The sequence below is a fragment of the Sinohyriopsis cumingii genome, chromosome 8 (assembly GCF_028554795.1).
Source record: "Sinohyriopsis cumingii isolate HCF-2022 chromosome 8, ASM2855479v2, whole genome shotgun sequence".
In the NCBI taxonomy this organism is placed as follows: domain Eukaryota; kingdom Metazoa; phylum Mollusca; class Bivalvia; order Unionida; family Unionidae; genus Sinohyriopsis; species Sinohyriopsis cumingii.
This window is the reverse complement of record NC_142968.1, coordinates 98,369,455-98,590,722: the sequence shown is the minus strand read 5'-3', so window position 1 is coordinate 98,590,722 and position 221,268 is coordinate 98,369,455. Positions and strand designations below refer to the sequence as shown.

The window sequence follows — 221,268 nt, the reverse complement described above, 5'->3', positions numbered from 1 at the left end:
CTTTAGAAAATTAGAAATTCAATCAGAATAAAAGAAAATAATTGTCCTTTCTTCAAAACATTACCCTCAAAAAGTAAAAGATAGTTGATAGACTTAATGTTGTCAAATATCATCACCATACATGTAGCAGCAGAGAGGGTGAACAGACCACTTTTTTAAAATCCATTTAACAAAAAAAAATTTATACGAAGAAAATGAAAATTATAAGGTAAATAACACAACCGAAGCCTCTAACCAAAAACGAGTTTCTCCAATTGGGTTAGCTCATTTTTGTTACGTTATCTTTGTCGTTCGTGTTTTTCTAAATTTTAATGCATGTTTTTATTTACCCGTCAGACATACATTTTTGGTTGCACCCTCTCTGCTACTATTTAGATTAAGAATTGTTAAAATGTCTCTTAATTCCGGACGTAAATCGGGAAATAAATTAAAAAGATCATAGATCAAGCAAAATAAAATCATATAAATGAAATATTACGACGAGGCCAATTGATTCTAGATCAGAGTTAGATAGAGCTAATCGACTTATAAAGATACTGAAGAGAAATCTAAAAATAATGAGAAACTAATGTCTTTTTTAATCAAAGATTTTAACAAGACTGCGACCGAGGATCGTGTTTATTTATTGTTATAAATCAGTGTCGGGTAGATTGTGCTTTTGAAAAGAAAGGGACTGAACACCAAGTCTGGTGAATATTTCGCAGAGTACGTGTATCAACTCCGATAAACAACTAGAATGTCGTACACTACTAAATTATTAATAAATCTGTCTCGTTCATCCACAGATGGGGCTTCATCAATATCGGTTATAAACTCTATCCTCTCCCTCCTCATCCATAACTTTGCATTTTCATTAAAATCTTGAAGTACATTGTAACTGATTGGTCTACTAAATATAATTTATTCCATTTAACCATCTCATTATTAAATTTGATATAATCTGTCATCCAGCATGATTGTTTTAGTTTAAGAATTTGATTAATCCTTGTTATAATTAAAATAATCCCTGATCCTGTCAATAAAATACTTACCGATTATTGTTTTTAATATCAATTCAGGGAAATAAAAACCTTATAATATGGAAATACGTCCCTGTAACCAGACGAAGGCAAAGTTGAGACAACCGTCTTGAACTTGAGTTTATTTAATAAATCTTTACCCAATATGTTTTATATTTTACCATTTTGCCTTTATTTTACTTGTTTTGTATACCTTTTAAAATCTAACATCGTTACGTTTTATCTGTTCTCCTGTGGGAGTGCATTAATTTCTAGCTTGAAGGGTTGATCTTGCTAAAGATTTTTTCTTTACCTTTTTAGTTTTGAACTTTTTAATCGTCACTATATAGCATTTATGGTGATGGCGTGCCTCTAAATCTATACTTGCAGATATATTATTAGCAACTTTATTAAAATAGGTGTTACTACAGAGTTTACACCTGACATATGACGAGAGGCAATAGTAATTTCATTATTGACTTTGGCATGTAAGTGGCCGAGCTTGTTACCTTCCAAAGGTTTTAACCTTGGATATATTCGAAGTTATCCAATAAATACACATGTAAAATTCCAAAATCGTTAAACGACTTCTCAAAACCAGAACAACAGAATTTCAATGCATTTGACAGAAAACATCTCAAATAGGGAGCTTTCTACTTTTAAATATAGCTCCCGTGACAAAAATAGAAAATGCATACATGTTCTCACCACAAAAAAAAAAAAACATTCCAAAAACACTGGATATAATTCAAGAAATTTTACAAAAAGTTTAATGTCATAGATGAACTTCAGATTTATGATCTGATCTGCCATACTAAAAATACGAACACCCTCAAAAACCGCTTAAAAGACTTGGCGATTTAAAATGTATACAAATAATGCTGATCCGCAATCGAATATGGTCATCATTGCTAAAAATATAAACTTTTTTTTTTCAAATGCCCTCAAAACCCAATCGGCAGAATTTTGGTCTGAAGGGCTTTTAATTTTATAAACATGATACCAATCTGCCATCGAATATGCTCGCATCTGCTAAAACCTTAAGTAATTTCTTCATTCAAAAAAAAAAAAAATCTTTAAATGCACAGATTTTGACAGATATCACCCTAAGCGTAGAAATTATGCCAAACTGCCATGAAATATATCTACCATTGCTCAAAGTAAACAAACAATTAATATCCTTTTAACAAAAACAGAATTTGACCAACTTTTGTAAGATAGCATACTTGGCAGACAGCATAATGGTACAGAGGCTTTTCTATATTGGAAACATGAGGCTGAGGCATCATTAAATCTTAATGAAGATACAAACACTATAGCAAGCTTGAAACAGTTGTTTTCAATACATGGAAGTAAAAGCAATGGGATAAATATCTGCAGAATGCGTTTAGCTGACTCCAACACGTCTTGTTAAATTACTCTTCCAATGGCTATTATGCCAATATCAGAGCGATCTCGGATCCACTTAGAGCTCTTGCTCTCTTTAGATAAAAATATATCTGTTATGTCAGCTGGTAAGATAAAAAAAATAAAGAAGGCTAAAGTGATATAAAAACCACATTCAAATAAGGAAGCGAGAATATAGACTCAATGTTATTACCTATTTTATGTCGGTCTACGTTTTATCAGTTGTGTGGAACTAAAAAAGTTTAAATAAGCAAACGCTAATGACATCAGACCATTGTAAACATGTTGATCTCTGTTCAATTCATGTACGCAGTAGCAAGAGAAGCAGATGGAAAATTGGATGGTTAACTAGACCCGACTCATAATCACAAATATATTTCTGTGATCTATACAGATTTCGCCTTTTTAAGAGGACATAGCTGTAAATTATTTCTTTTTAAAACATCCTCGGAAAAACTGACCCCTTCTGCGAGTGCTCGTGCATAAACACATTGGCCACACACAATACCTTAAGTTAACGTAGACTGATTTGGTGGGTGAGTTGCCGGTGGAAATGTAAAAGCTCGAACTTAATGGATATAGGATCAGAAATTCAAACAGTAGAACAACTTTCGAAGTTAATGAGTTTATTTACATGGTTTTTTTTAAATTATAAATTCCCAGGGCCATCCGATGGCTTGTCCTTCATGCAAAAATATTTTTTGAAAACTTTGTTTAACGTCCTGACGTCGTTCAGTGAAAGCGTCCGATGAAATTTCGGCTGAAGAGACTAGAATAATTGTTCTCAAAAAATATTTCAAAGTGTTATCTTCCTCTTATAAGGAAACTTGCTGTTTAGAATAAGTGTGGGTGTGTGAGAGAGAGACATACATACATACATACATACATACATACATACATATAGACAGACACAGAGAGAGGGAGGTCCGTATTGAACCTATGTTATAAGGTCCTTGCAATGAACTCTTTTGGTTGAATATTTTGACGAACTTCGAGCGAATAACCGGCAACAGTGTTGTGAAGAACAGATAAACTCCCATTTAAGGTAAATATTATAAACTATAAAGTTGAAGGAAATATATAGCCATGTTGAAAGTCATGCATTCATAGTACTATCAGAACATACTATGTATAAGATGGCTGAATTTAAGGTATAGGGTTGAAATGGTGGTGAAGGGTTTTATTTTCATGCATGTATATAATTGTGATTACGAATTTAAGGATTCTCGGGCATTTTATATAAAATTAAATATTTAGTAATATGAACAGATATAATCAATGTGGCAATTTTTCCTGGCCATTTAAATAATGTATGTCTTAGTAGCGTATGGGGATACGCTAGCGTCAAGGGGACTTTAATGTTAAACTAGGGGGGTTGTACCCTGGCGTCAAGGGGAATTTAACATGGGGAAATTTAACATGGAGTGAATGGGGAATGGAACATATCGACAAGGATTGGGATATCCTGGCGTCAAGGGGAATTTAACATGAGAATATATCGTGGGACTGCCTAGCGTCAAGGGAAAATTAACATGGGAATATATTGTGGGGCTCTCTAGCGTCAAGGGAAAATTAGCATGGGAATATATCGTGGATTATAAACACTGATACAGCATGAAAGAAACAAATTTGAGGCAATAAAACCATTACTTTTCGAGGCCTATGAATGATCCTTACATTCACTTCACCTATTATATAATATTCACAAACGCCGAGACGCAAAATCATAACCATAATATACCATTCACATATGCGAAGAAGCAAAATAACATAACCATAATCTAATATCCACACACGCGAAGCAGCACAATCATAACCATAATATACTATCCACACACGCGAAGAAGCAAACTTAAACCCAAACTCTACTATCCACACAAGCGAAGAAGCAAATTCAAGCGCACAATATACTATCCACACACACCAAGAAGCCAAATTAAACCCTAACTATACTCTCCAGACACGCCAAGAAGCCAAAACATAACCACAATCTACTATCCACACACGGGAAGAAGCAAAACACAAACCCAATCTACTATCCACACACTCGAAGCAGCACAATCATAACCAGAATCTACTATCCACACACGCGAAGAAGCAGACTTAAACCCAAACTCTACTATCCACACACGCGAAGAACCAAACTTAAACCCAAACTCTACTATCCACATACGCGAAGAAGCAAAATCAAACACAAAATATACTATCCACACACGCCAAGAAGCCAAATTAAACCCTAACTATACTATCCATACACGCCAAGAAGCCAAAACATAACCACAATCCACTATCCACACACGGGAAGAAGCAAAAAACTAACCCCAATATACTATCCGCACACGGGAAGAAGCAAAAAACGAAATACCAATCTACTATTCACACACGCGAAGAAGCCAAAACATAACCATAATATACTATCCACACACGGGAAGGAGAAAAAATCTTATTATACTATCCACAAACCCTAATATGTACTATCCACATACGCGAAGGCGCCAAAACATAACCAAAATCTACAATCCACACACGCGAAGAAGCCAAATCAAACCCAAACTATACTATCTACACATGCCGAGATGCAGAAACATAACCAAAATATACTATCCACACACGCGAAGAAGCAAAACCAAACTCAAAATATACTATCCACACACGCCGAGAAGCAGAAACAAACCCCAAAATATACTATTCACACACGCGAAGAAACAAAATCAACCATGATCTACTTTACACAAACACACACAGCTATATCAGGAAATGAGTGAGTGTTGATAATTACACTACTCCACATTTACACATTGGCAAATTGAATAGTGTTTCTTTTCTAGAGTTTCTTTTAGCCCATATGTTCGTATTCTACAACCAAGAAACACACATTTTATGCCAGGTCTATTCTGATCCAATGAGAGTGAAATTAATAGTGGAAGGGCAAGACACACACCCTTTATATATATGCGCTGTTCTGCCATGGTTATAAGGACCCCATGGTGTTTAAACATTAGTCATTGACTTTTTGCTATCAAGATGAAATGATCGCATCAACTCGGGAAGAAAGGAGATAAAGAAAGTAAGAGTCAGAAACGTGATGTATCGCCAAGTCTCAGCACAAATTCATGACAATGATCTTGAAGGTGACATGAGTGAACCAGAATCCAGACACAGAGAGGGACGGAAAAGCGCTCCTCTAGAAAATTTAGAACCACAGCTTACATCTACAAAGTGAAGTTTAAAGATTTCAGGTCCGACGTACCGTTGGAGAAAGCAGAGAGGGTTCATCACCGAGGTGTGGGATTCTTTGTTAACCACACTGAAACGACAATATCAAGCCAAAGAAGACGATCGCTTGAGACTTTCCATACATCACGACAATTTAAAGAACCCTGCTTGGATCGATTAGCAGCCCAGCAGAACTGACACCTTCCAAAGTCATCGACAAGATACAACACGAGCAACAATCCAACGACCAGTTTGAGATCACCGATGGAAAAGCGACACTGTCCATGACCCACGCCTCTCTTCCCAAAGGGACTGGACTCAAAAAGGTCTTATTGGTGAAGACCTTCGTAACACCATAACAAACCTCGTCCGAATTAACTACCTTCAAGACCAGATATGTTTAGCCCGAGGTATCGTGTCGGGACGAACGTATGCCAACAAGAACGACACGGCAGAATGGAAAAGAGCAAGGAAACCTAATCAACAATCGGACCGAGCCAAACCACGAAGTGAAGCAGAGCTCCTGTTACAACAAGCGGACCTGTCCAAAGACACACCCTGTGGCATTCCTGAAACGCAAAAATTGCAAGATGTCCTAGCTCCACGATACACCTTGAAAGTGCACCCTCAAGAAGTGTGCGGGCCTCTGTTGTTTCGAGGGAAAGACTTTAAGGATGGAAAATACATTCATGTATATCACCACGGTGAGCATTTCGATACCATTACCAGTATCACCGGATTCCTGGGATACAGTTATTACTGAGAGAATGTGACTATGGCTATAACAATCGAGAGCACCACAAGCATTGTTGATCGAAATGCTCAGGCTGTTTGGCCTCTCAACCCTGTCTGGACGAAAGACAAGAACGAGTGCATTGTCCTGCTTGTCAGTGCACTTTTGTCAGCCCTGCCTGCTACCAACAACATCTAAAGAAGCAAGGTTCACAGCAGAAATGTGCTTGTCAACTGTTGCGATTTTGTCCTACGTTTGGACAAGACATAGGTACCAACAGTGCCAAGGCACACGTATGTTCAGGAAAGAAAAAATGTCACATTTGTCACCAAATCTTGGACTTGGAACACCAATGTTACATTCAAAAATACCAACCCCAACAAGAGGAAAATGAGGACCACAAGAAGAAAGGGAATTTCATCTTTTTCGATTTCGAATGCATGCAAGAGACTGGCATTCACATTCCTAATTTCTGTGTGGCTCATCGAGCGTGCGAAAAGTGCATTCAAGAACCTATCTTTAGTCATTGCCCTCACTGCAGTAAGATTCATGGAGGACGTGAAAAAATATTTCGGGGACCAAACACTCTAGCTGAATTCGTTCAATGGCTCTTAGACCCCATCGATGAGACATGGAGCCAAGAGGACATCGAACATTACGGAGATTGTCATCGCCATGCCACGGCGATGGCTCACAATTTCTCGGGATACGATGGATAGTTTCTTCTCAGATACTATACGGAACAAGGCACCGCACTTCCTAAAGTCACTTTGATTGAAGCCAAATCATTTCCATGCAGGTGGGACAAGTACAGTTTAAAGATTTGATGAGTTACTTGGCATTGCGTTTGGAATGGCAGAAATAGCCAAAAACTACTTTTCTCACTTTTTCAATACTGAAGCTAATCAACATGCCGTCCTACCCCATTTGCCTGAGACATTTGCGCAGACTACGTAGATGCCTTTTTGAAATGGAAACAAGAAGCCAGTGGCTATTCTTCCTGGTGTCATACTCCCGAAGATGAAAGGATATTCAAAGAGAAACACTGGGAACAAGAAGGCATCACTTTATACCACATCGAGAAAAACGAAGGCTGGCGATCGTTTGCCAAAGTGATGTTATATTGATCGTGGGACAAAATGGCACAACGACCGTGTTTACCCAAGACGGAGTATTTGACAGAACCTTCCCGTTACTTCCAGATGATTCACGACAAAATCAAATACATGAAACAGGCGCACGTGGTTCGTGAGGATTTGATCTTAGTCAATTACGAAGAAGATCTGGACTTTGTACAAGCCGACGAATTTGGAAATGTCGTCAGTGCGGCTTACGTGACAGCCCATGCTCGCTTAAAATTGTACAAAGCTTTAGAACTGTTAGGGGATCGTGTCCTGTACTTTGACACGGACAGTTGCATCTACATCAATCGCCCTGGTCAACGTCATCCTGACATCGAAGGAGACCGTTTAGGAGCCTGGACAAACGAACACTCCAACGAGAAGATTCTAAGTTTCGCTAGCGGCGGTCCTAAAGATTACGGCTACGAATACCTTGACAAACAAGAAGTGCACACGTAGTGTAAAGTGAAAGCATTGACTCTGATTTATCGCACCAGTTGAGTGATAAACTTTGGGGTATTGAAAGAAGCCTTGCAGTCTGGAGAGGATGAAAACGTTAAAGTGACCACCTACCAACCGAACAAGATTGTACGTGTACCCATTCACCAAATCGTCAGTCGACTCTTGGAAAAAGTCTATCAAATCGTGTACCAGAAGTGAGTGAGGCCTCCCAACCACTTCACTTTTCCGTACGGTCACATCGATATTGGTCAGCATATAAAAAGGGACAATATGCAAGATCGATAGTTCATTTTGACTACCAAGACCAATCAAACAAGATTAATTATTTCAGAGAAGCACAAAACAAGTTCAAACAGGCACAATTTAAGTTAGGGGACTCTGAAGAGGAGTGCGATGCTGTGCCTTGCTATGTGAGCGATGCTGTACGCTGTGACCTCGGTGATTCAGCAAAGCATCATGGGAATTTTGTTATCACTACTACCACTACACCTATCATGGAAAGTGATGCTGTGCGTGTCAAACCTGATGGATGCGAAAGCGATGCCACTCATCATCTCGTGGACACTTTATTGGGTTTTATTGTGAATGTGGATGTCAACCTTCACGTCTTCCACCCTACGGATGTCATCGAGCCCTGAGAAAAACTCCTGTCGATGTCACCCTACCCTCATCGAAACGAACCTGTGAACAACGAATATTCGTTCCCTGTGCTTTTGCCTGAATACTGCGACTTTGAAAATCGTCTTCAATCGTTCAAAGGAAAACGGCCTAAATATCTTGGAGGACCGACCCCCGAAGAATTAGCCAGAGCCGGATTTTTATACTTGGGCGAAGGGGATAAAGTCAGGTGCTTCAGTTGCGGTGTGTCACTACACCAGTGGGAACAACAAGATTCAGCCTACCTGGAACATGCTCGATGGTCTCTGAATTTTCACTACCTACCTTTAGTGGGACCGAGTCACTGAAGTGACCTACCATGTCGTTTAAGAAACCAGATTTGGCATGGTTTATTTTTAAAATATCAATAAACGTGTACTGAAAAGTTTATAAACTCTTGTCTTGTCTGTCTTCGTGTCACAAGTGACATTCCTGACACTATGGCTACCTCTACTGTCTCTGCTCCCTCTTCCTCCACTTCCAAAGTCATCGACGAACACTTAGATCGTGCCAGTTGGGAGGCTTGGTATCTTTGTCATCCCTTGAACATGCTCATTGCTGGACCTATCGGTTCAGGCAAAACCGAATTTGTTAAACGTTTGATCGAACATAAACATCATTTGATCGATCGTCCACCTCAACGAATCGTGTGGCGTTACAAAGAGTGGCAATCGGTGTACAGCCTCTTGCGAGAAAGTCAAGGCGATTCCATCGTATTTGTGGAAGGCATTCTTTACGAAGACGACGGAATCGTGTCTGACCCCCGTCAAACTCATCTGGTCATTTTCGACGACATATAAGGAGAAGACGAAGAAGAAATTAAACTTTGGCTTTCGCGCAAAGGGCATCATCGTAATGCCAGTGTCATTTGCATCACTCAAAATCTGTTTCAACAAAGTAAAGCCCACAGAAAACAGCATCTACCTGCAAGAGAGTCACTTCTGCCAGGACGCAACCTTACATTCGCAAACCGCGACCTGCAACGACGGTGATCGCGTGTCCGGTAGCCTCAGGTTCATCCACTTCTCTGTTGATGACACCATGGAAGCCCGTGTCTCCAGGAACTTCTCCAGTGGTGACACCCTCCTCCTCTTTAGCAGCAGTGGCAGCTATTCCCAAAGTACCTACTCCCAAAATCAAAGTCCCAGAGAGATCGGGCATGTTACAGAGTTTACTGGATTTGTCCAAGCAAGAACTGACTCGATTTAGTCCGTTCCGAACCCTTTCACGACGTGTGATGCCTGTCCTCAAGTTAATACCGCGTAAAGACAATCAGTGGCGACGCGTTCCAGTATAAAAAAGGCCTGAGACAAAATAGGGGTCTCAGTGTTTTTGTGCTCATGAACTCCCAAAGATGTCACCTCAAAGAAGTGCACACCGTCACTATCGTCATTCTTCTGTCCAAAAAGGAAAGAGACAAGGACAGTCTCGTCATCCGACAAATCGCTTAGCCAAGCATCGACGTTACCCCAAGAAAAGACACAGTCGTTCAAAGAAAAAGAGGAGTAACCAAAGGTGAGGATTCTTTGGCAATTTTGGAAAACACATTGTCACTTTTATGACGAAGCGATAGTCACAAACAAAAAGATAAAAGAGCATGTGCTAAGTCATTGACGTTAGTGTATTTTTGGTGAATGTCCCGGAACCAACAAGCAAAGATGTCACCCCCCAGAAAACATTCCTCTTCTAAACCCAAAGGAAAGAAAAGGAAAGGACTGTCTCCTCGTTTAGTCAAACAAGGGGACATGTTGTCTGTCCTTTCCAAAGCATCTCCACTCATGCAAAAAAAACTCATTCAAACGGCCTCCAAAGATGTCATCGCTACCGTGTGCGAATGTTGTTTGATCGTCTTGAAAGGTACGATCCCTTTGTCGAAACAACAGAAACAATGCTCATGCAAATATCGTCACGTTCTTCGCCAAATGGTTCAAAAGAAAATCCCCATTCGTCAAAAGAAGAAGTTGTTGGTCCAACGTGGAGAAATTTTGCCAGTATTGTTAGGACCTTTGCTGAAAGGAGTCTTTGGGACCATGTTGGGAGGACTCGTGGGAGCAAGATAAAAAGGACCTCTGGAGTCCCAAGATCTCAGATGTGACCCTTGACATCGAATGGAAGGATGAAAATTAGCTTTAGTGCCTTACAAACGATGGATGGAATACCATCGTTGGCAAGAACAACGAACCCCGCATTTGCCTCCCAATCCCCATTTGACCGAGATCGTGCCATGTGGAAATATTTTACGCATCACCACACTCTCAAGTACATTGACATCTTACCGCACCTGGTGCAAGCGTACAACCAATCTTACCATTGAAGCATTGGACGTGCAGGCAAGATGTGACTCCCGACAACGAAGTGCTGTTTCTGATCTCCTGTTTGGTACATCCCTGACCAAGGCTGTTACCAAGAAAGGTGAAGTGTTGGCCGTAGGAAATTGGGTGCGCATTGGCAAAACCAAACGCACTTTTCCTTACCCAACTATACCACCGAATTGTTTCGTGTCACTGGACGAGTGCATGGCCGTCAAACTGCTGTCTATAAATTGGAAGACATGAACGGATAAGTTTTAAAAGGAACATTTTACTTACCCGAGTTACAACGTGTCACCAAAAAAGAAGACGACGTGTACGTCATCGAAAGCATTCTCGAACGCAGAATCCGAAAAGTGGGAAAACGACGTGTCAAAGAAGTCAAAGTACGTTGGAAAGGATATCCACCCAGTTTTGATTCTTGGATCGACGTTTCTCAAGTCGTCGACTATAAAATGAAGTGACCATCATGCCCTTTCACACAGCTTCAGCTAGCGCTACCACTACAGCGACCACTCCATCACCCAGTTCTTCTCTGCAAGATTTACAGAAACAACCCATGTGGCTGTGGTGTGGAGAACGTGTGCCTAAAACGCAAATCGTCTTTTTCTGCCAAATCTTTATAGTGCATTGTGTTATCGGTGCAGCCATCGCCAATGTGAGTTTGCAACAAGGAGACAAACAATCGTGGACCATTTTTGTGAGCAGTTGCATCGGTTACCTTCTTCCCAATCCTTCCCTGAAATTCTCCTCGAACGGCAACAACGGGAATCTTGTGTCCAGTGTCAGTCACCATTCCAACAACAACCCCATTTTGGGTGGAGACACTCCTCTGACTTCCAGTAACCCCTCTGACAGCCACAGAACTCTGGAATTATGAGTCACCATAACCAATTTTACTTAACCTTACCCAGTGACAGTTCCATGGAGGTGTTTCCCAACAACACTTTGTGCTGTTACACAGTCAAATTACCTCAGGCCATTCAATTAGATCACGAAGCCAGTTGGGACGTGGCTTTGGTGGAAATCATTACCCGACCCAAGTCCTCAATGTCCTTCTAAATCAAAATAATTTTATGGTAGAAGTTCATGACGAGCAAATGCAAAAGTACTTGAATAATTTAAAATATGAGAATAAAACATATAAGGAACAAACTCAAAAGTGGACCTACCACTTAATCATTCCCCCAGGCTATTATTTTAGTGGTCAATATTTGGTGAGCACCATTGCATCCAGGTTTAATGTCATGTTTCTTAAAGCTTTGGAGAGTGTCAGAAAAAGTGTCACCCTTGAGTACCACAAAGTAGCTCGTCGCTTCCTGCTGAAATTTGAGGGGGGTAAAATAATGTCTATTTTATTTTGTCCTGAATTGCTTAACATCTTGGGCGGGGACATGGAGATGAGGATGGCAATGATCAAGAAAAACGAATTACCAGTCATTTCCGACAACGATTCTTTTACCAAGTTATTTCGTTCCCCAGTAGAAATGAACCAAGGACTGAATTTGATCTTTGTGTACTGCGATGTGGTGGAGTACAATGTGGTGGGACACACCTCCGTACCGTTACTGCGTGTCATTCCTTTCAAAGTGGATTCTGCCACTGTCACTGACGAGGAAGGTGGAAACACCTATCACGTTTACCGCCAATTTGTACGTCCTCATTATTTGCCCGTCAGTAAGTGGTATTTTGACACTGTCAACATTGCTATAAAAGGAGATCTTGGACAAAATATTGCATTCATCAAAGGAAAAGTCACACTGAAACTCGAAAACGATTTTCTAAGTCATGTATCTAGTGTACCGAGGTGTCGCTCGACAACTAGGACATGGTTTAGGAGATATGTTAAAATCGGACTCTCGCTCGGTGGCTCCAATATTGAAATCGATGGTGACACGAGGGTTGCGCGCCTTGAAAGATGCTGCACTGACGCAAGGCAAAGAATGTCTCCAAAATGTCATCATCGACAAACAAAACCCTAAAGAAGCTTTCTTGAGAGCAGGCAAAAATGTCTTGTTGCAAACAGGCAAAGACATTTTGAGTCAACGAGAAACTACTATAAATGCCCTGAACGCTACCTGACTCCACAGCAAGGACACGGCAGAGAAAGACGACGAAGAAAACACCCTTTCACAAGACTTCATACACCTAAAGCTAGAAAGACTAAGAAAAGAAGAACTGATCGAGACTTAGACGTTTTTGATTATTAAATTATTGATAAAACGTATTTAAAAAAATTATGCACTGAGTCTTGCGCCTGTTCCAAGTCGGAACTGGATCTGTTTGCCATGCCACCCACCATGATGACGATGCAAGAAGCCCAGTGGGTCGAATTTCATCCCGTCTCCTCTTCGACAGATTCAGCTCCCACTGAGTTTGATATCAAAGGTCAGCCCGAAGATTACATTGATCTGAATAGCAGTTACCTGTACTTGAAAGTCAAAGTGATCAAAACGGACAACACTAATTCCGCAGACTTTGCTAGAGTAGCTCCTGTCAACAATTTCATGCATTCCTTGTTCAGCGAATTGGACTTGTACTTGAATAAGAAACTGGTCAGCAGCAGCATGGATACTTACCCTTATCGAGCGTACCTGGAAAATCTCTTGACGTACAGAAAAGAAGCCAAGAATACTCATCTGGATGCTTGCGTGGTATGGAAACCTGACACAGCGGGTGAGAACACGTTTAACGACACAGTCCTGACAGCAGATGACGATCCTCACAATGTGGGGTTTAATGACAACCGTAAGAAAATAGTTTAGAACTGTTGGATCGTTTGCATGTCGACGTGTGATTACAAGAAAAGTAATTGCTGAACGGAGTCGATATCCGCCTGAGACTGAATCGTAGCAGTGCCACTTTCCATTTGATGGCCAATGCCAACGAATATAAAACTATCATCCAAGAAGCCGGGCTCTACGTGCGTCGTGTGGAAGTGTTACCTAAAGTGGGAAATAACATCAGCCACACTTGAGTAGAACGACCGCCAAGTATCCGATACTATGCCTGAAAAATGTCATGTCTGATTTAATATCAGTGGAGATCAAACCGGACTTGTTGGTGACGTTCCCGAACTCGATTTGAAAAGGTCGAGCAACGTAATAAATTGCCTGGTTGAATGGTTGGTTCTCATTTTGGCTCGAGAACCTATTTGATAATATCTATATTTACAATTTACCAAATGTGACCTGTTTTTGGTACCGCCGTTTAAATCTTTACACTCATTTTTTACCATGCGTGACTCAGACTGTTAAAGTCCCCTTGACGCTAGGGTATCCCCATAGACTACTATTATATGTTATAACTATTAGTATATAACGTAAATTGTTGGTCAGTACATTGTGAGGACTGGGATCAAGTTCATGCAGTCTACTGGTGTATGACTCTCACCGCCGAAATAAAGTTATCGACGCGCGCGCATGTGTGTGTGTGTGTGTGAATCAGCCACATTTGTTACCAAAAAAAAAAAGAAAGACCCCCCCCCCCCCATGTCCGGATGCTTTATATCAAATGCAATGAAATTCTGTCGTGCTGCTTTTGAGAAGTCGTTTAAAGATTTGTAATTTTACGTGTACATTTATTGGATAATTTTCGAATATATCCAAGGTCAAAATCTGGGGTAACAAGGTCGGCCACTTAGATGCCAAAATATATAATCAAACTGTACTGGCGTCGCTCGTCATATATCAGATGTAAACTCTGCAGTAACACTTATTTTTAGTTGCTAATATAAAAAAATGTCTGCAAGTATAGGGTTTAGCGGCACGTCAACATTACGCAGCTAGATAGTAACGATAAACAGAAAGAAGTAAACCAGCAAGTTTAGTAAAATCAACAAATAATTTTTATCTTTTAGCTGTAAACTGAAAATTCAAGGGGATCTTACAGTATTCTAAATCAAATATCGAATAATCCTAAGTGTTGTATTACATATCCAAAAGTGTAGAATGTTCCGAATGAATTATAATGATCTTGAATGCCCTGGTGTACCACTATGATATATTTATAGGTTACTGCATTTGTATGGGAAAATATGAACGAGTTTTGGCATGGAATACTGCACGACCATTTGAGTGCAGTATATCCTTCCGACAAAACGAGTTTATATTTTCCCATACAAATGCAGTAACCTTTTTTATATGCTTGTTTTTTTAATTATACATAAGGTTTAATTATATAAATAAAATACACTACAAGAAACAACTTAAATGAATGAATGCCTTATTCCAAACTAAATACACAAGCGCATATTTGTCATTACACAATAACATCATTATTAATGTGCACATAACTCCGCCCATATAAATTTGAACTACATAAGTTTCGAAAGAAAACGGCATGTCTAGTTAAAATTGAAATTTGCAGTCATATTGTGAATGAATGCGCATTGCAACAACTTTTCCATTTGATCTGGAATGAATATATTTTGGTATTTTGTTTCGATTCGACGAAAGTTCGTGATTTTGGACTGGATTCATCTGTGCAAATTATACATGAAATACATCGGATTGAAGCGGCGCTGGAGAAGCGTGTTTACATCTGTAAATGTGTTTCTGTTTCTGTCTTTGAATGTTTGAAATCATAATGTGGGGAAAATATGAAGTCTTTCAATTGCAATTATCAAAAGGACGCATTGGAACTTAATGCTTATTTCATTTTGAGTGCAGTAGCGAGGATGTAGTTGCACTTATCATCGCAATTACAGCACACTTTCGAAATGTCTAATCCAGACTGAAAACCTATGACATGGCTCATGTAATTCAGATTTGCAGAATTAAGAAAATACAGTTTGAGGAAATTCAGGATGTAAAGCTGTAAGTATATTTGTTTGCCATTCTTATCACCAGCTAAAGAAGAGAGTATATGACTTATCATTTGTATGTTATTTGTAAGGACCTTATATGTTGCGTTTGTTATATACTGTAGCTAGCCTAAATCCGTAACATTGTATCAACGCGGAATGTGCCAAAACAGCTGGTATGTGGCAGTCCACGAAACATTTGTTTTAGTTCATTCAGAAACAAATTTAAACAACCACAACGTAAAGAGCCTCTTACGTGAGTGTACATGATTTGTGTACAAATCAAAAGTGTTGGCGTCTGCGTCCATTGTTTGTTTACAATAGAAAGTAGTTCCTTTATAAACGTGATTGCTATATGTGTATTGTCGCGCGAGTTCAGTATCGGGTAATACTGAACGATTCTGACAATGTAAAGTTAACGGGGGAAAAATGAGTATATAGTAAGACATAATATATTTGAATAAGGCATCAATAATCCAAAGTAGTCTTTTAGTCTAAAAGGTTAATCAACACTTTGTAATTCCAATGAACAATTTGAGTAAATAATTTATCTATAATTATATCTGAATAACAACAATAAATAATTTCACAGACTGAATTAAAAGAAGACTTAATAGGTTTTTTTTATAAGCTTACTTTATATACACTGCCACATGGCCTATGGTGTAATATAATTTTCGGGAAAACTAGCTATTTCTATAAAAAAAAAATGAATTCACTATCTCGTAAACAAGCTCAGGTATTGAACTTACATATAAGTAAACATCATAAGAAAATCAGGTAGGTAAAACCCTCGGCTATAACACAGTGATCACGTAGGCCAAATCTCTACCTTCAATCACGTACTAATGTCAAGACCACAATATAAATTAAATAAGGTTTAATTTTATATAAAACGTCTCAGAATCAGTAAGTATATACTGATAATTATATATACGCACGAAAAAGAACATCTGTAAAATATTTTTTTGTGTGCAAATGCTGCCTGTAAGGTTTCCGTTTTACCATTACAGTAGGAATAATAGCCAAAAATGAAACATACATACTACACCCTCTGGATAAAGCCATTGTTTTTTGTAACATTTTTAAAACTAACCTGGATGCCTTGAAAACACTCAGGAAATCCAGGCTGCTATTGTTAAAGGTTTTGACCGTAACTGAACCAAAATCAAGCTTTTCTTATGTATAGTTAATTTGTAACAATAAAAAAATAAAAATGATCCATGATTATATGTTATGTATAATCGTATTTTGGACTTACGTGTAAATGCTGTTTTGTATATTTTTATTGGCATGTTTTGTTTTAGGTCATATTAGAGTTATATTTTTTTCAAACGCGGAGGAAATATTTTATCTGCATTTTATATGACCAGTGAGGATACTAAGATAAAATTATACTGAATTTTTTTAAAAATCCGGAACCAAGATTCGAACTGCAAAATTAATATAAGTGGCCGTTTCCTTTTCGTCCTAAGTCTTACTTGTCAACATGATAATGTTTATTCTGAGATACTATGATTAGCGTTGTATAGCTTACTGTTGTAAAGGTGAGGACATAAATTTCAAATACTGTAAAGAGTCTAGTAGTTGATTACAGTTACGCTGTCACAATGAAGTTTTCCTTTATTCACAGGATTAGAGTACAATTAATTACTTCTGCTCATTCTGTCACGACTCAGCTCTCATTTGTTAATTCACATTTTGCACAGAATATAATTATTGGCACTATGAATTTAACGTAACGCATTGAAGACAATACTGTAGATATAATTTCACAAAATTTGTAAACAGCTCTTTTTGGGATCTTTTTTCGTTATCTCCGTGCGGTTATGTTGCAACTTGCTAATTCGTACATATAACAAGTAGTAATTGTAATAGTATTGCCCGAGTTTGTAATAAATTATAATTACTGTCTATTTTTGTCAGTAATTAATTAAAATTTTATATTTCACTTACATGAATAATTAATTACTGTACGACACTGGTAATCACAGACAATACTGTTACTGAGCTTTGTATCCCCTCTAGCCAGTCATGACCTCGCCTTTCCTCTGGCTGCACCGTTGTCGAGTTAGTGAATACCTATCCGTCTATCTGTGTTGATGTCTAAATGTACTTCAACCACTACAATTTTTATGTAGAACAATAACAATGTTGTGATACAGTGTATATAAGGCAATGCTGGAAATCATTTCTCATTGTGACAAATTATATGCAGAAATAAATTGCACAGTCGTAATAAATCACTTTTGATCCTTACGCAATACTGCATACTCTGGTTAAGAACATGCATGTATGGAGAGAAAATATCCCATAATGCATCATTGAATTACTCGTATGACCTTACTACGTAGACGCCGTCTAAAGAGATTAATATTCCTCTGCAAAGATGGTTGAAGGTTAGGTACTAGTTGTAAAAAGCGCATTTTCTTAAAATAGTATTTAAAAAACTAATTTCAGGAAAAATTGTTTTAAAATGTTTATTTTGTACAAATGTGCATGATATATATATATATATATATATATATATATATATATATATATATATATATATATATATATATATATATATATATATATATATATATATATATATATGGGGGGGGGTGCGTGTGCGTGTGTGTGTATTGTCACTTGTTTAGGCCCTTTGAAACAGCAACAAGAAAAGAGTGAAGACAATAAGCTTAGTAAAATTTAACAAATAATTTATTTCCATAGAAAAACAATTTAGAATGAGAAAAAGAACTTATGGTTTTACGAATCAAATAAAAAAATAATCCAAGAATAATCCAAAAATTAAAAAATAGAAGCCCTAGTAATAAATTGTCCTAATGAAACGGAGTTCGAATCCTGATGAAATCCAAAATGGAAGCCGATGACGTATGCTGTGGTCAGCGTAGTACTGCTGTTTCAACAGTTCTTTGTTGAATCACAGAAAATAATATTCCAATGTTTGAATTCTGTGTAAATTTCGATAACTGTCCTTGTCCAAGAATTAATTTAGAGCACTAGTATTTCCATTGAAAACAAACTTGAAATCCAAATAATTTGAAGAAAACAAAAATAAATTAGCCCAAAAACTGGCTACAACATAAAACACCTGGACGTCTCCAATGTGATGGCATGTAATGATTATTCTTTCTCAAAACATCAACAATAAATCTAGCTATAACGCAAAACAGATGCACGGATGTGGTTCAATCCTCTGGAAATACCTAATTGATACATATTATTTGTCACGTACTCCAAGCATGGCCTCGATTTCACTTAAAAAGTTACTTACTCTGAAAAAGATTTTTTTGATTTAAAAAAGTTGTTTACTTCAACTCTGATTTCTGAATCAAGGTCAGGAACTAGGTCAGCATTATATAAAGTGTCTCTATAAAGTTGTTAACGTCAAAAATAAAAATAAAAAATCAGTCAGAACTGAACTCTATTCCAGTCAATAATGTAATATGATAATGTTACATTACAATAGCAAGTAAATGTACAAAAAATTTAAAACTTACAAACAACTAAATTAAATCAAATATAAATTAAATATAAATTAAATCGAATATATATATATATATATATATATATATATATATATATATATATATATATATATATATATATATATATATATATATATATATATATATATATTGTCAGTTTCGAACTCTTCTTTCTATGTATCATCTTGACTAGGTAGAAAAATCGGGGGGGGGGGTAGAGGAAGGCTTAAAATTATTTTAAATAACTCTTCCCGTGTGCGTCAATGCCACATTTTAGCTCTGCACAGTAGTGTTATCACAACAACAAAAAGAAAAGATAACTTCAGTTTTCCCTTGAAAGGTAAATATCCGCATTCAGCAAATTATTCATTCTCTGATAATATTATTTGATCTTACCAAATATTCCCACAATCCCACAAGTGACACTAATTTCCGGTGCAAATTTACCGGAATCTGTTTTTGTGTAGAAAGCATCAGTAACGATCAAAATGGTTGATATAGGCTCCGGACCAGTGAAAGAGAGCATAGACAACACAGTGTTTATTATACCAGGGATAATAATAGGATTTTTAGTCAGTAAGTAGCTTGAGTTCTCACCAAATTATCTTAAACTAACCCGGTTAACAAGAGTTTACTTTGCGGTCTTTGTGTCACAAAGATCACCATATGTCAAAGTTCGGTGTTGATCTCTGACATTACCTATGAACCGTCTGTGGCTGAAAATTACAGTTTTGTGGCTGAAAATTACAGTTTTGTCTGTGCAGCGTCATTAATCGTAGAAGCAAAAATTACAAATGATTAAATATATATATATATATATATATATATATATATATATATATATATATATATATATATATATATATATATATATATATATATATATATCACCATCACATCATTACAACACACTCCATTATAACATGAATTTGAATATGACACGGTAATGGCATAGCTCCCAAAATTTCATATATGCATATTTTTCTCTTACACATACAAAAATGTTACTTTCTTAAAAGTAGGAATAATAATGTGTAAAATATTTATTATCATTTTAAGGAAGAGATCATGTATGAATTCTAATATAAGAAAATCATACCATGGGGTCTGCAATTTTATAAACATGTATTTTGCTCATACTCGAAATAATGGATTCTTAATATACATATAGATGATATGCACAGACTTTCTAATATCACTGGTTACAAGACCAGTACTACTGTCCATTGAAGATTGATTTTGACAAAATTTGTCATAGTTATAATTATTGATATTGGCAGTGTCCCATTTAAAACCATTATTCCCACCCTAACACTCACATATGCTTTAGTCAAATTTTCCATCATTCCAACTATAATGCAGTTCAGTACATAATGTATTGTGTTCTTGGAATTCATGGATTCAGTACAGTGGTTCAAGCAGTGCTGTGGTTTGGTACCAAATGCAGTCATGAGTTATCAAGTCAAACTACCATGTTATAATGAGGGAAAAAATTATGCCCTTAGAAATGGATATCTGAAACTGTTACATGTACTAACTTTTGAAAATGGTAAATATATGAAAATAATTTTAAAATGTATGTTTTATTTCATGTTCTTTTAGTTTCATATTTCACTTTTTTTCTTTTCAATAATTTGAAATTAAATCATTCACAGTATCATATTTGGCATAATTTTCTAGTCAATTACATCATCAGCCAGTTATGGCCTTAATGCCCAGGATGGCTCACATATGATACCTCTCTGATCATTGGGATGACTCCCAGATTATCCTGTATGCTGATTCATTCTATTATTTTTGTGTTGGGAATGACTTCCTCTGAAAAGAATATGTAGCTTATCTACATCTTCTAGTTATGGTTGAAAGAATCCTTACATTATGCTTGGCATGGCCTTAAAGAGATGAACTTGTATTCTTAACCAAAGTTGGTAGACGATGGGCTTTTATGACCCATAATCCCTCTAAATGATGATGTGGAATGCTGGAAATCATAGACTGGTTCATTGCCTCATCAGTATAAAGCAGCATGCCATGTTTCTTACAAATTTTAAAAATCTTAGTGATAAATGTTGCAGAAATTAATGTAAGGAGGACAGGCCATAAGTCTTGTTGATGATACCATGGAAGCCTGTAAATTAAACTTATTCATTGGTAGAGTTAGTTAATGGAAAGTTAGGAGGATGGGCAATCAGCACCATAACTCCTTTTAAATGAGGATATTTAATGCTAAAAAGAAAACTCTTGTGAGGTCACATGATCAGTATATAGACACATTACCAAAGTTTTTTAAAATTCCAAAAATTTCCAGTAAAGTTATCTTGCAGAAACAACATTGTTGATGGACAGACTAACTTATGGATGGAAAGCTGGTCACTGTGACAATCAATGTCTACACCAAACTTGTTAAACAGAGCCCTGCAGACACATCCTTTGATCTTTAGTCCTTTGATACTTAGGTTTTACTGTGAACCAATAGTACGTTTCATGAGGCCATTTCATATGAGTTTTATCATAAATTCATACAAACCTACAGGAGAATGTACTCCTCAAAATTGTTTGTACCACTTGTTCCCTTGTTTAAAACTTTTATCATGCACTGCTCATGTGAATATTTCCAGCTGTTGAATTGTTATCTAGGACCTAAATCCACATCTACATTTAAATGCTGAAAACTTGTACAGTTGGCATACCAGGTTCTTACCAGGAATGACTGATAGAAAACTAACACAAAAATGTTAGATTTTTTGGCAGCTGGGGAAGGTAACTTGACTGAGACACTTGGGGTGCCTCCTGGAAAATCAGGACCAATTGGTCTCATTGTTATCCTCATATTTGCTACAATTCCAGGTGCAATTATTGGTGAGTTTATTAGTTATAAGTTATTCAGATAATGGTCACTAAATCATACTTCTCCAAAAGCTTGGACACCATGTATAGCCTACCCTGTGCTAAGAAATGGTGTCAGACGCAAAACAACATAAAATCTTGTAATTTTTTTTACATGATTGTACAAATAGTCAGGGTCAGTAATTTCCACTATCAATAATGTACTTACATAGAAGACTCCTATTAACATGATGGAGGCTTATAACGTACAGGTCACAGTAATACTGTTATAAAAAGTATAATGGGTGTGATAAATTACAGACGATATGACAATTCTGCAATCCCAGATTGAGTTAGACTCTTAAAGATTTAATTCCCTTAATGCCATAGTACAAGTAGCTATTTGTTGATTTTTCTGTCTCCTCTGGTTGTAATTTTTTGATCTCAAAATGGTGTCACACCTAGAAAGTATTATGATGATCAAATTAAAAATATGAAATATTACTATAAAAGTATAATCTGGTCATTTGCATATGCATATTAGCACATGTGCTAAATTTCATTTGTCTATTAAAAAATATTTTTGCTGATTAATACCAACCCGTAGTTTTGTTCCCCCAAAAAGAGAGTTACAGAAAGAAAACAATGAAAAAAGCTGTAAATGACTGATAACCCAGTCATTTCTTCCACATATAAATACAAATATGTATTTAAAAAATACTGCATTTTTCTTCCTCAGGTTGCAAGTAAAAAGTTATACAAATGTGCAAATCTGATAAGGTCATCCACTGATAACCATCCTAAAGTGTAACATTTCATAGCTGAGTTGCTTCAGGTTTTAGTGTAAAATTAGATTTGGATTGGTTGAACAGACATGCAGACAGATAACCTGAAAAAAATAAATGTTGGCTTCTGCTATCACAGCAAGGCATAAAAATACTTTCCAAAGATAAAATAAATTAAGAAACCATGATAAAAAAAGGTTTGACAAATTTAATTTTATGTCGAAATGTACCCTCACTGCCAGCATGAGTCAGTTGTGTTTATCCTTGTGGGGAGTACTGGGCTCCCACTTCCACATGATATACCCAATAATAATTTTGAAAATGCCATTGAAAACCAATAAACTACTCCGCAAACGCTTTTCAATGGTGTACTGAGAGACTTTATGGTGAGGAATCAGTGTCATCATCAGTACTAATAATTGTGCATTAATTCGTAATTTATTTATGTATTAAATGTTACTGATGTATTGGACCCAGTCTTTTTTGCAGAAAAAAAAACATAAAAGCTTCTCCAATTTTTCTTTCAGTTTTTTTCACCTACAAATTGGTGAAAAGTTTGCGAGATAAAGCAAAGCAGAAAGAAGAAAAGAAGAAACTAAAACAGCAGAAGAAAGAAAAAGAAAACCAGAGAAAACCAAAGAAAAAATAATATCAGCACTTAGTCTATGTATTAAATATCTAGGAAAGAGATTTAAATTTGCACCATTCTACCAGATAGGCAGCTTTCATCACATGAAGATATGTGGATCACCAGTGACAAATAATTAAAAAAATGCAAGGGAGGTAATTCAGTATAACATGGAGAAAAACATCTTGCGTATTATAACATTTGAGTACTTTACATGAATGAGAGGAAAAATTTGTGTATTAATTTATTATTATAAGGCAAGAATTGAGCCAATTTTATGTGTGTACAAAAGAAATGTTTGATGAATAATGTTTTCATTTTGTTAGCCCTAGTTCACTTTGATAATATTTAAAGCAAAAATAAAATTTTCAATAATGTAGCTAACCATAGTTTTTAAGATTTTCATATATGCATTAAAGACACAATATGAATTACTTTTATTACTCTGACTTCATGCTGATAATAAATTGATATTGCTATTTTGTGGCTTTTGATAATTAAATTTGTGTTTATTACTGTAGCATCCTACAAATTTCCACCAAAATTGGTTCCCCACGAAAAGTGGTATGAAATTTTGACATGTTTTACCTTGTATATTCAATGCACTCACCTTCTGAATAGAAAAATAGTCATAATCATTACTTATGTATTTTAGTAATGAACTGCTGATAGTGAATTTTGAACTTTTGTTGATGTTGTACAGTAAATGGACGGTTTTAAAGATATAGAAGTAGAGTCTCACTAGAATAAATACATTCCATTTGAACTACTGTATATACTCATAAGCAAACTTCAGTTGCAAGCAACATAGACCCAGATCTACAGTCACATGATCTGCCAGCAGATCATGGTCTGTTCTACTGCATAGATCTAGATCTGGGTCTGTGACATTTCCAGCTGTACTTATAACAAAGTTTATACAGTATTATGCCAGTCTTCATAGTATTCCGTGTGCAACTAATCCTACAAGAGCTAAAGAAAAGATGCATGTACATGTATAACAATGCTGAAGATGGGTTTTCCCAAGCTGATCCTTTTCACAAATACAGGGCCTAATTTCCATTTAAAAAATGTTTTGTATCTTCCCAAGATTGACAAGTAAATTCCCACAGTCAAGCAGAATGAGATGTTCAAATAACATTGAACTTTTTGTGTTCTTGTTCCAATTCAAAAGATGAAAAATTGTGATAAACAAATTAAACTGCATGAAATGATACTCTTTACTTTGTTTTATTTATCAACAACTTTCAATTTTTTCCCAATAATATTTATTTTTTATTAGGCCCGTGGCCCTAAATTGATCAACTAGGAAAACACATCATATGTCCTCTGCCTAACAGCAGAACGTGGATTCTGTATGTCTATCAAATGGTTGTATATGTCTTTTTAATAAATTACCATATGACATTGCATAGACCTGTATGGCATATTTGATAGTATTTTTGTAATACATTCATGTGATGTCACACTTGATTATTAATATATTACATGTTCTTAGTTAATTTTGAAAGCTAGTGACCTTTTGTCAGATTTTAAAAGTCTTACAGCTGAGCTCATTGTAAATGAAATTTATGAAGCCAGTTAAATAATTTCATTATTTTTTTCTACAAAGGCTGGTAAATGATTGAAATTAAACAGCAATTTTCATTAATTCTTAAACAGTCTCTTCATGTAAAATTCTGTTTTAGTCTCTTGTTTGCATTGCTGGATTGTCATCAGACTTCACTTACAACTGTACTGAACTAAACAGAAGATGTATAAATATTAGAGATAAAAACTTTAAGGGTCAAGGTCGTTTGCTCATTTTTAAGGTAAAACATTTGTCTAAGATTATATTTATCAATGATTTTTTCCAAAATAATTTAAGGTGTGTCTGAATCATAGGAGGCCCAACTGATCAAAACAATTGATTCAAAACAGCTTGAAGGCTGTTCCATTTAAACATACATGGTACACAGGGAAAGCAGTTTAAAAAAAAAATATATGCCAGGGTACTTTGATTTCACAGAGTTCATATTAAAATGATAAGAAAATTCTAAAATTCATCTATGGGTGAATACCCCACATTAAAAGTGCCTTCCCTGGGTCCCATGTATGTTTTACTGGAACAGTCCTAACATTGAAAGGTCAAATATTCATTTAATTGTTCAACATTTATCACAGTTGAGACAATACATTTTTGTCCATTAGTTCCACTGGCAGTAGTATAGCAAAAAATTCTGTGACCACCTGCAAAACTTAATCACGGGTCCCTTGCAGATATGGGAGTTGCTTGGGTGGTTGCTATACCACTATCTACTGGTCATGTACTTGAAGAGCTTGTAAACTGGGATGTTGTATGTCATCTGTCTGTTCGCACAAGATTTTTTATTGCTGCTCCTCCTGAACTACTTGGAGGATTGCTGTGAAACTTTCATATACACATTCATCCAGTTGTCTATCTGGTGTTAAATGGAAATTGTGCCACTCGGACATTCTGTCTTGCATCCTGTATGAACACCAAAAATATGAGAAATGGTTTCAGGACTCAGAAATAAAACGAAGAAAAGGTCTTATCTTGAATTTCTGATTATTTTTATTAGCCAGTACAATGTCATGTTTTGGTGAATTTGTGTCATTTGTGTTTATCACAACATTGACAAATGTTAAATCTGCAGGCAGAACAAGATCAAAGTTTGTTTGATTTACATTTTTATGGAGTTGTGAGCTAATTATGTGGACCTTGATTTTATGGTTTACTATATCTTTACTAGCAACAGGTTGTCTGTGCACTTTGTTCCACATCGACCCTTGGCATAAGTAACTAGTTGAAACAGTTTCTACCATAGCATTGTCTAATTGGATGCGGCTGAAAGAAACATACCTTGGAAAAGAGTTATGAATGAGGCATCCTTGGACAATGATAGTATAACATGTAAATTTCTGTAATTTAAACTGTTAACTCATTCTTCTTTTGGGAGATGCCATATTGCCATCATATAAGTAACCTTACTGAATAAATAGCAGGTTATGTATTTAGTGTTTTGATTGGTCAGTTGATGTCACTTGTCATGGCAGTAACTATTTCAACTGTAAGAGGGCAGTTTCTGATTGCTATATACGCCATGGTTCAGGGGTTGATGTGTAATGAAATGGATAGCAGTGATGTGCATACTCTTGTCTTTTATGGAAACTTAGATATTTTCTAATGCAATCTTTACTTTTATGTTTCAAAGGGTTCACAAGTGTGTCAGTAAATAGCACCAGAATTTTCAGACTGACAGGTTTTGAGGTAACCTGTTTATGCCTATACAGTCAGCTTGAATTGTGTTCAAGTTTAATCATTTTGTTGTAGATAGCTTCTAAATAATTTGGTCTGCTTCAAAGCATGTTAAGGAAATGTACACAGTAAATTTTATGCATACACTTTACAATATTTTATGAAGCTGTTTTTTTTTCTTATACACTTTAATGCTAAAGGTGTTATTGTCTTAAAAGTAATAGTGTTGTAACTTATGGTACTCGTGGTGAACTTAAAACTGTTGTAAACTGAAATTTCATTGGCCGTCCTGTCTCAAAAGATGATTTTTAGTCTTGAACATGTATATTAAAATATATCTTGAAAGATCACCCCACCTTCCCAAAATGTATAGTCTCTCAAAAAGTGGTCTCTTATAATAGATCCAAATGCTTCATAATCAGTACATCTTTGCACTGAGAATCTGGTATCACAAGACGTGGTCTCTTATAATAGATCCAGATGCTTCATAATCAGTACATCTTTGCACTGAGAATCTGGTATCACAAGACGTTGTCTCATAATAGATCCAGATGCTTCATAATTAGTACATCTTTGCACTGAGAATCTGGTATCACAAGACGTGGTCTCTTATAATAGATCCAAATGCTTCATAATCAGTACATCTTTTCACTGAGAATCTGTTATCTCAAGACGTGGTCTCTCATAGCAGTGGTCTTTCAAAATAGGTTTTACTGTAGATATAAAGCTTGATCTTAAATTCTGGATTTTGTAATCTATATCTTCTGAAGTTGAACTTTATTATACATGATAAATATAAAGAACATATCATCTCTTAACAAAATTTGTCTGATAGAAAATAGTTGTGTTTTTTTAATTAATGATATCCATGATTTTTTGGCACAAATTTCTAGTCAGTATTATTTAATTATTGCCATGATGATATATTTCTCCATATCTGCATTTGCGTGCATGTATTATAAAGATATTGACTTGTGCATTATCAGGCATGAAAGGGAAGTTTGTAATTGATCCAGAACATAGTATCAGCTATGAGTTATTAATGTCAAAGTATTAGAAAAAAATTAAAGTTACCATTACACTATTTCATTCAAAAAATGTAGCATGTTTACATTCCTGTGTTTTGGTCACAAAGATATATCATGATGTAGATCGTATCTTGTAAGAGACTTTGTTAAAATGTATTGTTTAGACAACAGAAAAAGTTTTTGATGTGAATGTTTACATGTTAATACAAGTGCATTTTTATTTTTTGAATAAAGTTGTTAAAATGCAGTAAATATCCATTTCACAATTCATAATCATGTCGTCCAATATTGCTGCAGTCTACCAATTTGACATTAGGTCACTTTAGTGAGATTTACAAAATAATAATAAAATAATTAGGATAAATTCTGTGTACATTTTCCATTCATAAGGAGAATGGCAAACTTTAATTGAAACTTTGCATACAAACTATAACCATGTGAAGCATTCGTCACCTTCAAGTGAGAAAAGAAAAACCTTGTTGTTATTTATGCTAGTTTATTTTGTGACCACACAGGAATTCCTTCATTTTTAATTGAAGTAAATTTGCTACATGAAATCATAGATGCAGTAGAAAGATCCTACAAAATGGTCATATCATCAAGAATTGCTTATGTTTTGTGATTTGTGAACTATTAATACCTTCGATATTATCGTGCATGTTTTTATTGGAATCTATTTTAAATTCTTTTGGCATAGAGGCTTAAAATATATGCCTTGTCTTGTGGTTATATTTTATTAGTTATGTAAATTTTCAAGCTGTATAAAAGTCTACAACAATAAAGTGGACCATTATTGCAAAAAATAAACATTTTATCATGACATTTGTTTCAGTCTTACATTTTTTGCTCTTAAATAGGCATTTATATTGAAGTTAGTCTTCAAACTCAGCTTTTTATAGGAACATTACACATACTGGTAATCTCTCCTAGAATCCATTGCTGTCATGTCCTTTAAACCTTTGTTAGTTGTTTCAAGTTTTCTGGCACAGCAAAATAATTTGGTTATTTCGTGCAGAGGCAGTTTCAATAAAATGCCAAGCACAAGTAAACACTCCAAGAGCCAACCCAGGATGATCCAATTGTAGGAATTGAACTCACTCCATTCATTTACAACTCCAACATGCTAGCCAATGAGCAATCCTCAACGTAGGGCTCATAGCAAATTCACCTACTGTTATTTACACCTTTAGAAAATATTTTAATATTTGGTCATATATCTGAACAAAAAGTATGCTTACAAAACAAAAATGAGACGTGCACGTAACTCAGCAAAAGTAGCCACCATTGACAAAATCTATAAATGTTTGCATTCAACAAGATTTTTGTGAAAACACTAACAATAGTTTGATGGACACTCTTCCAGGGTTCTGCCTCAGAGTGGGGTCAAGGGTTATGATGGGAACACATTTTGATAGATATTAGGTTTAACATTGTCTTTACTTTTATTTGCATAACCACTTTTCCATTTGACTTGGTGCTTGGAATAAAATATCACATATTGCCCTTCAGTCATTGGCACTCTGGATGAGGTCATAGGGTCAAGAATTGTGTTTACAAGGTATATCTAGGCTCAAGTTGTTGGTTAAAGTTTGTTCCAGCTTGTGTATCTCAGTAACCTCTTTGCAGCATACATTGCGGCAACCATTAAAAGCATTTGAACCTGTCTCTATGGATTTCTTACGTACAATCCTGAAGAAGAGTGCACCAAAGTCATGTGAACTTGATCCAATTCCAACATCACTGCTGCTTGAGTGCTTAGATCCAGTAATGCCTTCACTAACTGGTGTTATTAATACCTCTTTCTCATCCAGGGAATTTCCATCATTTTTCAAAACTGCCATTGTAAAGCATTGGCTGAAGAAACCAACACTAGACCATAACAATTTAAAGAACTACCGTCCAGTTTCTAATATCCCATTCATATAAAAAATCTTATAAAAGGTTTTATCCCAGATTGTATCTCATCTGAATTCAAACAGTCTTTTTAGCAATGTAAAATCTGCATATTGCCCTAACCACAGTACTGAAACTACTCTTCTAAAAGTAGTTAATGACATTCTCTCTGCATTGGAAAGTGGAAAGATCACAGTCCTCACCCTCTTTGATTTGTCTGCAGCATTTGACACAATAGACCATGATATATTACTTCACCGTCTCCAGCATGTATTTGGCATTCATGATACAGCCTTACTATGGTTCAAGTCCTACTTGGTCAACAGTACACAAATTGTGTCCGCAAATGGAATACACTCCAGCCCAGTTAATCTATGTTGTGGTGTTCCACAGGGGTCTGTTCTTGGACCTGTTCTCTTCATTCTATACACTCAGCCACTCTCAAGTGTCATAGGTCATCATCCAGTGTCTCACCAATTGTACGCTGATGACACACAAATATACAAATCTAGCCACCCAGCTGAAGTTGATGCTACCATCCAAGGTGTAGAAGAGAGGTACATTTCTGATGTGAAATCATGGATAACATGTAACAAGCTGCAGATGAATGATGATAAAACTGAGGCCATTCTGATCACAACACAGACTTTCTCATTCACATCCTTTACGTCAAACAATAAATATCAGCAGCACCAACATTAAATTAACACAATCAGTACGAAACCTATGTGTTACTCTGGACAGTACTCTCACATTGCACCAACATGTCATGAACACATGCAAAGCTGCATATCTTGAGGTGAGATGCATCAGGTCCATTCGCAAATATCTTTCAGCTGATGCCACTAAAACACTTGTGTATTCATTAGTACTTTCAAGACTGGACTATTGTAACTCAATTATGTCTGGTTCATCTCAATATCTACTCCAGAAACTTAAAAAGGTTCAAAACACAGCTGCTCAGATCATACTTAGAGTACCACGATCAGAGCACAACTCCCTGCTGCTCTGTATCCTACACTGGCTATCCATTTGATCCAGAATCAAACACAAAATTTGTTCTCTGTGCTATGTTTCACTGTTGGACTCTAGTCCAACATACCTATCCGACCTCACCCATGTGTACACACCAGCAAGATACTTACGCTTCTCTTCTGATAATTGTATACTCATTATTACCACTATGAAAACAAAGTCATATGGACAGTGTTCTTTTGCATACCAGGGCCCAGCAACATGGAATGAATTGCCCACTGAACTTACACACAAAGACAGTGATCCCATTCAAGAGTACTCATAAAACTCGCTTATTTCGACTGCAAGAACAAACTTAAAAGACCTAATAATGTCTCCTACCTTAAACATTTCCAGCATGTTTTTTTTTTCTTTTTCTAATTTATTGGTGTTTGTTTTTGTAATCATATCATTATATGTGTTTTTTATGTTATAGATGTTGTCTAATGTTGTAAAGCGCATAGAGCCTCTAAAGATTAGGCACTATACAAAGTCCTCATTATTATTATTATTATTATTATGAACTTTATATCATCAGATACAAGTAACATTCCTGCTCCATACTGACACCATGTGTCTGGAATTATAATGGGTACACATTTTTATTCAGTGATTTTTCCATCAACAGTTCATTTCATATTTGGAATATAACATAAGCACACTGACTCAATGAAGTTTACTTTTCAAACACCTGGATCAAGTTTTGGGGTGTAGGACACCATTTGTCAAAAATGTTGATTCCATCTCATTTATTTGAAATAACTTTCTATCAAGTTTGCAACAGATTTGGAATATTATATGATCCCAAATTTGACTTTCTCCTTATACTGTATTGTCCCTTGATGGGTCATGTGTTTAACAGGATGTACACCTTTTTGGTTAATTTACCTGGCTTTAATACCAAGTGAGTTTATGGTATTACCTTGTTATTTATCCCACATTTCTGAGTCAGTTTCAATCAAACATGGAATATTGGTGCAGATTATCAAAATCTTGGATAAAATTGATAATGAATGACTTCCATGCTTATTAATGAGGTGATCTTGCATTTGATTGATTAACCTTGTTATCACATGGGATCCATATTTTTATCAAACTTGTAATATAGGTTTATATTATTAAGATTTCAGTACAGTTCAATAATAAATGAGATCCACACATTAATGAGGGGATCTTGCATCTGATTGGCTGAGCTCACCACTTGGGAAGTCATATTTGTGATCTGATTTTGATCAGACTTGAAATATAGGTTTATCATGGATTAGTATGATAATGAGTGAGATCAACTATTCTTGTAAGAATGAGATGATCATGCATCTGATTGAGTTTGGGTGTATTTCTGATTCAATTTTGATCAAACTTTGAATCTATTCCTATATCATAAGAAAAGCATGCTGTTACAAGTCTATACTCTTAAAATAAGTAACAGAAAAGACTGAAAAACAACAAGCTTTGTAAAATTTAACAAATAATTTATTTTCCTAGAATACAAAGTGAAAAAAATGAGAAAAAAGAACTTAAGGTATTGCAAATTAAATCTCAGAAATAATCTAAGAATTATAGACACATGTCCTAATAATAAAAAGTCCTGAGTGTAACTCGGTTCAAGTACCAAAAAGAGATCCAAAACTGAAGGCGATGACATGTCTGTTATAGCCTACGGAATACTGATGTGTCAACAGTCTTTTGTTGAATAACAGAAATATTATTCCAGGTTTGAATTCAGTATAAGTTCCAGTGAATGTCTTTATTCAAGAAATTTATCTGAGCACTTTTGTATTTCCAGAGAAAATAATCACTTGAATTCAGTAATTTGAAGATAATAAAATTCAGCTCAAACTGATCACAACATAATACAACTTAAAGTGTTAGATGTTAAAACACAACTGACTAAATCCTCACAGTCACAAGATTATATATTCTCTACCTGACCTTGAGCATTTTCTAATGAAATGGAAAATAACCTTCTAGAATCATCTAATAAGCCTTGTTTACTTACAACGCAATAACCTGTAAAATTCACATAGGAATCTCCAAAACCATGACCGAAATCAATAAATTTACTTCTTCTTGTTTACATTAATAATAATCCTGATATTAAAAAGCTCAAACACAAAGAGAATAATTTAGATATGTATTAGTCATTGATATAAATGAAATAAAAAATAAAAAAAGTCAATCAGGTCAGGCAGAAATAAACTTGGTTTTTGACAAGGTCATGTCCAGCATACAATGTTATAAGAGCATCTAATGAAATATCTATAAAAAATGAAACTTACAAACAAACAATTAAATATACATGACAGTGTACAAACTCAGTAATGAATGAAATGCACACGTTAATGACTTGATCGTGCATCTTGGTGGTAGTCTTGGTGGTAGTCATGGTTCTTGTCTGAGCAAACTTGTAATGTGAACTTATATCATCAAGATCTTGGATGATATAGATGAGCAGGATCCATGCATGTGAATTATATATATATATATATATATATATATATATATATATATATATATATATATATATATATATATATATATATATATATATATATATATATATATATATATATATATTTACTGTTCATCATAGGGCCATATCATGTGTTTCTTACAAAACAGTTCTTGTTGTTTTCAATTAAGACATTGCTACATTTTGAATCATTATACATGTATGTGATGATTGGTTATAAATTTTTCTACATTTTTTTCTGTACATTCAATTTTACAATTGATTAAGTCAGCTTCAAATTGTAAATGTTTTCTTTTTCAATTCTTGTTTTATGCATGCAATAAGTCAAAATGTATTATGATGTTGTCCATCTATCCAATTTACTTCTTTGTTAACAGTTTTGTTTCCACTCTATAACTTGAGCTGTCAGCCATCTTCAGTTTTTTAATCTTTGTGGATGGCTTGCACATGTGGTAATGAAGAACCCTATTGATTTTGTGGGGGGAAAAATAAAGTCAAAGCCACTTTGACAGAGAGAAGAAACATGGATTCTGCACAATAACTCAAGTTTTGCAACATTACAGTTACCAAACTTGTGGATGGTTTTTGCTTGGGGTAAGAAAGAGACCCTTTAATTTCATGTTCCAAAGGTCAAGGTCACACTGTATCATAGAAGGAAAATTGCTTCACACAATAGCATGGATAACTGCCATCGTGTATTTTTATTAAACATTGTTGATGATTTGCACGTAGGGCAAAGAACAAAACTCAGTTTGGTCAATATCACTGTACAAAGAAAAACATGTTTTTCTACAATAACTACAATTTTCCACAATTCATGGTCACCAGACTTTGTTAATAACTTGCACTTGGAGCAAGAAAGAACCTTGTTGATTTTGGGGTGAAAAGGTCATATGTCAAGGTCACTGTGACTGAAAGAAGAAGAATTCTTTTTGCACAAATAACTTAAGTTCTCCAGAACTCCAGGGTAAGAAAAATCTCATCAGTTTCAGGCTTAGATTGAACTATGCAGTAAATTATTCTGCTTGGATCCATTTGATTTTAGGAAAAGTGCAAAAGTTACTATTATAATGTATTTAAGTGCAATTAAAAGGGTCAGGGAACGGTATCCAGTGAAGTAAGAAATATAAACTAGAAATGAAATGAGCTAGTGAAGAGATATATAATAAAAATGATCAATGACTAAGGAAAGAAATGCATAACAGAAAACATCAGTTTAAACTGAAAACAATTGAGAAAAATGTAGATTGGTACAAAGTCATTACGTACCTGGTTGTGTGTTCTAATGATAAAATCTGGACCCCAAACTTGCGTATATCCTCGACCTAATATTTGATCATAGTATACAGGAGGTTTATTCACCCGTTAGGCATCTAGAGCGTTTGGTTAGACCTTGATCGGTGATCGTGGATGTGCAAATCATTGTTAACTAGAACATATCGGTGAAGTCTTAAACGTTTATAATGGCGCTGAATCTGAAAATGATCAAAAGTGACGCAGAATGGGATGTAGAAATGACAGCTGCCGGCACAAAATTGGTGGTAGTGGATTTTTACGCCAACTGGTATGATACAAATAATTGTGCAAACCAACAAGGGAGTTTTCGCTTTACTTTCTTGTCAAGTGTAGATATTTCTGGTATGGTTAAAATCTAGAACATCAGACGATCCATCCAGCCATGTAAATTTTATTCTTTGTATATACAAAAACGTAATTTTCAACTCTTAAATATGTATTCATTCAAGCCACAGGGATTGATCTAAAAGGGGTTTTGTATATTTGCTTACATATATTGACGGGGTTTTAGTGTAGTCCTACAACGTAAGACACATCACCCGATATTTTTGTTCTAGGGGGTGATGGGTCTTACTTTCTAAATAACGGTGCTGTGTAGCGTGTTTTGATGTCGACTAACAGTATAACGAAAGTAAAAATTTCAGAAATGTCACACTCAGCTCGCAACCATAGTCCTACAGGTAAGACATTGACGCTGATATTTGTTTTGTGCGTCAGGGTCTTACCGCCTAACTAATAGCGCTGCGTAGTGTGTTTGATGTCGACTAACATCATAACGAAAGTCACATTTTCAGGAATATTTCACAAAACTGGCAACTAAAATAACAGCGCTTTTCTACACAGCAAAGTCATAATGTTTTAGTCAGATTTTACTTACTCTGATGTCTTTTCTCTAATAAATTAAAATTCTCACAAATGAAATGGACCTATTTTAAGGTTTCGTTTGCGTACATTTCAGTTGATTGGAAAGCGATGAAAGCCGGGAATGCTGAAATCGGGTTAAGTTGAAATGTTATTCTTTAGTGAAATGAAAAGAAATACATTATGCCTATTGGAACTGCAAAGTAACGTTTCGTTTAGTTCAATAAACTCAACCACCACATGGACTTACTTAAACATACTTTGGCATCCTCAACTACCCTTGCATTGCAACAAATGTATGTCAACGGAACATGAAAATGTGCCCATTTGCTGGTGTCATATTTTCATTCTTCCAGGATAAAGACAGCACAGTAAGTATATTAATTACACATAAATTAGTGGAAGAGTATCAATATATGTTGCCAATTGTGTGAGATATTCATCAAACTTTGACTACTCGTTATTTGGATATTAAGACATAGCACTAAAACAAGACCAATATGTGCACTGCTATGTCTTACATTATAGGACCAGGTTTTGGTGACGTCAGGAAACATTTTGTTTGTTCTCTCCCATTCGAGGACAGCCTCATTCTTACGGTGAATGACCCGGTCTTTATGTGCACCACTATTTTGAAAGAATTTTCAAGATGCTATAATTAAATGATCCCTTTCAGTAATACCTTTGCAATATCATTTCAGTGTATAATACAAAAACTATCTCTGCAAAACGTGGTCCTAAACATGATCAAATAAATGATCAGAACTGACTTTTAACCTAAGCTATATGAATACACCAATCCCTCGATAACTCGTGAACCTGCTTATAACGCGGTGTCAGGCGTGGATCCCATCTTTTAAACCCGAAAATACCCCAAAAATGTATCCCAATTTGTTGAACTTGAAGAAAATCATGATCAAAATTAGTAACGGAACCTTTGATGTATCGCTTGTTTTATCGTTGAAAACGGTAGATAGGACCTGGAAATTTTAATCAACACTATGAAATATCAAATTTAAAAATAACTCTTACAATTTTTTACATTTTCTTTCCAAACGACATTCCTAGTACACCGCAATTAACGATATATGAGGAAATTTCGATCAATGAAAATGTCACTTATGCCAAGTGGAGGCAGTACTTTAATAAATAAAAATAAATTAAATAATTTTTTTATCAATTGAAATTTGTGTTCTAGTTCCATCTTTTAGTTCCTTTTAAGTGTAAATGTCATAAGTGCAATGTGTCCTCTTGTAATTAAACATAAAATGCGTCAATCTACATCTGCGAACATTTCTCTGAGAACCTAATTAAGTGCCAACCGTGTTTTTATAACTGACTTGCAGACGTATTTGTTGTATTGTTGCACTGAATTAAAAGCTGGCCTCCTTTATATTATCACATTAATTATGTCTTTTGATTAATAAAAAAAGGGGGTGGAATAATAGAAAAGTTGAAAGGCACAAAAATCAGACTAACTTAAAAGCTAGTGGCCTCGGTCGTATGTCGGGTGAACTCACTTCATTTGATCACTCGAACACTGTAATAAACGTTGTTTTGTATGTAACAGAAACTACCTTAAATTAACCAACTCTTTCATAACTGTGATCAAAGATAACAAGACAGCAAAGCGAAAAGAATACTTCGTAAAATAAAGATCTTGATTTCACAAATACGGACCATTGTGGGCAAGCGAGTTTCAGAGAATTCTTAACTGGCATTTAGAGATATCCTCAGGGATGATAAGAAATTTCATTAATACTTCCAATGAAATTTCGACATTAACATTGTACTAATTGAGCAATAAATAATTGAGTTTCGATGTAGATGTGTCACGAATTAAATGTCACATGTTTTTGAAAAAAAAAGGAATCTTGTTTGGTGGTGTGTCAACAGGTAGTCTAGTTACCAAATTGTGGACTACTGATTTGGCAAGATACTATTAAATACCACTACGGGAACCAGACTCACCAAGAAAACAATAAGCAGTGACGTAATACACGGATTTTTCGCGTACACGTGATGTTGTTCAAACCAGTTGGAACGATATTTCATATGTTGGATATTTTGAGAGAAAACAAGTTATTTAAATGGAATAACAAACAACTTCATTAGAAAAAATGCATTATTAAAAATTATTATCGACGTGATTGTAAAATAAGGATTCAGTCATTAAACAGCCCAGTTCCCTAACGCCGCCCCCCCCCCCACAGTTTTCTCAATGTCAAAGCGATTTTGTTCAATTTTTGGAGGTCCGTCAGTAACTTGTGCTTCGCTTATAGTGTGGTCTATGTTTGTGGACCCCGTTGTGCACAAGTTATCGAGGGAGAGGTGAACTCACTTCAAAGTAACTGTATGTAAAAACTACTCTGTGGGTGGTTTTTATGATGATGTAGTAGGGTTCAAATTTTAGTAACTATTATGGCTGGGACATCATTAGGTTGCTAAATCAGCCCTTCACCCATGATGATATTGTTTTTCAGGTGAGGGATTGATATCACCTATTCATTAAAAGCTGCAATTATCTGCATTCATATTTGGCTGCACACATTGGTGTACATGTTATACACTTACCGGTATTTCTCGTGGCTGTGCAGCTGCATCAGTTGAAGGGTTCTTTTGGTGACATGCAGTTATATTTCCTGAGCAAATCATGTTTGGTGACTTGTAAATCCATCTGGAATAACACAACCATCAGTCTTGTGGCCATTTTGAATTTTGCGTTTGATATCGCTATTTCCAATAACCGGTATGTGTCTAAAGGGTATGCAGGTTTGTTCCATAATGATTTGCATGCAGCAGAATTGCACATATTAATGAACAGGTGACATCAGACCCACAACATCGTCCATCAGTATCAACACATATTTGTGGGGGTTGATTTATCAGCCTAGGTCATCATCTAGTCCTTCAGTTGAAGATACCTTCCCAGATGTGTGTTTTTAAGGTTGCCATCTTATTGCGTTAAAAAATGGCATTGTCTAGCATGTTCTGAGGTTTACTAACATCAAAACAAGAAGTCAGATTTTCAGGAATGTCTCATACACTTGGCAGCCCAAGTCGATGATTATCTACAAACAAGAGACGTGTTGCTTTAGTCTGACTGTTCTTACTCTGATGTCATTTTTTCTACTAAATTCAAATTCCATCAGAAGGAAATAAACATGTTTTCAAGTTGCCATACAGTTCATTTGGCTGGAATGTGACAGAAGCTAGTAATGCCAAATCGGTTAAAAGGATGATAAGTATCTTGAATGAAAATGAAGCATTCCAAACACTTAAATATTAGTGTATTTGTATTCGTTTTGTTTTTAAAAAAACCCAACTTCAACCTAATCAGATTTTGGCATTCTGTAGTACAATTTTCAGCAGTTAGCTTCAATCCCAAGAATGATATGTAATTTTCTTAACATGTAAAATAAAATTGTTCTATACCCACCAAAGAGACATGAGTAAACACCTAGCATTACACTGTTACATATATATAAATACAAATTACCATTATCAAATTAAACTAGGAAGGAATGAAATAATATAATAAGCAGCATATGTGCAAATTACAACTAATTTTAGAAAAATTGTCTTAATTAGTAAACAATGTTAAATGATTTACGAGTTGACACTAAGGAAATATGGTGAGATATAACATGGGCATGACAGAAAAACTGGTTTCCTCATGTATAGTACCTAAATACATGTAGCTTGAGACTGCAGTTTGAACTGTTGTCAAGATGGATTCACACACACTCTTGGTCAGGCAAGGGCATGGGCCAGATCACAGACTTTAAAGACCACACCCTATGGGGTAAATTAATGGAGGAAACCAGGTCACTGGCTGGATATATTTTAGTTTATGTATGTGATACTACTTGATTGACAATGGATGATCCTTTTGACATGTTTTCCTTTGTCCTAAATGAAAACAGTATCCTTGATCTGACATCCAACACAGCAACTAATTCCAAAATCTTGTTATCACTGATACATATTAGCATTTAAAAAAAAGAAATGGTATTAAATTGAATTCCTAGAAATTCTTTTCACTCCATAGACCATCAATCCCTTCAGGGGACTCTTGCTTTCAGTATTGTTGATTATACTTAGCAGTACTCTTCTATTAATTTGACTTGTTAGCTGCCAGTATATCACCCATTTTCATATTCCGTTTAAGAGAAGAAAAAATATTTTGTAAACACTTCGTACTTGGTAAACTGTTTTTTGTTGTTGTTGAGGGATGGGTGGTGGGCATAAAAAATGCTGAAATACTCAGCAGAATATATGGTCACCTGGCATTACAGTCCAAAAGTTATGGTTAAAAATATTCCAACTGGCGAAATGAAAAAAAGGGTCTGGCAAAGTCAGTGGCTAATTTTTATATATTTTTTCGATGTGAGGTCTACTGCTCTGGTGGCCAAAGTTGTTTGTGTCTGCCTCAGATGCAGGAGGTCATGGGTTTGAACCCAAGCTGAGTCAAAGACATAAATATGGTGCTCAGCATTAAGAGAATAGTGCTAGAACTGGTCGGCCTGGCGTCTGTATAATGTGACTGGATGGAACATGATGCTACATGTCTGCAACATGATACCCTAGTACTAAACATCACTAAACTGCCACACTGCAGACATCAGAGCAATACGACTGAAGAATTGTTAAGGCTGCATCAAAAATACAAATCACACACATGCACTCATACATGTGAGGACTAGCATACTTCAGGTGGCGCTATACAGTTTCGCATTTTGCATAGGGTTAGGATTCTAAAGAAAAAGAATGTCCCCGGCTTTCCTCACTGGTTATACTGGCTATTTAAAAAAGACCTTGTATATCTTAGGTATAATGCAAAGAACCTTTAATTCCCTTTATTTTGGTGTATGATTGATGGGTGTACTATGGGTTATAGAGTATACAGCTTGGCCTTACTTCAAATGTGCACCTTTCAAAAAAGTGCTAGCTCTACTTGGTCATTTTCACTTCCTGAACTTCAGAGGTAAATTGTATAAAAAAGAGCCGATAACTTTTTTTACATTTTATATATTTGGTAATTCATTCATTGCACTTTCAGAAGCTGGTATGGTCTAGTCCGGCAAAGTTCATTTTCCCTATTTTAATAGCTGCTATGTATAGTGTACTTTAGACTAATTCAGACTGATTTTTTAACACAAGGGAGCAGTCATTTTAGTTAGCAGTGTGCTTAAATCATGTAAAATTTCCAAAAGTACAATATCCAAAAGAAATATCATCCACATTACATTAATGTAGCATAGAGGTATGCAAACATTCTCTCTACTGTGCATGTTTTAAATGCGAACTACTTCACCTTACATACGTCACTCTCTCAAAAGTACATATTATCTGGTGAGCGCCACCTCAGCTATGTTGGTGGATTATGATCTGGTCTTGACCATGTACAAAGTCAGTTACTTTAAATGTAGCAAACTTTATAATTACTTTTGATTTTTTTAAATAGAATTACAGTCTCTAAGTTCATGAGACAAAATAATGGAAGTACATTACATTTTAAGAATGTAATCTGTATACCCCTGCACTTAAGGCAGAGAATATTATGTTGCGTTATCAGTCCATCCTTCTTTTACCAATTTGCCATTACCAGACTTTGCTGATGTATTTTTCTTGGGGTAAGGAACAACCCTAACAATTTTGGCATCACAAGGTCACTGACTGAATGAAGAAATTTGGTTTCTTCACACTAATTCCAGATCTGCAGTAGCTACAGTTACCAAACTATTTGGATCTCTTGCACCCAGGTAGGGAAGAATCCTAGTGATTTTGGGGTTAAAAGTCAAGGTCAGTGCCATCTAGTTACCAGACTTTGTGGATTACTTGCACTTGGTTGTTGTTGTTGTTCTAGGGTTTAACGCAATTTTTCAGCACAAGATAGGCTATACATGGCGGCCAGTATAACTGGTGGAGGAAGAACCCTGGAAAACCCAGGGAAGAACCACCGACCCACGAGAAGCTACTGGCAGGCTTTCCCACGTACCCACGCTAGCCGAGCCTTGGACTCGAACCCACACAGACAGAGGTGAGATGGCGGTGATCCGTAACGGTGAGACTTGCACTTGGTATAAGGAAGCATCCATTAAGTCAATAGGTCATCAGTCAGATTCTCTGTGAATAAAAAAATATATTAAAACTGTATTTTGCATAATGTTACTTAGATATCACAGATCTGAGCTAGACTTTTGTGGTTGCTTGCACTTGTGGTTAAGGAAGAACCTTATTGAATTGGTAGTCAAAGATGAAGGTCACTGAAAAATGGTTTCTGCATTATAACTTGTGTTTACCATCATCTGCAGTTACCCAACTTTATGGATTGCTTTTACTTGGGGTAAGGAAAAGGCTTATCAGTTTCAGCAGTCAAAGTTCAAGGTCAATGTGACTTAAAGAAAACATAATTTTTTCCTTTCTTGTGCCTATTTAGATAACTATTAAACATGGAGCGGGCATTTTTGCCATATGCTTCATACATGGTACTCTTTTTAAAATATTTTTTCTAAAGATTATATTTCTCTAAGGTATTTTGATCCATTCCAGGTGTGGACCTTGTCGAAAAATTGCCCCAAAATTTGCCGAGTTTGTCACAAAATATCCGAGAGCAGTATTCTTCAAAGTTGATGTTGATGAATGTCAGGTATGTGGAAACAATTTTTTTTAACAAATAAGTATACCAGGTACTCAAAATTTTAATTGTACATTTTCAGACAGTTATATAAAACAAACTGTAAAGCATTTACCTTACAAAACGCAATCAGTGTGTGCACTGACTGTCATTATGTTCTCTGAAAATGGTAAAATAAAAACTCTTGTTCTCATCAAGAAGCTAATGTAGCTATTTTTGAGTACAATGTTACAACGTTGTAGCTATTTTTTAGTACAATGTTACAACGGTGAGCAAGGCAAAGAATTTTTTTCCCTAATATGAAAAACTGCAGCTACAGTAACAATAATTTTTGACAAAAATATTATTAAAATTAACGATGGTGTCTTATAGTAATTAATATCATATTAACAAGCAAGAGATTTTTATTTGGTTATAAAATATGTGATATGATCACTTAAGTTTGGTAACCTACATGTTTTTGCCACTAGGGAATGACTTTTTGAATCACAACAATGTGGGGCATATAATCAGTGTTAGTCAGTGAAGCCGTTGGCTCTTATTTGTTTAAAGGGGTCAGGTCAGGCATTTATGGGCTAATATTGTGCATGGTTTCTATTTTAAAATAGAAACTGATTTGATTTTAGTAATATTATGCTGTACAATTTATAATACTGAATGTCAATCAATTAGCATAAAAAGTTGTTGCTTCATTTGAGTCATATCTTTATCTGCATTCTTTTCACATTCCGTTAAAGGGACTGTCCATCATCTGATTCACAGCAAGATAAGATGTATATTTGGCAAGCTTGTGTGTGAGAGTCAAGTTTAATTTTGATAAGTGACAGGTTTCTCCAACCGAATTAAATTTGCAAATGGTGCTTTACTGTTGTTCCAGCATGCATGTTGCAGATAGTTCCCATACTATTTCCTCGATAAATTGCTCTGAACAGCAATATGGATCATTTTACAAAACGAACAAGTAACGACATTCAGCTGTTTGTAGCTGTCTGTAGTGTGATCACTGTAAAATAACCAATATTTCATTGCAGAGTCTTTTATCATGCATTAAATAGATATCGATTTTTACTTTGGCAGCATTCTCACCGTTGTCGTAGCAAGCCATGTTACCTATACTGGTGATTTTATCACCAAAAGTTCAAATTTATTGGGTTCTAATGGTGAACTGTATGAAGGCAATTTAAATTGGATAGTATCACTGCAATTATTTCTATGTTGGGTGAATTTGTGGAGAGAAAAAAATCACCAGATTGTTTGCAAACATTGTGAAGATGTATATTAGCATATACTGAGACTGGTTATTGTTTATTGCTATGTTAAATATGAAGACAGTAACACAGTCTAACTTGTGTAGCTAAATCTCCATCTGTGCCATACTTTGGATTTGACAGATTTTTTGTTGTTGGGTTTGTTTTGTATTTGAGGAGTGTTTCTCATGCTCTGTTTATGATAGAGTCATCAATCTAGATACACTTCTGTTTGTAGCACACATTTACAATATAAGACTGTCACTGTTATCTACATTTCATATTTTAATTAGGTTAGGATATTACATTTAGTTAATTAGTAAGTTTTGTTTTATTATGTATTCATGCTGATGTAGCTTGAATCATGAAATTTGTTGAGGGGAAGCATCTTAATACATTATTATACCCTCATTACAAAAGTAAGTCAGTGACACATTTTTTATGCTTCACTAACTTGGTATTAGTCCAAGCACTGTTCATATCAGAGTCATCAAGAACCAGATGAGCATATACTTCTCACTTTGTACCACACTTAGAAGAGTAAAAGTTTACTGTGATTTATATTCACATGTTACTGGATTTTGTAAAAGTATTTTGCCTTCAGATCATGATCAGAGGTCTCGCTAGAATTTTAAAACTAGGAGTCCATCAAAAGTTGCAGTCCCTTCTTTCCTACAGAATAAACACAAACGTGAGTGCAACTATTTTTAGATGGAGAGGTTTTCATAATGTAATCACTCACTTTAATATAGCTTTATTACAACAGTCCACTGACAGGATTGCAAATTTATGGTTTATTTATTTGTCTACGTCCTTGTAGTAATTTTAAGCAATGGTTAAATAGTATCTGATTTGCTGTTTTTTCCCCATATTTTCGCAAATATGTGTTAAGTCGGAAAACAGCTTAGACCTTAAAGTGCATCTCGCGAATTCCACAACATAGCATTGTCCCATATGTTTCTGACCTACATAATTTGCATTTTAAAGTTAAATCTTTAATAAAATAATACCTTGGCTTTGCTTTCAATGATTTGTATATTTTTTGTGAAAATATTTTCCTGATGATTTACGAAAACAGACAATCTAATAAACTGGTACATCCCAGACTTAGTGAAGTCCACCATTATTTCTTGTTAAGCCTACAGGTTCAAGTACAGTTTCAAACTAATTTTATGATGAAACAGTGTACAAGAGGCAGTTAATATATATCCAGATCACCGATTCTAATCTTAAAACATGTGTTTGTTTGTTTTATCATCAAAGGATATCATGCAGGAAATTGATAGTTGCTACCTTACTTGGAAAAGGGCTAATCGTCAATCAACTATCAAAACATATGCTTGTGAATGGGCAAGAGTTTGTCAGCGTAATTGATATCAAAACTAGGCCTAGCTACTGATGTCTTAATGAATATATTTCGCTACAACACTAGAACTAACCGGGCTACGGCAAGGGGCATTTTTATAAAAAAGGATGGTCAGTCAGTATACCTCTTAAAAGCTCTTGTTCGTCCATCAGAATGATACTGAATTTTGTCAATCCAAGTAAGGACTTGTTTCAAACACTTAGCTAGGCATCACACACTTTCTTACACTTAGTAACTGCCCTATCCGAAATATCAATTCTAGCAGCTTTAGCACTTTTCTGAATCTCGTTAGAATCTTCGTATGTTTGCCGATCAACCCCAAAATACTTATCCAGATTTACGAATGGCACTCTTCTGAATCTCGTTACAATCTTCGTAAGTTTGCCGTTTAACCCAAAAATACTTAAACAAATTTACGAATGGCATTTTGTTGAAGTCTCAACATGTTTTGATTCTGAGTGTCACGTGCACTACTTATTGCAATAGATTTGGAAATGAACACAATAACGAAAGCTAATGTTGTTTATTTGATGTACTTTTATAAATGACCACATGTACATCTCTGGGTCTTTCTGAATCTGAATTCAATCACTGTAAATATAAGTACATTTCCCCCACCTGGTCGCCAGTCAAAGCCTTTGAACTAGCCGCCCGGCTATTGCATCATGTTCTTTTTGATGTACTCTTATAATGACAACATATATGTACATCAAGGGGTCTTTCAGTCACTGAATTTTGTCATTGTAAATATCAGCACATCTAATTGATCAACACATTTTCCCACAAAGCAGGTGGCTGAAGCAGGACTGGCAAGTCTTTAAATTTTGCTGCACACCTATTACATGCATACGGAGGACTCTCGCCTCAGTGATTTTCTGTGTCCCAGATAAAAAATGGATGTCCAAATACGCGTAATTAAGCATTTCCGAGATCTCTGATGATCCTGTAGTTTTTTTTCCTCCTGTATACTGTTTTACCTGGAATAAAACAACTAGCTGAGAGGACCTTTTCAATGATTGTTAGATCCTAATCTCAAAAGGAAGTCTCTGACAAATATACTTAATGTTTCACTGGCTTCGGTTGTATTTTATGTTTTTATTGTTCATGCCTAATTCATTAAACTAGACGATTATATACATCTCTCTTAGTACCACACCCGCACAGGAGATTTGCATGCAACATTTCAAAAGTTTACAAGCTCAGAAAAAGCACTTTATTGATAATTATTCCCCATGTGATTATAAAACGAGGATTCAGTTATGAAACAGCCGAGTTCCCACCCCACCACCAACCGCCGCTGTTGTTGGGATGTCTAGCTTATTATTTTGAAGAGGTCCTTCAGTAGCTTGCGCCCTCACTTATAGCATGGTCTGTGTTTTTGGATTCTGTTGTGCATGAGTTATTGAGGGAGAGGTGTAGCAATAACACGAAAATGCATCACACGTGATGGATTTTGTTTTTATGGTTTAGTGTACTGGGGGTGCTTATGGAAGGAAAATGGGTGCAGTAGAAAGAATGGGGATTTACAATACCAGGTTATTGTCTTTTCTCTTCTCAATAATTATTTTTCTATGTTTAGATTTATATTTTCTAACAAAATGCAGAGCAGGTCATTATTTCTTGTAGTAACGTATTGGACTACCTGAATTTGTCATTGCCTGGGATTCTGGTAACCTTTAGGCTTCAGTACAAGCTTAGTTGGACCTTGTGCTTAAACATGTGTGCAAAAGATCTCTTCATTTTCAGGAACTTGCCCAGCGTGAAGGAATATCTGCTATGCCTACTTTCAATTTTTACAAAAATAAAGTGAAAGTTGACTCGCAGAGAGGGGCAGATGAAAATGCTATAGAAGAAAAGATACAACGATGGCTGGGAGATGATGAAGACGGAGGAGAGGACAACGAAGTCACCGTCAAGGGACATGTAAGATTATCATGTCAACTTAATCATAGTTTTAGAGCTATTTTTGAAATATTAGACTTTTTAAAAAGTGAAACATGTAGAGTATATTGATATCAGCTGCACTTAAACATCAGAATCACAAATGTGCTTGAGTTTTTCTTTGAGACTATTCATCATTCATTGCTTGCCAAGTGCGGATGTTTGTAGGATCACTGTTGAAAGACACCCTCATACTCTAACAGTACAGCTTGTGCGATTTTTCATTTCTCCACACTTATAGTGGGGTTGGAGAGAAAGTGGAGAGCATTAAGGAAAAAGGAGCTCTACCAGCTCTCAACATGTTGTGATGTAGTTTGCACTGATTTTCATGGAGAATAGCTTTGCACGCCATGCTTTCTTGGTGAGTCCATCCAGTGACCACTGGTGTGGATGTGATCTTGATAAAATGAGTTTGGTTTATTATTTACAAGCATGTACTACATAGGTGCAAAGAGAGAGAGGAACTGAGGCACTAATATTTACATCATTATCCCATTTGAAAGCAGTTTCCTTACCTTTTATTATTGAATTGTGTGAGCGGTACTGTACCTCTCATGATGGCAGATGTTTGTAGGAGCACTTGGTAAAGACATTGATCCCCTCAGCCTCTTGCATCTTTCTATAGCAGATGTTTGTTGGATCACTCAGGGATGACTATTACTCTTTCAGACTCTTACCTCTTGCTATGACAAATGTTTATTGGAACACTCAGGAAAGACTGCGATAACCTCAAGTTCAGTCTTGTCCCACTCACTGTGGCTGATATTTGTAGGATTGCTCAGGGAAGACTACGACCCGGTCAGACTCTTACCTCTCACCTTGGTGGATACTGGTAAAAACACTTGGGAAAGAGTTTGACTCACTCAGATTCCAACTTTTTCCTCTCTCTATGGCAGATACTTGCAGAAGTACTTGGGAAAGACTTGAACATGCAAGGATCATACTTTTACCCATCAGTATGGCAAAATGTTTGTTTGAGAAAGGAACATGCAGGATAAACTTTGCCATGTCTGGCTTAGATTCATCTCTCTTGTTGTGACCGATGCCTGTAGGATACAGTGACTTTAACATTGTCAGGCACAGAATCGTACCTGTTGCTGTGGACACCCTCAATCGCAAACTTGTACCTCTTGCTATGGAAATCCACAGGCACAAACTCATACTTTTTGCTATGGACACCCTCAGGTACAGACTTGTACCTCTTGCTATAGACACCCTCAGGTACAGACTCATACCTCTTGTTATGGGCACTATTAAGCTTGTTATGAACACCTTCAGGCTCAAAAACTCCTACCTCTTGCTATGGCAGTTGTTTGTGGGAGCTCTTGGGGATTTTTTGTTACTCATTTCAGGTTCAGACTATCTCTTTCTATAACAAATTTTTGTAAGACACAATTGGGACTGACTGACATACAAAGGGTCAGTCTTCTACTTCTTGCTATGACAAATGTTTGTTGGAGCAGTCGTGGAAGACTTTACACATCTTGGGTTCGGACTCTTTGTTCTCACTATGGCAGATGTTTGTTAAATTATCCAATAAAGATTTTAACCTCACAAGTACAGAGTCTTACCTGTCACAGTGGCAAATGTTTGTTGGAGCACTCTTGAAAGACATTGACTTTTCGTCTGTCCCAGACTCTTCCCTTACACTGGAAAATGAATGTAGGAGCACTCGAATAACACATTGACCCATCAGGTTCAGTCTCTTCCCTCTCACTATGGCAAATATTGGTAGAAGCAGTGTGGAAAAATCTTGGGACACCCTTAGGTTCAAACTCTTCTCTTGCAATGGCAAAAGTTGACATAAGCATTCAGGTAAAATCAAGGCCCACTCAAATACTAACTCTTCGATCTTGTTGTGGCAAATATTGGTAAAAGAACTCATGGCAAATCTTGACCATCTCAAATACTAAGTCTTCCCTCTTACTGTTGCAAACATTTTGCACACACACATCAAGATTTGTTCAGTCCTTATATTACTGTGGTTTCTGACTAATGGTGTTAGGGCAGTCGGTAAACATAACCATGATATGGACCAGGGGTCTCAAACTATCCTGTGGGCCTCATGAGGGCATTTTCGATGGCCCAAGGACTGCACCACCATTGTTATCTCTCATGACACCTTGTGACGTTAATCATTTTGCTGGCCACATGATACGGCTTGGCAGGCTGTGTGTTTGAGACTACTCATACTGAAGTATATTACATGAAGAACTATGATTCAGCCAGTATACCGATGTTATGTCTGTATGACTGTGTTATACTGACTGGAGCTTTGTAGATAAGGACCTTTGTATTTGGATCCAAATATTAGTGTCTTATATGGAAGAATAGATTTTTCTTAATTAGTTCCTGTAATTGAGCTCTCCTTCGGTTTGTAGAAACAGGTCTCAGTTGCAGATTTCCTTAATTTAAGGATTTTCGGATTTATTATTTAAGTTCCTTCGTAAGTGTTAGATAAAGATTTTTTTATATTTTCATACATTCATTAGTTGAAGATCATTGGGAGTGACTTTTGTGAACACATTTATAAGTAGTTCATAAGTATTACTGGTATTGCTAGTTTTATTATGATGGTATTAATAGTCAGGATTGTATATTTATGAAAATATAATACCAAATTTATGGTCACAACTTTAAATTGGAAAGTACAGTCTGAGTTTCTGAAGATGTTACAGATAAAGTTTGCAGAGTTCCCATGATTAGATAAACCTGAAATATTATGGTTGTAACCTTATTCTAAACAATTGTGCAACAAAGACTTTGTGGTTACAAATATTATTTCATATTCGAATCACAAAAGACTTTTTGGTTACAAATGTATTTCATATTCTAAGTACAAAATACCTTTTGATTATAACTATTATTCATATTCAGATCACAAAATACCTTTTTGGTTACAACTGTAATATTCATATTCAAATCACAAAAGACCTTTTTGGTTACAACTTTTTATTATTCATATTCACATCACAAAATACCTTTTAATTACAACTTTATTATTCATATTCAAATCACAAAAGACCTTTTTGGTTACAGATGTATTTTATATTCTAAGTACAAAATAACTTTTTGTTCCAATTGTATTCATATTCAAAGCACAACGTACAATTTTGGTTACAACTGTGTTATTCATATTCAAAGCACAAAAGACCTTTTTGATTATAACTATTATTCATATTCAAAACACAAAAGGCCTTTTGGTTACAACTGTATTATTCATATTCAAAGCACAAAATACCCTTTGGTTACAACTGTATTATTCATATTCAAAACACAAAAGACCTTTTTGTTTACAAATGTATTAATGTATTTTATATTCTAAGTACAAAATACCTTTTGGTTCCAAATGTATTGATATTCAAAGCACAAATGACAATTTTGGTTGCAACTGTATTATTCATATTCAAAACACAAAAGACATTTTTGGTTACAACTGTATTATTCATATTCAACTCACAACAGACATTTTTGGTTACAACTGTATTATTCATATTCAACTCACAACAGACATTTTTGGGTACAGTGTTGGAGCTGTAGTAGTGGTAGTATTCAGTTGATAGAATTGATGTGAAGAATGATACCAAGATTCAGATCATCTTTCTACTCTCCAGTCCCAACATTAATCACCATTCTACTCTCCAGTCCCAACATTGATAACTTTTATACTCTCCAATCCCAACATTGATCACTTTTATACTCTCCAATCCCAATATTGATCACTTTAATACTCTCCAGTCCGAACATTATTCACCATACTACTCTCCAGTCCCAACACTGATCACCATTCTACTCTCCAGTCCCAACATTGATCACCATTTTACTCTCCAGTCTCAACATTAATCACTTTTCTCTCCCATTTATTTTTCATTGAGAGAATTTTTCCCCATTTTAAGCATTTTTAAATTTTCAAACGGGTGTGTTTGATGACACAAAATTAGGATAATGACCTCATGTAGCGTTTCATTTAAAGACAGGCACATTTGTAACATATCAATGAAAATCATTATGTGTACTTCTCATAAGGAGACAGCTGGATAGATACAGAGACAGCTGAATAAAGACAGACTACTGGTCAGAGACATGCAGCTGGATATTGACAGACTGCTTTACAGAGACATTGACAGCTAGATACAAACAGACATCTGGATCAAGACAGCAATGATCATAAATAATGGTATTTCTCTGTTACATGGATTTAAATTGCATCCTTCTTTTTACTTTAGATGGATCTGTCAGGGCTGATTAACAAGTCCCAGTGTGAGTGCCTTAATGAATCTGATGATCATCCTTTGTCTCAGTGCCTTACTACAAAGGGAGGCTACCTGCAATCAGACTGTGATGAACAGGTTTGTTCACAATTGCCAGTTTCATTTGACAAGTTAAAATACCTATGCTCATTCTTTGGCATGTAAAAATAAATTTAATCAGAGTTTTACACTTTATATGAGAGTAGTTTTCTGTTGACAGTGAAGATTCATGACATGGTCTCTGAAAATTTGGAAATATACTTCTACAAATGCTGCAGAATTAGATATGCTAAAACATCTTAAGTTGAACTACATAATGCTTCAGATTTAGCCCAGCTTGTGCTATGCAAGCAGTCCCATAGAATTTCAAGTGACCAACCTTGTGAGTAGTTTCTTACAGGTTTCATTGATCAAACCAGACATTGAGTGGTTAGGTTTGTTTCATGTTTGAAATAATTTTACTCATTTTTGTGTACTACAGCAAAAATTTGCCATGATTAATTAATTATGAGTAAAAGCAACCCAAATGTTAAATACAGCAACAAGGAGTCTGGGCAGACCAATTATTTGGGCAAAATAAGGTTTATATCAAACATCAAGGGACCTGCCAAGCCTCCCTGCTGCTAATACTCTGTGTTGTTAGTATGGTTCAAACCATAGTAATGTTGTCAAAAGTCTGAATGACACTGAATTTTTTTACTGGCTTCTTATGATACCGTTTTGTTTTTAAAAAGATTCATGTAATTTCACACAAAATAGTTTAAATTTTCTACATTACCCAGCAGCGAATTTTTAAACTCTACCTGTTGTTAAAGATTTGCTGATTCTCGTTCATTATTTTAGTTAAAATAGTACCCTGTAGCAAGGTTAAGAATCCTAAATATTAATTTACCTTTGAAATTCTTAATGAAAGGTATTGTATACCAAATCAGTATATGGTCTGTCCACTTTGTATCTGTCAAGTACACCACTCCCTTGATAACTTGCAAATCCGCTTATAGCATGGGGTCAGGCATGGATTCCATTTTAAACCAGAAAATACCCCAAAAATTGATCCCTATTTGTTGAACTTGAAGCAAATCGTAATCAAAATTGGTAACAGAAACTTTGATGTATCGCTTGTTTTATTGTCGAAAATGGTAGATATGACCTGGAAATTTTAACCAACACTATGAAATATCAAATTTAAAAATACGGCATAAATTTTTTTGTACATTTTCTTTCCAAACAACAGTCCTAGTACATTGCAATTAACGATATGTAAGGAAATGTTTGATCAATGAAAATATCACTTACGCCAAGTGGAGGCAGTTCTTTAATAAATAAATACAAATTAAATAATTTTTTTATCAATTGAAATTTGTGTTCTAGTTCTGTTCTAGTTCCTTTTAAGTGTAATCATCATAAATGCAATGTGTCCTCTTGTAATTAAGCGTAAAATGCATCAATCTATCATAACAGCTATGTCCTTGAGCGTTTCTCTGAGAACCTAATTAAGTGCCGACCTTGTTTTTATAACTGACTTCCGGAAGTGTTTGTTGTATTGTTGCACTAGTTAAAAGCTGGCCTTCTTTGTATTATCATGTTAATTATAACTTTTGAATAAAAAATGAAGGTGGAATAAAAGAAAAGTTAAAAGGCATGAAAATCCTACAAACATAAAAACTAGCGACCCCAGTCGTATGTTGGGTGTACTCACTTCATTTGATCAATCGAACACAGTTTAAAATATTATTGTGTATGTAACTTAAACTACCTTAAATTTACTGACTCATTCATAACTGTGATCAAATATAACAAAGCAGCCAAGCGAAATGAATATTTAGTAAAATAAAGAGTTTGATTTCACAGATACAGACCATTGTTGGCAAGCAAGTTTCTGAGAATTCTTGATCTGGCACTTATTGTACTAATTGAACAACACATTTTTTTAGTTTCGACGTAGAGGATTGTCTCATGAAATAAATGTGTGTTTTTGTATTTAAAAAAAGCAATCTTGTCTGGTGGTGTATCAACAGTTAGTCTAGTTCCCTGCTCTGTGGACTTCCGATTTGCCAGGATACTATTAAACACCGCTACGGGAACCAGACTCATCAAGAAAATAAAAGCAGTGACATATTGCACAGATTTTTCACATACATGTGATGGTTGATGAAACCAGTTGGAACAATCTTTCATATGTTGGACAGTTTGAAAATAAATGTTATTTAAACAGAATAACAAACAACCTCATTTGAAAAAATGCTTTATTACAAATTATTATTGACATGATTGTAAAATGAGGATTCAGTCATTAAGCAGCCCACATCCCTAACATCCCCCCCCCCAGTTTTCTTGATGTCAACACAATTTTTTTTCTTCAAACTTTGGAGGTTTCTCAGTAACTCATGCCTCGCTTATAGTGCTGTCTATGCTTGTGGACCCCATTATGTGCAAGATATCGAGGGAGAGGTGTATTAACATTTATTTGAAATGTTTCAAATGCCAGTTTGTGTTTAAATAGGATGCATGAGACACAAATACCTATTTGTGTTTGAATGGGATGCATCATACACAAATACTCATTTGTGTTTCAATGGGATGCATCAGACACATAAATAGCCATTTGTGTTTCAATGGGATGCATCAGACACATAAATAGCCATTTGTGTTTCAATGGGATGCATCAGACACATGAATAGCCATTTGTGTTTCAATGGGATGCATCAGACACATAAATAGCCATTTGTGTTTCAGTGGGATGCATCAGACACATAAATAGCCATTTGTGTTCAGTGGGATGCATCAGACACATAAATAACCATTTGTGTTTCAATGGGATGCATCAGACACATAAATAGCCATTTGTGTTTCAATGGGATGCATCAGACACATAAATAGCCATTTGTGTTTCAGTGGGATGCATCAGACACATAAATAGCCATTTGTGTTTCAGTGGGATGCATCAGACACATAAATAGCCATTTGTGTTTCAGTGGGATGCATCAGACACATAAATAACCATTTGTGTTTCAATGGGATGCATCAGACACATAAATAGCCATTTGTGTTTCAATGGGATGCATCAGACACATAAATAGCCATTTGTGTTTCAGTGGGATGCATCAGACACATAAATAGCCATTTGTGTTTCAGTGGGATGCATCAGACACATAAATAGCCATTTGTGTTTCAGTGGGATGCATCAGACACATAAATAGCCATTTGTGTTTCAGTGGGATGCATCAGACACATAAATAGCCATTTGTGTTTCAGTGGGATGCATCAGACACATAAATAGCCATTTGTGTTTCAGTGGGATGCATCAGACACATAAATAGCCATTTGTGTTTCAATGGGATGCATCAGACACATAAATAGCCATTTGTGTTTCAATGGGATGCATCAGACACAACAAAGATTTGTTCATTTTGTACACTGACAACCACTGGTATATTTCATAGTGAAGCTAACATTATGAATGCCGATTTTGGTGGCATCATTGATAAGAGATCATTATAGATGTAGTGATCATACTTGTACATAGCTCAGATGATATACTGTACATTGGAGACATGTTTTAAATGATATACTGTACATAAAGGATATGTTTTAAATAGTTTAAATGCTTTACCGTACATAAGGGGCATGTTTTAAATAGATAATTTGCTGTACATAAGGGACATAATTAAAGTTTTTTTACTTTCTAGCTAAATAAAGGCCTGCTGAAGAAATGTGTATCTTTTGTATGTTATTAAAATCTTCACTTAAGTTCCAGCAAATGTTTTAGTCATGGGGACATGTAGAAGCAGTTAGGTTTTTTATGAGCTGATTGTCTTACAGGTTGATTTGTGTTGATATGTAGATAAATCCCATTGAACATGGTCTTTATATACAGATGGTCCTTATATGTAGTTGGCTACAATAGAATTTTTTATTGTATTTACTATGTTTATTTTACACTACACTTTTTCATTTTCCAGCTCATCATCAATATCACATTCAATCAGTCTGTCAAGCTACACTCCCTAAAACTTTATGCTCCAGCAGGTAAGTTAAGAGTGGCTATTGATTATTATAGTCAACCTATCCATGAAGTGCATGCACAATTATTGCCCGTTATGTTCTACCTTTAATTTGAAAGTGAAATTAATAAAGGAGAGTCATAAATGTTGCCCATTATCAGCAGATATCCATTATGTGGAAATGTACTGGTTGGCCTGGTGTCAGGATAATGTGACTTGGTGGGACATATACTACATGTTGGCAGCATGATGCCATAGTGGTAGACATCACTATAAACTGCCACACTACATTCATGATAGCAATATGACTGGAAAATTGTTCAAGCTACCAAATCCAAGCGTCACACTTCATTGACTTGTACTAACGAAATTTGACATGGATTTGCATTTAGTTGATTTACAACAAGCAAGTTAATAATGAGCTGGCTGACACTGATTTCAAGGTCAAAGGTCTTGGCTCAGGTTTTCATCTGTACTGGATTATGAGCCTGATAATACAACAAGTATGAATTGATTCTTACCAAACTTAGCATGATAATACAACATGTATGAATGGATTCTTACCAAACTTAGCATGATGATACAACAGGTATGAATAGATTCTTACCAAACTTAGCTTGATACTACAATAAGTATGAATGGATTCTTACCAAACTTAGCATGATAATACAACAAGTATGAATGGATTCTTACCAAACTTAGCTTGATACTGCCAACAAGTATGATTAGATTCTTGCCAAATCTAGCATGCAGATTTGTCAGAAAAAATGCTTTCATTGATGTCTGTTACATAAGTTATTTTTAGTGTGACAAAACTTGTCATTTTGATAAATCTTGACAGTATCTGTGACAAGTAACCTTCTATCCATGATATCAGGTTCAAGGTCAAATGCTGTTTGAAAATTATTTTGTACAGTTCTAGAGTTTCAAGTATATTGTAAACATGTTAACTCAAATATATAAGAAAATATTTTTTATATCCATTTTGGTTTGTTGTAGTTTCAGAAGAAAATTGAAGATGGTTCCGAATACTACACATCTAAAATGAATATTAGAACAGATGAGAAAGACTTATCATTGATTCAGTAAAATTCTAGATGGCATGTACAGTACCATTCCAGTTGAATTGGACTTCTACCTGCATAAGTGTGATGAGATGTAGGCATCAGACTGAAGTGAAAGTTAGACACTGAGTTCCATGGAACATGTTTACCAAGCACAATTTAAAATTTCCTTGTTTGAAAATAATTGAAACTATGCACTGGTTTTGGGGGTTGTTTTTTTAAAACAGTTTTCTATCAATACCAGATCCAACTTTTCCTTGATTATCTATTTTACTTGTACACAACAGTCACGATAAATGTGATCTCAGTTTGTTGTTCTAGGAAGGAATGCTTGTGTGTTTAGTGTGACATTTTTGTGTTTTCTGATAGGGGCCATTATAAGGTGGCTCCAGTTTTTTTTTTCTTTAATTCGTATTTATTGCATTTCACTCAAATCTAGTATGATTAATATCATCATGTATTTTTTAATTCATCCGAAAGAAATATTTTTTTCATGTATGTGCAGTGTACATAAGATAGTGAATCCAAGACTTATGGGAGATATTTTGATCAGGAGATTATCCAGTTTGAGTAAAAGTCGTATAGGTCGATGAGGCAGTTTACATTTTTGAATTTGTATTTCTGGTTTAAATGTGTTTGCAATGAATTATTTGTGATTTTATTATATTTACCATAGATAAGGGGCCTAAAACTGTGAAGATATTCCAGAACCATCCAAACTCTCTGGACTTTGATTCAGCAGATTGCATGGAACCAACACAAACACTCGAGTAAGTTACATAAACAGCTTTCTTTTCTTACAGAGCCCATCTACCATATATACTTATGGAGAAGTCAGGTTCATTCTGCAAACAACTTAGACCCAGATCTGCTGTTGTATAATGCACATGCAGGGCAGTCAGTGTTGTTTGCTCTACTGACAAATTGTACAGATCCAGATCTGCTGATGCATTATGCAACAGCAGACCAGGTCTGTGCAGTTTGCAGTTGGGCTTGACTTATAAGTGAGTACTTATGGTATATTATTATTATTGAAGTTTCTTTTTCATTACCTTCTTGATGCCATTCATTACCATTATTACTGTAATTGTCACAAGATCAAATTGGAAGCATTGGTTCTATAGCACAGATAACAGAGACCCAGCTAATGTTAAAGAGGTACTGGGGTTCAAGCCCTGGTCCACCTATGCACTTTTCTCTCCAGACATATTGGATAGTCATGATGATATCATGCAAAGAGACCTTGCATACACGTCAAGAGTGCGATATTCATTTCTGATAAATCCAAGTTGTATTTGGTGGACACACAAAAATGTCTTTCTGAAGAGCATATGGAAGAAATAGCAAAAAACTAGTGGAGAGCATCAGCACAGCTTGAATGGCAGAGTAATGGACTAGTGCTACCGATGTCATGAATTTGAATTGTGGCCCAGTTGCACTTCTTTCTTCTTTATTATGTCATTATAAAAGTTTGTATATTTTATTATTAAAAAGCTATGTATTTAATTTTTTTCAAAGGAAATCACCATATGTTATTCATCCAGATGGTATATTTTATACTATTGACATTTTGGTTTCCTGTTTCATATATTTTACTCATGAGTAAAGATTAAACATTGTGAACCATTCTAGAAATCCCATAGTACACTTTCACCATTTAGCAAGAAGGAGGAGCGCTGGATTTATTCCATTATTAAATACTGGTTTTGTTTTTTTAAAAGGTTTCAAGCATCAGTATTAGTCAATCAGGTACCATCAATTAGATTCCAGTATCAATTAAGGGATCAGCAAGATCATCTGTCAGTAAATCGGATTCCAATATAAATTAAAAGATCCACGATATCATCTGTCAATCAGATTCTGATATCAATTAAGGGATCTGTAAGATCAACTATCTGTCAGTCAGATACATGTCCATTAAGAGATTTGTAAGATTGCCTATCTGTCAGTCAGATACATGTCAATTAAAGGATGTGTAAGATCATCTATCAGTCAGTCAGATACATGTCAATTAAGGGATCTGTAAGATCGCCCATCTGTCAGTCAGATACATGTCAATTAAGGGATCTGTAAGATCATCTATCAGTCATTCAAATATTAATATCAACTGAAGGATCTATGAAGATAAGAGTTTTAAAAGTATAACAAATTTCTTCCAAATTTCAGGTTGACGCCCGATGATTTAAAGGAGGGAAATTTGATTCCACTTAAGTTTGTCAAATTTCAGAATGTCAGCAATGTCACAGTAAGTGTCATTTGATAGTTTATTTTGATGTTTGACAGATCTGGCAATATGCTGATAAATATTTGTACAGACAGTTGTGGTATGGAAAAGTGTAATGACAACTGCCCTTCCCTGTTATATTTGTTACAAGCACAGATGTCCATACTCCCCTCCATCACCAGTCCCTCCCTTCATCAATAGATCATTTACAAATAGTGTTTCTGTCCTTCCACCAGCAATACATATAGTTACGCCTCGAATCCCAGTTTCAAAACATCATCTGTGTGTTTATTACACTTTCTCATTTTATCTTTTGTTGTACAGTACTTAAGAATCTTGAGATTCACTTTAGGGATTTTCTCATTTAAAATACAGTTTTCAAGGAATGCTTACAAATTTATGCCTCAAAAGTACCGTATTTTCGCGTATATAACACGCGTCTTATACAAAATTTTACTTACCCCGCACCCAGGGTACGTCTTATATTAATGGGTGTCTTATCTAAGTATTTTTTAACACGAATGAACGGTACAGTGTGTGATATTGAAGGACGATTATTGCGGTCGATATTCACATTTCACGATTTTCATTCCTAGTTGTAAAAACAGTTGGATAAGTGTTCAGTAATTACCACGTGTACCAATCCAATGCAGGCCACTTCAAATTTCAAATCCTTTCGTTTCAATGTTTTGTATAATTATTGGTGGGTGCGTTCGAAAACAAGACAAGACTAAATAGTTCAAAAACAAGACAAGAATTTGTTCAGTATAGGACTTAAATATGAAAATCAGTTCTACCATATATTTAAAAATTTTATTAAACACAATATAATAAACAGTTACTTAATAGTGTTTGACTTGATCAAAAATCAATGTACCGTATTGTTCTATTCATCTTCATTTTCATCGTCATCAGTTTCGGCTTCAGATCCATCGAAACTTGAATCAAATTCACTGTTGTCGTCGCAGAATAACTCCATAACTGATGCTAATTGATCCTCATTGGCGTCAGTGGTATCGGATGCAGCTGAGTCGTCGTCCGAAGAACTGATATAGCTAGCCGATTCGGCAATTATCCCACACTTTCTGAAGCCATTGATTATTGTCGTAGTTTTCACTTTCTCCCATGCCAGAAGAACCCAATTACATGCTCTACGTACATTGCATGACGTTGTCGACCAGCTGGCGTGAAGGTGTGTTTACCGCTAGTCATCTAACGATCCCATTCCTCACGAACAAAAGTCTTAAACGGGTGATTGACGGCAATATCCAAGGGCTGTAGCTTGCAAGTCAGGCCACCTGGGATAACGGCTATGTGGGTTCCAGCATTGTTGATGTGCTTCTGCACAGTTGTCTCCTTATGGGCAGCCATTGCATCAAAAATCAGAAGAGATTTCTTCTTGAAAAATCTGCCTCTTCTTGTTCTGAAGCATTTGTCCGTCCAGGTCTGCATCACCTCTGTGTTCATTCAGCCCTTTTTGTTGCAGACAACAACAACTCCAGCTGGCAACGTTTCTGTTGGCATGGTTATCCTTTTAAAGATAACCATGGGTTTCAGTTTTCCTCCTGCAGCAGTGCAGGCCAATACAACAGTGAAGTTGGTTCGTTCATGTCCGGTGGTATCAATCGCGACTGTCTTCACTCCTTTCTCTGCCACTGATCTAGTAGCTGGAACATCGAATGACATTGGAATCTCATCCATATTGATGATGTCATCATCTGCCAACTTCAGTTCACTTATTTCCTTCTGAACAAAGGTATGGAAAACATCCAATTTATTCTCCCAATTGTCCGGAAGCTTCTGTCCAACAGTTGTACGTGACCGGACTGCAAGATTGTTCCGTTTCATAAACTTGTACACCCAGTTGACACTGCCACCATGAAAGTCTGTGATCTTCATTTCTGTAGCAATAATTCGAGCCTTCAGTTTGATCGCTATCGTTGAAACGGCACGGTTACTGTCACGTTGCGAACGCACCCAGTTGGCTAGATTTTCTTCCAAGTTCGGCCATCTTGCCTTTCTACCTCTACGAGCTCGTTTCCTTGGATTCATCTTCTTAATCTCCTCTTCCTCCAACCTCCAATCATGTACATTCTTCTTGCTGCAGCTAAATTCTCATCCAGCAGCTCTGTTGCCACGCTCCTTGGCAAACTTGATGACGTCTAATTTAAAGTCGGCCATATATGATTTTTGCTTCGGCATCGTGACAATTTTATAAATTTTAAAAATGCTAAGCAAATTGATCACTCATTTATATATACCGGTAATAAGAGACTGTTCCCACATTTACCGGTATATATGCTAACCACATACATCGGGCATTTATTGGTCTATGTACGGTACTAATCCCACCTGCTGAAGACTTGGCCTAGCAGATCAATGAAGCCACCTTTACATCTGGCGTTTATTGTTCTAGAATCTAGATACCAGGTACTCAACCCATCCACTATTGGCCCAGCGGGAGATAAGAATAAACGATAACTGTTGCGGTCCTGCCTCAGACAATTCTTTGATCTCAACTAAAAATGGTAATGAAGCCTTGTTTACATCCGACAGGTAATGAAACATTGGACAAATTTTCATTTATGATAAAGGAAAGGAAACCACTGGAGATAAATTGCTCAGTGCGGCAGATGGCTAGGCCATGTGAGTCTTATATTTGTGGGCGTCTTATGTAAAATATTTTTTACACAAATCGTCAAAACCCGCGTCTTATATATGGGTGCGTCTTATAATTAGGTGCATCTTAAATGCGCAAAAATACGGTACACTGCTCTAATAAGCACCTATATCTTTTTTTTAATATTTTACATAACTGGCATAATTTCGTACTTTAAGGATTATTTGTTTATAAGTGGACATTTCTGGTGAAAAGTATATTTTGATTGTAGATTTTTCTAAGTTTTCCTCTCTCAATTTTGTATTAAGAATAGTTTTGCTTAGGTGTATGGTCCTGTGGCATAAGTGGTTTAAATCATCCACCTCAGATGCGGGAGGTCATGGGCTTGAACCCTGGCCAAGTCATACCAAAGACTTATAAAAATGGTACTAGTCGCTGCTTTGCTTGGTACTCAGTAGTAAGAAGTTAGGACTGGTCATTATGGTGTCAGGATAATGTGATTGGGTGGGACATGATGCTACATGTCTGCAGCATGATGCCCCAGTGCTAGACATCACTATAAACTGCTACACTGCAAACGGCATAGTGATATGACTGAAAAATTGTTAAAGCTACGTTAATCACAAACACAGACACACATATGGCAAATGAAGTAGCTAGCTCTAGTACCTGCTGGTATATTTTACCAGTTGTTGTTTCCTTTGTAGTAACAGACCTAGGCCAGATATAGAAAGTGTCAACCAGCTGATTGACAGGTTGCCTTTATGTTATGTGTATTGTAATCACTGTTTCCACCATGTACTTGTATTAGATATGCAGAACTATTTATAAACAGGAAGAGCCATCATCATGGCCTTGATCCTCCACATATTTTCAATCATTAAAAGTGGGACATAATTGATACATTCAAAATTTGTTTGATAAAATCGGTTCTTGATGATTACAAATATTCGGTTGTCAGTGAAAGGAATGTGGAGGGGGTACTTTTAAAAGTTAAAATTTACCTCAAGCATTTACTCCAAGCAATAGTTTTCAAATTATGTAAGATATGGTTTGTATCTTCTCATAAAGATCTTCTCTTCGGGTAAAGTGATCCAAATCCCGAGTCAGATACTTTCCACAGATTTCTTTGTCTGATAATAAGCTCAACCCAGATTTTGTCAAATTTAGTATCATTGTTCCAGGGGCTTATTATGGGAGACATATTGCCTGGTACATTTAAGTTCTAACCCTTTTGCTTTATTTGTTGTTTGTTTAGTGTAAGCATTGTATTTTCTCCTTCAAATACATTCCCCAATCACATTAACGTTAGGGATATAAGCCTGCTACCTCTCGGATCCAGCCCTACTAAAAGACGAAAATTCGTCTTTTCGGTCTATCTCATATAGACAAAAGGGCAATAACTCTTGCCCCTTACCTCCCCTTGCCACCGCCAGGTGTCACTAGTTTTTAAGCTTTGCTTGTACTGATAACACGTACATTATACCTCCAAACAATCCAAGCCATCGTAGCGTTAAATTGGACCATCCGAAGTTAAATTTGGATTTATTGTGTTGGACAATCATTCTTCTACAGGTTGTATACATTATTTTAACAATTTTTTTCAAAATTGAGTGACTTTGTCACCCTTACGGATTTCGTTTACTGAAGACCATGTTACACACGCTATCGCGGAACTCATTTTGTCAATTAAAAGTTAACGCAACACTGACTAATTTCGCTTACTCCGTTAGTAACGGTTGTGGTATTAGCGAATTAATAACATGCTGAATTGATAATTTGTGCTTTGTTTTCTTTTCTTGTCTCGTTTCAGTAGAAATTTCAACCAAATGCATGAAATGCAAAAAGTTCAAAGCAAAAGAAGACAACCATGACTCTTGTATTTTATGTACCAAGTGTACATCATCTATACCATGCAGCGTGTGTAATACTTGGACAGAGCAAACGTGGGCTGATGTAGTCCAGAAGGCAACAAAAGGGAGGGATAGATGGAATAAGTCGAAGAAAGATAGCATTGATGTCCTTGGTATACATCCGAAGACAGCCTCCATTGCGAGCCTTGTGGGGGACGTTGGGGTCCCCCCCCTCCACCTAAAGTTCGTCGTTTGCAACCGTCAGCCACAGTAACATCAGCGGCAATGGAGGAAAATAATGTTGACAGGGTACAACAGTCCAACTTTGAACAGATGCGTTGTTTGGTCCAGGAAACGATGATGCAGCTATTGACATCAGGGCAGATATTACCCTTACTTCCCTCGCTCGCTTCCACAGCTTTTTCTGACTCTTTGGGGGAATGTTCCCCCAATTTTAGGCTGCCCAGTGGGCGTAAGTCCCCCTGCATATCTGAGCATGGCCTTCGGGCCTGTAAGTCAGGACGCATGGGGTTTATACTGGATCCATCGGATCCATTTCTTTATACAACCTCTACGTCACCGGCCGTCCAGCTGGCCCAGCATGGGGACCCTATTGCTAAAACGGTCCGACCAAACATGACTTACGGGGATTTTAGTGATAAATCCGTCCGTTAAGCTGTACCACCGGCAACATACCAATACTATGGCGGAGATTTTAGTGAGAAATTTGTCCGTCCAGCCAGGCCATTGGAGCAGCCGGTACCGGTGATAGCAGGACCGTCGCCAACATTCATACCAACCACAAGCCGGACAAACCAGCTGGCAGGGTCGGCCGTCCATATGTTCATGGCTTATCCACAAGGGAGAGTTAGTGACAGTGTTAAGGATGATGGAATCGTGTCATCTATGCCACCTGGTATGCTCTATCCAGAAATGCAAACTATTACAGAACACGACTCAGCACACAGTGAGGGTGACGAAACTCCTGCAAATCAGCCGTACACAGATCCAACCATGGAATGGACTGAGTTTGGCTTCAAGGCAGCAGTGGAAGAAATTTATAGGGTGTTGGCAACTTCAGAATGCCCTCCACCTTCTACCGCCACTCAAGACTACAAAGTTAAGACGTCTGTAGATCTTGACAAGGAGGAAGAGACGCCGTCCTTCCGGCTCCTTCCCTTGTCAGCAAAAATTAAGGAGATCAATGATCGTCTATCAGGATGAATAGGTGATCCGGGGAATGCTAAGGCATTCTTTTCAGAAAGCCAAGTACCAGCGACGTTGTCGTGTCGCTGGTACAAAACTCATTCAGACGCCTTCAGTACGGATCTTCCGGCCCTGGACAAAAATATGGCAGCTGTTCACATGTCCGCTCCACTGTTTTACAAAGTGGACAAAAATGTGTTCCATGCCACGTCAAAGCTACTCCGGAACTTAGTCGCTATGTCTTCAGTGTTAGACTTGGCTTCATTAGCCATTTTTCCGACTCGCAGAAAAATCCGACAATGACCATGCTTGGGAAGCGACGGTCCAGATTGCTAGAGTTATTAACAGGACAGCTCACCATTCCATGGCTAATGCGTTGACTGCTTCTGCCAACTTAGACTTGATACGACGTGACGCATGTCTGCGGTCCATGTTGCTCAAGCCCCATCATACTCTGGCTTTACGGATGACTCTGTTTGGGTCGCCTTTACTCTTTGGAGGAAAAATTGAAGAAGTTTGGAAGCAGGCAGCTCAGGAACTGCCCCTCCAACTCACTGCCCAACCCTCGCAGGCGTTTAGAAAAAATCAAACCCTGCCACAGCGGAGGGATGATTGGCGGAGCAGGGACAAGGGATCCTTACAATCAAATGTGCAGTATAGATCCCAACCCAATGCCAGGAGACAACAGTCTAATCAAGCTAGGAGGCAACCATACAGAGGCGGTAAGAAACAAAGTTTCTCCGTCTTCAAGCCTCCTAACTCTAAAAATTGACATACCCTCTCCACCATCCACGGACAGCCTACCTGATGGCGGCCGCCTCCTGCAATTTCAGGACCACTGGACCACCTTTTTTCCTCCGAACGATTGGGTGATCCAGGTCATTTCGGAGGGACTTCGGATTTCATTTATCCAACCCCCTCCCCTGTCCTCCTCTCCCCTCTTCACGGACGTAGCGTCCGATCGGGAGAAGGATACCTTTCTACAACAGGAGATACGGTCGCTCATAGAAAAATGGGCGGTGGAGATTGTGAAAAAAACGCAATCGCCGGGGTTTTATTCCAGGCTGTTTCTTATCCAGAAGACAAAAGGCAAGTTGAGGCCGATCATCAACCTGACTCGCCTCAACCAATACATTTTACCACCAAAATTCAAGATGGAAACGGCGAGATCAATCCGTCTTTCCATCCAGCGGGATGAGTATGCCGTCAGTCTAGATATGACCGACGCATATTTTCACGTCCCTATCCACCCCGCGTCACGGAAGTTTCTCCGATTCGCTTACCGCGACGTGGTTTATCAGTTCCAGGTCCTACCCTTTGGCCTCAACATCAGCCCTTGGGCTTTTACCAAGGTTATGGATTGTGTCGTCACCCTGTTCAGCTCGACGTCATCTACAGGGATGGCAGTGTACTTGGACGACATCCTCCAGAAACATATGGTAAGTTCTATTCTGCTCAAAGGCATAAACGATCTTTTAGCACTTTTAGATCGTCTAGGCTTTCTCGTGAACTGGGAAAAGTCCGATCTCCATCCATCCCATCGTTTTGTCCATCTGGGTATGGAGTTTCTCACCAATCTGAATCTGGTACGACTTCCTCACGCTCGCGTAATTCGGATCGTCGAACTCGTCGAGTCCGTTTACAACAGGATGTTGATTTCAGCGAGAGAATTCTTGCAACTCCTCAGATTATTCAATGCGGCGGCAGACTTGATCCCGCTTGGCCGTCTTTTTATGTGTCCCTTACAAATGACGTTACTGGCACAATGGCGCCCCTTTTCAAGTCTCCTCAATCAAACAATAATGATCACGCCGAGATACAATCGTTCCTGCGTCAGTGGCACAACCCCGGTTGGCTGTCCATGGGGATTCCTCTGGAGATGCCCCAAGCAGAGATAACGGTATGTACTGACGCCAGTACCTACGGTTGGGGTGCCCACCTGTTGCCGGACTTCGCTACAGTCAGCGGCACGTGGGAGCCAGGGGAGAGGCCTCTCCACATCAACCTTTTAGAAATGAGGGTTGTCATCAATGCCTTTCATTACTGGAAGGATCAACTCTCAGGAAAAACTGTCCTCATCATGTCAGACAACTCTTTGGTGGTGACTTACCTCCTCAAACAAGGGGGCACCAAATCACCAGACCTGTGCATTCTGATCTGGCAGTTTCTACGTTGGTATGACAACCTCCACATCAACGTACAAATCAGACACATTCCCGGCAGACTCAATGTCTTGACCGACACTCTATCAAGGAAAGGTCAAGTCATTCACACGGAATGGTCACTACATCAATCAGTCTTTCTTCGGATTTGCACACTTTGGGGGCATCCGATGATCGATCTTTTTGCGACAAGGTGGAATTGCAAGTTGCCCACCTTCGTCTCTCCGGTTCCAGACCCAGAGGCTCGGGCCATAGAGGCTCTGTCAATCAGCTGTGAGGGTTTGTGGGCATTCGCCTACCCTCCCACGGTTTTGGTACCGAAAATAATCCAGAGGTTAAGTGGTCAGAACTGTCGGATGATTCTGATTGTCCCTCTCAGATGGAACAAGTCCTGGGTCACCGATCTTCTCAATCTAGTGATAGATCTACCCAGGAAGATTCCAACCAGCCCAAATCTTCTCAAACAACCACGGTCACAGGTGTTCCACCCCTGCCTGGACCGTCTTCTTCTTCACGCTTAAGGCTCTTGTCCGGGCAGCCTTGCGAGACAAACAATTTGAACCTTCGATTGTGGAGAGAATCTCAAGAGCAAGAAGGCCCTCCACTCTGAAGGCTTACGAGGGAAAGTGGCATGTTTTCAGGGACTGGTGTCATATCAATAACATCGTCCCTTTGAGTGTCTCAATCCCTCAACTGGCCGACTTTTTTCTCTGGCTTTTCGAGGAGAAACAGTTGGCCCCAATTACTATCAAAGGCTACTGCTCCATGATATCAGACACATTCCGCCATCATGGTAGATGTGATATTGGGCATAACAAAGATCTATTAGATCTTTTAGCCAATTTTGATTTCAATCGACCAAAATCCCTCACCCTGTTTCCAAAATGGAATCTGTCCTGGGTTTTAACATGGCTCAATTCAGACAAATTTGAACCTTTAGCCCACACTTCGTTAAAGCTACTATCATACAAAACATGTTTCTTGATAGCCTTAGCTTCAGCATGCAGAGTGAGCGAGTTACATGTCCTTTCCAGTGACCCGAACTTTCGTCAGTTCAGATCAGATGGTTCGGTGGTCCTCCTGACGCAACCAGGCTTTGTAGCCAAAAATAGGTTACCGTCCATTGGCAATCAAAGAATCATCATTCGCTCGCTCTCTTCCATAGATAAGTCAAGAGCAGCAGCCATGCAAGATCCTGTTCGTGCACTCAAGCACTATTTAAAACGCACAGAGGCGTGTCGGGACACACGTAAGCGCCTCTTTCTTCCGGTCAAAGCTGGTAAACGGGATATCACCCCTCAAGTCCTTGCTTGATGGCTGAAGTGGGTTATACGCTCAGCGTACTCTAGGTCTCACAAGATCAGAGTCGCCTCATGAAGATTACGGCTCATGAGATTAGAGCAATCTCGGCGAGCCTGGCATTCGAACGCAATGTTTCGATCCGAGATATAATAGAAGCTGTTGGCTGGCATGCAGAGTCAACCTTCTCCAGTTTTTATCTCAGAGATTTGGCTTCGCAGAGGCAAACCTTGAATCTGGTAGGTCCGGTGTCGGCAGCCCAGATGACCACCAGACCCATTTAAAACAATCAGCACAGCCTATCAGCTTCGCTGGATTCGCCAGTGAAATTTCGTAGGTATATAGGGGTCACATATAGGCTGTGTTGCTGATGAAATTAGGAGAACGGGTTATCGTTCAAATGGGGAATCCAGCCATCATTCCCTAGAAGGTACCCGGAGTGGAGGTAGGATGCTCAGCATTCCCTCCTCCTATTACTTATTCTCCTAACGTTAATGTGATCGGGGAACATATTTGAAGGAGAAAGCAAATTTTTAGTAGATTGTGTTTCTCCGAGAATACTTACCCAATCACATTACTTAAAAACCCTCCCAACCACCCCACTATGCAAGCATCCTCGTATAATATATATTGCTCAGCTTAAACAACTAGTGACACCTGGTGGTGGCAAGGGGAGGTAAGGGGCAAGAGTTATTGCCCTTTGGTCTATATGAGATAGACCGAAAAGATGAATTTTCGTCTTTTAGTAGGGCTGGATTCGAGAGGTAGCAGGCTTATATCCCTAACGTTAATGTGATTGGGTAAGTATTCTTGGAGAAACACAATTTCCTAAAAATTTGCTTTCTCCACAAAGGTGTGCAGATGACTTTGCTGGTGTAGTTTTACATCCTCTTTGTGTTATCCATGTCCAGGCCAGAATTTTTGTGTGTGTCCTAGTTGTGTCTTTTTTGCTTGTAGCATTTTGATAATTTCTTTTTTTGTAAATAAGAAATAAGGTCGATACAAGACTAGAAATAACAGTATGAGGTTTATAGTTTACTTCTGCAGGTGATACAAATTCTTACTTGCCTTACAAATTTAGAGATTGTCTCAAGCTACCATATATATTTATAATTTGTTCTTCCATGTGTAGTTACTCAGTATCCACTGCACATCATGTTCTTTTGATCAAAGGACCAAAGAGCTTTCCAACCATTTTGTGTCAGTTCTTTCGATTCTAATAATTGATTATCAAACCAACATTGGTAAATATGTGCAACATAGCAGTTCCTTTTACATTACTGGCAGTTATGATGGCATTTACAGATGTGTTGAGATTGTTTTTAAAAAAGTACTGTTGTTTATATTATTTAAATTCCTTGATGGATTCTCTTCACATTTGGGGTGAATCATTATGAAGCAAAGATAACTTATTCTGAGATATGCTTTCTCATCCATTTGACCTATGGGTCGCGGCCACAAGGTTCTTAGCAGTGGAGCATCGACTCTTCATGCAGTTCCTGACCTTCATCCAGATATATTTTCAGACTGTATGTAAATTAGCAGTAGGAGATGTAAAATATCTTGGGTTATTTGTAGTTTAGAGGTCATGATCACTAAGAGTTAAATTTGTTATGTGATAGATGAGGCAATAATTTTTTTCCTTCATTTTGTTTATGTTTCGTTCTGTCAGATTTACCTTAAGGATTGCGCTCATGAATACAATTTAGTTATTATAAGAATTTATATTCTGTTGTCTTTTTATATTTAAAAAAAGCAGATTTTACTTTGTGTATTTCCAGTTATTTATTAAAGATAACCAAGCTGGAGATGAGGTAACACAAGTGGACTATCTTGGTTTTGTAGGATCCCTCCGGAATGCAACAAATATGTCAGATTTTAAAAGGGTATGTGTTCTAACAAAGATTGTAACTTAGGTTATTGTACAGAACTTTGTTTTTCAGACAGGTAGACGCATCATGTTACTAACACCTTTACTTGTACATTTTCATTTTACACAAATTTGCTGATATAGCATCTAAGAAACAAGCTTGAATTATACACCCGATGATTTGGATTATTTTGAATTACTCTCTAGAAATGAAAGAGAGAAATAAAGAACATGTTATATATTATTATTTTTAGAAGTAATGCAGAAATTACTGTAACACAATTTATTGAAATAGGAATAAAAAATTATGGATTTGAACTTCTTACACTGCTCTATACATTCTTCCCAAGCTAAGCAATTTTAGCTCTTTGTCAAAATGTTTTCATGAGAGTTGTTACAAGTGTATGCTCTTAAAATAAGAAACAAAAAAGAGTGAAAAGCAACAAGCCCTGTATAATTCAACAATTAATTTATTTTCTTTGAATACAAAGAGAAATGAACAAAAGATATTACAGTATTGTGAATTAAATCCCAGCGTAATCCAAGAATTACAGACACAGGTCCTAATGACTTTAATTTCTGAATAATCTGTAGTAGAAACCCAAATTAAGTCCAAAACGGAAGGTGTTGATGTGTCTGTGATAATCTGTTTAATGCTAAAGTGCAAACAGTCTTTTGTTGGATCACAGTACATGTAATACAGTCTGAGACTATATCCTTTTCTTTATATTTCACTATAAATCCAATTCTCCATTTCCAAGAATATTATCAGAACACTGTTCTTTTTTCAGAGAAAATTCACTTGAATAATTTGAAGAAATAAATTCCACCCCAAATGAACTACTGGTCACAACAAATACAAATTGATTCTGCTAGATCTTAAGCATATCTTAAGCATGAATGAATATTTTGTTCCAGTAACAAGATTATATCGTCTTCAACTTGACCTCAGATCACAATAAACATTTTCTAAAAACTACCTAATGGGAAAATAACCTTCTAAAAACTACCTAATGGGAAAATAACCTTCTAAAAACTACCTAATGGGAAAATAACCTTCTAAAAACTACCTAATGGGAAAATAACCTTCTAAAATGTTCTTGATGTTGCCCTCAAAAAATATTAGCTATAATTAGCAGTCTGGTGGTAAAATTATAATATATAAGCTGGACAATGTCAGGTGCACCAGGTAAATTGTAAGGGAATCCCAGTAACCAAGGCCCAGACCCAAATAAACATATTTACTGCTATTAATAATGATCCTGATAATAAACCCATACACACAGAGAATATTTTAGCCATGTATTAGTTGTTTGCAGAATAAAAACAAAAAATAAAAAATAAAATAATTCAAGTTGAGTAGAAAATAAACTTGATTTTGGACAAGGTTAAGTGCAAAATTCAATGTCCCATTACAATGGCATATAATAAAATATTTTTTTTATGGAAGAAACTAACTAACAAACCATGCAAATTAAATATATATAACAGAGTATTGGATTACATTTTTTATACAGTCCTTATCCTCATCATCCAAACCATTTTAAGTCTATGACCAGAAGAGCTTATGGGACGGGCTATTGTCTGTAATCTATTACTGATGTCTGACGTCCTTCTATCCATTAGCACAAGTTTGATATTGCTACTCTTCATCAGGTACCTGGAGAAACTTTAGATACCCTGTGTTCACAAGGTCTAGTTGGTCAAAAATGGAAATGGTGTTGCTCAGACATACAATGTGGCCATATCAGCCATCTTGAAAATTTGTCCACTAGTCCTCAGAAACAGATCATCACATCAAGTTGAGGTTTTAGCTAAAAGACTTCCATGGTGTTTATTTAGTCTCATATGAAAATAGTTGCAATAGAATGTCCTTGGTAGTCATATTGAAAATCTTATCATGACTCCTTATAAAAAGAAAGTCATATTGGTGCAGGGTGTTCACCAGAAGACTTCTTATGATGTCTAGTTAGTCCAAAATGAAAATGGTTATATTTGTACATCCAATATGGCTGCCATAGAGACATGTTGAAAATCTTGTAATTGCTATTCTCCAAGATTGGATGGTCATATCAATGTTGGGTTTTCAGAGCAAAACTTTTTATGTCTACTTGGTCCAAAATGAAAATGATGCCCATCTGACATCAAATATAGCCACTTTAGCTGCCATCTTGAAGAGTTTGTTATCTCTACTCCACCTAAACGGATGGCCATATCAACATGAGATTTTCATTGAAAGACTACTTATGATGTTATTATTAGTAATAAATGAAAATATTACCAGTCTGTTATCCACTATGACAACCATAGCAGCCATCTTGAAAATATTTCTATTGATACTCCTTCTAAAAGGAAAGTCATATTGACATAGGGTTTTCACCAGAAGACAAATTATGGTATTTGATTGATCCTTAATGAAAATGTTGCCAATTTGACCTCAACATACGGCTGCCACAATGAACATATTAAATTTTTGTCACTAATTCTCCTGAGTGGATGCTTACATCATGATGGCATTTTCACCAAAAGTCTGCTGGTGGTGCTTAGTTTGCCCTTATTAAAATTGGTGCTGATCATACATCCAGTGTTGCTGGCATAGTGGCTAATTTGAAAATCACATACCTTGAGAATATTAGAGATAGTTTCAACACTTTGCAGTTAGTACGATGAAATGGTCTTATTTTGAATTTCTGGAAATTCTTTTGGACAGTAGTAGAGCACAAGTCCCTTTTTAAACCTGGTTTATGGGGACATATCCATATAAGGACATCCAGAGGATAGCTTGTTTGTAATTTCATTGTATGGAGATGATCTGGTGTGATTAAAATCAAGATCTCTGACATATTAGATTGCTGAAAGGAACCAATTAAAATTCACCTTCTTGTACCCTTGGGAATGAGAGTAAACTTAATTTTTAATGGCCTGCAAAATAAAGTGTTGCATATCGTGTTAGAAATGGATATTGCTGGTAGTGCTTTGTTTTGAATTACATTTTTCAAATTCAAAAATATGAAACCTATGATAGATCTATTTTATTTATTAGTATAGTGTGATTTTTAACTTGTTTGTTTTTGAATATATATAAAAATCTCGCAAAATTTAGTCAGATCTCTTAAAATACTGTGAATTAGTTAAATATGAGAATCAAATTTCACTTCAGTCACACTTTCATGGGTTGTATTTTGCCCAGATGATTCTTGAATTAATTGAATTGAAAGTATACACTGAAGATGTACTATCAGATCAGATTATAGACCTCTACCTTTAAGCCAATGTGGATTACTTTCATGTGTGAAAGTATCTCTTTGGGCAAACAAAATTAAAGTAGGCTTCAGGAAAGTGAGATTGATATGACGATTGCTTATTCAGCAGAAATATATATATATGGTGCACTTGCTGAGTGGAATAATGAATATAGTATTTGTGATCAGCAGAATGAAAAGTTAATTGAAACTTTGTATTCTTGAAACAACTAATAATTCAAGTAATAGCTTTCACTTTAATTTTAATATTCAGTCAGTATGGAACACTGGCCAACAGTACATAATACAGTGCCTTTGGGATCATATGTATTATGTTGGATATTTTAATCAATAAGCAGCTACTAACATTATTTAAGGAAATGTGTGCTTAAAAATGGTGCAAACTATAATTAACATTTTATTTTCTGGAACTGTAATGCTTTTATGTTCTTCAGATGTTTGTAAATTATTAAGATTGTATTAGGTTTTTGTGAGTGTTATTATCAATGGATATAACATGTGCTTTGCGATGTAAAGAAGGATAATATTACCATGGCATCAAATAGAGTTGTTACGTTAGCATGGAATGTTCAAGTTGGTATTTAAAGAAACAAACAAGAGATACTCTTCTGCATCATATGGTGGAAAACGTGAACTTTGAATATCTGCTTGGTCCTTATCAGTCTGATTAGAAAGGTGATCTCCGACATAAAGGAAACTGATTAACACTAATATAAGGTCATGTTCTGTCTAACTTTTGATTCACCACTCGAGTTACAGCTTTCACATTTATGAGATTGAACAATTTGATTCAGAACATATTGTTTGCAATGATAACTCTCCCTAACATGACATGTGGCACATTATTAGATAGGTTACTTTACAAAAGCAGGCCAGGAATTCCACACATCATTCAAATATGAAATTGTATCATTGCCTGGCAGTTCTGCTTATTGTTGTTAGATACCAATTTTAGTTGGATTGGGTTTGTGACTTAAAATTTGTGATCTAGCTTTCCCCAAAAAGCGATGAAAATTGGTACCCCATGAATTTAAAATAATTGACAGTACTTTATCAAAATTCACACTCCTAGTACTCTAAAATTATCACACAATTTATTATGTACATATTTATCTGTTATCCTGACAAGTTAACATCTGGATTGATCAACCTCTTTAAATCACTCCAAGCTACCAGATATGGAATTTTAAAGCTCTCTTGGCATATGATGCTAGCATGCAATGGGTCTAGATTACAGTTGATTTTCTATTTACTTCTTGTTTCATTTCAGGTGGCAGGAAAGAAAGGGGAAAGCCACTGACATGATGTTGATTAACTTGTGAAAGTCAGAATTGTATGAAATAAAATGATACACATTACAATACTACCTTGATTTATCCTTTACCAGTTATCCTAAACATAGTCATTCCTTGCTATAATGCTGTTCAGGGGAGTATACTATGCTATTGTGAGTCTGTTTTATATTGAGTACCATATTATGGTTCGACTGTCATATATTGGGTTACAACATATAGAAGGAAAAAAGGTTACAAGTATAATTGGATCCATGGTCATATCTGTCTTGTATTTGTGACTGTGTTATACAGAGATGCTTTACAGTGAGGGAATGCCGTACAATGTATCCTGTCAGTAACAGCCACAAATAGGAAAAGGTTGCAATGAATGCAGATTCACTTTTCAGATCCAGAAACAATACTATGCAGCAAATATTATTGCTATTATTCATAATGTTATTATTATTTCAGGCAATCAGCTTAATTTCTATTGAAACAATTTATAGTATAACCTTGCCATTTATAAATTCTGATGTTTCATTCATATATTTCCTCAAGCCTTCCCTCTGTCTATTTTTCATAAGTACATCTTTGCTTATATATACATTATGGAGGTAGCTAGTTCAGCTGCTTGTATATTGCACAAGGAGTCATGTGCCTCATAAGTAAAGACTTGGACCAAATAATATAGAAAGTGTTAACCCAATGATTGATGGCTAATCTTTATTGTAAGACTTGTGATGCCTATTAAGTTGAAACACTGTTCACATATTTTTAATAATGTATGTGCACAAGTTTTTGTCCTCAGTTCTGTATTATTGCTCAGTTTGGGATAGCATTCCTTGAACATTTTGAACCAACAGAATATCTTATTTGAAATGGTGACTAGTATTGGTCTATTATCAATTCTTGGACTAAAATCAGAAACCAAATGTCTGTTAATATTTTCATCTTAAACATAGATGGATATTTAATTAAACTTTGGTATGTACATGGTGACTATCTTATTCTTTTTTTTTCTTCCTGGGCCACACTTCATTTTGCACTTATGGTTTATATAGATATTTCCACACTGTTATAATACTTTAGTTAGTTGTTTATTTACAATAATTACAGTGTTTGAAAGCAGTATGTATTTTTTTTACATTATAAACAATATGTTGGAAGAGCTTACCGCAATCTTGATCCCAATATTATTATTATGCAGTAAACATTGATAAAAATTGTTGATAAGGCTAAATGTTATAACAGCCTAATTTTGAGTAAAATGTTGTCTATTTTTCTGATGAATATATCTAATATGCTTCCAACCCTCCACCCTTTCCCCCAAAGACTGACAACTTAACTCAAATATTGATCACAGCAATAATTTTCTAACCAGTGTTGTTGTGGCATTATTACAGTTCTTTCAATAACAGTGAAGAGATTATCCACTTAAAAGTGATACTGACCGAATGACTATGTATGGTATGCAGTTTAAGGCATGTTTTTACACGAGTTCAAATGACATGAAGCACTGTGATATGCTTGAGATATTGCTTCATACAATAAGAAACTACTGTTACATTATGAAATACCTGTTTATTCGCTGTGGAAAGGACGTTATCATTTAATAAAGAAAAATGTTCAGATGTTCTGTCCTCTCATTACCATATTGTACCAATCTGAACACTGTTTAAATGAGTGAGATCTCTATCATCTCATTCACATTTTTACCCACTCTGAACTGCAGTTAAAATGAGAGAAACCTATCCTCACGTTCACATTTTTTACCAACCGCTCTAGATTTAGAGCATCTGCCTCGGATGTGGGAGGTCACGGGTTCAAACCATGGCTGAGTCATACCAAAGACTTAATAAAATAGTACTAGCAGCGGCCTTGCTTGGCACTCAGCATAAAGAGGTTAGTGTTAGGACTGGTCGGCCTGGTGTCAGGATAATGTTACTGGGTGGGACATCATGCTACATGTCTGCGGCATGGTGCCTCAGTGCTAGACATCTCTATCAGCTGCCACACTGCAGACATCATAGTGATATGACTTAAAATTTTTTAAAGCTACGTTAAAAATTCAAAATCACAAATCAAACCATTTTTTACCACACTGAATAGCGTTTTAAATGAGAGAAGGTTCTGTCCTTTCATTCTGATTTTTACTTCACTGAATTCAGTTCAATTTATGGGGTTCCAATTTTCATGCATTTTGTGCTTGTGCTATGAACCACAGATTTAAAAACCAAGTGAAAAGATAGACGTACAGAGACATGTCCACATATATTTTAAATGCTGACAAAATGTTCCTGTTATTGCAAACAACAGAAAATGACCCACCCATCCCTCATACACAGTATTTGAGGTCTTGAAAGCCTTATTATGTACATTACATAACTGCTTGTAAGTCAAGTCCAAGTGCAGACATCAACCTTGATTTACTGTTACATAATGCACAGGCAGATCAGACTCTTTATTCTTTTTTCTGCTAAATCATTCATTTAGGTGCTGTCTTGAACATTTTAATATTGTAACATGCAATACAGCAGCACAAAATTCTTGTGCATAGAATAAGAAACTGCATATTCTAATGACACAATTCTTCCTTAGAAATTTAATTGATAAAAGAATTAATTGAATGTGAAGAAACAAGTACTTTGATTGTTCACACAAAGGTTTCTTTCTAAAGCTGGTACAAATTTGTTGTTACACATAACATCAAGATAACAATTTTTACACATATTTTTTCTTCAGATCACAATAGAGTATTTAATATTATACCAAAACATGTATAAAACAAAATATGATAATAATTGTGTATTTAATTTACAATTAACCATTTATGAGGATACTGCATTACTCTTTGTGGTATGGTGATATTATATTGTCCAGTATGATATAAGGATACTGTATTGCCCAATGTGATATTAGGATTCTATATTTTACAATATGGCAGAAGTATACCACTTTTTTCATCTGGCATGAAGCTGCTTTATTGTCAAATACGATAAGAGGATAATAAACTGACCCATGCAGTGCACTACATTATCCCAGTGTATGAGGGAACTATATTGGTCCATGAAGTACGAGGACAGTGCAGTGTCCCATGAGATATGAGGATAATGCAGTATCCAATGCAGAAAGAGGTCACTACAGTTTTTGACAATTTATGATGATGCTATCTTGCTGCATGGGGTATGAGATAATGCATTCTCCCATGAGGTATAAGATAATGCATAGTCCCATGAGGTATGAGATAATGCATAGTTCCTCGAGGTATGAGATAATGCATAGTACCATGATGTATGATCAACCACTTCGGTGGCCTAGTTGTTAGAGCATCCATCTTGGATGCGGGAGGTCATGGGTTCGATCCCCGGTTGAGTCATACCAAAGACTTAATAAAAATGGTACTAACAGCTGCCTTGCTTGGTGCTCAGCATTAAGAGGTTAGTGTTAGGATTGGTTAGCCTGGTGTCAGGATAATGTGACTGGGTGGGACATCATGCTACATGTCTGCGGCATGATGTCCCAGTGCTAGACATCACTATAAACTGTCACACTGTAGACATTGTAGCAATATGATTGAATTTTTTTTAAAGCTGCCTTAAAAATCCAAATCACACACAGATGATGTATAATCAGAATGCATTGTCTCATGCTGTTTGATGGCACTGCACTATCCCATAATGTATGAGGATAATGCAGTGTCCCATGAGGTCAAAGAATAATATTTTATCCCATATTGTATGAAGATAATGCAATGTCCCAGGAGGTAAAAAAATAATGCATTGTCCAATGTGGTATGAGGATAATGCAGTGTCCCATGAGGTAAAAGAATAATACATTGTCCCATATGGTATGAGGATAATGCAGTGTCCCATGAGGTCAAAGAATAATATATTGTCCCATATGGTTATGATGATAATGCAGTGTTCCATGAAGTTAAAGAATAATATATTGTCCCATATGGTATGATGATAATGCAGTGTCCCATGAGGTCAAAGAATAATATATTGTCCCATATGGTATGATGATAATGCAGTGTCCCATGAGGTCAAAGAATAATATATTGTCCCATATGGTATGATGATAATGCAGTGTCCCATGAGGTCAAAGAATAATACATTGACCCATATGGTATGAGGATAATGCAGTGTTCCATGAGGTTAAAGAATAATACATTGTCCCATATGGTATGAGGATAATGCAGTGGTCAAAGAATAATGTTTCTTTTGCATGTGGTATGAGGATAATGCAGTGTTTCTTGAGGTCAAAGAATGTTTGTCCCATGTTGTATAAGGATAATGCAGCATCCCATGAGGTCAGAAAATAATGCATTGTCCCATGTGGTATGAGAAGAATGTATTGTCCCACATGGCATGAGGATAATGCATATTTTCATTTTGTATTAAGATGCTGCATTGTCCAGTATATTATTAAAAGGTCCACACTGTTAAAGTATTGGCTTTGGGTTATGTATGTGTAATGCAATTTTTCTGTATTATTTTTCTGATGATAGGCAGTGGTGATTTGTTAACATATTTTTCTATCCTATCCCAATTTGTCTGTAATTGTAATCAGAATATTAATTTTGCTTTTAACATACAGGCAGTATGTATGACATCTTCAGCTTGTTAAATACAGACAGCAGATATTTCTTCTTCAGCTTGCTGCATGCTGGCAGTATGTATGATTTCAGCTTGTAATATACAGACAACATATATGAGATCTTCAGCTGGGTACATAAAGATAGCATGCATGACTTCTTCAGCTTGTTACATGCAGGCTGTATTATATGACTTCTCCATATATAATTTACTTCTTCAGCTTCTTATATACAGACAGCATGTATAAATTATTTGGGTATTTGCAATTCAACAGAAAAAAATTATGTACAGAATTCTCATACTGGACAAAACATTAAACTGTTAATTTAAAAGCTGTTCACTTTTTTATTCCAGATGTATACAAATTATTAAGAGAATAATTTCATGCTGTATACCTTGTATACAGGTTTGATTTCATTCATAGCTACAATATTGCCAGGTTAAAAAAATAAAGTTTAATAAAGCAAACCTATATTCTTATTTTGTGATGATCTTTTCTTTACATTCATTTTACTTACGAAGTTTGATTGAAGTCATTGATAACATGTAGACATTTTAATGTACATACTCACTTATAAGTTGAGTCCAACTGCATACAACATAGACACTGAACTACTGCTACAGTGTGCAAGCAGATCTGGGTCTGGGAAGTTTGTATGGAGTAATAAGCAGAACAAACAACATAGACTCTGATCTACTGGCAAGTTATGCAAAAGTGGGTCAGGGTCTATGATAATTGTAGTTTGGCTCAAGTTATAAGCAAGTACAATGAAAATAGTACTGCTTGGAGATTCAGTATGGCTGCTGCAGTTGCCATCTTGGACATATCTCTACTCCTTCTTGCATGGATGGTCATATCATTGAGATTTCCATCTTTACTAGCCAAGGTTCCTATAGGATAACCCCTATCTACATCTTGGCACATCAACAGATATTTCTGTGAATTTCATTGGATGTCGAGGCAAGCCACTGCATCCAATCCAAATTAAGCTGTTCAGATTTGAACATTGTTCCTGTATGATCGAGATAAGGGGAGCACACACAACTTGAATGGACTGATAAAAAAGCAATTTTTCACTGCTAGTCCATGTTTGTACAAATACCTTTCACTCATTTACACCTGTAATGGCTTACATCTGGTATGTTGACATACTTTCAGTGTTAAACTTACAAACTATCCTTTTTGAGTCAATTGCCTCCACCATTTTCAGCTGATGTACAATGCACCGCTGTTAATGGTTAGTTGGCATTACTTATGAAGGGTGGCAACTCATGAAATCCAATAGATGTCACTAAGACAAAGTACTAAAATATTGGTCGATCCACCAAGCTGTAGATTATCATATCGGAACCTTGGCTAGTGAAGATGTGGGGTTTCACTAAAAGACTATTGTCTTTTGGTCATAGATGAAAATGATGCAAATCTGACTTCCAGTACAGCTACCAGATCAGCCATCTTGAAAATCTTCTTATTGCTACTCCTGGACAGAAAGTCATATCGATGTGGGGTTTTCACCTGAAGACTTCTTGTGGCATCTAGTTGGTCTTAAATAAAACATTGTGGTAATCTGATATCCAAATAAAGTCACCACAATGGCAATTTTTAAAATATTATCACTACTTCTAGATGGAAAATCATATATACATAGCTTTTTAAACTGAAGATTACTTATGATGTCTAGTTGGTCCTAAATGAAATGGTGCTATTCTGACATCCAGGTATGTCCACCATGGCAACCATCTTGAAAATCTTGTAATTGTCAATCCTTTTAAATGGAAAGTCATGTCAGCATGTGGTTTTCACCAGGAAGCTAATTATGATGTATAGTTATTCCTAAATGAAAATGTGCTGATTTGAGCTTAAATGAGGTTGCCACAATTAAAATATCTCAAACCCAGATGATATGGTGGAAATTTGTAGTAAAAGAAAGTTTCACAATTAAGAACATGAAAATTACATAAATGTTTTGACCAGAATCGTTACTATACACACTAAATCTGCATTCATTATTAATTGGTTGGCTCTTTCTCTCACTCTGTCAGTATATGTTAATTTTCTTGGATTCCAACCACAGAGACAAGAGTGTTTGATGTGACAAACCAGGAAATTCTTTATAATGAAGGCACTACTTTGCAAAGAGCGAAACTCAGAACATTTTCACTAGATTGTGGTGGTGTGTGTGTGTGTGTGTGTGTACTGTATATATTGAGTAGAAAATGATAGTTGTCCATGATCTTTATTTTTATTCAAAACATTCACAGTTTAAAGCAATCTTCCTTTCTTGGCAAAGAATTGTCCGGATTTTAGACGTACTTCCGGAACCTGTCAAAACGTATCACGCAGTTGATTCTTATGACAAAACACAATGAGTATACTTCCGGTTGACTCGAGAGTAAAATGATGCTCTCCAAGTTTACTAAATAAATTATGGACCCTGTGCAATGGCAGGGACGCCAAAAGTTGTTAAAACATGTGATCGATCAGATAAATCTCCCAGTAGTTCCGGTAGCGATTCAAGTAGCACGAGTGAAGAGGAACGGCTGCGGAGACTGTTCCAAAGTTGTGATGCAGATGGAGATGGCTTATTGGACGGGTATACCTGTTGATGATGCTTTTTCGCACACGTCCATCAGAAAGCTTGTACATGAAACAGGGGACTATTTCCTAATTTTATCCGTTTTATTGCCAAAAGAAAGAGTTACAGATACTTTCTTTTTAAAAATTTTTAAGGACTATTTCCAGCAACTTCTCTTTCAGTAGATACTTTGAAAAAATTATAATGAATGTTCCGATGCAGCAACTTTTCATCGAGTTTGTTTATTAGTCCATTGTAGTCTCTCACACATTCCTTTCCTTCTACGTTAGTAAGCTACGTGACACTAACTCGGGTAATATTATTAGCCATTGGGGTGGGGGAGTTTGCACCGATTTATAGATAGTTGTAGAAAAGATTCAGTCATTACTAGACATTCAGTAGACTGAATTACAGAACCAACGAAAATGAACAGGAACAATCCAAAACAAACTGGAAGCTGACAAAGTTATAAAACAATGATAAAAATAACAAACTGGAACCGAATCAGACCTGACCAAAATAACAGTTTTATAAGGAGCAAAAAGTCGAATTGTTTTATTTTAAACTATAGTGTGCCACAAGTACCTGGTTGTCAACAAACATAACTTGTACACTAAATGAAAGCTATTGATAATTTAAATGGTCTGTTTCTTTCCTGTACAAAATATTTGAAATTCATTATCACATACAATCAGGGATTAATTTTGACTTTAATGATTTATTTACAATTTAAGCAATAAAAAGATATAAGACAAAGCATAATTGATTAGCTTGCTTCCAGAAATTACTTACACTTGCATCAGTCTCAATTTCAGTGATAACTATCTGTGGTTGTTTTGTATATTTATAACATCTGTATTGTTTTAACATACATTTGTTTACTACAGGTAACCTATTTTATAACAGAATTGCAACAGACTGATCTCAGTATGATTACATACAACTGTGCAATTAAACCTTTACATGATATAAGCACGTTTGGAGACCATTACTGCTTTCTTATGGAAGCGCTATTGGACACCGCCATTTGATTTGTTTGGATGCCATGCACCAACTGCATGAAAGCATGTTTTGGCACATACAGCAGACATAAGCCATTTTTAGTTAGGTTTCATACCACCACCTTTAGAGAAAAACCCCTGTCATTTGACCCTTGACCCCAAAATTTCACGAGTCAGAATGAAAATCTCGAGTCAAACTAAATTCTTGAGAGTCAGTTCTTTTGGACAGTCATGAGCTGTGATTTCTTATTATTGGTGGAAACAAATGATGGTTTATTGTCTAGTGCTGAATAATGAGAAATACATCTACAGTATTTTGTTAGAAATATACAATCTCATTTTTGTAAAAGTGTTTCTCTTTCTAACTGTATGTTACTGTGTGTATATTTTGTATATAAAACAATTGTTTTACACTTTATTATTATTTTAACTTTTCAGCATATTCTGTTATCAACTGTTCAAATCATTTTATATGCAAAAATATACCCATACAACTATGAAGGTTATATATTATTCAGATATCAAGGATATCAGACAGAATTGTCAGTTCACTTTTACACTCATCCTTAAATTTTCTAACAAATTTCGAAGATTGACTCCACCTCCTCAGAGCTGACACTGTCTTTCAGTTTCTTTCGACTCTTAGGGTCAGAAAATTAATCACCGCCAGGTCATTTCAGAGACAGAAAAGATACTTCTTTGCCCCATTGTGATTTTAAAGTTCAGATGTATGCACTGAGTGTTATGTCCATTCAGTATTTTTCTAAATGATCCATTAATTTAAATGTTCGAGGTTTTAAATGTTTTGCCAATTTAAGCAAATTAATTGCTAATACAACATAATTCCATATCAAAACTAGCTTAGCAAGAAGCCATATATTCCCATTTTGTCTAACTCATTATTAAAATCAAACAGATGCTGATATATTTATCAGAAATGAATCCAGTGAAGTCATAAATGATTCCAAATTTTTAAACATCCCACTAAATGAAGCAACTTGCCAGTAAAATAGTTAAAGTTGGTTCACTTCCGTTGACAACCGGATTCACGAGCTGACATAATTATATGCTCCAGTTCTGAGCAATTGATTATAATCTGATGTCCAAACATACCACTGCTGATGTTTGATCAAAAGGCAGTCCATTCATGTCATAATATTTTCCTCTTCCTCGATCATAAACTTCAAACATAATATCAAAACAATCCAACCCAAGTCAGCTGAATCTAAGCCTGACTACAGTGAACAGTTAACTCCACCCAGTTCATGTATATCTTCCATTGGTGCGATACTGTTGTCCGTCAAGAGCTATTGTCAAGCAGATGTCAATCCGTGTCTCCTACATTAAATTTGTTATAGGCAGCATACTGTTAGTATGAAACTAAGCTGGAAGCAAATCAGTGGTAATTTAGATTGATATTCCAGCCCAAATCTATATGTGTCAAAAAGATGCACAAGTCAAAATTTCTGTGCATCAAAAATGGCTAATTTTTAAATTCCTTGTGTCAAAACCCAAGTGTACACATCTGTTGAAAACCCTGATAATTGTAATTGCTATTTAAGATGTAGTAAAAATAGGAGTCCCACCATCAAAAGTTGAAGTCCCTTCTTTCCTACAGAATCAACACAGACGTGAGTGCATCTTTTTTTAGATGAAGAGGTTTTTGTAATGTAATCACTCACTTTAGTATAGCTTCATTACAACAGTTCATTGACAGGATTGCAAATTTATATTTTATTTATTTGTCTATGTCCTTGTAGTAATTTTAAGCAATGGTTAAATAGTATCTGATTTGTTGTTTTTTCCCGTATTTTCGCAAATATGTGTCAAGTCGGAAAACAGCTTAGACCTTAAAGCGCATTTCACGAATTCCACAACATAGCATTGTCCTATACATTTCTGGCCAACATAATTTGCATTTTAAAGTTAAATCTTTAATAATATAATACCTTGTCTTTGCTTTCAATGATTTGTATATTTTTCTGAAAATATTTGCCCAACAATTTATGAAAACAGACAATCTAATAAACTGGTACATCCCAAACTTAGCTAAGTCGGCCACTATTTCACGTTAGGCCTACTGGTTCACTTACAGTTTCAAACTAATTTTATGACGAAATAGTGTACAAAAGGAAGTTAATATATATCCAGATCACCAATTCTGATCTTAAAACACATGTTTGTATGTTTTATCATCAAAGGATATCATGCAGGAAATTGATACTTGCTACCTTACTCGGAAAAGGGTTAATGGTCAATCAGCTATCAAAACATATGCTTGTGAATGGGCAAGATTTTGTTGGTTTGTTAACGTAATTGATATCAAAACTAGGCCTAGCTACTGATGTCTTGATGAGTACATTTCGCTACAACACTAAAACTAACCGGGCTAAGGTGAGGGGCATTTTGAAAAAGTATGGTCAGTCAATGTACCTCTTAAATAGCCCTTGTTCATCCATCAGAGTGATACTGAATTTTGTTAATCCAAGTAAGGACTTATTCCAAACACTAAGCTAGGCATCACACACTTTCCTTCACTTAGCTACTGTCCTATCTGAACTATGTTTCTCTAGCAGTTTTAGCACTCTTCTGAATCTCGTTACAATCTTCGTAAGTTTGCCGTTTAACTCAAAAATACTTAGTATCCAAATTTACGAATGGCATTTTCTTTAAGTCTCAAAATCTCTTGATTCTGAGGTCACGTGCACTACTTTTTCCGATACATTTGTAAATGAACACAATAACAAAATCTAAAGTTGTTTATTTGATGCACTTTTATAAATGACCGCATTTACATCTCTGGGTCTTTCTGACTCTGAATTCAATCACTATAAATTACAGTACATTTTCGCATCCGGCCACCAGTCAAAGCCTTAGAACTTGCTGCCCAGTTATTGCATCATGTTCTTTTTGATGTACTCGTATAATGGCAACATGTATGTACATCAAGGGGTCTTTCAGTCACTGAATTCTGTCATTGTAAATATCAGCACAGCTAATTGATCAACACATTTTCCCACAAAGCAGGTGGCTGAAGCAGGACTGGCAGTCTTTGAATTTTGCCGTACACCTATTACATGCATACGGAGGACTCCCGCCTCAGTGATTTTCTGCGTCCCATATAAAAAATTGGCGTCCAAATACGCGTAATTAAGTGTTTCCGAGATCTCTGTAGTATGTAATCTGTTATTTAAAGTACTGGCCAGGGTTTGATTCTTGTCTCTCTATATGGAGGTCACAGATTTTGTCCAGTACTTTCTTGAGTTTGGATGATTAGATCTCTGACTCTGAAGGCATCAGTAAGTTAGATATGCTCTGACGTAGATGGAGGCCACACAGACTCTGTATAATTTAAGGATGGCTATGGTTGGTCACACAGCTTTACTGACTTGAGTAAGTTCTAATGATTTTAAAGCAAATAAAAAATTCTTTAGTGAAATATAATTATAGAAGTAAAGGCGTCATGTTATCGGGCGAAGTGGGTGATTAAGTCGCCTAAAAAATTTAAACTTTGCCTTCCTATGTTAGGAAAGCGGCTTCAGCCTGTGATATGGGGAAATAGAGGGCAGAATTCAACTTAGAGAATGAAAACAACACACAGACAGATGCACACACACACACACACACACACACACACACACATATATATATATATATATATATATATATATATATATATATATATATATATATATATATATATATATATATATATATATATTGCATTTCTTACTTTGCTTCCACTTGTTTGAGAAGCCCTAAGTGGCCCAGTGGTCTAAAGTGCTCACCGTTACAGATCACTACCATCTCACTTCTGTCTGTGTGGCTTCAAGTCTCTGGTTAGTCCAATGTGGGTATGTGAGGAAGCTTGCCAGTAGCTTCTTGTGGGTTGGTTCTTTCAGGGGTTTTCCCTGGTTCTTCCTCCACCATTTATACTGGCTGCCATGTATTGCTTATATTGTGCTGAAAAATGGCATTAAAACCCTACTACAATAACAGCAGCTCCCACTTCTCCCTGTTCAGCTCTCACTTCTCCTTGTTCTGCCCAACAGAAGTCAGTTCTCCACGAAATTCAAGTCTTACAAGTGTAAAGATCAGATTTTACTAATAAACCTGTCAATAGATAACATGTACATAAAAAGGTAAAAGGTTAAAACAAATTGCTGAACTTAACATACTACATTGCTATAATATTTACAGACAGGTCTATTCTTGTAGAATCATTTAGGAAGCAGATGTTCTCTTTTTAGCACACTGCATTCAGTGGTTTTGGCACATTTATGTTGAAATACTACACAGTAACAAATGCAATGAAGTAAAGGATTAAGTGAGAGCATTATTAGAACAGCTGTATTAAAAAAAATTGCTGAACTTAACATACTACATTGCTGTAATATTTACAGACTGGTCTATTCTTGTAGAATCATTTAGGAAGCAGATGTTCTCTTTTTAGCACACTGCATTCAGTGGTTTTGGCACATTTATGTTGAAATACTACACAGTAACAAATGCAATGAAGTAAAGGATTAAGTGAGAGCATTATTAGAACAGCTGTATTAAGAATCTCTTACAACAACTTCCATAATCTTCATATTGCATTTTAAATTTCATTTTGATTTTATTGTTCTTTGACATCTCTTGGATGTACCATTGATATTTTATATGAAAATAAAAATGGTCATTTGTATCTTTCCTTGGAAATTTTGTGAGAATAGGATTTTATTATGTGAGTAGTGAGTCCAAGGAGCAAGTATCACATCGATTATCCAATTGTTGGATAGTATTTATGTCTCTTGCCTATATTTTATGTATAGTTGTATACCTCTCCTTCAGTAACTCAAGCACAACGGGGTCAAAAAATATAGACTGCACTGTAAACGAGGGCATGAATGACCAAGAAACCTCCCAAACAAAACCACTAGACCTCCAGACAGTGTGGGGTGGGGTGGGAATAGGGCTGTATATGACTCAATCCTCATTTTATAATCACATAGAGGATAATTGTCAATAAAGTGCTTTTTCTAATGACATTTGTTATTTGGTATAAATTTAGTTTCAAAATGTTCAACAGCTGAAAGATCGTTAACATTATTCCAAAGGGTCTTCGCAAAAAACTATGTGTTCATGAAAACATTTGTGCTTTGCGTCACTGCTTTTTGTTTTGTTGATTAGTCTGGTTCTCTGAGTGGCATTTAATAGGGTAGTATGAAGCGTGGAGTCTAAGAATCAAGGAACTAGACTAATTGTTGATACTCCAGCAAACAAGAGTCCTTTTTTTAAAAAACTGCTACATTTATTACATGAGACAATCGTCCATGTCGAAATTCAATTTTTGTACTGTTCAGTTAGCAAAATATTAATGCCATGATTTCATTGCAAGTAATAGTGAAACTTCTCATCCTTGAGGATAACTTGTTTCCCTTACAATGGTCTGTATCTGTGAAAAAAGTTGTTTATTTATGAAGTATTCATTTTGCTTGGTTGTCTTGCTATCTTTGATCACAGTTTTGCTTGAGTAGGTTAATTTAATGTAGTTTAATTATATTATGTACAAAGTAACATATACATGTATAATACTGTTTGAGTGATAAGTGAAATAACTTCACCCGACATACGACTGGGTCTGCAAGATATTAAGCATGTAGGATTTTCGCATGACTGTTAACTTTTCTTTTAATCCACCTCCTTTATTTGATTCAAAAGACATAGTGTGATAATATGAAGGAAGCCATCTTTTAATTAATTGCATCAGTACAACATTCTTCCACTAGTCAGATATCAAAACATGGTTGGCACTTAATTCAGTTCTCAGAGAAATACTCGCAGACATAGCTGTTATTGTAGATTGACACATTTTACATTTAAATACAAGAGGACACGTTGCATTTATGATGATTACACTTGCAAGGAACTGAAAGATAGAACTAAAACAAATTTCACTTGATAAAAAATTATTTAACTGGTATTTGTTTATTAAAGTACTCCTCTCTGCTAGGCATGACATTTTCATTGATCAAAAATTCCTTAAATATTGTTGATTATGGTATACTAAGAATGTTTCTTGGAAAGAAAATGTAACAAATTATATGTCTTAATAAAAGTTTGTAATTTCATAATGTTGATTACAATTTCAAGGTTCAGCTACTGTTTTCAATGACAAAATGAGCAATATATATAAATTTCAGTTACCAGTTTTGATCACTGTTTTCTAGTTCAACAAATAGAGATAAGTTTTGGGGTATTTTACCATTCAAAAAATGTGATCCACGCTTGACCCCGCATTATAACCAGGCTCATGGCTTATCAGGATGCAAGTTATCGAGGGAGTTGTTTATTTCTTCATTTGATGCTGATTGCACAAGTTTCGGAAAGTAAGTTTGAATTTCAAGGGCCATATCCAAGGTTTAAAAATAAGCATAACATTTTCTCTTTGAAATAACAAGAACTGCATTTACATGGAAAGCTCAACATGGTGCAATTCTTCATCTGGCAGTAAATCAGGACATCTTGGATACCGGTACTAAAAAATCAGATAGATTGTCTGCTGATTGAATAATATTTAGGAATGGTAAAAAATTTTGTTTTTTGGCCATATCTTAAGCTTAAACATGAGCATAAGATTCTGTCTTTGAAATAATTTGAACTACTTTTACATCACAAATTTTAAATACATACCAGTTGCTCTATTGTATGGGTTTCTTCATCTTCATTTCTGTTAAATCATATTTGTTATCATTTAAAAGGTAAATAAATGTTTTACTGATGGCACATACTTTAAAAAACAAACTTAATTTTGGGGGCCATATCCAGGGTTTAAGGATGACATTTAAAGACATTTTAAAGACGAGCATACACCTCACTTATCTGATGATAATAATATATCTGATGCAAATATTTGGAATCTTGCCTTAATGTAAACTCAGAAACATTTATCAACAGGCGATACATTGTCAAAATCCCTGGTTCATTAGTGGCCCCGTACCTGTACACTCACAATGTCAGCACCTTCTTTTGTATATGAAAAGAGTGCCACTACATAGTACAGGACAGTGGGTGGGGGTGTCAGTTTCTGTGTCCCAGGTAATGTTGTACAAATGAGAATAAATTGTCTGGCCATTAAAGTCTATTAAAAAAATGACTGAAATTTCAAATCATAATAAACAAAATACTTGTTTTCTCTGTACAATTTAATAATCTTTTAGACAAAACAATCTTGCCAACTTGCAATTTTCATTTATCTTCACTACTTACACGCACAAGCTCACAATCTCTGCTAAACAGACAGCAGATAAAACTTGAAATGTGTTTGTGGAGCATGTTTGTCCCACCATGGTGTCTGAAATGAGCTGTCATCGGCTGTCATGAATACCAATATATGACATGGTAACTAGTGATGCCATTGCATGTTTGACACTCACAATCATGTTGATGCTTATAAATGATTTTCAGTGATCAGAAAATGTGTAGAAATTTGAATAACAGAATCATACAGTCTTTCATGAGGGCAAAGATTAACACATCTAAAATTTGCATCACTTTCAAACCCTCCATTAAATTATTGAAGGCAACAACATCAGCATCTACAACTTTATGGAGTACTCTGTGGAGGGAAATCATGACCATAATTTGTATTCTAACCATAGTAGCAAGGTATACAGATCCAGTCCGCCATGTCTCATTAGCACTATGGACACTATAATTGCTTTCTTCAAAAGTATTCATTTAAAAAAAATGAATATATGTACTTCTGCTTAGGTGAAGTAACAGTTCTTCATCTTTACTTAGCAGTTTGCTGCATAATCTATAGATTTTTTTACTGATTATTTTGTTTTTTATATTTTGTTTCAGTTTTAAATTAATTATCTGTGAATTGAAATTAATGAAGACTTTTTAAAGTTCTTTATTCCCTCCCCCCAAATCTCAAAATGATAAATCTAACTGGCTCTTAACATTCTCTCTCTCTCTCTCTGTCTTTCTCATGTTTACAGAATGTGACATTGATACATATATATGGAATCAAGGACATATAATAGCAAGTTAAATTGTCTTTTGCTGAAATAAATGGTCAGCACATTTATTTCATGGTCATATGTTAAGTACCACATTCTTCAAATGCATAACTCCTCACAATTTCTTTATCTATAGATCATTTGTTTCACACTATATATTGACAGTTTGTCATTTCCTCATTGTCATTGTTAAGGTCAGTCTTGCTTTTTCATGTGGAGATATTATAACATGACTGTTCTATTTATACAGAGTTTTGTCAAATATGAAATAAATATTTATATTTAATTCATGAGTGTAATGATAATGGTTGTATGTACCAGTATACTGGATTCACCAACTTTCAAACCAAGCCACAGGCAGTTTGTGAGCTCTGAATATTCCAAAATTGCCAACTTTGAACAGTTAGTATATCAGATTGTTTTGATGCATGTAGTCAATTTCAGTGAAGGAATTAGGCAACAAGAGTTGGTAAGTGAGGTTGTCAGACGTCCAAACTTCCTCCTTTGTCATGTGACCCATAGGGTGGGAAACTCCAATAGATGTGAAACTTTATGCACTATCTCATTTGCATGTAACAAAATTGAGAGTTCGATATCCTGCCTTTGCTCTCAGAGTAAGACAAGACTGTCCAGAAGGAGAAATCATTTTCTCTAGCCACTTTACAGATATTCATTCAGGCCATTGGCAAAACGTGTCTGTATGGATATCACCCTGGAGACGTGAAAGATTTCAATGAAGCACAGCAAAAGTTCAGTGAGGGCAGTTTAACGTAATATACGTTAAACTGAGCGCTATCCCCTACAGAGACATGGCAAGATTTGAGGGATTAGCAGTACTAGATATTGTGCTCAGGTAAATCTGCAAAGAAATGCACCCTTCCTGAAAAGATGATGGGTCACTCATAAACATTGTATGCAGGGTGTCCCTGTAGAACTATCAGGCCCAGTTAAAAAATCTCTACCACAAAAATCCCTACCACCTGTCTGTTATACAACATGGTAGTCAAATGGACCAGGGAAAGAAATCTGCAAGCCACTTCCCATTTCATAAGGAGGGGTGCAGTCAGCCTAGAGAGTCACACTTTCTTTTGCCTAATTACTCTCTTGCCAGTGTTCCAGTTGGTGCCAGACTGGCTCTTTATTAGAGGCTTGGTCAGACCTTGTGTCTAATGCATGGGTTCTTTTCCACAATTAAGGAAGGTTACCATCATCCCAAACCTTCAATGCACCCCATTTTATGATACCACACTCATCTGGTATACACCCTCCTAAAGATGGGTATGGAAGAGAAGGTGACAGATATCCAAGGCGCACAATTTATTTCCTAGATCTTCCAAGTTTTAAAAAAAGTGGAGAGGTTTCATTGAGTTGTCAGTCTTTCTCCATCAGACAAAATTTCTTTATTTCTGCTGGTTGATACATAATTACATCAGCTGTGCCTTACAAAGGGACCTGTCATCCTGTTGGAAAACAGTGAGTCATCTATGACTAATCCTTAACCAGGAAAATACAGATTCTGTTTTGAAGAATTTTCTAACCTGCCAGGGGACAGTTCAGATGAGCAGGATTTTACATACGCCGTCTGTCATAGAAGTCTGCCTGAGAAGACTTTGTTGTCTGTTTGCCTCTCTCTCTCACTCTCTCTCTCCCTCCCTCCCAACCCCCCTGGGGACTCTGAACACAGCAGTAGTCTTAGTTCCCATATGAAGACTTAATTTGTGACCTTTCCAGTTCCTGCTCCTAGCAAACTGAATACCACACAAAATCCTCTGTCCAAAAATTAAAAACCAAATTTTGAGTGGAATGGCAAAATTGTGATTGGTTTCTGACCAGAGTCTTGATACATTCTTTTTCCTGGAACCTTTGTGTATAACTATGCATCAGATTCAGGTTTGGATGTGCACGTGAGCCCAAGGCTGTTAGTCCCAGGAAGAAAATTCCGTTACGTGTATATCAGCACTTGAAGAGTGCATAAACCACACAAAACGTCATTGCTTCCTCACAACACATTGTCAGAGGTTACTCATGCCCCAGCTTCTCATTTAGAGTCTGGATGTTCCTCAGTTGGACAGTCTCAGAAGCGATCATTCTTAAAAGTCTGCCATATTTTGGACAAGAGAAACATCATTGCAGACAGCCTGTCCAGACAGGGTCTGTGTCACAGGTCCTCACAGAATGGTCCCTTTCCCAATCACTTGCAGATGCAATAATACAGTGAAATTTGTCAGCTGCTGTCTTTGTTGGTTTAAGGACACACCGTACTAATTATACGGAAGAACTGTGAACCAGTCTAGAAATGGGTGAACAAATAATAGAGTATTTACGGGTTTGGTGGTCCATAATTGGTTAATAATGAAAATATAGACAAATTTCTACTCATGCAGTTTTAGTATTTTTATAGGCTTGACTCAGGAGTACTCGGTAATGAAATTAGCACCTGATTCATTTGGTGCAGAATCAGTAACGTGTGTTTCATGCACATGTAGATAAACAAAATGCCACGGCTCATGTGGTGTTCTCCACACATAAGCTTGCACCAAAGTGAGATGTGCATGGAGAATTATAGGTCTCATCATCAGCATCCAGAAATTTTAAGTTATTGACTTTTGAATATGATAGTGTTTCCATATGTTTACTGTTGGAGTTGAATTAGTACCGTGAGTCCTTAAATAGTATTTATTTGCAGAAGTTGTTGAAGGTACAAGTAATTGAACAAGAGATACAAGGGACTGAATAATCAGTATAAGTTTATTTTGAGTTCTGTCCAAATTAACAGTATTATTTACTTAATAATGTGACTGCTGTGATTAAAGAAGGCAAAATATTGCAAACATTGAAACATAATAATGAAATATTAAGCGAAGATTGTACATACGGTATTATTCTAAAACAGTAACTTATAAACATTTATAGCAGAAGTAACTGAGATTTAACTGCTTAATATGAAGACATAAGTAGTAAGTAAACAAGTCTCTTGTGTGCTTTTGGACTGCCTTGAAAATCATCTCGTTGATCTCAAGCTTCTTTGAAATCCCTGATGTAAAAAACAACAATTAAACATTAAGCTCTGAAGAACTTTATGGATATATTTTCTAGGTTGTATAAAAGAATGCTAGAGATTTCATTTGTTAATAGATGCAGAAATTATTCATTTTGTGATAAATCAGTTACATTTTATTTTGACAAGAAACATTTTAGAAAATGAAGGGAAAAGTGTTAAAAGATTATGCTAGTTATTAATGGATAATGACTAAAGTTGAATAGAAACCAGATCCAGAATGGACTGTTTGTTAGTGCTGCCTTTTTTCAGAATATAAAGTGATTCAACATGTTGGCTGTATTTTGGGCAAATTTTGTGAATTGTGCAAGAAATTCAAGGACCAATGCAATGTGTATGAGGTTAACATTATATGGATAACTGATTAAGTTGGTTTTCTATGCATATTAAGTTAGAAATGAAAGTCTGACAAGAACATACTTATGTTTGCCCATGTCTGTAAAAGACATTGGTGAGAGTGTCTGTTGCTCTCTGTATCATATTTTGCTAGTAGCAGAAAAAAAGTAGATGTAATGCAAGGAACCTTTTCGTGGTTCTAAAGCAAAATATTGCAATTGCACAGAATTAAAAATAGCTATAAAGTATGATTCACTTGAGAAACATACATGTAAGGCAACTGGTACAGTTTTACCACTGGTACTATTTCATGATTCCTTTCTATACCTCAAAAACTGAACCATGGGAACACTGAATATTTTCCATAAAACCTTTTTTTTAACAGCATGAATGTAACATATAAACTACATCCATTCTTTTGAATTAAAACCAAGGTAGTGTTTGAAATTTTATAAATTTTATTATCAGTCATCTGACCAATTTATAATTAATAATTTCTTAATTTGTTCACATGATGTTTTGTAAGAAAAATATGGCTATTTTTCAAATAATCTGATCAAAGTTTTGGGAATAGTGCAGAATTTGATTTTGACCAAAATGTATTAATTTGTTATTTCACTGAAAATAGCCAATGCTCAACCAAATGAATTAATGGGAACATCACTACCCCCAGATCATAGCATTTGGTAAAATTCATACAGAGGATACAACCATGGGTAAACAGCTAGTATCTTTGGCAAAATTTCTCCTCCTATCTCCAGTTGCCAATCACGTAATCTAAAATAAATTTGTGATGATTGATATTTATTTTGACTCATTTGCATAGCTCTTCTTTATTAGAATGCAGTGGATAGGATTGATAAACACGAGATGCATTGTGTATGGGACTGTATTATAGTGAGAATAACGTGTACCTAGCCATGGTTTTAGTGAGAAATATATTTCATGCCGAAGTATAGAAAGAATGACCAGAATTTGTCAAATAATTAAGTCTTAAAATGAATGTAAAGATATAACACTAAGCTTTGGTTTAATTTTGGTCAAGGATTCCATAGCAGTACTATGTTATATTTGGAATTTGTAAACTGAGGTAGAGTCCTTTAGGAAGCAGAGATACACAATGGTTTTTCGATTACGAAGATATGAGTCTGAGGAGTGAGAGATTTAGGTTTAATAATAATGGTATTCAGAAAAATTCCATCCTGCTCTGGATTTCTAATCAAGATATGATTTCATTTCAGGGAGGATTTCATCTTCATGTGCAAAGAGCTCAATATGGAAGAGTCAGCTTCAGAAATTATGCAGCAGTTGGGACTTGGACAGACATCACAAATATCTTTTGAAGATTTCATACGCTACCGCATGCAGGTGATGGCAGAGTATGAAAATACTCGCTACCTAGATGACACTGGCATAGACTCCGATACCAGCGGTATTGCAAAGCAGCAGGCAAACATAACTTCTTGGCCAACTATGAGTAGCGATAGCCTAGGTATGTGGTGTATTATATTTCGGGTGAAAGACAAAGACCATCTCTAGTCTTGCTTCATTTTTAGATCCATCCTTTAGTGCAAGTTTGTTATTACTGCTCCTCCTAATTTGTTTTGAGGTAAAACACACACACACACACACACACACATACATACATATTGCTAATTCTCCTGAATGGAAAGTCATGTTAACATGGGAGCTACATGAAAAGGTTTATATGATGTCTAATTGGTCCTAAATTAAAATGCTGATCTTGTGTCCAATGTGCCCATCACAGAAGCCATCTCGTCAAGTGGTTTTGACTAACAAAATTTCTTATGATTTTCTAGTTTATGCAAATTGAAAATGGCGCCACTAAGACTTTCAGTATGCCACCACAGCAGCTGTCTCATTATTTCGCCAATGTGGGTATGTGAGAAAGCTTGCCAGTAGCTTCTCGAGGGTCGGTGGTTCTTTCCGGGAATTTCCTGGGTTCTTCCTCCACTATTAATACTGGCCGCCATGTATAGCCTATCTTGTGCTGAAAAATGGCGTTAAACCCTACAACAACAAAAAAAGTCTCATTATTTCAAGCCTGTTTATTTCAGGGTTCTTAATACAGGGTCTGCAGTGGGCCGAAAAAAAACATTGAAAAACATATAATTTCATTTTGACCTTAAAAACCTATTTTTAAAAAATCCCTAAAACAACTCAACAAAACCTAAGTAAAAAAGACAAAACCCAATTTTAAAAAAATGAATGGCTGTACCCCAACCCTACAAAAAATGTGTGTGTGCTTTGAATTTTTAACGTAGCTTTAACCATTTTTCAGTCATATCACTACAATGTCTGCAGTGTGGCAGTTTATAATAATGTCTAGCACTGGGGCATCATGCTGCAAACATGGCATGATGTCCCACCCAGTCACATTATCCAGATACCAGGCTGACCAGTCCTAACACTAACATCTTAACTCATTAACCCCTGGCACCGTGATTTACGTGGCAGGAGGTAGTAGCCTACTGCCGAGCTCTGTAGCATCAAGGTCATGTATGATACACTAAAATGGGTGGTATTATAGAAAGGTAGACAGATGTAGTTTACAATGATACCAAATAATCAGGATGTTCTAGTTGCACTACAAAATACAGGGGGAAAAACCTAACCTTTTGGACCTGTTTTTTTGTCACCCAAAATTCGCCCATGGTCAGAATCCGAATTTGTGTCCAGATTTTAGACTTTTTGGCCTCATATCTAAGGCAGACTAGTCTGAACTGCACACAGACTGGTGAACCTTTGCAAAAAGTAGGATACGGTGGGCATTTGAAATAAAGAGTGGTCTGGATATGAAAAAAAAAAAAAAAACCTCCAACTTATACCCTTCTGCTCATGTGCAAGCAAAATGACCAGTGGAAAACATTGTTTCTAACACAACTAGGCATTAAGCTAATGAAAAATGTCTTGGAAATGTATGTATTAGGATGTATTCAGAAATAGCCCCCAAAATGTGTTTCCTACTTGCATTTCAGGCAAAACCGACAAAAACCTTCAGGAGTTAATGAGTTAATGCTGAACACCTGGTGAGGCAGCTGTTAGTACCATTTTTATGTCTTTGCTCTGATTCGGTTGAGGTTCGAACCTACAATCTACCATATCCGTGGCAGACGCTTTAACCACTAGGCCTCCAGAGCGGTCACCCACAAAAAAATGTTTTTCTGCAGTTTTTCATTAGACTAGCCTTGTGGTTGAGAAAACATGCAAATTATGAAAGTTAATGACATCTGATCATTTTATTCTATCATTCATTTTATACACCCATAATGGCATATCATTATCAACAATTTTAGAAAGGAAAACAGTTGTACCCTTTTTAAGATATTTTTGACAATTTTAATTGATGCACCTTGCTTAAAATTGTGTTTTGAAATGAGTCGAGCATGTAATCTGGAAGATACATTTTTTTGTTTTAGGGATTTCATTTGCATTTTTTATATGAAGAAAAATCTCTCCGAAACAAAAGTCCATTTCTAAACATGAATATTTTTAACTTCTACACAAATTCCTTGTTAGTTAAGATTCCAGCCTTTAATGGTATGGTTTGTCACAAGCCTAAAGGATGCCATTCTTTAGGGGTACAGTTTATTTCCCATGACTAAAGGATGCCTGTCTTTAGGGGTACAGGTTATTTCCCATGACTAAAGGATGCCTGTCTTTAGTGGTACAGTTTATGTCCCATGATTAAAGGATGCCTATCTTTAGGGATACAGTTTATGTCCATTGACTCAAGGATGCCTTATGGTTTATGTTTTGTGCCTGAAAAATGTGTCTTTAGGTGTATGGTATATGTCTTGTGCCTGAAGAATGTCTGTCTTTAGTGGGATGGTTTAAGTTCCAGGACTGGCTGTTATTGATTTGTTTCATTATACATTTACTGTTTATGCTTGCAAACACATTTGATGTTACAGGTGCTCATTCTGGCCGCCCTGACAGCCTGGACTATGACAGTGGAGCACGGGATCTTCAAAGCCCAGAACCAGCTGTTACACTTCAACGACTTATGGAATCACATGACCCTATTGTTGTAAGGCATGTAAAAGAAAGTTCCTCTGCTTCTTCTGAATTCTTAGATTTAGCTAATAGGGTAAGTATTGATTAGTTTATAGTTGTCATATAAAATCATATGCTTTCAAGTTCATCCTGTTCATTTTTTTCAGGTATCTTGTATGTTGTTGTTGTCGTTGTGACAGGGTTTAATGTCATTTTTCAGCACACGATAGGCTATACATGGCGGCCAGTATTAATGGTGGAGGAAGAACTCAGAAAGAACCACCAAACCACGAGAAGCTACTGGCAAGCTTTCTCACATACCCACATTGGCTGAACCCGAGACTCGAACCCACGCAGACAGAGGTGAGATGGCAATGATCCATAACGGAGAGCGCTTGAAAAAAAAAAGTGTTAAATACATCATGTAATAATCATAAATATGTAAGAAAATTTTATGTAAGTTGATGTATAAAAAAAAAAGAGTAAAAATATCACTTTACCTTTTACCTTAAAAGAAAATAATACTATTGAAAATTTATCCAAAATATGGCAGACACCTTTTGCAGGAGAGGTAAATCTACATGACATTGAATGTAACTCTGGTTTAATCAACTTCAGAATTGTTGTCTCTGCTTTTAACCAGAATTATCCTAATTTTTTTTGTTGCTTTATCTGAAGAGTGTTGGTACTAAAAAAGTGCTGGAACACCATGTACAAATATATAAATTACAACCAGTGGTTTTAGTTGTCTTCTCATGGGTATGACTGTCTTCCAGATAAATGGATTCAGACAAATAATATGAATAAAAACACTACTCCTTTTTAGGTCACTTGAGGTGAGGAAATCATGATTTGGTCATGTGTGACAGTCTCTAAGTATCTCCATTCAGCCTTCTTAGCACAAGAAATCAAAGCAATTTGAAATATGTATGTTGATGTGTATATGTAGAAGTCCAGAGTGAGAGTTTAATCTTGAGAGTTTTAGTTCTTCCAGTCACAAGAGACTTTACATTTGAAAACCTGTTATTGCTTGGTTGAATTTGAGAACTTAAGATTTTCAGGCACAATTAGATTTTAATGGCATTAATTCAGTTTTTCAAATTTGTTGATATTTATTGAACTACTTGGACTGTTTTGGTTGCAGTTGGGTCTTCCTTGTTTGATAAATATAGAAATAGTTTGATAGTACATTCTTCACTTTTGTTATTTTTAGCTAACAGGCTGAGACAAAATAGTGCTCTTTGTCTCTAAAGACTCATTGGATATTTATATCTGTAAAAGACTGTTTTGCATGTTTTGAAAGATGTGACATGGGGCTGTTATGTAGATTTAATTTGTATTGTTTATTGGCTTTTCTCAATGATTATATTCTGTGTATATCTGTGTTTTGTACTTGACCTTTGTCCAAAATCAAGTCAGTGGTGTACCTGACCAGTGACATTTATTTTGTAAGCAACGAAATACAAGATTGCTAATATTTCTCTATGAGTATAGATTAAATATTCAGATCATTATCAGTGGAAGTGTACATGTTGACTTCTCTCCGAATATAGGATATAAGTTTTTACTCTGAAACTTTGAATGTTTCAGAGAGGAGACTGACCAACATTCTGGCTCTGTTTTTGTGTCTTAGCTTTTTATATAATATTGTTTACTTAAAGAATTACTCATTCTTGCCATAATATCTGAAACAGAACCAGTATTGTTGTTGTGTTCAGTTTTTATATTGTATGGATTTATTTATTCAGATATTCATTGAAATTACAAAGTGCTCAATAAAGTACTAATTTGGAATTATATTGAATTTAGATTTTGGATTATATTATTGTGATACATCAAAAGACTTAACACACTGCCACATTCCAGGCCATTAGAACATTAAAATGTTTGAAACTTAAGGCACATCAGCACATTCAATATTGGAATCTATTTGGAACAAACACTGGAATTCAATTGCAATTTCATACATTTGGACTTGTTGTAGAACTTTTAGCACTTTGATATATAATTCATAATACTATACATTCATTTTTAAATTTTCACTTTGTATTATAGAGGAAAAGTTAGTTGTTGAATTTTTTTAACACTTGTTGGTTTTCGCTCTTTCAGTTACCTAAAGACCATAGAGTCATGACAAGGGGAAATTTGTTACAACACTCAGACATAAAGGCCATTTAGATCTGTAGAAATAATGCTAGTCCACTGTCAGAATGAAATATAGCTGGTATTCATTTCAGCATAATTTTTTTAATTTTTCAATGACTTCTGCTCAAATAATGCTCATTGGAATTTATCAAATTGAATTTCCTCTTTAGGTAGGTCAACTTTTAAAAATTAATAAACAAAATTTGACAGCATCCTGACGGAAATGTCTTTCCTAATGATGCTGATCTGACATCAGATATGTCTGAAGATCGTCAGAGGAGAGTAGCTTTCAAATAACTTCTCTCATGACCAATCAAATGAATTTTAAAGACAATTTGATAAAGCATCCTGCTAACACATATTTCTTGGTTCACTGCTGTTGTATTTGGTGCCCAATCTAATTAAAATCAATCTCTTCAGTTCTGTGTGAGATCATATTGACACCAGTTAGAGGTCATGCGATGTTGGCTTTGTGATTTGCCAGTCAGATCACAACTTTAACATTTTTTAAAGTGCCCCACTTCATTTGGAATAATATCCATGCTAATGATGACTCTTTCAAACATGAACGTGATGATTTATCTGATAAACTACTAAAAGTAACTGGACTGGGAATTCCAAAGGTCACCAAAACATGAACTTTTATCTTCAGATCTCCAGGTAGGACAATTAAGATCCAATTTTAATCAGGTTGATTTGGCTCCCAGTCGTTACTTACCAGCTTAGTAATCTCAGGCCAGCTTGGGTCTTATATTAGATTGATTTCTTCAAATTGCATAGCAACCTGGAGAAGTAGTTTCATTGTTTTCATATTAAATAATAATTCTAGGAAGAACCTGTCCAGAAAAGCTGTATCAACAAACAAGTTGTATATATATTAAAATAATTTAAATAAAAATATGATGTCAGATTCTCTCCACAAGTTACAGTAAATGTTAATTTATATGAATGCATGCAAATAAATATCAGATGTGGAAGACAGCTGGTTCAAACCGTGGCTGAGTCATACCAAAGACTTAAAAAAATGGTACTAACAGCTGGCTTGCTTGGTGCTCAGCATTTGGAGGTTAGTGTTAGGACTGGTGTCAGGATAATGTGACAGGGTGGGACATGATGCCACATGTATGTAGCATGATACCCCATTGCTCAACATCACTATAAACTGTCACACTGCAAACATCATAGCACTGTGACTGACAAATTGTTAAAGCTACATTTAAAATCCAAAATCACACAAAAACACACACACACAAAAATAAATATATATTTTCATAAGAAATAGTTCTGTTTGCTTAGTGATTTAGTGTGAATTGGCTGTGGTCCTTCACAAAAGTATAGTATTACCAATACTCCAATTATACCAGCATATGTCTCTAAACTATACAACAACTCCACAGGGACCTAGGGTTGCTATTTCGTTTAAGGCATGAAGGGTGCAGTTTGTCTTCTGGTATTTTTTGTTGGGCAAGGCACTTTGCTGCAGTGGTCTTCATTGTTAAGCTGTCTGCCACATATTTCACCACAGGATCAACCTGTCCTTATTATTAGGAATACCCCTAATCCTTTATTTAGCAAATTCTGAAATTACATTATTGGTTGTAAAAAATTTAAAAGAAAATGGTGCAAATAAAGATTGGTTCAGAGTTAATTAGTTGTTGTTATCAGTAATTGAATTTGGTATAATAAAATTGTTTTCTTTGTCCCTTTTCAATGCTCAAAGAATAAAGTTTTTTAAACACAGGCCCAGGCTGGGACGTTAAAAATAAACCCTGACTTGAATTCCACATGCCCTGTCTCAAGTTTCCACATGCCCAAAATTGCCTTTTTAACTATTATTTGTCACACAACCTTGCTGTACTTCAAATATGAAAAGATAAATTTAAAAATATCATTATAAATTGACTTGATTGTTTATTCAGATCTCAAAATATTTAATGTAAAGCAATGTTTTCCTCTAGGTTCTGAGGTCTGCCAATTGCTAATTGGTCTATCAGTGTTCTCCTTACTCAGTGGGTCAACGGTGTTTATGTTTATTAGCATTTGAAGTGTGGCTTGCTTTATACAATTTCTCTTTACACTTTTGACATAATTCGTAGGTGTTTAAACAGTGTTGCATTACACTAGTGTAAGCATGAGCAAGGGGCAGATCAATTATTATTCATTAAAACTTTAACTTCAGACTTCTTGAACAACTCAATAGCAATTAAACAAGACCATAAGAACAAAATCAAAATACTTAATCAAGTGTTTATGACACAATCATATATAAACATACATTCCTTTCTATCTCACCACTGAAGGAAAACTGAGTTTTAATCAAAACTCAAAGTCATCATGGACCACATTTGATTCCTTTGTTACTAGTACTTATAATACTTTAAAAAAAAAAACATCCTGCTTTTGACCCAAACTCTTAAGTAGTAAAGTAATCAGTCAACAGCTTGTTGTGTATATACGTTGACCTTAATCTCATTACTCAGCTATAGTTCATTGTACTGGTTGCAATGACTGCTGAAATAGTTCCATTACCCACTAGACTGCTTCTGGCTGGTTTTTTTAATACATAAATGTACAAAATAGTATTTTATTCGACCTCCAGTAGAATCACATATATGTGAATGCCAAGTTAACACTAATTGTAGGTAAATCATAGGTTACTCTGTGCACAATAGAAGTATGATAAATAGACAATCTTCATAAGGGTAAGGAGCATACAAAAAGATTAATATGAATAATTTACTAGTCTTTCAACATCTTGAAATAAATTTCCACATGTCATCAGCATGATAAATTTGTTCTCATATATTTTTTACAACCCCAATGGGCATCACACTTAGAAAACAGAGGTGACCCAATTTTAAATTAGAAGGGCCCCAGGCATTTGGCATTTTCTATTATGTAGGTTTCTACTTTATTTATTTTTGACTTTTACATACATTAAACCCCATTCATTGTTATTAGAAATTTATATGGCATTTATGAATAATAGCTTTTAAAAGTATGGCACAAAGTCATTGGCACAGTATTACATCACCCTCTTGATAACTCATGCCATGATACTCACAAACCCACTTATAATGCTGGGTCAGCGATGGATCTCATTTTTGTTGTTGTAGTAGACACCCACCCACCCAAAAAAAATTGAACCTTATTTTGTTGAACTTGAGGAACATTGCATTCAAAACTAATAACTGAAAACTTGATATATTCCTTGTTTTATTGTCAAAAATTATGATAGGACTTGGAAATTGAAATCAGCATAATGAAATTCTGAACTTATAATAAGTTGTATATATCCACCTAGAATGTGGGAGGTTGTGGGTTCGAAACCCTGGCCAAATCATATCAAAGACTTATAAAAATGCTACTAGCAGCTGCCTCACATGGCACTCAGCATTAAGAGGTTAGTGTTAGGACTGGCAGGCTTTCATGTCAGAATAATGTAACTGGGTGGGACATGATGCTTCATGTCTGTGGCATGATGTCACAGTGCTAGACACAACTATAAACTGCTGCACTGCAGACATTGTTGTGATATCACTGAAAAATGGTTAAAGCTTCATTAAATATCCAAATCACACACACAAACACACTTTCCAAACAAAATTTTTAGTATGCTGTAATAACAATATTCAACAAAATTTGGATCAATGAAAGTATCACTAATGTCTACTGGAGGCAGCACTTTAATAAATAAATACCAATTAAATAAGTTTTGTTCAGTGAATTTTGTGTTTTTGTTCTTTCTTTTAGTTCAGTTTAAGTCGGATCACCATAAATATGCTCTTTTATATTCAGATGTAAAAATTTTATTCTAGTTCTGCAAGCATTTCTGTGAGAACGTAATTAAATGTCAACCATCGTTTGATATCTGACATGCATTAGTATTTGTTGTATCATGGCACTGAATTAAAACTGACCTGTCTTGTATTATCACATAAATTTGGCATCTTTTGAATCAAATCAAATAAAGTGGGTGGAATAAAAGAAAAGTTAAAAGGAATGTTCATGTATCAGGTCAGCTGCGTTCAGTTGATCAATCGAACATTGTTATAAAATACTATATAAGTAATATAATTAAACTACCTTTAAGCATGCTGATTCACAGATGTGATCTAAGATAGCAAGGCAACCAAGCAAAATTAGTACTTTGTCAAATAAAAAGCTTTGATTTTACAAAAATACTTCATTACTGAGAAGCTTGTTTCAGAGTTTGTTGTCAACTTTAAATTCCTGCATTGGCTTTTAGAGCTTTCCTCAAGGATGAGAAGAAGTTTCACTATTATTTGCAATGAAATCACTGCATCAATATATTTTTTAATGTAACAATTTTAAAATCTCAAATTTTGCTGACGGTTGTTTCATGAAATAAATGTCCCTAGTCTTTTGTACAAAATTAATCTTGTTTGGTTGTGAATCAACAACAGAAGGCAGAGATGTAATACACAGTAGTTTTATTGTATATGTGATGGTTGTTGAAAATCAATTGAAATGATGTTGACAATCTTTCAGGCATTGGGTATCTTGAAAATAATTGTAATTTGTACAGAAAAGCAAACACCTATTTTCAGTTTTTAGAACTTTACACACACATTCATCCAGTGGTCCAGTTGGTCCTTAAAGAAAATGGTGATGCTTGGACATCCAGTATGGGTTTTCACCAAAAGACTTCTTATGATGTCTATTTGGTTGTAAATGAAAATGGTGCCAATATGAGGGCCGCTATGTGAGCCATCTTGAAAATCACTACAGTAACCATCTTTTACAGGGATAGTAATATCAACATAGGGTTTTCACTAAAAGACTTCATATGATGTTTAGTTTGTCCCAAATGAAAATGGTGCCAATCTGACATTCAGTATGGCCACCATGGCTGCCATCTTGGAAATCATGTTATAGCTACATGTAATCCTCCAACATTGATGATCATATCAGCATGGGGTTTTCATTAACAGACTTCTTGGTCCTGAATGAAGTGGATGCCGATCTGACATACCAGTGTCGCCATCTAAAAAATCTTGTTATCACAACTATACCTGAACAGAAAGTCATATTGATGTGAGGACTTTCACCAGAATACTTCTTATGAAGTCCAGTTGGTCTTAAATGAAAATGGTGCCAATCTGAGATCCAATATGGCTGCTACACAGCAGGATCTATTTATTGCTACTCCTCCTAAAACTTAATAATGTCTGTTTTGTCTGAAATGAAATTTTTGTTACGCCAACATCCATTATGTGCACCACAGCAACTGTTTTGAAAATCTTGTACTTGCTGAAGATTATCAGAGCTGGTCTTAACACTAGTCAAAGAAAAGAAGAAATGGTCTTATCTTGAATTCCTTGAAAGTCATTTTGCTCAGTAGAGCATCAGTCCTTTCAAAGTACTCTTGTTTTTTTTTAAATTTTGTTTTTAGTTATTTTCTCCCAGTTTCTTACTGTATTTGATGTTCCTATGCCACTTTTCATTGCGTTTGTAAAGGTTTTTGGACCTTGCTTTACTGTGTAACATCACAGTACATTTGTTCTCTTTGTTGGAACCAATACTAGAGTAAGTACTGGTAACTCCCATGCAGTTCTCGTCTTAAATGAAAATGGTACTGCTGATACAGGATGACCACCACAGTCACTTTAGTGAAAATCTTGTTGTGACTATGCTACAACCAATATGGGTGCTACAGTGGCTAATTTGAAAATCTTCTCTCTCAAGAAATGGTTTCAATGCTCAACAGTTAAAAAGAAGAAATGGTCTTGTCTTAAATTCCTGGAAATTCCTTTTGGAAAATAATGGGACAGTCCCTTTGAGGAACTCTAGTTAATCTACATACATGTAATACTCAACAAAATGCGTGGAAAGTTTTGAACATTTGACAGCTTATTAACAGGAAAATATAGTTTTAATTATTCAGATTTTTAATACCCAAGAACTGTTTGACATATTGTAATTTAAATGAAGACATAGAAAAGGTGTGCAAATGCTAAAGCTAGGTTATTAATATTATTTGACAAGTAATTTTGACACAAAAATCTCAGTATGGGTAAAAAAAATTACAAAATGGAATTCATTCTATTTCACTGAATACTGTGTTTTTTTTAACTGTCTGACTTAATGGAAAATTAAATAGCAGTAATACATCACCTGCTATTAATGCGTATCTTTTCCCGGTGCCAGTCCTCAGACCAAGGATGTTATTCCCTCCTCCATTTAGTAATTAGATGTTTAGAATGTAAAACATGATAATAGTCTGTGACAATCAGAAAATGAGCCTTCATTTCCTGTGGCAGTTTGCATTTATCCAAGTGTCTCTTGTGCCCTCAACACTTCATTAATTAAGTCGTCTTTTGGTATTCCTCTTACTAATCGTGCTAGTCCTCAGTTCAGTGACATTCCTCAGTTAGTAAATGGAGGTCTAGAATTAAAAAAATATGATCCCATTGCACTTCTGACAATTAGAAAATTGTGTTTGTTTCTTTGTACTTGAAGCATGTATACATATGTCTGTAGGGTACACAACACTTCATTAAGTCTTTTAGTATTCTTACTTTCAATCATATCCTTTTATGTGTTGTATTTGTTATTTCCTCCCCATGCCCTGCTTCATTTTCATGTTGCATCCAGGGTTTCCCTTCATGCACGTTTATGCATCAGCGACACAAGCTGGAAATATCTGACGTACATTTTTTTTCCTCATTCATATCCTTGTGGTATATGTTTCGGAGCCCTTAAGAAGAAACCATGGAATAATTTGTAAACAATGTAAGTTTTATTAAAAGTTCATTTACGCTTTGAGTCATGATACCTGTACTGAAATTCAAAACTTAAAACTATTCATGACTGCAAACATTTGTTCCGTGATAGTTTAATTACAAATACCACGTTTGGCTTTCTTTGTTATAATGCTACCTGTTTCTGAGAAGCTCATCACGGCACTACTCAAGGCCATCAGAGATGAGAAAAGAAATGTATGATCACAGGAAATAGCAAATATAACAATAAATAAACTTAATATGAATCAGTATTTTCTTCTCCTTCACATGTATGTATATTTTTGTTCAGTCTTCTTTGTCAAAACAATGATGCACTTTTCTAACATTCTAAAAATCATACCAGCTGCATGTAATGCATTTATTAAAGGGCTAAAATTGTTTAATTCTGTTTGTTTTCTAAAATTATGTAAATGTTAATGTACCAAAATAAACTTTCTATCTTTTAAAAAAATATATTGGTTTCAATATATTAGATTATTTTTCTCTTATCAAAACTGGAAATAAGGAAAGAACAAACAAAAATGTCATTTAATTCAATAGCAAAATTGATAATTAATTCATTAATGAATTTCTATATTGAAAACAAAATGTGAAGTGGGCAGAGATAAGAAATTGCCCGATTTTATCAATTTGATTGTCGACAACGAAAAAGTTGCACCAATGGTTTCAATTCATTGTCATTATGGAAAATTAAATTTTGTTTTAATGCTTCTCAAAGTGTATTAGGCAGTGTGATGTTTTTTGGTCACTGTTATGCATAATACTTATACTTATGGGATTTAGACAAGCTCAAAGCATTTTCTTTACTTGCAGCAAATCGTGACAATACTGTCGAGAAAATGTTTGAAAATTGCATCACATCATATCAGTAAAATCAAAGATGCTTCAAAGCACATAATGCTCTGAAACTGATGTCACAATGATATTTTTTTACACTAAGGATTCACATAAAATCCAATCAGGATTTGTTCAATATACAGTGCGTAGGATGAGCGATGGCATCCCCTGTACTTTGAGCACAGGTATTGTTATGACAGAGTAGCTTCCTATAATCTTGTGAGCTCTCATGTGATTTCCACCAGGCCCAGCAACATGCCATCAAGACCACAGGGGCTCATATTGTTGATTACAATTTAACTATCAAGTCTTACATGTACTCTACAATAATGCTATATAGTACATGTATGACTGTTAAATTGTAAGCAATGAAACAAGCCCCTGTGGTCCAAACAAATGAACCTCAAAACTTTTCTGACTAGATAACAATGACATGTACGTAGAAACACCAGCCGAGAAAGTGAAAGAAGAGTAACCCTGGAGTGTAACATTTAAGAAAAATGGAGAAAATAACTTCCTCGTTGGAATATGGCACATCCATCGGTATTACTCACATGACTTAATGTTAACGTAATTGCAAAGGCTGCAAAAGTGAATGATCAATGATTAAAGATGATCATTGCCCTTTGAACAAATTCTTTTTGGAAGATGGGTTAAAGATGGAGACAAGAAACTCAGTCAGGAATGCCTTAAGGACAAATGACTGGTTGGGATTCACAGTTCTCCAGAATGCTTATATTCATATCTGCGGTTTTGTCTAAAGCTGAAGAGCTTTCATCTTCGAGCGCTTCCTTTCAGCCTAGCTTCCTCTCCCAGAACTTTCACCAGGGTATGGGTGTGTGTGTGTGATTTGGAATTTTAATGTAGCTTTAAAAAAAATTTCAGTCATATCGCTACAATGTCTGCAGCGTGGCAGTTTATAGTGATGTCTAGCACTGGAGCATCATGCCACAGGCATGTAGCATGATGTCCCACCCAGTCACATTATCCTGACACCAGGCCGACTATCCTAACACTAACCTCTTAATGTCGAGTGCCAAGCGAGGCAGCTGTTTGTGCCATTTTTGTAAGTCTCTGGTATGACTCGACCGGGGATTGAACCCATGACCTTCTGCATCTGAGGCAGATGCTCAAACCACAAGGCCACCGGAGCGGTAGTGATGGGTGTAATAATGGCTCATTTAAAGTAATTACAAGTTCCCATCATCCAGTATATTGATGACTGGTTGATGCAAAACATCCTCAGACATGCCTTCCATTTGGAGAAATTTATTCAACTAGTCATATCTTGTCCCATCTCAGAAAGACATCTTGTCTGCTAGCTAGTCTCTAACACGCTATCCTGGAGACTCTTATTGCAGCAGCAGATTTATTTCCTCTAGGATAGTTTGCCCATCTTGTTCTCTAGCACACTGAAGACCTCACAAGGACAACCAGTCTACTTAGATACCTTTTCATTAGAGTTTCTTTACCATCTTAGTAGAATTATCAGAGCAAGTTTCTGACTGGAATTCTTTTTCATTCTCTGGAACTTTGACTCCTTCCTTTACACCCAGTAATTGTGGGTAATGTATTACTCTACTGTTGTTAAAATGTAATTTTTTGAGGGTGTGGGTAGTTGATAATAGTTATATCCATATGTTAATTTCTTTTGTAACCCAATTTTGTTTCTCTTATCCAAATATTTTTCTCACCAATTTTTTTTTAGGAGCAGCAAGAATAAATAGGTTCAGTCAAATACTGTAACATTTTATCTGGCCTTTTATAATGTTTACCTGGTATTTTTGCACAATTCCATCATCCCTCTCTTCAGAATAGGTACAGATCTAAGAAGGATAATATTCCGGTTGTCAGGGACCATGTTTTTATTTATTCGTTCTCTATTCTATACCTAAAATTACTAATTGAAGGAGGAAATAATGTCCTTAGAGTGGGGCTACTAGTGCCAGGAAATGACATTGCAGTGCAATAAGAACAGGCAAGTATTACATGCTTAAATTTTTACACACACACCACAACACAATTTCATAATCAGAATTTAAAATTCAGATTATATTTTATTTTATCATCATTGGGTCTGACAACAAAATAAAGCAATAATAATAATAATAATAAATCAAATTGTTATTATTATTATTATTATTGGCAGATTCTCTGCAGTATTTATTGACTATTAAAAAGCCTTTGGTAGCATAGAGAGATGTTTACTGTACCAAAAGCTAGTTAATGAAAATATTAGTGGAAAAATGTTAAGAATCATTAGGGTAATTTATAATGATATAAAAGCTTGTATTAAGTCCAATAATCTTATTACCAATGTGTTTAATTGCCTGTTTGGCATATGCTAAGGTTGTGTTTTATTGCCTTTACTCTTTTCTTTATTTTTGAACAATATGAAACCCTTTCTAGCTGAAGGGAACAGGGGAATGTCAGTAGAAACCTTAGAACTATTTTTACTGTTGTATGCAGACGATTTAATTGTCTTTGCTGACACTGCTCACCAGTTACAAAGTATGCTCAGTAGGCAGCATACATATTGTGTAAAGTGGAAATCAAAAGTTAATATGGAAAAAAACTAGAGTGATTGTATTTTGCAGAGGTGGCACTATGGCCATACAGAAGTTAAGATTGAAACATTTAGTAGTTAGGATGCATATTTTCTTCAAAAAACTCTTGGTATATTTGCCAGAAAACTCTATACTTGCAGATGCTGAAGGCTATGCATATACTGAAGCAGTCTTTCAAAATTTGGCAGATTACCCGTTACTGGATTGCTTTGTCTGTTTGATGTGAAGATAGCTCCCATCCTTGACTTTGGGTCTGATGTTTGGGGGTTTTATGAGCCAGTGATATTGAAAAAGCTCATTTGACATTTTGTAAATATATTCTTGGTCCATCTAAGTCTACTCCAGATGCATTCGAATATAACAAATTAGGAAGAATTAGTATGCATTATATAAGATATAGACGTATTTTGAAATATTGACCAAGATAACTAAGAATGCTGGAAGACAGATAATCTAAACGTGCTACAATTTACAGTTAAGACAGAGGGAAAATTGTGATTGCTGGGCTAACAGTGTTAAAAAGATTTTTACTTTCGGATTTGGCAATGTTTGGTGTACTCAGGGCATAAATAATGAAAATATATTACTTAAATTGTTCAGCCAGAGATGTGAAGATATTTTGCAGCAAAAGTTGCAGAATGAGATTAAGTTGATAGAAAGACTTCATTTCTATAGGTCATTGGATGTAGAATTCACTTGTCAATGATACCTCACATTGTCGGGAGATTGAGATTTTTCTTATATAATAAGTATGCTTAGGGTGGGGAACTTGCCAGTCAGAGGTAGCACTGGAAGATACAAAAGTATTTGCTATGAGGAAAGATTGTATCAAATTTTTAAGCTTAACATCGAACATGAATTCCATTTTATTACTGTTTGTCTGCTATATGGAGAAATACAAAGAAAATATTTACCCACCTTTCTATATAAAAATTCAACTTTATAAAAATTTAGCCTTTAAGATTACAGAAACTGTTTTATCAACGACTCCTGCTACATACGATTTAAGATCAATATTAAAAACATGCTCCATGCAGGTTTTAGGGTTCCCCTTAAATTGGTTTGTGTGATTACTGCATAATATCTATGTGTATCTCATCCAATTAAAAAAATGCAATAATGATCACTTTTATGTATATCACTTTCAGTATATATGATGTTTTTTTGTTACGCACTAAAACATCTTTTTGTTACACATGATATATGGATATGTATAATGGGCCAGTGGCCTGTATTACAAATAAACATATTATTATTATTATTATTATTATTATTATTATTATTATTATTAAAATTGAATTCCCAATAATTACTGTAAGAACATTGTGTATACTAGTATAGTTTAATAATATAGGTCAGCTATCAAAGAGAAAAAAAATTACAACAGGAGATGATAATAGTATAAAAAAAAGACTTTAAAAAGAAACAAAGAAAGAACATCCTTGTTCATAAATGTAATCTGGACTTTTGGCTAAAAAGGTGCTTGTCATTGTGTTTTTCCCCCTTTTAAATCAACAGAAATCAGTGAAATAAAATGTTTAAAAATGCACAAACATTTACTGTTGGACTGATATAAAGCCCATGCCTTTCTTTTTAATGTCAGAAATTTAAATAAAATAATGACATACTTAAATTTGAATTCAGCAGGAAAATGTGTCTGTAGAAAAAAGATTAAAGTAAGGATGCAGTAATCTTTTTCTCTATTTGTCAGATCAGGTGTTTGGGTGACATGACTTATTAGCTTCAAAGGAAGTATATGAGCTCCATACCCCATTGCCTTGGCAGTAAATAACCATTTTACTTTGCTGTGCCATAAAGCAGAAATCTAAAACCAATCCACAGCTGCACACCAAGACCATTATAGCATGGACATGCCCACCACACTTTTCGTGTGGACTATTGCATTAATGATTACTACACTCAATTACACAGATTTGCACAGAAAGCAGGAAGCAACAGCAAGGAAATTAAATAGTCCTATAATGGAATTAAGTGAGATAATTGCCTTCTATTGATTGCTTGTTCATTTTTGTGGTTTTCATTGGGATTATTGATTGGTTTTAAAACAAAGAATGATGGGGAAAACAATAAAGTGTACTGTAGCTTTATTTAGCTTTCTACACTGATGTCTGTTTCATTTGGATTGTATAACTCTTTTGAGGAGAAATCAACCAAATTGTGGATTTTTATGCAAGTCTGATATTGTGACCATTTTGCTGTTGTTGCATTTTTTCTCTCATTAAAAATAGCATATGATGTATTTTGGAATCAGATGTAAACATTGAACATTGTTTTCAAGGACATACAACCTTTACAAACTTATAAAGAAAATAAAATTGCAAAATGTACATGTATTGAGTAATTAGTATAATTAGTGATGCGATGCCTGTTACCTTCTAGCCATTACATCAGACTAAAATTTAGAGGAAGGAATACCCCATGTCTGGACTAAATTGCCCTTTAGGGGAACATTTGAACTTCATGGTCCATTAGTAATGATTGGAGTTGCAGGAGCTGGATGCTGTCTTGTAATTTGGACCACTTCAGGCACACCAACACAGAGAAGGCACACACATTATAAAGATCAGTAAAGCTTAGTAATTCTGTATGGTTAATTGGATAGGATTGATGGGTACATTCTAACTATTTACTAGGTATGCATTGCATTCAGAATAATAGGTAAAAACAATTTAATAGTATAACTTAAGAGCTGTAATTTTTCCACAGTAAGCCTGCTTCCTTCCCCACTTACACAAAATCTGGCTTATTTTGTCTAACTCAAGAAAAAGTTTGTTTTTTTTAATTATAGACTCAACCCATGCACCCACCCCACACAGGGGAAATGTGGTACACACCTCCCAATTTTGCTCTCTGCCTAATCAGCTTCATTTGTAATGAACCAGTCTGTTTGGTGTATTACCAGACTAGTGGTTGCAGTGTGTGTTACTGGTCAGAATGGGGCATGCTTACAGCATGATCTGTCAATACCAAATTCCTTGTACTGAAAAACACCAGAAAATCAATACACAGGATGAGAATTTGGAGGAGTAGGAATATATTTTGGAAGAGTTCATGGAATGATTCAGAGGAATGTGAAGAAGGTTTATAAGAAAGTGTGATGAAATTTTGGATATGACTGTTGAACTGGAGGTAATGCATTCACAGGAAATATTGTGCTGAAAATTATGATATGTTTTTTTTTTTCACTCAACACTGTGTGCTGGCAGATAGGAATCTAAAAATTCAGGGATGACCCCATGTGAAGCAGAAGACCATGTGGGTATCTTAATCTATCTTTCTTTCTGTAGGCTTTATGTCTGTACAGGGTTGTGAAAGTCTAAAATCATTCTATTTGCCCAAAATTGAATTTTTGAACATTAATTGTTTTAAGCATATTTATTGGAGGGGGAGGTCTGCTAGATAAGGATTTGTTTCTAGTCCTGTGTCAAGTCTTTAAAAACTTCAGTTGATATGTAAATAGATTTGATCACTACTGATCACTATGTCCAGACTATCCTGTTCAAAAGGTAGTTAAAAAAATTGGTTTGGACCTAATTGTATTTTTACTTCAGTATATTGTATCAAATTTGGTTCAGACCTGATTCTTTTTTAAACCAATTGGTTTGCAGTAAATGTATTCTTTTTTTCTTATGACAGTTTGCCCCATACCAAATTTTATTCTATGTAAACAGAATACAGTGCAGTACCATGCAGTTCAGGACCTAATTAATCAAACTAAATATGAAAGTGTGGACTATTTCTAACATGTAAACAGGTACCCAGCACTGACATTGTATAGATAGGAAATATGAGGTTTTTTTTAAAGATCCTATTGTAGGTCTAACTATTGCTTTGAGCTTGAATACAAATTGAGTTCATTTTCAATTGTACATATTAGTGAGGCATTTGAATTGTAGAAAAACAAACAACAGAAACGTCATTTTGAAAATATATTTATGCTTGGAATCATGCAAGGTAGCTGCATTGAAAGTTTAACTTTGCAATAAACTAGGATACTAGTTGGTTGGTTAGTTTGAATTGTACTTTTAACATATTATTTTTTGTGTGATAAGGAGTTGATAACAAAATATCTTTCCCAAGGACACACAAGCGGACAGTCAGCCTGGCCTGGCCTGACCTGACCTGGGCAGATATCAGAGTCTGACACACAGTCAGCTGAGATACTGCAGCTCTTCCCACTGCTCAACAAATTCTTTTCCATTGTTTAGTTTTTTATTTTCTGACAGTATCTTGGCAATGGATGACACATCCAGTAAAAATAAGAATGGGTTTTGCAGAACACTATATGTCAGCCAGTAAATAGTCTTGTAATATGTTCTATTCAGTGTGGTACCAACTTGTGCTTTAAGCACTCATCCCTCTGCTTGTTGAAAACTTGCTAATATATTGTGTGGGAGGAAAGCTGTTGCTAAAACCTGTCTAGAACATGATTTTGTCAGAACTTACCAACAACATTTATGCCTGTTGTACTTTGTCGCAGAATAGAAACCGTCTGGGTTTTTGTACTAAATGAATAAGACAAATACAATGTGAGAAAGATGGAAATTTATGAAATGAATTAATAAAGAAAAATATATGATGTAAAAATACAATGATTCTCTCATGCTCTCAACATAAAACTGACTCAGATCACTCTACACAACATTCACACATTGAAAATGAACCAAAAATATTAAATCAATATGAAGTACAGGTCCAAGAAACCTCATGGACTGCAGATAACGCTTCAAACGGTATTTTACACTACAAGAGAGATTCACATAATCTCGAATATGAACTCTATTAAGATTCAAAATAATCTTATGAACACAACTAAGATTCAAAATAATCTTATGAACACAGTGAAGATTCAAAATAATCTTATCAACATAAAAATGCAATTGGAACAACAATTGAACCAAATGTATGCTTCTAGACCCCTTGTACAGTCGCACGATTCCATGGGTTGGCCCACACTCTTATCGGCCGCTCGCACCCTTTATGGATCCACCACATGTACAGTCATACGTATACACACGTACAGACAGCATACAGCACCCTTTTTAATTTGCTACATCTACGTCCATGGCACAGACATACGTACATACATACATATCGACAGCACGCAGCCTTAAATACTCTGGAAACTCCAGACAGCTCTAAATAACTTTAGACAGCTTCAGACAGCTCTAGTCACAATCACAGTGACAGTCACAATCACAGCGACAGACACAATCAGCTGCAATAAAACCAAATTGGTAATAATAATAGTTTCTGTATAATCTCTAGATATGTGATAATACTGTACTTTAACCTCTAATAGTGACTTGTAATTCAAAGTTCAAATCTGCATTGTAATAAATGCATTATTACGCGATAAGACATTACAAACTGAATAAGCTTCGCATATCAAATGAAATGTAAATTTAACACTTACCCCTATGGCAGGAGAACATTGAAGAGCGTACACTCCTTGACTTGATCCAAAACGACCAGTGTCGGTTTTAGAAATTGATCTTACTTAAATCCATAGGAGAGTGAGCAAAAGTCAGGGTAAAATACCCATGCATATCGTGAAATTACTGTTCCTTCGTCACAAGTAATTTCTGGCAAGGTACATGTTAAAACAGTTGCTTACCTGGAAAAACACATATTCACCTTAGATAACGTTGTACGCATGTACAACAAGAAATATTCGAATAGTTCTAAGGCAAAACCAAGTTATTTCTTTGCCTAATTCTGTGACATACTTAAGTTGAAGGTTTTGGGTTAAATCAAACAAAACAGAGCTAATGTGTTTTATTTGATTTATTGACACCTCTTAGCTCCATCCCAGCAAATATGGCTGGTAGAACTTAGAAGTGACACCCTGTTTTTCAAAAAATGTGTTAGGTTTCCCCTGTCCTCCCATTTGTGTATAAGTATTATTGTCTAAAAACAATAATCTGGTAAAAATTTAGCATGGTTGCTTTATTATTTGATCAATCAAATAATTTAGTTCTCTTAACCCATATAGCTATGTGATGTACTATCTTCCCTATGTCAGTGCTTTCATTGGGCCTGATTTCCATCTTAGTAGCTTAGATTTAGGGTCGTACTATTACTCCATGAGCAAGGTACGGCTATGGAATAAATTCCTTCCCTTTCCCTATGGTTTGTTGTTGTATTCAGTGACTCTGCCAGAGTCCAATGTCCATGTGTGTAAAGTATTTGGTGCTTTTGTTGTTGTTGTATATGTTTGTGTTTGGACAGCCTTTTAGGTCGAGTTTTTGTCCTTGTCTGTCTTATCATAAAGAGAAACCCCTTACAAAATAATAAGGTGTCTACTTGTTTGTTTTGTTTATGCGTGTGTGTTGTGTATCTGTAGAGGATATATGCCTTAGCATATGGGGTGGGTTATGGATACTCATGAAAACACAAAAGGGATTGAAAACCTCCATCACGTGGACGTGATGAAAAACATCCTATTTGTTTTTAAGTTTTAGATTGAATGTGGTATTGGAGTGGTCCCTCATTATAGATAATGTAGCGGGCATCCATAAATTTTGGTTTTATTTTGATTGTGCCTTAGCACTTGGTATTTTTGTCAAATTATTGTGGATATGTATTATTTAGGTGGTAGTTTCTTGTGACCAAAATCGTGTTATTTTTGAGTATCCATAAGATAAGGTTTTTGTGTAGTTAATATGTACATAATATTTGTATTGTGCATTAGCACTGATGTATGTGTGTTGGCTTTTTAATCAAGGTTGGTTCGATTTCAGTTCTTTCAGGTGTGGTTGACCTTGATGTAAAAAGCAAATTGAAAACTTCCATCACGTGGATGTGATGGAAAACATCCTGTAGTTTGTATGTTTTAATCTAATGATTGTCAGGGATTGTTTATTTGAGTTCAACAAACATGGCTTCCATTTCAAAATTATATTTAGATACAAACATTTCTTGGAAAATATCAATTTTCTAAGATAACAAAACTGACGAGGGTCACCCAAATCGGGATCACCTCATTACATTTCAAAAACCCAAATTACAATTAAACTACAGAAATAATAGAAATCTTTCATTTTGGCTTACAGAAATTTTACACAAATTAAAACATATAGTGGCGATTTCAAACAGAGATGTCATACCGTGACTGTTTTTGAGGACTCTGTCAAAAGATTTTCCATTATATATCAAATTTTAAATTTAAATGTCAATGCTGAACATGTCTCTGCACGGAAGACAACATCTGAGTATAAAACCAATGACACGCTCGTGCATTCAGATGTACACCATCGTAATCCATATAAAGTTTTATTTGAGGTGACTAGAGAGAGAGACAAGGAGGGAGGGAGAGAGTGTACGAACGAATGAACCTCCAGAGAGGTGGATTCCTTGTAAACATTAAGAAAAAGGTGCTAACTGTTTATAGTATATATGTAATACAAATAATGGGGATAATATGACATCATGTGCAAATGGAATGTTTCTTAGCATATGATCTTTCAAAATTATGTTTACAGTGGTTTTCCTTGTATACCCTAGCAACCATTTGGAAAACTTATGAATGATTGCTTTTCTAGAAAAGTTGAACCATGTTTATTCAGATTACTCTCTGTAGGACCTGGTTTATCAGAATTGTTTCTCAGGTGACTCTCTTGGTAATATTGTGGTTCCCTAACAACCACATTGAAAAACCATTTTCAACTTCTTCAGTACAGCTAAGCCAAATTGATCACATGTGGTAGGAATGCTTTTTTAATACATGCTCTGTCAAGATGGTGTTTGGGATGTTTTTTCTTGATCATTCTGAGCTAATTTTAATCAGACTTCATAGGAAAATTTTTTTAACATTCTGTTGATATTTTGATGGTTGATTTCTACATTAATTCTGTGGCTTCCTTGGTTGTTGTTGTTGTTCTAGGGTTTAATGCCATTTTTCAGCACAAGATAGGCTATACATGGCGGCCAGTATAACTGGTGGAGGAAGAACCCAGGAAAACCCAGGGAAGAACCACCGACACACGAGAAGCTACTGGCAGGCTTTCCCACGTACCCACGCTAGCCGAGCCTTGGACTCGAACACACGCAGACAGAGGTGAGATGGCAGTGATCCGGAACGGTGAGCGCTTTAGACACTCGGCCACTCGGGGTCCCGGCTTCCTTGGTGAAATTTGGATAATATATTTTCAGCATCTCCAGAATGGCTGAGCCAATCGTGGTTGAAGTTGGGTTTCTTTTATGATATGTTCTGTCAAAATTATTTTTGGGATGGCTGTCCTAGCAACAGTGTGGCTTCCATTGCAACGTTATGGAAAACTCTTTTTCTCAACTTATTCTCCATTATTCTAGAGACACGTTTGTTCAGATCAGGTAGTGTTTTTTGGCTCAATCAAGGTTGTGCCTGACATTGCTCCCTGAGCAAGGGTGTGGCAACAAGAGCAAGCATGTGAAAAACTACTTTTGAGTTTATTTCTCAGTACTTGCTTGTCAGTTTTGATCAGACTTGGCATGGCTTCCATAACAACCAGGTGCAAAGCATACAAATGATACTGTTTATTACATTATTACATTCTTGGATAGTTAGAACATTTAACTTTAATTTCCAAATTCATAACTACAGTGTATTTCAAAGTCTTCATTATAATGTTCCTTTGTTACAACTTTCAGTTACATATAGCATTTAGCTTGTGTGTTCTGCCAACGAAAATGAGCTCAAATATAATGTTTTATAAACTATTGCAGTCATAAATAACAGAGGTATAAGAACAAACATACTGGGTGACAAAAGCATGATAATCACATCTCATTCATAATTGGTACTTTAGAATCACCAGTTGCTTTCTTAATGTAATTGAAAAGAAATCCTTTTGTGTTTTGTACTTTTTTGTGTAAATAATTTAGAAACATCCTTGCTATCATTCTATACCTGTATGTGTACAGTCAGAAGTAACTGGTAGCCTTTGTTGGGTCACTGCCATCTCACCTATGTCTGCATGTGTTCATGTCTCAGGTTCGGTCAATGTGCATGTGAGAAAGCTTGCCATTAGCTTCTCATGTTCTTACCGGGGTTTCCCTGGGTTCTTCCTTCACCATACATTCTGGCCGCTAGGTATGGCTTATCATGTGCTAAGAAATGGCATTGAACTCAAAACAATAACAAGAGCAACAAAACTAAATCTCATGTTCATTTTGAATTCTGACATATGTGAAAATAGATGAAATTTCCCTGGTCAGAAAAAGAAAAACTCTTCACAATCAGAATGATTTATTATGTATGGTATAATGTTTTCACAGATTGTGTTACAAACTGTTTTGCTAGGGCAGGGTTTAGTAAGCAAACATGGGGCCCCGAGTGGCCGAGTGGTCTAAAGCGCTCTCCGTTATGGATCACTGCCATCTCACCTCTGTCTGCATGGGTTTGAGTCTCAGATTCAGCCAACTTGGGTATGTGAGAAAGCTTGCCAGTAGCTTCTCGTGGGTCGGTTGTTCTTTCCAGGAGTTTTCCCGGGTTCTTCCTCCACCATTAATACTGTCCGCCATGTATAGTCTATCGTGTGCTGAAAAATGGCGTTAAACCCTACAACAACAACAACAGTAAGCCAACTGGTATTATTACTGGTGATAACAATGCTGTTGCTGATGTTCCCCTTGCTAAGATGCATGGTGCCTGCTTGGGTTTGGTAATGAGGATGTTCTTTTCTTGGATTCTGGTAGTGACATATCGTCACACATGTAATACTAGTATTGTTATACAAATTTGTTGTGCTATCAGGATATTGTTTGTGAAATTATTGATCACCAGAAAGGAACCGAGTTATGGAACAAGGACAAATCCACATAAAAAATGACTATGATTCACCAGCTGGTAGACATACACGATGAAATTTACTGGTTTATAACTTTTTTCCTTCATGATAACATCTATTTATACAAGATACATGTTGTTTGATAATTGTGTTTCCATTACATACAAATAATGACAGAGATCTTACCATTTTAAAATATTTACTACAGTGTCATCGACTTTGACTTGTATATGCACATATTTAAAATAAATGATGAATTTGAATATGATATTTCTTGGTTAAAATGTTCAAAAAACCCCATTCCCATATGAAACATTATAAACCATCTTTTCTCAGACCAAAAGTGATTAGGTACAGCCCTGGCCTGAACACCTTTAACATTATAAAAAAGGTAACACACGGTCTAGTTTAGCTGAAGTTATTTAGAGAAGAAAAACACATTTAAGCAACATGGTAGATACCATCAATTTCTAATTGCTGGAAATTATCCTGCCTTGAGTATGTCTTTCAAGCCAGGGCACCTGTCTTATTACTATATTTGAGTCACATGTGTATCAACCCACTTGGGCCTCCTCTTGCTGTGGTACCATTATTACTTTCTTTGCATGATAGTGTGTATCGTGCTTTCAAGTCAGATTTCAAATGAGGGATGGATTAGTTCAGATAAATATGGGAAGGAAGAAAAATCTAATTTAAATTTTCAAAAGCCATGGAGCCAGAAGATATTTGCAATATTTTCAGCTGGTGAACAGATTAAGTAATCAAACACATGGAGTGTTTAATGAATCTTGGCAGTAATTTATTGGGTTAACAGCAGCAGTAGCAGTAGAATTACCATACATACTCAATTGAAAGTCAAATCAAATACCACATTGTGTAGACACAAGTGCAGAATATATATTTTCTTCCGAGATAAGACCAGGTTATCAGAATTGTAACATTTTTAGAAGTTTTTGACTGGGCTTATCATTAAAAGATTCTACCATTAAAAAAATACTTTGCAAATTTTGTGAGAATAGGGGATCTGGGTATTAGCAAGCATGGGAGTCCTCATTATCGTTAAACAGATTCCACTCAGTTTGTTTGAGCATGTATTGTAATAATAATAATTTATCATAACAATTTGTACTGAGTAGTTTTATACTAATTTTTCATGATAAATATTCAGCAGCATTAATCTTGATCATAGATGCTGACCAGTACTATATATACTTGATTGTAAGTTTAATCCAACTGCAAACAATATAAATCCTGATATGCTATTACATAATGTGCCAGCAGATCAGGGTTTTTGTTGTTTGTTCTAATAATTACTCTCAACAAATGGCATAGACCCAGATCTGCTGGGACATGTAATGGCATATCAGGATATGACAGATCTGGGTCTGTGTAGTTTACAGTTGGATTCAACTTACTCTCATAAGCAAATATATACCATAAGATGCTAATATTTACAAAGTGGCTTTTATATATTTCAACATTATACTATTTTAATTATCACATTTTTTTGCTAGATTTGCAGTAATAAGATGTGCTTAAAAACAACAGTATTTTGAAAGGGGTAGATGCACCTGTGCAGGTTTAAGGCCTGGCTTGGCCATATGATCAGTCAAGTACCACATAGACTGGCTTACAAGCTGAGTGCAACTGCAAACTGTACAGACCCAGATCAGCCATCACATTATATGCTGACAGATCTTGATCTATACAGTTTGTAAAGAGTAATCATAGAATAAACAACATAGACCTTGATCTGCTGGTGCATTATGCAATGGTAGGTCATGGACTTTGTTGTTTGAGTTGACTGATAAATGAGTATATGTGTATACTTCAGACTTAATAAATCCATCTTTTGTACTCCAGCTGTCTTAAACAGTTTTGTGATTTAGTGTATGTGCACACTGTAAACGTTTCAGCAAATAGGAATATTAACCACCATACTAACTAATGGCAGTTGGGTTGTACAGGATCTTTTCAAGTTTTATTGAATCTCTGCTGTTTTGGTAGATGAATATAAACAGCCTGCCTGTCTGTAATTATATAAAAATTCCACTCAGCTGCTAACTTAAGCCAGCAATTGATTTATCTTTCGGAACTTTTCTTTTAAATTAGCGCCAGACTCTAGCCAACATTTAACTATTATTTGGCACTGTCAAACATTTTAAAGGAATACAAGAAAGTTCATACATACAACTACATTAAACGAGCTATAAAGACATATGCCAAATCAGTTATCTTGTCAGATGAGTGAATAGTAACTCATGATTGGTTACTACTTGGGATAATGATCACGGATTTAAGAAAATTTATTCAAAAGTTTTCACAACTCACACTTGCCCCATTTTGCCAAATATACAGATAAGCTGTGTTAACTTTACCATCATGAAACACTATTGTTTCAAATTATTTATGTTCTGTGCATTCATGGTCATTCACCTATCAACTTGTACTTTGTGCAGTATATCGATTTGAATTGTAAAGATAGAATGTACTGAGAATTTCATTAATTTATTATGACAGAATATATTGTATTGCCACTGCTGTATCAAATAATGATGCACAATAATACACAAGTACTGTACTGTACTGTAAATGTGTTATTTTCTAATGTGTTGGAAACTTGTCACTTAGGCAAAAAACATGTGTTTCTGGTTGGCCAACTATCCCTGTTTCTTATTACGAACCCTAGCATTTTTTTCCCCATGGTAAAAAAAATCACATTAAATATATATATAAAAGCTACCTGCCTACTCTAATTTTAAAACCAATGCAATAGGAAACACATATTTATTTTCTTTGCCTTATAGGCTTAGGGATTGATTTAATTCTTTATGGTATGGTATCATTTTTCCCCGTAAACTTTTGTCATTTTATGACTAATTTAGACACTGGGAAATGTGTAAAGATTATATATTGTTTCAAATGTAACATGTGCCAGTTCCTATTAATCACTTGCCATAGCCAAGCTCATCATAAACCTCAGCATGCTTGGGAATGTAGAACATGCTTCCTGCTGCACCCTCTTGCATGTTGTAAGAGATGATATTAGAAGCAGGATTTGTGGTGACTCGGAGGTTAGCATTCTGGACTTGTGACTAGAAGGGTACAGGTTTGAATCCTACTATTGAATCATACTGTTGTTTGTCCTTGGGCAAGGTACTTTACTTCAATAGGATTGGCATTGAAGAATCTCCTGTTGCTGTGCTATAAAACACCAAAGCAAATTAAGATGACACATATAGAAAATTATGAGGAAAGTGTCATATCAAAACTTTAGTCATATATATGGTACTACGGCCTTGTGTGTGATTCATGGTATTTTGAAACATCAGTGGCAATAAACAAGTCTAATATTCATGTCTCCATTTTCATTGATGTCATCAACTTCTTCTTTCCAGAAGATTCCGTGCAAACTTTCCTCTGTTTCTGTATGAATAAAAAAGCAACGTTATTGACTATTATTGACCATTTTCTTTAGATTGCGTGTTCTTAATGAGACATGTATATTCAAACATGCAATATGCAGTATGGAGCCACATTACGTGGTAATAGAGAACATGTTGTGAAATTTGAATAATTAGGTTTGGTGTATTTGAGTTCACTTCATCTTTTCTCAATTTTCTCCCAACAAGATTGAGATGCAGGCTGTAATAGCTTTTAGCATTGCCCATGCAAGCATGCCAGTGCAGTTTGCTTCCATGAATAATTCAAGACATGGCATTTGGCATTTAAAATCTTCAATAACTACAGTGTACTTAGTAGGGGTTTGTTTACATCCATGTATTTACAATGGCTTTTACTGTTTGATAGCATTTCACAATCTGCATTATATATAGGAATTTTTTTATGTAAATAAAACAACAACTTGCTATTAGAAATTACATAGAACCTTAAAGCAGACATCTTTTGTAAGCTACATGGAGAAAATAATATTCGAGTATTTTTTAGCTGTTGACCAACATGTATAATTTAATTTACATTTTGGACAAAAATTCTCATTTCATGATTCTGGTTGTGCAGGTAATGTCTTCTTCCAATAACGCAAATGTTCAGACAAAACAATATTTGATGGGGGTAGGGTGTGTAATGGAGTGAGGCTTTGTTGTTGTTGTTATTGTTTTGGGTTTAATGCCATTTCTCAGCACAGGATAGGCTATACATAGCAGCCAGTATAACTGTTGGAGGAAGAATCCAGTGAAACCTTGATAAAAACCACCAACCTACAGGATGATACTGACAGCTTTTTCACATTCCCACATTGTCCGAGATCAAGACTCAAACCCATTGGACAGAGATGAGATTTCAGTGATTGGTAAGGGCGATTGCTTTTTAGACCACTCAGTGACACGTATCCCCTAGGAGTGAGGAACAGAACCTAATTTTGTTAACAAACGAAAGGATCATATGGATGACTTTACACTAGGGGAATGCTATATATTAAGTTGGTCTCACTTTAGGACAGTATACTATGCTCCCTAGGGATAGCATTATAAGGAATGAGTGCTGTTTAAGGTGATTTCATTTTTTTGGCATTATACTCCCAAGGAATGCATTATAATAAGGAAGTACTGTATAAGGTGGTCTGATATAAGGTTTGCTCTGGCTTCCATGGATAACATTATTGTAAGGTAGTGCTGTATAAGGTGGTCTGATACAAGTTTTGCTCTGGCTTCCATGGATAACATTATTGTAAGGTAGTGCTGTATAAGGTGGTCTGATATACATTTTGCTCTGGCTTCCATGGATGACATTATTGTAAGGTAGTGCTGTATAAGGTGGTCTGATATAAGGTTTGCTCTGGCTTCCATGGATAACATTATTATAAGGTAGTGCTGTATAAGGTGGTCTGATATAAGGTTTGCTCTGGCTTCCATGGATAACATTATTATAAGGTAGTGCTGAATAAGGTGGTCTGATATAAGGTTTGCTCTAGCTTCCATGGATAACGTTATTGTAAGGTAATGCTGAATAAGGTGGTCTGATTTAAGGTTTGCTCTGGCTTCCATGGATAACATTATTATAAGGTAGTGCTGAATAAGGTGGTCTGATATAAGGTTTGCTCTGGCTTCCATGGATAACATTATTGTAAGGTAATGCTGAATAAGGTGGTCTGATTTAAGGTTTGCTCTGGCTTCCATGGATAACATTATTATAAGGTAGTGCTGTATAAGGTGGTCTGATATACATTTTGCTCTGGCTTCCATGGATAACATTATTATAAGGTAGTGCTGTATAAGGTGGTCTGATATAAGGTTTGCTCTGGCTTCCATGGATAACATTATTATAAGGTAGTGCTGAATATGGTGGACTAATATAAGGTTTGCTCTGGCTGCCATGGATAACATTATCATAAGGTAGTGCTGAATAAGGTGGTCTGCATTAGGGCAGTATACTCCATGGCCAGCATTACAATGTGGGTGTGTGTGTTCTGTATCAAATAAATCCATACAAAGAAGTATCATGCAGAAATCGTCCACCATGTATGAAGCAAGGCTATCAGTTATCCATGCACACTATCATGTATACAGTAAAGCCATCAGTAATTGATACACCAGTGTTCTAGACCTTTCATCCATATGGACCACAACTTGAAAATTTAATGTCCCCTGGATTTACAATTTGCTCTTTATGTTATTATCAATTAACTGGACATTATTTCTCCAGACAGAACTGATGTTTCCCAGGGAGTCGATAATCCACGTTTTGACTGTGTTATACATTCAAGGCAAAGACTTTAGTCCAAAGGCTAATGTAGTACCTTGCCTATGAAGTCTTCATTGCTCATCAGCAGTCAGACCATTTCCTCAGTAACTGTTTCCCCAGTTAAAGCCATTTGTTGTTGTGCCTTAGGTTGGGGGCAAAAGTTTATGGGCTTGGAGCCATCTCCACTTCACTGATCACATTCATACACCAAACGTTTATCCTGGTTGTGCAGAGGGTGGTGCGGGTGAATGGGTGTAAAATAAAGGGGTCTGTCTTTAAATTAGAAAACATGTTGAATATTGTGAAGATTTATTTACAAGTGTTTAAAGATAGGAGATTGGCATGCATTTATCAATTTATTTATATTAAGTTGTGAACAGACTCAATCATCTAAAATACATGTTAAAATCATTGCATCCAGATTCCCATAATAAATAAATACCTTATATCATTCCTTACAAGTCAGATCTAATTTAATACAACACAGATCCTAATCTGTTGTGTGCCAGCAGATTAGAGTCTGTGTTGCATGTTCAATTGATTACTCATAACAAACTGCATAGACCCTGATCTGTCAGCATGTTATGTAATGGCAGATCTGTGTCTGTGCAGTTTCAGTTGGATTTGACTTTTAAATAACTGTATACAGTAATACATGCATTTTGTTGTGTTTTAGGGTTACAATAGGAGTACTTAAATAAATACATTAGAAATATTATAAGGACACTACTCTTTATTGTTCCTAGGATTGGAAATAAAACAGATAAAACACAGACACCAGGATGCTGTTGATATCATTTCATTTCCTCTATGATGTATTGTAAATCAAAGATTTTACTCAGCACTCAACTTTAGCAAATTTAGGGAAAAAATTGAATTCACTTATTCATTTGTAGACTAAGTAGACTAAGATGTTTGCATTAAGTCATTAATTAAATGATAGAAATGAAATGTTTTAGCAATGGCTCATTTATTTATTTCAACTAAATTTAATGAGAATTTTAATAATTCTTAAGCAGATTTTGCCATCTTACTTATGTTTACACACTAGGAACACAAAAACTTTATGTTGATAAGTTTCTGAATATTTCATTACTACATTTAATTTAAGACATGATGAAGAGGTGAAGTTTTAAAAAATTATTTTGGGGTGTGAGTGTGGGTGAGATTTTCTCTACGTTGAGGAGAATGCAGACTATCAGACAGATATAAATCCTCAATACAGGTGCTGTATATACTGGCTTATATGACTGGTCTAACTGCAAACAACCTAGACTCTGAACTGCTATTGCATAATTTGCCATTAAATCAGGTGTATATTGTTTGTTCTATTGACTACTCCTAACAAACTGCCCACACCCTGATCTGCCAGCACATTACATGATGACAGTTCTGGGTCAGTCTGTGCAATTTGCAGTTAGACCCGATTTGTGCATGCAGACTAATAGGGGCATATTTTTTTTTTAAACTGACAAAGAAAATGTAATATGCATGTAGGAGTAAACATTTGTTCAATTTATTGATATTAATTTTTTCAGCTTCACCAAGCTGCTCTGACCTCCTTGAAAGGGGAGATAATCGAGTTGAGAAGCCGCCTTCAGCATGTGATTTCAGAGAGGGATTTACTGGAGAAGGAACTCAACAAGGCACATGTGAGAATCTTTTGTTAAGTAAAATACAGTAAGACTACATTCATCTGTACTCAATTTATCCTGAAGTATCTGAACCTAAGTGACATTTCCTGGGAATATATTGTAACTTATGTTCTAGAAGTAGTTCATTAACCCAGATTGCTTTGAGTCAGAATAGGGTCTAAGCACAAGTGTAAAAATGCTTTAGAATAACAATTTCTTTGCAATTTTTTACAGACATTTAGACTTGAGGTACACAGAGAACTATTTAAATGTGTTCAAATTACACAAAACAGTTTAATATCAAGCATGTTTTGTAAAGCTGTTTTGTACCTGCCATAGGTACATTCCATATTGCATAATAGTACATTTGATCAATACAAACTATGCTATATGTTCATGTTCCAGATGTACACTTTAAATGATAGTACTTGATCACTGTGAGAACACACAGATACAGTCATATAATCAAATGTACACTCAACTACATTTTGACACATTCTGAAGGCATCATCAACATCTTGTTGCATAATTTTTGTGTTTTGCTGCATTCACAAAATAATTTGATCGAATTTTAAAAATTCAGATAGTTCCAAACCAGTGAGTAAAATACCCAGTTTAGTGAATTCTTATCTGGAACTCTGTCATGCCCAATGTAGTGTTTTCTCAGTTTTTCCAAGAAAAGAAGCCTTAGGGTCACATTGATCAAGTTTGCACTGGGGAGGGGTATGTACCTATTATTTACCTATTACATTACTGCAGTTATGAATATTTACATGAAATTACTTTATACACCACTCCCTCAATAACTTGCGCCCTGATAACTTGCCAACCAGCTTATAATGCAGGTGTGGATCCCATTTTTTAAACCAGAAAATACCCCAAAAATCGATCCCTATTTGTTGAACTTGAAGAAAATTGCGATTGAAATTGGTAACAGAAACTTTGATGTATCTTTCATTTTATTGTTGAAATTGTAGATAGGACCTGGAAATTTTAATCAACACTATGAAATATCAAATTTTCAAATAGGTCACTTAATTTTTTTAATTTTCTTTTCAAACGACATTTCTAGTACACAGCAATTAACAATATATAAGGAAATTTTGATCAATGAAAATGTCACTCATGTCGAGTAGAGGCAGTACTTTAATTAATAAATACAAATTAAATAATTTTTTTATCATTTGAAATTTGTGCTCTAGTTCTATCTTTTAGTTTCATTTAAGTGCAGTGTGTCCTCTTGTAAATGTAATGTAAAATGCGTCAATCTACCGTAATAGCTATGTCCGCAAGCATTTCTCTTAGAACCTAATTAAGTGCCGACCTTGTTTTTATAACTGACTTCCGGAAGTGTTTGTTGTATTGTTGCACTAATTAAAAGCTGGCCTCCTTTGTATTATCATGTTAATTATGTCTTTTGAATAAAAAATGAAGGTGGAATAAAAAAAGTTAAAAGGCACGAAAATCCTACAAATTTAAAAACTAGCGACCCCGGTCGTATGTTGGGTGAACTCACTTCATTTGATCGATCGAACACAGTTTAAAATATTATTGTGTATGTAACCTAAACTACCTTAAATTAACCGACCCATTCGTGACTGTGATCAAAGATAACAAGGCAGCCAAGCGAAATGAATACTTCGTAAAATAAAGAGCATAATTTCACAGATACAGACCATTGTGGGCAAGCGAGTTTCTGAGAATTCTTGAACTGGCACTTAGATATATCCTGAAGATGATAAGAAGTTTCATTATTAATTCCAATGAAATTATGACCTAATTATTGTACAAATTGAGCTATACAAAAGTTTCATCGTAGACGATTGTCTCATGAAAGAAATTTCGTGTGTTTTTGAAAAAATGGAATCTTGTTTGTTGGTGTATCAACAGTTAGTCTAGTTAAATTCCTAAACCAGTCTAAGTGATTTGGCTCCATTATGTATTTCTCCATTACATATTTACAGCAGTCATCACCATATTGGTGTTTTAGTGTCAAGGTTGCTTGAAGCATTTTTGAAGAAAATATGGATTATCTATAAGATTATCAGAGGTAAGATAATATGAATAGATGTATATTATTTTTGTGATACATCTTATTATCAAAGACAATCTTTACATTCAGAAATAAAATTGATATTAGAACTGCATCACATTCATAGGAAAGTTTCAAATGACATAACCAAAGGTAATACATGTACATAATGAATAGGCTGTCATAGTTTTGAAGCAAAATGAAAACAAACACCAAAAATGCGACCAGAATTTTTTTTGTTGTAAAAAGAACACTGAAATGTTATGCAGGTGTTCATGGCAAGCAGGGTTATGATACAGACCTACTGATAATAGAAGTCATACAAGTCATGTGACCATTCAGGACTTACTATTTCAGTAATGTGTGTCATTTTTTAGAAGTTGATTAAGCATAGATTTACCTTTAAATGGCAATTATTCACTTTTTTATTTGGATCCTAAAACATCTGTATTCCTTTTTGAAAGGTCTATATTTACTAGCCCATTGAAGTACGTACAGCAAAATCAATATAAAATTACGTGGACATTTTTTAATGAGGTCAACCTAAAGGTGTGATCCAGTACAAACCAGATTAAGGGTTTTGCACTGTGAGGTAACAATGAAAGCAATGTATGACGAAAACAAATTTGTACTACCCTTTTTTTGTTTTGATAGGGTCCTTTTTTCTTAACCAGTTTAGTGCTTGGCATTGTAAAAGTTCACAGTGATGAATAATTTTTCATCTGGAATGTTTTTGATGACATTTATGGTGTGAAGTACTCAGCAGTTAGGACTGAATAGAGTTTGGTTAAACTATTTTGACATTCAGTTTTAGAACAACAATTAAGATTTAATTTAATTTGAATAAATGCACATACATGACCACATTGACATAGTCTTTAGACCACTTACTTGTAGCATAGATACCATGATGACATAAAAAATATTTTCTGGACAAAATAGTCAGGATAGTACATATTATCTGGCCAATGAGAATTATTTTATTAATGTCTGGGTATTTAGGTCAGTGACAGTACAGTATGTATTGGTTATTACATGAGTATTGTTTTAGGTGGATGAAATGTTTTGGGAGTGACTGACAAGCTTGCTTCAGCTACCAGGTGTTATAGCAGTACACTAGGTATTTGTACATGTAAGAACTGTACTATAATTACTTGTAAACTCTTTAGTTTCAACCCTAAATCCAATTCACTGCAGTACAGAGCACACCACTCCCTTGTTCAGTATACATGGATAACTTGCAAAACCTGCTATTAAACACAGAATTGGTAAATGAAACATTGATATTGCACAATTTAGCATTAAAAACAGTGGTTAATGCATGGAAATTTGATTCAGTATCTTGAACTTCATAACGTATAAGAAAAGAATGTTTTTTTAAACAATAAATTAGAAGTAGAAAACCATTCTTAATATTCTGTAAGTAAAACTGATGACAAGGTTTTGATCAGTTAAAAGTGTCACTTATAATTTATAAATACCAATTGAATAATCTTTTTAAGTGAAATTAGTGTTTCAGTTTTATCTTTTAATTAAGTTCCAGTGTGATCATGATAAATGTTATATGCCATTTTGTATTCCAGTGTGAAAATTGGTAATCAGCTGTCACACTGATACTTGTGAGAATTTTTATGTGAGAAACTAATCAAGTACCAGCTGAGTTTTGATTTCCTAGTTGCATAAGTGTTGGTTGCATTGTTACAATCAATTAAACACTGACCTGCATTATATTATCACATTAATTAGTAGTCTTTTGTATCAAATTATATAATGGGCATGGAATTAAAAAAGTTAGAAGTCATGCAGATCCTACCCAATGGTCTTGGTCATGTGATAGGTCAGGTCATTTCAACTGACTAATTAAACACTGATAGCATTGTAAGTACATTATTCAGTGGTTTATCATACTCATTCGCAAATAAGATCAACAACAGCAAAGGAACCAGCTTGAAGGCATGCTAGGTGCATTATAAGCCTAGTTTCACATGAGGATTCATTATGGAGAATCAAGTCTCAAAGTCTATAGGGAACTTAAAATTCCTGAATTGGCACGCATATGAGCAGAAATTTTTCTATAACTTTCAGTGCAATAACAAAAATTTGGAAATAAAAGATCCTGTTTTATTTTTAATCTTCCATGACACTAGAACGTATCCACATTCACATGCAAAATGTTCTGACATAATACACAATGTTTTCACAGGTACACAATGATACATGCTCAAACTATTTGAAGTAATGGTTTAAACAATCTTCATGCTTTGGAGACTGTGTAGTATGGCTGAAGAGGATCAATATGTGTTCAATGATTTGATTCACTTTCACTTTCAAATTTCAGAAAGCTGCATTTCCATTGGTTAATTCAAAGGTCATGAAAACTTGACCTCTAAGTGTTCGCTGTAAAATCTTCATGTGGGACAGTGTAGATCTGGTTTTAATCAGATTGCAGTTACATGATCAATGGAAGTATTACCATAAATATACTAAACTGGAAGTTGTTGTTGTTGTGGGGTTTAACGCCATTTTTCAGCACACGATAAGCTATACATGGTGGCCAGTATTAAAGGTGGAGGAAGAACCCGGGGAAAACCCCGGAAGAACCACCGATCATGAGAAGCTACTGGCAAGCTTTCTCACATACCCACATTGGCCGAATCCTAGACTCAAACTCATGCAGACAGAGTTGAAAACTGGAAGTAAGGTGTGAAAATAATTGCTGAAAATGAAAATTTTCAGTAATAAGTTTGCAGACAAAAGAGATTTTATTATGTGACAGGAAGGATGGGAGACACCCTTCATCTTGGAAGAAAAACACTCCCATCTGGGAGGTTCATTATAATCATGATATTAATACAGCAATATCATTGAAAAGTGGGAATATCCTTATTCAACTTTAGGTTCAGTATAAGATCAGCAGAACAAATTAGTCACATGTGTACCATTTTCCATTGTTTTTGAGGTTTTGCCCAGGAAATACAGGTGTGGACAATGGATAAATTTATGGGCAGAAAAAGGAACAGAACATTAAAAACAATATAAAAACTTTGAAATAATGCTTGTAAAAGACACACCAGGACCACTAGTCCAATATGTGTACCAGTTTTCATAGAGAAATGTACAACTGGCATATAAAAAAGTTTGTGGATTTCAACATGAGTAACTCAATCATTGCACAGCTGTGCTAGTATGCATTAATTTTCACACATGAATGAGATAATATCTACTTTTTGTTGTAGACCGCTCCGGTGGCCTAGTGGTTAGAGTGTCTGCCTCAGATGCAGGAGGTTGTGGGTTCAAACCCTGGCCGAATTATACCAAAGACTTACAAAAATGGTACTAACAGCTGCCTTGCTTGGCGCTCAGCATTAAGAGGTTAGTGTTAGGACTGGTCGGCCTGGTGTCAGGATAATGTGACTGTGTGGGACATCATGCTACATGTCTGTGGCATGATGCCCCAATGCTAGACATTAGCATAAACTGCCACATTGCAGACATCTTAGTGATATGACTGAAATTTTTTTGTTAAAGCTACGTTAAAAAGCCAAATCACACAAACACACACACACACTTTTTGTTAATTACACACTCAAAATCTTGGACCCTATTGTACATCCACAAATTAAAATTTATATTTGGATAAATCTCAGCAAGAGTACCTGAAGTAGACCAGTGTCACTGTGACCTACTTTTCATGCTTGCGTGATACTTGTATTTTCAGCCATTTGTTAATTTAACTTACATCTTTCTTATCTTTATAGTCCCTTTTATACCCAGACAAATCAGACTTTATTTCAATCCTACCTTCATTAAAGTTTGTTTTTGTTTCTTGATGGATTTTAATGGGTAGTATATTGTAGTAATATTTCTTTCCTCCACAGGATGGCTTTGTTGTTTTCTTAGACTCACAACCATTGGGTAACAGGCTGAAATTCTGTCTAGACCAGCCTAAATCAGCTGTCATGGTATATCATGGTATATCTTTTAGTAGGATTCTTAACTCCTGTGAACCCTCCAATCAAGTGTGTATATGGTCGACTACACCAAATATACTCTTGTTTAGGAGATGGATACGTGTTTATAAACAAAGGCCTTGTTGTTTGGGGAGACTTATCTGTAATGTACCTTTAATGCCTAACCAAAGAATGACTTTTTTATGTAAGTTGTAAAGTATTAAAATAAAAAATCTGATGTGTTCTTACTGAAAAAATGAATATGCATATAGAGAAGATAAAACATTAGTGTTCATTAAATTTGAAAATTTGGGAAACAATATATGCCTTGAGCTTCACACAGCTAGGGGCACCTTTTATTCAACAAGTTTAATTAAGTTTATGTTTAATAAACTTTAGCTTTTTAGTCCATGAATCAAAGGATTTTATATTATTGTATATACTGATATATAAGTCGAGTGTAACTGCAAACTGTACAAACCCAGATCTACCATCACATAATATGCAGGTAGATAAGTGTCTCTGCAGTTTGTTAGGAGTAATCAGTAGAACAAACAACATAAACTAAGCTGCAAGCACATTATGTTGCTATGTGACTTAGCTGGTTGTTAGGTCACATTGTAATTTGAGTTGCTGTGTGACCTTGTTGCTTGTAATGTCACATTTCAACTTCATTTGGAATGTGATGTTTCTGATTGTTGTCTTGTATTGTTACTTGCTGTATATATGATGACACTGTGACCATAAGGAATGTAATGCATTGTTATGTTGTATTGTTACTTGCTGTAGTTATGGTAACACTGACCATAAGGAATGTGATGTTTTGTTATGTTGTATTGTGTATTTATGATAACATTGTGACCAAAAGGAATATGATGTTTTTGATAATTATGTTGTTTTGTTTTTTATGATAACACTGTGACCAAAAGGAATATGATGTTTTTGATAATTATGTTGTATTGTTATTTATGATAGCACTGTGACCAAAAGGAATATGATGTTTTTGATAATTATGTTGTATTGTTATTTATGATAACACTGTGACTTTAAGGAATGTGTGCATAATGTGATAAATATGATTTTAGGGAGAGAAGCTGACACTACATGAGGACTTTGAGGAACGACTAGAGCAGACAACATTCCGCTATGAGGAGAGAATCACAGAACTACACAGTGTTATTGCTGAACTCAGGAAGAAATTTGAGAGGCATCAGATTAGTGTTATCAGGTAAAGTTGGCTGTTACGGTAATTGTATGGCTTGTTGAGATCAGTGTCTGCAGGTACAGTTGGCTCTTTGTAATTGTATGGCTTATTGAGATCAGTTTCATCAGGTACAGTTGGCTGTTACAGGAAAATTAAAGGGACCATCCTTATCCTTAATTCTGAATACCATATGTACCTGATGCATCAGTCAATTTTTAAATCAATATGTCAGGTTGTGGAGACTACAAGAAGAGTATCATTTCCACAGAGTAAATTGAGTTCTGTGTTTTTTAGCTTGACAAAATTTTGTGGAAGGCTTGCATTTGAGACAAGGAAGATTGATAAGGCAGAGACAATCATTTAGCATTTCCAGGCAGAATCAGTTAGTGACATCACCACTGCACAAGAGCTAAACATGTACCATGTCTTTTAGTATTTAAGTATGCAGTCCAATAAAACACAGCTTTACACAGAGGAAGTATTATAACAGTATTACTGCATGGCAGGCATATCATGTACCATTGACAGCATGCTTAGTCATTTTTTAATGAGTCTCAATCACATAATATTACGCCCAATCTCTCTGATGTGACACACTTAATTGACAGGAGATATCATATTGACAATGTTGTAATGTAATATAATTTCAAGTCATGCATTAAGTGGTGATATCCCCAAAATTGACATACTTAAGTAAAATGTCCTTTGTAGACCTGAAAACTATGTTAGAGCAGGGTTTTTGTGGGTTTTTTAAAATTATTCCTTAAGGATTATTTACACAAAATAAGTATGTTGAAATGTGATGGTTAATGCCCTGTGCTTTTTAATATGCACTAGTTTAGTATATCACCACACATTTTGTAGCAAGACTTCTTTTACCAGGTAACAATACAATATATATTTAATAAACAGATTGTGTTCATTTTCAGATGAACAATTTCAAGTGGACATGATTCAGTTATTGCAGTTTATAACTGTCCTAACACTTCCCTTTCAACTATTTAAATAAATATTGTTGGATTTTATTGTCAAAACTTGCCATGACAAAATGTCAACAAAAGGGGGTAACTGAACATTATTAAATATTCTGAGTTTGACCTGAAGATTTATTATTGAAGGTAAATGAGAACTATTTTCCAGTATACTTTTTAGTAAAACAGTATACATTGTCAATAAGTATGCCTATGATGACATTATGACATCAAAGAACATTCAGCACCATGTCTTTCATTTTGCCTAATATATTTATGTGTGTCAGGATTGAAATTATGAATGAAGATTACTAAAGAAAAAAGATTTATTCCCATGTTTGTAATTTCTTCCCTAGAGGAATGGTAATCGAGTTAATAACTGATGCAAATCATAAATTAGAGTATATAATAAACGTATTATGTGTGCAAAGTATGATCTGTCAGTGGGACTCATTGTTTTGGCATGGTAGGTGTGCAGAGTATGATCTATCAGTGGGACTCATTGTTTTGGCATGGCTAATGTGCAAAGTATGATCTATCAGTGGGACTTATTGTTTTGGCATGGTAGGTATGCAAAGTATGAAATCTCCATGGGATTTCTTTTGACATAGCTGATGTGCAGAGTATGATATCTCAGTGGGACTCATTGTTTTGGCATGGTAAGTGTGCAAAGTATGAAATCTCAGTGGGACTCATTGTTTTAGCATAGCTGACTTGCAATCTTGTCAGCCAGTCAGTTTAAATTCTCAGCCTATTAGATGGCAATAGCAAGAATGAAGATTAAAAAATGATATTAATCACAAGCCAGCATGAAACCTGAAATTTAACTAATTAATTAGGGTTTAAGGTTCATGTACTTCCTACTCACTGGTGGACAAAAATCCATTTAGTTGTTTTGTTTGATCACTGAGACAAGAGTGGCAACATTGAAGTCAGTAGAAGTAGCATATAACTAGTCAGCCACTTGGCATTCCCTTGATCAATGTCTGACCACTTTGCATTCCCTTGATCAATGGCTGACCACTTTGCATCCCCTTGATAAATGGCTGACCCCTTGGCATCCCCTTGATCAATGGCTGACCACTTCGCATCCCCTTGATCAATGGCCGACCACTTCGCATCCCCTTGACCAATGGCTGACCACTTCACATCCCCTTGATCAATGTAAATATTACAGGCAGTGGCTTACTGCATAAAATACTTGAACTTTATTTCATCTGTGATGTTAAAACAAACTGTCTTGGGAATTTATCACATGTAGAATCTAATTTTAGGCATGCCACAAGGCTTACTCTGCTGGAACAATTGTGTACCAGTCTTAAATTTTAGGCATATTTGACATGACCTCATGCATTTTTATTAAGAACTTTGTATTATTACTTACATGATCGCCTAAATTTGTTGTATTTTTTAATTTGACAGTTTCCTTGGGTTTATACCTGGTTTTGTATTTTAAGAATATTTCAGTTAAATAGATGAGAATTTGATCATTGAGTGGAATTCTTTTCAGTAAATGATTTTTACCTGCATATATTATTTTTACCTCTCAGGGAGGAAGATGAGGAAGAGGAAGAAGTGGATCCAGCTGTCAGCACCAAAAGTCAAGATGGAGGCAGTATCAACTTCAATGGCTCCCAAGGTGCTATTCTTGGTAAATTTACATCACCTGGAATAGTCAACTTTTATATTTTAGCCTGTGTTAACAGATCTAGATATCATTTTTTGTCAGAAGCATCCAGTTTAATATTTTGTGTTGTAAAAATTGTACAAAGTCACATAGGGAGACACCATGTCTCAATTCAGATAGATAGATTTTCACCATATGTTGCATGAATCATTGTGAGGTTATGACAGTTCCATGATAAACTCGCTCACCCATATGGATCAAGTTCACTTTTGAAAATTTGCATTAAGGTTTAGTTACAGTTTTTTTCTTTACTTATATTTCGCAAACCTCTTAATGGATTTTCTTCATATTTGAGATGAATTCATCACAGTTATAGAAGATTTGTGTTGAGGTTTTGGTCAAAGTTTGTTTTATTTTCACTTGCTTACATTTCCTAAACCCCATGATGAATTTGCTTTATAATTAGGAGGTAACATTATAAACTAAGATCATTCCTTATGCAACATTCTGCAACATGCTTGCTTGACCTTTCTGACCTTTTGGTGAAGGTTACACATTTTACAGCAATACTATGATCAAGTGCTTGACACACAGATCCTTATTTTGTACCTGCAAAAAGGGAACGTTTTATATTTATATTCAGATACATGGCATATATTGTAAATAATACTGCATTACAATACTAGGCATGCAAGGATCATTTATAAGTTCTGAAACGATATTATTTGTTTTGAAAGTCACACATGTACCACCATGTTGGCAAATTTTGCATGTCGGGTAATTCTGCACAATGATACATCATTTCTGTAAACACTGGATCACATGTTATTTTGGGTCAAAAATCCATTTTGTATCAAGAAACAATGATCATACTTTAATTAAGAAAAATGAACTGTACAAAACTATCCCACATTTTGACTCAAAATGCATATGAAAATGTGATTTCTAAATGTCAACATGAAGACCCAGTCCATGTCCCACACGTACAAAATCATGCCGCTAGAACGGGATTCTCAAGAAATTCCTTGGCTTATAGACTGTTCATAAATTCTTTAGTAGTTTTTCCCCATAAACAAGACATTATAAACACATTACACCCTATTCATTGTTGTTTCTCTTCCAAATAATAGCTTATTTTTTTATAAAATGTTGAACTTTACTAATTTTTTTACAAGATCGGTTTAGTTGGCTTAATATCGCTTGCCATTTATTGGCATTGTTACGTTGAATTTTGTAAAACTAGCTATAAACCTGACCCAGTTACTTGACTGAACTGATGACAGAATCAGCCCAAAGTAACATTTAATTTCTAATGCACGATGGATAAATATTACATCTTTTCAAAGCTGTGCGCAGAATTGGCCGACATATCGCAAGTCATGAAAAGATGGGGGTGGTATCCAATGTGTCCAAAATTAATATTATTTTGAACAGAATAGTCTGGTGACAATTGCCTCTTTTCAAATGGTAAGCATTGTAGTATTTTATTTTCATCAATCAGTCGTATTCGGAATGCCTTTTGCTTCAGTATTGGTGATGGAAACCTTAGGTGAATAGAAATTTTCAGCAGCATTGTATGCCTAGATTTTACTTGGCCAAGTGGAATAAAAGGGTGATGTTTATAATATTTTGATTTCTTTTATGCTGTAAATACACATGTATTCTTGTAGATATTGGTACCGAGTTGAACTCTGAGGAGTTATCTCGTGTTGTCACTGAGCTTGAGTCGGCAATTGATGAGAAGCGGAGGAAAACAACTTATGTGGAGACAGCAGGAAGTGAGGACCAAGTGGAGGGAGAGGATGACAGTGTGGAAGAGAAAGCATTAAAGGTTCAGTTTTATCATTTTTGGCAAAACAACTTTAGTGGGACTTGTTTCAGTTGCATTTATTTTTTAAAGTCCTAAATTAATTTTTTTCAAACTTTGGACAAATCAGTGTAAAGCCAGAACTTATCATTCTCTGATGCATTTGCCTCCTTGACCTTGGGATCGACGTCAGTCATGGAAAGTTTGTTTGAAAGTTTTGGTAGTGCATTACATTGCTTATGTTTCCTAAATACATGGATAAATTCTCTTCATGCTTGGGTTGAGTTGTTATGAAGTTAAGACAAAAATTTGTTCTGAATCATGCTTGCTTGCCCCTTTGTTGAGGTCATATAAAATTTGTTTTATGTTTTTGAATCTCATTTCATTTGATTATATATCCTCAATCTCTTCATGGATTTTCTTCATACTTTAGGCTATTCATTATGAAGCTAAGACAGTTTCTTCAGTGACATGCTTATTAGGCTAAGACCTTGCAGTAAAAGTCACACATTTTACAGCAGTGCTTGATCATGGGCTCAACCTGCTGGTCATGACCTTCTTGTATTATGCGTTGTCCGAAAATAGAAAATTTGGATGATTCTGGTGATGATGGTGGCAGCAGCAGGAATATCAATATAACAATCCCATGTAATTTGTTTTTGCTTATAACTTGAATCTTTTTTGCTTGGCTGTATTTTGTGCAACATACAAGAGCAGAACTACATTCTGTATGTTATGATATTCAGTCCTTTTTGGTGTATTAAAGAGTTGGGGTGATTATTTATCTAGAAGCAAGGCTATTTATGATTCCATGGACAGTCACATGACACCATCAGCCAGTCAGCTCTCACTCTCAAGAATAAGCAGCCTTTGTTGACATTCTGATTAAGTGAACCATTGTTTCTAAAACAAGCGACCAGTATTACTTTGAATGCAATCTCAACATGCAGATCTTGGGTTGTCTGCATTATCCAAAAGCTAAAAAATAGTATCACTTCTCTGATAATGATGGTGGTATATTAGGAATCTGTGAATGTTTATGAAGTCTTCAAACATGCATCATTTTATTGATTGCATTTGAGATAGACCTACATGAAACCATGCTTTGGTTAAGCCCTTGTTATAAGGATTGACCTCATTGCAATAAATTCCTGTTTAGAAAAGATGAGCACAATAAATTACATTACTCAAAACAGTGTGTGTGGGGACATGCATGTGCACATTTGCACAGAAAAGATTTCCGCTCATATATCTGCATTTCTTCCTTGGATATGTTACACAATTATTGTACCTTAGGAGAACTATTACTATCCTACAAATCCAGTGGAATATTTAGATATTTGTAGAATGCATGCTTCTCTATGTGAGCAGAAGAAGTAACTGGATTTGCAAGATAGTAGCAGTTCTCCTGATGTGTTTTAGTCGGGGAATTATTATTGAAGGAACATACTTTGCTAGAAAAAAATGATTTCTGCCAGGTCCATTGGTGTAATGTAGAGATATGTTTCACCATGTATAATACATTTGTCTCAACTTTAAAAAGTAATACATTCTACACTTATTTTTTCCAACTTTGTTTATCACTTCAGTAGTTTATGGAAGATGATAAGAAAATGAAACCAGGTTAGATTATACATGGAAAAGGGTGTGTGGAGAATATGTAAAGCTATTATTTTCCCCACTCTATTTTATTAGTGATTGTTTCTGTCTGTCCTTTCATCTAGCCATCATGATATATCCTTCAGCTTTATACACACATTTAAATATCTTGTTGCAATAGTTACCCTCTTGATAAAATGTGCTTCATTTATTGCCAGCTCAAACCTCACTAGGTGCTCAGGGATGGTCAAGAGGTCTTAAGGCAAAAATAACTATAATTACTGATATAATATATTCAAATGAAATTTAATATATGAATTTATCTGACAAGAAGGAAACATTCAGGTAAATAGGTGAATTTGGAAGCTGGTTCTCTTATTATCCCCCCACCCAGTAATTGGCACTTGATTCAAAACTTTGGGGGAAAAGTGAGATTTTCACCCCTACTGGGCATGGCAAATGTTTAATTCAAATGTGATGCTATGAATGGCCCCTGGGTATGTCATTACCTCCCAAGGTTTTATCCCCTCTATCACAGCATGAAAGCTAAGTAGGTCTTACCATATAACCATATGCAAAGTAATGATCAGATATGCAGGTGATATTGGCACCTGGGTCTATCCTTACCCCCAGGGACTAAGCCCATGTTTTATAATTTAGAAACTCTCATGATCTCCATACGGTTACTATATGTGTACCTGCAAAGCATGGAAAGACAAATGCACAGATCTATCTGACATTAGCCCATCCTTATATGTGTGACATTTATTAACATTTGTTGATTGGCTCATAGATTATTTAATTGGTTGAACAGTATATTTGTCATGTTTATACACTGCCATGGTAAGTACAATTTATTGTAGGTCTTCATCTATCAGACCAGTTTATCAAACATTTTTAATTGTATTGTTGTTAAGTCCTACCACAGTAGTATTACACTTGTCTATCTGTTCATCAGCACACAGTTGTGGTTTCTAATTATTTTATTGAAAATTTTTAATGTAGCGATGCCCAGCCAAAAGGTTTTTTTTTCCATTGAAACACTAGGTATGTCAAGACATGAAAGATTTCCACTTGGATTCTCCTCCACCTTCCCCGCCTCCACGAGGTTTGAGGCCAGCAATGTTCCACCCACCTCCACCCCCACCACCTAATGAGTTCCCTGATCCAGGCTACCTACAGGAAGAGGTCAATGCACTACGGTCAGAAAATTCAACATTGCAGGAGCAGATTAGTCGAATGGAGATGGAACTTCAGAAGCAGAGGCTTGCTCTTGACACCATCCGCGAGGAGAGAGATCAGTTCAAGAAAAGGGTAAGTTGACACATATTAAAAGAAGGTTGTTGAATGGCCTATGCTGTGGGATGCTGGAAACAATTTTCACTACATCAAAGATTTTAGTCTAACGAAGCGTGAGGGAAAAATACTATATGCTTTACTATTTCTTATTCAGTTTCAATTTTAGCTTGACTAGTTGAGGAATAAATACAAATTATGCAGTGTCTTCCTGTTCACATTAATATCACCTTCCATGACAGCTCATATTACAAATTCTAGCATTTTTCAGTTTAAATGCCTTGAAATTTGCATTCATCCAGAGAGTTAAGGCTTTGCAATGTTTTCATTGCTTCATATTGGTATGTTTTCTCTTATTAGCAAACATTTAATTTGAATCAAGGCTTTCATTATTCAGCTTTTCTTTCATAATATTGAGGTCATAATGAACAAAATACAATGAATGTATTGTTCTTGAAGTATTCTTCAGATTGTAATATTGAAATGTAAAGTGCTGAATAAGTTTGTGAACAGTTTGATTTTCCCTCTGTGGTTCATGGATTTTTAGCATGCAGTACATGATGTGATGTTTAAACTTTTCTGTTTATTTGGACAGTATAGCAAGTAGACCACGTACATTTTTTATTCTTTTTCTTAAGATGCAAGGATATGAGGGATCAACAAGTCCCCATGTCAGTCGAACTTCCACGCCAACCAAAAGCCAAAACGTCCACTCATCTCATGTTGAGAGGTAGGCCACTCATTTATGTTAGTGCATTGATGTGTAATAAATGTATGTTGTGCGATTTCAGTTGCTGCATTTACATACAAAATATAACCATTAGCAGAAAATATGGTAATAATGTCATGCAATATATATACAGACATTACCCATGTGTAAAACAGATGGATAACGCAGTGATACTAACTGTGTGTTAGTAAAATAGATAAATTACTAAAATGACAGTTGTTTTTGACAAGAGGGTAAAAGCTTGGTTTTTAAAAAATTATTTTCCAGGAATGCTTTGTATAAATTACTTGTTATATGTAAATCATGAATTTGAAACATAAGAGATACTTTTTGGTGGTTAGACTTGAGATCTTATCAATCAAGATAGATTTTGAAAACTTCAGCAAAAGATAATATGCAATCAGAATTATAAATGTCTAAATTGATTATGTTTCGAAACGAACAAATTCACTTTCCAAATTACAACTGGTGTATTATGGAATCAACTTACTTTAGTCCAAAAACCATGTACAGAGGAAAGATTTTTAGTATTTTTAAAATGTGATTATGAAAAATGTATATATCGTGGTATCATTAACATTAAATTATTCTCATCATACAAACAGATAGTTCACAAAATTTTGCATTCTCATTTCTCTGTGGATGACATCAATAAACTGTCTGGATTTTAATCCTTCAAGTTCACTCCAATCATAAAGTAACACTTATTGTGATTGTGAAGTATCACTTTACACAGTTGCTTAGGTGGCACTCTACAGTTTCGTATTTTGCATACATACATACATACATACATACATAAGTTCATAGTAAAGCAATTTCACTATGGAACTCTGTCTCATACAGGGTGGCGCTCTACAGTTTCATAATTTTGCAAAGGGTTAGGATTTTAAAGCAAAAGAATTTCCCCGGCTTTCCTCACTGGTTATACTGGCTATTTAAAAAAGACCTTGTATATCTTAGGTATAATTCAAAGAACCTTTAATTCCCTTTATTTTGGTGTATGATTGATGGGTGTACTATGGGTTATAGAGTATACAGCTTGGCCTTACTTCAAATGTGCACCTTTCAAAAAAGTGCTAGCTCTACTTGGTCATTTTCATTTCCTGAACTTCAGAGGTAAATTGTATAAAAAAGAGCCGATAACCTTTTTTACATTTTATATATTTGGTAAATCATTCATTGCCCTTTCAGAAGCTGGTATTGTCTAGTCTGGCAAAATTCATTTTCCCTATTTTAATAGCTGCTATGGATAGTGTACTTTAGACAAATTCAGGCTGATTTTTTTAGCACAAAGGAGCATTCATTTTAGTTAGTAGTGTGTTTAAGTCATGTACAATTTCCAAAAGTACAATATCCAAAGAAATATCATCCACATTACATTAATGTTGCATAGAGGTATGCCACCATTCTCTCCATTGTGCATGTTTTAAATGCAAACAGCTTCACCTTACATACGTCACTCTCTCAAAAGTACATAATAACTGGTGAGCGCCCCCTTACATAACAACCATGGCAGCCATCTTGTAAATCTTATTATTGTTACTTCTTCAGAATAGAAAGTCAAAACAACAATCAACAACGGTTTTCACCACAAGATTTCTCCTTTGATTACATTCCCCGATCACATTTACATTAGGAATATAAATCAATCCATACTTGAAGACAAAAATTTCCAGTCTATGGCACTTGGATAAAGGGTAATAACTCTTACACATTACCTCCCTTGTCACTGCTAGGTATTGCCAATTTAAGCTTTGCTTCTGTACAACAGCATAGTCAAAATTTTATTATATTTCAACCATCCTTACAGGTTTTTAGATTTCTTTTGACCATCCATGCAAGTTTTTAGATTTATTTGGTTTAGTATTCATTCATAAACAGGTAACATGTATATTTTTTCTAATTTGGCACTTTCTTGGACTTGGTCATTTCTAGACCACATGGTTCCGCAGGCAGTTATTGATGCATTCTGTCATTCAAGTTTTTGTGCACACTGCCTTTGTTAATAATCGGTGCTGCAACAATTGGAAGAAATTCAAAGCAAAGGAAGACACACCATTTGTGCCTGGCATCATCCAAATGTACATATTCCCCTTGCAGCACATGTAATTTATAGTTCTAGGACAGGTGATTTGCATTTCTTAAAAAATAAGAGGAAAGAAAGTCATGCAAGACCAGAATGGATAGAATTTATCTGAATACAGAAACTATTGCGAGCCTTATGGGGAGGATGCTCCTGGAGTCCCAACCCACACATTCACCCATCTAAAATGAGACGGACAGTTTCCTGCTACTCTACCTTTGGCAGATTTGTAGGAATCAGATGCAGACATTTTACCATTGCAATCGTCTGGTGCAGGAAACAGTAATGCAGTTCCTTAATTCAGGTTAAATTTGACATCTATCTCCTTTGGTTTCCAGTTTTTTTTTTGGTTGATACAATCAGGGAGTGTTCTGTGTTTTTATGCAAATCAATGGGCATAAGTCAGACATGTCCAAACTTGGCTATAACTCACATGGGATATTTTTGGATCCAGCATACAGCACAGAATTGTCATTCATAGTCATACTCTGTCATTTATTGGTGATTAAAATGTCTGCCCTAACGGGTAAGAATGTGTTTCTCACCACATCAGAGCTGGTTTGGAACATTTTTGCCATGTCTTCAGTGTTGGATTGGCCTCAATTACTGTTTTTCGTCTGATAGAAAAATCAGCAAACCAACATGTTTGAGAGTTGATGACTCGGGTCATTAGCAGAGCAGCTTGTATTAACTGCCTCTGCCAACCTTAACTTGATATGTTGTGATGTGTGTGTGTGTGCCACATCGCTAAATTTGCATCATGCTCTTTTTTAAGGATGACTCCATTTGGCTCACCATTATTTGGGGGCAAGATTGAATAAGTTAGAGACAGGCAGTTCAAGAACTACTTCTCCAACCTGCCAGTCCACCCATATCCTCATTTAAAACCCTGTCACAATGGAGGGATGATAAACAAGCCAGATGAAATGGATATCTTATGTTCCAAATGCCATTCAGACATGAACCTTATGCCAGCAGACAGTAGTCAAATCAGTCTAGGATGAACCCTAGCAGGGGATGTAAGAAATTCATCTTTCTCCATCCCCAAGCCTCCTGTTTCCCACCACTGACTTATACCCTCACTATTTATGAGGGTCAGACTCCTGTACTTCCAGTCACTTTGGATCAACCTATTTCAGTGAAACAAATGGGTTATCCAAGTCATTTTTGGAGGGGCTTCATATTTTGTTTATCCAGCCTCCTCATCTTTCTTATCGGGGGCCCTGAGTGGCCGAGTGGTCTAAAGCAGGCTCCGTTACAGATCACTGCCATCTCACCTCTGTCTGCGTCGGTTTGAGTCTCGGATTCAGCTAATGTGGGTATGTGAGAAAGCTTGCCAGTAGCTTCTCGAGGGTTAGTGGTTCATTCCTGGGATTTCCTGGGTTCTTCCTCCACCATTAATACTGTCCGCCATGTATAGCCTAGCGTGTGCTGAAAAATGGCGTTAAACCCTACAACAACAACATCTTTCTTATCCCTACTAATGGATGAGCTGTCAGATCAGGAGAGGGAAGATATTCTTCAGCTGGAGTTGCTCATGAACAAATGGGTAGTGGAGATTTTAACCCCCCTGCTGTGCAAGCACCCATTTTGGTACTTTGTGCAACTTATAATTTGGATTTAATTTGAGCTATCATCTACTAGGTTGTTGTACAGAGGTTTAGGTTAAAAACTGGTGACACCTAGTTGTGACATGGGGAGATAATGGGCAAGAAAATTAGTGTCCTTTGTCTATATGATTTAGAGAAGACAATTTTTCTTCTTTTAGTATGGCTGGATTTGGTAGGTAGCAAGCTTATATTCATAATGTTAATGTAATTGGTAGGTGTTCTTAGAGAAACATAATTTACTAGACACATGTCTTATTGATTCAGACAGTGCTGGTGTAATATCCAATATGGCCACTATGATTGCCATCTTAAAAATCTTATTATTGTAACTCCTCTTACAAGGAAATTCATTTTATCATGTTTTCAATATGCATTAGTGAATACACTAATATCTCTCTATATAAATTTCCATACATTCCAGAGAACTATCATAAACTCTAGTCCAACTGCAAACAAGATAGACCCTGATCTGCTGTCACATAAGGAGTCCATCTTGCTTCTTCTGCTGATTGCTTTTAAATAAACTGCATGTACTCAGATCTGCCAGCACATTATGCAGTGGCATTTTATGGGTCTGTAGTTTTGCAGTTGGACTCATTTTTGTAAGCCAGTATATATGGTAAGTCTGTTATTCAAGCACTAATTTTTGCTCATCAGAAATAATATTGTACAGAAAACAAATCATGAAGAGGTTTACTCTTATCAAATAAACAAAAACAAAAAAAAGGCACATGGCATTCAGTAATCCAAGTTTGTGTTAATGACTTTCTTATGTACCTTATACATTCGTATTTTCAGAGGAACAGGTTCTCAAAGCTGTGATCAATTTCCTGTGGCAAAAGTTGCAGAGCTGAAGAAACTTAAGACTGTCAGTAGTGAAAGACAGGTGCTGGGTTCTGAACTTATCTCTCTTGTTTCTATTGGGGTAAGCATATCAATTTTGCTATTAGCATTGCCTCAGAGCATCAGACATGATTCTTGTGGGTTTTTTTATAATTTTGAATCCTGTTTTTAAAAACAAATGGCCTGTCTGGTCTGATACAGCAACAATCCTTGTAAAATATTTGTCTTGTATATTATTTACACAATGATTGTAAAGATGATTCTGGTTGGTCAAAAGAGAGTATTCTGATTGTTCAAAAGTTTCTACTCAATGAATGAATTTTCATGTAATGGAAACCAATGGAAAGAATGAAGCATGCTTGCAAAATATGGCATCCTGACTTTTTGGGAGAGAACAGGACACAACATGTTTTAATAAAAGCTTGATAAACGTGTGGAAATGGGAATGGTTAAGCAGAAAGTTTATGGAAGTAGTCTGTCAGTTCATAAGGAAACTGAATGCCAAAGGACTGTCAGTTTGTGATCTTTGCAAGAAAGATTTGAAATTAAGTTAATAGTCATTCAAAGGTTAAAACTTAATTTTGAAAGATTAAAACTTTTCAAGTTTTTTTCAGGTTAGGTTTCAGTATCAATAATATAATGCTCATGAGCCCATTGTTCACTATTTGTCGGCAGTAATATCTTGTTTTCCAATTCCAGGTACAAAATGCAAAGGTTGCAGAACACTTAGTGCAGAGTGTACAGAAGGGGTCAAATATGAGTGAAATTATTCAGTCTGCAGATCAGTCAGGAAATTTATCTGAAAACAAAGTATCTGAATTTGAGATCGAACTGGAACGTTTGCAGAGTAAAATAGACAATTTGAAAGCTCAGCTGGACTTGACAAATTTGACTTTGGAAGAAAGCAAAGCTCAAACAAACAGATTAAGTGTATTAATTGGAAAATATGAATCAAATAACACTGCCTTATCTCTGGCACTTAATTATTCTGACCAGTGCCTGGAGGCATATGAGATTTTAAGTGCTCTTTTGGAGAGTGAGCTTGGAATTGTGCTGACAAACTGCAGAGTTGCTGGTCTTGGTAAGTCTAGAGGTAGGAGAACATTTTTTTTATTAACATCTTGCATGCATACTTAATCTTAAATGACAAGCATGCAAATATTTGGTAACGGATAGGTTATTATGTATCTGACATTCCATTTAAAATAAATAAAACCATCTAGTATTATTAGGGCCCTGCTCAACAAAGTAATCATGTTTCTTGTCTATCAACAATTTGAATTCTGCACGAAAAGTTTGCTGAGATCTTAAAGCACTTCAGTTTTCAGCCTTCAGCTGCCAACTTTGGTTTCTTCTGCATATTTTCTTTTACCAAGGATTGATGGATTTCAACCAATTTTTGGCATGAAGCTTATACTGATGAGACCCTAAATGGGTTTAATTTCCAGCATTGCACAACATCATTTACAAAAGTTATGACCACTGTTTCCACTGTATATCTTTTCCAGGGGTTGTTGGAAGACTGTTTTGCACCACAGAAAAGCTTAAATGCTAAATGAATTTGAAATCCAGTGTTCCACAACATTTGCTCTCTGGATTGTCCATTTTCCAAATTTTGGTTTCCACAGCAAAATTTTGCATAGAATTTTTAGATTTTATCCAGATGTAAAATGCAGCATTATATTAATAAGACCTTAGCAGAATTTGGTTATCTCCCACAACATGATTTAGAGGAGTTATGGCCCTTGGTGGACCATCCTACTAACTTGTGTTTCAGCAGCACTACTTTACCAAAGATTGTTGGATTTCAAACAGTTTTGACATGCAGCTTTATATCGATCAGACTTTGAATGAGTTTGATTTCCAGTATTCGACATTATCATTTACAGGAGTAATGTCATTAAATGCCTGTCTTCTTCAAGCTTTGGTTTCTGACACAAGTTCTGCAGGTAGGGCCATTTGATATGTACTAGTCCCTAATAGCTATAGTGTGTAGCTAAAATAACGGTTATGAGTTTGCTTGGCTAGGGCACTGTACCCACATAAGGCATTGATTTAGTAGGCACACTACTGTAGAAAAATAGGCAAACAGTTTGATAAAGAGAAGTTAGATTTATAAAACTGCAGGCTGACATGTATATCTGTTTACACACCTGATACACAATACATCCAGCCCACTGTAATCCTGGGCCTAATCATAAATTAATTTTGAAGGATCATTCCTGGTGAAATGATGGACTTCTCAACTTTTCAAAAATGAACATTTTACATGAGTACATATATCACAGGGGAAAATAATTTGCCTCAACCAAATAACCTGCCTAATAAGGCAGAAAGTACAATATTGTATGATCCTACTGCTGCCAAATATCACTGGAAAATTTTGCAGCCGAACTGGGTCTCCATCCCAGGACCTCCCTAACTCTGACAGGTGCTTTATCACTTGAACTATAAGAGGCAGTGTCTCATTCCATTTCTGTGATATACACAGTCCAAAATGTTTCACTAATATATAGTCTGGTGTTAACATAAAACAAAGCTATTAATATAGAAAAGTATACGAGTTTATAGCATGTTACCAAATTTCCATGAAATATTACCCAAATTTATTTAAAAATGAATCAGATTTGCAGATGTCAAGTATTGGTTACAATTCCTTTTATTCAGATGCATGTTGATGAGTGAAGTATTCCCTTAACTCATTCAGCCCCAGACCCGTTATCAGTATCACTGCTGCTATGCCCCAGCAGCGCTAAGCTGTGTCTAGCTGCGTGTGCCCCAGAGTTTTTACCTGTTTGAAAATTTTGTAAACATCGTGCACATGCATTCACTCTTACCTTAATTTCTCTGCTTATATCCAATTAAAATCCAAGAAAGTTTCACCATTTATTGCAAATGAATTTGTCTACACAGTGATGTATTTTTTTTCCCTATTTGTCCAAGTCTTTCACGACTTATTTATACAGAATTTACAAAATTATGTGCAACGTTTATCCGCAAGAACTCGATCATCAGCGCTGTCAGCATCCTCATCTTCGGACGATTCAATCTCAGAAACTTCTATGTCCGAATCGAAATCTCACAAAATATCCAACTAATGAACATATCTTTCCTCAGCTTGCTCAGTATTTTCAAGATCAAACCCGAGAAACTCCTCATTTTTGCTCTCATCAAAAATCACTCTTACGTCCGCCATCATTTACGATTTTTCATGACCAGAACACATGTAGTTAAACCGCTTTCAAAACAGGAGCCCTTAGCTTCTGAACAATTCAAATTTCCGCAAATGAAAGTAAAATCATTTCTGATTGGTTTAATAGTTGTTAGTTCTTGGAATAAACCCATTTCTAACCAATCAGAGACGTTGAATCTAACACACATTCATCACGCTTGGAGACGGGATCGGCCATTGAATGCAGTAAAAAAATCACGACTACAGGCGGGATCGGCCATTGAATGCAGAAACTGGATCACGCCTACAGACGGGATCGGGGCTTAAAGGGTTAAGAATTCTTTTATTTAGATTGCATCTGAAAGTTTTGGCAACTATTTTGCCCAGCCAGCTAACAGCAGTTTGATAATTTCCAATCATTTTCAAAAAATGTTTTAATAGCAGCAGTTGTTATTAATGCATTACTATATCTTTTCCTAGCACTAATTCCCAATCTAAGGACATTATTCCCTCCTGTAGTTAATAATAACAATAATAATGAGGACTTTGTATAGCGCCTAATCTTTAGAAGCTCTAAGTGCTTTACAACATTAGACAACACCTATAAAATAAAAAAACATATAATAATATTATTACAAAAACAAACACCATGAAATTAGAAAAACAATAAAAAATAAAAAACAGTCGAAATAAGTGAGTTTTGAGAGCCCTCTTGAATGTGATCACTGTGTCTTTGTGTCTAAGTTCAATGGGCAATTCATTCCACGTTACTGGGCCCTGGTATGCAAAAGAACGCTGTCCATATGACTTTGTTTTCATAGTGGGAATAATGAGTATACGATTGTCAAAAGAGGAGCGTAAGTATCTTGTTGGTGTGTACACATGGGGGAGGTCGGATAGGTATGTTGGACTAGAGTCCGACAGTGAAACGTAGCACAGAGAACAAATTTTGTATTTGATTCTGGATCAAATGGATAGCCATTGTAGGGTACAGAGCAGCGGGGAGGTGTGCTCTGATCGTGGTACTCTAAGTATGATCTGAGCAGCTGTGTTTTGAACTTTTTTAAGTTTCTGGAGTAGATATTGAGATGAACCAGACAGAATTGAGTTACAATAGTCCAGTCTTGAAAGTTAGTAATTAGTAAAATAAAAAATAACATGATACAGTGTACTTAACTTCTGACAACTATTGCATCTTCCTTCTTTTCCTAGGACTTTGTTATTTTAAGTGCCTACTGACAAATTTATTCTTTTTTATGGTATGTTTCTTATTTCCTCCCTAGTCCTTTGTTTATTTTTTTGTATTTGTGCCTAGTTTGAATGATTTGAGAATTTAGAGTACATATAAAGTGAAGCAGTATTTATCGTGTTTCATAAGTCTAATAGTAATCTGTGTCAGGGTAAGTATCTTCTACTTTCTTGTTCCAGTTTATTGTTGTATTTCTATATTTCCTATCTCCTGTCCTTTTCTTGTTCCAATTCATTGTTGTATTTATATTCTCCCTTTAAGCATTCAAAAATGTCTCAAAGTATTGGAGAATATGGGCATAAAAAGGCAGCATGGGATACTCACATTATCTGTCTTGCATGTACATCATTGTACAAATGGATGGTTACCCCGTTTGCTCTTTATGATCTGACAAGGTTTGGGGCTTGGTGGAAAGCTGCTGGGTCTATAGGGCCAGGAAAAAGGGTCATGTTGTTTCCTCTTCATCTTAAGAGGATCCTCCCCATTCCTTGAAGGGGTCTATGACACTTTCCAGTATACATAAGTTGCCTACTTCAATAACGACACTTCCTAATGTACCAGAGTGTCATAATTCAGTGAGAAAGGTGTCTAGATTGAGCAAGTTACCTGCTTCCATAATGGGGAGATCTCTTGGGGAGAGACCTTCTGCACTTCCTGGGATAGGGATGTCACCAGTCCCAGACAACAAATCTTGTGCAAGTAGACCTAGACCAGTCTGTAGAGGCTTTCTGAGGCACAGCCCATCTTATGCTATTGCTTCCGCACTCAGTGTAGAGAGCTGAAGGCACGAATATTAGTTGTAATATTTTTCAAGTTGACCTTTTTGGTGGCCTCCTCCAGCCTGCTGAAAGATAAATCTGTTTTTGTGGCTTTGGAGAGACTGTTAGATACTGTGGCCAAGGCACAGAGATATCCACACTAATGTCTGTTTTGATCTCATCTGAGCTGCTTCACCTGACAAAAGCTTTGAAGACATTAAAGGCTTTGCTAGATCACAGCATAAACCTTTATGGCTGCCCATCTTGTTGCTGATTCAGAGGGAAATTCCCTATAATAGCCTCACGGGATCTAAGGGATCAGTCACACATATCCCCAGCTTTGGTACCAAGCATGACTAAACCTGTAAGGAAACACCCTTTTCTTGTAGGTCCACAGCTTCTCTTTCTAAGAAGCTTAAACAGGGAAACAATCAAGATTATAATAATTCACAGTAAAAAACATAATATTTTCCATGCATCATTCTCAGTTCTGATGTGGAGGGTCCAGGGGAGTCTATAGACCCTTTTCCTTTGGAAAATAAAGAGGGAGGCAATTGCCCCTTGGGAGTAAAACTCATCTGCAGGGTTCCTCTTCTCAATGACCTGGTAGGTGCCAGATTAAGTCTTTTTTTCTCCAGAATCTTTCACGGATCCCTCAGATAATATGTGGGCCCTTTCCACAATAAGGAAGGATTACCAGCTTTAGTTCTGGGGATCCTCCACCTCTTCTAAGGACCTTCATTTGGTTCCACTAACCTCCATCTGGTATCTCCGCAGTAAGAGGCTTAATCCTTTCTAAGGAAGAGTGCAGTAAAGAGGGTGAATAAGATAAGAAATCTGGGATTTGATTCCAAGATTTTCTTAGTATCAAATAGAGGATGAAAGTTTTGACATGTTGTTCTTTCCCCTTTGAACAAATTCCTTCTGGAAGAACAGTTCAAGGTGGAGACAACCATCTCAGATAGGAATATCAACTGGCCAAATGACTGAGCAGTCTTTATTGTTCTCCAATATCTTTAGATGGCTGTCTTCCCAGCCAGCAAGAAATTTCTGCAGTTTTGTTTAGAAAGGTATGTCTTTCAAGTTCAGGCTCTTCCTTGGAGCCTAGTTTCCACTCCCAGATCCTTCACCAGGGTGGTGAATGTAAATGCAGCTTCTTTAAGGTCCTTTGAGGTTCCCATCCTCAAGTACTTAAGCAGTGGGTTGCTGCATAACATCCTCATATTTGCCCTCCTGAAGGATCCATATCCATCCATTGGGCGACAGCCACTAGACTAGGGCTAGCTAATCCCCATTCAGGAGTGTGATTTTGTGCTGTCTTTTAATTTCATTTACCTGGGGATGAATTTATCACCTTTGGAAGGAACAATCAGTATTCTGCCTGACAGAATTTCACAGATTCTTGTTAACATAGCTAGAATGAACAAGAATATATCATCTCTACCTCTCTCTTATGGGGATTCTGAACCTGGTATTGGATGTCCAGAGAAAAGATTTATATGCAGCCCCTTACATTCTTGATTCAAGTGCACCAGAGACCTCAAAATGACCCTCAGTAAGTTTAGACCTCCTTGGGATATAAATATCATCACTATTAGAGTTAATTGGAAAATCAGGTCAGGTTTCTGGCAAGAGTTGTGATTTGCACTCTGGACCCTCATGCCTTCATTTACAAATGACACAGCAGATTCAGACTTGGGGAGGGGTCTCACCCAGACTCTAAACGGAGTTGTTCTGCAGGCTAGTGATCTCAATCACACATCAATACACATCAATAATCTAGAAATGCAGGCAGTTTCTCTAGCACTTAAAAGACTGCATCTGTCATATTGTAGTTAAAGATGCCAAGAGAGCTCTCATGCCCCTTTTCTTGGCTTGAAAGTTTGGAACCTCCACTGTTGCATAGCTTCAGAGGAGATTACTTTTAGAGTCAGTAACATTGTGGGCAAGAGGAATGTTCTAGCAGATGGCTTGTCCAGGCAAGGGCAAGCAGTCTTCACAGATTGGTCTCTTCACCAGTTGGTAGAAGAGACATTTTCTCATCTGTATGGGTTGGCAAAGGTAGATTTCATTTGCAATGAAACTGAAGCTGAACAGCAAGCTCACATGTTATGTTTCATCACTGCTAGACCAGAGGACATGTGCTTTCAGAATCTCCTGTCTGAAGTAGGATTTACTTGTACACCTTCACACTCCCACCTTTCATAATAATCCCTCAGATTCTTCATGGAGTCAAGACTACCAAGACTCAGCTGATCTTCATAGCACCCCCCCGCCCCCGGCCTTTGAGACTGTGGTTCATTGATTTCACCCTGTTGGCCAACAATTCCAGAGACTTACTGCTGAGGAGGGATCTGCTGTCACAGCAACACGGGTCCCTTGCGCACAGCACTCTTAAAATCCTCAATCTTCATGCCTGGCTCATGTCAAGCAATCTCTGTCAGGACCAGTTTTTGAGTAAATGTCAAACAATCTATCTGTCAGGACCAGTTTTTGAGTAAATGTCAAACAATTTATCTGTCAGGACCAGTTTCTGAGTAATGTTGGTGAATGCATCAGTTAGGTTAAGAGACAGTCAGTCTCTAAAATTGCCAAAACCAACTGTAGAAATTTCTGTAATTAGTGCAGTAGAAAATACCTTGATCCTATCTGATCTCCTTTAACTGCAGTTGCAGATTTTCATCTTTTTCCTGTCAAGGAAAATTTGTTTTAATAGTATTCACTATTAAGGTCTATAGAGCAGTCCTCTTTAAAAAATCTTATCTTCTCTTTGGGCTCCACAACAGCATCAGAACCACATCGTTAAGAACTGATCTGTTACTTTGAGCTCCAGAGACCAGCCTCTCACCTCTCACTTGTCAATGATGAGATAGAATCTTTCATGTATTCTTTGATTCTTTGGTCTCTATCTAAACCTCCTGATGAAGCTTTGAGAATCTTTAAAGTCTTTCACCTCATCCTAGCCATATTAAAAAAAGGAATGAGATATATGCTTTGTCAGTAGAAAAGGAATGCTACATTTTAATCTTAACATTGATTTGGTCTCCCTTTTTTTGGTCAAATGGGGTTTCTGGCTAACAATCAGCTACCTTCAGTAGTTCCTGTTCCTATTTGAAGTCACCATCCTCAATCATATCTCTGCAGGAGATGATCAAATAGACCTTTTGGCCCAGTTTGAGTTTTACAGTTCTGTCTTTCTAAATCAAAATGGAAAAGAAGAAGCATAAAAAATTCTCTTTTTCTCCATTTAAAAGGAACTTGTGATATTTTTTTAGCCACCATATCGTGTTGGTTTGTTTGGACTATTAAAAGAATATGTCAGTCTTTCTTTCATGAAAATTGGCCTAATGAGGTCAGGGCTTTAGCTGAATGTTGGACCCTTTTTAATCATTCATCTTTGGATGATGTCATGAAATCCACCTTCTAAAGTTCTTGCTCCACATTCTTATTATTTACCTTCATTCACTGGTGCATCATTGTGACAGTATTTATGTAAGTCCAAGAACTTGTGAAGTCAGACTTCACGGTATATTGTAGGCCTCCCATCAGGCTGACAGATTCAGAAATTCAGTAGTAACAGATTTCGTATTACTGTTTTTATTGTAAAATGTAGTTTTTGTTGGATAAATGTAATTTTAATTTTGTAATACTTAACAGCAGTTATTGTACAATTCTCCTCCTCCTCGCTGCTCTAATGTCCTTCAGTCTTGATTTGAGTCAGAGAAGGACAATATACCAGCTGTTGAAAATGGACTAATATATCAGACTGGGATCATGTTTTTCATCGTAGACCTACAATTAGTAATCGGAGGAGAGAATAATTTCCTTGGTCTAGAGCCTGGAAAAGATAGAGCAATGCAATCAATAGCAGATAACAATTTTATAAATACAGTATGTTTCCCTCCCCCTCCATAGTACATTTCAAATTTCTTGTTGGCTTATTCATTTTCCTTCATAATGATGTTATTACTACCATTTAAATTATATTTTAGATTTTATTTTTGACAGCTTAATTCAAGAAAAAGCAATAATGTTTTGCACCCAGTCTAACCCAGAGTTCATTACATAGAGGTAACAAGTAAGGGCCGTGCATTTTTTTTTCCCTTTCATGTGTGTTCCTTCATTTGTACATTCATTTGTTTCTTCATTGGACCATTAATGTTAAACCTTGTTTCACAAACACTATTCAAACTTGGTATGTGAGTGCATCACAAAGGAAAATAACTCAGCCATATCAAAGGTAGATAGGTGGGTTCAAATTGTAATGCATGATTCCAGATTGACTGATTATTTTCAGCAATCTTTCATTACACCGAGAATATTATGGACTGTATACTGTAATGGCTGTTCTAGTAAAATATACCTTGGACCAAGGGAAGGCACTTTGAATGTGGAGTAGTCATCCATATATGCAATTTAGAATTCTGTATCATTTTCATATGAACTCGTTAAGTAATCAGAATACCCTGGCATGTATTGTTTTCCCCAGGTACCATATATGTGTAAACGGAACTGTCTTTAGCTGCTCCAAATGTGCTCCTGTATGGCAAAGGAATTTGGATTTATAAGCAAGACACCTTGTTTAATAATTATTTTATTGCTTATTAAAAGTTAAAGAAGATCTTAAACATGTCTTTCTGTTTAATTAAATTGAAGGAGACAGAATTGAAGATTCAGGGGAGATTACTTCCATTCTACAAAGGGCACACCACTCTCGCAGGACAGCTGAGAATGTGGCCAAACATCTACTACATAAATTGGACAGAAATTATGGTCTTTCTGGAAGCTGTTCAACCCAGATGCCTTGGGAAGATGTGTCCTCAAATACAAGTAGGACAGCAAGGTAGGAACAGTGATTTGTTTTGATTTTATTTTCTTGCCTGCATTAACATATAACTAGTCCAACTCAGCAGGTAAAATGCATTATTGATCACTTTTACCATTAGATGCCATCATTGTTGAACTTTGTAAACTGCAAATACATTCTTTGCTATCTCAAAATTTATCTACATGTATTTGTAGCAATCATTCAAGTCAAAATTCTGTTGTAAGCTTTAAAGGATATCATTAAACATCGCATTGTAAACAGACACTGATGCAGAAGGTGTCTGTTAGCCAGTCAAGCTGTGTTTTCTTATGCAAAACATACATGAGTGAAAATAAATGGTTGGGAACAGCAGCTAATCAAAGAGTGTTCATCAGTTCAAACTTGTTTGTCTCCCTCATGTCCACATCATACGGATTATTGATCTTGTAGAGACCTTTCGGGGGGGGGGGGGGGGGGTCAAGTGGCTGAGTGGTCTAAAGTGCTCTCCATTACGGATCACTGCCATCTCACCTCTGTCTGCGTGGGTTCGAGTCTAGGATTCGGCTAATGCGGGTATGTGAGAAAGCTTGCCAGTAGCTTCTCATGGGTCGGTGGTTTTTCCCAGGTTCTTCCTCCACCATTAATACTGGCTGCCATGCATAGCCTATCGTGTGCTGGAAAATGGCATTAAACCCCATAACAACATGAACAATAACAACAGAGATCATTCTGAGCAGGACATGGATTTTATTGACAGAGCTCTTGCAAATCCTTATGTTATTCAGTGTGGCAGCGGAGTTGATCCTGCTGGATCATCTTTATATGCACACATTAAAATTAACTTTGCTAGTTCAATGATGCCCTTTTCCAGTCCACTCAACCAAAATGTCAGTATCATGAATGAGGTGTGATCGTTCCATTGTTGGTTGCATAGCCATAGTTGGCTTATGACAGGAATTCCTCTTGAGAAGGCCCAACCGCATGTACAGATGGCAGTATGTATCGTTCAGAGCCCAGTGGCTGCTAAACCTTGATATGGCCAGTGGCAAATGGGGAGCAGGGGAATGGCCCCATCACATCAATATCCTTGAAATGAAGACTGTCATATATACATTTCAGTTCTGGAAGGACCGAACTATGGGAACCCAGTTCTGAGTATGTCAGACAATTCCTTTGTGGTGACTTGCTTCCTAAGATGGGGGCACCCATTAACCCGACTTGTGTATGCTGGTTTGTCAGTTTCTCCATTGGTGCTGCCAACTTCAAATCAGCTCTTTCAAATCCATGTCTACAGCATTTATTCTCTTATTTCCATTTTATTAGCTGATTAAAAACAATGCCATTTTGGTGTACCTATTAAATATAAGGACAGATTTATTGTAAATATCATGTAAGCACTTTTTATTATCCCTACACATTTAAAATTGCTTTTTTAAGAAATACAGGGAATAAATGATACTGCCAGTGTAACTCCTTCACTACATGTGTAATGTCATGTAATTCCTACACTAAAAGTGTAATGTCATGTAATTCTTGTTCCATTGCTTGTATAATGGCATGTAGTTCCTACACTAAAAGTGTAATGTCATGTAGTTACTACACTGAAAGTTTAATGTCATGTAACTCCTACACTGAATGTGTATTGTCATGTAACTCCTACACTGAATGTGTATTGTCATGTAACTCCTACACTGAATGTGTATTGTCATGTCACTTCTACACTGAATGTGTAATGTCATGTAACTCCTACACTGAATGTGTAGTGTTACTAATACTACTTTGTTCAGGATAGAGACATAAACCTCATGATATGATTCTGGTGGATTGCAGATGTGCACAAGAATTTATGAATTTTCAAAAGCCTGAGGATGGGAATACATTTGCCTAAATGTATTATATGATAAGATGTGTTGTAAATAATATAAGTTTTACAGATGGGTCTTTAAGTTCACAAGTATAATCCCTTAGGACAAGTGTGACATGTAAGGATGTTTAAATTAGTTTCCTGAAGCATCTCACAGGAGTGGGAAAGTTGTCTTATGGTCGCATCTTGGAAATAACATCACCATATCACCAATATACATTTACTCAACATGAAATGCTTGTACGTATTCAAGATTGGACCTGGGGTATTTTACATGGGAGTGGGAACAGACGATGAGGTTGTGCAGTTGAAAATGTTTGAACAAGTTGAACAATAGTAAACTAAATGATGTTACCTGCCAGAAGTGTGTTAATCTAGTATAAAAAAACTAACAATTGTTTAAAGAAGAAGCTTCTCTAACTTTTATATGTTATGGTTTTGCAGCACATTTAGTTCCAGTGTTAGTTCTGGTGATATGGATTTCACAAAGCCAGATGAGAAGCGACTGCGAGACTACATCCATCAGTTGAAGGCAGATCGTGCAGCAGTGAAGATGACAGTCATGGAATTGGAGAGTGCCTTTGTTGACCCAATCAGCGATATGCCCTGTAAAAATCCTGATGCTCAGAGGCTGGACCTGGAAAATGCTGTCATCATGCAGGAGCTGATGGCCATGAAGGTAAATTCAGACATGGACAAATTTTAGATATGTTGAATTCCACTTATTACGTTGCCCAGAATCACTGAAAATTAGTCACATCTATCAAGAAACTAGATATCAGAAAATATTTACTGGACATTTGAATTATCATTTTATATTCCTTACCTCATGATCTAGAGAAAAACTCATAAGACTTCTTGACAGCATTAATTCTTTTTTATAAGTTTTGCTTGTTGTAAAAGAAAAACACTATTTGGTTGCATATTCATGGTAGTGTACTTATGTACATAACCCATGAGTACATCTCTTACAGACTATACATACATAGTCCATGAGTATACATCTCTTACAGACTATACATACATAGTCCATGAGTATACATCTCTTACAGACTATACATACAAAGTCCATGAGTATACATCTCTTACAGACTATACATACATAGTCCATGAGCATACATCTCTTACAGACTATACTTACATAGTCCATGAGTATACATCTCTTACAGACTATACTTACATAGTCCATGAGTACATTTCTTACAGACTATACTTACATAGTCCATGAGTATACATCTCTTACAGACTATACTTACATAGTCCATGAGTACATTTCTTACAGACTATACTTACATAGTCCATGAGTATACATCTCTTACAGACTATACTTACATAGTCCATGAGTACATTTCTTACAGACTATACTTACATAGTCCATGAGTATACATCTCTTACAGACTATACTTACATAGTCCATGAGTACATTTCTTACAGACTATACTTACATAGTCCATGAGTATACATCTCTTACAGACTATACTTACATAGTCCATGAGTACATCTCTTACAGACTATACTTACATAGTCCATGAGTATACATCTCTTACAGACTATACTTAACATAGTCCATGACTACATATCTCACAGACTATACATACATAGTCTATGAGTACATTCCTTGCAGACTATACATACATAGTCCATGAGTACATCTCTCACAGAATATACATACACAGTCAATGAGTACATTTCTTGCAGACTATACATACATAGTCCATGAGTACATTTCTTACAGACTATATGTACATAGTCCATGAATATATTTCTTACAGACTATACATACATAGTCCATGAGTGCATCTCTTACAGACTATACATACATAGTCCATGAGTACATTTCTTACAGACTATACATACATAGTCCATGAGTACATCTCTTACAGACTATACATACATAGTCCATGAATATATTTCTTACAGACTATACATACATAGTCCATGAGTGCATCTCTTACAGACTATACATACATAGTCCATGAATATATTTCTTACAGACTATACATACATAGTCCATGAGTACATCTCTTACAGACTATACATACATAGTCCATGAGTACATCTCTAACAGACTATACATACATAGTCCATGAGTACATCTCTTACAGACTATACATACATAGTCCATGAGTTTATTCATACATAGTCCATGAGTACATCTCTTACAGACTATTCATGCATAATCCATGAGTACATTTCTTGCAGACTATACATACATAGTCCATGAGTACATTTCTTACAGACTATATGTACATAGTCCATGAATATATTTCTTACAGACTATACATACATAGTCCATGAGTACATCTCTTACAGACTATACTTACATAGTCCATGAGTGCATCTCTCACAGACTATACATAGTCCATGAGTACATCTCTTGCAGACTATACATACATAGTCTATGAGTACATTCCTTGCAGACTATACATACATAGTTCATGAGTACATCTCTCACAGAATATACATACATAGTCCATGAGTACATCTCTCACAGAATATACATACATAGTCTATGAGTACATTTCTTACAGACTATACATACATAGTCTATGAGTACATTTCTTGCAGACTATGTATACATAGTCATGAGTACATTTCTTGCAGACTATACATACATAGTCCATGAGTACATCTCTCACAGAATATACATACATAGTCTATGAGTACATTTCTTACAGACTATACATACATAGTCCATGAGTACATTTCTTACAGACTACATGTACATAGTCCATGAATATATTTATTACAGATTATACATACATAGTCCATGAGTACATCTCTTACAGACTCTACATACATAGTCCATGATTACATCTCTTACAGACCATACTTACATAGTCCATGAGTACATCTCTCACAGAATATACATACATAGTCCATGAGTACGTTTCTTACAGACTATACATACATAGTCCATGAGTACATCTCTTACAGACTATACATACATAGTCCATGAGTACATCTTTTACAGACTACCTTATAGTTGTTGGACAGTTTTTTCTTGTTGGAGTTCCTTTTGATAAATTTTCCAAATTGTATCTTCATATTTGCAAAAGGTTACCTCACTTGAATCATTACACCAAACAATTAAATGAATGAAAGTTGGCTTTAGGTTTGTTCTTTATTTCATATGGCTTTTATACAGGAAATTTCACAACTAAAGTTTAATACTCCATACAGCTTACATGCTCCCATAACATGATCTTTGGGGTAAGGGAAACCAAAAATCCAGGGGAAACCTATTGAGCTTGGCAGGGCTACCTTTCATTCTTTCAATGCATTACGTTTAAGCCATCCGAGTTAGGTCCATGTGGTTAAGATTTTCTCAAAACTATTTCAGGAAGAAAAGGCAGAGCTGAAGGCACAGAATTATCTGCTTGAGAAGGAAAAGAGGGCATTAGAATTGCGTCTGAGTGGCATGGAGTCGCAAGAACAAGCATATCTTGTTCAGATTGAGCACCTTAAGTGTGAAGTGTCAGAACAGCAACAGCCACAACAGCAGAGTGCTACGGGGACAAGGTCTTCTTCGTTCAAGGTAGTAAAGACATATTCGCAAAACTCAAACAATTTTGCATTTTCATCAGTTTGAGACATAATGGCCTGGCTGTAGGCAATACACGTCATGAAAACATCGAACATTTCATAGGAATATGCATGTTTTGCTATGTACAAAAGTTCTGTACATTTTCTGAGAGATCCAGCATATATTTACACAGCAAACTGGATTTTTTAGTCATTCTTACAAAATAAGTTACGAGATAAAAAAATTACCAGATATTTACCAAAGGAGCTTTTTACAACACACAAATCCAGTACTGAAGCAGCACATAGTGTTGATGTTTGAGTATGTCTGACTTCATAAGTCAGGTGCATCTAACCAGCTAAAACCATCCTGATTTAAATCAAATTCTGCAAAATTTTCAATGTATGCATTGTTAACAAGTGTATGTGATTTCTTGAATCCAAGGCAGCTTTTATCATGTGACTTCTCAAAGTTGTTATGAACATTTACCTTTTAATGCCCCAACAAATGTCAAGTGATGCATTTTTATTTAATCCTGTTCATTTATCCCTATTTCTCTATACCTGTATTGATATGTCCATTCATCCAAGGCCAACATGTTAGTAATTGTTTATCAAGACTGCTTAATACAAATTAAACTTGTAAGCATTTTTTTTAATACAGTTAAATGGATAATGTGATCAGATTAATGTGCCATTTTAGTGAATTTTGCATGTTTTAATTGTATTTTTGTGCAAAACTGAGAACCCAAAACTTTTTGTATTGCAACCTTATTAGCCCAAATACTATATTAAAAAAAAAAACAATTGTCCTGGAGAGATGAATTTTTATGGGCTAGTTTATATGTACATGTAGAGTTTTTTTGTGTTATTTGAATTAGTTTTGTAGTTCGGTTTAGAACATATTGTACTCTGAAAACACAGATGGAGTATATTAACTTAAGTAAGTATTTTATCCACTTTTTATTAGATTTATTTAGTAATGTTCTAAAATAATCTCAAATTGTTTTTAAAAGAAAATTTTGATGTTATAGATGGTGACAGTGAGGTTATGGTACTACATCAGCTGTGATGATAGGCCAGTTAGTCAAAAGGTAAGCTGTCAGGGTTATTGGGATAAAATTTGTTTTGGGTGAAGCAATACATTTTTTTTTTCTCTCTCTCTCTCAGGATGAAGACAGTGATACTTCTACAGGATCTTTATCACTGAGTGAAATCAGGTCACATGACTCCACAGACCTTGCAAGGGAACTTACTGAAGCTTTGAAGAGGGAGAAACGACTCAAATTACGAGTGCAAGAGTTGGTTTCAGCCCTTGAGAAACTCTCCAGAAACTCAGAAATCAGACATCAGCAGTCTGCAGAATTTGTAAATGATTTGAAACGAGCAAACAGGTAAAGTTAAAAGACCATCTGATTTAAAAAACAGATGTTGGTCATTCTCAATTTTGCAGAGTTATTATCAGTTTTTAATGAAATTTCCACATTCTAAATTATATTGACAGAATTCTGGAAAATCAACATGGGGATGGAAAGATACAAATTTTTGAAAATGTGCACACAGGGAGGAAAGTACTTGAGTACTGCTAGGATAGACTTGTATGTACAATATACAGGCAATCCCTGCTATAACATAGTAGTAGGAAAACTGCCAGCCTCCTCTGAGCTGAACCATGGTAAAGCGAAAATGAAGGAAATTTCTGTGTGTATGAATGTCTCAGGGAGGGGGCAAAGGTATCACAATAATTGGGAGAAAGAATAGTTTTGTTGCCAACATAGAAAAGACTTTTAATTTCACAAACATTGATCAAAGTCAGAATAAATAGAACAGTTTTTGCATCTGCTTGATGACAGAAAAAAAAATACATAATTGAGTCATAATTTTGAACTGATTGTGAGTTAAATGTATTGTACGGGAATAGTCAAAGGTCATGGATTGGTCAGGTAGACTAGTTATCCTCCATATCATGTTGGTTATAAGAAGACAGGTCTAGCATCACACTGCCAACAAATCCACAAAATTTCTGATTATGATTTGCACTACAAACACTGTTTTAAGCATTATCATTTATAGTAGTTCAACATAACACACACCCAATATAGTCTTTGAAGTGTATTTTATATCAATGCCATTACTAATTAAGTAGAAATGTATTTGCTGTTGGGGTAATTTTCAATGCAGAATCCCAAGCCCTGAGTGTCTTTGACAATGACTGCATTAAATATATAGTTTGTAGTGAGATTACATTGAAAGTAGGTGTTTGGGCACCAGCTATGCTCAAGAAAATGGCTATTGCATTTTCCTCATGGCAAATTTCATGAGAAAATGTCTTTTTATAAACACACATGCATGCAATCACTCACATGCACACCTTTAATTGCCACTTATTCCAAATGACCATTGTAATGTGCCCCACGCAAATTTCGTTTATAAATATGTTCTGTATGTAATGGTGACCTACTTTCCATGGTTATTGGCGTGATGTTTCCTAACCAAACAATGGTTTCTTCATGCCTTAAGCAGTCGCTATGACTGTGGATCTGTTGGGATGTGATTCAGAGGGATCTGCATCTGTGCAAACAAAATGTTTGCTTTATGAGGAAGATTTTGTTTGGATGAAAGAATATTAAATGAATCAATGTGCAAACATTTCTTATCTCACTTGTATTCATTGTTCTCCAGTCACGTTAGTTTTGTAACTCAAAGGTGTCAACATGTTAGGTTCAAAAGTGAGTTATCTTTATTATTGTGTGTCAAAGCAATTTGCTGGATGGTGGGAAAAATAATCATATTATTGCAACAGAAACGGAAGTCACCATTTGTGACAGGCACAGTTTGCCTATGAATTAAAGCTATCTCTAAAGTAAAAAGTTTGAGAAGAGATACAAGTTTAATGATTGATTATTAGGGTATGGTGTAATTCAGTATTTACATTTTATCTGAAAAGGCAGGCAGAGTTTTGATTCTTGGGTCACAGGCTTCTCACATAAGCTGACTGTCTTTTGATGTAAGCAAATTAAGCAACTGACTAATTTTGATATTATTTTTAAAGCGTGATCAGCTGCTCTGAAGTAAAACTTATACAAGCTTGCTGTGGAAAGAGTCAGTCTTTGGTCTTACAGCCATATGTAGAGACTCTCAATCTGTAGTCAAATTATTGTTTTGTCATTGTGCAGAAAACAAACTTAGATCAGTGATTATTTTAAGTCACTGGTGATTTTATTTTTAGATTGGGTTAAAGTGAGCAGGACACAATAATCTTTTTGAGAGAGAACATCATATACACATATTTTATGATTTTTTTTAATAATGCAAATAAAAATCTTGATAATGTAAACATAATCATCATCATCATCATCATCATCACAATAATGATATTCAGTATATGGTATTTGTTCAGAATCCAATTTTGACCAGTTTAACCTGTGTACAGAGGTTTCCTGTGTACATAGGCAAGTTTTGCTTCTTCCCATGGGTATGCAAATGCTATCAGGTATGACTCTGTGTGTGTGTGTGCATGCATGCGTGTGTGTACAAAATTAATAAAGGGAAGTAGCTCTTACAAATTAATCGCCCTTATTCCCATTAGTTGTCCACCTGTATCATAAATGTGAACAGCATCTCTGAAGTATCTGTTTCAATTGATAATCAATTTTGACCATCCGTCATTTATTTTCAGTGGTGTAGTATGTAAAACCTTTGATATACCAGTTGTATACAACATTTGCATTTTTCCCAGTGAATTTGTTTTTGTTAGCAGTCATTATTGTCCGTGTGCTATCAACTGTAATTGAATTATCCCCCACAGTTTCAGTGCTTACACTGATTCAGAAAATGAGGGGCAGGGCTTTCAAACTAGTTCTGATCATTCCTTTCCTGGATCATTAATCTTCTTGATCTATTAATAGACATACCCAGGCAAATAATAGGAACCCCATGCTATCTAGCAGTGCAGGCTTATGGTATTCCAAGTCATTAGAAACTCCTTATGATTGGCTCTTGTCAGGGATGCCTGGCATGAAAAGAAGTTGTGTACTTTGATTCGGGAGAGGATATGGAGTGCTAGAGATCCCTACATTTTTGAAAGCATACGAGTTTGAATGGTGTCTTTTTGCTGACTGGTGTCACATTAATGACACAACACCACTCTCAGTCTTCATTTACAAACTGGCTAGCTTCTTTCCTTTCCTTTTTGTAACCTAGACTCTATTACAATCAAGGGCTACTGTTCCATATTCATGGAAGGTGATATTGGCCACAACCAGGATCTTTCTAGCTTTTTGTCCAATTCTGATGTATCCAGCCCATGCTCATTCACCTTGCTACCTAAAATGGATCTTCTCCTTGTGTTTTGATGTGGCTCAAGTTGTACAAGTTTGAGCCCTTTTTGTCTTTCATCTCGCTGAAGCAGTTATCATACAAAACTTGGTTCCTGATTGCACTAGCTTAAGTTTACAAGGAGAGTTAGCTGAATGCACTGGCCATGGATCCAGTCAACATGAAGCTCCATTCCAATGTACTAATGACACAGTTTGGTTTCATTTCCAAAAGCCGGTTACCATCAATAGGCAGCCAACAAAATAACTGCCCCCTCTCTCTCTATCCTTGATTAACCCATTGAGAGAGGCAAAGCTGCTGGTCCAAGTATGCTCCCTCAGTTGTGATCTGAGATGCATGGAGATTGTCCACAGCTGCCATCAAAAGCTCTTTCTACCAGCAGGAAGGCAACACAAGCACTGGCTATATAGCTAAAGAAGATCATTAGATTGGTGTACTTTGAACTCTCACAGGACCAAGTGCAACTCATGAAGATTTCAGCTCTCAGATATGAGTGACTTTCATGAGCCTGGCATTTAAACATCTAGTCTCAATTTAAGGTATAGTGCAGTTGTTTGACTGGCAAGCTTAGTCTGCTTTCTCCAGTTTTATTTGTGTGACATGACCTTGTAAAGTAAAGGGCTACATCTTGTCATACCACTGTTACCTTTCCAGACGGTTATCATGTTCCATTCATGATGGCACAACCTTGTGGGACCTGCAACTTTCACTGGATTCACCTGGGAAACATTTGAATGTAAGGCTGAAGCTAGATGCAGGTTCCAGCTTGGATTATCCTGGCCTATGTATCAACACAAAATCTTTAGTTGTGGTAGCTTCACCTCAGGAGGAGTTCATTTTTTCAGTAGACAACATGGGTAGAGGTTGGATGGCCAACCATTTCCTTCTCTTACCTATTCTTCTAATGTTAATTTGGTTTTGGGCAATGTATTTTTTCTCTCAAAATGTACTTATTTGATTACTATTAGTTCCCCAATCCTCCTCCACTTTCTCACAAATGTGATCATCTTGTTACATGTTTCAGTGAAGCTTAAACTAGTAAACAATTGACCAGCTTGGGGGAACAAGAGAGTTAATTTGTAAGAGTTACATCCCTTCTATTTTTGAATGGCATACAGATGTTACAGTCATGTTGAAATGTAGCTATAATAGACTCCTGAGATATGCAATGATACAGTTTACACACATTCCTGCAGATATGGGCTGTGTTGAAGTAAAGTAATAAGTGTAAAACATTGTCATGTCAGTTTAAACGGTCAACATTAAAGTAGTAAATTAGAGTGTGTATTTTCAGTCTTGAAATCCTTAACAATTATTGTTTGAAACAGATGATACTGGCCCAACATTGAGCCAATGAATTTGGTCTGCAACCGGTGTCAATTCATTTACTGCATAATGCATTAGTTGTTGGAGAAATTTAGACTTTTGACTGTACCTTGCATACATTTCAGTGCATTAATCTCAGCATTTGACAAGGCCAAGAAGAAGTACCAGAGCAAATTGAAGAAACTTGAGTCACAGATGCAGTCATTAACAGAGAGATATGAAACACAGGTAAGTAACAATATAGATTATTGAGAGAAACTTTTGTAGTAATGGACTTTTTTGTTAGACCAGTTGTCCAGCCATCGTCTGCTGAGGAAACTGTTTTCTTTCTGTTAAATAACTTCGCTCAGAAGTCTGTCTGCAAATTTTAATTTCGATTTTCAAATGAGTGATATTGGTTATTAAATAAAAGTCAATTTCATCTTGTCAGTAAACATAGTTATGGTATGTGTTGATAAATGAAAGATGTTCAACCAGTTGAAATTTAAAGATCAATGATTAGTTCATTACAACTGATCATTCATTGTTTTTAGCTGGTTTGAGAAAATTTGTTTCCATTATTTTCATGGACAATGTAATTTTTCCATACCTGAGAATGTTTTGTACCTTTAAAAATTCAAATATGCTATTGACACTTTTATCATCTGCCAAGTTTTTAAACAGTGGAATGCTATTTGAGTTGAAAATTTTATATTTGTAATTTACTAATCCAGAGTGAATAGTTAAACAGATGTGTACGAACCAAATTTTCAAGGAGGGATACGTTAATTGTTTATAATAGATTATAGAAAATCAAAATAACATCCTTAGTTATTTATTTGTCTTTTCAACCTGGTTTCTGTTTATTTTTCATTACCATATATACTTACCTATTAAGTTGAGTCCAACTACCAGCAACTTAGATCCTAATCTGCCATTGCATAATGCACTGGCACGCAAGTGTCCATTTTTTTCTTCAGCTGATTACTCCTAACAAACTGCATTGTTCCAAGATCTGCTGACACATTATGTGAAGGCAGATCAGTGTCTATGCAGTTCACGGTTGGATTTATCAGTGAGTGTACATGATAATAGTAATACTACCACAATCCACTTTTGAACTAAGATTTTAAGTTTGACAGCAATACAGTTAGTTTCATGATAATCTTCAGAATTAAAATTCTGGGAACTGTTATAAGAAAGAAGCAATGTGCACAGAAGTTGTATTATCACAGTTACATGATGCACATGTGCAGTTAGTGGCCATCTGGTTCCTGGCTGCTTTTTTTCTCTCCATATTTTCCCTTTCAGATTGTTAGTGGTATGCTGTTACAAAAATCTAACCACAGATTTCCACAGGTACTGTAGGCACAGTAGATTAAAGAAATATGTAGGGACCCATCAATGACAATATAGTAGAAGAGTGCATCTGTAAGATGCATCAGTTACTTGCAACTCAAGATGACATGAGGCATACAAAAGGCAGAACTGAACTGGTCTATGATCATTATAACAATCATTTCTATTTTAGAAGACAAGTTTGCAGGTTTTTTTAATTTGTTTCAGATCCGATTGTTAAAACAGAGGTTGTCCCAGCAAGAAGAAAGGACAAGGCATGGAACTAGTGAGACGTCCTTGTAGCACACAACATAAATATCCATGCATCTATACTTATTAACATTTCCAGTTGTTCCAGTTATATTCACACATAAGACAGGGTTAATTGTAAACTGCATAGATCCAACTTGGCCGTTTCATATGGCTTCTAGAATTCATGATGTAGTACAGATATTGTTTGTATCTTACCAGCTTGATGTAATAATCAATTTTATTAATTTACAAAAGTTGCACAAGAAGTTTCAGCAACTGATTCAGAAAGCTTTTAATGGTTCTGATATTAACTTTGTCTGGTTCCATATCGGAAAAAAGCTGGAATTTAGTATACAAGAAGAGTCTTTTTATTTGTTTGAAGCTTGCCAGATTTCACATACATATATCAGACCTGACAACCCTACTGAGTAGACTGTAAGTCCTAATGAAATGACCTTTAAATTATGAATTTAATGGAACAAATGCAAACAGTGTGAAAATAGGTTGTTATGGTCAAATCCAAATATTAGCTTTTCTTGGTTTGGTTTGGATCTGGGTTTATTTAGATTCAGTGGAATTGGCCAGATAACCTGGGAAACCTTACAGGAGTACCTCAGGAATTTTAATCTGTCCATGTCTTTCATGCAAAATGTTTGCATTGTCATGGCATTTGTGTAATTTTGAAATGTCATCCAATAAACAAAAATGCATTAATGACAAAAAGGACAATTAGTCTTTTAAAAGAGTTCAAACAGCTGGCTTGGAAGTATGAAAAGAAACATTAGAAAAAAGCCAGAAATAATTTTTTTTTATTCTACATCCATTTATTGCACATCATATCATTTCAGTTATCCCATGACAATTTATTGCACATCGTGTCGGTCAATTTGAGTATTTCAGTAGAAGAGATTATTGCCACTGACAAATATATATATATATATATATATATATATATATATATATATATATATATATATCAAGGTGAGAGTATAGCAAGATGCCATTGACCACCATACAGTTTTGGAAGTACAGTTTCTGAAAGTGAGCTGGTCAACAAGGTCAAAATTTACTTTGCAAACTTTTTACTTGAAATTACTGTTGCCTTGGCTGCATCAGATCATACTTCTTTCAAAATAGCAGTAGATGATATTTAGTTACACCTCACTGAAAATTGGTCCAACTTATTAGAAAATAATATCAACTAGACTACTGATAAGGTCATGTTAGGTTTGCAGGTCCAATATATTACCCAAATTTTTTCATGCAAAGATTATTCAGCTCATTTATTTCCTTATTTAATCATATATCCACTATATTATTTATGTTAATATACCCATATCATAGTTTCCATATCTGTAAGATATAATGAACCTTATGACATCACAAATTAAGTCATATGAAAGGTGAAAGGATTGTCATCCAAAATGTATTTTAAAGCCATTTCACTACAATACTCAGCAGTTTAGTAAAAACAAATCAGTATTTTGTTGTCACATAACGAATAGGATCATACGTTTTTGATCACTTCAAATGTAAACCTGTCAAACAATTTCAGTTGCCAAGGCTCACAAAAATACAAATTATTCAACTTGAGTCATAAATTTGATTTAAAATGAATACATAAGTAACATTTTCTATATTTTGTCAGCATATGCCTGCCTTCACCCTTTCGTATCAAATTTGGGACAGAATCATACTGCTTATTATGTTTTATGAATTTGGGGAGAGAGAAGTTATAGTTTAAATAAAGTTTACTTCAGTCTATGCCAAAAAGAAAAATAATATTTCAACTAAAGATGGAATTTACAAAAAATACTTATGTCAGTTTCTAAATAAATTTAATAATTAATGCACAGCACAACTGAAAGTCTTTAGAGGATATAACAAACTTAAATTTATGACTTTAGAAAAAAATAATAGATAAAATTGCAGTGTCTACTGACATATTTACCCCAAACTCATTCTACACAGAATCACATATACTTATTTGACCCACCCACACATACACCTTATGTGAATACTATGTGTGAGTGTGTATGTATGTGTGTGAGAGCAAGAGAGAGATATTTTCTTCTTTGGACTCATTTAGTGCAATCATTGTCATACTGTCATTTTCACTATCAAGGGTTTTACTTGTATAACAAACTTTGGTAATATGAAGAGGGTAGACTGTATAACAACTAATATGATTACCAGACTGAATGTACATTATGGGAGTTGCAGCCCTTGTTTGCCTTATGAAAGCTTATCAAGTCTATTGTCATGGGTAGTTGTGAATAAAAATGTTGGTTGAATTTATGAACTGTATGATTTTCCCTTTAAAAAATGACTGTAACAGATCTGTGTCTTAAATGGTTCAAATACACACTGTCAATCAAACTGTGTCAATCAAATCTTTCATTCATGTATACTTTTGTAATCAAACGTTAAAGTACATGTAGATGTCTTGGCAGAATGCAGTTTTTGCACATTTTCTACCATTCTGTGGGACGTCATATGTAAATATATGCTTCCTGTTTCTTATTTGCAAGCAGGAATTTTTAATAATGTGCAATGATTCCCTGTGATCAAAATGTCAGGACTTTTTCCATGTGTTGACATTTAAATGTGAACTTGCCAAAGTAATTACAGGTGCTAGACACAAACAGTACCCTCATTTTTTATTGCCTCTCCTGCAGAGGATTGGTGAGACACAAGTATCATGGTTTATTTTAGCGGCATCAGTGAGCATCAATAATGTTTAGTTTTTGCACTAAACTTTGTGAAGTTCAGTACTTAATTAATAGTGCAAAAGGTGAGACACTTTGTTCCCTAGAGTCCTTGTATTTATGTAGTGGAGGGTCTGCACCAGTTACTGCATAGAAACAGTCAACACATGATCATACTCCTGACTATATGCAGCATATTTACAGCTGATGGAAACAGAATGTTTAATCCAAGGTAAATTTTTGCTTGCAGATTAGCAAAAAATGTTAAATAGAACTCAGAACAATTAACAGTCGTGCTGTAACTGGTTTTATGTGGCATCTAGTGCAGACCCTCTTGTTGCTTTGCTTTTCTGTATTATATTGGTTTATAAATTGCTGTACATTATGTGATCATTATCAGCATGCAGTAGCTTATCTTTTTATTATGCAAGGTTGGTGTCATGTAATGTCTATTAACTTGTACTGACAAAAGCTACAGAAGGCAAGATGCAGGTTAAGAAAAATCCTTGCAGTTTCTAATCTAATGTTAGGATGATTACTTAAAAATGCACAAAACAGATTTGTCTTCATTTCAGTATTTAAATTCTGGGCAGGCAAAATACTAATCATTTGCTCAGCAGAATTTACAGCTGGCTTGACCTGCCAGACAAGAGATTTTGCCATTCCTTTAATATGCTTTACTTACAACTGTACTTGTGTCAAATCATTTTTACCGTAACTGGGCATATTAAGACTATAAAATGTGATTTCATTTTAATTTATATTTAGTTGAACTGACTTTTGCATTGTTCATCGTGGATAATAAGTGAATCGTCCACCTTGGAAGTTTTGATTTGATGAGGGGTTTTTGATGGGATATTTAGCAGTATTTACAATAAAAAGTATCTATGTATGTATTTAAGATAACAGTGAACCGCATCTATACATGCATTAGAATATCAATGAACAACATGAAAATAATGTCTTTGTCTTCCAGGCAGATTTGTTTGTGTTTCAAAGCAACTATAACTACATCTTGTATTCATGATGAAAACCTTTGTTAAATATTGTCACCTTTTATCATATATTGCATTACAGTTTTATAAGGTTGCATGGATGTGGATTTAGTGCCTTTCCCAACATCCTTTTCGTTTACAAGGTCTTGTTAAAATGTTAAGCCTGATTTCTTAATAAAATTTATATGTATGATGCTTTTACCAGTATCCTTAATCAGATGCTTGAATTTGATAGCCATATATGGAGTTAATAAGGTACATTTGCTATGATTTAAATAACGATTTAATAGTAGTAATACATTACATGCTATTATTGCACAGTTTTCTTTATCCAGGATTCTAGTCCCTAGTCCAAGCTAGTTATTCCCTACTCCCTTTTGTATTGGAGGGTCAGAATTTACAAGAACTTGATCCTAGCCCGACTTTTTAGTTATAGCCAACATGCAGAATATTATCATCTTTTTTTCCTTGGATAACATGCATGTTACACATGTGTTATATCGTTTATCAACATTTGACATAACTTTTATCTTTCTATGTCTATTTTGGCATTCGTCTACCTTTTTGTATCAGTTGAGTATTTGTCTCTCAATCTTTGCTTTTGTTGGGTGTTTGCTGTGTTCTTTTTGTAATTTTTAGGGTTTTTTGCATCTTGCCTAGCAAGCAGTGCTTTTTTAAATTGCATTTCCCATTATTGTTCCAGTGCTTAGGTAAGCAATGTCTGCCTTTTCCTTGTTCCATATGTCTTGCATTGCATGATCTTTCAGAGATTTTAATGTCAAAAGGTGTGGGCAAGTGTGGACACAGAAAAGTCCCATGAAACATTCACCCCTCCTGCTTAGTGTGCACAACACTTTTGCCTGACCAAGTGTGGGATTTAATGGAAAGTTGTCACACATACAATGGGAAGAAGAAAGTGTCCTATTCCTACTTGTCTTAAATAGACACCACCCACCCACCCATTGCCAGGATGAGTCTGGATGGGTGTGTGCAAGAAATGTCTGCAACCACCATGGTATAGATTGGACCTAAGTGCCAAGGATCCCAGATGCTTGATATAATGTAATCAGTGCTGGTAAGGAATCAATCCCTGGCCCCTTCCAAGGAAGGAAAAATGTGAAAGTTGTGCATGTTAGTTACTTGGGGACATGCAGTGCATTCTTGGGGTGGCCGAGTGGTCTAAAGCGCTTTCCGTTACGGATCACTGCCATCTCACCTATGTCTGCGTGGGTTCGAGTCATGGATTCGGCTTGATGTGGGTATGTGAGAAAGCTTGCCAGTAGCTTCTCGTGGGTCGGTGGTTCGTTCCGGGGTTTTCTTGGGTTCCTCCTCCACCATTAATACTGGCCACCATGTATAGCCTATTGTATGCTGAAAAATGGCGTTAAACCCAACAACAACAACAGCAGTGCATTCTCATGATAAGTGTTCCAGTGACTGAGATTAGCAAATTGTGCCTTCCTGAGAAGGAAGAAAAGCAATCTGATTTGGATAACTCCGATGTAGGCTCATCCATCAAATAGTCATCATCACACAGTGACCAGTCATCCATCAGTCACCAGGCTTTGAACACTGGTTTTTGATTATGTCTTGGAACAGGAATTGAGTTGATACCCACTGTTCCTTTGTTACTATTTAATCCTGATGGGTATAGGTAACCAGGTTGTACTTGCTTAATGTAGGGATGGGGATCAAATTCGCATCCACCTTAAGTCTCTTTTAGTCCCTTATGGGATGTGGGGATCCTGTGGACCTACTTTGTCTTCTGTAGCCAGGCCCAACAAAAAGGAGTGATCCCGTCATTCCACCTCAAGATGATCTAGAAGTGTTCAGCAATCCAACTGGCCAAGGAGGTCCACTCATGGTAATTCTCATTAGCCCCATTAGTGGTTTCGAAAGGAGGAAAACCCTATTTCGACATCACCCTCTCTGAAAAGAGATACTTGGAGGGACAGTCTTGCCTTGCATTTGAAGTGGGCTCAGGACAATGATGTCATCTCCATCATGGTGGATGCAGATGAATTCTAAGAGCAAGCAAGAGTTCCTCCTGCCTCTCCATTGGAGTTATTTAACTCTTTCCGTCCTGTTAGACAAGGTTTTGGAAGAAGAGGAAGTTTGGTGCTCCTGGGCAGCATCTCCTCCAGATATTCTGTTTCTCCCACTCTTGGCAATGGTCCAGGAGGTTGTACTTATGTTTTCCCACTAGCAAGAGTTCACAAGACAGCATAATGCATTGTCTGTCCCCACTTCTACACTTTAGCTTCTGGTTTCTGCCACCAATTATAGGGTCCACTCACCAACTTAGCCCCTTAAGACCATCCCAACCCCTTGGAGACTGGAGCATCCTAAGTGGGGATATTGGCTGTGGCATGGGATTAGCACTTGTTCCAAACTTTAGAGACCTTGGAGCTTAAGGCCCATTATTTTATGATTATTGCTTCCTATGGCAATCTCTATTTGGCAGCCTCCTTCATCAAATCAAGGATGAATCATTGTCTCCAGTGACACTTTAATATTTGATGGAGGCTGTAGCAAAGATGTTGTGTCATGCAATCTCTATGTCTACAGCAAAAGAGCTTCAATGCTGCCCTGGAGACACTAATGATCTTGCTGGAATGAAGCAAGAACCTTATATGGTCTGTGCCTCTTGATGTGGATATGCTCTTCAGAGACCTTATCCCATCCATGACATCACATGATTTGAAGGACCAAACACAAAGATCCCTTGAAGTGGCTCCAGGCCCTCCAAACAAACAGATCAAGAAATGCTCCCACCCTGAACAACCTATTGGACCATCTCCCATGTTCTTCAAACAGAGTGGAGAATCTTCCATGATAGGTGCAGTAGAACACATCGTGTCTGTCTTCTCTTCCTTTTCACAGAGGAAGAATCTTTGGTGTCCACTATTAAGGACTATATGGCAAAAGTTCTCTAGAGGTTCAGGTGTTTTCTTTGGGCATTGTCAACTAACCCTCATGAAGACTGTTTTCCTGCTCATCTTATCTTATTATCACTCATCTTTGGATAATATTCTGAGAACCACCTGGCAGTCACACTACCATCCTATCCTCTGATCTTTGGCACATTACAGCGGTGACATTTCTTTGTTGAAGCCAGTAGTGACAGCATAACACATTAGGCCATATTATGACAGCATAACAGATTGGGATCTTATAGTGACAGCATAACACATGGCCCATTGTTTTGTAGCTTACAGTAGTGAACAATCTTACTGCAAGGGTACATAGTTTTTCTCTATTCCAGAATTGCTGAGGCCATCATCTTCCTCATAATTGGTAAATTCAGCAAAGAAATAGTAGTAGGTAATGTACTACTGCTATTAACAGTTTTTGAGGGGGTAAAACTAAATTTTAATTTTCTAATAATACCAGTCAAACTGGGATCATGTTCTTTTCAGATCTAGCTTCCAATAATTATTGGGGGATGGGATATTTAGCTTGGACTGGGGATAGGGATGAGAGTCATGGAAAAGGAAAGCAATGTAATAGCAGTTGGTAAGATTTACATGCTTGAAAATAGTTTCACCTCTCTAGAAACTACATAGTATGGGGTCAAGGGTTGCCATATGGTCTAAAGTACTACCATCTCACCTCTGTCTGCATGCGTTGGAGTCTGGAGGTCAACCAGTGTGGGTATGTGAGAAAGCTGCCAGTAGCTGTCCGTGAATGAGTGGTTCTTACTGGTGTTTTCCCTGGTTCTTCCTTCACCAGTTACACTGGCTGGCATATATAGCCTATCTTGCACTGAGGAATGGTATTAAACAACAAAACATCAACATTTTATTGCCAGTTTTAGATATTATTAGGGTTACCACATCAAGTAGCAGAAATGCATATTTCATTTCCATAAAGTCACACTTTATGTAACCACTAGAGCTTTGCAGTCCTAGTATATAATGGGATGCCAGTTCATAGGTGAATTGCTGGCTTGATGTAGATGACCATTTTAAAGGTTTGGTGTTTTTAGGTTAAATATTGATGGAATTCTTGTCCTCTTGATTCAGTTTTTAAATCTCTGTTACAGAATATCATTGTAACCAGTATACCTTGGAAACCATTAAAAATTATTAGATGCAGTTTGTTGTGTAGATCATGCACTTCATGGTTTTTACCTCTTTGGCTCCATGTTAGACATGGTTATGGCCCCTGACAATTAATATCTTCATGTGGTACATTGCTTGTAATCTGAATAACTCAAGACCTGTTCAGATAGAATCTGTTAGAAACATTCTTATTCTTAGGTGCGTCTGTTATGGGTTTTTATCCCATCTACTCCATTTTTGGATGGAGTTGTGGCCCTTGTTCAGCTCTGTCTTTTCATGGGATACTACTTGTAATCATCTTAGTTCAAGAACTTGTTCTAATGTGCGTTGATTTGAAAAGTTTTACAATGACCTGGATGTGATTTTGATGGGTTTTGTCTCATTCACATGAGTTATAACTCAGGTTGCCTGTCCTACTAGTTTTTGCAGCATAATTTTACTAAGATTTTTTGGATTTTAGTAAAATTTGGTGTGCTACAGTATGTTAATAAAACCTTGAATGGTTTTTATGTTCAGCGTTCTCTGACATTAGTTACAAGAGTTATGATTCCTGGTTGCCCATCATTTGGAGATTTTTGTTTCTGCAGCATTATTTGTTGTTACTTTTTCATTTTATCTGAATTTGCTATGTATTTCTATGTTGACAAGACCTTGAATGAATTGGATGTCTTGCATTCTTTGTCATCATTAACAAGTGTTATGACCCTATGTCTGTCATTCTAACTTTTGTTTTTTGCAGCATTATTTTTGCAAAGTTTATTGGATTTCAACCAGATTTAGAAGAGTTATGGTGTCTCTGATTTTCACTCACCAAACATTGGTTTTCACAGCATAACAAAGGAATGTTGGATTTGTACCATACATGATGCACCTTTATATTGATGAGAACTTGAATGAGTCAAGTATCTAGCATTCCAAGTCATGATTTAGAAAAGTTCTGGCCCATGAATGCTTATCTTCTGGTTTTAGTTTTCTAACATAGGTTCCTTTATTTCAGCTGCACCATCCAAATTGTATTGACCAGGTACCCTTTGTGATTGACTCATCACTAATAGCTAGAGTAATTGGAGCTCAATTGAAGTGTAATTAATAATAATTAATAACCCTCCTGATTATCAGAGAAAATATACATCAGAGCTGTGATCTCTTGTTGAGAAAATACATCTCCAAAAAATGTCCATCAACATTATGTGTTAGTGTCTTACACGTTTTTACATTTTTTTTGTGCAAAATGTTTCTTCCTTTTTATATTTTTGTCTGCATTGTATTTATTTGTACATTTCATACTATGCATCAATTTTAAAGCTGTGTTGATGATATAATCAGATATTTTTTGTACAGATCTGTGTTATGAAATATGATCTCATTGTACATGAGATGTTTATATTATTTTGCTATGGCATTATCTATAACAATTAAGCATGTAAGATTGAAATACATTCAAGTTTTGTCTTCTAAATGTCTCGTACTATTATATTTGCAAAAAGAACAATTACTTCTCATCTTTATGAACAAAATGGCTTGTGGTTTATTTTCAAGTGCTTTAATCTTTGTTAAACTTATTCTGGTTGGAAGTGAGACATAAGTTATTTTCTGCTGCAGTCATCATCAGCAGTTTGTGAAGGGAATGTTACATCAGCTAAATGAAGCAAAAACAATTTATTCAGTGAAGAACCATTGACTTGTGGGTCAAGGTCATGTTTTACAGCAGTTGTTTGATAGTAGGCTCAACATGCCCATGGTTTTCTTTTTAATTTAAGTGGCTTTTCATTTAAGTCTTTTCAGACTCAGTTAAATTTAAATTTTATATTGAAAAGTAAAGAAAGAAAAGGGTGGTCTTTTTTACATTAGTTATCAACACAAAAGTTCAGTTAGCTTATTTTTCAATATTGTTTTAGATATTCAGCACCATATATCCGATGGGCAAATATTTTCTTTTAATTACATTTACTATTTAAATTTTTGTTTCTGTTGTATATAAGCCATCGTTTGAAATGAGTAATTTTGGATAACAGATGGTTATGTTGTTTTTATATTATTCAGTATGGTCATTTTAGACCAAAAAATTTTGTCCTCTTGCAAGTTGCCTCCAATCTTTTCTTCTTGTTGTTTAACAGATTTAATATATTTTTCAGTTTTTTTCATTTTGCCAGTTTCAAGAATGTTGAGAGAAATAATTACAATATTCTAATGTACAGAAAATCATTTTCTGACAATTTAACATTGCAGAAAACTTGAAATTTGAAAGTATTAGAGTTTTGAGTTTATCAGATCTGGAAATCATTTTTAAAAAAGTTTGTATCAGAGTTTAAATCTAGTATTTTTTTTTTGAATAATTCAGAGTATATTTTGAAACCTAAAGTCCTCTCTGATTGGTTGACATAGAACCTCATTATACATATAAAGCTCAACTGTTCTATCAGCTGACCTGATGACAATATAGAGAGATGTACATGTGGCTTTTTGTTCTGTGTCCATATTTTTTTTCACATAGAAAAAGGGTTCAGGTCCAGAATATTTCAGATACACTTTTTCAGACATTTTTGTCCACCTGTATAATTTGAGATTCCTTTTTGCTGATAAGAATATTGGTGGCTGATCTAATATCACCCACCCACCCACTCTCAAATCAGTATTTTAAACACAGCTTGATATCTTTTCATAGCTTGCCTTCCTGTAGGTCTAAGTGAGCTCTTGGTATGGCCTTCCATCAAAATTTCTTGTTCCCACTCTCGAGGTTATGGTTTTGATTGAGTTTGGATCACACTTGTACTATAGATTTATATATTGTCAGGATCTCAGACAAGTTCATATATGGATGAAAATGAGATCTATGGATGAAAATGAGGTGATCTTGCATCTTATTGACTGAATTTGTTACAACTCTAGTACCATATTTTGGATCTGACTTGAAGCAGACTTGGGATATATATATATCACACATCTATTTGGCTGAGTTTTCTATAAAGAATTAGATCCGCACATGCTATTTGGGATATCACATTAATTTTGCTGAGTTTTCTATAAAGAGTGAGATCCACATATTATTTAGGCTATCACACATCTGTTTGGCTGAGATTTGTCTATAAAGAGTTAGATCCACACATACTATTTTGGCTATAACACATCTGTTTGGCTGTTTTCTATAAAGAGTGAGATCAGTAGCATACAAGATTCACACATAACTGAGGTGATCTTGCATCCAAATGACTGATCTTTTTACCATGCTAGGGATTGTATTTATGATCTGATATTGATCAAACTCAGTAAATTGGCTTTATTCATCATGATATCAGATTAATACAGTTATGAGCAAAATCCATACATATTAATGATGTGATTTTGCATCAGAGTGGATGAGCTTTTAAGCACTTTAGCAAATTTATTTCAGATAAAATTTTTATCAAACTTGGTAAGCAGGCCTATATCATTAGGGTACATAATATGTTATGAGTGTGATCTGTGCATATTGTCATGAAGATGTTGGATTTTTATTATGATCAAGATCTCTGCATATTAATCAGATGATTGGATTTTTAAAGTATTCTACCACAACAGAGACTTTGTTTTATAGGATTTTTAATCTTGTATTGGATTTTTAAAGTATTCTACCATTTTGAAAATTGTTTTACAGGATATCTAATCAAACATGACAAATATTCTTTTATAAACAGGATCATAAATGAATGTGATTTTGTGTGAGATCCATGCATGTGAATATCATAATCTTGCATCTGATTGGCTGTGCTTGTCAGCTCTATAGCAACTATGTATCTGATAACAGAATCTGATCAAATTTGTTAAATAGTCTTATATTATCAAATTGTGAATGAATTTGATAATGATCAGCTGCTATTAATGAGATAATCATATTGACCTGGCTTGTTACCTCTTTATAGACCAAATTTAAATTGGATCATGTACAAACTTGATAAATAAGCATTTGTTATTATTGTCATAGACCGGTTCTATAATAAATGGGATCTGCTTATATTTAGGCAAAATCATGCATCTGATTTAGAGACTTTATTTCTTATCAGATTTCTATCAAACTTTTCACATTAAGATTTTGGATGGTTTTGATTATGAACATGAAGATCTTCATATACTTAAGTAATATAGGTAAAATCAACCTGATGTAGAGTTTTTGTTGGATATGTAGTTTGTATAGTCTGGGTTATTACAGTACTGCATAATCTGTTTTAAATTAGTGAAATGGTCACTGTTATGTTACATAATCCAAGTGAATGATATTGGTCTTACTTGAGAATTTTGTTAAAAAGATACAGTTTACTATGGTGCTATGATATGATTATATATATATATATATATATATATATATATATATATATATATATATATATATATATATATATATATATATATATATATATATATATACTTTTCTTATGTTAGGTGATACATTGTGCATCATTGTCTGCACATGAAAAAACGTATATGTGTGCAGTCTGGCTGCATCTCAACCATTCTTCCTAGGTCTAAAGGAACGGTTTTGGAGTGGGGTTTATAGTACCTGCCGTCTAGCGATGATGCAGAGGGCACTGACTTAACATATATATGTGCATTATTTGTACATTCTTGATAAAGTCTTTGCACTTAGCTTGGATTTTTTGCATCCTGTATATGTACTCTTATATCTTGAATTGTAAAACTTGGTGAGGGGATGGTTTTGAAGAGTAATACATCACAAATGTAGGTAACTTTGACCTGTATTTCATGTTTCAGTGATTTTTGCTAGGCTTTATTATGTAAATTTATTTCTTCTGCACTGTTCATGTTGTATTCATCAAGCAAAATAATGTGTGCATCTCTATTAGTGACACACCATTACATTCGAAGAAGATCATTGTGGCATGCATTGCACATTTTACTGTCTTTGATTAAGTTTTTTCATTTAGTTCATGCTCACATTGGGTTTTTTTGGCACCTGGTATTCATATAATTAAACCTTGAGTATTGAAACTTGGTTATGGGGATGCATCATAATAAACGTTACACTCTGATCACAAAAGTAGGTCATTGTGACCCATATTTCATACTTATTCATGATAAAATCATTAAATTAAGTGATTGTATGTACCTATTTTAATACAAAACCCATAGAACAAAAGAAGATCATTGTAACCCACATTTATAATTTTACTGGCTTAGTTTATGTTATTGTGATAGACTCATAAAGTCATAGTTTTTTGCATTCTATGTCTATACTGTCCTATCCAGAATCATAAAGCCTGGTGAGGGTATGTACCTTGATGAACACTAAAACATCATTGCACAATTAGGTTATTATGAGCAATGTTTTGTGCCTCACAAACTTGAGTTAAACCTTATATTTGTTCTTTATTTTCAGACACTTCATGCTAGAATCATGAAATTGATATGCATATCTGTTAGTACAACACTTTACAGAAAAGAAGTTACCTGTAAAATCTCTAATCTTTTTCTGGCCTGGTTTAGTTTAACTTAGATCATGACCACAGAGGTATCTGGCATTCTGTTTGCATACTGTTCCACCTCAAATCAATAAAACTGGTGTGGAAATGTATCTTGATAGGTACAACAACTTTATTGTGACCTTATTTTATGCTTCACTGATTGGTTAAATTTCATGTTCATAGTTCATATATTGGATGCTTATGTTAAATCATGAAACATGATAATTGGCTGGTATTACATGTACACCCAAACAAGCAAAGATAGTCACTGTGGCCTGTACTTTATGCGTTACTAACATTGGGTGAATATTTACAAACATAGGGAAGACTGTATGTTTAGCTCATTGACCATTTATATATTTTTGTATGCTAGATATCCAAAACTAACCACAAAAAGCTATTTTTGACCAGTGTATTTTAAAGCAATGACAAGTATATTAATTTAGTGATATATGTTCTTATTGAATAAATGACTGTACATGGGGTATTGTGATAGGTTTCCCTTTATTGTGCATATGAATTTGTAGAAATTAAAATGAGTGGACTAATCAAGGTAATTAGTGATGCATTAACTATTCTTCTAACTGTGGTTATACTGGCTGGCACTCCCAAGTTACTCAAAGACTTTCATGCAGTTAAATCTGGTTTCTGTGGTGGGAGTGGGGTAAACAATAAAAATAGCTTTTGAAGATTCTGATTTGTAACAACTCATTATAATAGTACCATTACAGTGATATTGCATTAAAAAAATGTTCTTTTTTTAAATGTTTTTATTAATATCTAGTTACAGGGACCAACAGTTTGTAGGTCAATGTCACATATGTCTGAATTTATTTTCTGCATGATAATTAATGTTTGCAATAATGGCTACAAAAGCTTCATCAAGGTGAGCTACCGGTATGTATTTGTTGGTTTCACTGTGGTCATTAAAGTGTTAAATGGGTATTGTATTTAATAACTGTAGATGAGTAACAACAAGCTGTTGTGTCCATGATCATTAAGTAACATCTGTATGCTTCCAGGCAAATTTAGCTCTATACACATCGGACATGTTTTCTGGCAATTGTAGCTGTGGAAACGTGGCCAAGTCATGTTCATATCCCAGCTTATTCATCAAAGGTTGAAGCCCTAACTGAAACTTCACAAGGTTTGGACACAGTCTCCATTTAGGAACAGGAGATGTCCATAAAGTACATATACATGGAAGGGTTTGGCGTTTTTTTTTTTTTTTTTTTACCAAAGCATATACCTGCGTATGAGGAGGGGGAAGGGGGTGACTTCATAAGTACGTACGTTCTGCACCATGGGGTGGGTCAATATGCACAAGTTAAATCACTTCCTTTGTTACGATTTTGCATAAAATTCAAGCTATGGTTTATAGCTGATGTTAGTAATTCCTTACTTTAGTTTTCAACCATTAAAAATCATTCTGCTTAAGTTTCGTTACTTAGTATTAAAACTTTAAACTTATTTTTAATGAATGTATTAAACTTCATATTTCCAAATTCAGTTGTCGCAGCAGTTGTTGGAAAGGGGGGGGGTGCATTTACGAAAGTGTATGCTCTGCAACAGCAGTAGGGGTTGAAACTGGTCGAGTATTTATGTACATACTTTATGGATGTTCCCACATGAATCACCATGAAGTTTTACTGAGACTGTTAAAGTATTGATCACAAAGTTTTATCTCCCAAAGAATCTCGGGTTGCAAACCATATTTTTTTTTTTTTAAACTTAAACTGCATATTTTTTCAGCACTTAATTTCATTATTACAAAGGACTAAATCACCAGTTCCTTTCAATTTTTTAAAAGACTTCAATATCTCTCATTTTTTTGTGTTCAGATCATATACATAAAACTTTCTTTGCTCACAAAGTGCGAGGTTGATGTTGTCATTTGTGGCGCTTGACATCAGCTTTTTCGAACTAAATTTTGTTGATGTCTGCCGTGCTCCATTTGTCTTTCATCAGAAGGTGCAAATGCTGAAAATCTATCAAGCAGCTCCTTTTATTTAATTGTGCTTACTATATGAAAAGTAAATAATGAAAATAAATATCAAATTCATTTAGCGTCTTACTTTAATCTTAACCATTTTAATCCAGTATTAAGGTTAACTGGCCAAACTGACATGTTAAGTGAGCTTTTGGTATAGTCCTGCATTTGCTACCTATCATGTCATTTGGCAGTCTTGCGTTAGATTTGTTGAACTTATTACAACTTTAAAGGCTGTACCTGTTTATAGTTTAGATTTTGTATATAAACTCGAATCATCGAGATCTTCTGCTATTTTAATCATTAGATAGAACTGTTCATGATAATGAAATGTTCTGGTATCTGGTTGTTGAGTTTTTTATCATTCTAGAGGCTGTATTTTTTAAATAAGATTTTGATAAAACCTGGGTATAAACTTATATTGTAAATTATTTACCACTCCGATGGCCTTTTGGTTCGAGCGTCCGCCTCCGATGCGGGAGGTTGCGGGTTCGAACTCCAGCCGAGTCATACCAAAGACATAAAATTATACTAATGGCTGCCTCGCTTGGCGCTCAGCAATAATAGGTTAATGTTGGGACTGGTCGGCCTGGTGTCAGGATACTGTGACTGGGTGTGACCTTATGCTACATGTCTGCGGCATGATGCATCAGTGCTAGAGAGCACTATAAGCTGCCACACTGCAGACATGGCAGCGATGTGACTGAAACATTGCTGAAGCTATGTTAAAAATCCAAATCACACTCACACATATTATAAGTTAGATCTCAGATGGGTTTGATTATGATTGAAATCTGTCCATATGAATCATTTACGTGAGAAAACTACATGATATTAAATTTAAATACATTGTGTTGCCATTGTAATGAATCAGTTGGAGTTGGGCTGCAAGTTCCCCCAACGTACATGCACCCCAATCCCAAACATAAAAACACTTAGCACAATACCTCGTGTAGGAGGAGGAGAGATAGACAAGGGGAGGGGTGTGCTACCATGAGTAAAGTACATAAACATGCAGATAAACAGTATCACTTTGGGTCTCGTGTTTGCAAGCAGCATTAGAAGATAATTTTTTTAACAGTCATTGTCACATGCATGAAGTTGGTTGTGAAACAAAGTTTATGCAATTATGTACATGTTGTTATAGTAGATTTATCGTGTTTCAAGTTGGTATGATCAAACCTTGACTTCAGGCGTGTAGAAAATAGTTTGATAAAAAGCATAATCTTTGTATCAGTTCCTATGAGTAGGAATCCATCGATTATAGTTGGTTGTTACGAAGGTGAACTGCTGAAGAGATGTTGGGCACAGGTAGCTTCACATTTTCCAGTAGTAGCATTTCCGGTTGTCCTACACTCCATTAATTTTCGTCTCTGGAACTGCTTCACATGGGTGTTTTGTAGCAGTTTCGCTGCCATCAACATAGGAATACGCATCAGAGAGACCTGCCCATGTATTCTCGAAATTTTGGTGGCTTGAAACTAAAGTTCAAGCTTCATGTCTGAAACTTGTTAAGAGTCTTTAACTACTATATTTAGAATAACAACGCAGTTATAGGACTTTATGATTTTATTAACCTTAGCTCCACTGGTTTACTGCTAATATTCAGTGACATATGTGCACACACACACACACACACACACACATATTGGCGGGGGGGATATTTGATTTATTGGACTGTTGCTGTATACAGACTGTAAACAGAAAATCTCAATAGTGAACAATATGGTAAAACTTTGACTCGTACGTGCACTGTACGGTAGCTTAATTGACCCGAGCACTGCATGCACCTTCATCTTAATTAAAGTCGATGAACAATGGGTGGTCAGAATATATGCCAGCTGATCACCTTATTTCTAGATTAATACATATTGTTTATATAAACATGTACAGTCCTGCAAAGCCTCTGTGTGTGTGTGATAGATCTGTATAAACATGTAGTTAACATGTAAGATGTTAATTTATAGTCTACAGAAAGGTTGACATTGAAAGAATTTCGGAAGTATGATATTGACAAGTATAAAAGGCATGTTATACAGCATCGGCGGCTACATAAACAGTTTTGAAGTTTTGTACTAGAAAAAGTGAAAGTTCTCGCACCTGAGAAGTATAGACGGTTGACTTTTTGACACCAGAAGTCATGGGTTCAGACCCACACTGGGATGATATTATTTTCTCCATGCCTTGATGAAAACCGGAGTTTCAAGATCCAATAGAAGTACAAGCTTTTTGTACTTGTACACCCGCATGGCCACAAGTAAACAAAATATCGTTTAGAATTAAGAGAAATTTGGACATCATAAAGAAGGTAACAACGAGATAATATGGGTTATTTATTCATCTAGTCATAAATCATTATCAACTTCTGGTCTAAAACCGGGATAAAAGGTTTCCGTCTATAATGCAACCTATTTCTCTATGTAGCCTTAATGGTACGGGATTCAGAGTTTGAATATCATCCTGGCGTTGCAAATATCAAGTGGTTCAGTAGTTCAGGCAACTGCAAAACAGAAAACCATTTTTATTTTGAAAGTAATTAAAGAATAAAAGAAAGAGGGGCACAAAGTAGATACAAGACTGTGTGAATAAAATGTTATACGTTTCTATGGTACATATTTGCATTGTTTCTTTAAAAGAAAAATACGAAGCCGACCAACCTATCTATCTGAGCATCCATCAAATCCATACATTTTGAAAATGCTGAAGTATACGTATGCACGCACGCGTTTAAAGGGTTGCAGCGATTCGGTACTATCCTTAATAAAAAGATAAGTTTCTACTACGGCGGAAACGTTTTGAGGGATAATGCTTACGGAGAAGACGTCTCAACTATATTCCAGCTGAATATCTTGCGGAGGAAACTAGAAACGCCATACTGTCCATAACAGTAATTTAAACTGATTTGGATTTCAATGTAGTTTTCCTAGAAAACCTGGACATCTTATACAGTGTCAATTTGTTTTGACCCATAAGGTTTCATGCTTACGGATTTGTTTTTTGTTGGCCTATAAGTGGTAATAATAACCAATCGAGCCTGAGATATTTGGCCACTCTTCATCATCCTACCTAATGTATAGCATTTTCGGTTGGCATACTTAGAAGGCTGTTGCTAAGGAGGTGGCGCCATAGTTACTCCTGAAGCAGAGCCACTCACTGCAACGAAACAAAATTTTTACAGTACTCTGAAAAGATTCCAAATAACGGCATATCATATAATGAAAGAAGGGCAACAAGTTTGCCGGGTAGTTTATTTCCAAAAATACGTAGAGGTTCTATTCCGCGTCGGCGGAAAGAATAAGTTCTATGTGGCTTACTGGTATGTAGAAGTCGTCAGACCGAGAAGTATTCGTATGGCATATCAAAAAAGTTCTTTCCTCAACTCGGAACAAAACACGTGCGCGGTTTTCTATTTATTCACGCCCTCTTTTACGCTTTCCAAGTAGTTTTTTTTTATTCAGTTTTATTTTATCTAAAAACCAAATATGATGTTTAAAAGTTCCAGTCGGTGTGAGATACGAAATTTCGGATTCAACATCGAATATAAGAAATCAGAGTTGTGAAGTACTTTAAAACACACGTGCTCTCGAAATGAATAATAATATAAAGAATGTCGCGAAATGAAATATAATAGAACAAATGTCAATTTAGTACTGGAAAATCACTTTTTAAAAGAAACTCACGCTGACAAATTTCGCATAAACTAATACAACATAATATAAAGCCAGAGTCATAAAATTAATGTGCCATAAATAACATTCACAGAAAAATATGCAGAAAGCATGTCATTTCATTCGAAGTCTAATTGAAAAATCTAGATATTATTTTCCGTCTTACATATGCTGAGGGCTACAAGCAAACTGCATTATAATACTTGTGTGATGAGTACAATTCTTGCCGAATAATGTAGAGGGATTGTTCGCATGTTCTCAGAGTTACGCAATGTACACACGATTGGCCGTACTACAAACAGAGAAATGAGAAATAATGAGGCATTACATGACTAGCTAGAAGACTGCCCTATGTTCCAAGATAATGGCACATACGTGTGTGAATACCATCCCTTGCGTCTTAAAATTACATTGACGTATGGGCTTCATATTTTTCATGCTAATCGTGACAGAAACGGGAGAGCGTCAATTGGTCTATTATTTGCTTCGTTCTTGATAAGTATCCACAATTCCCATCACGCGTGTATTATTACTATGTGGTTTACGTCGTAGTAACTTACTTTTTAGACCCTGTGCCAATTTTTGCTCAAAATTTCTTCCCAAACAGAATTTTTAATTATGTTTCTTATAATGCCCTGACAAATTTAAGGATTTAGCTGGGAAAATAATAGAAAATTAATTTTAGACTGTAATCGGGAAAGAAGTTGAAGTTGTGTTAAAGGAATTCCCAGTTCTTTGAACGGCCTTTTCTTCTTAATAAAGTTTTGTCTCAAGAATTTAAGATGTTAGGATTTAATTTTAATACTTGATATCAGTTGAATGATTAGTACATACTCGCAAAAACACTCGTCTTAAAGGTATGGATTAGTTCTAATCAAATACAGTTCTTTTAAAATGGTGATACCAGGGATAGATCAACGATGACACAAACGATTAAATGTGTCGGATAACACTATCGAATTTAGTAATGCCAATACGCGATTTTTCTTCTGGGAGACAAAACTTAATTTATTGCATTTTGCTTTGAAGACATCTAATTCGTTATGAATGCAGTTTCGATGCCAAACTTCTGCCCTGGGTGCAGGAAAAGGGAAATAGGGATTCGGAGTTCAAGACCTCCAAGTAGAGCTGTCAGTTCTTTCGTTTACACTATTTATCTGAAGTATGCACAACCTTCGAACCTCACATGCCATGATTGGTCTGCATCCCTAGCTACAAAACTGCCTCGCTGTATAAAGCTTGCACCAACTTTTCTCAGTGAATCATGAAAAATGTATCAGTTGAACGTTCCACCATCTTTCCACTCTCATTTGCAAAGGAAACTCGTTACCACTTGCACGAAATCTTCAAAATCCCACAGACCTTATGTTATAAAAAGTGAGCACAAAGTGACCATATTTTGGGACCTTGCCCGTTTCTGCTTCCACGTTTACATTTGTGCGATATGCTACGCAAGGCTTTAGCTGCTGTATCGGTTATTGTCGATGGATAAAAAGAACACACGCTAATTAAACTACGTTAACATGGCGGAACTACGAATTTCATTAATTCTCAAATTTTCAACTGAACATCTACAAATTTTAATCAGGAATAGGAGTTGGGACATTTTCATATTTTATCTTGTCATTATACGTCTGTTTATTGCGTCCCAAAACTTAAGGATTTTAGTTTGTTGTAGAAAACGTAGTAGTTACATGATTTGGGTTTAAAGGGATTGGAGTGCCAGCGAAGAGTCTGTCAGTACACAATAGCGGCCATAGCTAAATCAAAGGACTAGAAGTCATACCAGAAGGCACAAAGTTAAGCTGTGTGTGGAAAGGTTTTATTCTGATTTGACGTGCGTTGTTGACGCTAGTGACTGTGTGAAACCTAGCAACAATAACTAGAGAATTGCCCTGTACATTCCTTTATTTGAAATGGAAATAATATTTATTTACTTTCATAATGAGATTATCAGCCAAGAAGTGATGCATTAGTTCAGATTTGAGTTTGTCTAAAACTTGTACACTAGCCTGTATGAGACATAGTTCCGTAGTGAAATTGCTTTACTATGATCTTCCGGATGACGTATGTATTATGTCTGTCTGTCTGTCTGTCTGTCTGCCTGTCTGTCTGTATGTATGTATGTATGTATGTAGGTATGTATGTGTGTGTGTATGTATGTATGTATGTATGTATGTATGTGTGTGTGTATGTATGTATGTATGCAAAGGCTTTAACGGCACCTCAGCACAATATGGTTATATAGTGCCTATAAAATGTTAAGTTCCAGAAATATAAAGTAACACTTGTCATGGTAATTGTAGATAGATAAACCTTTCCAAATAAACGTAAACAGGTAGTCCTACAAGATAAATATTTTTAAAAAATGAGATCAAACATTTAATATTTTTAAATAATATGACAGTTTTTGGTTTACTTATAAAATTAAAATATAGGATCAACGCTTCTTATATATATATATATATATATATATATATATATATATATATATATACATGCACTTTGGTAGAGGTTCATTCTTTATGTGGTATGCATGGGTCACGTTGGATGTTACGAAGTTTATGTAGTTTTTATTTTCGATATTCTGCCAAATATGTTAAGACATATATCATTTGGACTAACTATATGGGCTCTTCCTTTCAGAAACGGGTTATATGTTTCCGTAAGATATGGATATCGACGGGTTGTTAGATGTATTGTTTTGTACATCTTCGCAAGCCAAGTTCCCTATCGACACCTTGGCGGATCGAGGACAAAGCGACATCAATTGGATTTCATGAGTTGTTTCCCTTAGTAAGTAATGCCAACTAACCAATAACGTGTAACAGCGGTGCATTGTATATCGGCCGAGAATGGTGGAGGCAATTAACCTCGAAAGGATAATTTGTCAGTTTAGCATCGGTACTATGACTACGTACAAGAAAGACGCCATTATAGGTGTATTTGCTTATTTATGAATCCATTTAAGTTATATGATCCTTTTGTCTCGATCATGTAGGAACAGTGTTCAAATTCACAGACCCAAAGCACAAAAATATATGATCGATCCGCCAAGGTGTATATAGGGTTAGCATATCGAAACCTTGACTAGCGAAAATGAGTTTTGTATGGCTTTCGTCTGAACAGATGATAAAATATATTATGTTCGAGGTTTCGAAGTAGCACATTTGGTCATGGCTGTAATTCCTGCGGTAAAAAAAAAAACAAAAAAAAAAAAACAACACACATTTTAACCGGTACCAGACTAGAGATGAAGCCGTGGCCTCTTGAAGCAGGGGCACCTACCTTGTCTGCATCTTGAAATTGACTTATTTCACTGACCTACTCTAAGGCTGTTTGGCTTTTGAAACAGAGAACCTAAATTCAAGAACTCTGATAGTACACTCAACGGCATATAGCGACAGTCAAAGGTGACGGGGGAGTAAAACGGGTATTTTATATTCGGCTTAACAAAAGCAACATATTCTAAAATTATTATCTCAGAAGTTGGGGGGGGGGGAAAGAAACCTTTAAAAAGTCTCCGTGTATGTAATAGCCAATATTTAAAAATATGGACTAGTCAACGATTTTTAGCAACAGAGAATTTACGGTGGTTAATGGGGCCCCAAGTGGCCGAGTGGTCTAAAGCGCTCTCCGTTACGGATCACTGCCATCTCACCTCTGTCTGTGTGGGTTCGAGTCTCGGATTCAGCCAATGTGGGTATGTGAGAAAGCTTGCCAATAGCTTCTCGTAGGTTCTTTCCGGGGTTTTCCCGGGTTCTTCCTCCACCATTAATACTGGTCGCCATGTATAGCCTATCGTGTGCTGAAAAATGGCGTTAAACCATACAACAACAACAGTGGTTAATATAGACTCAGTGCTGTTGCATTACACAACTGCTTGTTACGGAACCACGCACCAAATAAAATATAACGCAGAGCTTGGAGGTCCTTGTAGGCCCTAGGCACACAGGTGTACACTTTTCAGTAACATGGTGTTTATAGACCCTAGGTGTACACTTTAAATAGAATGGTGTTCGTAGGCCTTAGGCACGGTGCCTACTGTGCCTATTGAATAATACGTCCCTGATATAATGTATACATGAGAAAAATAACATGTCTTGTTCGTGCAACATTCACACGACTCCATCACGTCTGTACCTGCATAAGCATTTTGACTTTTGGGTTTGTTTCTCGTGCATCTAAGATGGACGATAAAATGTTTATTTCACTTAAATCAGTGCATTTTGACATAATTTTCCTGGTAACGGCTGGTATCGGGCTGATCAAAGCTCCTGCTACCAATACAAGATGTAATCACTGATGACAGTTATATACCTCGTACCTAATGTGGTGTATTACTCGTGCCTTGAGCACTGAAAGTACAACGTCAAAATCTGCAAGTGCAAACCGTAAGTGTGGTTGAGTTCTGAACTTGTCACCTCATTTCTCTTATCTACTGTGTACAAGTGTTGGTGGTATCTATGTCAAGATATCAAGTACTGTGTCTGCCCTGGTGCAAGTTAAACCCTGTAATAAAATAACTAGTTTACTGTAAACTAACTTACTGTAACAGTTTTAATGCTCCATTCCCTATTTTTTTAAAAATATATTTCCATCTGTTGATAAGAATATAATGTTATCAGCAATTGCAAATAGGAATCCAACTAACTGGTTCCTGTTTAGTTTTAAGAAGTATTTATTTACTTGCAAGGCTAACAAAGAATGCTCGGATGGGGTGGGGTGTAAATACGTAGTAGTTAGCTATTAAGTTTAACGGATGTTGGCCAAAACATGTTTCAAGGTGAAAGAGGTGAAATCGGGAACGGGGGGTGGGGGTGGGGCATCTCCGGCCCCTATATGTGGGCGCCCATGGATGCATGTAGATCCAGAAGCAAAATGAATTCAATACTCAACCCATCCCAACCGACAGCCAATTATTTATGGTTGGAATCTCATTCAGGTCTGATTACGCCACTCACATAATGATAACAGCATATTCAAATATCGTTCAAATATGTGTGTCGGTAGAATAACTTGACAGTCGTTTGAAAAAATAAGATTTGATAATAGCATGAAGTGTGATTGGTATTTTAAGACACGTGTGCATGAATAAATGCTGAAGTATTGCAATAATAAGAAGGAAGAAGAATGAAGGGAAGAATAAGAGTACGAGATTCGCAGAACTAAAGCGCCCCACCCCGCTCAGTTTTTACTGTTACATGTTTATAATACTGAATCGATTATTTTCGGTGGGTGAGACGTATTGAGCGAGCGGGAAGAGTTTGCATTAACAGTGATTCTTTTTTTTTTTTTTTATAGGGATAATACTCACGTGAGCGGAGGGCCCAATTTTGTGCCCGGCAGTTGGCCTGAATTGTGTCGGTGTAACGGTGCATGTGCCCGTTGTCTACACGCATATAGTAACTGTTGGTCTTCAAGTCGTTTACCAAATCTTTCTTTAATTGAATAGAAACAAATACACATTTTTATTTTCAACCCTATGTATATCTGAAGTCATTTTGTTAACAGTAATTCTAACTTGCAAACGTATATTTCCTTCTCTTGATAAATTATCCCAATTCCAAAACGTAAGTTAATGGTTCTTTCGCAATTTATAAGAGTGAGAGACAGGGTGTGTGATGGAGGGAGGAAGAATCTGGCAGTTATTCTTATACAAAGTAAGTGATTCTGCACTAAATGAATAAATGTTGAAACTAAGAACTCTCTTTTTCTATATCAAGATCATGTATAATTAAATATAATATAGGAAGGGTGGAGTTAAAAAAAAAAAAGAGAGGGAAAGAGAACCAGTGAAAGATGGTAGGAAGCATAGACTGGCAGGCGGAGAAAAAAAATTGATTTATAAAAAAATTGAAATTAAGAAAGGTCATATGATAAATCTGTATATTGCAGGGTTAATTAATGCCAAAGAACTACCTCTAGTTGTATTAGATCTCCCGGGTCTTCTGTCATCAGCTGCTGTTGGAAGTTAAGCTGAAACACGTAACAGTCACTTCCGGCCTTCACCACAGCCACGTGCTGACATCAAAGAGACAAAGACAGCGACTCAGTATTTTAAAGGAGGAAGGAGTGAACAAAATATTATATGGAATCAGGTCACAATTAGTACTTCCAGTTCAGTACCCGGTCACAATTAGTACTTCCAGTTCATTACCCGGTGACAGTTAGTACTTCCAGTAGAGTACCCGGTCACAATTAGTACTTCCAGTTGAGAACCCGGTCATAATTATAACTTCCAGTTCAGTACTCGGTCACAATAAGTATTTCTAGTTCAGTACTCGGTCACAATTAGTACTTCCAGTTCATTACCCGGTTACAATTAATACTTCCAGTTCAGTACCCGGTTACAATTAGTACTTTCAGTGCAGTACCCACGAATGTAGTTCTAGTCTATTTTTAGAACATTTTTTCCTCTCTCATTTTGGTGGTGATAGAAGAGTTTTATTTATGTATTTTGGTAGGGGTTTAAAGGTAATTGTTTATTCTTGAGAATATGATCTCAGGGTGTGGTTTTCCGTGTGTATTTCGGCGACAGTACACAGTGAGTAATAAGGTTTTGGTGATGATCAGAAGTGAAATCTGTGTTCTGTTTACATGCTGCTCTGTTGACAGTCTTGCCTCTCAAAAAATGCAGGTCAACCTTTGACAAGAACTTCACCGTGAAGTCATCTTTGAAGGTGTTTTAGATTAACATATGATTTGTATTGATTGTCACACAGTGGAAAGGTCAGTATTGAGAAAAAATGTAGAGAACATATAGTAAAATTAATTGTGTTATGTGTCCATATATTTATAAATTAATGAATGCTAAATTGCGGCCTAATAACAGTTGCGTTACTAAAACCTGCAATTTATTTTAGTTCGTTATTTAATAAACTAACTGGCAAGTAGCAATAATTTCCAATCACATTTTGTTTTCTTGCCCGCGAAAACTCGCATTTATTTTGGAATTCAGAGTACTTTATAGCGACACTTATCTCTCGATTTTGACTTTTAAATTACAATTTAAGCACATTATTTATTCCTTTGGCGATATGTCGGAATCAGCGTGTAATATCTTATTTTAAATGTGTAATATGCCACGTCTGTTCATCTGTATTGAATACATTGGATGTTCGGTGTTTGTCGTTGCTATTATGTGTGTGTGTGTGTGTGTGTGTGTGTGTGTGTGTGTGTGTGTGTGTGATTTGGATTGTTAACATAGCTTTAACAATTTTTCAGTCATATCGCTACGATGTTTGCAGTGTGACAGTTTATAGAACGTTGCTGTTATAGCCATGATGCTATGTTGCCAGTTGGAGGTAACAATTCATGTTTTAGTGTTGTGTTTACTTGGACATCTTGTCTCACAAAACACTTTCTTATGTAACTTTCATTATAGCAACAAAAAAGCTCGATTAACCACCACAATTGTGTCCAGTTAAAGCTGCTCAATTGAGATTGAATCTCGCATAAAAGGCCGAGTGGTCTAAATTTAATAATTCTGTAATGTTGAGATTCAAATGACTAAGAAGTAAACCGAATGTGAAGTAATTGAATCACGTTACTATTTCTCTGTAGATTACATTTATACAAGATCTCAGCTCAGATGTATTATTGTAACATACTACAATAACGGGTGTAATTTTGATTGCATATGTTCATTTTATTAGCAAAAATAAACTAGACCACATTTATGGTAGAACTAGAGTCAAACCTGAGAGGCATCAAGGAAGAAAGATGGACTCGAAGAAAGATCTGGCGTATGTTGCTCAGGATGCTGGCAAAATACCTGTGAAATAATTAAACCGATGCCAATATTAGTAGTAGTAATAATAACAATAATAATCATGTCGATGATGATGATGGTGGTGGCAATGACGACAGAGAAAAATAATAAGCGAGAAGAGTTATGATTAAAAGTTGTTTGTTTTGTAGCGATTTTCTCCTGCATCATACGTCAGCCATTTTGATAGGTATCCCCGTATGGAGAATGGGATGGTCCAGTTAGAAATAGACTCGTCAGATAACATGATGGTACCAGATTATATAAAGGGCCGTCTGTGTGCTGAATCGTGAACAAAAAAGAAAAAAGCACGGAGGAATCTACGCGGGGAGAAGCGTGCCGCCCCTAAGGCGAGGGACGAGGGTATGCATGTCGCTAGGACATGATTGTCGCTAGTGCGCGAACTTGGATCCACCACCAGGGGGGTAAGACACGCTGCACCCCTTTCACTCCCTACACCCCTACTCCTACCACCCTCTAACAATCTCCCAATACTTACTTACTGATTCCTTACCACGGTAACAATTATCATCCTGCTGTGCAGGAATGAACCATTGGCACATGCACAATAGTGCGCACGCCACTTAAATCCAAGACATCAATCACCCAGCTGAATCGTGGGTCAGAGTCCACAGCGAATGAAGCAAGAACAAGTCATGCAAACAATGGAGCTAGCGACGAAATTATTTCCGCTCAGGCATTAAGTGCACTAAAGGGCCTCGGTCTCTCAGTTGCAACAATCTGGAGCTAATGCCAACAGGACGACTTTAATCTTAATATTGGAGACCAAAGAAGAATTTGAAGAAAGGGAAAGGCCCAGGAGTCGGAATGGGGTGGGGTGGGGGGATATGCAGAAACAGAGGGAGCATACAGTAGAGACCCGGTTAACCTGCAACCAGCCTAGTACGACTCACGGAGAAAATAATCACCAGTAGTTACTAAGCCAACAATAACAACTTCATGGTCCCGGCTACTGGTATTGACTGTCCAGAGTACACTAGACCACGCTCTGGTCCATAAACAGAAACAAGAAAAGGAGACGTTTGCTGGCATTGTTGCTCGTACTCCTAATAGTAGGACTCCTCCTGACAGCAGCATATCTATTCGTACTTCTACTACCTTCCAGCCGGAATACGTTGCAACACTTCAACTATTATTAAAACGAGGAAACTGATGACGAACATAAAGAGTCTACAGAAGGTGAGCAGAGCCAAGCAGAGGGAGAGGTGAAGAGCGACCCAGGCATTAGGAAACTTCATACCCTTGGACTGCAGGAGACTATAGACAATTCCAAAAAGCAGGAAACTATATAAACGCGGTCTCTTATTTAGAATGGAAGTCTCTAAAAACAAAGACACCATGGCCTCAACAATGAAATTTTGGCAAGCGCATCCTCTCCACCTTCAAACCGCACCTGTGGCCTAGTGGTTAGAGCATCCGCCTCGGAAGCAGGAGGTCGTGGGTTCGAACCCTGGCCGAGTCATACCAAAGACTTACAAAAATGGTACTAACAGCTGCCTCGCTAGGTGCATCAGCATGAAGAGGGTAGTGTTAGATCTGGTTGGCCTGGTGTCAGGATAATGTGACTGGGTGGGACATCATGCTGCATGCTAGACATCACTATAAACTGCCACACTGCAGACGTTGTTGTTGTTGTTCTAGGGTTTAACGCCATATTTCAGCACACGATAGGCTATACATGGCGGCCAGTATAACTGGTGGAGGAATAACCGTGGAAAACCCAGGGAAGAACCACCGACCCACGAGGAGCTACTTGCAGGCTTTCCCACGTACCCACGCTAGCCGAGCCTTGGACTCGAACCCACGCAGACAGAGATGAGATGGCAGTGATCCGGAACGGTGAGCCTTTTAGACCACTCGGCCACTCGGGGCCCCTGCAGACATCGTTGCGATACGACTGAATTTTTTTTAAAGCTACGTTAAAAATCCTAATCTCACACACACACACACACACTCCTCTCCACTTTCTATTGAGACTTCTATGAGAAACACCCACTGTCGATCATAATTGATGCCTCTGAGCGTCTAACAAAACTAAATGGGTTTGAGGCATTCTTGACTTGGCGGTATAGAGAGACTCGGACGGCTTAAAAGATATTTGATGAGGTAACCAGCCGAAATACAATCAAACCGTCTGACTTAAAAGACCTCTTTAGGGCTAGTAAACAAATTGCAGCTTATTTAGCGATTCCATTTTTGGCTTTTGAAACGAGAATTCAGATTCGATAAAACCACTACACTGACTTGATCCTTTTATCCACCGCCTTAAAATTAAAACCTTTCTAACCAAATAGTGAGGAAACATTTTTTATATATCGCTTAGACATATCTATAATTAGAAATGTTTAGGGCACTTAAATTTGTACACTATTTACTAGATTTATTAGACTAGTTAAGATGTAGGAAAATTTTAAGACTTGTATGATTTAACCAAATTGCACAGGTGGCTTACACATTATTGGTATTTTTATTGTCCATTAACATAACTGGACTAGATTTGATTAAGTACGGGCTAGCGTTTCAGGGCTCTGTGCGCTTGCGCCTTCTGCCGGGTCCCTTCCCCTCCCCCCCCCCCCCCATCCACCTTGCCTCTCTCTTGACATTGAACCATGACGGAGATATGGAACGTTTTCCACCCGTCAAAATTCAGGTGTCCCGATGTGACGTTATACTCGCGACCAATCGCGAAGGGCGTCACATGCTGCTTTGGTAGACGCCTGGCTCGGTTGATAACAGACTGAAATTTACATTTTCACATGTGTGCGTGTTGGTTTCATTCCCACTCATCAAAGCCCTACACTCAGGTCGTTAGGGACTTTAATTAATCTCACGACCTGACGGCTTAATTAAATAGTGCTCCTTGAGCACATGAATGCCTTGGGGATGAGGCTCTAATTCCTTCCCCCAGGATTAATTTGTGCAGGCATAAAACAGTGGTACATGCACTGATGTGCGAAAACCACTTTCATTCAATTTCCAATCCAATCCCGTTGAATCGTGATCCTGGTGTGTATCTTCTTTAACAAAAGAGAAGTTTATTTGTTCTGGCCAGGCACTTAAACGAATCTTGCAACGGAATATAAAATCCGTTTATATTTATATATATATATATATATATATATATATATATATATATATATATATATATATATATATATATATATATATATATATATATATATATATATCCACTAATAGCCTCGTGAAGACAAGCGTACTCCATCATGCCCAGTACATAATTGTCTAAATCCACGATGGGATCATAACTCAATACAAGGCTCGTTAGTTGCAGATTATTGATTTATACGACTGGATAACCGATGATGGCAACATTGACCCGACAAAAACTGCAGGAACACCAAACGGATATAATTTGATGACACCAAGTTATAATACTCTCAACAATATTGTTGGGGTCACTAAGACCAATATAATTTTCTTCAATCAGTAGATACACAACATCCGGAATGCGTGGCCAAGTAACGCACGTATCTCCAAAGACCACGAACACGAATTCCAGATATTCCACAGAATTCAACAAAATCGCTTTGGCGACCCAAACCAGCACTAGTACTATGTCTGCATACTAAGAAATGCATTCACGAACTAATTATCTCATAGTATGATTCCAAATTTGATAAAACACAAAGAGAAACAGAAGGATGTTTTCAAGCAAATCCGCGCATAGAAAATTTCGATCCCTTTTTAAGAACTAAGATTGAAACGAGATTTCAGACCAAACTATCCGTTGGGATAGGATCCAAATTTATATGAACATTACAAGAAGTTTTCAATCACTTTCGCATAACAAACTTTGATTCTACTTTAAATACAACTTGAACAAAAAAGTTTACAAGAACCAGACTAAGAAAGCAGAAAGTTTCGCAAATTGGTTTCAGAATAAACTACCAACAAAAGAAGAGAGAGAGAGAGAGAGAGAGAGAGAGAGAGAGCACATACACGGAACAATAATACAAACACATTTAAACACTTTATTTATATAAATTATGTTTTTGGTAAACCTTCGGGTAAATATATCTTTTGCCAAAACGATATAAGCCTTAGGAAATTTTAGATAGAAAAGCAGACTATGAAATATGATCTAGATAGTACCAGTCCTTACACAGAGAAAGGGGCGCACAAACAACAAAAGCTAACGATTTCCAAATGAAAACTGAAAGAAATGAAATCAAAGACTAAGGCAAAACTCGATTCTACCAAAGCAACTATCATAAGGAGCATACATGTCGTTTGGCTGACACTGTGATTGGTCAGTGGTTAGCTTCAATCCCCTATTGACAGTATTGGTTGACATTTGTCCACAGTTCAGTTATGAACATCTAAGTGTGATTTATCACCTAGGTAACCTTTCGTCAGCGTGTCTCTTTCGCACCTGCTTGTCGATGTTGTGATGTTATTGGTTAACGTATTTAAATGCACCAATACGATCTCACTCCAAAAACAAATGTTAGAAGACTTGTTTTAAATGAAGGACCAACTACCAAATAAATGTATTGTTAATAGAAAATGCTACAGAGCCAATCGTAAACAGTCGGACAAATCAATTGCGCAGTTTTTACATAGAGCAGGGAAACACTATATTTACAGAACAGAAATGCAATAATTGTAAACGTTAAGTTGCATGATAAAATACTAAATCAGTATAGCTCCATGACCGCCCCTCGTAAGTCACGTACCAAACAGTAGATTACGATGGCCGAACACGTTATTTATGGGATATGAAAACAAACGTTAGACTAAGGACATGTCAAATTTGTCGGGTTCGGATTACTCTCAGTCAGCCGTTGATATCAATAGGCAGGTATAATCTATCAATACCGAAAACAAAATCAAATATGACATCACGGAAAATTGCCTAATTGATCAGAATGTATACTAAAAGAGACACAAATTTGGATTAAAAACGAACATATTTTGAAAACCTCCATGACGTCGGCAACTTGGACACATCTCAATTGATAAAGAGCTAAAGAATATCCTGGTTATTGCGGGGTTTTGATTCAAAAATGCATTTAAAGGACTATATGGAATAAGGGCCATTTTCTGCCCCCGTTTTTATGGGGGGAAAAATTCTTGTAAATATCACAACTCTGCGCCGTGTTGTATTATTCGATGTATAAATCTCCCTATTCTGCATTAAATATGCACATAAATTCCTTTTTCATACCAAAACACGACCTTTTAACATGGTCTGGTATGGGAAATTTAAGAGAAAATGCTATATTTGAGCAACTTGAAACTAGAAATAAGATATAAGCGCAGGCTTGATCAGACAAGGTATTTACACTGATTTATTAATTTTTTAAAAATGTTTTAGGTTCTCATATTAACTCATGTGTTCACGTTTGCGCTAATCACTAAAAATTAAAAAAATTCTTGAATTTTGCTGTCTATATATCATTGTCGTTGTTTTTCCTATTGCACCGTACCGGCCGAAGTATCGCTACGCGTGAGCAATTAGACCCTCATTTCTAGAGTGCGCTATATTATTTCCTCCATTATTATATTAGAAAAATTCCAGGAATAATACCCATTGAGATATTTTAAAAATAATGTTTCCATTCTTTATCTCTCTTTTTTCGTTCTATCTAAATTTCATTGTGAACAAGATTTATCGAAGAGGCGCTAAAGGGGCATTTGGAACTACATGTATATATAAACAAAGACTACGTGGATAAAAACATTAAATGAAATTGTAATTTTACGTTGCCAATTTTTGGCAAAAGGATGCTTTACATAATATGATAAGTAGACATATATTATTTATTTTATACATTAATAACATGGGTTTTTCTTCAGTTCCATCGCGAAACCGTTTGCTATGTTTAATTCACTATTACAGCGCAATTCCGTAAATGTCATCTAAATGAATCTGTCAATTATCTGATGGAAATAACGTTTACAACCTGCGTACTTTTTCATTAAATTTTGTTAACTGTGTCTTTATTCAAATAGTAACAATAATAATTCTTTAAAATTCTAATATCAAATGTACAAACACAACTAATAGTCTGCAGGCATATAAAGCAGCTTGGAAAAAATGTTATCTACATAACATACATATAATGTTTCAACAGTTTCAATAGCTCAAACGGTTGAGCATTTAATCCGCAAACCCATCGCACCAATTTCCAATCCTTTACTCTCATTTATATTTTTTCTTTTTTTCTTTTTTTATTTCTCCTTTTTAAGAATTAATATTCATAACATCAACAGCTGTGAATTTATTTTGAAATTAAATTTGTAACAACAAAGCAAAACCAACAACAACAAAAAATAATGCACGAAATCAATTTCAATTTTATTTCAAGCAAGGTAACATTTTTATCAATATGTTTTTCATCTTAAATCGAACATTACAAGGGTGGCAAATCATGTCTGCATCAGAAAATAATGGTAGTGGAACCCATGTTGTGAAGCGGTTATTCTTACATATTTAGATAGTATACCTTGCATACAAGTATATTTTTTCATACTGAATTTTTATCACATTTTCCGATACACGCATACATAACAAGAATAATCGTTTAAAGAATAACATAAAATATTTAACTTGATTACTACACTAATGATGTTTTTAACAATTGCTAAAATTTTGAAACTGTCCAAACAGTGGGAACAATGTCCACAGTCCCGATGGAAGCCAAGTAATGATGATGCTATAACTGAGAATAATATTTGCATTACTTCTACGCCAAAATACCTATTAGTTCAATCTACTTATCTAATTACTGCATATTTATTGTAATGACATTATGTCTTTATTTCATTAAAAGAAAACCTCAAAACCTTCTAAACTTACTAATCAGGTATAATAAAACAAAAAACTATAATGCCATAAAATTTACAGGTGAAAATCTATTAGTCAAAGTAAAACTTGCTTGAATAAAAGTAATGTCACTAATACTACTACTAGTAATAATAAATAATAACAGCAGTAGTAAAATAATAACAAAATGTAGCCCACATACCTTATTTGTACGGGAAATAAACAATGAAGATGGTACTTACTAACCATAAAACATATATTGCATAAAATATATTCAGACCAAAGTGATTTAGAAGTACTAAATGTTGGCCTCTGCTATACGTCATAACTGATTATACAATGAAACTATTACATAAAACATGAATTATGACATTTAATACATAATAAGCTCAGTTGTTTATTTTTATATACTCTAAATACAATCTGTTACAGTTTGACTAAAGACTATCTCAATGGGTGTGGAGACAATTTAATGATTTTTTTTCTTCTAAAAATAGAAACACAGTAGTGTATGTGTTACATAGCATGAAAATATAAGGATAAAAGTACATACATACATAAAGAACACATATGTTCATTTCCATTAAGTACCTTTTTGTCAACGTATTTTAGAAAGTTTTCAGTTGACGTATAAGTTCGATATTCTATTTTTGTCTAAAATAGACCATTTTTGGAATAGTTTTAGAAACGAAACTTCATATACAGCTTTATAACCTCTTAAATAATAAAAATATATATTGCAAATTTGAAACTGCGTGAATATCTCGTGGAAAAGCAGTATCGATGAGAAGTACATGGATAAGATGATTGCTTTTCATGTATTTTCTACTAGTGTTTTGACACACACTGTAACCATGGCAACGGACACGTGAACACAAAACTGATGTCAGAAATAACTGTTAACCACCTCATATGTACATTATACATAATTTAAGGACATTTGGAGAGGGGGCAGAAAATGGCCCTTATTCCATATAGTCCTTTCTCAAGTCATAATACTTAATGTCACGTGCATCCACTTTTGAGCTTACGTGTAATGCAAATCTTAGAAACGAATGAGTTGAAACCAACAGCTAGTACTTACCGTTGCTATTAAAGCTAGAAAAATGAATAATTTCATCATTGTATCTCAAACTGTCGATTCAAGTGCCAGCTAATGTGCACTTATCAGACAATAAGTGTCCTGACGACTGACGTTAAATAACCTTTGGCCTCTCGTGCGACAAGGGTGACCTATCGAAGTGAAAGAGATAACCTTTGACACCGCGTGCTGCATGGTGACCTATAGAGGTCCAAGTCAAACGTAAATGTTATAGCTATGTGGTTATTTCACCTTGCTGGTGTGTATTGGGGACGTTTTCGTGATCAACATAAGTAATTGAACAAATCGAAATGTTGGATGCAGAATAGTATTTAAGACACATACATTTTTGACAAAGAACCATTCTTCTAAGTACCAGTAGTAGCGTGATTCAGTGTCAACGTAAAAGTGGTTCAGATACAATAACCATAGATGTGCATGCTGACATCAGAAAAAAAAATGTGTCGCCATTTTACACGTAATTAACGTGTTTATATGCGATGTTCCAAGATTACTGAATACTATCTCGTGTTTATTAAGATTGATTTAGGATTTTGCGCAGCTGTAACTGTTCCATGTTTTTGACGAAACATTTCTGTATGTGTGAGCTGCTTTTTGATGTATCCAGCACACAAGCATACGCACGAAAAAAACTGAAGATTGTAACGAAAATTGGAATGAATAAGATATTAACAGATGCTATTCTTATATCAAAGTTTGAACGAGCTTAACAGATGTGTTTAAATACATTAAAATGTAAACAAGATTATTCGTCAATATGTCAGACGTGAAGATTTGGCAGCTACTCTTAGGGGCCATGTTCTGCTGACTTATGTTAATACCATAAGCGCTAAATTTATCAGCCAATCAGATGAAATCTTATATCGTTGCGTTCGGAGACTGAGCTGTATGGATGAAGAGCATCAACATGTGCCGAACGATTTAATTCACTTTAAGATTTATGAAGCTGCATTTCCGTTGGTTAATTCACAGGTCATCAGAACTTAAGCCCCAAGCGGTCGATGTTCGATCTCTTCGTAGGACAGTGGAGATCTGATTTGAAAAAGACTGGATGAAAAGTGTTACTAAATAAACGACAATTTAATCAAGTGCATTATCTGGAAGCTTTTTAATAATCAGTCCGTTTGTGTAATTTTGATGTTAAAACAAGTTATATGAGCATATATTCGTTCATAGTTTTCAACATCTGACCTTTGATACCCTTGATAACATATTCTTTGATGTTTTTGACATAAATTATTTTCTTCCGTTGCCTCACAAGAGTTTTTTTTTCTGGTTTTAACGCCATTTCTCAGTGCAAGATAGGGTATACATAGCGGCCAGTATCAAGGTCACAGACAAGATTTGTGGGCCCTAGGAAAATTATCCAGTAAGCCCCATATGAATGATAAATTGTGACTGCGGTGGTCCCCTGACCGTTGTGGGCCCCCAGAATTTTGTCCCAGTTATCCTACCTTGTCCGCGACTCTGGTCTGTATCACTGGTGGATAACGAATCTGCGAAAATCCCGGTAAGAGCCACCGACCCACGTTAAACTATTGGCATGTTTTCCAAGATTCAACACTGGCCGAGCCCGAGACACGAACCTTCTCGGACAGAGGTGAGATAACAGAAATAGCAGTGATTAGTAATGGCGAGCGCTTTAGACCACTCGGCCACCCTCCTCAAAATATGTTTGCTGCTATTCTCTTTATTTGTCGACCCGTCTCCGCTCTCCATCGTTATGAAGATGGCGAACTTTGAAGCCCCCCCCCCCGTTCGAAAAATTTAAAGGATTTGATGTATGTATGTTTTCCAACATAGTCTGTTCTAATGTGTCTTGAAACAAATTAGAAAATAATTTTGTAATTTTTTAAAATTCATTTTAGAATAAGGCTTCTTTTCTCCTCTCTTAACCGTATTTGTTTTTAAACGGCTCGTACTGGTTTCCTTGCCTTGGTTCATTAACTTGTGATCCATACCAGGGGTCATAACGAGTCCAGTTTGTGCTATATATTAATAATGTTGTGTTATGTCATGTTTATTTATTTGCACAGGATTAAAAATCAAATTCTGTTACGAGTGTATTATTTTTATTTATTTCAGAGACTTCTATACCAATATAAAAATAAAACTAGCTAGGTGTGCCTGGGATTGACGTTTGGCTGCGACAGATGGCGTACCGCTAGCCCCTAATGGGCGTGACCCACCATCTGTGTCCGACCCAGTGGTCATCCCCTTCTTTCCCATGCTTCTGGTATCTTTCTACAATCTAGCGATAGGATATTACAGATAAAAAATTTAAAAAATTAAAATAAATACAAGAACAAAAAGGAAGCAAATAACCTGTTGTATGAATGCGTGTTATGCGTATCATATTTGCTTCCTTGCAGCTATTAATATTGTTTTTATGTTCCCTTGCATTTTGTTTTGTAATGTTTTTATATATTGTCCTACCTTTGGGGAGCTCCGGTATGATCCGTCTTAACTCGGTTTAGCCACATGCCTTTGGCGTCACACCAACATTAACTGCTTAATTGGATAGGTTCGCATATATATATATATATATATATATATATATATATATATATATATATATATATATATATATATATCGACCTGTATTCGTTCAATCAACTGCCAAGAAGTGTACAACCAAGTTTCAATATGATATTTTTTCTCTCTAGTAGTTGTTTATAGTTTATCTGTACATGGTGTACCTCAAATATTATTCCTAACGCGTTCACATTTTCTTATTTAAAAGTTGGGGGGTGGGATACCAGGGTGGTTGCCCTCAAGTTGCCATTTGAAGTATCACAGTTTTAGAATGGCTTATGACGGACCCAGAGGCCTTACCAAAGTTAGTGAATTCTTTCCAAATATGTTTTATAGGAGTGACTATAAAAGTTAGTACAGTCATCTGCCTGGGCGAGTATTTTAAGTTCGTTCATCATGTTTGGAATTTTGGTCCCTTTTATAGCTCTGTTAATATTTATATTGATGGTAAATGCTTCAACTGATAGTAAAATTGACTAGGTGGGGGGCAACCCTGCTGTACTGATCTCTTTAGTTTGAAGGGTTTTGTTTGATTCCCATTGACTATTACTTTGCATGTTATCTTTTTAACATTGTATCTGATACAAAGGCGAAATATTCGCCAAATCCATATTTTGTAAAGATTTGTTCAATAAAGCCATGCTCAAATCGATCAAAAGCATTTTCCTGATGAAATATTAACATGACTTCTTTTCTCCCTTACTATTCATCTTTGATTGACATTTATTAGCGATCCCATAAATAGTTTCAGTTTGTTAGCTATAATTTCACTAAAGATTTTATAGTCTACGTTTAAGAGGGTAATAGGACTCCAGTTTTTCAAGTCCTCCCGTTCTCCTTTCCCTTTGAAGATAAAATATTCCCTCCCTTATGATGTCTGTAACATTTACCCATCAACTAGAATATTGCTGTATAGTAGTTTTGCGATATGTAGTAATTTGTTATGAAATTTAATATAAAAATAAGTGGTTATATTGGAGAATTGTTACTAACCTCGTTCTCTTGTGCTTCCGTACTTTGACTTTGAGTCCAGTTTCCCTCTTTATGTTCATTTACTGGGAATGTTTCTGAGTTCGGTATATCCTGTAACTCATTTATCATTGCTTGATCCATCTGTGCCATTTTGGCCTCATATGTATTTGTTGGTTATGGGGGATTTCGGCAGTCTTGTGTGGCATGTCCAACCCGTCCACATCGGAAACAGGGACGGTAGTTAATACAAACCATGTACCAGGATTTAATACAAAATCCCATGACATAGGTAGGCCGGAGTGTTTTCCTGTCACTTGTCTCGTCCATTGTCATGATTCTTACACCAGGTGCGATATTTGGAAAGCCCCAACAGGTCACCATTGTCTCGCACTATGGACACTCTTGATTTCTTAGCCAGTTTCACTTGAATTTCTTTACTGTTGATTTCTAGGGACAGACAAAGTAAAAAAACAAACAAAAACGCACGCTGAGCAGTTTGGCTTTCAAAAGGCGGTGGTCTGGATATTTCAGTTCTTTTACCGTTAATGTCCAGATGAGTGCCATATGTTTAGGGGCGGGGAAGGAGAGGGACTTGTCCTTTTGCATAGAGGAAATAATTTCCTCTTTCCCCATTCAGCAGGCACTGTATATCTGATACCTTTGGCCACCAGTGTATGTAATACCTCAGCAGGCCGGGGACTCTAATACGTCGGGATGTTATAGCAACCCTGTACCTAACAGTTTGGTGTGCGAAGTTCAAGGAAGATTCGACCTCCCTCAATCGCTTCCACCACAGTAGGAAAGTGCGGATGGAGCTTTCGCCCTCTCTCTTTCATTTCTACAGGTCTAAAGTATATTTAAAAGAAAATATGAAATTGAGTTATACCATTGTTCTGCTCCTATGTTGCTTCAAACAGAGATGTTAGAAATTGAATGAAAGCAAACAATATTTTCAAAATGCAAACAAATTATTTTCTACTACAAAAACAACAAATATAAACAATTGTTACCTTATCTTATGTTATTATGCCTTTTCTTTGAGGAATGGGTAAACCCTGTGTGCAGATCCATATGTGATGATCAAGACAACGTGTAAAAGAAAAAAAAATGAGTGGTGGGTTGATGTGAGCATCGCTGCTCTGATCCTTTGTTTTTGTTCTTCTCGACAACATGTATAGTTATCGAGAATATTCATAGCATATTGTCCTTTTCTTTTCAATATACGTTCTTAAAAGATCTATAAAATATGTTTTATCCTAGTCTCGACCATATGGATCTTGAATACTCTCGAACATATATACTTTATTACTTTTGATCATGTTGTATATAATGCTCTCAAGTTTATAGTCTTTTGTACTCTCGACATTGGTCTTTGATACTTTGGAACCTACGTTATTTGTTACTCGAACACACACACACACACACACACACGCACACACACACACACACACACACGATGATCTTTTCGTAAACATGTACCTTTTTACGTCCCAAAGGCACAAGAGAAAATTGTACCGTCTGTTCCTTAGCATGGAAAGAGCATGAATATCATGAAACAATTACAGATTGGATGCAAGAACTCTCATTCTTGTACATGAAAACAAGGGGCATTGGTGTTGGTACCGCAGAAGTGCTGAAACAGGTCCAGATGTAACAACATTTAACATTTTAATTTATGATGACACAGACAGTACAAACGTAGAAAAAAAATATATTAAGGATATAAGAAAGAGAGCACGATTTGGAATGGCTGATGAACCATTTTCTATCTTTCTTCGCTGGGTTAAAATATTTGTCCTGCCTCCTTCGATGAGAAATATTTTATTTCAAATTAAGATGATTATCTATTGGATTTGCACGATTCGAATTGTTGACTTGTTGACAGCCTTTGGTCCAAACGGAAGCAGTTTGATAAGGCACAAGTCCACAAGTCACGTATGTCGAACAGCAGAATTTACTTATTGACATACAATTAACCAAAATATTCACACACACACACACACACACACACACACACACGTATGTATGTGTGTGTATATATATATATATATATATATATATATATATATATATATATATATATATATATATATATATATATATATATATATATATATATATATATATATATATATATATATATATATCGAGCGTTTGTGACACCATATTTCATAAACTAGTCTCATTTTGGAAATTACAAATGTGAAATGTTGTTTAACGCCTGTTTTCAGTACACGATCGAACATACATGTCGGTCAGTATAACTGGGGTGGAGTAATAACCCAGGCAAATCCTGGTAAGGACCACCGACCCAAGGGAAACTACTGGCAAGCTTTCTCACTCACATTGGCTGAGCCGGAGACTCTAGAACATGCCGACATAGATGAGATGGCAGCGATCCGAAAAGGGGAGTTCTTTAGACCACTTGGTCACCCAGGGCCCGTCCACATGGGAACACATCATCTTTTCAAGCAAGCTGTAATGTGCATCGTCTGAGACAGTGATTCTGAACCCATTTTTTGCGATCCCAAACTGGGCCACCATGCTCTTTTGAGTAGGTCGCCGAGGTCAACTTTAATAGTTTGAAATTTCCTACCCATGTGTGTTTTTAGCATTTGTTGGACTGTGAGCCTAACATCATAAATCTAATCTGGTTACAGCCCAAAACGTAAAGAACCGCTGATATAAGACGTCCAAATGGTTTTCAACTGATGTAGCTCAACACTTATTGGCGGTTTGGTTAATGAATCATATATCTATTTTGCATTACGTAAAGTACAGTCTTCAGTTTTAGCTGACTTCCTTGAAAAGCAGTTATAAATGTTAAATAATTTCAATGTTTTATTCGACAGCCATGTTTAAAAATCGTTTTGTATTGTTCATTCGAAGCAAGGTTATTTTTTCTAATGTGTATAATTAAATGTAAACGTGTATTTTGTAAGCCTTTGAAATAACTTTCAAATGTCCTTGCCGCTGACAGTGACATTCAACACCAACGTTATCAATAACACACACGCTTTCTGGGGCACATTGGAATTCCAAACTATATCTCTGTGTGGTCTAAGTACATTTGAATGTGTGGGGAAGGTAAACACCTGTTAGGTTATTCCCGAAGTTTATGGCACTGTATACATTCTTGTCATTCGGGTCATTTTGTCAATTGTAATACTTCACATCTGTGATTTGGGTTTTAACGTAGCTTTAACAATGTTTCAGTCATAACGGTACGTTGTCTGCAATGTGGCAGTTTATTGTGATATCTAGCACTGGGGCATCATGCCGCAGACATGTAACATGATACCCCACCCAGTCACATTATCCTGACACCAGGCCGACCAGTCCTAACACTAACCTCTTAATATGAACGCCAAGCGAGGCAGCTGTTAGTACCATTTTTATAAGTCTTTGGAATGACTCATCCGGGGATCGAACCCACGACCTTCCGCATCCGAGGCGGACGCTCTCTCTATAGGCCACTGGAGCGTTGAAGATGTCTTTGGAATATGCATACCCAAACCTGTGTGTAAAAGACATAAAGAATCCACAAAACGCGTCCCTTATATGGACAGTGTCCTTGATACTAAGTTGAAATATGTAAATGAACTCAGCTAACGGTTTGATTAATGATGTACTATGTTAGCAAATATCATCGATATGCACTGTTCACTAAAGCAGGTTTCTCTATAATTGAGTGATCGTTTTTCAAATACGGTTTTATTTTATCGTAGTTGATTCAGTTATCTTTGCATAGTGAGGTGATTCTGTACATAATGCCTAGACCAGGGGTCTCAAACTCAAACCACCTCGAGGGCCGCAAGAGGGCATTTTCGATGGCCAAAGGGCCGCGCCGCGTTTGTTATCTCTCATAACACTTTGTGACGCCTATCATTATGCGGGCCACAGGATACTACTCGGAGGGTCGCATGCGACCCGCGGGCCGCGTGTTTGAGACCCCTGGTCTAGGCCTTGAGATCATAAATATTTCTACCTTGATCTTGAGATATGAGCGCAACTACTGACAAGTAATTTTACTTTTATACCTTCAGTTTTAAATGTAATTTATTTAAATAATTTAATGTTATAAAACATGAAACTCAAAACTTGTATGATTTCCAGGAAAGATTCAATGCCTTCAGACTTTCATCAAGGCCCTGTCTTGACAAAGCGCAGCATGAAGTCATTGTCTAGATGTTGGAGTGTTGGATAGCGGATGTGGCGATCTGCATACTAGATGACTGGTTAGTTTGAATGTTTTAGAACATAAATAATCAGAATAACTGCTGTTCATACCTACATCGTTTTGAGTTAATTTATATTACAACATTATACTCTCGAATGTTTATCACATATAACAAAAAAGTTACGCTGCGAAGCCCTGGCATTTGTTTCACAACTCGTCTTAGAATGAATTTTGAGGTCAAGATTCTGATATATGGATTTTCCAGAGGCAGGGGTTTTGCAGAGAAACAAAATGTTTTAAATTTGTAAGCCTGTAATGTTCAAAAAATAAAGTTCGCATTGTTTCTTATGGTGCAACTAAAATATTCACATTTCCAATAAAGTATATGTTTTCTTCTTTCATGGTGCACTGAATTTATATTAAAACACCAAGTTCTTCTTTTCTTCAACAAAAATGTTAACATTTCAAAAACAAAGTTAATGCTTTGTTTTGTGTTGTTTTTTTTTAATCAGTCAGACGCCCATGACATCTCTGCCACCTTTGCTTTCCAGGACTTTTCCAGTCACGTAGGTCCTTCCAGCTGTAAATTTGTTGTTGTATCCAAGCTGCAATAAACACTTATTCGTAAGTGTGAAAAATAGATAAAGTACTAAGAATATCTTATTCGTTTAGTCTCTATACATTTTTTAAAAATTTTTTTATATTTTTTTTATTAACCACGTAATAGGTTGACCAATGGGTCGGGGAACCATCCCAAGGTCACCTTACAATCAAACATTTCTAGTTATCAGATAATCTAGGGTTAATAAATATAATCTACAGAGAAAGAAAAAACACACACGCATACACACATGCATATGGCACACAATCTAGGTGACATGGACTTTGTGATATTACAGTATTTTGTTCCTGTTTACAATCAAGTCAGAGACAAGTTACATGTTCATTATTGAGGTCCATTTTTGAAGAAATTGGTCCTCTTTTTTTACCTTAGCAGTGTATTTTTCAATGTTCTTATGCATTGCAACTATTTGCTTAAAAGCAAAAATAGGATTTTTCATATTGAATCTGCAAGTATAAATATAATATTTTACTAAAATAAGCAGGAAATTACCCAAACTGTCCAGTTGTTCACTTCTTAAGAATGTTTCTTTTTTGGACAGATGTACAATATTTGGGCAAAAAGGTGCAAAAACTTAAATAAAACGGTACCAAAGCTGTGAAGTAATACTGCAGTCATAAAAGAGATGCTCAATACTTTCATTTTCACTCTTACAGAAAGTACATTTGTTGTCATCTAATATGTTAATTCTTTTAAGAAAATCATTAGTAGCGATTATTCTGTGGATTAATTTCAAGTTAAAAGAGATCAACTTGGTATCCTTGGTACAGCATTTCGCCCGGCTATAAATCTCAGACCACTCCTCACTACTTATATTTTTATTAAATACTTGCATCCAAGTTTCTTGCTTCGCAGTATGTTGCCTTTTAGCTTCCTGTAAAAGATCTTTGTAAACAAACTTGAGTGAATCTTGTTTTCGCAAGTTCATTATTTTATCCTCCTGCGTATCAAAATTATTATGTACTAAATGGTTTTTTATTGCATCTTTCCATGCTTTTGGAAATTTGGATATTAAGGAGAAGTATTTCAAGAAATCATCGCTTCTAGTTTTTTGTTTTATTATTTCAAAAGGTATTAAATTACCGTGATCATCTACTAGATCATTCAGAATTTCAAAACCAGCTTCTGTCCAGGATTTGTACTGATAGATCATTTTAGGGGTGACAAAATTTAAAATACTCATGGAAAGATACTCGTTAGGACTTTGCGGTTCTTCTTTCCAATTAGATACTGCCAAAATTACATCTCTCCAAAAATTGTTTTTAATGAACTTACTAAATTCTTCTAATTTCCTTCTCCCTAAATTCCAAATATCCTTTTTATTTCTGAGTATAGTTGTATTGACTAAGTTCTGCCACGTTCCATTTTCCTTTTCCAGCAATCTTTTAACCCATCTTATCTTAATATACCTAATGAATGAAAATATGTGTATCATATTTAGTCCTCCCTCGTTTTCTGGGGAAACTAGTATATCACGTTTTATTCTCTCTACTTTTCCACCCCATACAAATTTAAATAACGTGCGATTTAATTCTGCTTCAACTTTTGCTGATGGATTAGGAAGTGCTGAAAAAGATGTATGAATATGGGCAGAACAAGAGTTTTTACAACAATTACTTTACCAACTATTGACAGATGTCTTTGACTCCAGCTTGCCAGTATTCGTTTTGCTTTTGTTAGTTTCTTCGTATAATTAATTTCCACCATCTGTTGTAAATCTGGAGAAAATTATATGCCAAGGAGTGTAAAGTTAGAAGAGGACCAAATTAGGCCCATTTCGGGACATATTCTTTCATTAGAAAATTTCCTGTTTCCAATCCAAATAGCTTTTGTTTTTGTTATGTTACATTTAAGTCCAGATAATAGAAAAAAACCTTGCAAGATATTCATAGTTGCTTCAAGAGAAAAACGAGATCCATCAAGAAGAATAAAAGCGTCATCGGCATACTGACCCAATTTATATTCACTGGCGTCAAAGATTACTCCCCGTACATCCACATTTTGCTTTAAAGTTATAGCTAAAATCTCAACCCCTATGATAAACAAATAAGGTGCAAGGGGATCTCCTTGACGACATCCTCTTTCAAGTCTAAAAAAAAATGACATATGGTCATTATTTATAACACAACTATTAGAGTCATTACAAAACAGTTTAAACCACTTACAAACGGAATCACCAAAATTAAAATATTGTAGAGCTTCTTCCACAAAGATCCAGTTAATTGAGTCAAAGGCTTTTTCGAAGTCTATTAACAATAATAAACCATATCTGTTTTCATTCTCAAGTTGGTCCATGATATCATATTATAGTCTGGTGTTTTCTCCAATGAATCTACCCTTCATATATCCTTTTCGAGTATCACTGATTATTGATGGAAGAACCTTTTTAATCCTAGCTGCAATTGCTCCCGAAGCAATCTTATAGTCAGTATTTAAAAGTGATATAGGTCTCCAGTTTTTAAAATATCTTCTGTCTTTTTCTTCCTTTGGTAGACATGTGATGACTCCTTGAGTCTGAAAATCTGAAAGTTTTCCAACAGTATATCCGTAATTTATTGATCTACATATAAATCCCCCCAGAGACTTACAAAAGAATTTATAGAATCCATCTGAGCCAGGACTTTTTCCATTTTCCATCCGTTTTATAGACAATCCGAATTCATTAATTGTAAGCAGACCCTCGCATGATTCTCTTTCCTCTTGACTAAGTTTAATATTGTGATTAAAAAATCTATTTCGAGTTTCTTGAGTAGCCTCGTCATCAAGCTGAGCAATTCTACTTTTGAACAATTCCATATAAAACTGATTTTGAGCTTATAAAATATCTATTTGGTCAGATATATTTGTCCCAACATCTAAAATAATTTCCTTTATTGTCTTATTGACATAGTTTCTTTTTTCAAGATTTAAAAAGAACTTTGTGCTTCTTTTCCCCAAATTCATACCACCTAGCTTTAGATCTTAATATAACACCTTCTTTTTATTTTTTCCTAGATTCCTCTAATTCTGCTTTTTTCTCTCGAAATTTTCCAGAGTTTCCCCATTTATGTTATTCGACAGTCCCCCTTGAATTTCTATTATTTCCTGCTCAATTTTCTTTAATTTTTCCCTTTTCTCTTTTGTTTTCCTAATAGAATAACATATAGTTTCAGATCTTATTTTCATTGTCAAAGTTTCAAAGAACATTTGGTCATTACAGGAAAGAGAAACATGGAGAGAGTCATCTTTATTTCCCCCTACATAATATTCATTTACAGTGTCAATTATACACTTTTTGACCTAATCAGTATACTCAATGTTCCTCAACTATTGGGCATTAAATTTCCAATATCCTTTTCCCATTGGAAACGTTGAAAACGCCACACTCAGAACAATAGCTGAATGATCAGTCTTATACCCTGGTAAGATACACGCATCAGCTGTATTCATATGAACGTCATCCGATACAAGAAAGTAATCTAATCTACTTTGTTTCAAGGGAGATTTTTGCCTCCAGGTATACATCTTTAAGTCTTGGTTGGAATTTCGCCAGGGATCAATTAATTCCAATTCGTTTTTCAGGTCTTGAATCGCTGCCCTAGACTGTTGGTGTTTGTCATGTAAAATATTACAAGTATCCAATTCTAAGTCTTGAACAGTATTCCAATCTCCACACATTATAATCGATGAGTTCTCAAAAAATAAACTCTCCTCCTTTAACTGTCTAAAAAAGCTAGGATTATCATCATTATAACCATACAAATTCACGAGGGTTATTCTGTTGCCATTAATTGTAATATCTAAAATAATAAATCTCCCTTGACTGTCACGTTTTTCTCTATGAATTATAAATTCAAAAGTATTTCTAAAAAATATTGCAACCCCAGCACTATTACTAGAGCAGTGGCTAAATATACATTTGTATCCCCATTCAGCTGCCCAATATATTTCATCGTTCTTTGTACTATGAGTTTCTTGCAAGCATATTATAAATACATTCTTTTGTTTTACCTAGTGGAAAATATCCCTTCGTTTTAAGACTGAACCTTGCAGGACTCTAACATTAATATATATAATTTTTATGTTATTATCCATGAAAACAACAGAAATTTTACACATACATGTACAGGAATGTATGAAGTAATTATCACCTTGAGTTTATCATATTCATGGCTTTCACACTCACACTCACGCAGAATAAAAACGTCCATAATAAAATCATCCATGGTGTTATAGTACATGCTGTAGATTTGGCTGCGTTTAACACTGATACAGTGTACGATGGACAACAAGTGAAGCAACTCCATTTGCGATAACTCTTATGCACCTCTGACAGACCTTTCCGGAGCTAAGACAGTTTTGTAAACCAAACGGCACAGATTAATACGAGTATAAATTACAAATTAATGAATGAAAGAAGGGGCTAAAGGGAAGAAAAAGAAAGTGTGAATGAGTGCATACATGAAAGTGGTGGGTGATTGAATGTATGAGCAAGAATGTGAGACTGAGAAATTGAACGTGGAAGAGTAATGTTGAAAAAGGTGAGTAAACGACTGAGTAAATGTGTATATGAGTGTATGTGAGTGAAAGATGATTTATGAACTAGTGGGAGAATTTATTAGAGAGAGATATGACAATGGAAGAGCAATAAACAAATATATTAATTAAGGACAAAACTGGTGAGGGAAAGAAGTGTCTTATAAACAAAATATTAAAACAAATTTAGTCTCTATACATGCGTTCTCGTCGTTCCAAAAAAATGATGCTGAAAGTGCCATTCTAAAATATCCATTCTTACTCACATTCTGGAATCACCAAGGGAATGGGGCATGGAGACCATCTGAGATATTCCTCGTAAGCTGAATACTTTGTATGCTCCAATTTGGAATGTTTCACACCACAAATAAAACATGCCTTGGCCCAAGTAAATAACTTGTTCTCGCTAAATATTCGTGAGCGGGTCCTTCCAGATATTTAGGCTATTTCCCTATGAAAGTGTGTAATTGACTATCAAAATCTTCATGACTAGAGGATGTAACGGAAAAGAAGTATTGGTATTATTTTGGTGCCAATACACCCATATTATGACAATTTAATGAGCAGCACAGATAGTTGAGCAAAGCCGCATGCATTCGTCTTGACAAAGGCACAGCATCGTTCTTGTTGCAAGGCACAACATCACATTCGCTTTCGTTTACCTCAGCCTATCACAATGTTCCTGTGTAGAATTCATATATATGGGTGAACGTCGGTAGTCAGAAATAACCTGTCTTAGAACGCTGTCTTTTTTATAACGGAGAACGGTGTGCCCGTAACGTAGCACATTTTGATAGGAAAGATGCATTCTTTTCTAATAGACGATCTAATCCACATTTTCCAATGTCGGACTCATGATTTGATGATCTAACAAAAGTACAATATTTTTGAGAAGATCGATTGTTTTGAAGTAAAAGTCATGATATGGCTCTGACTTTAAGCTTTTTGTAAGACGTCAAAGTTTTCCAATTGACTTGAATGACATTTCATTTTCAGTCCTTTCACTTTATATTTGGTATGAAATTTACGTTCCTTGTCTCTGTACTGGTAACCGTAATTGTTAGGTCCAATTCTGTCAAAACTCAGAATAATGTCTAAAAGATGTTCATCGGTCCACGCTTCTGAATGTGTTTGATGGCTTCCGGGCGATCGATGCAGATGCAACTTTCTGTGTCAAAGAAAAGGACTCTATCTCCTACAAGCTCCAAGATGGAATGCAGTTTTAAACGGACATTCGCTTTCTTCTAAGCAGCAATGATGACATTGCCAAACCAGTCGTATGAAATAAATTCCGATATTTCTTCGTAATTTATAATTTATCCAGTTAAAATCGTCAAGTATGATTCCCACTTGTTTAATGAGTTTTCCTTTATCGTTGATGAGCTAAACGTATCAACTTGGATCTTTCAAGTATACAGTCTTTAGCATAATCAGACGTTGATCCATTTTTACCATAAATATTTCAGCTTGACTTTCACAAACGATCGTCTTTCTTCGTTCTGTTCAACGTGTTTCAAGGTATTGCCTTCTTAGGATATGTACCGTTGTTTGAATTAATCTTTGTCTCCAGAAGTGTGACACCAAGAAAGATGGCTGCTGGTTCCTTGTTTAGATTTCAGAAATTCTTTTCCGTAGCCTGAACATTTTTTGGACTCGAATTGCATTCCTGTTTTGTATTATTCTATTGTAGGAAAGTGCCTAATTTTGTGTACTTGGGACAATCGGTATTCACGATCGAGAGCATTGAAATATTCGAAATTCACCCATTTTCCTCTCAGCACACATACGGTATAAAGAAACATTAAGTTTCCCGTGGTAATAATGAGGCAAGACGGAATTTAATCAAACATCTGTGCTGGCGAATGTGTTCCATGCCGATATGGTCTATCACAATTTCAGGATGGTCGGTATGAAATCGAGCATATTTACAAACCCAAGGATACAGAGAACACACATCATTGTATTTGATTTGTTCTACTTGAAATTTATCAACCTTGTACAACTAGCACATTGTATTTTGTTTCGTCCATCGAACAGGCCGTCGTGTGGATCCAAAGGTTTTTATGTCCACAATATCGTACTCTTCGACAATGCGTGGAAATTCTATATCTGTTTTTAAACGTCGATCATAGTCGTGTTCCCACATTTTTATCACTTGGTTACCTCGACTTTCCTATCTCTGGCCTCGTTGATCAGTTTCGTCGTACAGCAATGCAATTGTTCGACTCTGAAAAAGGAATGTTTAGGTCTCGTTGGGGATAATAGGCAAGTCATCCATGCAATTCCTGAAATTTGTACACTATCCACTGAATTCACTGTCCTCTATTTCAAGTTTGTATATATCTGCTGATGAATTTTTTCTTCACTTTTCCTAAACAATTATCACTTACATCACATATTTACTGAATAGATTTGAATGTTTATGTACAAGTCTATATATTGTCTCTTTTTATAATCAAATTGTATATTTTTTCAGCGAGGACATCCATACTTCTCAGGCAGTAGCTTGTGACTCTTTATTATTATTTCACACAACCTTTATATGAGGCTAAATCTTACTATGCATTTTTTCTTCAAGTGCGCTGGTTTACAACAATATGTTAAATGTTAACAAACAGACAAAACATATAAAAACAAATAAAAAGAAGAAACATAAAAATGTATCTTCTATGAGATCCAAGAGATCGGACTAATATTCCATCAACAGAAATAAAGTGTATACATTGCAGTTTGTAAGATCTGTTCAAAAAAAGAAATTGAAGTGATTTGGTTCTATACAAGGAGATCTGTGATGCAGGAAGAGTATATGTTCTACTTTCATTTATGCATTTATATATCCAATATATTCTTATGTATATTTGATTCAGTGATATCTGATTTAACAGATATTTATTTCAATTTAATTGTTTGTTTGTCAGTTTGAATTTTTTAAAATATTTTTCATTACATGCTATTGCAATGTAAATTTATTTACTGGAGATGAACTTTCTCCAGAAAATAGTTTGACCTTGACTGTTCTTTTTAGTAAATACCAGATGTGAACCTACATTCTGACCTTGATTAAAAATTAGTAGCAACCACGTAAATAAGTTCCATTTTTATTTTAAAATGATTGGCTGTTGTCGAGGTCATGGGACTACGTGATTAAAAAGTAAATAATTTTTTTAAAATTTTGTTTCTTAGAGTTAAATGATTGATTTTCGTCAGGGCTACACTGGGTGTACGTGATCGTTAACAAGTTAATAATTTCGACGAGGTTCCATAACATGATCACGTGACCCCTTTTGCGTTTTAGAATACGATTTAACCTTTGTTTTGGAGAGAGTTTGTCGGTAGTTGGGCTTTTTCTTTACACTGGAAGGTCTATGTTGTGCTGTTTGGAGTTAATTCAAATTAATTGGATTCAAAAGGATTATTATTTTTCTTCTGGAAAATAAGTGTGCTCATGTCAAATTATTGAACATAGCTCTTACACATGGCTCTTTTTGATTTGATTCTTAAAACCGTAAGTTTATATTTTTTCATTTTTCCAGATTTTCTCCAGGGAAATATATTCTTATATTTTTTTAAAGCTTGTTGTTTTCACTTTTTCTTGTGTTATTGTTTATTCAAGCCTAAACTCGTAACAGAAGAATATATATATATATATATATATATATATATATATATATATATATATATATATATATATATATATATATATATATATATATAGTCTCGGCTTTTTGAAGAGAATAAAGGTGGCGCTCACCAGTTATTATGTACTTTTGAGAGAGTGACTCATGTAAGATGAAGTTGTTTGCATTTAAAACATGCATAGTGAAGGTGGCGCTCACCAGTTATTATGTACTTTTGAGAGAGTGACTCATGTAAGATGAAGTTGTTTGCATTTAAAACATGCATAGTGAAGAGAATCTTGGCATAACTCAATGCCTCTTTAATGTAATGTGGCTGACATTTCTTTGGAAACTGTACATGATCTAAGCACACCGCTAACTAAAATGACTGCTCCCTTGTGCTCAAAAACTCAGCCCGAATTAGTCTAAAGTACAGTATACGTAGCAGTTATTAAAATAGGGGAAATGAATTTTTCCAGACTAGGCAACCAACTTCTGAAAGTTCAATGAATGCATTACCAAATACATAAAATGTAGAAAAAGTTAGCGGCTCTGTTTTTTTTTTTCAAATGACCAAGTGGAGCTAGCATATTTTTGACTGGTGCACATCTGGAGTAAGGCGAAGGTGTATACTCTATAACCCATATCACACCCATCAATCATATACCAAAATAAAAAGCAATTAATTTTTTTTTGAATGTACCTAAGATATACAAGGTCTTTTTAAATAGCTAGTATAACCAGTGAGGAAAGCCGGAGAAATTCTTTTTCTTAAAAATTCTAACCCTTCCTATGCAAAATACGAAACTGTAGAGCGCCACCAAAGTGAAAATGCGAGATATTCATCATATTACGATGATGATGTCGTCGTTGGCGGTTTCGTCGTCAAATAGGTTTGAATGTGTTTGTTCAATTCCATAACTCAAGAAACTACCTGTAGGAATTTGATGAAATTACAACATTCAGAGTTTAGAGAGGTGAAATCTCCTTTTCTGTTGCAGAGAATCTAATATTGGGGAATACATTCAAACAGCATATCCTTACGTGGCCTTTACGTAACCAACAGAAAGGCGGTAGACTGTAGCTGAATAAGCAACCCTTATTTATTTATTTATTTCTTGTGATACTTTATGGTTAAGAGAAGGTATAAGCAACGATTGCTCTATCTAATTTTCATCTCATAACTCTTGTATTAGTCCCCAAATAGTCTTGATACCTTGTATAGTTTGACTGAAATCGCAAGACACTCTAATGTCAGGCTAATATCGATGACCGTCATTAGAAGAAAAGGGCAAAGGATGCATTTATTTTAA

General features: G+C 35.7%; 3 protein-coding genes and 1 long non-coding RNA gene across 7 annotated transcripts; 3 read left to right on the top strand and 1 right to left on the bottom strand.

The window, feature by feature from the left end:
- The first annotated feature begins 19,624 nt into the window (after nt 1–19,624).
- On the top strand, nt 19,625–28,550 carry LOC149794217 (uncharacterized). Of its 2 annotated transcripts, none has more exons than XR_016422979.1 (2): nt 19,625–19,780; nt 23,343–28,550. It is a non-coding gene; the product is annotated as an uncharacterized LOC149794217 (long non-coding RNA). The 2 variants fall into 2 exon arrangements; XR_016422978.1 differs by lacking the exon at nt 19,625–19,780 and adding an exon at nt 21,905–22,063.
- A 5,933-nt stretch (nt 28,551–34,483) lies between these two features.
- On the top strand, nt 34,484–73,637 carry LOC149794216 (thioredoxin-like protein 1). The gene is made up of 9 exons (XM_089968328.1): nt 34,484–34,674; nt 41,823–41,919; nt 46,267–46,443; nt 50,688–50,810; nt 54,674–54,740; nt 56,456–56,549; nt 57,946–58,024; nt 68,925–69,029; nt 73,547–73,637. The coding sequence occupies exons 1-9, from the start codon at nt 34,574–34,576 to the stop codon at nt 73,574–73,576; spliced, it is 873 nt and encodes a 290-aa protein (XP_089824454.1). The 5' UTR covers nt 34,484–34,573; the 3' UTR covers nt 73,577–73,637.
- A 6,893-nt stretch (nt 73,638–80,530) lies between these two features.
- Nucleotides 80,531–169,866, top strand: LOC149794215 (colorectal mutant cancer protein-like). Of its 2 annotated transcripts, none has more exons than XM_089968327.1 (17): nt 80,531–80,742; nt 94,370–94,620; nt 97,064–97,239; nt 126,494–126,607; nt 133,657–133,799; nt 136,297–136,397; nt 138,044–138,204; nt 140,827–141,093; nt 141,714–141,805; nt 146,297–146,423; nt 147,041–147,422; nt 156,177–156,363; nt 158,636–158,870; nt 161,535–161,729; nt 162,887–163,110; nt 167,506–167,608; nt 168,926–169,866. In XM_089968327.1, exons 1-17 carry the CDS (start codon nt 80,591–80,593, stop codon nt 168,998–169,000), a joined length of 2,985 nt encoding a protein of 994 aa, XP_089824453.1. In that variant the 5' UTR covers nt 80,531–80,590; the 3' UTR covers nt 169,001–169,866. The 2 variants fall into 2 exon arrangements, with proteins under 2 accessions (XP_089824453.1, XP_089824452.1); XM_089968326.1 differs by having other exon boundaries at nt 147,041–147,434.
- A 16,616-nt stretch (nt 169,867–186,482) lies between these two features.
- LOC149794214 (uncharacterized) lies at nt 186,483–203,651 on the bottom strand. Of its 2 annotated transcripts, XM_089968324.1 has the most exons (6): nt 203,497–203,651; nt 195,533–195,607; nt 193,753–193,854; nt 193,148–193,271; nt 187,229–187,315; nt 186,483–186,662 (listed from the first exon to the last, which is right to left on the bottom strand). In XM_089968324.1, the coding sequence occupies exons 1-5, from the start codon at nt 203,533–203,535 to the stop codon at nt 187,272–187,274; spliced, it is 384 nt and encodes a 127-aa protein (XP_089824450.1). In that variant the 5' UTR covers nt 203,536–203,651; the 3' UTR covers nt 186,483–186,662; nt 187,229–187,271. The 2 variants fall into 2 exon arrangements, with proteins under 2 accessions (XP_089824450.1, XP_089824451.1); XM_089968325.1 differs by lacking the exon at nt 187,229–187,315 and having other exon boundaries at nt 203,497–203,650.
- Nucleotides 203,652–221,268: the final 17,617 nt, after the last annotated feature.

What these genes read in the sequence shown, in the direction of transcription:
- LOC149794216 (XM_089968328.1), top strand. Translation starts at nt 34,574, where the DNA reads ATGGCGCTGAATCTGAAAATGATCAAAAGTGACGCAGAATGGGATGTA. An exon ending in TTGATGTTGATGAATGTCAG is followed by an intron (nt 41,920 to 46,266) that starts GTATGTGGAAAC and finishes CTTCATTTTCAG; the next exon opens with GAACTTGCCCAGCGTGAAGG. An exon ending in ATATGTCAGATTTTAAAAGG is followed by an intron (nt 69,030 to 73,546) that starts GTATGTGTTCTA and finishes GTTTCATTTCAG; the next exon opens with GTGGCAGGAAAGAAAGGGGA.
- LOC149794215 (XM_089968326.1), top strand. Translation starts at nt 80,591, where the DNA reads ATGGCAGGGACGCCAAAAGTTGTTAAAACATGTGATCGATCAGATAAA. An exon ending in GGAGATGGCTTATTGGACGG is followed by an intron (nt 80,743 to 94,369) that starts GTATACCTGTTG and finishes ATTTCATTTCAG; the next exon opens with GGAGGATTTCATCTTCATGT. An exon ending in TATGAGTAGCGATAGCCTAG is followed by an intron (nt 94,621 to 97,063) that starts GTATGTGGTGTA and finishes TTGATGTTACAG; the next exon opens with GTGCTCATTCTGGCCGCCCT.
- LOC149794214 (XM_089968324.1), bottom strand. Translation starts at nt 203,535, where the DNA reads ATGATGAAATTATTCATTTTTCTAGCTTTAATAGCAACG. An exon ending in GAGATCTAATACAACTAGAG is followed by an intron (nt 193,272 to 193,752) that starts GTAGTTCTTTGG and finishes ATTCAATTAAAG; the next exon opens with AAAGATTTGGTAAACGACTT. An exon ending in AAATTGGGCCCTCCGCTCAC is followed by an intron (nt 187,316 to 193,147) that starts GTGAGTATTATC and finishes GTTTCGTTGCAG; the next exon opens with TGAGTGGCTCTGCTTCAGGA.